At 36.2% G+C, this 252,365-nt stretch overlaps 6 protein-coding genes and 2 long non-coding RNA genes across 15 annotated transcripts in view; 4 read left to right on the top strand and 4 right to left on the bottom strand.

The window, feature by feature from the left end:
* LOC121424304 overlaps positions 1-2,308 on the bottom strand; it is a 5,126-nt gene extending 2,818 nt beyond the window's left edge. For 2 of the 5 annotated variants that reach the window (XM_041619935.1, XM_041619936.1), the window contains exons 1-2: positions 1,269-2,308; positions 849-912 (exon numbers count right to left, since the gene is read on the bottom strand). In XM_041619935.1, the coding sequence (XP_041475869.1) occupies positions 849-912; positions 1,269-1,674 (470 nt within the window). In that variant the 5' untranslated portion in view covers positions 1,675-2,308. Of the gene's footprint in view, positions 1-476; positions 913-1,268 lie in introns of those variants that run through there. The other 3 variants (XM_041619937.1, XM_041619938.1, XM_041619934.1) reach the window with 2 other exon arrangements.
* A 10,768-nt stretch (positions 2,309-13,076) lies between these two features.
* LOC121423892 lies at positions 13,077-41,136 on the bottom strand. Its single transcript, XM_041619422.1, has 10 exons — positions 40,605-41,136; positions 38,006-38,114; positions 37,219-37,370; positions 31,931-32,163; positions 27,828-27,981; positions 22,892-22,983; positions 22,263-22,509; positions 19,616-19,885; positions 14,725-14,879; positions 13,077-14,287 (listed from the first exon to the last, which is right to left on the bottom strand). Exons 1-10 carry the CDS (start codon positions 40,666-40,668, stop codon positions 13,289-13,291), a joined length of 2,475 nt encoding a protein of 824 aa, XP_041475356.1. The 5' UTR covers positions 40,669-41,136; the 3' UTR covers positions 13,077-13,288.
* A 5,060-nt stretch (positions 41,137-46,196) lies between these two features.
* Positions 46,197-99,880, bottom strand: LOC121423597 (dynein intermediate chain 3, axonemal-like). Of its 2 annotated transcripts, XM_041618978.1 has the most exons (22): positions 99,743-99,880; positions 93,460-93,655; positions 91,491-91,553; positions 90,324-90,508; positions 88,333-88,446; positions 86,957-87,136; positions 86,083-86,282; positions 85,655-85,771; positions 84,231-84,342; positions 82,788-82,991; positions 81,975-82,154; positions 80,512-80,535; positions 63,460-63,582; positions 62,721-62,794; positions 62,015-62,147; positions 58,875-58,959; positions 53,977-54,113; positions 51,956-52,150; positions 51,289-51,493; positions 50,506-50,597; positions 49,576-49,695; positions 46,197-47,734 (listed from the first exon to the last, which is right to left on the bottom strand). In XM_041618978.1, exons 1-22 carry the CDS (start codon positions 99,863-99,865, stop codon positions 47,591-47,593), a joined length of 3,006 nt encoding a protein of 1,001 aa, XP_041474912.1. In that variant the 5' UTR covers positions 99,866-99,880; the 3' UTR covers positions 46,197-47,590. The 2 variants fall into 2 exon arrangements, with proteins under 2 accessions (XP_041474912.1, XP_041474913.1); XM_041618979.1 differs by lacking the exon at positions 80,512-80,535.
* A 3,137-nt stretch (positions 99,881-103,017) lies between these two features.
* LOC121424360 lies at positions 103,018-105,673 on the top strand. The gene is made up of 5 exons (XM_041620019.1): positions 103,018-103,114; positions 103,241-103,431; positions 103,754-104,029; positions 104,527-104,771; positions 105,595-105,673. Exons 2-5 carry the CDS (start codon positions 103,249-103,251, stop codon positions 105,599-105,601), a joined length of 711 nt encoding a protein of 236 aa, XP_041475953.1. The 5' UTR covers positions 103,018-103,114; positions 103,241-103,248; the 3' UTR covers positions 105,602-105,673.
* Positions 105,674-109,594: 3,921 nt separating this feature from the next.
* Positions 109,595-136,291, top strand: LOC121423598 (serine/threonine-protein kinase NIM1-like). 3 transcript variants are annotated; one of them, XM_041618982.1, is made up of 5 exons: positions 109,597-109,815; positions 113,169-113,529; positions 133,247-133,327; positions 133,373-133,515; positions 134,287-136,291. In XM_041618982.1, exons 2-5 carry the CDS (start codon positions 113,238-113,240, stop codon positions 135,037-135,039), a joined length of 1,269 nt encoding a protein of 422 aa, XP_041474916.1. In that variant the 5' UTR covers positions 109,597-109,815; positions 113,169-113,237; the 3' UTR covers positions 135,040-136,291. The 3 variants fall into 3 exon arrangements, with proteins under 3 accessions (XP_041474915.1, XP_041474916.1, XP_041474914.1); XM_041618981.1 differs by having other exon boundaries at positions 109,595-110,273; positions 133,247-133,515; XM_041618980.1 differs by having other exon boundaries at positions 109,599-109,815; positions 133,247-133,515.
* Positions 136,292-153,903: 17,612 nt separating this feature from the next.
* LOC121424430 lies at positions 153,904-156,116 on the top strand. Its single transcript, XR_005971378.1, has 3 exons — positions 153,904-153,942; positions 155,395-155,519; positions 156,006-156,116. It is a non-coding gene; the product is annotated as an uncharacterized LOC121424430 (long non-coding RNA).
* Positions 156,117-217,086: 60,970 nt separating this feature from the next.
* LOC121423604 (WD repeat domain phosphoinositide-interacting protein 4-like) lies at positions 217,087-234,388 on the top strand. The gene is made up of 9 exons (XM_041618988.1): positions 217,087-217,203; positions 222,486-222,560; positions 223,607-223,675; positions 225,843-225,966; positions 227,237-227,331; positions 228,510-228,712; positions 231,628-231,713; positions 232,492-232,593; positions 233,287-234,388. Exons 1-9 carry the CDS (start codon positions 217,158-217,160, stop codon positions 233,513-233,515), a joined length of 1,029 nt encoding a protein of 342 aa, XP_041474922.1. The 5' UTR covers positions 217,087-217,157; the 3' UTR covers positions 233,516-234,388.
* Positions 234,389-245,104: 10,716 nt separating this feature from the next.
* LOC121423605 lies at positions 245,105-247,921 on the bottom strand. The gene is made up of 2 exons (XR_005971298.1): positions 247,786-247,921; positions 245,105-247,326 (listed from the first exon to the last, which is right to left on the bottom strand). It is a non-coding gene; the product is annotated as an uncharacterized LOC121423605 (long non-coding RNA).
* Between the last annotated feature and the right edge of the window lie 4,444 nt (positions 247,922-252,365).

Genomic DNA, 252,365 nt, shown 5'->3' with positions numbered 1-252,365 from the left:
CTGATGCATGTAAAGTGCCACTTTTAGAATCCCAAGTTAAACCAAGCCAATCAATTTTCTGAGTAGGTATCCATACTGACTTCTCTACGTTAGGCACTAAACCCGCATTCAATAAGTCATTTCTGACTGCTGTGGCAATATCTTCACATTCTTGAAAGGAGGATGCTCTAATCCATCCATCATCTAGAAATACAACTACAAAAACATGATTGTTTCTCCAATGCTTGACAAGAGGTCTAATTGTTTTAGTGAAAATATATGGAGCAGAGGACAATCCAAAAGGAAGTACCTTAAAAGAGAAATATCTAATAATTCCGTTGAAGTTCCAACTGAAACATAAATATTTACAATGTTCTTCAAATATATCAATATGATGATATCCCGACTTAAGGTCAAAGGAAACCATGTAGTCACCCTTTTGAAAGTATTCCAGTGCTACATTCCAGTCTTCAAAGCATACCTTTTGTTTCCAAACGTATTGATTAATATATCTTAAATCTAAGATAAGGCGCTTCTTGCCAGAATTTTGAACAGAAACTGTAAGAGGGTTGACGTATTCTGGAACAGAACTCACTTCGGAGATCAAATCTTTATTCAATAGTTCAAGAACAGCTTCAGAAACGAAGTCTGTGTGCTCAAGGGCTGATTTGTTATTTTGAAACACTTTTGGAGGGGGTGTCTCAAGAAAGGGTATCTTATAACCAAATTGAATCATTTTCACTACTTCTTCTGTGGCTCCTATTAATTTCCAGAAGTCAACGTTGGCTTTCATTCTTCCTCTAACTATGGGTTCAGCTCTACCTTGTTCGTATTCAAAATAGTTGATTCTGTAATCTTCTATTTCATACCGATTCATCTCTCCCCTCTCCGATTCCAGATCTCTTTCGACTCTTTCGCTTAATTCAGGTATTGCTGAAAGACAAGAATCCAAGCAAACATACTGATATCCAATGAAAGCAAAATAAATTGTGCTCATTGCATGCATGTTTTTAATTCTTATAAGAGTGACAATTTTCATGATTACTATAAGACCCATACAACGTGACAGTATTTCTCAGTAAAGGATTTGCCTTCTTAAGGTCTATCCAATAATCATTTTAAAATGAAAGATATAGGTTTTACCATATGATTATCTGAGATTCCGATTCGACCCACTACATTCAAACAATTAATTCACACCAATGGTACCACGTACTCACACTAATGCTATAGGATTATATCCAGAGAAATGCTTCAATCATGTCTATAATTGTCAAAATTATGCTTACCGAATCCGGTATCTTTAGAGGCCTGTGCCTTCTTTGGTGGGTTTGGTATTCGGGCAATTCCTCCTCCAATGTCCCGACTTGCCGCAACCGAAGCATAAGTCGAATGGTCTCGATGTATGAACCTGGTTAAATTGAGGTCGACCTTGTTGCATATAGCTACGAAAAGTAGCATCAGGATTAGGGAAAGTTTCCTGAGGCCGACGTTGGGATTTGTAGGGTGTAGCCTTGGACCTGTTAATCTTCGCTTTCCTACGTTTTGAAGCTGCTCTGTTTTGAGCAGCTCTGATTTTCTTGTCGTCATCGGAATCACTTGCGAGTTCCTCCGATAGGTACTCATCAACCACCTTCCAACCATCTTCAGACTTGTCTGCAATTCTAATGAGCTTGTTACGCTTGAGGATATCATCTTCTACTTTCTGAAGCTCTAAAATCGCGGAAGCATTATCTCCCTTCTTGATCGCCTTCGTCGCAGTTTGGACACGCTCAAGTTGGGAATTGTTAAATTCAAATTGAAGCTTGTTACCTTTGAATTTGAAATTCACTTTAACTGATTCAATTACTTTAGAGGTAGCTTCTTTTTGAGAAGCTATTGCTTGGTCAACGTAATCCTTAAATCCACCCACAGCCTCTTTTATAATGGCCGATATATTATCGGCGCTGATGATTTGAAACTGTTGCCCTTGTGGGTTATGATTTACCGAATTGTTAGTTACTGGGACTGAGTCCACATTAGGCGATAAGTTATTATCAGGCTTTCTAACAGAGGAAGGTAATGATCCCAAAACAAATGCGTCGGAGGATTCCGCCATAATATGGCTCTTACCCAATGTACAGTTACAGCTATACGACGTCGCTAAGCTAGGAAAGGTTACAATAAAACATGTCCAGCGAGGAGGATATTAGAAGCGTGACTTGTCCGCTGCGTGCTGAAAACGGTCAATGATTCAAACTACTCTTACATGACTGCACACAGTTTAACTTTCCCGCCTCTCCAACTGATTTGCATACTTGGAATGCAAAGCACGTAACCAACAATAGGAAACATCATACTTCACGTGCTATGCCTGTTTTAATGCTTCAATTGTCTTTTTTTCAGTCGTCAGATTTGTTTAATGGGAATAATCACCAAACCCCAAATTTTATGGAATGTTCAAATTACTTTTTTATTTCATACGCGAATTGGAGAACTTTGATAGGATATGAAGATACACTCAATTTTTAAAGAAAAGATGGAGCAGTGAAATAGTCATGTTGCAAATTGCAAGAAAAAATGAATATGATTTCAAATAATCATGATCATTATAGTAAATATATGCCATCAAAAGCTCCCTTTATGACGCAAAATCCCTTGGGGGCAGTCAAATATATTGCTGTACACACTCTTGACCAAAAAACGTGTTAAAAGGGATGTTTTTTTTCAGTTTTGGACGTGGGCCACGCGTGCAGTCGTTAAGGGTATCAAAAACACAGATTTTCAAAAGGTAGTTTTGAAAGACTGGTCAATGGCCGATCACAGGGTCAAATGTATCTGTGTTTAGGGTATGTATTTTCAAAATGTATATGCTGTAGGTATTACATGTCAGTAATGAAAATAAAGTTTGAATCTTAGAACACTGCAGGGCAATGAACGTGCTTTTATAACCTAATTTAACGTATTTGAATTAAACTTTCAATGTTATGCTCATTTGCATTTTTTCTATTTCAGATCCAACTTGTATCTGGAATGGACTTGTCTTTGTTTCACTCTATTTAGGAACTTAAATCTTTGTGCTGAACAAAGTGTTTGAAATGAAAATCATGAGAATTTTTTTTAAAAGCCTAATGAGGTGTACATAAATTTGTGAATAAAGTGTATATTTTGTTGGAACAAAAGCTTGGCAAGTGTATGTCTATTCATTGTTATACATGTACCTACAATGGACGGCAGTGTTCAGGCCCAACAGCACTCAATGAAAAACACTGCTTCCATCCACCACTAATTTCAAATGAACAGTGTTTCAAAACTAACTCCTTGCAAAAAGGAATTGCACTTGCGTTCATTTCCATCTTTAATCTTGTTTTATTTGCATAATTTACACTTACAATATTTTTGCTTTTGATTAGTTTGTTTCAAAGATTTGCTAATGTCAGATTGTTACTATATTAATTGGCTTTGAGACCACTAACTTGGCCTGAAAAAAAATGTTGATAGTGACTACTAAAACGGGTAAGAAAAAGTTAAACTTTTGCTCTCAACAAAAAGACAAAATCTGAAGAATTACCTCAAAATTTTCGGCTGCTAACTGCAGCCTTCCTCAGCGATGACCAAAGTGACCAGATTTGACTTGGTGTCGTAGTGATCGATAATTCCTCTGATTTTTTCTTTGTGTTGAGAACATAAGTTTAACTTATTTTCAACCAACACAAATGACCCTTCATGATTGTAAAATTGGTCTAGCTAGAACACTGGTTGGTACAAATCATTTTCAGTTCCAGTCAATCAGGAGTCCATAAAGTTCGAAATTTGTTTTTTTTCCGGGTGAATGGCCACAGGAATTCACTTCGCACTTGATCCTACACAAACTATCTTCATTTTGCACAATTCAGTGCATCCTCTCTCCTCAATCCATCCACCTCAAACTTTAACACCCATTCCTGACAACATGCCAGTCATCCTCAAACCTGCCAACATTTTAAAATGCATAATCTAGACAATCAATGGGGGGGTCCAGGGGGCTGCCTAGGCCCTAAAGCAAGGTTTGGGCACAGAACCCCTGGCAGGAGTCCAGGTAGTCCAGATTGGACCTTGTTGTTTGGAACAACAAGGTCCAATCTGGACCTTGTTGTTTGGAACAACAAGGTCCAATCTGGACTAGGGTCCAGGGAGCAGCACCCCCTGAAACTCCTAAATTTTAGCAACTTTGGCCACGCAAACACAATTTTAACGCTTCAAATTGATGTATTAAAGGTTGCAAAATCTTTCAAAATATACTGTAGTGTAATGAAAAAGGGCTTGTACACTTAATATTTTTCTCATATTTTTCTAACATGAAATTTTAGAAATTTGGACGTCCAGAATATTGGCCATTTGGAAGGTTGGAAACCTGGATGATCCAGATAAAGTCTGGGAAGTTGGCAGGTCTGCATCCCTCGGCACATGCCCAAACTATTTTGTGTGACACAATACCAAATGATAAACAGCATCCACTACAATACAAATGGTGATCATTTATTGCTTTACAGATGCAACAAGCATTATGTGACCTAATTGTGATCTAGACATGAATATCAAAAGGCATTTAGTTACTCCTCTACAAAATACATGTAGAATGCAATGTAATAGAAAACGAGGGTTTACAAATACAAGGTCTTCACTCAAATATTGTGACTTTGAGAAAAGTGATATTAAATAATTTTCTACCAAGTAAGCACCTACAATATAGAAAAAAGGATCAAGTAAAAATGACCAATTTGGGATAAAAGATGTCTTCATTGTACCCAATATAGGGTAAACCTTTTTTTTTATACTGTACAGAGATGTGGTGAGGTGATATTTTGCTCAAGGCACCTGGAATGAAGAAAATTCCTTGTATAAAGCTTAAAGTGCCTGATACACCGAAGGCCATGGTGAAAATATGGAGCATTCAAAAACTATATTACCTACATGTGAGAACTATATATGTATTGAATATTATTACATTGTAATTACATCATTATAATCACCTTGTATTTTACATGTATAATTTCAGTCATCAGTAACAGAGTTGCCATTAAATAGGATTTTGTCATATTTAGTGGGAAAGTGACACTAAACAGGATTTTTTCCCCTAGAAATAGGATTTTTCTAAGAATAATGATTTTTTTTCTTTTTTTATTTTTTTCATTTTTTTTTTTTTAGGTTGTTCTATGTGGGCCTGATGTTGCCATCATAAAATGACGAAAAGTGGCCCATGACTGCCAAGTAATAAACCATGATTAAATTAAAAGTGCACATACAAGGTTTTACATTAAGCTAATTAAATGTTTGTTCTGTACATGTTGTGAGCTAAGGGAAACGTGTTGGCGGGAACTAAATTCCACAGCCGAGCCATCCTTGGTGTGTGTGTGCCATTATATATATATATTTAAAAAAATTAAATAAAAATAGGATTTTAAGCTTGAAAATAGGATAAAATGAAATAAAGAATTAGCACAGCTAAGGCTTCCAGCTCTGCAATAAATACAAATCCACTGCCACCATCTTCTGACCATGGTCTGACCAATATGGGGAAACGATATATTCCACAATCCACATATTACACATATATAAATAGGAATCAAATTGCAAATTCAGGTCAGACTTCGTATCAGAAACATTCCCTGACATTAAAGTATTCATGAGCACCTAAAGAAATACAGTGGTCCCCGCTCTTGGATTTTCTCTCCATTTGACGTACAGATATCCATTAAAATTTTGTTGGTCCTCATAATCACATTACATGTCTCTGATCATCAAGCCATAATATACAATACTAACAGTGAAACATTAGTACTTTTATATACAGTACATAAAAGATGAAGTACAGATTAATGTTTAAATGACACATTTAAAATCATACTTTTTGCCATTTCACGTAATTTCAATCAAGTAAGGTAATATCTATCATTATTATCTAATGTGCATCCAGCATTTTCTGCAGTGCAGTAAAAAGGCATATTATAGCCTGCATGATTTGTGTGCAAAATCAGTGTGTGTTGTGCAATGCACACAAATATGACAAATTCTCCATAAGCTTGTGTACAAAACTTGCTGTGCAATATTATGACACATTGCCAGGTCTAATAATGAGTTTTAAAGATAATCATTATATTGGATGGATATTCTTCATCTTTTTCAAATGTTCCACTCAGAGCTATCAAATATGTTATTATTATCATAAAGAAATGTGTGATTTACAAACTAAAATATAAACGCTCAGCTATATTTCTGAGCTTTTACAAAGAAAAGTTCACAGACACGCAACCAGCACAGGTCTCACATTAATATTCTCCTTCACATCCCCACTCATAATATATAGATAACTTTGGGAGATCGTGCTTTTACCTGTGCAACCCCAAAATTATGGAATGGTTTGCTATATGTAATAAGATCCTTTCAATCAGTAGAAACGTTCAAACTTAGACTAATAACCTATCTCTTCAAATAATTCCCATACATGTACATGTTTTTATTTTCCCCCTTTTCTAAATTTGTTCTCAAGCATTTCACAAGCTCTTAAATGCAGCACAGTAGAATATATGCACATTGTTTCTGCGCTTATAAATAAGTATATCATTACCGGTATATCATAATGAGCATATGGTTAAGTATTGCATATCTGAGCAGGCAATTTGTGCAGTGTAAAGTGAAGACAATAATACCATTTGTAAATATCTTGAAAAATAGTTAATAATACATATATACATACTGTTACATGTAAGTCCATAATAAAAAAATGGGGTAACATTTACTGATACACGTACATAATGCCTCATATTAGTGGTAGAAATGAACAATTACATGTTCTAATTGTGTGAATACAGGCCATAAAAAGTGCTTTAACAGCATACACAAATACACATTGGAATGTTGAAGGGTAAGCATATCTGAACATTATTTGCAATTACATATGAATACGGTATTGCATGCATGTACTGTCATAAAACTGCTTGAAGAAAACTACAGTTTGCATCAGTCAAATAGAGTCAAAGTATATAGCTACAGTATATTAACAACCTTATGGGTAGACAACATGCGCATGCAACTGCAAGGCTGAAAATAACCCCTTTTTGGAAGGCAATTAATTTGAACTTAAATTCCTCCCTTACACAAAGTGGATTTAAATGAGTGGAGAGAAATTGAACAAACACTATACTGAAAATTTCATCTAAAACTATTGGATGAGAAATAAATATGTGACACTCTAAAGTTATGCTTGTGTTCACAAAACGTATGTACGCACAGGTGATATAAGAGAATTGATGTCACACTCATTTTTCCTTTTTGCATTTTAACATATGAAATACTTGATTTTTATTGAATCACAATGGCCTATATTCCGAAGTCAGGTTTAACTTAAACCATGGTCTATTAACTTAGACCATGGTCTATCTCTGTACTAAAATTATGGGAAGCCAAAAATTCTGTTTATATTTCTTATGTTTACTATTTTGTTTCCTTTTGCTTTCATAATGAAGAAAAATACTTCAGTTATCATTCCCAGACAATTTGGGTGTCATATGAGTTAGTAAATTGGATGTGTACTCTTAGGGATTTGTGCCCCAATTTGCTCTCCATAGTTAAACCACAACTTTCAACCAGGCTGGCGATTGTTACGTTGAGCCAAATTTTTAGAAATACTCTCTTTTTTTGTCAAAAAATACCTTTTTTCCTTTTAAGAATACTTTTTTTGGTTGTAGAAGGTTGGCAGGTTTGTATAGGGTATAGTAAGAAATCCAGGGTTGAAGTTGGTAATTCCATTGGTGTGTGGAATTTACAGAACAAATGTCATGAAACGCTTTTAAGAGCAAGTAATGCCTCTCCCATTTTATCTTGTCACACATATTTCAGGATCGAGCAGTAAATACTATGGCCCGTATTCTGAAGTCGGGTTTAACTTAGACTGGGGTTTAAAGATGTGGTTTAAGTATGGCGAGCCAATTGTCACATAAATCACTAACAGTAGAGACATCATACTTCAGTTCATTTGGCTCTTAAATCATTTATAATTGTCTAGGAAGTATGAAAAAATTATTGGCTTCACCATCGATGAATCAGGAAAGAGCACAGTAAACATATAAGAAACAAATAACTTAATAACAAATTTGATTCTTTTGGCTTCCCATACTTAAACCACAACTTTAAACCTGAGTTTAACTTAAACCCGACTTCACAATACGGGCCTATCAGAACAAGCTCTTTTTTTATTTGCTCATCTTCAGGACATATCAACCCTCCCCCTGGATCAATTTGTCCTTTAAAGAAATACATTACATACAATGTATATGAAATTGTCAAATATTGTATTTTAAAAAATCCCTGCTCACATAAGTTTGTATACTTCCTGATATAAATGTATTGCAATGAATACAGTGTACTTCTATCTAATTGAACACAGCTACATGTAATAAGATTATTTAGCTAAACAAAACAAGCTGAACATAGAGAGAATTCATCAGTTTGCTTGTAATTAATGTGATATAGAGTTCGAACGGTAGGTAACAATATGAATATAGTCCTGCAGACCTAACTACCAAAAATTTCAATAAAAAATTGAGATGAATTAAAGACTGTATTTAGCCTTGGTAAAGGGTACAAAAATGTATTACTACAGTGTACTGCAATATCATTTAACAATAAAATCTTAGCAACTTGTAAAGTATACATGTAAGCTGTTTGATTTTAACCCTCACTAGGTGGGGTTAATGTGATAGTTTATAAAGCCGGAGAGTGGTCTCCTAGCTCCCCCCCATGATCTTGATGTCGAGTGTGCTATCCTCCTGAAAACTGGCATGCATGTTGTCCATGGCATGAAAATTGCATTGTTGATTTTTGAAGAAAAAAAGATTCTATTGATTATACCAATTTAGGCATAATGCATGCATGAAATTCGAAATACCTCGTGCTCTAAGTCAAGAAAAAGTCTAAATATCATAATTTGGTGTCCAGACACTCTCTGTGGACTTTTATGTAAATTTAACATGCTTTTCACACTGCACATATTTTCTTTAACCCCAGGAAATTGGTGGGGCTAAGAGGGGTGGGGGTCTTAGCCCCACCAATTTCCCAGGGTTAGGCTTAGCCCACTTCAGTTTCACACTAAGTTTTAGAATCGTGGGCTAGCATGGTAAATAGAACAGTACTATCTGGTCCTGCATAAAACGGGGTTATGGTTAAACTCATTAAGTTTGTGCACAAAATCATTACTGGAGTTTGTCCAACTACTTCTAAACAAGCATCAAAACTTGTTATCTAATATCTGTAATCTATACTTGAAGTCTCTTTATTTGTACTAGACTCCACCTATTTGTATATGCAACCTCCATATTTCCCCATTCTTACATGTATTTCACTGCCGGGGGGACCACTTCCATTGACGAGTGGATACCATGCGCGACCATGGAGTCTCGAAAAGCACCCTACACAAGTATTTTCTGTATCCTGAAAATGCATCCCTTAACGAGTATTGGCGTGTGAAACCCTACCCGTAACAAGTATAGAAAGAAAACTGTGCTCTTGGCACGAATTCCCTGAATTGAACCACAAACAAGTACAGCGATATTTTAATTGTCACAGACGTTGGTTGTGGGTTTTACCCTTACCTACATCATTGGGTTTAGTATGGCCCCACTTCCCACACCTCGAGTAAATCGTACTCTAAACACGTAGTGTTGACTATTGGGGCAAAAAGTATATCCTTTATAAAACATTTTAGTATCATTTTTTTACACCCTCGCATATCTGAACCTAGCATGTAGCTTTCCTAGTGAAATAGGTAGGGGAAGGCGGGGTAAGTTGAGCCACCAGCCCCAGACCAATAATGAATGAGTCAGACATTGTGGTGGTGTCATGTATTGATGACCCATAGCATAACCCCTAACCCCACCACGTTGTTGTTTCCAACTTTGAAACAAAAAGTAGTTTTTTAGAGGGAAAAATATGAATTTCAGCCAAAAAAGTAAAAATGAGTGCGAAATAGATAAGTGCTTTATAAACCCACACGTCTTTAAATATAATAAATACATGATAACAACATTATTAGTCCAGGTATGGATCTTCATTCTTGTCATAGTCTTTTATATGATGTATGCATACAAAATTATCCCACTAAGTTCGGACTGGGGTAAGTTGAGCCAAACAGCATGGGGCAAGTTGAGCCATGGTAATTCCTATGGTAATGTATCTTAAAAAACAAACAAACCATAAAAATCTATTGAAATGCAGGCTGAAATGAGCAAATTTACATGACTGCTCTTTTCCTTTTACAGGATGTTAGTATCTATAGAGAATTAGCAAGTGAAAAGACTTTAAACAAAAAATTGACATGCTGGTTCTCCCCCATACATTTTGTACATAGTTCTTGTGGCTCAACTTATCCCAGAAGGTGGCTCAAACTTACCCCATATATGGGGCAAGTTGAGCCATTTGACATCATTTTTTTCAAAGGTCACGACTTTCAGTGTGGGGATAGAAAGTTATATATAGGTGGAAAATATTTCAGAAGAATTAAATTTCAAGGCAAGGTACTTATTTCGACAAGATTATTAATCATATCAATTCTAACATGCAAAAAGCAAAAACTGTCACAACTTACCCCGCCTTCCCCTACCTTTTTTTCATTATTTTAGTGTTTTTGACACCCTTATTACATTACGTACGTAACGTGCCCGATCTTAAAAAAAGACATCCTTTTTACGCGTTTCTGGGGTCGCGCATGGTATCCACTCGTCAATGTAAGTGCCCCTCATCATCATTTGAGAGCATTGTAAATTTAATAAGAACTACATTGTACATTAAAACAAAGAGAAATCCTACATAGAGGGAGTCAGAAGCCCGTCTTACAAAGAGTTGCGATTGATCTGATCAATGGCAACTAATGAAAGCCAGCAAAGTCAACATATAAAATGCACGTTTGTTAAAAAAATTCTAGATACATGTATAAGTGTATATCCATAAATTCACTGATTTTGTGACAATTTGGTGTGTTCTCCTTCGTCTACTAAGGACATTTTTCAAATTTCCTGCAGAAAAAATTATGACACTGATTTCCAGGAAGTTATGATTGACTGGATCAATTGTAACTCTTTTTAAGACGGGGCCCGGATGTGCAATTGGAACTGACCTTTCTTCATTTGCACATCAATGTTTCACAGGTATTGGGCTTTTATAAAACTCCAACCAACACAAGAAGATTACAAAAAAAGGCAAGCCCCGTTGCATCAACCTTTTAAATATACTGTCTCACAACATACATTATCCTGAGTCAATAACCTAATATAAATATCATGGCCACTTTATCCAAGGCACCCAAAATTTCCAAAGGAATTTAAACTAACGAATATGTCATGATGACAAACAAGTGAAAGCATATTTCGATTTTCATTTTGAAAGGGATGAATTAAAGTCACAAAAACAAGAATTGAAGTTTGTGAGCAGTAACGGACCGTGACCCGGAGGAGCATTGGAAGGGCACTATATTGTTTGTGAACAATGCTGTGCCCCTCCAATGCTTTGTCTCCTCCGGGTCACGGTCCGCCACTGTTTGTGAGGAAAAAACAGAAATTCAAAGAAATCTTTATTCATAAGGCAAACTAAATTGGCAATTCTTTGGTTAAATATCAATAGTAATATGTCCAAAAAGAGGGTTCAAAATTGTAACTCCACCTCCTTTTCTTAATAGCAACATTCCCCATCAAGTACTGAAATATTGAATGACCCTGTGTTGAATAACATGCACCAATTTTGTTAGTAAATTAATTTATCCTATTGATCAATTGCTTGTGATAAATATTCTAACCTACATGATGTTCTTACAGAAACAAAAACTGATTTCACAAATTTTACATACATGTAACCTTTCAAAGATTTCCATAAATGGATATTACAGTACAATGTAAACGGAAACAGAAAAAAAAGTATATTGAGAAAATTAGGTCTAAAAATTATATCATTTACTGCACGAATGAGTTATTGTGGGAAAGATTTCCAATAATTCATATTCAGTCAAGTCTGCACAAGTCAACCTTTTCCAAGTTGAAGCAGATTTTAATGCCATTTTGCAAAGCATGTGTAATTACATCTTCCAAGTTGTCTTTCACAAAAATTGAAACATTTTTTTTTCAGTCCCCAGACAATGGAAAGAGAAAGACTTGCCTGTAAATTCAATTTTTCCTGTATATACATGTAAGAAATCACTGCACTTGTCAAACATGTCCAAGATTTCTATCAGAAGAGTCTCCAATTGCCAGGCAAAAATAATGTCCATTCCACTTTTGTTTAACTACATGTATAATGTCCAGTTGTGAATTGGATATTAATGTTGCCAGGAGTGTTGATATGTATGAAATAAAAACTATATTTCACTATGGTGTGAAAGTCATATAGATTAAAAGTGATTGTTTTTATATTTCTGACGGAAATCAGCTGTTAAAAAATTATTCAGGCTAACTGAATAAGCTATATTAGCATGTAAAAATATATGTACCCATGTGTATGCTTAAGCTATAACTACCAATCTTTTATCTATGGTAATAATACTTTATTTCAACTACATTTCAATTTTTTCATGGTTTAGGAAAAATGTACTTGAAAATCAAATCATCTACATTACTACTTACTGTACATGTCCTTTTTATGGTGTTAAATATTGCAAACTTTTACTAAACATTGCCATCTAATATATTAGGTATTGCAAGGTCAAACTATGAGAAAGAATTTTCAATAAAGAAAAGGAATACTTGCCATTCTAGACTTGGACATTTTAAAGATAAACAAATAAATATAGCAAAGGAATATAAGAATTATAATTAAATATCCATGTAGTAAACAAAGTAATGAAAATTTTGCCATGAAAAAAATATTTACATGATGAATATAATGATGAAAATAATAGTCAGTTCTTGTATGTGTTCATAACACATTATGAATAACGTCTCTATGCACTTCCAAAGGACTTGGATATTATTACCTCGGCTGTTACAGTAGCTCAAGCAGCCTTTCCATATTTCCTTAAAATCCATATTTTATTGTTGGAAATAGACATACTCCGAAAATTTGCTTTGCCCAACTGACCGTGAGCCTGGCAGCCGCTGTGCAGCGCCAGATCGACGAGGCTATTTCCATTTAATCGTTGAACGCCAAACAAGATAGCAGCAACTCCCATCTTTAAACGTCTTTTTGAGCTGATGCGGCTGGGGTTTGAACTTCCAACCTCCCCGTTGTGAGGCGGATGCTCTACCAACTGAGCCAACACACAGGTTTATACATGTGTACAAATAAGAGTTATCTAACATTAGAACAAGTTTTAACCAACATTAGATAGGCCAGGATGCTGCACTTGATCATTAAGCTGATGCAGGAGATCCTGAATAGAAATTAGATCTTTTTCCAAATCCCAAACGGTATCCCCCGGCGAAGTATTGTTTCTTGGCGATAAGGGGGTGTTCGGGTGCGAGAGCTTGGTGTACGACCCCACTCCATCGCCTATTTCTGAGTCCGATGGGGACAGACTACCCGAGGTAGCCATGTCGTCAGAGTCGAAGGATGGCTGCTTCCCGATGGCTTTCAGCATCATAAGCTTGTCAGGGAAGGGAGTCGTCTCTGGATACATTGAAGAAGAGGGAGCGGGAGTACACGTCCCCGCCACGTATCCACTGTCTGTATACTTAGGCTTAGACGACATCACCATGGCATTGCAGTTTCTGTTGTTGTCACCGTCACCAGGGTTATGCTTACCGTTACCTATCAAGACCGTGCCGGGATTGTTTGTGAAGGCATCAAACCTGAAGTAGCCATCGTCTCCTGCAGGCTTGGTTTGGTAACTGGTCTGCTGCATCACAGGAGGAGGAGACTGCACATAGCCAGAGTCTGTGGGGGAAGGGTGCCGAGGAGGAGGCTCTAAGCTGTCCTCACTGCAGCTGGTGTCCATACTGCTACCGCAGCGCTGCAGCAATCCCGCTACAACCTCCCTGGATCCGCCATCTATTCGGCACAATAACGAGGCGGATGAAACTGGTTCCTCTCCATCATCCATTTCCATGGCAACCATAGGATTGCATTCATCCGAGAGGGAGCCCTTTGATGATAGAGGCGGAGATTGATCTGGGATGGGTGGGCATGGTACTGCATCTCCACCAGCCCTGCCGGCAGGAGGTGTCTCGATGAAGGCAACAGTCTCCATCTCGTCATCGCCATCCTCACCATCATCGTCAACGAAAGGAGGAGGGGGGACACCTACTATGGAATCAAATTCTTCTGTCTCTGGAATCCTTGGCCGAACATCTCCCATGGCAAAGGCTGTTTTCTGCATTGAAGATATAGACATTAATGGTTCAAAATTTCAATTCTCAGAACCTACTGGAATGCAAAATTTGAAAAACTTAATTTATAATTGATTATCCAATAACTTTATCATCAGTACCATCATAGACCATCATCATTCTCATCATCCCCAATGATGACAATGATGATGATCATCATCATCATCAAGATAATAATGATCATAATAATCATGATCACATCATCTTTACCATTATCATCATCATCATCATCATCAACATCAACATCATCATCATCACATTATTGATACTACTTTTTTATACAATTGTATTTCATGGTTTACCTTTAACTTATTCCCGCCCACCTCCTATTGTAAAAAAAGACTGGTTCATTTGGAATTTATCATGTTTCCATGGTAACAGTAATTGACTGAATTGAAAACAAAGAGGAGAAAAATCTTACAAGAACTGAATTATTGCTGATATCAAATGACTGAGTCCATCGAGGTCCATGTTGAACACAGAGATAGGCACATCCTATCAACAAGAGGATGAAGATTGAGAGCAACACCGAAAGGACAATAATCAGAGCTCTAGGGGTCTTACTGGTCATCACCTCTGCAGGAAGAGAAAATCATAAATTGCATATTGGTCATCTCCTTTCCATTTGGTCTAATATATCTATTATCCACTGGGAATAGATATATATTTGTTGATACCAGAAGCAGAACAGTGACTGACTGCAAACTTGTGATTGTTAGACATATGATTGATAAGGATACCATCAATTAAGTAGCAATTGATTGCAAGTTTCTTGCAACACCCTAGTCTATACGGTTAATGAAACAAATTTTCAAAATGATAAAGTTAAAAAGAAGATATTATTAGTGGGAACTAGAACGCTATTGGACCAGGTGTAGATTAAACCAAACAGCAATAAAAATATCTGTGGGTGTTTCACAAAGAGTTACAGATAAATACCAGTTTTCGTAACGAACTCAAAATGAGTTCGAATAGGATCCGATAAAATTACCACCCAAGTGTTTGCATGTATTGATAAAAAATATGTGCCAAGTGGAAGGAAGTGCAAAATTGTTCAGAAATGAGCTAAATAAGCAGGGAATTCCATGTTGGGTCTTTTTCCGAGCAATATTAATACACTGTCCCGCATATGCGTTCCTGTGATAGTGATCAACAGAATTGCCAGTTTTCAGCTAAAATTTCATGATTTCACAAAGATAAATTTATTTCAATGTACCAGATCTAAATCTATAATATTGTGGCAATTAACCTTGGATGGTATTCTGAGATCCATTTTATCTCAGATAAAATAAAATATTTTATCTCCGTTAAAATCAGTGAGATAAAATACCCGTAAAATCTCTCCGAATTGGTATTCTGAGAACAATTTCATCTTCATTTTATCTCTGTAAGACACACCTATTTTTTAATCAATATTCAATTAGAAACGCACTTTGTTAGCTCTCTCATATCACTCAACCAATGGAAATCCATTACGCTAGGTGTGGCGAAGGGATGAGATTGTGTCAATTTGTTGAATTCAATACGCTTGCGCGTCTTTACAGAGATTTCTTTTTAAAAACAAGTAGAATGCCTCTGGCCGTCTCACCTGCATCACAAGATTCAATTTAGCAGCAGTGTTGACTTTGAAAACTACTATAACTTGCACAAGATGTTCAGTGATAATTGGTTACTCTTATTTCCACGCTTTATGAACTAGACCAATACACTTACAGAGATATGGTAATTCAACAAATACCCCCAACGTGGCAAAAGTTCATTGACCTTAAATGACCTTTGACCTTAATCATGTGACCTGAAACTCACACAGGATGTTCAGTGATAGTTAATTACTCTTATGTCCAAGTTTCATGAGTCAGATCCATAAACTTTCAAAGTTATGATGGTAATTCAACTGATACCCTATTATGGCCAAAGTTCATTGACCCTAAATGACCTTTGACCTTGATCATGTGACCTGAAACTTGCACAGGATATTAAGTGATACTTGATTACTATTATGTCCAAGTTTCATGAATCAGATCCATAAACTTACAAAGTTATGATGGTAATACAACAGATACCCCCAATTCGGCCAAAGTTCATTGACCCTAAATGACCTTTGACCTTGATCATGTGACGAGAAACTCATGCAGGATGTTCAGTGATACTTGATTGACCTTATGTCCAAGTTTTATGAACTAGGTCCATATATTTTCTAAGTTATGATGACATTTCAAAAACTTAAACTTAGGTTAAGATTTTGATGTTGATTCCCCCAACATGGTCTAAGTTCAATGACCCTAAATGACCTTTGACCTTGGTCATCTGACATGAAACTCAGGCAGGATGTTCAGTAATACTTGATTAACCTTATGGCCAAGTTTCATGAACTAGGTCCATATACTTTCTAAGTTATGCTGTCGGAAAAGCGGCGCCTATAGTCTCACTCTGCTATGCAGGTGAGACAAAAATGGCAATACCTCATCTTTTTTCTGAAGAGTATGCGCATCACATCTTTTTAAGCATCATTTCAAAGACAATATAGTCAAGAAATGTCTTATGAAATGCTTCCTGATTGTACAGGAATAACTTTAAGGTGTTGTTCTCAATGAATATACCATTTTTTTATTTCCATGCCAACATTTGGAGTTAATTCACCTAGAAATATTGACAAAATCAATGTCGCGGGGATAAAATAGACCCTACCCTCTTTTAAGTTTATTTCATTTTTTCTTCAAAGTAACTTGGGCACAAGCACATCACCCGCCTTGCAAATGGCCAGATACGCCATGGGTATGTCTACGCAGCCACTGCTCTGTTGCGTATCATCATAGATACGCAAGATAAAATTTTACATTTTATATGAGAGATAAAATGTCTCAGAATACCAATTTCATTTTAAGAGATAAAATATTTTAAAGATAAAATGACCTCAGAATACCGCCCCTTGATTTAAAGACTTTTTCATGAAATAATTGTTTGCTGCAACTACTGTCTTTTACCTTGAAGTATGACTATGTCAAATGTCTCGTTGCGCGTGACATAAAATGCATGACCACATTAGTCACATCATGGAAAGAGTATGCGCACTACTACTGAAAGCGCTTAGACCCGTCGTTCCAATACATTAAGCGCTATACAGTGCGTATCAAAAAAAAGTTTACACTTTGAAAAAGCCCTGGGAATTAAAAAATATACATCAAGCGGGTAATTTTATCATATATAATATTGGGTATGGGTCTCATTTATCCGATGAAAGTAAAAGTTTTGACAGAATGTTACACTAGAGTGAGCACGGTCCATTTTTGTAAAGCTCACAGAATTCTGTTTGCGCAGAAATGGTCGTTTTCACGCAGTGTCAAGGGGAAAGGGCGAAATCAAACTTACCCTGCGAAACATTTCTCATACATTTCCCTTGCACTTTTAGTCAATTTAAATAAAACGGATTCATTCAAGCATTTTGTAAAAATTTGCCACCCAAATTGAAAGTTCAACATTTAGTAAGCACAGCCTTTACCCTTTTTGTGTCAGCTGGATCTGAGGACATAACTTAATCTGAACAAAATTTTTATCACACATCTCCAGCATTTTTTCACTAAGTTTTTATCATTTAAAGGGTGTTTACATTTCATGTTTCATTTAATTCTTGTTTCTCCACACTTTTCCCAAGCTTGAGAATGATTAACAAAATGAAAATCAAGCCTGTAAGCCATTTCATGTAAATCACAGCCAGAGTGTAAAGCACATATCGTCACGATGGCCTCGGTGTGTGGGGGAGTGGGGTGGGGCGCAATGCACTCTTCGAAGTGTTTTGGGCAAGGAAACAAGTTTAAAAAGCTAAAAGATATCTTCAAATCAACTTACTAGCTAAATTCTACGTGTTAATCATGATTAAGGTCTACTTTTATTCGCATAACTATTACAAAGTTCTGCGCAAATCATTTTTCACTAACTTTTCAAAAGTAAGTGCTGCTCATTCAAGCGGAAATATTTTTCGACAGTTATATCGTCATTTGCATAAATGGATCTGTACCAATGTTAAAATGTGAAAAAACTTCAGGATATTTCAAATATATAATTTTACAGGGTTTTTCTACGTGTAAACTTTTTTTTGATACGCACTGTATAAAAGATTAATATTATTTGTAGACCACATATCAATTGAAAAAAGACCAAAATCATGGGTACTACATTGGAGCTGTCAGAGCTTTGATCATTCTTTAATGTACAAAATTCATTCATGTGAGGACCTCTTGGTCTAGTGGTAGTATGACTCTCGTCTTTCAATTTGAGAGATGGGGGTTCAATTCCTAGCAATGGCATGTTTTCCTTCAGCAAGAAATTTACCCACATTGTGCTGCACTCAACCCAGGTGATGTGAATGGGTATCCAGTAGGAAGAAATTCCTTGAATGCATGAGTGCCTATGTAGCTTAGCTAAAGCTTGGGTAATAATAATAACAGGGACTGTTGGGAGAATCGTATTCAGAACTGAAGTGGCTACCCAGGGTAAATATACCATCATTATTATCATTACTACTTTAAATATGCAAGCAAAATTTTCATTGGTTATTATGTTATTTAACTATTTATGATAATGTTCCACAAATTTTGGTTTGGTTCAATAAGGTCTGATTTGAGAGTGACAAAGAAGAAAATCTGGTCACATTGAAATGAACAAACAGTGAAAATTCTATTGAAACCATCCTATTTCATCATCATCTGTATATCAAATTTGAAATGATAACAATCAAATCATGAACCAATTTATACAACTCCTACAATTTGGAACAGAAAAGTGTCAGCACTTTGCATTCCTCGAAAGTGCTCATGAAGTTTGTCTTTTATGCTCAATTACCATGGTGACGGTACTTATCAGCTTATCAAAAGCAAAGAATGCACCCGAATTTTCTATAAACAATGTCACTAACAACCTTGGTTAAATAGAGAAAAACCCAGGGCCTCATTGCATAAACAGTTCTATCACATTACCTTGCCATTCAATGGCATGGTCATAATACCCGACAGCCAATCAATATCAAGGAATCAATGATGGTAACCATTAAATGGCAAGTGGTATATTTCATGCAACAGGGCCCAGAATACGCTAGTACAGAAAAACTGTGAGAAAAATACAACTTAGACATATCAATTATTAACTACTTGTACAAATTTGCTACTCTAAAACAGGGGTTTTTTCTCTTCATTCTTTCAAACTATGTAAATCACATAGCGACTTCATCATCATCATCATCATCACCATGATGCCATCATCATCATCACCATCATAATCATCATCAATACAATCATCATCATTAGTAGAACAATTACCTGTTGAAACTTGCAACCCTTTGAATGGTGGCGCACTCCCATTATGTATCATTGGAGTAATGGTGGCAGCGTACACAGCGCCCGTTACTCTAGTATCAAGTCGGAAGGATGTGGTGTTTGTCGTACCCAATGACTTTTCCTCGGCCGATACATCATAGTATACAATACAATCACGGGTGTGAATAGACCATGGGTGATCCCAGTTTAAGAGCCAGACACCAGGCTCCAGTTCTGTAGTGGTTAGGTTCAGGGGCCTCGACTCCGCTTGCTCTGAGAATGAATTTGATTCAAAATTGGTGGATAAATTCAGTAAGCAGCTCCAGATTCATTAATGTCAATATTTTCAAGGAAATTTCACTTCTCTGCAGAGGACATTTTAAAGGACAAGTCCACCCCAACAAAAACTTGATTGAATAAAAAGAGAAAAATTCAACAATCATAACACTGAAAAATTCATCAAAATCAGATGTAAAATGAGAAAGTTTTGACATTTTATGTGAAATGAAGTTTCGCTTCATTTCACACAACAGTTATATGCACATCTCGGTCAGTATGCAAATGAGGGAACTGATGACATCACTCACTATTCCTTTTGTATTTATTCTATGAAATATTTTGATTTTCTCGTCATTATCATGTGAAATGAAGTTTCATTCCTCCCTGAACACGTGGAATTCCATTATTTTGTGTTTCAGGCAAGGAGGTCCTAATCATCAAATTCTTAAAAATTGAAATATTGTATAATTCAAACAATAAAAAACAAAAGAAATAGTGAGTGACATCATTGACTCTCTCATTTGGAAGTAACTGGCTCGTTCATAATAACTATTTTGTTAAAAATTAGCGAAACTTTGAAATGCCATAACTTTCTTATTTTACATCCGATTTTGATGAAATTTTCAGCATTGTGCTTGTCTGATTTTTCTCTACCGATTCAAATCAACATTTTTCTGAGGTGGACTTGACCTTTGAAATACAGCATCTGCTTAAAAATAATTTGTCTTTAAAGTGCACGACAAATCTCCAAAGCCAATGAAAAGGGCATTGACCCGTGTCATAAGGGCATCAAAGGCAAGAGTCATTGGTGACATGTAATCAATTTAAGAACTGAAATACATGTACACAAAAGAGGAGTACACAGAAGCAAACGATGCATGTATGAATATACAGCATATCTAGAAAATATTTTGAACAAGCATACAGTTTATATGTTACAGTTGCTGCCTTTCCATAATTGTATTTGATCGGATCAATCACAACTCTTGTAAGACAGGGCCCAGGGATCCGCAGCAGAAAGAGTTGAGATCAAACGCAACTCAAAAATCTTGCGCAACTTGATTTTCTGTCAATGAAGCACCAATTTTGGGGACTTGCGCTAGGTATTTTGACCTGCCTTTAAACGCAACTCTTTCTGCAACAGGCCCCAGATCTTTGTAGACTAAAATACTCATTGTTATTCCAAGCAGCTATTTTTTTTTGTCTTTCTCTTCTTTTTTTCAAAATTTGATTATAAAGTGGTAGATAGGAAATGCACTGCACGATGTTAAACAGAACAAATTTGGGATATCTAATAGAGTACAAGAATGGGTAATCAGTACCCTGTCTTACAAAGAGTTGCGATTGATCCGATCAATCTCAACGGAATGGAAATCCATCATTGTCATAATTTTTTTATACCAAAATCTGCAAAATTTCCTTTACAACCAAAGGGGAACGCACCAAATAATAAAGACAGCAATGAATGTATGAGTATGCATCATCATCTGGAAAACATTTTGAGAAAACATGCATTTTAAATATTGTTGTTGCTGGCTTTCCATAGTTGTAGTTGAATTATAGCCCCCTGACTTAAAGATAAATTCCAGTTTTGGTAACGATCTCAAAATGACTTTTTACAGAATCTAATATAATGACCACCCAAGTGTCTGTTTGTATGAATAAAAAATATGTGCCAAAGGATTCTGGGAAAAATCGTGTAATTGCTGAGAAATAAGCAAAATAAGCGTGGATTCGGTCACTTCCGTCGGGTCTTTATTACAGCAATAATAATACACTGTCCCACGTGTGCCTATCTGTGTTGGTGATCTTCAGTGTGAACGTTTTTTAGCGTAGATTTCAAGATTTCACAAAGTTCAGTTTATGTAACTGTACCAGATCTAGATCCTCGATGATTTTCTGACAATTAAGCCTGGTTTTACAGACTTTCTCATGAAATCAGCGTTTACTACAACTACTGGAATTTCTCTTTAAATTTGCGTGTAGTATTCTGTATAAGAGAAATGAAGATATTCCCCCATCTCGAAGGAAAAAAAAGGCCTGTATTTTGAAGTCCAGCGTAACTTAGACCATGCTCTAATTCCGTTCTTAACGAATGAGAAACTGAAAATGTAAAAAAATTTTTACATTTTATGTGTCTTATGTTTACTGTGCTTTTCCTCCATATTCTAATTATAAAGAAAACAACTTTAGTTATAATGAGACCATTATGATTGCGTGTCAATTGAGCTGTTAAATTGAACATGACATAGTTGTACTGTTAAGACATTTTTGTACCAATCGGCTCTCCATACTTAAAACATTAGAACCAATGTTTAAAAACTTTAAATCAAATCCGAGTACAGAATACTGGCCAAAGAATATTACTCACTGGCCTTCAAGACCTCAAACTGGTAAACCGAGCTAGACCTGCCGCCAACAGAGTTATTAGCAAAGACCTTGACCTCGTAAGCGTCCCACCTTGAGATATTCTCTTTGGTTACTTCCTTGAAGTCCGGAGGAGGCGACGGGAGTTCCAGGACCTCGCAGTTCCACTTTTCATCTTGGTTGCTGGAGACAGCTCGGTAGCAGATGTCGTAGTACAGGAGTATTCCATGTCGGTCATCCACTGGCGGAGGCTGGGGGAGGAAGATAAAGGACCAAGCAGAAGTAAGGGTGTGATTCACAACTTCAATTTATATTGTGATTCGAATGCTCGTTAGTTGCACAAGTTAACAAAATATGAAAATGTGAGTATCAATAACTTACATAATGTACATTCTTATCTCTTTTGTATTTCATTAAATGACATCTATCATAAACCATAAATGAAATCAGAAAAAAAAATCACCTCTTCAATGAGTCAAACCATATTCAATATAGTGGCCGGAGAAAATTGAAATATTTCACATTTCTCAGATAAGAATACAAAAAAGAACTAGCATTCAGTGTAATGCTAGTTTAAGTGGATATGATCTTTAACCCTTAATATGCGACCCTTGACCTCTGCATACTTCATACCTGGATGGTGAAAGTGATATTTCTCATGTCCGGGTTGTCACATCCTAGTCCACTAGAACTTCTTTTCACAATAGTCGGGCCACTCGAAGGAACTTTAGAATGCAAAATAGGATAAGACAAGATTTTATCAACTTCTACTGATCAGAAGAATGAGAGTTTAACTTTAATGAATATATTTACAATTAGTATGTGCATAGAAATGAATGTATGTGCATAAGAATAAACAAAATAAATTTACATTAATGTGTATCAAAATAAACACATTACAATAATGAATACATGTGCACAAAAATTAAGACAATTTAAAATGAGAAATACAATGTTTGTATTATGGCAGTACATACAGTATTACAAAAGACAAACTTAATAACAATAAGAACAACAAAACCCAATACAAAGAAATTATGTTAAGCACAACCACATGATAAACATACTGGTTGTTTAAAACCACCTGACACATAGAATGTGTATCACTATGGAAGGCATGGTAATTGCATTACTATCAAGAAACCTTAAAAGAATGCCATCATGCTCACAGCAGCAATAAATCATATGCAGCCATAATGAATGATCAGTATAAAAGAAGTTTTAACAATGAGAACTGGTCCTCCTGTCAGAATGAAAATGTTCAAATATGGATTCTCAAACAAGTACATGCAAGTCGGTACCCCAACCCTTGCCAGATCACAGATATTGCACATAATTCAAAATACTTTGATTGGAAAATGAAATCCATATTATCACTCTACAGTGTGTCCCAGAATAAACGAAACCGAGATTTAGCGATCATTTTTCATAACTTAATCATAAATAGAATAGAAAAATGACCTACCAATTTAAAGCTGAGAATCTCCTCTTTCATCTGATATTACTAAGGTTATTTCTTATTCACGCATGAGTGAGCAAAAACAATTTGAAGAATAGATACCAAAAACTCATTTGGCGGGGGGTATCTGGGTTTCAAAAAGAAAACCACATTTCTGAAAAGTTCAATATCTGCTCTTTAATTTGGTGCCTAAATTACAGAAAATGGTCAAGAAATAAAAAAGTTCTGGCCATTTGAAATAAGGCTTGTATTTCCATAATTTCATGAGATAAACGTGTTTTCACCGGTTTCCCACAGAAGCTTTCGCATGGTGAACAAAAGTTTTAATGCATGGCTGATCGTCAACAAAACAGAGTGTCGAGTGAGTTTGAAAGCCAGCCTGGAGAACCTCTTCATTTTATGAAATTATTGAAATTCAAGCCTTATTTCAAATGACCAGAACTTTGTTATTTCTTGATCATTTTCTGTGATTTAGGTATCAAATTAAAGAGGAAATATTGAACTTTTCAAAAATGTGGGTTTCTTTTTGAAACCCAAATACCCCCCGCCAAATGAGTTTTTGGTATCCTTTTTTCAAATTGTTTTTGCTCACTCATGCGTGAATAAGAAATAATCTAAGTAATATCAGATGAATGAGGAGATTCTCAGCTTTAAAATGGTAGGTCATTTGTCTATTTTATTTATGATTAAGTAATGATAAATGATCGCTAAATCTCGGTTTCGTTTTTTCTGGGACAATGAAATCCATATTAGCACTGTATAATACTGACTCTGGTCCAATATTTTCATTGTTTTTCGTCATAGAATTAAAAAGGGTAATTGGTTTTCATTTTGAAAAAGTTCCATCTTGTCCAACAGTCACCTTGGCCAAACAGTCTCCTGGGGCCCGTTTCTCAACACCTGGGGGGTGTTTCACAAAGATTTAAGTATGACTTAGAGTCGCACTTAAATACCGGGTTGCGTACGGTATGAAAGGCTTGGCCGCATTAGTCAGATCATGTCATGAGGACGCGCACTACTGCGTATCTATCAATAAGATCGCGCGTTGCATATCTTGTACGCGTCGGCATTTAAGTGCGACTTAAGTCCTACTTAAATCTTTGTGAAACACCCCCCTGGACAAGTTAGTCATATCTTTATCCACCAACCACGGAGTTGGTTCCAATCTTACTAAACCCGTTTCTCGAAAGGCTTCCTAACTAAAATACTTTGATGTCGATATTATCGGTAAAACGAGCAGACGAGACGTAGCCTTTGTCACAAAAAAGCATAATTTTCAAAAAGAAAAATTATAACAAAATTGCAAATATTGTGATGAATTGGGAATTTCATCTTTGAAGAATAATAGCACAGGTATATTATACACCATACATACTTAGACCATGAAGACTTGAGCATTCAATTGCTGAGAAAATGGAATTATGAATAATTGATCTCGTGACTAAAAAATCACAGGTGGACATTGAGATGGGTACCCCCGGGTATCCAATTTTAATAGTTTACGAAAGTAAAACCAAAATGGTTTTCGTTGTAAAATGATGATAATTATACGGTATTTTACGATTCCAAACATCATCAAAATATAGTTTAGCAATTTTCTTTTAAATCTTAGATACTGAAACTTAGTATTTGACAAATAATTAGAGCTAGAATTTATCAAAATGTTAATAGGGGTCTGAAAACGACAAATACGAGTCCATTTATGGATGGCCTGACGTGGTAGAATCTTTATCAAATAAATTATTTTACTCGAATGGTTTTGTGGAGTATTACTAACAGTTTTTGTAGATTCTTTGTATTACAATGATCATAGAATGCATTATCCAACTTGTTTTTTGATGTAATTTCAACATCTTTGATTGATTACGTAAGATTATAATTTTCTCATTTCTAGGCACTTTTGCATGTCATAGTCTACCCACATGGTGCCACTAATTCATTAAGAAAGAAGTTGTGACAGGTTCGGAGGTGTCATAAATATTTAGTGAGGTTGTTGTACACGATCTTGGTAAAGAGGGCTTCGTGAAACGGTTAGCGGACAAGTAGCTAACTATCTCCGATTTAGTCAAGAAGTTAGACTTATGACGGTGTTGAGAAACGGGCCCCAGAGCTCCATAACACAAAGGTTTGCGCTGAATTGCAAATATGAAAGAGCTGCACTGATCGACTCCCGGTCAGTATTTTAAACAGAGTGGACATGCAATGATGATTTTGACTGGTCATTGGTATTGATTGCAAACCTGTGTTACAAAGCCCAGACCGATTGAACTAAAATTATGTCATTTGTAACTTTTGACACACTAATGCAGACCTTCATTTTTGAGGAGCGCGATCGCACTGGCGCTCCTACCGCGCTCCTTAAATAAGAAGAGCAAAAAATCACGCTCCTCAAAAAAAAAAAAAAATTGCAAGAATTTCACATTTCACATCTTTAAATCCATAAAATGGCCTTCTTTTTTCCATAATTCCTTGAAATTACTTTGATTTAGTTGAAATCTATCAGAAAAATTAAGAATATTCATCTCTTTCCCGACTCTGATTTTAATTTAATCCGGTAAATATTGCAGTCCCATGTAGTCCCATATGTAGATTTTCGTGGCAACACCATGGAAGTCTACATGTGGGACTACGTACGACATCTTGTAAATGTATTGACGTGACCCAGGCCTAGTTTCACCACAGATTAATAGCTAACACAGCTGTTACATATAGAAAAATCTACAATTTATCATACATGTATTGTAATGAATTAATTTGAGCTCCTCACGGAGAGCGATTCTAAGCAGCTCAATTGAGCTCCTCAAAAAAATAAGGGGAGCGATTTATTGAGCTCCACGAAATAATAATCGTGAAGGACTGCTTATGGTTGGATTGGAGTCAATTTCGTTGGTGCGACTGCAGCACAATAGAATTTAGAAAACCTACACACCCTACCTTGAGGTTTACTAATTCTTCATTTCCCCAAAGGAGTTATATTTTCTCCACGGGATTACATTTTACCCAAAGCTCACAGCGGTGAAAGAAATATTCTTCCAAGGGAAAAATTTAGCTCTTGAGGGGAGTTAAAATTATTTACTAAAAAGATAGAACAGGCAAGATATGTTATAATATATTAAGATTCACCATCAGTCTTTATTGCCTCCCCGGGGGGGCCACTTCCATTCACGAGTGGATACCATGCGCGACCATGGGGTCTCGAAAAGCACCCTAAACACGTAATTTAAATATTCTGAAAATGCACCTCTTAACAAGTATTGGCGTGTGAAGCCCTACCCTTAACAAGTATTGGAGACAAAACGATATTCTTGGCAAATATTCCCTGAAATGAACCCCTAAACAAGTACAGGAATGTTTTATTGTTACGGGTCCTTCGGTCGTCAACTTTACCTTACTTGATTTAGTACGGACCACACCTTCTACACCTCGCGCAAATAGGACCCTAAACACGGATTGTTGGGGCAAAAAGGACATCCTTTATGAAACATTTTAATTTTGTTTTATCATCCCCGTAAATTCGACCCTAAACACGTAATTTTCCTAGCGAAATAGATACCCTTTTCTCATTATTTTTGTGTTTTTGACACCCTTATCATGTTACGTACGCAACGTGCCCTATCGTGAAAAGGACATCCTTTTTACGTGTTTTTTTGGTCGCGCATGGTATCCACTCGTCAATATAAGTGGCCCCCCCGGGATTGCCTCTAATAATGATCAACTTGCAACACTTCCTGCTGCTCTGCTCTATCTGCGTCATAATAAAAATTGTCAAACATTTAGCTTTTTCAAAGAGATTTGAAGCATTTCGAATCGAAATTTTCTAGCAGAAAACTGTTGAATAGCGGGGATTAAACAGATCGAAGGAAAATGTACATTATATTCAGACTTTTGCTCTTGATATTACATGAATGTACAATTCAAACTTCATATCAAAATGCACATGACTGCAAGCAATATGTATTGTCAGGGCTGGAATTCTCAACTTATCTCCCACCCCCTTGAAAAAGTGGGATGGGCAATATTTATGACAGTCCACACAAAGTATCGTTAGGATGTGTATTTTCATGTCCATGGAAGAGGGGCAAATTTCAATAATAATGTAAAATTTCTTACCATCCTCTTTCGTTGTGAAATTATACACTGTACTTTGGCTTGTGTGTTTGTTCAGCTCGCACCATATTGCAATGCTGTAGTTGGAAAATGGTTTGAGTCTATGGAGAAAGAGACTTAGTCTTCCATCCGAACTACCAAGCTGTTTAAAGAAATTCTTGAAGATAAAAATATACAGAAAAGAAAAGTAATACCAACTAAATTAATGCATCTTAATTGCTACAATCCATAACAAATTGTTTCGCTCATAGGAAAGTCCAAGGAATTATTTGTTTTAGTAGTACACGTAATTCTCACTATGTCTGTCCGTGCAATACTTTTTACCAGCCTCTCACTTTACATTGCTTCATGATTTTAATGTTATTTATGGGCAATTCCACAGGTTGGGACAAATCTGTAACGTGAGTAACCGACACATTCCAAAGATTTGCCAGGAGCATAATAGAATTTCCCAAGTTTTGTTTTTATACAAAGGATAGTCAGACTGTGTACTTTGTTGTGATACGGAGATGTTTAGTTCCTATCAATAATAATGGAGTTACAGCTCCAAGTATGAGTCAAGGTGTCTCCAAATGTAACGTGAGTAACCGTGGAATAGCCCTTATGCATCTTCGAAAAGGATGATTTTTTTAATATCAATGTGTTAACTTAAATAGGATTGGTAAGTTTCATAAAATTTCTTTCCAATTTTGATTAATGTAGTAGTTCAAGTTTTTAGAATTTATTATCCTCAAAAGTTTAACAGTATCATGCTACTGTAATTATCTTTATTCTGTTTCCAAAATTAGAAATTTACATAATGTGTTTTGTAAATCATGCAAGCAAGCCAAGATTTCAGTAATTTGGCTGCCGAATGTATACAATGGAATTGTGAGATAAAATTCCATTTAGATGTTTAAAAAAATCATATCTTGATTTAATGTACAAATAACTGCTACACATGTAAATGCATAATATTGTAGCCAAAGAATTACAGAATCTTTAGTTGTTACACATGATACATATCATTATATGAATAGAAGTGCAAATGAAAAGACTATCTCTCCCTGACAACTTTAAAACATGTATGTAATATGCTTTATTCTATGCATTCTTGCACAGAATTAAAAGAAACTAAAAAAAAAACCTGTAAGTCTACCTATCATAACCTATCATAAATTTTACATTCTCCGTTAAAACTAAACAGGATTATACTTTTTCTAGGTCATGTACAAAACCATTTCCTCATTGGTGGTTATATCCACTAATTCTCTTTCAAGCAATAGAATACAAAGATTAAGTAGCCTTCGTCGATGGGCTATTAAAACCTTGTACCTCAAAATGAAATAATAATTTGTTTTACGAAAGAACAAGTTACCTAACATTACAATTACAGGAAACATTGTAGAAAGGGTTGATAAAGTCAAAATTTTGGTTGTACATAATACCACTTGAGTTGAACTGAGAAAGTCATGTAAAAGAAATCTACACTAAGGCAGCAACACGTTTGTACCCTCTCGTTCAATTACGAAGTTAAGGTCTAGGACAGTTCAATATGTGTAAATTGTAGCCTGCATTATATCTGTCCTTGAATATAAATGCATATATACAGGCGTATTCATCTTATGATTTCGATTGAAAAAAAAATACAGAAACATGCATACATGAGATGTCACAGCCCACATAGAGGAAATAAAGGAATGAACAGTCTGATAGGTTAGAGTCAATACAGAAGAGAGCACTGAAAATCATAACTCTAGGTCATACGATGATGCAATTTCTTTTATCAACCTTGAATATTTATACGACCTTTGAAGAAAGCTTTGTCTTTATGTAAAGTGTTTTTTTTTAAATGCAACATCCCAGCCACAAGCATAACTGTCTCTTTAATACTGGCAGAATGGGAAATCAGATACACACTTTATGATAGGAAAACCAATGATCTTAATTTGCCAAAGTGTAGAGCCAACAGGTATAAAAAAAAATAGTTTCATTTTCTGGTGCTTACATGTATAGACTTAGCAATGATAATTTATATTTTATTTCAAATTCTTGATCGTGTTTGGATATTTAATGGCGCTATTATGGGCATGCAATATAAGATTGATTTTATGCTTGTGTGTGTACGTGTTTTCCTTTTTAAAAATGTATATCATTTCAATGTACATAATAATATCCTTACTTTAGATGTTTAGTTTATACATGTACATGCACTTTTCAATATCATGTTCCCTCATTTTAAATAACAAAAAATTATCAATCTTTGTTATATATCAAATGTATATTGTCAACCATTTTTATCTGTACATAATCCAACCATATACAGTAGGGTTGCAATAAAAGATTGAATTGAAATTGAATAACAAAACATTTGACAAGCAAAACAATGGACAAATTTGTATTTTCTATGACATGAATAATAGAAGGTTGTAGGGACTGCCACTATAAAGTATAGCTATCTAGACTGCATGATAACTATGGTATTTTATGGCATATACACTGTACACGACATACTGAATAAAGTAGGTTGCAGGGGTTTTCACTTTTTCCAGTGGGGGCATTATGGTCTAGTGGTTACGACTCTTGTCTCTCAAAGGGACGTAGGTTCGAATCCCAGCCATAGCGTGTTTTCCTTCAGCAAGCAATTTACCTACATTGTGCTGCACTCAAATGACTCAACCAATGTGAGGTGAATGGGTACCCAGCAGGATTAATTCCTTGAAATGCACTGGGCACTGGAAGGCAGCTTGAGCTAAAGCTGGGGTAATAGTAATAACAATGTACCTCGGAATAGATTATTTCGAGATAGATGGCACAATATATTGATGCATGTTTAAGCTTAATTACCTTGACAGCGTGACAAACTTGGTATTTTATTTCTACAAAAGCATGCTTCTAAGCTGTCCTCAATTTCTAAAAAATTGAGAAATACAGTTTTAACAGCCTGTTGATGATATAACAATCACATCGTGTGCAGCTGGTTACTTGTGATTATCATGCGGTTATTTGAAAATAATGTTCAAGAGTTCAGAGTTGTCTCTCAAATCAAGTTTCACTTCCAATATTGCAAAAAAAAAATGATAAATGGATAATCATCTTAAAGGAGTATGGTGTTAATACTCCATCTCAACAAGGGGAAATTCCCTTTGCTCCTAAAAAGTTGAAGACAAGAAATACAGTACAATACTTGTACATGTACTGCCAACCTACTGGGAATGAAAAATTGTATTCTGTGATAAAAAAAAGAAGGGTATTACATAATAAAATGTGTGGTGCACTCACTAATCGCGGTGCTCAAGCTGCACACAATTTAAAATGCACACTGCTCTTGCAGACCAATACAAAAAACATTGAAACATTTTTTTTTTTGGGGGGGGAAGCTGTGTTGTTATTTTCATAGGAAAAAAATAATTAAAATGGTAATCCAAGGATAAGTTATAGGGTTTATCTCACAATGGTTTTAAACAAAATGATTGAAAAAAAAAGTTACCTGAAATTACATTGATCTAATGACCATATTTGTGTAAGTTTTATGAAATAGAGACATATAGAAATGATTTTTCTCAATAAACTGAAATCTTGTGCTTGAAAGGAAATGAATTTTGCTTTACCATTATGCCCTATAAATCCATCTGGAAACTGATTTTTTTCCTTCAAGTCAAGAACAGAACCACAAGTATAAAACAAAAAGGTCATAACTAATGATTCTATAACTTATCCTTGGATTACCATTTTTATTAATTTTTTTCCTACGAAAATAACAACACAGCGTCCCCCCCCAAAAAAAAATGGAAAATGGGTGTTGCAAGACAAATACCCAAAGACCAATGTTTGTCCCAAATTTCATGAGCACTGGTAAAAAACTGAAGTGGTTTGATCAGAAAAGATTTCCCTGGGTTTTGGGCCATAATATACTGCTACCATGGTAACACACATTGGCGGACCGTGACCCAGAGGAGACAAAGCATTGGGGGGGGCACAGCATTGTTCACAGACAATGCAGTGCCCCACAATCCTTTGTCTCCTCCGGGTCATGGTCTGCTAACTGGTAAAACAGTATCTGACACATGCGAAAAATGTGAGGGTATAATTATTAAGACATTAGTCAAATTTCAATGTTGAAATACCTTTTTATCGTGCTTGGCTTTCGATCCGTCTTCATTGGTCAGACTGTAACTGCAATTGACACCATCTTTTGCTGCACTCATACCCATGAAGATTGGAGTTTTGTCCCCTTCCCACGATTCTCCTCGACATTTGCGCTCCTGATCATCATAATACAGTGGCGTTTGACCACCTCGTATAACAATAGTTATGTTGGTGGAGTCGATGTATGTAGACTGGATAGTCGGTGGCCCAACTGTAAAGAAAATAGAACACAAGATTCATTGCCACATGAATTTTAGACCTTTCTCAGTTACAATCTTCAACATGATGATCACTCAAATCGGATTCAAAATGTTTGCACATAAATTTACATGTATCTAAAGGGATTCTCAATTGTGTGGTGTTGTAATAAATGCTTCCACAAATGCCAAAATTGCCGCAGAGCAAACTTTCAAATTTCAGGGAGAGTTTTACTGAGGAAGAGGGAAGCAATTCCTCAAAAAGCTGTGTGCACTGAATAGGTAGCCTAGCTTAGCTGGGTAATAATAGCAGGGCCCGCTGGGAGAACAGTTTTCAAAACTGAAGTGGCTACCCGAGGTAAATATACCGTTATTATTATTATAATTATTTTTATTATTATTATTATCATTATTATTATTTTTATTAATCATTATCATTGTCATAACTTTACTGATATCACAATAAAATGAAAGATATCAATGTACAAATCAGGGTGCTTGAAAATCTTTTTTTTTACTTGAAAATCGGTCAACTTTCAGTGAGGAAAACAGGGCAGCCCTATTTCTGTACCAACTTAAAAATAACTGCCAGTTGTGGTAACGATCCCAAAATGACTTTTTACAGAATCCAACATACACCTGTAATGATCACCCAAGTGTCTGTTTGTATGATAAAAAATATCTGCCAAAGGATTCTGTAAGAATTCGTGTAATTGCTGAGAAATATGCAAAATTAGCGAGGATTCAGGCACTTTCGTCGGGTCTTTATTCTAGCAATAATAATATACACTCTCCCACGTGTGCCTATCTGTGTTGGCGATCTTCAGTGTGATCGTTTTTCAGCTTAGATTTTATAATTTTACAAAGTTCAGTTTATGTAACTGTACCAGATCTAGATCCACAATGATACAGTAATACTTAACCTTGGTTTCACAGACTTTCTCACGAAATCAATGTTTTACTGCAACTACTTTCATTTGGCTTTAACCTCAATAATTTGGAAAACTTTCCTAATAATACCATCATTCCAATTTGCATTCCTGAAATCAAGTTTACGTGTACTTCTCATTTATTGGAAATGTTAAGTCATTAAGAGTGAAAAGTACTGACCTATATGTTTATTCGATTTTATCCAGGATACAAGTCTGTAGTTATTGCAAGAATAAAAACATAATAGATACATATGTGGTTGGACAGAGACCCAAAATATCTTTGTAACTTTGTAAACAATCTGAAAAAGCCGGTGCATTAACTAAGTCATAGAAGTGTAGGAATTGTAGAATACACAGTCCATCCATAACCTAAAAAAAATTGAATCCATATTTTATTGAAATGAAATCTGAAAATAGAAGTGTACTCCAAAATTATTTTAGCCTGATTGATTGTGGACCCGGCAGCCACTGTGCAACGCCAGATCAACGTAAATATAGCTCTATCCCTTGAATTGTTGGACGGCAATCAGGGTAGCAACAACTCCGTCTGTTGGTCTGACGTGGCCGGGGCTTGAACTCCCGACCTACTGATTGCGAGACAGACGCTCTACCAACTGAGGCAACATAGTTAAAACCTGGATGCTACTACAATCAATGGTTGACTAAAAGAGAGTGCATACCAAGATCTCATTAGTTTGAGGATGATACAGGGTTAACAAAGTTTTGACAGGACAATTACATCAAACTTTTGTTGTTACTATGAATGTTAGGGGTGTAAAACACCATGGATTAATGATGAATATATAACTCTATCTTACCAGCGAGATAAACTAAAACCTCTTGCACAGCGTTCTGGGTTACCCATACATTGGATGCATTATCGTACTTGTAGGAATCATGTAAATAACTTTAAGGAAACGTTGAAAAAAACTTTTATCAGAGGAGTATTTTGGAAAATAAAAAAAACTCTGCTCAACTTTGGCAGATCTTAAAGGGGCTAACAGGTGGTAGACCTAGACAAACTACAAATATTCTCAATATCAATGGGAACAAATTGTGTGATCCTAAGCAAATAGCAAATGAATTGAATAAAATATTTAGTTCTTTTGGTGCAAATGCTTCATTTTATTATGCCAAGGAAAATGATATCATGAGTTGTTTGACCAGGGTTTTCCCAGGGTAACAAGGTCTTCCAATTTGACACGATAGAAACTGATGTTGTGCTAAACATTCTAAAAAAGCTTGATACAAAAAAGGCGACCGGAAGCGATGGGTTGAACGTCAAACTCCTGAAATCGGCTGCACCAGTCATTTACGTTCATTTGACAAGACAACTCAATTGAATCTGGATGTATACCAAACGAATGGAAAGAAGCCAAAGTTACTGCCTTACACAAAGGTGGAAACAGGCACGACCCTAACAATTTTAGGCCAATATCAGTCTTACCTATAGTGATGAAAGTGTTCGAAAGGGTAATCCATACACAACTCCACGATTTCTGTACTGAAAATAACATACTAGTAAAGGAGCAGTCTGGCTTTCTGAAGCATCATTCGACCCACACTGTGCTTACCTATGTTACGGATCGTCTGTATAAAGAGATGGATCGTGGTCGACTGACTAGTGTAGTTTTCCTGGATCTCAGGAAAGCATTTCATTCCGTCGACCATGATCTATTACTCAAAAAACTTTCTGTTTAAGGTATAAAAGGAAAGGAACTTGAGTGGTTCAGTTCATACCTACATGTAAAAGGCAGAACTCAACAAACATGTGTAAAAGGGGTATTATCTGAAATTGTAGAAGTGAGTAGTGGAGTTCCCCAAGGATCTATCTTGGGGCCAGTCTTATTCTCAATCATGGTAAACGATATTCCCAAGGTTGTAAAGAAGTGTGAAATCGTGTTGTACGCAGATGATGCAGAGCTCATATATAGTGGTACACATACTCAAGAAATTGAATCTGTCATGAATGAAGATCTACACAATGTGAATCGTTGGTTAATGCACAATCATTTGGTACTCAATTTAACAAAAACCCAGTACATGCTTTTTGGAACCCATCAAAGACTCAAGAATTGTGATCTAAACCTCGTCATTGAACAACATAGAATCGCAAGAATGTCGAATTTTAAATATCTCGCAGTACATTTTGATGAACAACTCACGTGGCGAACTCATGTAAACGAAACCAGTAAAAAAGTTGCGTCTAGACTTGCACTCTTTGCTAGATTACGGAAGTACATGACAGTTTCAAGTGCTAAACTATTTGCAAATTCATTAGTTTACCGCATCTTGAATACTGTTGCAACACCTGGACCAACTGTAACCAAAACAAAAGGACACTTTGATAAAACAGCACAAACGAATTAAATTGGGTACAACTTGAAGAACGATGGCGATTTCAAATGTGCAAAACTATTGTTACATATAGGAAGAATTGTGAAAGCGGATGCATTCATTTATTTGGTAATTTCCCACTTTGAGAATATTTGGGAATGATAAAGAACATTCCAGAATGTCTTTGTAAATGCTTTTTGTTATGCAGGCCTTGCCTATTTAAAGGCCAAGGAGTTTTATTGTTATTTGTGAATAGAGACTGCCAAACAATAGCCTTAGCTATTTTGTTGACACATGTGTTGATTTCACTGAGGTCATTCAAGAGTCTTCTGGAATTTGACTGCTCCTGAAAGAAGGAGAATGTTCTTTTAAAAGACAATACCAGAGGCTTCCATAATAGTGAATGCTAGAAGCCTCTAGAATAGTGACGTTAGATCCAACAGTGGAAACCCGATTTTCCGATCGTTTTTTTGTACATAAAATGTCACATTATGAAAAAGAAATCACATCCATATTTACGAAAAAATGTTTAAACTTCAGAAATATCGTACCTTAGACCGCAGTTACCGCTAATTCCTTTGAAATAATATTTGAAACATCGTCATCTTCGATCCTTTCGTTGGTCAACGTAAGTTTCCATCTTGGATGACGTCATCATCCTTACAGAAGTATTTACCAGTCGCAAAATATCGCGATTTGAGCCGCTGCTTTGCGCTTGTATGCCAACAACGGCAACGGTGCACGGTGTGATCCGCACGTAGAGAGATGTATACTAATTATATATCTCTATGGATCCGCAGCAGTTTCATTCGAAACTTCGCGAAGGCAAAATACAAGGCCCCGTAACGTGTATATTCACAACACACACATTCTGCTCGCATCCATTTACCTAGACTTGTTTTCCAGCCGTTTTGGATAAAATAGCGGAATTTTGACTAAGATAAAACGGAAATGGAACACAGAAAAAAAGCGGAAATTGAAATCGGTCTTAAAAATGAAAATAGCGGATTTCCGCTAAATAGCGGAGATTTCACAGGCCTGTGTATATGGTGATGTGCCTTCTTCTCCCGCTCTAGCTCTCTGCTTTGTTCTTTTTACCTCAATTCATCCTTACTTTCTATCTTTCTTTCCCTATTACTTTCCATTTGTAGCTCTGGGTTAAATTATTTTTCTCAATTTCACACACAATTTTCTGTTATAGATTTATACTTGAAATTTCCATCTGTTTATGTTCAGGATTTGTACTTTCTATTTGTATTGTAATATATGCTTGTATTTTGTTCTGTTTCATGTTATACAGGGCCCCCAAGTACAACAGTATTTGACTACTGATGGGGTTACCCTGTATTAATAATACCAAATAAATAAATAAAATAAATAAACTTTGTCTCAATACAATCCAATATATTCATTCCTCTCACCCTCCAGTGACTTTTTTTGTTAAAGTTACAGTAGAGTCTAATGCAGGGTATATCTTTTTCTTGACGTTGGGGGAATCATAGAATTTTGGGGGCTATTAATTTGATTTTAATCCTACTTTTTGGGGGCAACAAGCAATTACCTGGTATTTAGTAGACTTTAAATGCAAACATTATTCTGCCATAATCTTGAATAATATTTGCAACAGATCTTGGGGTGACTCTAAAAAGCATGCTTTTGGGGCAAATTTAAGGGGCTACTTGGGCTCTCATGAGGGCGAAATTACTTGTTGCCCTCGTGATTTTCCTACGCTGGTCTAATGGTATAATTGTGGCTTTCTCTCATACAGGTAAATATGTAAATCTACAGCAAGTCTCTTACCTCGGTAGGTTGGGTCAGAAAACCAAAAGTAATTTATCTTTTGTCCAGCTGCTTCTAGTACTACACCTAGCCAACCTTTGTGAGGGCAGCTTTCATCTTCCAGTATTCGTCCTCCAAGGAAACAACTTGTTTCATTGGTGTAACAAAGGTTTCTATCATGGGAAGAATAAGATCAGGAAAAACAGAGTTTCACTAAGGCGAGCACATACTACGCCCGCATTTAACATGTGAAATAAAGTTATTGGTCAAGCAAGAAAAGTAGGTGGCGACTTCACCTTTGACCTTCTGACCTCAAAATCAATAGAATTACTGGGATCTATGCAGGTATCATACACACCTTCGTTACGTTAAACTAAAGTCATCGCATTTACAAGGACTTCAGAAGGGTAAGATGAAAATATGTCACTGTGACCATGACCTTTGACCTTAACGTCATTAGACTTCCGGAGATCCATGCTAGTATCATACCCACCAAATTATATGAGCCTGCTTCTCGAGCATTAAAGCACAAGGAAGGAGTAAGGCAAACATACAGATACATGTAAGAAACAAACTGCAACCGAACATTTGGTAATGAATGGGCTGGATAATCCAAAGGTTTGCTTTAATATACATGTATGAATATGAAGAAATCTGATTGGTTACCAGGTCAGTGATTTGATAATGCAACAACAATCTTGATTGGCCATTGCTTCTATGTACATGTCATAATGGAAACATTGCATTCCGGAGTACTGTAGTACAGTCATATTAATATGGGTACAATATGCATGAATAAACGACTCACTTTGTTGGAGTGCTTAGATTGTACATGCCAGTGTAGTTTTCCAACAGGTCCCATGATGCATCAAAATTCAGATCTCCAAGATCAGTTACGTTTAGTGAATGTGCATAAACTGCAGGGGAAGGAATGAAATAAACAGACTGACATGTAGGTCTATTTCTGCCAGGAATCCCGGGGGAGCCACTTACACTGACGAGTGGATACCATGCGCGACAAAAAAAACATGTAAAAAGGATGTCTTTTTCACGTTAGGGCACGTTACGTACGTAACGTGATAAGGGTGTCAAAAACACAAAAATAATGAAAAAAGTGAATCTATTTCGCTAGGAAAATTACGTGTTTAGGGTCGGATTTGCGGGGATGATAAAACAAAATTAAAATGTTTTATAAAGGATGTCTTTTTTATAACGGACTCTAAACACTACGTGTTTAGAGTCCGATTTGCACGAGGGGGTCGTACTAAACCAAATAAGGTTAAGCCGAAGACCGAAGGACCTGTAACAATAAAACATTCCTGTATTTGTTTAGGGGTTTATTTCAGGGAATATTTGCCAAGAGTATCGTTTTGTTTCCAATACTTGTTAAGGGTAGGGTTTCACACGCCAATACTTGTTAAGGGGTGCATTTTCAGAATATGGAAATTACGTGTTTAGGGTGCTTTTAAAGACCCCGTGGTCGCGCATGGTATCCACTCGTGAATGGAAGTGCCCCCCCCCCCAAGTCAGTAATATGCTCCGCTGAGACTTTGTCTGACTCTACAGCATCCCCTCTGTCAATAGACCCATGATGGCAGTAAAGCTCATAGTGGTGGAGCACCACCATTGCCTTTACAACATTTATGGAGCACCCTCCTCTATTACTCCTAAATTTTGCTTATTGACGGGGGGGGGGGGTAAGAAGTAATAAAGATAAATTTATAGAAAATACATTCAGCTTACCACCTTTCAAAAAAATATGCTGGAAATACAGGGACCGTGCGAGTGGTCACAAATAAAAAGATCTGCTTGGCGACAGCATGCAAATTGCGCGATTTGCGTGCTGTTGCCAAGCGTAAGACAAAGAAATAAAGATGGGGACGTAAACACGTCCGTAAGCTCTTCCCATATTTTCATAACATTTTTCTTGTTTTTTTAAGAATTCTTCTTTAAAAACGAAATCAATATCGCAGAAATGTTGGAAATGTAATTGAACCCCATGTACTTGTTTTAGGGCCATATGTTTAGGGCAATATTGTCACGCGACAACTATCAGCGCTGACAGTTGTCGCGTGACAATATTGATGAAACACCCCCCTGGTTCAGTGGTTGAAGCGGGACATTTTAGCACTTGATTTTGCCGCCCTCTATAAGCGTCACGTAACTAGGTTGCATTAACAATGGATCCAAGATGGCGAAGACAACAAATGTGAGTAAACTCTCTTCTACTTTTATTTCTTCATCCCATTTCTGCGATTTTTGTTCCCTTTCATTTAATTCTATCATACCAAACTTTCCTAACCGATATTTATACCCATGTACAGAAGTGTTAACGTCAGATTCAAATTATAAGGCGCTGTTTGGTGCATTTGTATAGTTGCATTTTCCTTTCCGACGTACGTCCCTATAGGGCCAAGTGCCAGGCGTTAGGGGGTAAAGGTACGAATAGTACTATGATTTTTACCCCAGAACGCCTCCAGGTTAAATGGGGAGTAAGCCTACATGCTTCTTCACTGCTACCACCCTGCCTGTGGTGAATCTACAGGTATGACTATGGTATGCCAATGCTGTACATTTTACTAAACATAGCATACACTTTAAAATATCATTAAAATATCACTTTTTTGACCAAAATTACCAATGTCCATACAGTGGCAATTTATTTTTCATTAGTAACTTGGGAATAATTTTTGTATTCATTAGAGTGGTCAAAAACTTGAATTTTGGGCATATTTTTGTGTACGTCTTCTTTTGGTGGAAAGTAATATGGCAGGAAAATTTTCATTTTTCAATCTCTATTTTTAATTAAGAAAAAATAATTCACAGAATCAAATTTACATAAGAGCCAAGTTATATGATGAATAGCTCTATTGAAAACTAACAGTGTAAGAAAATCAAGCATTTGTCCCATAGAAAGAGAAAATAAGCCAAAATTGCCACCCTTTATTTTGCCACACACAGAGATGTAACTAAGAACAAGGTTGTATCATAACCTTGTTCATTGAATGAGTGAGCCTACATAGAGGAGATGACTTTTAATACTCCCAGACACCTCCAGGCTATCCAGGCTAGCTATATCACTGCTCAGAACAGAACAACAACGAACAACAACAGCTCAGAACAGATGGTCATATGCCAATAATTATGTTATATAGCAACCAATGTTGTTTGTTTGGGGGAACAATGACAAGAAAAATGTAAACATTTTAAGAAACGATAGGTGATGAAAGCAAACTATTCCCCTTGGCTTCAGTTCAGATTAGGCCTAAAAAAACAATGATTTTGTTATCAAATAAACAGATGTTGCCATGTCAAAGAGTAATAACAAAAAACAACTTCAACTAGAAACTGGGTATTAAATTTAAGTTGGTTTATCGAATTATTAGAATTATAAAAATGAGGCCTACCATTGAAAAAAAGGACAATATGAATAAATGCAATTAAAACTCTTCCACATTCCACCATCTTCATGAACTTCGCGTTACTTGGACTTGGAGTGCACAATACACTGCATTTCCACTCAGTGATGTTGTCAGCTGGCCAGCTCCAGGTTGCAAACTCTGCCCGATGCCGATGCGGTGGTCAGGAGCTGAGCTGAGATCCGAATCGTCTAACAACTAACAATACATGAATAAATGTCGGCAATGCCAATGAATGAATGGTCGGTTTAACTTTTACTGATGCTGAACCAACACAAAAAACTGTGATATGGGACCAGTGTTAATATAAACAATAACACTACGCCATAACGTCCTTTATCTTAGCCCCTGATGATGACTGGCTGGAACTCTCACTGTCTTTTGAATCATGTCAACTGAATCAACTTAGGTGATTCCATCAGCAGCTTTGCGAAGTGAAACTAGTCCTTTAAACTCCCTAATTGTCATCTTGAGCTAGGTTCGGTTAATCCATGGAGACTATGGTTCGGCTGGATGCCGGTCTGACGCGACGCGACGGTATACGGTACGTTGTTGGGTTAATGAATTCACAGCGCATGCGCAAGTAAGCTAATTCGCAAAACAAATATTATAGGGGGCGGGGTGGGGGCATGCAGTAACTGGACACCTCTTTATTTTCCTTGATTGGATATTAGTAGGGTGTTCAGCATGATAAATAGAGAAGAGATGGACAAATTGAAATTAGCACAATTAAGAGAGCTAGGTTATGGTTATGGGGTGCAATATGTAAAGAGGGGCAGTCAGTCGGCAAGCCCTGAAAAAGTTGCTTCTTTTATCCAAGTGATATTCATGACTAGAGGGTTTTTGCATTGTTAATGAGCTTGGTGCGAACCAAAACACCTCTTTTTATTCGGCCACTGTTGCTCATAATATTGACCAAATTTCATGTTTTTGGTATCTTTTTAAAGAAGAAGAAACATCTTTTAGGTCATGTGTTTGGATTTTCACAAGAATGTTGTAATATAGGGAAAACTTTTGATATAAAACACGAAACAAAATATTTTTTTCATGCAACAAAAGTTGTTGTTTTCACACTTAATTTTTGTTTGAGCACAAATGATTTTTAGATCATGATAAAGCTGAAGATCTAAGCTTTAATATGATACAATTTTTATAAGAAGATGTATTTTAGATGGGTAAGCAGCCAGCTTTTCATAGGCAAAGTACATTTAGCAGCTCAAAAACAAGAATACTGCGCTCTGATTGGTCATAGGGACCACACACCCACGCAAATTCCAATGTTCCCCACACTGGGCCTCTGCAAGGTCACACTCACCATGTGGTAATCTCTTCAAATTACCCGCGCCTGTTGTGAAAATATTATTCAGCCAATCAGAACTCTGGATTTTATGTTACTCAGACATTTTAGAAATCTCGTCTTGCATCTTTATGGAAAAAGCTGGCTGCTGACCCATCTAAAAGATGCCACATATCAAGAGTGACATTGTAAGAAAGTATATAGTTTGAGCTTTCTGATGATATAAATAATGTTTGTGCCTAAAACACAAAATGTTGCACAATTTGCAAGTGAAAACAGAGGAAGAAAATTCTGTTTGATGCATCTTTTCAGGTAAAAAATTAACTTATTTATCACAATATTTTATTCAAAAGAAATGACCAATATAAAAGAGTAACATTTACTCTTCCCCATGGTACAAAAATATTCAATTTTACTCAAGGAGAAAGTGGTTAAATTCTTTGAGAAAGAAAGTCTCACAATTCACAAGATTTTGCAGGGACATGAATTCAGCCACGAGAGGACTTGAATAAATCTTGCCCATTTGCTCATTAACTCAGGGGCTTGCTGACTGGGGGAGGCAGCTCGATCGAGGGCCCCTTGAGCTACCTCCCCCCCCCCCCTGCTCAGAGCAGGGAGAGAATTAGATGATCAATCGATAGAAATTAAGGGATCGATAAAAAATGGGGCCTCTGAGCATGAACACTATCAAATTCTATATACATATAGCACCAAGAAAAAGTATTTTAATTCCATTATATTTGCCATTTAATTACACTAGTACATATGTATATCATTCAAGTTTTCTAAGAGAGAATAATATAGGAAGAGTTATCAATAAAAAGCTCTGCATTAAGCTAGAAAATATGCTAACATAATTATGGAATATTAGTAAAAATATAGTGTTATATATTTGTAAAAAAAAACAAGTCAAAATAATCCACTGAATGTCTTAGACCGATGGTTAAGGTTGCTGGGCCTTGGGAATATTGGACCGAGATGCAAGTTTTGTGGCAAGGCCCATGGATGGTCAAGCCCCAAGTAGTGATGATGATGATCACCATCATCGATCATCACCAAGTATCATCATCATCTTAGATCATCATCGCATCACCATCTTATTCATCATCACCTTTACGATCATCATCACCTTACATGCAATCATTACCATCTGAGATCATCATCACCATCTTAGCTAGATCATCATCATCGATCATATCATCTTAGATCAAGCATCATCACCATCTGAGATCATCATCATCCTAGGCCATCATCATCATCATCTTAGATCATCATCATCTGAGATCTTCATATCTTAGCTCATCGTCATATCTTAGCTCATCATCATCCTAAGCCATCATCATCATCATCTTCGATCATTCATTATCATAATCATTATATCATCATCCTCATCATCACCATCTTACCTCATCATCACCTTTGCAATCATCATCATCACTATCATAATAATCATCATCATACAATATTAGATCATCATTGCCATCATAAGCTCCCTTTATCAGTCTCATCAGTTAATGATAATAAAAGCTGGATATATATAGCACTTTTGGTAAGAAACTTGTCTCCTAAGTCAAAGAATGACCCCTTTTCTATCAGTTCTTTTTTAATTGGGGAGGGACATGGGTGGCGAGCCAGGAGTCCTGCCCCATGCACTTTGGGCCCCTAGTCTCTGGATCCGTGATGAACTTTTTAAAATTATTATTATCATTTTCTATTACTTCATCTCAGTTTCTATTTTTTCTTGTTTTTGAGATGATTATAACAGTTTTTCAAGCGATAATTTTTATTTTCTGTGTGTGTGCAACAAGGACATCATTTATTGCCAATAAGAACCCCCACAAAAAAAATAATAACAATAATGATAAGTAAATAATAATGATAATACTATAATAATAAATGAAACAAAATAAAAAATGTTGGCAAATTAAACAGTATTTTTCATTCTGATTTACAATCATTTACAACAAGTTTGTGTAAAGGGTTATTTTTCATTAAACAAATAGTTTCTCTAAGCCTTTCAAAAAATTAAAATATTTCAATTAAAATACGTTTTCTTCCTCATTTCATAAATTATCAATTTATTAAAGGAAAGGTGGAATTGGAAATATTATGCAAAAAATAATAAACAGATGTTGTCACTATTAATGCCCTTTTGGCACCAACCATATTAGAAACTACAGGTAAAAGAAAACACACTCATTCTATGTAGAGAATACAAATTTATATAATATATCTATTAAATTATATACAAACACAGTATGTACATACATTTGTCATTAATAGATTAATTATATTACATAAATGTAATGTATCATGTTAAATATCTTCCATTAAATAAAATGAGAAGTGCATGAGAACTGAAAATAAATGACAACAAAATAAGAGAAATACTAAAAATGCATTATATTTTTTTTTGGGGGGGGGGTGGAGATAAAAATTTTGGCATGTATAACTATTTTTTATCATCCACTGTATACATATAAGAGATACATGAAAGACATTCTCTGTGTGTTTTTGAAGATCAAGTTTATGGAGGACTGAGAAATCAATAAACAACTATTATTAAGATTTAGACTGTACCCTTATCAATTTATTAACTAATCAACAGTCAATCAATCAAGCAACTTATCAACCATCTAACAACTGACCTATCAATCAATCAGCAATGTTTATTAACTGCAAATCTAAGTATTAACAATTCAATAACATAAATAACAGACATGTATTACAAGAGATAATATACCCAAAAAAAACTTTAATTTGACCTATAGATGCAGATAAACCTGTTCATAAGGACCACATAACGGTCAAAGAGAACATGTCTCTATAGGCAGGTGTCATTCTCAGTAATATCTCCAGATGATATCACATTCACAAGTAAATGAAAATGTGACCTTTCTCTACAGGTTTTACAGTTCACCAATGCAGGCCTGACAACTTTTGTTTAACTCTTCTTAGAAACACTAATCATGTAATATTATGTTAATAATTATAGTTCTTAGGCAAATATTGCTACATCTTAACAGTTGACTTTTAAACTCTCTAATTTCCAATGACTTTATTAAAGGCCATACAGATTAAATGTAAGGAAAAAATATGAATATGGAAGAACCAGGGGCGGATTCAGGATTTTCAAAATGGGGGGGTGGCATTTTCTACAGAATAATTTAAACAACCATAAAAAAAAAAGTCTTCACTACCAAATCATGGTCATTTTGTTCCAGGAAAAATTTGACAAGCAAACAAAAAGGTCCTCACTTGCCTATGCATGCAATATTCCACACATTTTTTTTGTGCCTCTTAAAAGGGGGGGGGGGGGCACTGGCCAAATGTGCCCCTAACTAGAATCGCCACTAGAAAAAACACACTTTTATCAATTAGGTGATTTCAAGGAAAACTGTTAAAGACTAGTCTGCATGTACAGACCATGATTGAGACTTTGAATACCAAGTGGGTCTTCACAAAAGACTAGCACAAAAACAACTTGTTGTTTCAATTTCATTGGGAGGGGTCTCTCTGTACACAAGGCATTGGCAGCGACCTTAGGCTGCATCTGCAGACAACTTTCCTCATGCAAAAGGTCTGGACAGCAGATCAGACCACTAAACTATTATAGCTTTAAACAAAACACTGTTTGTTTGTTTTTTAAATGAAACTACAATGAAGTCTCAACACCAGGTGAAATCAATACAAACCCCGGCTTCTCTTTTTTAAAGGTCAAGTCCACCTCAGAAAAATGTTGATTTGAATCAATAGAGAAAAATCAGACAAGCACAATGCTGAAAATTTCATCAAAATCGGATGTAAAATTTATGACATTTCAAAGTTTCGCTTATTTTCAACAAAATAGTTATATGAACGAGCCAGTTACATCCAAATGAAAGAATCGATGATGTCACTCACTCACTATTTCTTTTGTTTTTTATTGTTTGAATTATACAATATTTCAATTTTTACGAATTTGACGATTAGGACCTCCTTGCCTGAAGCACAAAATGTTAAAATAATGGAATTCCACGTGTTCAGGGAAGAATGAAACTTCATTTCACATGACAATGACGAGAAAATAAAAATATTTCATATCTCATATAATAAAATACAAAATAAATAGTGAGTGAGTGATGTCATCAACTCTCTCATTTGGATGTAACTGGCTCGTTCACATAACTATTTTGTTGAAAATAAGCAAAACTTTAAAATGCTATAACTTTCTTATTTTGAATCCGATTTTGATGAAATTTTCAGTGTTATGGTTGTTGAATTTTTTTTTTTTTATTCAAATCAAGTTTTTGTCGGGGTGGACTTGTCCTTTAAGTAAGCTGCATGATGGTTGGTATTGCTAACCATCACCAGCATACAACACCATACTTGAAATCATACACTATGATGTTATCAATGATTTTTACTGAACAATTTGCTCTCAGCAAGAATTTGTCAGTAGCTGATAACATTTCATTAGTGAATGTCACCGACAAATCTTTTCATAAAACGCTCCCCCAATATAAAGCATATTTATCTTGTTTGACAAAGGTCTGTCAGCCTTTGATTTGCTTCTAATTGTTTCACAATGTAATTATTCAGGAAACAAAAAAGATGGATAGGTGCTCATATCTCACGTGAACGGAATAAATGCTTCTCATTACCGTACCAAAACTAAATTAGTCAAAGCATGAGAGCAATTTCCTCTCCAACTTTCTATCACTCTAGATAAGGTACTACAAAAAGCATTGTGATGTAGTAGTTCTGACTCTCACCTTGCAATCAGGAGTTTGCATGTATAAATCTCAACATAAAATTTGTATACTAAGGCAAGGCATCAATCCATATGTTGCCACTCTCCACCCAGGTGTTAAATGAGCACCTGGCAGGATGCAAATCCAATGTAACATTCCCATTAACTTAGTTTGGAAACTCTTTCTGAAATAATCAACAGGGAGTGGAGAAAGTGCGTATACTATGTGTGAGGGTATGCCATCTAAGGACTAGGGATGTCTGTAAAGCACTTAGATATGCTGTCCATATGTACATGTATTAAGCTTTTATGAAACAGGATATAAATCACCCCCCCCCCTGGAAAAAAAATGGTGGTTTAAATAAACTGTCACTTCATCTATTTTGCTGTAATATTCTTGTCCAAAAAGTTGTCAGATCTGACAACTTTCCTTGATCTTGATTGGCTGAGAAGCACTGTTACTATGGCAACTGTCGGATAAAATGGGATTTGTCAGATAAAACATCTGAAAAGTCCTTTCATGAAATACTCCCCTGAGAAAATATGGTGTTTCATTCACAGAAGGTGCTTCTGATTTTCAATATTACGGATTTTTGTTACCTCCATAGTTATACAACAGGTTTAAACTCAATCACTTCAAGCTTAACCTTGCGAAAGCCTAATGTAGTATGCCAAGCAATTAAGTCCAGGAACTCTTGTTGGAATGCTCCCCAGGGAGTGGAGAAGGTGCATACATTGTATGCGGGCATGCAAGGATCTGATGACTGAGAAAATGATATATCTGAAAAGCACTTAGAGATGTCATTCTGATGTGTTAAGCGCTATATAAATGAATATGAATATTGTTTCCCCCCCCCCAATTGATGAGACCAAATACATGTATTTTGGTCTATTATTTTTAGTATAAGCGGAGTAGGGAAATCAAACACAGACTTGGTGAGATAATTAGACCTCAGGGAGAGGTTCCTCTTCCTGTACCAAGAGACCAAGATCTTCCAGAAACTTTTTCTCATCTTCCTTGAAGTCCAGGAACTCAATCCTCTGTTTGCTTTCCACCTCCTCTGTACTTGGCTCAGGGGGTTGTGCCATCTATTCATGGAAAAAAAACATACGATACTCAATAAATGTCAGTAGGTCAATATGAGCATGCTATGTTGTACTCAGTGTTTCCGCAGATCCAAAACAAATTTTCCGAAACTGAATCCCAAATTTCTTGAAATTCATAGCCATTTCCTGGAATTTTCAAGTTTTATTTTTTTTAAACAAGTGGAATGCCTCTGGCAGTCTCACCTGCATCACGCGGTTCAATATAGCAGCAGTGCTGACTTTGAAAACTACTCAACTCGCACAAGATGTTCAGTGATACATGGTTACTCTTATGTCCACTTTTTATGAATTAGACCAATAAACTTACAGAGATATGTTAGTTATTCAACAAAAAACCCCAACATGGCCAAAGTTCATTGACCTTACATGACCTTTAAAGTTTGGCCTTGATCATGTGACCTGAAACTCGCACAGGATGTTCAGTGATACTTGATTACTCTTATGTCCAAGTTTCATGAATCAGATCCATAAACTTTTAAAGTTATGATAGTAACTGAACAGATACACCCTATTCGGCTAAAGTTCCTTGACCTTTAACCTTGGTCATGTGACCTGAAATACGCACAGGATTTTCAGTGATACTGGATTACTCTAATGTCCAAGTTTAACGAACTAGACCAATAAACTCTCAAAGTTATGATGGTAATTCAACAGATACCCCCAATTCGGCCAAAGTTCATTGACCCTAAATGACCTTTGACCTTGGTCATGTGACGTGAAACTCATGCAGGATGTTCAGTGATACTTGATTAACCTTATGTCCAAGTTTCATGAACTAGGTCCATATATTTTCTAAGTTATGATGACATTTCAAAAACTTAACCTCAGGTTAAGATTTTGATGTTGATTCCTTCAACATGGTCTAAGTTCATTGACCCTAAATAACCTTTGACCTTAGTCATGTGACATGAAACTCTAATAGGATGTTCAGTAATACTTGATTAACCTTATGGCCAAGTCTCATGAACTAGGTCCATATACTTTCTAAGTTATGATGTCATTTCAAAAACTCAACCTCAGGTTAAGATTTTATGTTGACGCTGCCGCCGTCGTCGCCGTTGGAAAAGCGGCGCCTATAGTCTCACTCTGCTATGCAGGTGAGACAACAAAAATCAGGCAATAATACAGTGAGCCTATATTTGGTCCAAGTGACCAAAATCAAGGAATTTAACATTTTATTGTTCATGCTCTCTTTGAAAATAGGAATAAAATTACGAAATGCGAGTGCGGAGCAGAGCAGAAAATTTTGTACTATGTATCAAGGTAAACAATTCTTTAAATAGAACATGAATATTAAAAGTTGCAACCTTTAATTGTTGTTTGATTGTAATTTTCGGATAACCTGGAATTTTTTCATTCCCCGAAAATTACCTGAAAATGATCTGGATTACTGTACCCGGAATTTGGTTAGTTTCCTTCAATTGGAAACACTGGTTGTATTAATAGTTATAACAATCAATTTTGCAGTATATGCATAATGAAACATCTGAGACATATAGGCCCATATTCAGAATTCAGGTTTAATCCAAATTCTCATATAGGGCTTTGGTTTGACTATGGAGAGCCAATTCTGGTAAATGGTATATTCATTGGTGATGAATGGTTAAGCGCGTAAGAAAGGTTCACCAGTTGTTCTTAAAGTTGCTCTTAACTTACCAACAGCTTTATGAAACGGCCCCAGACGTCTTGTAAGACAAAAATACTAATGAAACACTCCCCTTGACTTTAGAATACGGGCCATAACATATGATGGAAGCTAAAGAAAGACATATTTGATGAACAGGAATTATCATGGAGTACAGAGTGGGAGACCATGGTCTAACCTTTTTCTGAGCTTCCTCCTGATCCAGTTTCCTCTTGTTATCAATGTGAAAGTTGGTCCTGCCTTCCTGATATTCCAATCTCTGCACCTCTCGGTCCACGTAATGGGTGAAACTCGACAACTAAAATAAAAACAAGAAATGATTTGATTCACTTGATATGTGGACATGTTAACCCAATACAACAATTCAAAAGTGTCCATATTCTACTACAAAAATAGACTATATAGCAAACAGCAGTCTTCTAATAGGTTATAATGTCTTGTTTTAAAGTCATTTTCAAAAAAGGTTCATAAAAGGTGCACTTTCAGAGCTAACGCATGTTGAAATCCTTATGCTTTCTGATCCATTTACAACAAAAAAAGGATCACCAGTCGTTCTTAAAGTCGCTCTTAACGTAAAAAGGGCTTTATGAAACACCCAACTGGTTCTTTATAATAAAGCTTCGTGATTGATCATTTTATTTCATTTCCAGGTACACATACTTATAACAATAGTCAAATTCATTACATTGAAAATAAATCATTGAATTGATTTTTACATTTGGTTGCATTGATTATTGTCTATGATTGATCGTAAACGATCAACCGTATAAGGAGCTGAAATTCTTGCATCCGATTGTCTTAGGTCAAACATTACGTCAAACCCTATCGGGAAACTATTAAAGGGAAATGAAAATGACTGCATGCGATGGCGAGCAAGTTAGCTCGAGTCGGCACGCTGTGTATGTAATTGCGGTTTTAGTTTTTTCAGACCATTGAGGTCAAGAAACACATGTTTAGATACTTAAATAACTGGCCCGGGGTGATTTAGGTTTTCCATGGTTCGTATAGGGGTTTGCCTTCTCCAACAATGGTTTTGCCTCATGATAGCCGGTGAAAATCACAGACTTTTTGTTTCATGCAATGCTCCACTAGTTATTAAAGTACATACCTCATTAGGGGTTGGGTTTCTAAGAGTCCAAGGAACCTCTAGGATGTGAAGAGTACCAATCTTATCAGTGACTGCCAATAGCTGCTGCTTGCCTATAATCAAACAAGAAACAGATAGACCACCCAATACATAAATACTAATGATACTCATTTTTGTATATTGCGTAAATTACAGTTAGGTCTCTTAGCACTCTAAAAAGGTAGAATGAGAAAGAAAAGAAGGTACAGATTGAACCTAAATACATTGTACATCATTATACAAATTTGAGACTGAACTCAACAAATTTTTAAATACTTATTATGCATCAGTGTTAGAAAAAAGGTCTTTATAGCATCTTAAAACAGACCCTGTAAAAAACTATAAACAGTAACCTCTGTAAAAATAATTCCGATTCAAATTGTGTTTTCCACTGTGAATTTCATGATCTTCCCTAATTCTAAGAAATTTTTTCCAGTTTCCATATTGTGGAAAACTGGGGACTTTAATGAAGGATTTTGTTAATCTAAAATGTCATCTTCAAAACATCCAAAGGAATCGGTCAAACATGATACGAGACAAAAATAAAATGCTAGTCACACCAACAGTATTCTGTGTCAACAAAGTGGCGTCGCAAATATAAAGTTTCCTATTATTATTGTTGGAGCAATAATAATAATAATATTTTATAATAGAGCTTAATACATCGGAACGACATCTCTAAGGGCTTACGTCTCTAAGTGCAAGGATGTTGCCAAGACATTTTTCAACAACCTATTCAAGCAGCTTTACAATAACTTTTCTTACCTGACACTACCCACGGGTAGATATTGGTGATTCCAGCTGCTGAAATGTTCTGAGAGAGAGAGGGTTCATGAGTCTTGTCCAGGAGATCCCAGACATCAACATTGCCTTCTGCCGTACCGATGTAGAAGACAGCCGGTCGGGTGGGTGACCAGTAGGCGGTGGTCAGAGGCTTGGCAGCGGCATTTGAGGTCAAGAGGGGACCAAACTAAAATAGCAAAATATAATCGATAAACACTGGATTATTCAAACTGAAATGGAGGAAAATGAGTAAAAATTTTAAGAATAAGATAATCAAATGGAACAGTTTGAGCTAAAGCCAGGTTAACGGTAGTTGCATTTAGCATACTCTGGAAAAAACACTATACACATTCATCCATTATCACTGTTCTGGTTCAAAAGGTCACAAAGCAACAATTTTTCTAGGAAAAATCCTCCCCAAAAATTCATGCATGATCAGGTGTACTGAGAAAAATTAAGAATTTGTAAAAATAAAGATCTATTTACATGACAGATTTATATATATATTCAGAAATCAATTTGCTTTTCTTTCTTTCTCTTTCTCCCCTTGGTAGTGGATTTTTTTTTTTGTTGGGGGGGACATCCCCAAGCCCACCCACCATCTACATGGGACTGAGAAGGATAACAAACTTGAGAGAATAGGCTATACCTCCTTGCCTTCCTTCCAGAGCGAGAAGGTCCAGCCTCCGACTAAGAGTAAAACATCCTTGAAGAAAGGTGACCTCTGGAGTGCTTCGATGCCCTTGTCATGGACCTGGGTGGCAAACTGTGGCTTGGGAGGCTGGAGCCGTCCAGAATCGGTGTCCTTCTCTAGCTTCCAGTCAGCATACACCAATTCACCTTCCTACCATTATAGCAAATCAAAGAGAGGTACATGTACATTCAAAGATTCACTAGGAAATTCACTAAGACACTTACTGATATTCATTGAGACAACTGATAAAAGCTACTGATTCGCTCAGAACAAAATACATGGTAAGATGAACTATTGGTGACTCTCATTGAGACAATTAAAGGAATTGTCCAGGCTGAAAATATTTATATCTAATTAAATAGAGATAATTCACAGAGCAAAATGCTGAAAATTTCATCAAAATTGGATAACAAATAGCGAAATAATTGAATTTTAAAGTTTATAAATATTTTGTGAAAACATTTATATGCACATTGTCATGAATATTCATTATGTGGGCTGATGATGTCACATCTCCACTTACCTTTTTTGTTTTATTACATGAAATCATAAATGTTTCATTTTTTCATACATGTATATAAAATGATGTGCCTCCATTATGGTGAAATAAGTTGCGGCAATAAATAACTAATGCACTCAATCAGTTGTCAATCCAATTGTTATAGTTCTTGGGAGAAAATTTTTGAATAAATCTAATTTCATATAATAAAATACAAAAGAACAAGTGGGGATATGACATCATCAGCCCACCTAATGAATATTCATAAAGACATGCATAGAACTGTTTCACAGGAATAATGCAAATCTTTGAAATTCAATAACTTTGTTATTTGTTATCCGATTTGATCAAATTTTCAGCATTTTGCTTTGTAAATTTTACTCTATTTATTGAGATATAAATATCTCCAGCCTGGACAATCCCTTTAATTGTTATAAGCTACTGAAATCCTTGTATCTGATTGGCTCAAAACAAATTAGTGAAAAGATGGAATTTAGCAAGGTATGGAAAACCATTGCTAGCATTTCATAAAACAAATAGTGATTTTCATTGACAACTGTTAAAAGCTACTGATATCATAGCATCCAATTGGCTCAGGTCAAAGAAGTCAATAACTATTACAGACTATCTGCTTCACAAAACAATCCACTGAAATGCCATCTTTATACTGAACTCCTATTAAAACTATTCTGTTAGTGGAATTGTTACCACTTTTTTATGGAAAAAAAAGAATCGATGTTTGCTTTCTTTTCTGTAATTAGAATTATCTTCACTGACCCAAACTCAGTTTTTCCTCAAACATCAACATCTGAACAAAATACATCATTACACGTCAAAATTATGAAACAAATAAAAAAAAGTTGTGACGCATTAAACAATACTTTTCATCAACCTTGTCATTATCGTCGAATCATCATCTAATCATCATTATTCATTACAAGATTACGTAGTGAGGTTCTATACTTTTAACAAATCCTATTCACCCTCTTAATCTTTGCCTTTGTATCTATCAGAGATCTTTACCATATTCTATCTTTATGTCCTTGAGTAAAATATTCTTACACTGTAACATATCTCTCTATTTCCCTCTCTCTTCCTCTCTTTGTCATCCCCTCTCACTCCTTTTCCCTCTCCATGTCTTTCATACATATTTATCTCTCTCCTCTCCTCTTCTCTTCTCTCTCCTCCCTTCACTCTCTTCTCTTCTTGTAATCTCTCCCCATCCCCTTCTCTCTTCTTTCTCTTCTTCTCTGCCATACAATGTATGTCTGTCACCCCTCTCCATCTGGTCGGCCCTACCTCTCCATCTCCTCTCTGTCTTCTATCTATCTTCTCCCCCCCCCTCCCCTCCACTCCTCAATCTCTTCCATTCCCATCTTGTATTCTCTCCCCTTCTCTCTCCCTCTTTCTCTCTTCTACCTGTCTCTCCCTCTCTCATGCGACCTTTCTATCTTCCTTTTTACTCTTCTTTCCTCACCTGTGTGCCAACAAAAAACTTAGTTGTAGCTCCTTCTAGCGGTCTCTTTTCCTTGGCTGAGCCCCCTCTCAGAGACATCCCAAGCCCACCTAGATTGCTATCCTTCTTGTCTAATTCATTCCTGGGCTGTTTCTCCACTGATATGAAAGCAATGCATGGTGGGAAATACAATCAATCAGTATAATTAATAATAATAATACTAATAATCACAACTATATTGTCAACAATGGCCCAAAATGAAAATTTTGAAAAGATCCATGAAAATTAAATTTTGTAATTCATTTTGTATGAGCAATCCCTTTTCATCATGTGATTTGATGTTGGTTTAAACAAGTCATTCACACATTCATTTTATTCATAAATTTGTTGTCGGTCATCGGACCCGTCGTATCACAGATGCGACAGGGCATATCCATTTCAGAGAAAATCAACTTCAAAGTTTACTTTGGTTTCCACACTTTTGTCCCCAGCCTTACAAGTTTCATTCCTAGAAAAATACATGTTTGGAAAGACCAACTAGACAATTGCTTGACATTAGTATCTTTATTTTCACTCAAAAACAAGACTGAGAGGAAATATTGTAAAAGAGAAACAAGCTTTGGTTTGAGCAGTTTTGACTTTTCCTGAAAACAAAAATGCCATAGGCGATACAACTATGTTGACAGCATTTTCCATGTATACGCGCGATCAAGCAAAACGTCATATTAAACTTCGACTTACAAAGTCAATGCAGTGCTGATAAAATGGTTTTGCTGACCGCACATTTGCATATTAAGTGCACACAGCTGTTACAGCTTTGCTACAGTATACGTTTCCAATGGGATTTGCACATTTGATCAAAAATTTGTAAGGTATCGCCAAGAAAATCCCCACATATCTTAGAAACTAAAATAGATTGCTGCTAAGAAATTTAATACTGTTTCGAGTAGGACTTGCACTTTCATTTTCTGCAAGAATCTCAAAATCAATTTTTTTTTACCACAATTGACTGTCAATACAACAGTTCGAATGAACACCGACAAATTGTTACATTGATTAATCAAACATTTAATTTATTTTTCTATTCATTCATTTATTAATAATCAGTCAGAGTGCATATAAACTATGTGCATAGATAGACCACTCAATGACAGGACTGATAAAGCTTTTTAAAACACTTAGAGACTCACTTGATATATTGCGTGATGCATTAAAGCAAGACACTTTACATCTATTGTTGCTAAGTACATTATACCACAACTATAACAACCTATTTATGATAATATATGTATGCTTTTGTGATTATTGATCGTCAAAAACGTATCCATCCCTGTCATATGGTCAAATCATCACAAGATAATCTTTTATTTTCATGTCAAATCTGGGTATTAATTTAATAAATTAGTTTTGTTTCTCACTTTCGCTTCTGATTATTTGCTGCAGAGAATTGAGGAATATTTCCTTGTTTGCCTTGGGGCTATTATTCTTTTTTTTTCAATTATTCATGGGGAGGGGGCTATTGTTTAGAATTCAGTGACTGTCTACATGTACCATTTCACTGTAATAAAAGTGCACACAGTTAAGCAAAGCTTGCATTTCTAACCATAAAACCCAGAAGAGCTTAAAATCGTGAATGTTTACTTCCAGATTTGTTTTGTTTGTTATATTTGTTGGAATACGGATCACATGATTATGTTTTTACTAACAAGTGAAATTACATGTACAATATACAAGAGGGAAATTTAGTGTATGAAATCATCAGCCCCATTTGTTCACATAATGCCAATGGTATACATCATTCTGTGACATTATACATACATGTATCAATACTCTTTACTTTCATCAAATTTTTATGAGATTTTCAGTATCCTTTTTTCCTTTTACTCAATAAAATTGTACTTTTGGGGGAGAACGGTGGTGGACTTGATCTTTAAAATAATGCTTCTGACTTTAAACCAAATAAATGAATGAATTTAGTTAACAGAAAAAGAACTTGAAACGCAACTTGTATGGATATTTTCTTCTTTGTATTCAAACAAACTTGTTAGTAGGATGGAACTGACCTTTGAATTATACTGATATTAGCATATGATATAACAACCTTTTTCTTCTCCTTTTTAAGGAAAGAGGTTTTGAAACTTAACAAGGAGCAGTTTATATGCATCTGGTTTCGAGTGGACAGTGACCTTCAAAATTAATGTAGATTCTAAAAGATTTGAGTGGGTTAAATTAAGTTTTGCTTGTTTCATTGCTTTAACATTTTATTTTGCCTGGGAGTGAGAGAGGGACTGCTTGACTCTTTTTAAACCCACATATCAAAATATTGTTTGGTACACCTCAAAAGAAGGGTAGAGGTGAAATTTATCCTTACTTTATTTTAATAGTTTAGTACAAAATACTGAACGAAGTGGAGCAGGTCTGTAAGATTTTAAGCAAATCCTTATTACATGTATGTATAATACATACACGTATGTAGAAGGGAATCACAAAAACACAAAATTTGGCATTTGCTTCCTCTTCAATACCTTCACAAGCTGTTTATGATAGTTAACCATTGTAATGCCAATCAAGGCTCTTACATATTCCACTAACTAAAAAATCCTATAGCAATCAAGCCTTTGCTTATGCCGGACCAGCCCTTTGGAATTCACTGCCACGGGAGCTGAAGAACTCAAACTTCCAACATCGATTATAAAGGGCAACCTAAAATTGCATTTGTCCACCAGTAGGTACTAGGTTTGAAGACAGACATATTTCCTCATTTATAATCTACCTTTCTTGTTCTTCTCTAGGTTCTATTTAGTTTTGTTTTGCTCTCTTCTAAGCGCCTTGAGCATTTAATCAAAATGGAAAAGACGCCATACTAATCCTATGTATTATTATTATTATATTATTTATGCTCTCCACCAATCAAAACCAAAGATTTCACTGTAGTTATAAGATTTGCAACTTGTCCACTTTAGGATACAGGGGCCAAACTTTATTTGACCTTTCATTGACCTTTCTACACTTTATATAAATCTATCTGCTCATTATTGCACCACTATGAAACCTGTCCAGTAATTATCAAATCTATAATTAGGGAATCCACTTTAAGCTTAATGTAATAAAGTACAATGACATGCAAGGAATGATGAGCTCAACATGTCCTAACTGTTTCTATAGAATGCTTGGTGCTTTTAATAAAGGCATTAAAATCCATATGCAACATTATGGGAACCTACAGGTATTTGAATAAAAAAGTATACCCTTCTGACCAAATGTATAGTATAAAAATATACCAGGCTTTGAGAAAGTATAGGAATTATTATCGCCCCTCGCAAAAAAAATTGCCAGTACAACCAAGGATGAATAATTCCTTCTATACTTTCAAAATAAAGTCCTGCTATATTTGTTTTACATCCTACATGTACATTTAAAAAGTTAGAACAACAGATTTTGATAATCTAGTTCTTTATGTACACGAAGTTCATCTTTTTAAAAATCTGAACCAAATATAGATAATGCGCTGCACTGACTAACCTACTTTTCCTGAAGCTACGCGCTCAGCGAAAGGCATATGTGTGCCTGTACCCGAGAGATTGCGCAGTTTGTGTCGATGCTCTGTGACGTCAATGATGGACTAGTGCACTATCCCATCATTGACGTCAGTGGGCGCTTCATTTTCAACACAATTGCAAAATAGTGAGAATATGTTTGGTAAATTTAAATCAATCAGCATACATGATTTAATTTATGTAGGATATAAAATAACATAGCCGCTTGCTTTGAGAGAGAAACAGTGATTTCTGAACGGTCGAAACAGTTTGAATTCAACTATCAACCAGATGAATGTCTGCACCGGAATCTACTCTAAACCATGCAGTGCTTACTTTTAAACTGCGATGAGACTAATTACACTCATATACAGGGAGATGATTAATCATGACTGTTCAGCTATTAAAGTCAAGCTATGTATTTTTTGAGCTCATACACATCAATACAAATATTCCTCCCTGACTGTCTAACCACTCAGTGGGAAATCTATTACTGATATCAAGAGTCTTCAATAAACCACTATATATGCTAATTATCTTATTTTAGGCATAACAAATTTTAAACTGTCTTAATGACAATACATGAATAGACTTTCAAAAGCTCTTTAATGATCATTACAGATTCCTAATTAAGTTTTCAGTGCATGACATTTCCTTGGCACATATTCATCTATGTTTTTTAATAATCAAATGATATTTTGCAATTATTTAATGACAGTCAAATTATCTAAAGAAATGTTAAATAAACTGCAATGTTTTGAGTTATTTCAAGCCTTTGCTCAGGTATCTGGCATTATTGTGAGTCTTAAACCATCTCATGTCTATAACCTAAGGCTGCATGAAGTACAAGTAACAACTACTGAAAGGAAATAATTAAAATAATAGAATATGCTAAAATTTTCTAAAAAGTTTATTTCAAAACTTGGTTAAAATGTAACGAGGAATTAGAGTAATCTTGCAAAGAAAAGAGACAAACTCGCTCATCAGTGGGGAATTTATATGAGTATGACTTTATTTTGTCTTATCCAAAGGTTGCATTTGTTACTGTGTGTATTTTTAGAATGATTATTTTTTAATGATTTTTAGTTATATCTATTATTTTTCCTTATTTATATTAAATAAATATTGAAAGGAAAAAAAAATCAAACTTTTCTTTCTCAAGTGCACACCCCTGTTAATAGAAAGTTGATGCATGTATACAAAGCAAGTCAATGCTGTTTAGTCTCTCCACAATCTCCTTTCATAAAAATGAAAGCCGAAGTAGTGAAAAACTATTTAATTTCATTTTACAGTTCAATGGCCTGTTTTAGAATCCATAAAAAGAGAAATGGTATTACATGGGCAAACATATTTCACTTTCATATAGGACAGAGTTCTACTTACAAACACTTCTATCTCCTTGTCTCTCCTGTAAGCTGACTCTGGTTGGGCAGTAATCCCCGCTGCCTTCAATTCGATTTATAGGTATCTGGAAAAGTAAAAGTACCAAAAAAAGCTCTTGAAATAGACAGCTGATTTTTCATTTTGAATGGTTTATCTACACAACAATGAAAATAATTAATCAATGACATGCGCAGCCTTATATGACACTTATTCTTATTGGATTGTGAATGACAAGTGCTGGCTGGTTTTTCCCCAGTTTCATTTACATATTTCTTTATGTGATTATTCAAAATGTTATTTACTTTCTTAAAACCATATAAGGAATCCACAATTTAAAAAAGATAAATAATAAAAAGCTGCAAGAAAGAAAATGTACTGAGGGAGATTGGAGAGAATGGGGGATGGTTGAGATAAAGGGGAAATGAAGAAAGAGGGATATACATAGACAGAGAGAGAGAGAGATAGCTGCAGTATGAATGAAGAAAGGATGCCAAATTATCCAAAGCATAGTAAATTTGGGTTGTTTCAGGATTGGTGGTGTAGCGGTTCTGAATCTCGCCTTGTAATCAGAGGGTTGTGTTTTCGAATCCCACTATGGCCTAGCGTCCTTTGGCAAGGCGTTAATCCACACTTTGCCACTCTATACCCAGGTGTTCAATGGGTACCCGGTAGGATGCGAAAGCCTATGTAGTATGCCTAGCAACTGAGTCTTGGAACTCTTGTTGAAATGCTCCCCAGGGAGTGGAGAAGGTGCATACATTGTATGCAGGCATGCAAGGATCCGATGACCAGGATAATAATATAATCTGTAAAGTGCTTAGAGATGTCGTTCAGATATGTAAAGCGCTATATGAATGCGGATTATTATACATGTATATACATGTATCTAAGTGAGACATCAATCAACCAAGTTAAAATCATATTCTTACAACTAAACTTCTTCAAAAGGGCAAAAAAATGGACAGTACAAAATGAAAGATATAATGTGAAAACAAAGTGAAACCTTTAGGAATTTCCCCTAACCAATATAGGTGCATCATTATAAAGTACATCATTGATCATAGAGTAAATGACAAACTAGTACAGGAAATGACTTTAAAGCAATTTTGAAGAAAAATATGTGGATAAAATATAACACCTTTTCGAAGAATTACCTTAAAAAAAAAATACTCAAAGGTACATGTAAATTAACTAAAAGATATTGATAGCATCACTTGACCGTGGTGAAACCTACAAGTTCTTGGAATCCTTAATAGGTGTTCCATTAATCAAGACTTTATGTCAACCTTTAACCTAGATTTTAACCAACCAAGATTTTTAGAAATAATTCTGAAGGTGTTCTCTATCTGGAGATACTGTAAAGGTGCATTTCTTTAAAACTAAGATTCATAACCAAAATACAAAACACAAGGGGACCAATCATACAACACAATAAATTACAAATTAAAAAAAAATCTTGAAAGTCAACTCTTGGAACAAACAGACTGACAAACATGTTTGTATTATTAGTAGATGGTTCAAGAGCAATAGATAGTTTGACAAATATAACTTCTATTCACTGGGCTTTAAAGATAACAAAACCCAAGTAAAGAAACAATTTTATTGGAAAGAGTATGGGTAAAATGAGCAATTTAAAACAAGTTTCATCAAAATTGGTTGTGAAATAAGCAAGTTATGGACATTTAAAAGGTCTTGTACTTTCTATGGGGATCCTCAAATTGGCAAACATGCTTCAAAATGGCTGATTTTATGGACAACTCTCCATTTGTTTTGTACACAATTTTTCAGATTTTCCCCATCATCTTTCAAATTGCATTTTGCCTACCTCCGGGCATGAAATATGTCATGGAAAAATATAATTCATACCACATATGTCAAGGTCATGAGGAAATGATGTGAAATATGTAAAATAAAAGGGGAAAATCTGAAAATTTGTGTTCAAAAGAAATGGAAGGTTGTCCACAAAATCAGCCATTTTGAAGCACGTTTGCCAATTTGAGGATACCCATAGAAAGTACAAGACCTTTTAAATGTCCATTACTTGCTTATTTCACAACGATTTCGATGAAACTTAATTTTAATTGTTCCTCTTGCTTTACTCTTTCCAATAAGATTGCTTCTTTTCTTGGGTTGTGGTTTCCTTTAAAGTTAATGATAGCAAGATAATGTATCTTATATACTCTGTGTAATATTCATAATGGATATAGAACATGAAATAGTAATAATATTTTGCTTTTATATAATACATAGGAACAGTGTGTCTACGTGCTCTACAGATATATTTATTACCCCGGACATCAGATTCAATCAGTCATTCTCTCACACAATGTTTGCACATCCTCCACTCCCTGGGGAGTATACCAGTCAGTTGCTGTTGAAGTGTACACAGTACTGGACAAGCTACAATGACTTTCACATCCTACCAGGTACCCATTTAGCACCTCGTTCGCGAGTGGCAAAGTGAGGATTAACCAAAGGACGCCAGACCGCGGTGGGATCCGAACACACGACCCTTTGGGTCTCACAGGCCTAATTCATTCCCCATAGACTCATGTGTTAAATTGGCACTTTAAAAAATTCATAAAAAATAAGGATGAAATTCGGGGGTCGAATGTTTACTACCAGTGGATAGGATTTATATCTGGCAATCCATATCTGACCAGAAAAGGGTCCCTCGACCGGCTCATTTTAAAAATAAATTGGCGTGTTTGAAGACACCGTCGGGGGGGAGCAGATTCATCAACTCAAACAGCAAAATAGCCGTAATCCTTCCGCCAGTCAAAATATAGTCCAAAATTGGTGATATTTCTTCCCAATTAGGGAAAAGGAAGTTCAGTAATTACCAAAAATAGAATCAGTGTTAGATGGACAATCATATGCATACACTTTGTCAATCAGCCATATCAAAATAAAAAAAATAGCAATGGGTTGGCTCGAATGAATATCTAGGGCCTGCCACTAGTGATTAGGCCCGTGGGACCTTTGTTTACAAGGCGAGTGTCAGAACAACTACACCACAGCTCTTCCAATTGTCAAACAAATTAATATTCTATATACAAAACAACAACAATTCATCTCGTTCAATATAAAATGCATTACAATGTGTATGAAATAGTGTTCAAGAAGAAAATAGGACTGACCTTGATAACTGGTTTCCATGTTAGATCAAGATGCTTGAAGGTTGTAGCCACGCCCAGTGGATTATCATGCTTGGCGTTATCAATGGTTGGGGTCTGACCCTTAGGAGGACGGGTATCCCAGATGGCTACGTACCTGGAACACCAATAAACCAAGGTTATGAGGTTATTGGGACCCAATCGTGAGTCAACATATTATGGCTTGATGTAATTATCACTTTTAGGAAATGGTGCCTTGAGCTTTGGAAATTGTTTGATATCTTCTTTTTCTTCTATGCAAAGACAAAGCAAGTGATTCCCATAAATTTTTTTTGTCCACCACTGTGCAGTTCCATACCACTGAAAACAGACATTACAAAGTTTTCACAACCACTACCCAGACACTTTCTAGAACGCTGGGAATGTATTGTCAAAAGCCCTTCATGGCAAAAAAGGCTTTATCGAATATCAGTGAATCAAAAGTGCAGTGCCTGGACTCTGGAGAAACAACATACTTGCAATATTTCGTCCAGTCCGAATCTATTACGACAAAGTGCTGTCCAAGTTCACCAATTTTCGACAAAGACCTCTAAGCTGTTCATTGTGATTTGACTGGCATATTCAATACATTAACTGTGTTGTAGAATCCACCCTGTTCCAATTGCAAAAACTTGTTAATATCTGGATTGATCTTGAACAAACACCTTTCATCAACACCAAGATTACTTACCCGTCAGTGGCAGCAGTTAAGATCTGATGACATTGTTGCTGCTTGTTTTCACAAACTAGCCCCATCCGAGTAATCTGGAAAAAAAAGAATAAAAGGATATGAAACTCTCAGAGAACTATTTCTTTTCTACTATTTCATCTTGACACACACTTTTTTGAATACACAATGCTCCCTCCAAGTGGTCTTGTACATGTATGTATTTCAAAGTTGACAGGTAACTTATGTCAGAGTTTCTTAAGCAGACACAAGCAAATACTGCACCATTATCTACTTTATATTTCTTCATATCTCATCCTCTTCTATCCACAAACTGCCACTTGGTCTACACCCAGTTTGTCTACTTTTCAGTTGGTCTTGTCCCACTGACCTAATCCTAATTCATCTACAAACAAATAACTGGTTTATTGCCATTTGGTCAATTCACCATTTTGCACAATTCCCATTTAGTATAACAATTTGTAGCCAATTGGTCTGGCATCAATAAACAAATGTAGAAGACGACTTGCTGTAGGAGGTGAGTGATGTGGTGAGATGTGAATCCTGGACATTATGGTTCAAAGTCCTTCATTGAGCCACAACACCTCTAGTTATTTTAGGTGTTCCATTGTGCAATATGTCACCCCTCCCCCTCCTTATTCATTTCACTCATTCATTCATTCATTCATTCCTTTCCTCATCCATTCATCCTTTCATCATCTTCCATCAACCCATACCCTCTATCTTGATTCCATTAACTCACCTCCATATGGTCTGGTACCCACTGAATATCACAGATAGCTGTCTTATGGCTGTGTTCAATAGCTGACACTGCACAGTACCGCACCACTGGTGTCTTATCGGCATTCTCATCCTCAAATCCAGGCTAATACAAAACAATATAATAGAAATGGTTAAGAGTTAAAAATCATACTTTCCAATCAAGGATTCCATTGAAAAACTATTATTTTCAACTTAAAAATAAAATAATTTAAAAATTGAGATCATATTGATTGCTGAAAGTCATAATAAAGATATCAGAATGAATTACATCACTTGTAACCCTTTATAGTCAAGCCAGGGTCTAATTCCCCCCCCCCCCCCCAGATTGCCACTGTTGATTGCACGATTGCGACAATAAGCAACATGAAAATCACCAACAACGTAATCTTAACAAAATATTTGATTAAAAAATTGTACTAAAGTGTGCCTAAGATTTGAATGAAGTACCATGTAGTTTGAACCACAATATTTGCAATAATGGACTAATCAACCCGCACACCACTGGCCACTGATTTTTCCCCCTCTTCAACCATTTTTTTTTTGGGGGGGGGGCTAATGTAAAACATTGTGATAATTTTTTTATGCAACTCCCAAATTATGGAACATTCTCCCAATCTTCATGAGCCAAAAACCAGCAAATACAGTATTAAACTCATCTTTTAGTAATGCTTTTTGAAATACATGATATATTTTCTTAAGCACAGTAGAATATATTATTATGTGGCTTTGCAACAAAACAATCTTTCACATTTAACAAAGATGTCCTACAAACTGTCTGAATATGGCTAAAATTTCAACTCTTACATGATAAGTTGATCTATTTTCTCATACATATAAATATTTGCGGGCAAGGAAAAAAGATGAACACCTGTGATTATATATACTCATATAATCTAATATCTTGCACAAACCGACAAGACAAGATGCCATTAAATTACAAAGTGAAGTTAAAAACATGAATGAATATTTGGATTTTGGATTTTTTTTTTAAACAATTGTAGTTTTCGGTAATTAAATTATGACACTTGTGAATAATGCATTTCCATTTCTCACAAGCTTAGCAGTAGTTGCCGATCATAGTATTCATTCCATTGTGATAATTCTACAATATTTCATTTAATCTTCTCAGGAACAGTTGTATCTATTTTTTTCATCTTTCACTATCTTATCACCATCTTAAAATGAACATCTGCTCATGTGGTTTTAGTCTAGAATAGGTTGTAAAATTAATAGTAAAAATAATCATTTTTCACCTCAATCCTTAAAGGTTTTAAAGTAAATTCATATATTTCTAAGTATTTTTAATCAGTTCTTATCAAATCAAATTTTGTTACACTATCAATTTAGTTCTTATACCAATAGGCTTCATCTTGATTTCCACATCATTGTATTTATAATCAAAAGTTTGAAATAATTCAGAACTTCTGTGTAGACCAAAAGAATATCAAACCAATATAAGTGTGAGAAACACTGAGTGTAAATTAAAAATTATACAACTGCAAAATAACATCAGCAAACAGAAAATGAATAAAAGTTGAACAAAAATTGACTGTTATTTATCCAAGGCATTGCTTAGTACAAGTTTGTAAACTTGGCCCATGTGATATCATTTGAACAATAGTGATATATTTACTAGTACTAGACTCCAAGTCACCAAAAGGAGCAAAATAAGAAACAAAGATATTTTTTTAAATGAAAACAAATAAAAGGGAAAAAAATCTTGCAAAAAAGAACTATCCACAACAGTGAAAGAACAAACTTAATCAGGAACAATGCAGTGCACCTGAAAATTCCCTCCAGGTGAAAATCTCAAACAAACAAAAAAAGCTTAATTTTGAAAATGGGAATTCATTTGGTTTGGGCGGGTTAACAACACACAACTGTGTGAAATGAAAGGGAGGTGCAAATAATGATGAAAAAAGGGAAACCGTACAGAAGCACAATGTTCAATGTTGTCCACTATTACAATGTACTGTTTTAATACAGTAGTCCCCTGCAAAAATACCTGGGTTTAGAACTTGTGGTTGATGTAAATATGAAAAGACTGAAAGGAGATAGAAAATGTGGTCGGAGAAGGGTTCTTAAAACTAGAAACTGATAGGCATGGTTACAATCAGAAACCACCATGTGAATCTCCATCACTTTCATTATAATTGTGTATTAGTATTCAAGTACAGATCCTGTTTTTTGCTTGAATGGTAATTATAAAGTACAGTATCTTCGCCCACGAGTTTGAAGGATATCAATGCACACCCTTCAGCCTTTAGTTTTATACATAAACCATAAAAACAAATATATTATGTTTGGTGGTGTATTATATACTAAATGAAGAATGTATGAGGTAGTTCTCAAAAATGTATACATTTGTTCATTTAAATTTATTCATAAATACTATATACAATGTGATATTTTGCTGTAGCTAGGGATATATTCATTCCAGCCATTCAAAGCAGACACAGACATCAAGTGCACAGCACTCATATAGAATAATAGTGCTTTAAAAAATAAAAATTTTCATTCTCAGGAGAGTTGAAAACAATATCTCACTTTCTTGAATACAAAAAAGTATATTATGTAAAACACAAACAAAATAGTTTGTGCTGATATATATTGTGCATTCATATATAGTGCTGCAAACATGTGCAAAGGTGTCAACACTGAATCAGGATTAGAGGGCAGTATGTCATATATATTGACCAAGCTAGGAAGCACCTGTACATGACTTGATGATATGAGACTAAAATAAATATTTCTTCCAGATTTGATATTGATTCTTTTACCACTTTAAAAAAAACAGTCATGCAAGGATATATTCCTCATAACTAAGATCATAATCATAATGACAAGATAATTATTCTGAAGAATATAATTCCCACAATATATTGATCTACTTGATCTGTACAGGGGCCGTTTCATAAAGCTGTTGGTACATGTAGGTTAAGATTGACTTTAAGAACAACTGGTGATCATTTCTTGTGGAAGATGATATCCACCATTAAATGTTCATTTGTGATTAAGCATGTAAGAAAGGTTCACCAGTTGTTCTTAAAGTCACTCTTACACAGCTTTTATGAAACAGCCCCAGGATGAATAACTACCCACATTCAGCATTCCATACATTTGTAGTGGCAGCTTAACTCTACTCCTACAAATAGTTGGGTTGAATGCCACACTAAAACCATGCTTTTTTTAAGAATAAAGGCTAAATGTGTACTGGTACCCTTATAAAAATCGCCAATGGTATTTGAATGGTGCCGAATGGTAGTTGAATGGTGGTCTGAATGGTAAATGGTACGCGAATGGTATTTAAGTGGTGTTTCAATGGTAAGTTCTTAATGGTAATTGGTAGTTTATTCAATGGTAAATGGTATACCATATACCCAATGGTGTCTCAGTGGTATGTGTCTAATGGTATGATTAGTATGATGAATGGTATACCATACACCCAACGGTGTCTCAGTGGTATTCAATGGTGTCTCAGTGGTATGTGCTTGTAATGGTATGATTGGTATGATGAATAGTATACCATACACCCAATGGTGTCTCAGTGGTATACAATGGTGTCTCAGTGGTATTCAATGGTGTATCAGTAGTATGTGCCTGTAATGGTATGATTGGTATACCATACACCCAATGGTGTCTCAGTGGTATTCAATAGTGTCTCAGTAGTATGTGCCTCTAATGGTTTGACTGGTATACCATACACCCAATGGTGTCTCAGTGGTGTACAATGGTGTCTCAGTGGTATTCAATGGTGTCTCAGTAGTATATGCCTCTATAATGGTATGATGAATGGTATACCATACACCCAATGGTGTCTCAGTGGTATACAATGGTGTCTCAGTGGTATACAATGGTGTCTCAGTGGTGGTCAATGGTGTCTCAGTAGTATGTGCCTCTAATGGTTTGACTGGTATACCATACACCCAATGGTGTCTCAGTGGTGTACAATGGTGTCTCAGTGGTATTCAATGGTGTCTCAGTAGTATGTGCCTCTATAATGGTATGATGAATGGTATACCATACACCCAATGGTGTCTCAGTGGTATTCAATAGTGTCTCAGTACTATGTGCCTCTAATGGTTTGACTGGTATACCATACACCCAATGGTGTCTCAGTGGTGTACAATGGTGTCTCAGTGGTATTCAATGGTGTCTCAGTAGTATGTGCCTCTATAATGGTATGATGAATGGTATACCATACACCCAATGGTGTCTCAGTGGTATACAATTGTGTCTCAGTGGTACACAATGGTGTCTCAGTGGTGGTCAATGGTGTCTCAGTAGTATGTGCCTCTATAATGGTATGATGAATGGTATACCATACACCCAATGGTGTCTCAGTGGTATACAATGGTGTCTCAGTGGTATTCAATGGTGTCTCAGTAGTATGTGCCTCTATAATGGTATGATGAATGGTATACCATACACCCAATGGTGTCTTAGTGGTATACAATGTTGTCTCAGTGATATTCAATAGTGTCTCAGTAGTATGTGCCGCTATAGTGGTATGACTGGTATGGTGAATGGTATACCATATACTCAATGGTGTCTCAGTGATATCCAATAGTCTCAGTGGCATATGCCTAATGATATGATTGGTATCAATGGTATACCATATGCCCAATATTGTGTCTTAGTAGTATGTGCCTAGTGGTATAATCATTGGATAGTTGTTGGATAATTGTAATGCCATAGTGGCTTAGTGGTGTGTGCCTAATGAATGTCATTTGTGTTAATGGAGAATGGTATGCCCAATTGCATTACCCAATAACATAATTTCGAAGATTTAAAGAAAATATATCAAAGATTTAAAAGTATTTAGAGTTAATAAAATTTTTGAGTCGTGACTTTTATGCGAGCAGCTTCCCCTAATCAAGTGTAATCGCTCATGATGGTAAACATGGTCTCTTGCATTCTTTTAAATTGTCTTTGTCCTTATTAAGTAAAAGGTCTATATGTGTTTAAATATAATTGATCCAGTGGTTATAATACAATACTATAAATTTGTATGTTTTACGATTGTACATATTACCTTCTAAATTTAAATCTGATGCAATGGGTGCAAAATCAAAATCAATCGGTCAATGAAATCTTATTTGATAAAAAGGGTTTTAATTGTACCTTAATACCAACGGACAAATTATTTCACAGCCGCTCCCGAAAGTTCCCTGTAATATCATTTACCATTAAAATCTTGAAATTCAAACATGCACGTTTTATAGGGAGCATGAAGAAGATGCGTATCGTGCTAAATAGAAAATTGTACATTGATCACCATCCTCTCTTTTTCCCTTTGTTTCCTTTCGCTTTTTGTTTCTTGGTAGTCAAAATTAATGAACGGCATGAATGTAGCTCCTCTATCGTACGGTATACTGTTCGTTTTTATTTTAAACTACGTTCTTCATATTTTTATTTTCAAAGTTTTATTCTATTTAATTTATAATCATTTTGCTTATTTATGGCCGCTTTTTATGAAGAGAACTATATCTGGAGTGTTCCAAACTTAGATATTTGCAATTAATCCCAAGATACAAATTTATAGGTTATATACATTAATTTTATCTAAAACATATCAATTTGGATTTTTTGATGGAAGAAACAATAAATCAGTTGCAAGTTTGCAATGAAAAGTATGACTTTCAATTGATTTTGGAGTGTGAAATTGATTTTCGTTCGATTGAAAGTTTCTTGCAATGCCCGCGGCCCATATTTTGCTCAAAATGAATTCACTGTTGGTTGTCTTGGTCCCCCAACCTATATCAAATTCCCATCCGCAAACCCTGATATGGTCAGTCTGCAACGTCCAAAGGCCCCTCCGAACCCATTTGTACCTTATAGCTGCTTCCAATCATGAATTATTCCTCTCTTTTTTTTACAAATGATATTTTCAAAATTCTAATTCTATTTTTAGGCCCTAATTATTCTTTCTCACGGACGGCGTTCATAAAGAGGAGAGCTATTCTATAGGACGGTCATTACTTGATTGAAATGATTTATCCATATTGTCTTGCTCCCCCACCCCTATCAAAATTCCCTGCCGCCATACAGGGTATAGTACAATGTAACAGAAAAGAAATATACTGAATGAAATCTCTATTTCAATCAAAACAAAAGCAAATTGAAAGGGAAGAGGAATGAGTAAAAAATATACATATAAAGGGAAAAAACAAGAAAAGAAAAAGGCAGAGGAGAAAAGAAAAAAAGACAACGAAAATAAAAAAAGAAAAGAAGAGAAAAGAAAAGAAAAGGAAAAAAATGAAGGGATCGAAAACTTTTTTTCATAGATTCCAAGATCCAAGGGAACATTGGCAAAAACTGATCTCACGCCATCATGGTTTCCAACCACGAACCAATCGAGAGGAAAAAGAAGACACCCCTGATTTGGGTTTGATTCACCCCCCCCCCCACCCATATCGGGATGTGTATTTATCTTGGCGAAGAAGTCCCCTCCCCCAGATTTGGTCATGATTTATCCCCCCCCCCATATGTGTTGGCGAGCAGGCCGCTTGGCTGCTTGCCAGGTAGCTCTATTATAAATACGTATTGTTCTCGCACGCACGCGCGATCGCGAACGTCTAACCGCCAAGTGCAATATTTGAAAAAGAAAACTCGATCTACCGGTACTACCGTTTTGCTGTTGATAAGTCCGTCGATAATTCATCAAAAACTAAAGGAACACGGGTCAGATTCGGACAGCGACTTCAAAGTCATTTGTAGAAGGCTAAACAGTAAGTTCTATAACAATTTTCTTTGATTTATTTCTCAAATTGTCTCAAAATGTTAGATGTCGTTGTACTGCCACGACATGCACGACCACTGCACTGCCACCGTCACTGCCCCGTTGGCGCTGGCCGCTGCTCTACGGGCCGGGACGTGGCTTTGACAATAGGGAGTGCTTATGGTTTTTATGCTTTGTATTGGCAGAGTTTAGCTCGGCGAGCAGTGAATAGTAATTCGCTCATATTGCCTGATGTTTATTGTCAATGTTTTACAAAAACCATCTCTGAATAGGCCTACATTGAATTCATGAATGAATGATTTGTTAATGCTAATGTCAAGACTGTCAAAGTTTTAATTGTGAAATGGACCGTTACTGCTCACGTTAATTCACTGAAATTGAAAACTTGCCGACAAATATTGCTTTGAAATTAGGCCTATAATTTGTTGTTGATAGATGTTGGTATTGAAATGAGATAAAATGGAGGTGAAACATGGGTCCTAAAGTTTAAAAAATGATAAAGGCTACGCAGGTCTATAACTTAGCTACACTGTACACCACAACGGCAAATTGTCCATAGACTGTGTACAACGGATAGATCGTCTCCGCACAGCGATTCGAAGACCGCTGATTGGTCAATCGCGCAGATCACGTCATGATCACGTGGTCCGAAAAATAATTCCTTCGGACTGCGTGCGGAAGTATCGATAGCGATAACGATATCCGGTCATGATGTGTACGCGGTAAATGGTCTTGGTTCGTAATCGGATCGCTCCGGTATCGATCAAAAATTATCGAAACTCTGCAATTTCATGCATATTCACGCGACGCTCCGAAACCAGGAAGCCAATTGACTTTGTGCACGTTGCGATAGACTCTACAAATTCCAACGAACACGATGACATATAGACGCTAATTTGTAAGATTTTGACGGAAAAGCAAAAAGTAATCGAAAATCTCTTACCTGTGCGGTATCGGTGAGAAAATAGATCCTCCGAGAATACCTTTCATAATTCATATAAAATATGCGAAAGTGAAATTCTAGGTCGATTTTGGTACGAGGTGATAGAGAATTGCACACTTGTTTTGGTGGAATTCTGTGTGGGGAAATAAAAGGCTTGCACTGCGCATGCTTACTATATTTTCATTCATAAATTGGTTCTCGGCAGTGGCTGGATGACGTCATGTAATAAGCAAAAATGTACACGACCGCTACGTTCACGCTCCGCTATCCGTTGTACACAATTTGTCGCTGTGTAATTGCACATACTATTTCAATGGTAAAATGTGCACTTTGTGTGTGGAACTGTGACTGGACGGAGTGACAAACGATTCCTATTCAATTTTTCTACAGAGGCTGCAATAATTATGCAGAGAAAACTGGCGCTAATGCAGTTTTGCACCGGCCGATTACCAGCAGACCTCATCACCAAAACTTGTTCCCAAATGTCATGACAGGTCTCTCAGTCACATTTCTATGTTAATATACCCACCGCTTTTCAAAATATTGGGAACGGCTGTATTTAGTCTTGATCTCGACGTCGTTGATCTAATCCGTAGACATCACTTCGCGGATCGCTGGGATTCGCCTTAATATATATATGGACTGAAGTTAGCAACCAAATCATGCTAACATGTGGCGAACAAACTGCCAGCATGCCGCATGCGAATCTTTTGATCGCATGACTTCGGTCCATATCAACATGACGGCGAATCCAAGCGATCCGCAATATTTTGAAAAGTGGTGGGCATATTGAATATTGATCTCAAAATGTGTGTAGACAACTCTGGTGGGGAGTTTTGCTCGAAGTTGCATGCACAACAAACAATTGTCCATAGACTGTGTACAACGGATAGATCGTCTCCGCACAGCGATTCGAAGACCGCTGATCGGTCAATCGCGCAGATCACGTCATGACCACATGGTCCCAAAAATAATTCCTTTGGACTGCGTGCGGAAATAGCGATAACGATATCCGGTCATGTTGTGTACGCGGTAAATGGTCTTGGTTCGTGATCGGATCGCTCCGGTATCGATCAAAAATTATCGAAACTCTGCAATTTCATGCATATTCACGCGACGCTCTGAAACCCGGAAGCCAATTGACTTTTTGCACGTTGCGATAGACTCTACAAATTCCAAGGAACACAATGACATATAGACGCTAATTCGTAAAATTTTGATGGAAAAGCAAGAAGTATTCGAAATTCGCTTACCTGTGCGGTATCGGTGAGAAAATAGATCCTCCGAGAATACCTTTCATAATTCATATAAAATATGCGAAATTGAAATTCTAGGTCGATTTTGGTACGAGGTGATAGGGAATTGCACACTTGTTTTGGTGGAATTCTGTGTGGGGAAACAAAAGGCTTGCACTGCGCATGCTTACTATATTTTCATTCATAAATTGGTTCTCGGCAGTGGCTGGATGACGTCATGTAATAAGCAAAAATGTACACGACCACTACGTTCACGCTCCGCTATCCGTTGTACACAATTGTTCACTGTGAGTTGGCTGGTGTGAAACTGCATTAGTGTGGGAGGGTATTCTTAGATCCTTTCATGGGGCTAGGCATATCAATTTTTTAAAGTAAATTTTATCCTTTTTTAAAGTTAAGTTTGTCCTGTGATCACATTTTATCTGTTTTTATTTATTTACTGATCAAAACTTGCCTAAAAACGTCTGGAGTCCATCCACTGGCATATGATTGTCCATGAACAGATCCATGATTTCTCAAAGGGGGTAGTGGGGCACATTTTCCCAAGGAAACTTTAAATAACAAGCAAACCAAAAAAGAGATCCTCTTGTATGAGACAATATTTTTAATATAAATATTTGCTGTAACTTTCGAAGGGGGGGGGAACACTTGTGTAAGAAAGCCACATTTTTATCAAACACATCGACTATTGCTCTCAAGGTGGGGGCACAGGTCAAATGTGCCCTCTTGGATCTGCTTCTGCGGTTGTCAATACCAGAAAAATGGAATTTATGTCATCGATTACCCTCTTGAAAATTGCTGCTATAGACATTTGATTTCAGATGAGCTAGCTTTTACTAGTATAAAGCATGCACAGTTATAATACAGCCTTGTCTGAACTACGCTGAATACTATCACATTTCCTTATTTTTATCCTGAATTCTGGGCTGGTAATCAGAGATCCATGAAAAATATCTTTAACATTAAAGTTCTAAGATCATTCTTTTTCTATTACTATATTAGTATTCTATTTTTGCTTGTATCTGCACATACATGCAGATTTTACAACACTCAAATTGATTTTATTTCATTAATTATCAAAGTTTGGACGACGGATACACTGGATGATAAGGTAGATGGTCCAGCCTTATCTGGGAATGACACGACGGGTGTTGAACACAGAAAACGTGCCATGTACAAGAAACAATTGGAGTTTATGAAAGGTAGGTGTGTAAGAATTTTCTTCAGTAGAAAAAATTGCAAAGCTTCATGAGATAAAACAGATTGTATTCCTGCAGTGGCATAGCTGGAAAAAAAACCTTGTCAGGAATGGTAAAAAATCCTGAGAAAGGACAAATGTCATCCCTATTTAGAGGAGCACAAGTCTTTTCTGACACCCCCCCCCCAGAAAAAATATCAGTATGTTGGCTGAGGGGGGAAGGGTGGACACTTTGTCCCCAGGTATTCATTTGTTGTGGTATTTTTCATCATTGGGGCAACCTCCCATTAGATAGGTTATTGTCTACCCATCTATGGTTAAACATAAATTTATTTATCATATTTTACCAAATGTTTTGTTGATATTTGTTAATTGGTATCATTCAATTGAATGGTAGAGTATACAGCAAAATATATGAACTTCTAAAGAAAGCTTACACACACGACAAGCATTCATATTTTGAACCCTTAGCTAATATACTGTCCTTTGCATTGTTATCATCCAATATTTCTTATTACAGCTTCAAGGAATTAATCCTGCCGGGTACCCATTCACTTCATCTGGGTCTAGTGATGCACAGTGTGGATGAATTTCGGGCTGAAGGAAAACACACCATGGCTAGGACTCAAATTCACGACCCTCTGTTTGGAAGGTGAGAGTCAGAACCACTAACCAGCTGATGTCATATCCCCACTTGTATTTTATTACAAGAAGTCGCGCTAATTTACATTTTGTCCTCCGAGAACTATAAAAAATGGAGTGAAAATTTATTTCAAAGACATGTCCACCCTAACAAAAAAGTTGATTTGATTAAAAAGAGAAAAATCAAACATAAAAATCGGATGAAAAATAAGAAAGGCATGACATTTTAAAGTTTCGCTCAATTTCACTTAATAGTTACATGCACATCCAGGTCGGTATGCAAATGAGGGAACTGATGACATCACTCATTCACTTTTCTTTGTTTTTTAAATATGAAATATTATAATTTTCTCCTCATTGTCCTATGAAATAAAGTTTTATTTTGATTTTTTTATTGTCAAATCTGTAAAAATTGAAATATTGTACAATTCAAACAATGAAAACCAAAACAAAAAGTGAGGGACATCATCGATTCTCTCATATGCATGTGGGTAAATTGTGTATATAACTATTTTGTGAAAAATAGGCGAAATTTCAAAATGTCATGACTTTCTTATTTTGCATCCGATTTAGATGAAATATTTTGCATGATGCTTGCCTGATTTTCTCTTTTGATTCAAAACAACCTTTTCTGTGGTGGACTTTACCTTTAATGTGAAGATATGCATTGCTGGAAATAATGATATGATACTTGGGACATATCATACACACATGTATGAAAATATGAAATAATTATTTCATTTTATAGAATAAGCCTAACAAATATTCCTGACGATCATGTGTACATTGGGTTAATTTTTTACCAAAATGTTGTTCAAATTCAATAACTTTGTTATTATCAGATTTTAATGAAATTTTCAGCATGATCCTTTTCTGATTCATTCTCTCCCTACCAAAATCTCCCCTTTTCTCATGCTTTCTTTCTATGGTCCCCTTCATTCTCCTTATAACTATGTTATATGTAAAATGTAACCGGTCGTCCAACCAATTTGATTGAAGGGCTAGAGGTACTTGAGACTGAAAGCTATGTGATATAATTCAAAGTGTACATCAGACAACAAAAAACACTGAAAATTTCATAAAAATTTGTTGAGGATTAACAAAGTTTTGACGAATTAAAGTTGTTATTTTTTGGTAAAACTGTTGTCTGCAAGTCCTCATGAATATACAAGATCACAATTTATATATTTTTTGTATTATATGAATTTAAATTTTGTCCAAGCTCGGTTGTAAAAAATTACGATTGACTACTGATTTACTGTGTAAGACAATAATCATATTATTTCTCACACATAGTTGAGTTATTCATCTGATTTAACACAACAAAAATAGAAAGAAATAAGTGGGTATCTTGTATATATTATTTTCTATATTTTTTGCAAAAAAGGTCTCTATTTTTCTTCTGTTTTTTAGTGTTCCAAATTGAATAATTTTCTTTCCCTATTTTCATTATATTTTTTTTCTATGTGTGATATATTATTTATTTCTTAATGTATCATTATTGTATTTATGATAAACTTTTGGCGTGTTTGTACATTAAATCATTAAAAACAGTTTATCTTTTCCGGACTCGAATAACCTTATCGTTCTTAAACCAACCTCTTTCTACAGACTGAATAATCTGATTAACTTGCATTTCGCGTCGCAAATACGGCGGAAATCGGAAAATCAGAAAATTCAACCTATAACCTCACATTGCATTTTGGTATGTCAAAAATTGCATCTCGTTAGGAAAATTTTCAAAATTCATGGTAGATCTCACTCATTGTAACAGGTACACATGTTTCGCGATCAGCTGGCGAGATAAAAACCGGCCAGAATATATGTATACTGTGAGATCGCACTTCTTGGTTCACGCACTTAAGCCAGACACGTATGCTATTTTGCCCCATGTTTTTACAAAAAATTTAAACGGATTAACATGGCAATAACCACCTCTCAGAGAGATGGTTATGAGAAACCGTATTTTGTGCGATGCAATTTATCAATAAACCGCATCGCGTCTGTTTCTACAGTTATCCGGGATTCTGGATACTTAGGCGGGTAATACCTTTTAACAATTCTATGTAGAAACATGCCATTGATATATCTTTTTAGGTGAAAAGAAAAAAGAGACCAATTTGAGGGTACTATTTTCCCCCCTTTTGGGGATATTTCATTTTTTCTAGTTCTAGGTGTCGTACACTTTATTCATTTGGCCATGTGAAGGCTATCACACATTTTGAGTTTAATCTTTGAAATTTGGTGTTCATTAGTTTGTTGTCCAAACTCTGTCTTACATGTAAATTTGTTTATAGGAAGATTAACATAATATTTATGTGGAGTGCAATCATTGATCTCTTGTGGAGTCGCACAGTCACATGTATTCATAATATGGTGCTTTTATGCCATACCTGTCAATACTCTTTTGTACTTGAACTTATTAGTAAAAAAATGTGTATTAATGTCGTTGAAAGCAATTACACATAACAGATTTAACATCAAGTTTATTGTATTACAAGTATCAGGTTTGTATGCAGAACAGTGGTTTTGCCAAGTACTCAATCCATGTAAAAAGCAATATGAGAGAACAGGTTTATTCTTGGAAATGTTAGTCTTCATTTGTTGTGTTTTTCAATCAAACTCTGTCTTGATGCATGTTTATTTTTAGATAACAAGATTGACAGAGTATAGATATCAACGAGTAGCTAAGTCATATATATTAATAACTTATGTGCTTTATTATAAAGTCTATACTTGTGAATACTCTGTGCCATTTATGCTGTACTTAAACTTCTTATAGTAAAAACATTTTATTGACGTTCTTGAAATAAGTAACTGTTTTCATTTTTTTCTTGTGTATACTTATTCCATTATTAAGCCTACCATTAACCCCAGAGATATGCTGTTCACCATTGGTCTACCATTCACTGTACTTTATTGGCCTACTATACATTGCACATCGTTGTTCTACTGTCTACCATTCAGTGTAAACCATTGGTCTACCATTGAATTTACACTTGTGGTCTATAGTGTATGACCAATGATGTTATTTGAATGGTTGACTAATAGTATAGTGTGTATGACAGTGTTGTATGGTAAATGGTAGGTCAATGGTGTACAGTGTATGGTAAGCCAATGGTGTATGGTAAGCCTATGGTGTACGGTGAATAGTAGTTCAATGGTGTATGGTAGGCCAATGGTGCACTGTAAATGGTAGGTCAATGGTATACGGTGTATGGTAGAATGGTGTAAAGTGAATGGTCAATCAATGGTGAACGGTGTGTGGTGTACGACGAATGGTAGTTGAATGGTGTATGGTGAGCAGTGAATGGTACACGAATGGTGTACGGCGAATGGTGTACAGTGAATGGTACGCGAATGGTGTACGACGAATGGTAGTTGAATGGTGTATGGTGAGCGGTGAATGGTACACGAATGGTGTACGGCGAATGGTGTACGGTGAATGGTACGCGAATGGTGTAAAGTGAATGGTACGCGAATGGTACACGAATGGTATATGGTGAATGGTACACGAATGGTGTATGTTGAATGGTAGGCGAATGGTGTAAGGTAATTGGTAGGCCAATGGTGTCCAGTGAATGGTGGCTGAATGGTAAATGGTAGGCCAGTGAATGGTGGCTGAATGGTGAATGGTGGTCAATGGTAAACCTGTCTATAGTGGCCATATGGTAGATCAATGGTGAATGGTGTTTGATCAATGGTATATGAATGGTAAATGGTGCTCATGAATATGGTAATAGTAACGTCCGAATTATTTAAATTAGTTTGAATGGTATACCATTGAGGCTTGAATGGTATACCATTGGTGTATGGTGGGTGCTGTGCGAATGGTATTCCAATGGTATATCAATGGTGTATGATAAATGGTAGTCAATGGTATACCATTCATTTTTTTTTATAAGGGTAAGTAGCATTTGGATGAAAATTTGTTAAATAAGTTAATTAGTAGAACATTAAAGGAGAAATATATTGATTATGAATGTGGTCTTATTATATATCAATGGAAAGGTAATGATGTGGGGATCATCAGTGGGTCATTCAAAAATACCGAAAATAATACTAAAAGGTGAAAATCGCCGATTAAAAAACGCTAAAATGCCCCTCCGAAATATGCCTCGCATCGGTCTCTGAATTGACTGGAATTTGATGACGTCACTGTCTGTACGAGAGGCGTGATTGGCTCTCCCACGTGAAGCTCCACTTGCATGCAAAACCTGTTGCGTGGGTACTTTTTCTCCACACTGTCACTGAATACTTCTATCACGAAATGAAAGAAAACCCAGAATTTTATCTAGATTTGGATTTTCAAATTGATGATTTTAAAGATGAAGAGAATGATGATGAAGTGAACAACACAGTGAGGTAGTTGGAGGTAAATAATGGGGGAACAATGCCGATGATTATGATGAAAATTCAACTTGCCTGACGATCACAAGTAAAGTCATGTACATGCCGATTCGCTACCAACTCATGCAGCTGCTGCTACAAGTGGTAGCTATACGTACACCGCGCGGGCCCAATTTAATCCATAAAAATGAATAACCACATCCAGAGAGAGTCTATCATAAGAAGGAAAATAATGATATAACTGTACTCACAAACAAGTGAATAATCCGAATTAACCTGAAAGCAAATCAACTCAACGAATAGCAGCAGACGATATGCACCGACGATAAACTTCATGTGGCTGGGATAGATTGTCACTCGTTCTGTTTGTAATTTGTAACTCATTAATTTGACAAAATTACGAAACTCGGGGAATTATTTATATATATAAAAATATAGTAACATCTCTTATTATTTTTTGTATTACGATAAAACCTCTTTTGAAGGAAAACGTTGAGATAAACTAAAATTACTTTTAAATCCCCCCCCCAACATGCATGCGTAGCTTGTATGTCATTGCAAACAAACCATCGCAAACATGCACGTATTCCTTCCTTGCTGATTGAGAGCTGTGCAACACGTGCATAGATCTATTCTCTCAGTCTCAGCCAAGGCGAGCAAACAATACGGCATGTGTTGTTGTGATGGTTTGTTTACGATCACATATTGCTACGCATGATGGGATGATCTTTTACATCTAATTTTAATTTACCTCAACGTTTTCCTTCAAAACAGGTTTTATTGTAATTCAAAAAATGATAAGAGATGTTACTATATTTTTATATAGAATAATAATTCCCCGAGTTTCGTAATTTTGTCAAATTAATGAGATAAAAGTTACATCTAACAGAATGAGTGACAATCTATCCAGCCACATGAAGTTTATCGTCAGTGCATATGCCATATCGATATTCGTTGAGTTGCCTTCAGGTTCGGATTATTCACTTGTTTGTAAGTACAGTTATATCATTTTCCTTCTTATGATAGACTGTCTGAATGTGGTTATTCATGTTCAGCATGAATTCAATTTGGCCCGCGCGGTGTAGCTAGCACTTCCAGCAGCATGAATTGGTAGCGAATCGGTATGTACATGACTTCTTGTGATTGTGTTGCAAGTTGAATTTTCATCATCATCATCATCGGCGTAATTCCCCCAATTTACCTCCAACTACCTCACTGTGTTGTTTCACTTCATCATCATTCTCTTCATCTCAAAATCATCAATTTGAAAATCCAAATCTAGATAAAATTCTGGGTTTTCTTTCGATCATTTCGGGATCGAAGTATTCAGTGACAATGTGGAGAAAATGTACCCTTGCAACAGGTTTTGCATGCAAGTGGAGCTTCACGTGGGAGAGCCAATCACGCCTCTCGTACAGACAGTGACGTCATAAAAAATCCCCAATTTCGCCGACGTAATTCTGCGTGTTTGAAGCATTCAGAGAGAGAACTTTAAACTATCAATTAACTGAGTTTCATCCGTCTCCATGATAAATGATGTACACCATCGTGTTCTCCTTATTTTCTCCTTTATTGTGATATATGATTCTCCAGTTTTACGATTTTCAATATATTTCTACTTTAATCTGTGACAAGCTTGACATCTATGGGAAGGGGGGGGGGCATGGTTAGTGATTAAAATCACAATGTGTTAGTAAACAATTTAGAACAATACAGAGTCAATTTGTTTAACAAATTTTCGGCATTACTCCTATTTGTTTAAGATCAGTATGCTCGTTACTTTTTGAATTTGTTAAACAAATTATAATTTCCTCCTATAAAAGCCTCTTAATTTACAATACAGAGTCAATTAAGAAGTATTTTAGAATGTTTGTTAACTTGTATTGCATGCTGTTTGTTACCTTATCTCTCCCTCTACCGTATCGCTAAAGCATGCAAGGAAAAAAAGTACATTGACGAGAAGAAAAGATGCATTTCAAAATTAGTACACACACACACATATAATGCTAAAAGTTAGGACTGGAAAGAAAGTTTGACTTCATTTCTGAGAAAAAAAGATGCCATTGATTAAATTTGAATATGCAAGATTAAATACAGTAGAGAGAGCAAAGAAATTACATTTATTACTATTTCTCATTGGATTTTATCATCAAAGCAATACATCATATTGCAGAAGTACAATTTGATATAATTTATGCATATTTCATTGTATTTTTATGAAACCGCACAAAAATTTACATCAGTGGTAGTGTCACAGAATTTTTTTTTTTCAAGTTAAGCAAGGCAAGATCTTGAAAATCTTCCAAAATTCATCCACATTTCATATAATAAGGAGAAAACTGTTATTTTGATATAAAAACTTTGTATCTCAATTTCTCATTCATACAAAAAACATGGGCAGAATTCCATATATTGATGGGGCATAATTCCAATCAATGCACTGGTTGCTAATATGCAATGTCTGAATTATTTTTGTAACTTATAGGCTAAATTGTTAGTTTACTACTTTAAATCACTCATAACAACATTTCATTGTATATGTACTAAATCAATATTTGATAATGGAAAAGGTAAGTCATACCATATTGAAATATATCCTATATCAGAATAAGCAAGTAGTTCTATATTGAAATTAATTATTAGAATGTTGGAAATCTATACCTATCCAAGAGATAGAAAACGACAAACTACTCACTAATCAATAATATTCTTATAATGACTAGCTACCCCTCTCACAACTTATGAAAAGACATATTTTGAGCTATGCATAAAATTGCATTTAACCTGGGTCAGTATTAAAAAAAGTCTTATCTCTTATTTTATTTTTAAATCAGGTACATGGCTTATCTTTTGATACATCACACACACTTTTGACATAAGCTTTGGTAAATTTGCACAATTTTGTTCACTTGCTTCAATCACTGTCACACCTTTTAAATCTGTCATGATCTGTCTATTATCATAATGAAGATAGAATTAAATCAAATTATTTTTTGAAATACCATAATGCAGCAGAAGATTAAAATGGTAAAAGGTGAATGACCCAAAAATGTAAATAGGGTAGATACAAATATTATTGTTTTAAGCTAAATACACTCTCTCGTATGTTAACATGAAAGAGTGTATTACGTTATAGTATTATCATTATTACGGTATTTATTTACTGTTCCCAACAAATCATTACACTAAACTAACTGGAGAGGGCGCTGCATACCATTATACTATCAAGGAGATTAAGGATAACAGTACAAGCTAAGATTCAAACAAGAAGAATATCGCTATATCATTTCACAAAGATTGCTACAATTGAAAACTAAGCTCACAGCACTCAAATCAAAATTATACTAGACTAGTCTTGGCTTACCAGGTTCATCATACTGTTCTTCTTGGTCTGTTTACCTCGTTGGTTGCTACGGAGACGGTCAACATGCTTACTGATGTCCCACATGACCACCTGACCATTGATGCAGCCAGCGGTGATGATGTTTGGATCAGAAGGGTTGAACTTGAAGCAGAAGATGTCGTCTGGAGCCTCGAGAAGCACCTGATGTGAAAAAGAACGATGCATAAATTCTCAAGAGCTCATGCAATGAAATTCTTCTCTAAAAAGATCAACCTACATTAGGAACTGTTCTTGTGCTTTATAGCACTGCATGATATGCAATAAGCCATTCCAGGTACAATCTGACGTAGCAACAAATGTTACAGTACATGAATGATGATCTATCGATATGATTATTAAGGAATCAAATCGACAAACCTGTCGATGAATGGGGTCAGTGAAACTTCATAGTGGTATGAGGAAGGGTATAGTCAGTAACCCTATACTACTTTATGACCCCCCCTCCCTCCCTCCTATCAAGGCTCCCATCCCTAATAAATTTTCACCTACCTGTATGTATTCCAAAGAGGGGTAAAATCATGTGTAATCATACAATAACATTCTGCAATTGATAATCACATTGCTCTGGATCAGATCAGGTTAGTGAAACTCCATAGTACTTTGAGGGAGGGGTAAAGTCATAAACCTTTAAACCCCTCCCCTGGATCCCCAATCAAGTGTGATCTGCATTCTGCATGTGAACAGAGTCAGTGAGACTCTAAGTACGACGGAGGGGTAAACTCATATGTGACACTATGATAGCTTTCAGAACACCCCGCCCCCTTATTGACTTACCTGTGGATGGATGGGGTCAGTGAAACTCCATAGCAGTATGAGGGAGGGGTTCATAATGATCTTGGAGGAGTTTTCTACCCGGTCATCAAAGGTCATTCTCTCGGCGCAGGCCACGGCGATGACCCCTTTGATCGTCGGGTGCCACTCTACGGCCGTCAACACCTTGTCTTTGCTGAACTGGAGATCGGTGAAAGACTGGTACTCCTGGAAATAGTGAATGATCAATCGACGGGAAGTCAAGATTTTGATTCAACAATAATTACAATGGGGAATGTTTTAAATCACAACATGGTACATAGATTAGTAATGGAAAAAGAGGGTACAGAGTAGATTAGGCCTAAGATTTTCTAAAGGACAAGTCCAACCCAACAAAAAGTTGATTTAAATAAAAAGAGAAAAATCAACAAGCGTAACACTGAAAATTTCATCAAAATTGGATGCAAAATAAGAGAGTAAAGGCATTTTTAAATTCGCTTAAGTTTACGAAACAGTTTTATGCACATCCTGGATGGTGTGCAAATGAGGGAACTGATGACATCACTCACTCACTATTTCTTTTGTGTTTCATTATAAAAAATGTGAAATTTTCGAAATTTCTCCTTATTGCCCTTTAAAACAAATTTTTATTTCTTCTTTAGTTGTGGAATTACTATAGCTTTAACATTTCATGGTTCAATCAAATTGGTCCTTATTGTCAAATCTGTAAAAATTGAAATATTGAACAATTCAAACAATAAAAAAAAGAAATAGTGCGTGGGGGACATCATCTACTCTCTCATTTGCATGCCACTGACTTGTGCATAAAACTATTTTGTGACAAAGAAGCAAAACTTTAAAATGTCATAATTTTCTTATTTTACATCCGATTCTGAAGAAATTTTCATCATTGTGCTCATTTGATTTTTCTCTATTGATTATTCAAATCAACATTTATCTGGGGCCTTTAATATCCCTGACCTATCGTTCTAATCTTAAAATCATTTGACAGTCATCTTTTGAGAACCATGAACTTTTTGACTGCTCGTTCATCTAGTGGAAAAATACAGTGAGCTGCCAACTTGGCTGGGACTCAAGTCACATTTCATTCCCAGAGCAAACAGTGAACTTTTGAGTACACATCCAGCATCCAATTCATTCTAGGGAAAATTGAAGTTTATGGAACCACTTTTGCAAATATCCTGGTGAGGTGGAATAAAATCCCCTTCTAAACAAGAACTTGCATACAGAATATAGAGTTGAAAATCTCAAAATCTATGATTTTATATTTCACAAACACAATAATATTGGAAAGATTATTGCTTTTTCTACAATACTGCTACACATTATGATAAACTGATCAAAACTTATTGTAAGATGAATATGCATAGTGCATACAAAACGGCTCCTAAGGTGGCACCCTAAGCAGGGTGGATTATTGCCATGACAGGCAAAGATTTAACTAACCTTGAGGTAATTGTCTGACTTGCTTCCAAATGTATTATCTTCACTGGCCAATTCCCTCCAATCATCCAAGAACACATCCATGATTTCATTCTGTTGTAAGGCAAGGTCAAATCTAAAAAAAAAGATATTTATCAAAAATAAAATCAGAACTACATGTAGCATGTACACATAATTCAAAAGCAGTCAAGAATTCTGTCCTGGGGAGCGTTTCATCAACATTTTCATCCGACAAATTGTCAGATCTGACATCTTTTCCTCATATTGATTGGCTCAGATTGGCTCAGAAAAAACAGGACTTGTCAGATAAACAATCAAATAAGTCCTTTCATGAAACGCTCTCCTGGGGCCTGTTTCATAAAAGACTTGCAACTGTTGTAACTTTGCCATTATGGCAACTACCATGGTAACAGGGCTCAGTAGCCAATCATAATCAAGGTTTCCATGGTAGTTGACATTATGGCAAAGTTACGACAGTTGTAACTCTTTAGGAAACAGGCCCCAGGGCTCTGTAACACAACGATTAGAGATCAATCGCTAAATGAACTGACCAATCAATATCATTGTTACATGCGCATTAGGTTTAAAATACCGACCAGGGACCAATCAGCGCGGTTCTTTCATATTTGCATTTCATCACAAATCTTTGTGTTACAGAGCTCAGAATTCAAAATAAAGTCCAAACAATAAGCAGACAAAGTGAAATTTAATCCAACATATATATAGGCTATATATATATATATATATAAAAAAATCTTATTTGAGGTTCAGGGTAACTATAAGATTGCTTCTATCAAAAATTACTATCAAAATGTTCAATAAGTGCAAATCTTTATTTTGCAGTAATGGCCAAATAGCTAATGGTATGACTGTAGTGATGTCATTGCAATTCTGAATTGAATTACCTATTATAATTATGAAGAGTGATGAAATAGCCATTAATTTTCATTTCAGTATTCATTCGACAATTCAGTTAGTTTGTTCAATGATTTAATCTCATCAGTTGTTTAAATGTTTTATTTAAAATTTGGATTGTAGGCCATTCGTAAGGTGTGTGGTGGTCTTCAGACGATCGGTCAGTAAACTAAATTGGTAGTGCATGCACTATACCTACAGTGCCGTGATCCTGTTCCGTAGACCGTTTTTCACACCGCCCAGTACATATTTAGTTCCAATAACCCTGTACTCTACCCTTGTAGTCAGTTCCTTAGACATCCATTTCAGCGTTTCATGAGGCACCCCCCCCCCCCCCCCGGTTCAGACGATCTGTCAGTTAACGAAATGGTTACAAACCAAGACCATTTTACAGACATAATTCATTCAAGACATCATCTCTGGAAGGGTAGCACATTCTACTTTATTTTTACTATTACAAGCAAAGGGAAATTACTCAAAATTGCAAAACATTTATTTTTTTAAATAATCACCTTGGCTCTACTTTCTGGATGAAGTCTAGTAGTTCTTTGGAGGCTAGTATCTTGGAGCGTTCTTCTTCACTGAACTCACGGGATGCATACTGGGTTGCATTGTTACAGGGGTGCTTCCTGTGGAGAGAAAGGATCAGAGAGGAAGAACAAGGAAGAGAAAGAGAGAGAAAGAAAGAGAGGGGAAGGTAAGATAATGTGAAGGCAAAAGTCAGATGAATAAAAAAAATAACAATAATAACTTTCAGTTATTGACTTCCAGGCAAAACAGTTATATCAGAGTATCATGTATTATGAGCTTTTCTCTGATGACCAAACTGCTTATCAAAACCGGTAAGCAAATTGATTCCCTGTACAATATACCATCAGGTTTTTTTTTTCTTTAAATCACAGCACAGAGATTTTGAAATAAGTGTTTAAATGATCCTTACCAGTCTGTTTGCGTAGAGTTGTCAGTGTACGTTGGTATAGCTTGCACAGATATGTCTAGCTCCACCTTCTTCAGGTTGTAACTCTTGTCTTCGTAAGATGTGCATTCAATGTAACCATCTTTGACATCATCAGGGCCACGATCGGAAAACTTAACGGGGGCGCCAAAGTCACGCCTCACACGCTGGATGGTGAATGAGAGCTGGATTGGAAAGAGAGAATTCACTCTGAATAGACAGGATACTGAAGCAGAGAAAAGATTACACAGGGTACGGGGCGCTTTTGCCCCCAAAATGCTCAAAAGGAACCCTCCCCCTGGCAAAATCCCCATTCACTGAAATGTTTAAAAGCTTATCCAATGTTGCAGATTTGGGATGTAGGTTGTGAAAATTATCCCCTAAATTATATCATATTGCCTAGACACGTTCAATAGTGCAGCGATCATTGAATGTTTCTTAATCCGTTGGAATTTAAATTTTACATATTTTAGCCACGGTATTTCTTTATCTTTATTTATCTTTATCTTCAAGCATTTACTTTACAAATTTAGTAATTGGATATTAGAAAAATTCAGACGAAAACTATATCCTGAAATTTTCTTCCCATTCCATGCCTGAGAAAGAGTTTACATAAACAAGACAAATCCTTGAAGTCAGGCCACACCTTTCCTATATAGCAAGGTCTCTGAATTTTCCACAAACTAATCAAATGACCAACTTCAACCCTGGGTTGAACACTATACCCTACCCTAAACCTAACATAAAACCCTGTTGCAACTCTTAAAACTACATCTTAGACAAAATCAAGCCTGGAGAGATTGTCGCAGAAGCAAATGTCGCGTCACCCAGTTGGGCAGAAGGAACGTGATTTCCTTACCTTATCTCTTGTCTCGACCACAGCCTCCTCTTCTATCTCCTTCTCACTACCAAGAGAGATCCATTCCTTAGGTTCTGGAGGAATGTACCGATAGATAGTCGTATCTTCCTCTTCTTGTACTCCGCCTTCTCCCTCTCCATCCTCCCCTCCTCCTTCTTCAGCTTCCTCTATGGCTGAAGGCTGAGAAGTAGAATGAAAATATATAGTAACTAACTGTTCCCTTTTGATAACTTAGATATTCCAGTTTGATCCGTATTATCATTTAAATAAAAATATTTGTTTATTCATGTTACTAAGCACTGTTATCTTTGTCTTAATAGATTTTGACTTTAATTTCATGTATGATATGATGATTTATGTTGTTCTTTATGTTTTCATCAGGTCATTGATGAAAAACAGTTGTATGCTGATCTTTTGTACCTGAATAAATATGTTCTAATAAATAATGAATAAATAGATTAATAAACAAATATCTGTTATCAAGCGCATTTCACATACATGCATCGGTGTTTCATAAAGCTGTAAGTTAAGAGCAACTAAGAGCACAGCTGGTGATCCTTTCTTGTGGTAAATGCCAAACTGTGCATTTGTGATGGTTTAGCATGTAAGAAAGGATCACCAGCCCCTCATAACTTACGAACAGCTTTATGAAACATCCGCTGACTCCTACGAACCATATACCAATAACAATATAAAAAAAACATGCCTCCCAGAAGAGAGAAAATATGTAAAATAATATATATAAAATTCCATGGGGGAGGTGCAGGTTGCCTGATGCCACCACCCTGTTTTATTTTGACCCCAAAAACCTATTTTTTACAGTTATTCTTAATATTTAAAGATAAGATTAAACTCAGTGAACTTGAGCATCAGTGTAATTTCACTTGACTATTCCTTTTTAGCATGACTTTGCACTCACAAATTAGTATATTGTTTTGGTTCTCAAACTTTTTTTTCAAGTTTCTTTTCTTTTCCCCTTTTTTCTAAATGTTTGGAACTAGTTTATCCCCCCCCCCCCCTCTTTATATGAACTGTTACTGCATAAGCCCATATATTGGCGTACAGATATGACTTCTGGTACTCATCCTTTTTCAGCTTATGAAGAATAATGCTATCTTTATAGTGGTTTTTATCTGCAGATATACACATAAAAATTTTAAAAAGGGGAAAATTAGCAAAAATTAAAGAACCATCTTACATTGTGCACAGGGGGGATTTTTAAAATAATTTTTATTGGTCATGTGGAACCAATTATGCAGTAGGGTCTATCACTGGTTAAACATAACCCCTAAATATAATTCACTAATAAAATGGGAAAAAGAAGAGGTTAGAATTAATCAATAAATACACATCTGCTGAGAATAAAGTATACTTACATTGAACTTTCTGTTGAGTTTTTCCTTCGCTTCCTCCGTCAGTGCAATGACAAAGTTCTCACCATACTTGAATTCTGCATCGAACACAACCATTATCTCTTCACCATCATAATCCTGTCAAATCAGATCATAATGATTACAAATTATTAACTAAAATTTCTCTACCAGCCAGTAATAAAAATAAAATATTTTGTTGTATATACACTGCAATCTACTTGACGGAAATCATTCCTTAATTCCTTTAACTCTTAGGCCCGTGTTCTGACTGAACTAGGGAATACGGATATAATTAAAACTAGTTGTGGTTTAACTATGGATAGCCAGTTGTGACACAAATCTTTGAAAGTAAATGTTTGGTTTATCGGCTTGTCTGTCACTCACAACATACATATAACTGTTCGGAAATCACAACAGAATTAGTTTTCATTTCCATTATAGCCAGATGAGACCCCATTGAACATAAGAAACATAAAATATTAATGAGATTTTTCCTTTTTTGACTTCCCATAATTTTAGCACAGAGTTAGACTATGGCCTATGCTAAAAGGAACTTCAGAACCATTTCATTAAAATATTCCTCTTGTTGTATAACCTTTTAAAAAATCATGCCATGTATGAAATCTACTTTTAAGTTGAAGTTGGCTAAGAATTGACATTCAAGAAAAAAAATGTAAATTCCCGATTTTTTCTACAGAATTGTTCAATAAATACAAAATAATTCAATTCAATTCAATTCATTTATTTTCTCTTTCAATCTTTTTACATTTACAATGATAGTTCAATAGACATATTTACAAAATATAATACATAAATCATTTCTATAATACAATAATGCTATGAAATCGAAAGAGAAGGAGACCAACTAAAAAGCAGAGCTTGTAGGGTGAAGACCCCCTTTCATAAGTACATTTTATGAATAAAAATATGATAAAATATGATATCATTAATCAAGAGTACTTGGTATTATCTTTATGACGCTACAATAAAGCAAAAAATTATCAATTTGTTTTCTAAAATCTAAGCAGGGTTTGAGAATTTCCATAGAAGAAATGATAACTTGCCATTATCATTAAATAATTCCATTTAATCAGTTTGTTTGATGTAATATGGATACCTTGTATATATGCATTTTTTTGTTTAATCAATCATAACTACTTGTGGGTAATGATAATGAATAGTAACAGACAACCCATTATATTTGACTAGTGCTTTTGAAAAGATCAAAAGAGCTGTACAACAATCAGCTAGAAAACAAAAGAAGCTTGTCCATTCAAAGATGTCTTTAGTTCATCTGAATAGAAGCACTTTGCACCTTTCCTGATCCAAAACAGATGGCTGCTCTTATAAAATAGAATGATTTCTTTTGTCCATGGGATACAAATAAACCTGGCCTAATTGACTGGGTTAACCAGTTAGAGTAGTAAATTAAGCTTTCTCTTTCATACCTTAAAGGATTATCCTTTATCTTAATCCTGGCCTAATTGACTGATTTTACAAGTTAGAGTAGATAATTAAGCTTTCTATTACCCAAGTCAGAGGATTAGCTTTGTCCTCTGAATGGGCAATCACAAACAAAGGGGGCAATGAATAGGGGATCATTAACTTGAAATAATAGAAGTTCAAATTCTGACAATAGAGATTAGGGTTTAATGTTTGAATAGACCTTTTAACCCATCTTATAACTTCAGTGCAGATAGATTTGATCAGGCTTTCTATCTTATACATCTAGGGAAATTGGCAAAACTGTTTATTCTTTACAAAAATATTGCTAAATGTAAAATCCAATACTTTGGTATTTTCTATAAGATTTTGATGATTTTTTTGGCATTTTGCTGAGTACATTTTAATCTATTTATTTACACATAATTATTTTTCAGCAAGTACCCCCTTCAAGCATTTAAAGCACTTGGGAGGAGGAAAGGGAAGGGATTGCCCAGATATCAAAAGAAAAATATCAGAGCATTGAACAGCTCTCAACAAGAATTATTTACCAGAATGTCTTGTTTAAAGGGAGAGAAATCAGAGACAGCTGCCCTTGTCTTCATGTCTTGTATTATTTCCTCCTTAGTGATGAGCTTGATTGGGTTCTCCTCTGTGACATCCTCACCGCAAACACACTTGAACAGTTCTTGAGTTTTGGTAGCCATGAACAAGGGCTTCGCCTTGGGAGGTAGTTCTGTTTAAAATGTAATGTAAAACTTTGATGACTGTTAAAATGTCTAAAGGCCACCGCAAACCTTACAACCCGACCGGTCGCCGACTGGCTTGCGACTGGGTCAGGGGGGATGTGACCGTCACAGCGCTTGTCAGCTTCAGAGTCGCAGACCGGTCAGAGACAAGTCGCAAGGAAAATTGGAAGGATTTGATATGTCGAATCCTTATGACTGGATCGCAAGCTCAATCCAACCTCCAGCCAATTAGACAGCAGAGTTGCATAACGCGTATTATGATAAACAACGCGCATACGCAGTAGTAAGCGCACTTTCTCAGATGCTATGCCGTATGCGTGAGTCGCAGATCGGATCGCAAGGTGTGCGCTGTCGAGGCTTATGACCGCCCTCGGATTCATCTCCCCTCACTCAATCGCAAGCCAGTCGGCGACCGATCGGGTCGTAAGGTGTGCAGTGGCCTTAATATGGGGCATTGCAAAGAAAAGCTGAGTTGCAATTGGATGAAATTTCTTCCAATGCCCCAAACGACATGATAAGTGCTCATGGATAACTTAGTACATAGACCTACTAGATAGATGTATAACTAGATCTACTTTAAATCAATTACAAACACTTCTGAGAGGCTTTTCTGTACAGAAAACTAGGAGGTAAAATAGTAATTGTAAAAACTCAAGATGCTAATTTCTGTAAAATGATAATAATATCCACTTTTCTTTTATATCTACAAAACAACCTGTAATTTTTAACTGATGATCACTAATCTAATATCTGAATCCTTTGTTTCATGTTTTAAAATGCCTAGACAAAATGTTTCACAGAAGAAATGACAAGACCTAGGTGACCAGATCAATTTTTCATAAATATAGTTATGTTAGAACAATAATGATGAGATATTTTTCAAACAAATGTAGAGATGGGGAGTCAAAATATGTCTTGGGGAACAACAGAAATTATCATGCATCCACAAATATGTGATCTGCTACTTACCATCTCCACCACCTTCAGGCTCTGGTGTTTTTGGTGTCTCCTCTGCCTTGGACTTAGCTCCCCCTGTTGGAAATACAATTTTGAAGGAGAATAAAAAAAATATATATAACATACTAAAAACAGAAAGAGGGGAGTCTTAACTGAATAAATCTTTCAGTTAATGCAAGGCTCGACATTAGCGGTGGCCCGGTGGCCCGGGGCCACCAAAAATTCATCTCGGGCAACCATTATTGAAAAAATGTTAAGTTTTGGTGGCCCGAATCGGGCAACCAATAATTTTCAAAGTAGCGCAATTTTTCTCCCGATTTTGCATGCATTTATCAACCTTCTACAGTTAAAATTGCAAGCCAATTCGTCATGCGCCTTTTTTGTTAATCTACACACAAATACACACACACAAAGAGTGCATAGTCATGACAGTATGTAGGCCTACCGCTAGCATACAGTAACTATTATTCAGCCGGCCGTGCCGGCTGTCTGGCTGAGCTTTGCATGCATGAAACCAATGCAGCTAGCTGTGCACGAGCAGACTATTCAGACCCAGGGAGCTGCGATACGAAATGTTACTGCTAAGAAATCTTCCCCAGAACTTTGGAAATCTACGTCAAAGTCACATTTCACACCAATGAAATGCCCTTCTACAGTCCATATTACTGAAACCTGATTAATTGAAAGCATTAAAAGGAGGAATTATGACCTCTCTTTTGACTCAAAAAGACCGATTTCCAAATACACATAGGTGAGTACATCACAGTCCCATATGTGCATTTGTATGTATGTTGATATTTGGTTTATTTCGAAGCTGTGTCTCTTTGAGCCAAAAATAAATAGGCCGCTCTTTCTTTCTTGTTTACAAATGACTTCTTAAACCACTCTTAAGGAAGTAAATACTTTGGGAAGGCATTTCATTGATATGACATGTGATTTTTTTTCCATCATTTTGTCAAATATAGGGAAGGAATTGTCTCACTGTTTTTTCCAGATAACTTTTGCCATTTTATTTTTTTCTTTCATTTTTTTCAGTGATTAAACCATTTATACCCCTTCCCATTGAAAATACCTGATTAAAGAACATGTTTCTACTGAATAATAATAATTCTCCCCATTTTTCGATAATTTTGTTTTATTTATTTTTCTTAAATTTTCTTTTGTTTTTCTCAAAATTTTTTTTTATGACCTGTTCTTTGTTTTTTCTTTCTTTATTTTTTCTTTTGTTTTATGCAAAGTAAAATAACAGCAAGCACGATTTATATACAAGATGTACAAAGAATAGTGGTACGTGTTAGTGATTGCAGAATACTTCAGTTTGTTTTATTCATTTTTAATTAATGTTTTTCTTTATATTTTTCGGGCCACCAAACTTTATTAGTGGGCCACCAAAAAAAATTATTTGAAGGTTTTGGTGGCCCGAACGGGCCACCACCAAAAAAAGTTAATGTGGAGCCTTGGTTAATGAAATTGATATTTGCTTTAATGTAGCACTTCATACATCAATGTCTTTAAGGACTAAACACAAAAAAATGCCTTTTTCCTATAAAAATGTTGGTGAATTATGAATACCATTTGTTCTTTCATCATTTGTCTACTCGGCTCTGTAACTCTGACATTGCAGAGAGAGAAAACGATTTTAACAATTTTAATAACCAGTGTTGTGATTCCTATGATCACAGGTGGTGTCAAATTAACTCAGAAAAAATAATTAGGGACTGTGATTTTCAATTTTAAAAAAATTGTTTTTCCATTTCTGAATTCCCTGTAATTCCATTTTAAATTCGAAAAAAAATGGAAATTATGTATTGTCATAGAATCTGAATATGCAAACAACATCCATTTTGCAAAGGTAGACTCAATGAATTTTAACATGAAAAGTAAAGAACCAAAACAAATGTTCTATATTGATAAACCAGTAAAAAGAAATCACTGTCCCTACAATAATGGTCATTTTTTAGTTGATTAATAAAGGTCATACCTTTTCCACCCTTTTTGGCTGGCTTGGATGATGAAGTCTTCTCTCTCTTTGCTTTGGCTGGAGTGCCTGACTTTTCAGGTGTCTTTGCTGCTCCATCTTTAGTATCAACTTCCTTTTCATCTGCTTTTGCACTCTCTGCTTCCTTTGGGGTTACATCGCCCTCTGGATCCGCCATGCTAAAATTGTTTCCACTGACCTGCAAATGAGAGGGGATAGTCAACTTTGAGATATTTTAGAAAATTACTTTGTACGGTAGGGGGTCCTAAAGCTACGCACCATTCATTGCGCATGCAGTTTTTAATGGCAAATGCACACTCTGTGTGGAACTGCTGTGACTGCAGAGTGACGAACGATTCCTATTCAATTTTTTTTCTATGGAGGCTGCAGTAAATCTCTAAATGCAGGGAAGACCCACAACTGTTTGGAATTTTGAAGTTATATTTGCTTTAATGTCATATTATCCCATTATGATATCAATGTACGGTACTTTATAAATTGAGGCATAGGAAATACTATTTTTTCCATGATAAATCAAGTGCGTAGCTTAAGGACCCCTTCTACATCGGGAGGCGAAATAAAGAGGTGTTTGAAAAACACAGCGGGATTTTCATATTGAGTTTTGTGATAATCTCCTCTTGGTTTGACCTTAAGAATGTTTGCCGCAAATTTTTGAAAGATAATTTGTTCAAATAATGAAATTGGCAGTTTTATTGTTTGTAAACAAAGTGCATAGCTTTAGGTCCCCCATCATATAGGCAATGCCCATATATCTAAGTTGCATGTTGAACGAAAACTAGCTTCAGTCTCTTCCATCTCTTATTCTTTCTTTCCTCTGTATTTATTTCATTCCTACCTATTCCCTTTTTCTTATCTTTATATTTCCTGTTTTTTCCCCTTTCTTTTCTATTACTCTCCTTTTTTCATCCTCCGTTTCTAAGTAATCTTCAAGACCACTCCTAGTACCAATGAGGTCCAAACATTACATGTATGGACCTCATAGGCGACATCAGTGCTAAAATTGGGTTAGAGATTTATGTGGATCTAAATTTATTGTAATTTCAACAAAAGTACTAGCTAAATTTGAGGCTTTTGTTGAAATTTTGCTTTAATGATACCTTAATGCTTCAATAAGTAACAAAAAATTGAAAGAAATGAAGGGGAACTTACATTTTGACGACTTTTTCCTGATTTTCTTGGCAGTTGTCCTTCACTTCTGACTCTCGATCGGACCTGATATGCAGATCACGTATACGCGTTCTCGTCAGGTGATCGGTCGGTTATTCTTTTCGCCAGATGTTGATAATTATATATTTCATAACGCAGCGTTCATCGCAAATTTAGCTGAAAGAGATTGAAGTTGAACAGCGCAAGCTTTAATTTATTCAGAAATAACGTTTGATTGCACAAGTTTCGCCTCGGACATTTAGGATCATTTGGTCCCATATTGGCGTAACTACGGGGGGGGGGGTGTCCCTACCACCGTCCACACCGGGCGTCCACAAGCCAGCAATTATCTTTTTTCTCTTTTTTTAACCAAAATGCTTCCCCCCAGAAAAAAAGAACCAGGGTTAAAGAGAAAGACAATTATGATAGAGGAACACAAAATACTTTATTTTTTCAGCTTTTAATGCATCGACTTATAATCAAATATTAAATGGGGCTTAGAACATTTTTTTAAAAAGTCAATTAATAAAAATATTCCGCTCTTCGGGATTTGAGCTTTCATGAAATATCCGATCTTTTTCATGATTACCGAAAATACTTCAAATGTCAAAAAAAAAATTATCGGTGTAGTAGCTGATACCTTGCGCCCGCCTTAATTATTTTAATGTTGAGATACTTTGCTTTAATTTAATGAATTCCTAAAAGCATTAATTCTCAGATCATTTGTCGCAATCGAATGATTCGATTGGTAAGCTAGTTGTATAATTATTATGATTCATGAATTGTTTAAAATGTGTCTCTCTATCAGTTTTGAATATTTAAAAAAATGTCAGCTCGTGCTTTTTGCTCGCAATATTTTGATTAGTAAGAAATTCTTGTGTATGCGAGTTTGATACATAAATAACTAGAGAGAGAGGGGGGGGGTGTCCCTCAGCTACTTGTCCTTGCTTATTCCAATTTTTTTTATTATGCTCGTGTTGTGAGTATTTCAAAGTCTTTTCTTTTTCTCACCCTTTTTATTGTCTCGGAGCTTCCCTCTATTTCTTTGCTACGATGTATAGCCCATCTTACTTGTTTCATTTTTTTATGTTCTCATTTCATTGAAAACATAATTATTAAACTGACGTAGAAGACTTTACAACAAAATTTTGATATTGTTTTTTCTTGTTTGTTTGGCTTTCTTTTTTCTTCTCCTCAGTCCTTTTTCTAATTAGTTTCCCTTTCCTTATTTTATATTATTTCATTTCATGAGGCATCCGCCAACTTATATACAACAACAAACGTTAGAGGCGGATATCCAGTAAGGGGGCGTGGTGGTGTGCCCTCTAAAAAGAGGAAAATAGGAAGGAAAAAAAGCAGGATTTATCTTGGTGAAGATGATAGTGGTGGTGATGGTGGCGGTGATGATGATGATGATGATGATAATAATGATGGTGGTAGTGGTGATAAAGATGAGAATGAAGTTGGTGACGATGATATGATGATGATGTAATTTTGTCTTTAAAAAAATAATAGTGCAAAGGCGAAATCATTTAAAGTTTATTATGAAAATAGCAGAAAAAAATAATTTGAAAAATTGTACGTATGCGTATGGAAAATCTATCCCCCACCTAAAAAGAAAAAAAGTGAGATTTTGTTTTGTTATTTGTGACGGCGTAGGCCTATGCGAACAGCTGTGTGATATAATTATGGTAAAAAAAGTAAATGAAATGCCAAGAAATACATGATAATGACTTTTATTGTACATTCAGTATATCAGTAGATAAATTCATACTCGTTCCAAAAAAAGAAGAAAGTGGGTATATTATGGACCATTAAAAATGGGCAGTTGCTCTATATATTATATTACATAGAATATATAGAGCAACTGCTCGTGTGTAGCGGTAAGTTATTCACCTGATCTACATAATTCATGCGGCGCACGGCGCGTGCGCAATGTTTAATAATTATTGTTGTGAATACAATGAATGTCATCAAAAACATAATAACACAGATCAAATAGTGCCAGCTCGACGCGCAAAATGAGAAAAAAATATATATTTTCTGCCCTGATAATTTGATAACCCTAACCTAACCCAATTTCTAAGTATTTTTATCATAAACAGGATAACTATATACAATGATTGAAATTAACTTTATATTCTTTTGCGAACAAAATGAATATGAAAGACAGCTTTTTGATAAAGAACACAGTTTTAGAGCGTTAGAGCGCGATTTATACCTACAACCGCTAACATAGGCGGATCCAGGGGGGCCGAGGGGCCCGGGCCCCCCTATTGGCGGAGCAAAAAAAGAAAAAAAAAGAAAGGAAAAAAGAAAAGGAAGGGAAAAGAGAGGAAAAAAGAAGAAAGGCAAACATAAGAGGAGGAACATGATTAAATGAAATAACATTAGGGGAAGACTCTGAAAATAATTTTTTTTTAAATCTATTTGTTAGGATAAAAAATTTTCGCTCGCGCTTCGCGCCTTATTGTCTTTTAGGGTATTTGCATATCTTGCTCAATATGGAGCTTGAAAAATCAAACTTTGAAGTCATTATACAAAACATATTTCAGCTGGGAAATTGAACTTTCATTATTTTGTTTCATTTACAAATTGATTTTTAAAAAGTGCTCTGTAAAAATGTCTGTGATATCATCTGAACATTATCATTTTCTGCTTGCGCTGCGCGCTCGCAAAATTTGAATTTTCAGGTACGTATTATTTTCCTGTATTCCATAAAGTTCTCAAAAAGTTCCCTATTCAGGTCAGATTGTTAAAACGTATCAGCTAGCGCCGCACGCTATAGCATTTGGATTAGTCGGTTATGTATATCCCAATATTAATTCTAAATCAAACTAATTTGATGACAGTTTATCAAAAACTTCGACTCGCGATTTCTGCTCGCATTGATAGATATATAATGCCTCTTATGCATAATTACAAAGTGCTTTAAATGTCCAGTTTTCAGGCCATAAAATTAACACATTTCGCGCTCCCATGCGAGAGAAATAGGAAGATGGTCATCAATTTCATATGATGACATAATGCCCTCATAGCATGTTCCGGTCCTATGTAAAAACTCAAAGTAATAAAAATAAAATACATCAGCTCTTTTTTAACTGTGATCCATCACAATTCACAATTTTCCCACAAAGTGTTTGCATTACAGAGCTTAAATTCACCCTTTGTTATATCATATATTTTTAGCTCGCGCTTTGCGCTCTCTTTATTGATTTTCATGATAAGAAAGTTACTTAGAATACCCAAATTCTAGGTCGAAATCTAAAACACACGTTAATTCAGATACGCAGATTGTTCTCTATTTAAATCATTATCCAGTTTCAGATCACAATATCAAAAAGTGTCTGCTCGCGGATAAATAACTTATCCTTTTCATGATAAAACATGAATAGTGCGTCCAGAATCTTTCCCCATAATTTTGTTTACCCATCACATTTCTCCTATTTTCTCCTCCCTTTTATTTTCCATTAATTTTTCTTTCGTTCACTTTTTTTCTGTCCTCTTTTCCCATAATTTATTTTACCCATCACATTTCTCCCTATTTACTCTTCCCTTTTATTTTCCATTAATTTTTCTTTCGTTCACTTTTTTTCTGTCGCCTTTCCCCTTCTAAGTTCTATTTTTTTTCTCGTCTCACCGCTTTTCCTCATCCCCAGCCCTCGATCGACGCCCGTGCAGATTCGCAAACAATATCAAGAGTATATGTCTACTTGCAAGGGCGGAAATCTCTCCCCAAAGGTAGGGGGACCAGGGGCTGGAAAATTTGACAAGCAAAAAACAAACAAAAAAAGAAGGTTTATCACCCTCTAAAGAAGGTCATCTTGACCAAAAGAAATTTGACAAGCAAACAAGCAAAAAAAAGGGGGCATGCCAAAAGTAAGATCGTCTCTTCCAAAATACATTTCGAATTTGAACGACATGACCAAAAATAGTAGGGGGACATTTCATAATGTGCCCCCTACTATTTTGGGTGAGGGGACATGTCCCCCGGCCCTGGGGTTTGCGCCCATGTGGGTGGGGGTGTTGCGCCTCCCTATCGGGATCATATCACAGCGAGTATACACTCTTCCATATTGGAAGAGTGTTTACTCGCTGAGATTTCGATCTCACACATAATTTTATAAAAAAAAATAGAACAGCTACGCCTTGAACACAGGCCAAAATGCCTAACGATTTCTCCGCGGCATTAACAACTCTCGTAAAGGGCGCTCCATTTATAAATAACGTTGCATGAACAGCTCTCTATGGCAACGAAATTTACCGCGGAATTGCAGCCAGCAGCGTGGGAAATTGGCAGAAAATTCAAGAAGAGAACCGGTGAGTACCGATTTAACAGTATTCATGTATTAATTAATATTTATTTAATCATAAGAATAATTTTTTTTTACGGAAAGAAAGCTTAGTTCTAAGCTAGGGCGGCCCAAATGCGCGTGAGTGGAGTCCCAGTTTCTTAACACGGGTAAGTATTGCGGTGTCGCCTAGAGTGTTCAAGACTTCATTTCCATTCATTCGATTTCAACTTTTTCAAGTTTATCTTCTTTCTTTCAAACTTTGGATTTTTTTCTTTCCTTCAATCTTTCTTTCATTCCTTTCTCCCTTCATTTTTTTTTCTTTCTGCATGTTTTTCCTTCCCCTCTTTCTTTTTTCATCCTTTTTCTTTCACTTTAAGTTTCAGTTTCACTTTCAGAAGTTTCAGTATCATACCTTTTTCTTTGAGTAGGCCTACTTCCCTTTTCTCATTTTTTTTCTTGCTGGTATTCTTCCTTTTTACCCTTTGCTTTTATTTTATTCCTCCCTTCTCCCTTTTACGCTTCTTTTACCATGGCATGGGATCAGGCCAGTAGCTGTGCTCCCTCCCGGATCCAGTCCCAGCAGGACCGGCCGAGGGGCCGCCGGCCGGGGAGCTCGGAGACTCAGTCCCATATGCTACGCATCATGTCTGCTGCAGTGCTGGAACAAATCGAGTTTATATTTGTTATGTTTTTCGCATCAATGCAAATATTTATTAATAAACATTCAATTAAAGGATTATTAAATGCCACCTTTACTTGACATGCGTTTCATTAAACAATTACCCCCGAAAATAATGTTAATTCAAACTTATTTTTTAACTCACCAGTGCAGTCCCTGCCGAAACGGACGTTTGTGTTGTCAAGCAACGCGGATTGAAATTTTCGACCAATCGCTTGGTCTCTTTTTTCCCTCCTGTCGCGGTATGGTGTCGGCAATACTGACGCATCTCAGTTCAAATTTGTTTTCTCTATAATTTCTACTCATACAAAAAATTATGTATATATGAATTCATAGGTAAAATCGTGATCAGTATCCCGATTTATGTGCATGCCATTGTTTAAAAACAAGGCGAAATTGGATTATAAAACTAGTTCCACTCAGCGCAGTTTTGCAATGGGGGAAAATTATTGGTCCAGTATACTCATTCACTGGATGACCCCTAGAACCCCCGGCCTGGGAAGCGAGGGTGCTTCGATCAGCACCCCCAAGATTTGTATATTGGGTGCGATGAGTGTTAATGGTATGCTAAAAATAAACATTTTGCCAAAATCATCTTCATTTTGAAGTGATAAAACTTTTTTCTTCTACTTCTTCTTCAGTTTTTTTTTGGGGGGGGGCGGGGGATCGAGGGGTGTATTTTCACAACCAGCACAATTTCTTCATGTTCCCAGCGCCCTGATGCACTGAGGGATCAAACATTTAGTTTTTTTTTATATAATTATTTTGCATTAAAATTAGAAAGATCAGAATTTAGTAAGAAGAAATTAAGCGGTTGGCTCTTATTGTGTAAGGGCAAATCATTGACACAATTAATACGCTATTAAAAAAAATACGGCCTATCTTAATTAAGGTAAATCTCGTTACATGGCATGTTACTATTTGATCTCATTAACTATGAATGCACATGCCTTAAAATTATTGTCTTAGATATGTGAAGGATTATCCCAAAATGCATTCTATCATTGATAAATTTACCAATTACATATATTTCAATCGAGAGCCTGATCGAAATCGGTATATATTATGTTATTTGTTAATATAAATCATGGCTCTGAGAAGCGGGGCCAGTGCTGAAGATTTCTTTAGGGGTGCTGCGTGTATTTTTCTCATATAGGCAGCATCCCCTGGAATTCTAAAACTTGAGAAATTTAACAAAAATAACTTATATTTTGCAGTGAAACTTTTTTTCCTTTCAAAGTTACATCGGCACCCCCAGTAAAAAAAAATGATACAAACCCCACTTTAATTACATGAAATAGGCTGTAGGATAAATTTTATTTGATGCACCCCCCTCTTAATATAAGTAATTTTGATGAATCATATAAAAAGTATGATCATGATAATAAGGAGGGATGGAAGATGATGACTATTATGGTGACATGCATAACCAACTTTCGTGACTTATTGAATACCATTGCTTTCGGAAAGATTTAGAAAACGGATTGACAGAGAGAGAAACAAGTCCAAGATGAAATATAAAAAAGTGTTTATAATTTTTTTGTTTTACAATGACATTATCTATTCAGAATTTACCCATCTCAGGAATCCAGAGCATCGAGGAGTGTACCTTTGTTAAATTTACCATATCCTTTCGAATATTTTCATTTCATTTTCATTTATTTGTTTTGCAACAATTATTTTCATAGCACAAATCTGGACAAGAAAATACATACTAGTATTTAATATTTGACATCACTGTTACTTTCTTTTAATTGAATATTGCTTCTAGTTGATATTTGTTTTTCATTGCGTTTTTATGACTATTGCTTTATTGTTTTGTATAACTAGATGTATCACATTGTGCTGCACTCGACCCAGGTGAGGTGAATGGGTACCCGGTATAGGAACAAACTCCTCGAATGCTCGAGCGCCCACGAGGTAGCCGTGCTAAAGCCGGGGTAATAAAAGGGCCCGCTGGGAGAACAGTTTTCGGAGCTGAAGTGGCTACACTGGGTAGATATGCCGCTATTATTATTATCGCATAGATGTTATGTTGAATGATTTATCTTGAATGCAGAAATAAAATAAAATCAAAATCAAAGATTATGAACAAATATTTTTCTATATAATCATCAAATGTATCATACATAAATAAATAAACAATTTATAGGATGGTTGTAAGGATCGTCACAAAACGAAGCTTGAAGACAAGAAAGCCCTGCAATAGCTAAAATAATTATATCTACTACGTGCAGGTGCATAAAGGGACTGGGAGCGGTGAGGAAAGCATTATTTATTCAAGTTTATGAAATAAAATAAATGGAGAAGAAAAGAAATGAGAATTCAAATTTATAAGAGGGTATCAAAGGGATCGAAAGAATTGTGAAAATAGTTTGAGGTTACTATATTTCAGCTGGTGCTTCTCGCTTTCAATATTGATTTGTATAATAGTCCTATCAAAAACATATTAAAAAAGAAGAAGCTTACATTTTTCGTAAAAGTGATGACAGGCATGCTTTATTTCCACTTGGCCAGAATTAAATCTTATCAATATTTTTTTTTATTTAGCAATTAGCATTCTGCGTCATATATTGGGCAGATAAGTCATTCGCTACATTTTGAAGTAGATATGTTTGGAGGCAGATGACCTGTTTACACCAATGTATGGACTGCCTAACACCAAAAATATGATAAATTAAATCAAATTCCATTATACTTTTAAAAGCAACGTATATTCATTATGATTCTGATTTAGGCCTATATGCCTACACACAAATACACTTTAATCCCTTCATCACTATACTAAAATTTTTGATGTATTTTATCTGCTCGAGATTTCACGAAAGTTGTCAAGATTTTGACCCCGACTCTTATACGCGAACCTCCACCATTTTGGAGATTCCTGAGTACTATTCACGAGTATATAATTATTAAATCTACTTAATTTTTATTCTTGTCCAGAGAAAGTTTTTTAAAATGCAATGCAATCTGCTTGAAAATGAGAGTACAGATCGTTATTCTTTTTATTTGATCATGGCATATTCTTACATAAGTATCATTGGTTCAAAGTTAAGTAAAGTAACGTAATTGGCATGCAGATGTTAAACGGCTCCCATGAAGCTGTAAATAGTATTTATTCAAAACACGCTTTGCAAAACAATGAACTTAATTAAATAGTCTATCATAGAGTGCACTTTGCAAAGAAAAGCGAGGTCACGTGTACAGAACGGAGTTACAAGAGTAAAACGGACAAAAGAGCTGGCTTACAAGCACGATCATAGATGAGAGAAACTATTAAGCCGGATCCGTGGCTTAATTGTAAGTCAGATCAACATCCGGCTTAATCTGCATGTCCCTCAGTCACTGTGACGTCACCAGAAAGCTAAACTGTAACTATAGGCCTATAAAGATCGAAAAGTTGACATTCAGTCACTTGACTTTGAAGGTTCAACACCGTTAGAGCTCTTTGCTGCTAACTTGATCAAGCTAGTTTACAACTACCGAATTTTCCACTGGCTTTTTAGCACTATCTCTGGTAATTGTTACCTCTCTTTTGCTTAAAGATGCTAGATATTGTTCGTCTAATTTCTGCCAATTTAGAACATTTTACTCTCGTTGTCATTCACTTCATTTGATACCATTTATTGTCTTAAATTTACAGGCGACGGCATGGATTTTGGATGGGCTTCATCAAATTTTGGAGGCGGGAGACGAAGCGTTTCGCCAGTCTCTGATGAAGAGAGGGATAGAGACTTTGGTACAGGAAGACGATCGAAAGCTGAACCCTGGGATAAAGGTGTAAGCGGAAAACAGAACAAGACATTCGTCGATGGGACCAATAGGAATCGTTCGGTAATTATACTTTATTATAACTATAATGAATTACATTGTTTTAGGGAAGGACTTGGATGTTGATTATTATGCAGATACAAATGTTTCCATTTGGCATATACCTCATTGACTAAATGTCAACTTTACTCGCACTAAAATGTTAAGATATAGCACTCTTTTTCATTATTTTTTGCACTTCTGGGGCAATTTAGACGCTATATATTAAAGATGAATTATTGTGACATTTTCTCCATATTCATGTCAAGAAATGTAAGGTCTGGTTGGAACCGTTTTAAGTGTCTACCAATCCTTGTTCAAAACTCTTTTTTATTAACGAATCTAGGTCGCGTACATCTTCACCGACAGCCAGCTGAGACCTGTGGTGCAAGGAGAGGTAGAGCTGCCGCCAGGCCCTGTTCATATGATCATCAACAGCACTCCAGGTGGGACCTGTCGTCATGTCGAAGAGGAGCTCCTGGACTTCCAATGGGAGCTCGATCCTGACGTTGTTCTGGTTGCCGCAGGGACCAACAACATTGGCTTCGGCTCCGAGAGCTTGGGCGTTGCTTGCAAGCAGTTCCGTGGTCTTTTGAGAACTGCTCGTCGTATGACACCCTTGGTATGTGTGTTTTCCCCCTCTCTCTTATTTTGTCATGACTGAATCACCAAATATTCACTTCACCCTAGTATAATTTGCCTACAGCAGCCGAAAAGGGATTCAGGGATTATTCAGGGATTATGTAATGCATATATATTGTCATGATTACCATATAGTATCAGTACATATTTGGTGGTGACGTAAGTCGATTTTTCAGTGTTCTTTTGTATTTCTACATTATACTAGTGATAAAAATCGCACGGTTCTCTCGCAGCATAAGTAAAAATCCTCTAGCATGATGAGACTTTATCACATGCACAGCCGACAGCGTAAGGATCCAAAATAACTGTCGCAATAGTTTAGATATAAATTATTGATTACACGATATATAAGAAGTCTTTTTTTAAATTTGTTTTTCTCGTCACCCTCGTTGTGCTTCAGAAAGGATGAGGATTATAGTTATGTTAGGGAGGAGCACCATAACCTGGATTTTGTTTCTATCTCGTCACCCTATACAGGTTCTCGCCAGCAGCATCGCTCCCCGTCTCGACAGGAAAGGACGCCTCGTCGACGAGTACAACGACGCTTTTTACAAGATCTGCAAGGAGGAGGGGGCGACCTGGCTCGACATCACCGACTCCTTCCCAATGACCGAGAGGAATCTCTGGGCCCGTGACGGACTCCACATCAGCGAATGCACCGGTCTGCCTCGGCTTTTGAGGGTGTGGCATCGCAGGATGGTGACGACTATGTGGCCCGGTGGCGCGTTTCCGTTTTACACCCTGGCGAAGGCATTTTCCGGAAAAGTAGCAAAAAAGCGACTAGTGAAGAGTCTACGTCTACGTTTGTTTACATTATCAGCTGGGCGCGCGATCCAAAGTCAGTCCGCACCGAAGTTATCCGCAGAACATACTTGCAAATCCAGCTGAGCCTATACTTCCCAGGTTCAATATGAATGTTTGCCTTGATCATTTGCCTTGCCGATTTCTGTCTCTCTATCTGTCTATATATCTATCTCTATCTATCTATGTAACTGCAGTATCTATCTATCTAATAATCTTCTCTGTCTCTCTCTTTATCTAACATCTATCTATCTCAAATTCTCTATCTCTATCTATCCATCCACCTCTCTCTCTGTCTCTCTCTCTCTATTTCTATCTATCTATCTGTCTTGTCTCTATTATCCGTCTTCTATATCTATCTTTCGGCAGCTTCTAAGTGTATCAATCCATCAAACTTTAATTTGTCTTTCCATTATAAGTATCTGTTTCTTTTGATTTTGTCTGTCATTCTATTCATTTAGTTAATAATTTATTTTTAGAAAAAAAACTATCATAAACAACGCGACTGCAAAAGCATGTTCGGATTTCACTCCTGACTGCCGCTCTCTCTGTACATACATGAAGTGCCGAGGAACTCTGTGCTCTGATCAGTAACTGTGCAAATTGCATGCGGTGGTGGACTCGCCTGTGTCGCACGCTGCATGCAACCAGCGACGTGTGTAGACTCTTCACTAGTCGCTTTTTGGCTACTTTTCCGGAAAATGCCTTCGCCAGGGTGTAAAACGGAAACGCGCGGCCCGGTGGTTCGTGATCGACCCGTCTGCAGGACGCCATCTGCAACCAAAAGAGAAGTATCACCTTTTCTCCAATTATTCTATTTAGTCAATGAAAATATTTTCTATTTAATCAAGAAATTTGCAATAATTAAATTAAATCAAATCTATTTTTGTGGTATATAAGTAAATAAAAAAATCGTATTTTCAAATTGTTTGCATATCGATATTTATTTCGATAATTTCATCAAAATAGTGATGTATAATCAACAGTGATCAATGTTTTCTGTTCAAGTTATAAATTCCAAATAAAAAATGGAAAATTTTTAATCAAATAAACTGCATTCTCTGTATAGGATTCTCGTATATTTTTCAGCGCTAATGATTAAAAAATAATTTGTATTTCTGTATTTTACTTCCTTCTTACTCGTTCTTTTCTGAAGCAGTTTTCTTTCATGTGTTCTATTGTGTTGTTTGTACTGTTTGTCTACGTTCCGTATTTGTATATTTGTTGGCGGTATGGTGGGGGTTGAAAGACACGACAATTTAAATCACTCGGACCTGAAGTCTGTCTTCATCCTCCGCAAGTCAAGTCCCTGGCTCCTCGTGCCACCGCTGGTTTCGACAGAACGGGACCTCTGGCTCGGGGTATCTAAAATTTCGAGTACCCTAGATTATTTTACAATTTGTGTTATTTTTGTTTATCTTGAATTCCATTAAATTCAGAGTCTGTATATTGGGAGGGACATCACAAAACACAAAAACAACATTACGAATGTTGTTGGGAAGAGGGTGTATGGGTAAAGCTAGTTTTATCTTGATTGTTGCAAATATGAAAAAAATTAAACATATGAAATAAACTTTAGAAAATTCTTCATATCCTAAATCCCATCACCAGTCATTAATATTTTCATTGAGTTTACAGCAAATGCCGGGAGCAAATGCAATTGCTCGAACGTCAGAGTCGTTTTTCTTGATTTCATTTCTAATTTGCCACTACGACTGAACTGCACCGACACTACATTTATAGTTATCTTAAATATTAGCTGTAAAATATCTAGTATGGAAGTTATGTAAATGATTTTTCATTCTTCGTTGATATTATTTTTAGACTGTTTCATTCTTTCTTCATTCGAGTTTGCTTATGACGATATCATGCCATGTCAAAGACGGCTAAATCCCCGCTAAGCCCAACACACAATAGCGCCATCTGCGAGTTTATTATTAATTTTTTTTATTCCTGATCAAACAGACCTATTAATATTAACATTAAAGGGATGGTCCAGGCTGAAAGTTTGTATAGCTTAATAAATAGAGTAGAATTCACTGAGCAAAATGCTGAAAATTTCATCAAAATCGGATTACAAATAACAAGGTTATTGAATTTTGAAATTTAGCAATATTTTGTGAAAAATAGTTGTCATGAATATTCATTAGGTGGACTGATGATGTCACATCTCCACTTGCTCTTTTGTATTTTATCATAGGAAATTAGGTTTATTCAATTTTTTTCCTCCAAGAACTAGAAAATTGGATTGACAACTGATCTAGTGCATTGGATATCTATTGCTGCAACATATTTCATTATAAGGGAGACATGTTATTTACACAAGTTTGAAATAATGAAAAAATTATGATTATATTATAAGAAAATGGAAAGTGGAGATGTGACATCATCAGCCCACCTAATGAATATTCATGACGACTGTTTTTACAAATTATTGCTAAACTTCAAACTTTATTAAACTTTAAACTTTATTATTTGTTATCCAAATTTGATGAAATTTTCGGCCTCGGTGAATTCTACTCTATGTATTAAGATATAAATATTTTCAGCCCGGACCATCACTTCAAAATCTTGAGCATCGTTTTGAATAAAAATGTTCTTTACCACCTCAAAGTTTGTCAGCGGTTTGTCATATAAAATCAAACGAATCAACATTATGCAGCAGAGTTTTCAATATTTTGTTTAAATAGCTCGTCAGTATAATAGGCCCGGAACTCATAACTGGGTCAGTGGCATACAGAGGGGGGGGGGGGTGCCCCCAAATGAAAAGGTGTAAAAGAGAAAAGGAAAGAGAGAAGGGTACACGGATACACCTACAATCAATTTTAGAGGGGAGCCCAACCAAAATAAAGAGTTATACCTCGGTCACATTTGCTCTACGACGACCGTATACGGCGAGTCGAAAACAGTCGTTTTATTAATTTTTATTCGAACCGCCTATATGCAGCCCGTATGTAGCTGCATGGTACAAAAAAACAAGTTAAAACGGCTGTTTTCAATTCGCCGTACAGGGCAAATGTGACCGAGTTGTAAGACGAAAAAAAAGCTGATGCGAAGTTTGAACAATATCGGACTATAACAGTAATAAAGGAACTTATGATTTTTTTTTAAAAGTTGTAACAGTCGATTGGTGATCACTATACCCATGGAGACTTCACAGTGGCCGCACTTGTGATGTCACAGTGATGTAACGCAAATTAGGACTACTCTTTCAATCAATTAAATATATAAAATGAAAAATTTCAACAACAACAAAATTCCGTCATGAGGACATTAAACGAACGATGAGTTACATTTTTATTTCTCTCCCAAAAGAATCGGTATACTGAGCAGAATACCACAAAAATCCTGATTTTTTTTACTATGGGAAAGGTGTCCTTGCCTTGCCCCTTGTCATAATTAACTTACCAGGTTACCAATTTGAAATTTAGTCTGGGGATCCCAATTTCAAGGCAGATATACTTTCTTATCGATTGTCCGATTTCTGCTTTCACCGTTCTGTTTTTCTCATTTAGGTTATTTATTTATTTTTGGCTTAGACTAGGGTTAAATTCGATACCCCGCGCGTGTACGTGTCTGTATAAGAGAAGGTGAGAAAGAGAGAGGGGGGGGGGGGGGTAAATATAAAAACGTTTGTTTATTTATTATGTGGCTAAAACCATTATCGAGGCTTGTATCGATTGGATAGAGCGAGGCTATTGTAGTCTGAAAATAAATCGATAGCATTAATTCTCAGCAATGCATTCGTTTTATGAAAATGATCAATAATTTGAAGAAGAAAAATACCCATCCACGGAATTTGTTTCGGCCCCGTCAAAGGCATCTAGTTATGAGCTCTCATGTCTTAACAGGCCGCGGGGCCACCGCGGAAAGAGGGGGGGGGGGAGGCTGTGGGGCCTCTTCAGAACCGTTTCACGGTCCCTGCCTAAAACAGTAATAAGGTGAAATATATTGTATACGATATGGTTTTATTTTCATTTTTCGACTCAACTCAAATGAGCAGCTAGCTCGTTCACAAAACAATACATAAATACAAATTAATTGGCCTGGAGGTCAATATGTCTTTGCACGGGCATGAGACCCTTTTTGACTTGTTCGATAACCTTTTCTCCGCTCACCTCCGACAAATTCGGGGGGGGGGGGGGGTACGGAACAAAAATTCTCGTCTCCCTCCAACTTTATAAGGCGGCGCATAACTTCTTGTTGATTTCAGAGCGCCAATTGACGGGTACGACGTATTCGCGTACGTGCTCCTATAGAAAATACGAAAATCGATAAAACAAAAATTTAAAAACGCTTTCATAATATTTTGTAAGTTTTGAAAATCGAGAAAGGGGCGGCGCTTTCCCAGCCCAGGGGAATATCGGATCGCTGGATCTCTCCGCTCCTAATACCATCCGGATTATCAATAATACATACGAGCTAAAAAGGATTCGTATCTCCATGGACCTACCACTCTGACAGGTCCATGGTATCTCACATACGGTATCTGTATGGTATCATTTCCAAGGCGTAATGCCATACAGATCTAGACTCAGTATCAGAGATGATACTGTAATTACGCTACCTATACTGACTCTCAATCTCATCCGTACTACTCTATGGTACTACTTTGCACTTCCTCTCCGGATCAGATCTTTGTATGTGACGATAAAGTAATTCTTTTTTATTTATGAAATATGTATTTTTAAGTAGATTATAAAAATATTTTGTTTATTTTATTTGTAAAATTAAATGCGTATTAATGCATTATAGTGAAAATATATCTCTAAGATTTGAAATTGATTCAAATTGGCAATATAAAGTTATGCACAGTATATCCGTGAAAAATTATAGTGGCTAGGTTTTTTCACTGTAATGCTGCACTGGTGGTATGGGGACCAAAATGAAAACGGATCGGAAAGCAAGGATTGGTCACTGAATTATCCTCAGAAATACGTTTTAAAGGATGGAAAATATTACTTGGTGAGAATGAATGCTCTAATAGCTTATCTTCTCTTTGTGTGGACTCACTAAAACTTTTGACAGCGCTTCATTTTGCCATTTTATATCGCTATTTACATTGCTTTGTCCCGTCGTCTTGTCTCCTTGGTGACTGTGAATGGTGTTGGGTTGTGTATGGCAGCAACGTGCGAAAGCAATCCGGGGGCCATGTCAACCTGTCTCGCCGACTGAACAGCACGACAGCGGCTCCCGGTCGATTGTTTTGTGGCTTCACTCAGGATTACTGTACAATTTTATGCCGTGTGTGGGTTTCGTAGCTGACGGAGGAATATACTAGGCCTATACTATAGAGGCAGAATTTTCGGGAGGATTGTCTGACAGTATTTTCCTTGAAAGGCTTGAACTAACTGTCCTTGGGCTTGGCATCACTTTCCCATCTATTTTCAGAATCTTTTTGGAATGCATCAGAATCAGTGAATGTGAGTGCTGTTCTGTGACTGTTGTCGTATTATGTACATGTACTTTTCAATTAAGTTTCAACTAAAGACTCTGTAGTTGAAAGTAAAAATATTATTATTGAATGTCCGTTGGATACATTTGCCTACCAATTCTTAAAAAAAGATTAATATTGAAAATATGATTTGCTTGTCAAGTTTCAGATCGAAGGAATAATATGGGAATATATTTTGGATTTAACGCAACAAATGAAAAGGTACTACGCCAGTGGCCTTGAGGACTTCGCCAGTGTAGCCTTGAGGACTTTGTGATGATATTTTGAAATATCTTGACATATATGTATACCCAGAGGCGTTGATCCGGGGGGGGGGGGGGGGCAATCGCCCCACCGATGAAAATATTGGGGGGGGCAAACATCGTTTTGCCCCCCCCCCCAATAATTCTGGATATGTAAAAATAAAATAACATTGTAATGTTCAGCAAGCGAGATTAAGATACACAACTCATTCTTTATTTCAAAATGTCCGCTTTTCAGATTGGAATATAAAAATTTTCAGCTCGTGCTTCGCGCTCGCATTATTTATGTAGCAAAAACCCATACTTTTCATGATTAAATAGGTGAATAGAAAGAACTCCCGCTTTTATTTGCAATAATCTTTTGTTGGATATAGCTTGTCCTTCATAAAAAACATCCATTAAACTGTCTTTTTTTTCAGATCGAAATATCAAAATTTTCAGCTCACGTTTCGCGCTCGCATCTATTATTTTAGATACCAATCTTCATCATTGGTACCAAAAATGCTTAGAATATCAGGCTGTCAAGTCAGAAAATAAAGAAATTTCAGCTCGCTCTCGCCGCACTCGCATTATCTGTGTAGTGAAATATTCATCCTCATAAGTTACTACAAACAGTCCCAAACAGGCACCCTTTTCCTGTTTTAAGGTCAGTATACTAAAAAAAAATTAGCTCGCGCTTCGCGCTCGCATTAATTTGAAGGTGAGATATGTGTCTCTATCTCACGAGTCATATGTATGTATATATGCTTATGTGTGGGTGAGGTTGTTTGTTTTGTGTGATCAAGCGCCTTTGGAACATTGATTATGATTTTGCCCCCCACATTCTAAAAAATGGATCGACGCCCCTGTATATATACCCAGTTGTTGGGTGTCCGGACAGGTTGTGTGTATCTGGACAGTCAATTTTAAACAGCCAATTGAAAAAGTTCACAATTCAAATCTCTTAAATGTTTTAGCACAAAATGTTAGACAATATTATAGAGAACAAATATTGATGATGATTAGCACTAATCAATGCACAGTTTTTGTTTAATCCAAAGACAAAAAAGAAGGCTTCATTTTTGTTACGTGTCTGGACACCCAACCCCCCCCCCTCCTACTTCTTCATCATTAAGCCTTTAAACCCCTGTCATAGGCATAAGAGACACATTAACAAATAAAATTTAAAACTATTCTATATTTTAGCTACCCAAAAAGACTTGTGATTTTACAGGCTGTTATTACATGTAGGCTTTTGTGCATCAAATATTTCTCTATTAATTTTGTTGACACAAGTTTTATTTAAGGTGCACAGTATGTGAATAAATATCAGTTCTCATAATAATAGGCAGTATTAAAATATGAATGAAATTAATTCAAAGGTAAATTTTAAGCTAAAACTTGTTCTTGACAATACAGCATCAACTGGGAGATTTTGCATTGGTTGCCAATCATGGCAATATTTGTGTAGGCGTGCTGTAGTCTTACTCAGGTAGTAGGAAATAATTTCTATTTTTGAGGGACTATCTTTTCATCCATATTGGGGATATTGTGGAATTTGGGGGGCTGTTTCTCTCATTTTCAGGGATACTTATAAAGGGTAACAAGCAATTAGTCAGTGAAAATAAAGAACCAACACATGCATTTTGGGGAATTTTAGGGGTGATTTGGGTTGTCACCCCCCTCATGTCAGTTCATTTTCAATTGCTCAAATGCCAATTTATCCAATAACCATCTCTGCTACTCAGGCGCTTCTCATCCCTTTGAGAAGAAAAATTAGAATTGGTATGTGAAAATGCCATTGAAATCGAGGTGTGCCCCCTCTTGAAATTGGAGACCTTTTTTTTCGGGTATGGAATATCCTTGATATGTGGTTGAAAACCTTTTTTTTTGGCTTCTCAAAATTTTCCTCAAAAAAATTTCCCCCCCCTTTGGAAAATCCTGGATCCGCCCCTTCAGCTATTATTCAATCCATCATCAGTTCATCCACTATCCACTTGGTTGAATTACCATTTTGTCAAATAATCAATTGGTCCAAAATCCTTTTTTTAGTCTTTGATATACGATTCCATCTTTAATTTATTGAACTAAGGGTTATTGTGTGAAATGAATGAAAATAAGATCCATTAGACCAATTGGTTATGAAATGAAATGGTCATAGACAAAGTGATGATTGGACCAAATGGTTATTGGACCTACATGTAATGTTTGTTAGATGAAATGTTGATGAACGGAATAACATTCGACTATTACAATGAAGGTAGCCCATGTGGTGATTGGATAAGGTTGCAGTAGATGAATTGGCAATTTACCCTTGTGTCTGCCTGGTACATGTACCTACTGGCTCCTGTAAAAGTTCTATGGAAATCATACACTGTAAAGCCCATTGGCTAATTTAGACATGTACACTGTACTATATGCCTACATGTACTTTGACTCTTCAAAAAAAAAAAGAGGGGGTAGTTTCAGGGAATTTATTTCAGAGTCATGACAGGAAAATAATGTATCAGTAAATAATAATAATAAAAAGTAGTGGTTAGCTCATCATTTTGCATAGTCATTTCAAAGAGCCCTTTTCATCACTTGTAACTGAAATCACCATCACACTAATTTAACCTATTGCTATCACTTTGACTTTTCAGAGTATGGAGCCTGCATCTGCACCATGTCCTTAGTCTGCCCATTATAAACCTGATCCCAGACAATTAACCATGTCGGAATCCGTTCACAGCAGTCCCAGGAAGTCGGATGGCGGCTCTAGCATCCATACACACAGGACTAGCGTGGACCAGTCGATTTCCAACTCTGAACCGGCCCTTGCCAACAACTCGGGCGTTCGGAAACTAACCGCCTATGAGAAGTACATGGAAGAAATGAACAATGACCCGAGGGCTCTTAAAGAGGTCACGCTTGGGAAGAGGATAGCATTTTATAAGATCAGGAACGAGCTTGGGAGCGGTAACTTTTCCCAGGTCAAGATGGGACTTCATGCTCTTACAAAAGGTAAGTGAGCACTAAAAAGAATCGAGGAAAACAAAGTCCTCAAGCTTTTCATCAACTTCTTTTGTAGTACACAGCTAGTGGCGTACGTGGGGGGGGGGAGTTTACAGGGGTTTAGACCCCCCTGAATTTTTTTTTGATACCCCCTCCCCGAAATTATTTTTTTTGCATGTCAAATTTCTTTGAGGTAGGAAACAACGTCAAATTTGTGGTGAATTTTTTTTTTGGGGGGTGTCAACATTTTATTCAACTTGAACCCCCTCCCCCTTTAAAAAATCCTGCGTACGCTGCTGTACACAGTTATCCCGAGTTCTAGATTATTAAAAGGAATCACTGTCACAGTTCATTCCTTACATGTAAATTGGCATTTTGTACGAAAGTTTATGAAATTTTATTAATCCTCTAATATCTTTATATTTATGATGTGGGAAAACAAAAATGGAGGCAAAATGTTTGATAATTGCCAGATCCAACTCAGTAAAAAGAAAAGTAACTAGTTTGTATTCTTTAGATTGTGATTTCATTATTGTCATTGCATTACATACTTCAATCATATATAATCTCACGGGGGGGGGGGGGGGGGGGTTCATGAAATGCTCAAAAGAGCCCTGGAAAATCCCCATTCATTGTAAGCTTCTCCATTGTTGCAGATGTACCAAGTCGGTTGTGAAAAGTGGCTACCTGAAAACACAAGTAATAGATGTTCTCTAAGCAGCGCATCATACACAACTTTGAAAAAGATTGCATCTAGGCTAGCAGCAAACAGTTTTGTGTATTACTTGAACAAATAATGTGAGAGTTGCCAATTCAGGCAATTTGAAATTCTTCATTGCATTGTTTTCTTACATGTACATGTAGCTCCTTTATTTTTTTCTTTCATTTGTTTTACTATTTAATTTGCTTTAGATAATTATTTATATATTTGTCCTTTTATTAATTTATTTCATTTGTATTCATTGATTTATTTATTGATTGATTTATTTCATTTTATTTTATACTATTATTATTATTTTTTTTTTTTTTTGGGGGGGAGGGGTTCTGATGTACTTCACTGATTTGTCTTTTTTTCCTTAGGTCCTTTATGATAATTGATAGGATTAAATTCTCTTCTTTTTTTAAGTTCTTGATTTTTTTTTTGAAATTAAGATACAATCTGGGTAAACAAACAAAAGCAAAACAAAATGAAAGAATGATATCACACATTTACACATCAAAACAAAATTGGTTTCCCCCATTTAATGCCAATGATTAATTATTCCCTGATTTTCCCCTGGTAGCATCTATTGTATACCTTGTGTCAATGTGTTGTGAATTTTTTAAATCATGCTCCCATCTGTATTGATCGGTACAATTCTAAACTTAGCCTAATCCAATCAATGTTCCTGTGCCAAAGTGTCATGGTGATCAATACACAAACATGATGCACACAAATATGAGCTTGTTATTAAGAGCAGAACATTTGATGTGGGGGTGCAGAGTCCATGTTGCTGTTGAGGAAATTCTTAATAGTCTCTGCTCAGAATATCATTATGGAATACTTTTTTTATTGTTTCAAAATGTAGATACATGTAGTACCATTAGGAGTGGGCTATACATGGGTCAAAAATACTTTTTTTGGAATTTTAATATGGGAACAGTTTTTTTTTATTCCTTGTAATGTATCTCAACATGAAATGACAATATTTTTTGTCTTGGGTCCGAGAAAAAAGTGTGCCGGGCCAAAATCCAAAATGGCCGCCAAAACTACCCAAAATCACAGTTTTGGCCACAACTTCTTTATTTGGTGGTCTTTTTCTTTGGTTTTGGTGTCTATTCATATGTATTTGGGGGCAGGCAATGTGTTTTTCCTATAATTAGTACTTTTAAACCAATATTTGTAGAGTTAAAAGGTAATTATACCTAAATTTTTCAATTTTTATAGCCTTTTTTCAGCCAAAAGTAGATTTTATCGGCTTCGGTTTCTTTGATATTAGATGGTACGAGGTCAACAATAGCAAGCAGCTTTATAGAGCTATATCGCTTTTATTCCTCTACTATGGGTTTTACGGATATTTGTTAAATATATCTTGAATAAAAAAAAATGTTAATTATCCATATAGGGGCTATACAGTATACAATGTACTGTACATACTGCACTGCATAAATGCATTGGCCACCATGACAAGGCATGTATAAACTATAGTGTTATACATGTAGAAATGAGCTCTTAGGTTTAGAATTAGATGCCTCAGAAATTGAATATATGTTTTGTCTCAGAAACTGAGGACATGTTTTGTCAAATATGCTAATTCAGGGGGCGGAGAAAGGTAATTAACCCCACATCATGGCATTTACACTGTAGATATTCTGGGCCCCGTTGCATAAAAATTTACCATTATGTTAACTTAATGGTAACTTACATGGAATCCTTGGCTCTGATTGGCTGTTGATCATAGTTACCTGACCCCATAAACATAGGCCAGTTAGACACCACAACCAGGTAAAAAAAAGCCTCCAAATGAAGAAGATATGGCTACATGTAGATATGTGATGTACACGTGTATATAATATGTGATATTTTATGTGCAATTTACGTTGCTCGTTTCATCATGTTTATCAGCTGACAAGCAATCAAATTCACAATTCACAATCTAATTTTAAACCTTAAGAGCTTATTTCTATGACACTATAGTTTATATACAGGCCTTGTCATATGTCATGGTGGTCAATGCATGGAAATATGCAGTGTAGTATGTACAGTAACAGTACATTGTATACTGTATTGCCCCTATGGATAATTAACATTTTTTTATTTAATAGATATATTTCACAAATATCCGTAAAACCAATAGTAGAGGAATAAAAGCAATATAGCTCTATGAAGCTGCTTGCTATTGTTGACCTCGTACCATCTAATATCCAAGAACTCCAGGACGATAAAACCTACATTTGGCTGAAAAAAGGCTATAAAAATTGGAAAATTTAGGTATAATTACCATTTAACTCTACAAATAATGGTTTAAAAGTGCTAATTATAGGAAAAACAAGTTGCCTACCCCCAAATACATATGAATAGACACCAAAACCAAAGAAAAAGACCACCAAATAAAGAAGTTGTGGCCAAAACTGTGATTTTGGGGGTTTTGGCGGCCATTTTGGATTTTGGCCCGGCACACTTTTTTCTCGGACCCGAGACAAAAAATATTGTCATTTCATGTTGAGATAAGGTAAAAGGAACACCAAAAAACTGTTCCCACAGTAAAACCAAAAATCACCCATTTATAGCCCACTCCTAGTACCATGTAAATATTATCTTTTAAAGATAATGAATTGTAGGCCTTTGTTGTATCCATTCAGTCATTCAATTATATACATCTGGCTGGAGTACCCCTCCCCCGCTCTCATAAAACCTCTATTAAACAAAAATTATGTACTTTGTAGTCTACATCATATTGCAAAAAAATGCTTTTAATGTTCCTTTTTTTAAAATAGCAGAGTGAGACTATAGGCGCCGCTTTTCCAACGGCGGCGGCGTCAACACCAAATCTTAACCGAAGGTTAAGTTCTTGAAATGACAGCATAACTTAGAAAGTTTATTGACCTAGTTCATGAAACTTGGCCATAAGGTTAATCAAGTATTACTAAACATCCTGCCTGATTTTCATGTCACATGACCAAGGTCAAAGGTCATTTAGGGTCAATGACCTTAGACCATGTTGGGGGAATCAACATAAAAATCTTAACCTAAGTTTAAGTATGTCATCATAACTAAGATAATATATGGACCTAGTTCATGAAACTTGGACATAAGGTTAATCAAGTATCACTGAACATCCTGCATGAGTTTCACATCACATGACCAAGGTCAAAGGTCATTTAGGGTCAATGACCTTTGGCAGAATTGGGGGTATCTGTTGAATTACCATCATAACTTTGAATGTTTATGGATCTGATTCATGAAACTTGGACATAATAGTAATCAAGTATCACTGAACATCCTGTGCAAGTTTCAGGTCACATGATCAAGGTCAAAGGTCATTTAGGGTCAATGAACTTTCCCCAAATTGGGGGTATTTGTTGAATTACCATCATAACTTTGAAAGTATGTTGGTCTAGTTCATAAAACTTGGACATAAGAGTAATCAAGTATCACTGAATATCCTGTGCGCATTTTGGGTCACATGACCAAGGTCAAAGGTCAATGAACTATGGCCGAATCGGGGGTATCTGTTGAATTACCATCATAACTTTGAAAGTTTATGGATCTGATTCATGAACCTTGGACATAATAGTAATCAAGTATCACTGAACATCCTGTGCGAGTTTCAGGTCACATGATCAAGGTCAATGAACTTTGGCCACGTTGGGGGTATTTGTTGAATTACCATCATATCTCTGTAAGTGTATTGGTCTAGTTCATAAAACATGGAAATAAGAGTAACCAAGTATCACTGATCATCTTTTGCGAGTTATAGTACTAGTTTTCAAAGTCAGCACTGCTGCTATATTGAATCGTGTGATGCAGGTGAGACCGCCAGAGGCATTCCACTTTTTAAAAAATAAGCAATCCCTGATATATCAATAGGCCAAGGGCAAGGTCATTTTATCAAGACTCAAGAGCACATTTCTATTGTACATGTACCCAGGATGAACTCAAACATTTTCCTGGCACAAGAAGATATCCAGGCCAGTATGGAGCTTAAGAGGGGTATTCAGATCAATCAATAATGCCACCAAGGTCATGACATTGGTGGCTTTGGATTAAAAGTTAACTCTTGCCTGCTTGTCTACAAGCATAGACTCATATTTGACACTAACCAATTATATTGGTCACATCCATGTTTAGAATGAAGATGAGACACCAAACTCTGTGTAGCGTAACATGTAGCGAATGTAGTGAATCTACATGAAGTCTTGCTATTTTCAAAGTCAGATTCTGCATTACAATGTGCATTGCAAAACCATGAGTCTACATGTACATGTATGCCTAGTGCAGACTACTTGCATGTCATTTACTGTTGATAAACTGTACATATGCATGCATCAATGATATTTTTTCTTGTACTTAAATTGTTCAGCTTGTAACATGGCTATAGTTTTAGCATTCCACCAAAGATGTGCATTAAAGCTAAATGAAAGTAGTTGCAGTAAATCACTGATTTCATTTATAGAGAGTCTGTAATTTAAAGGGGAATGAAACCTTTGGAACAAATAGGCTTGTGTAGAAACAGAAAAATCAAAGAATAAGAATAAAGAAAGTTTGAGAAAAATCTGACAAATAGTGAGAAAGTTATGAGCATTTGAATATTGCAATCACTAATGCTATGGTGATCCTCACATTGGCAATGCGACAAGGATGTGTGATGTCACTGATGAACAACTTTCCCTTTGGTGGACTATAAAATACCCTCAAAATGTCTCTTTTTGCTTTTTCTTATGATGATACAAACTCTTTATCCATGATGTATTCTTAAAAAATATGTATTACATGCCCTCATGTAAACAGAACACATGATTTATGGATAAATGTGATAAAAGAGGCAATTCTAGTGAAATATACATGTATACTGGGGAGAGTTGTTCACAAGTGACATCACACATCTTTGTCGCATTGCCAATTTGCTATCTCCATAGCATTAGTGATCGCAATATTCAAATGCTCATAACTTTCTCATTATTTGTCCGATTTTCTCAAACTTTCGTTGATCTTTTTCTTTGATTTTTCTGTTTTCACACAAGCTATCTTGTTCCAATGGTTTCATTCTCCTTTAAGCAAGGTACATGTATATCATCGTGGATCTAGATCTGGTACAGTTTACATTAAACTGAACTTTGTGAAATCATAAAATCTAAGCTGAAAAACGATTACACTGAAGATAGCCAACACGAATAGTCACACATGAGACAGTGTACATGTACATCCTTGTTGCCGGAATAAAGACCCGACGGAAGTGCCCGAATGCGCGCTTATTTTGCTTTTTTCCCAGCAATTACACAATTTCCTCCAGAATCCTTTGGCACATATTTTTTATTCGTACAAGGGCAAGTCCAAGAAATGGTCACCCCAGAAGGCAAAATTTCATCTTTAATTTAAGAAGTTATCTTTGGTGGGGTAAGAAAGCCCAAGTGCTGAATTTTCAAATTTCATTAAGAAAAATTTGATAATATGCATAATTATGCTAATTTGGGGCACCTAATTTGCTTAATTGTTAAAATGGGCATTACGTATGGGACAATTATAAAAACTCATAGAAAATAAAAACAAAACTTCTGAGATTTAGTCATAGGTGGGACATGGACCCCCTAACATCTTAATACTTTTGAAGGAAAAAAAGTGGTGTCATCTAATTAATTATGCAAATTAGGTCTTGTCCAAGGATGGAATTTCCCATACGTAACATTTTGAGGATGTTTTTTTAAGTTATTTCTCATAATACAATACTTGAATTGTTGCATAGATCTCTGGGAAGTTCTAATTTATTAAGTATGAAAATGTTATTCCACAAAAAGTTTCAAAAATAGAGTTTACTTTTTAATTAAGAGTTAATTAAAAAATTGCTACATCTCAGTGCCGATGGGACAACATGTTACGTATGGGACATTTACACACAATGTCAATTGGGAGATTTGTGTACAAAGTGAATGGAGAAAAACAATTCTCAAGAGTGCTCTAAAAAGTGATTATTTACCTTTTCTTTGGTTTTTAAAGACTAATTTGTTATGAATACTGATTAATGAAAACTATTGAAGCAAAAAAATTGTGAAAATTGAAAAATATGAAAAAAAATAAAAAACAATAGAAATACATAAGAAATTCATGAAACCATGAAAAGCAAGAAAAAAATGTTGAAATGACCAATTTCCTTTTCAGTCATTTCAAATATGTCTCAATAGAACATTGTAAAAGAATGACACTCTTTTGTTATTTCTATATTTTAAATTATTTCAATTATTTGAATTATAGGGAAAATTGTGTACGTTCTCTATGGGGACAAAATGTCCCATACGTAACTGTCCCATACGTAACATGTCATTAATTTGTTTAATTAGAGTCTGTAATTAGAAGTATTTGGCATATGACATGAAACTTGCCTTAGATACATGTATATAGTATTGTGACTTCTATCACACTAAGTTACAAGTTGTCAAATGAAATACATGTACTTTCAGAGAATTCTCAACTTGAAAAAAATGTTTGAAAAATTGTCTTTTTTCTGCGTCCCATACGTAACGGCACATCTTTTCTCTCTAAAAGGTCAAGGTCATATGTCACCATTTTTTGCATGATTATTCTTCTCCTAGATGTCTAACATCATGAGGGTATTCAATCTAATCAAAGTCATTTAACACTATTTTTCAGGTCATTAAAGCCTCTGAAATGTCCCATACGTAACGCGCGCAAATTCTTGGACTTGCCCACAAGCAGGCACTTGGATGGTCATTACCGGTATATTGGATTCTCTAAAATGTCATTTTGAGATTGTTACCACAACTGGCATTTATCTTTAAAATGAGTGATGCCTACATGTATGCGCTGTACGTTAGCTTTCATCTCCAAGTCAAGGTGTTTTCTCGCCATTGACGGCAGGTCCTCATGTTTTGTACCCATAGTAGCTTAGGTATTCGGCCCACTCTCCCTGGCAGTTTAAAAGGTTTTAGAGAATACACCAGAGAGATAATGTAATATGCAGGATAGAGCGAGTGGAATTGCTTTCTAATGACCCTCTCCTTTTGCAAGAGGCCTTCCTAGGAGACGTAAGGGAGGGTGGCCAACGACTTCATCACACTGAATCCATCTTTCTGTCTCTATCCAAAACAGTCTGTTCACACTGTACAAAACAAATACAATGTACATGTAGGCCTACATGTAGGATCTGTTCAGTCATTCCAAGGCAAAAAAAGGCTTATTTTTGTGGGCTAATTTTCTCAATCTACTGCCTATCTGCAACAATAGGTTGTTTCATATATAAGCAAATTATGCGTAGTGTCCCCGCAAAAAAAACCGAAATGGTACGTACTTGCCAAAATTATGAGAACTTTCACAGGGATTTTTCCAAGATTGTGGGATTTCGTCAGTGTGAAAGCAAATTACAAAAACTTTCTCAATCCAGCGTGCAGTTGGGCATGAGCACCGTGGCCTTGCCTGCTTTTCAGACCATACTGCCCTTGCTAGTCACTTTGAGAACATTCCCCAAAGGGTATGTTTCTGGGCGATGTGAATGCAGGAATAATTATTGGATATTTTTTTAGCCTGAAAAGGTTCTCGTAATTTGGGGGATTCTTGTGATCAAGGCAGTTTGAGTTGTACATGTATTGTCCAGAGAAGCTTTTACATGGCAGTTTCAGGTAATTGGGATTTTTCCAGAAAATTTCCAGTCCAGCTTTTGTATGAGTTTTAGAGCGATATCACCTGCGTCCCGGGCATTCTTTTTCTTATGAGGGTCTGTTCAGACTTCAGGATTGAAATAAAAGAAAAACGTCAGTTGGTTAAATATTTTTTGTGGGAATGGGGTTAGACAGCCATCAAGCCTCTGCTTTCCAATGCATAATACACCTTTAGACTGCATCACTGTACTTGGTCAATGGATCAAAATTTCTTTCTTGTGTGAATGGGGTCTGAGAGCCATCAAGCCTCAGCCTTCTGATGCATAATGCAACTTGAGACTGACCTAAAATGTGATTACCTGTTCTATTTTGGGTTAGTACCTACACTTTTCCACCATGCTGGTTTCCAGAGTAATTTGCAAAGGAATTTTTGATGTGTAATTTTATTAACTGTACTGTACTGAACAAAAAAAAAAAATTGAAATGAAACAAGACAAAACAACCCTTCGTAACATTGCGTGGGTCTTCTTGGCTCAAATATCAAAGTGAAATTATTGATATTTCTGTACCAGGGCTATTTTTATTTCCATTTTCTAGTTCCATTTCTCCCCCAAATTACTTTTATATCAACCCAAATACATGTAGTTTGCAGTGTTTTTTCTTCAACTTTTTAATACAAAGTTTGGTTGTCTCAGAGATTTTCAGGCGCTTACTCTACATGTGCCTGTACGCAAAAAATAAATCACCCTTTTTATCTACCCATGTACATGTATATGTAGGTAGGACAACAAAAAAAGAAACAGAATTTCTATTCAGTGTAAAAGCATTAACTTTCTCAAAACTTACATGTATGGCTCAAAATTACCTAAATAGCGAGAAATAAGGCTTAAATTCTCCATAAAAAATAAATGTATGCATATTGGTCCATCCCTATATATATCTGTATACATGTATGCTATACTTTGTGGGCTAGTGACTAAAAGTAGGCATTTTAAAGTCTTTATGCTGACCTAGGACTTTGTCAGCCACTGAGACGAGCAGTGGAAACACGTCACATCAAAAGATAATCAACTTGGCTGCCCGAAAATGTGAAGATGTCGCTATTACATTTTAACTACATTGTTCACTCAAAATATAGAAACAAAGTTTTGAGACCAACTCACCTCTTGACTTTTTTGACACATGTCTTTACATGTACAGCACAAATCTGGTGCCATTGCCTAGCCTTCCTTATCAGCCCCTTACATGTACGTGAAGGCATGAATTTTGGAATGAAAGCAATCACCAAGTACAAATAAAAAGTATTATTTCAATCCAAATGTGTTTATATCGACAATGAATTGCTTGTCGGGAATGTCCCTCTTTTTTATTTTTTTTAATTGCTGCAGTAGTTCAAAATTATTAAGTAGGCCTATATGTATGTACATGTACCTGTACATGTAAAGTCTTGTACAATATATTTTTTTATAACAAACATCATACCTGATCTGTCTGAAGCATTGTGACATAATCCGTGTATGTGTATAAGTACATGTACATGTAGGCATGCATAGGCATGCTCTGCCGTTCACCTTGTATCTATCCATACATTAAACCCTAAACATTGCTCCTGATTGAGCCGAGTATGCACCCAGAGCCACTTGAAGCTCACATCCTCCTTTCCTCCCATTACGAGACAAGAAGCTCGAGCTTGGACGCATTTGGCGAGTGCTTTATATTCTGCCCTGTGGCCAGCAAGCTATCACTTACATTTATTAGGAGATGGTCGCTAGTACTACTTAGCTACCGTTGTATATGATAAGCCCCACCATCCGATGGTTTACACGTCCAGTTTTATTGCCAAACGATCCTCCAGTGAACAATTCATCAGTGCACTGCAAACCTGCATGTTAAATAGCCTAGATTTTGTTTTGACCGGAGACAATTACATGAGCTGTTCGTATAAAGTTAAGAGTGACTTCAAGAATGACTGCTTTCCTGTGTTCAATGATATTCACATTTAAAATAAATGTTCATCAGTTGGTGATTATTTAGTGTGCAAGAAAGGATCACTAGTCAATCTTAAAGTCACTCTTAACCTTAATAAATACAAACAGCTTTATGAAACAGCCCCCTGGATGGTATTGATCACTCAACCTACATGTAGTTTTATTCAAAGCCATACAGGTACCTTACCAGACCTGAGTTAACGATTGGCAACATTTTAATTCTAACACTAAAATATTTTGAATTTACATTTTACCTTTTCCCAAAGGGTGTTTGCATATATGATTGCATTGTCAATTTTAAAGAAAGTACAAGTGAGATCGAATCAATTAAATAAAGATCATCATCAATACATGAACATGGAGACAAAATAAAACTGAATGAAAAGTACGAGTAATTGAGTGACATCACCCAAAATGAGTGAAAGTATTAACTTTGACATGTTTGGAAAATTCTTTATTTTTTTATCATTGAAGTATACAAAATGCTGTATACATTCTAAATGCAAATTGCTTTGTTCATTGGTCGTGTGTAAACATTGTACACTTGTACAGAAATATTATCATCAGCCTAAGATATGAACTCACTGAATATTACATGTACATGTACGTGCATCTGAGCTTTATATACATGTAGGTTTTGTTTGACTTGATTTTCTACCCAGTATCAACAGTGCAATCTGCAAGTGCTATTTATAAATATCACATTTCTATTGATAAATACATGACTGTATGAAATGATTTATTATGCTGGTTGTATATAAAATTACCAATTGCTTTATCATAACAAATATATATGATTCTGAGAGAAATGCATGGATTTCTAAATTTTACTGATCATGTACATGTACTGTACATGTATACTGTACACTGTACACTATCTGTTTTCATGCTGTTCAGTGTTTCCTTGGTGAATGTCCCAATCATTTTGGAAGTTCTGGGGCCCCGTTGCATAAAAGTCACTATTATGGTAACTTTGCCAGCCAATGGTGACTACATTGTACATATACCATGGTAACGCTGATCAACCGCCAATCAAAATCAAGGATCCCATGCAAGTTACCATAATGGTATTTTTTATGCAACGGGGCCCTGGGTAACATTCAATGTCAATTTATTTCAATCGTACATGTAGCATACATGTACAATAAAATATGATATGTGTATATTTTGATCAACAGTCATCAAAATTGTTATGCTACCCTTGTTCTGTTGCTTGTGGTAGGGGCCAAAACTGTGACACAACATTTGCTCCTGCGACAATTGCTCCAGTCTTAATATCTTAGAAGGCTTTGGGTTAGAGTGTTAAGGATAGAGTTTTTTGGTTCAGAATAATTATGATTAGGGTTTACTTACATGTAGTTTTGGAGCTTATGCTTTAGGTTTCGCTTAAAGATAAATACCAGTTGTAATTATTTCATAATGAGTTCGTACAGAATCCAATGAAAAGACCACCAAAAAGTCTGTTTGTATAAATAAAAAATATGTGCCAAAGGATTTTAGAAGAAATTGTGTAATTGGTGAGAAATTAGCAAATAAGGCCGACATTCAAAGCAGTAATGATACACTGTCCCATGTGCGCTTATCTTTGTTGGTGATCTTCAGTGTGAACATTTTTCAGCGTAGATTTCAAGATTTCACAAAGTTCAGTTTATGTACTCTACCAGATCTAGATCCTCGATAATATGACGATTAAGCCTGGTTTTACAGACTTTCTCGTGAAATCAGTGTTTATTACTGCAACGACATTGTGTACTTTCATTTATTTTTTATGTGAAGATTCTACATTGGAGCAATTGTCGCTGTAGCAAATGTCATGGAACCGCCAAAACATTATATGCAAAGAACTGTAGTTAGTGATGTGTAATGTACATTAAGCTATCAAAATCAGAGTCTACAAGTATGTAAATTGGAAGGGAAGTGAAGATGTGGCAATCTTTTTAGGAAGTACTCCCCCATTTTCTAGATTCTTTCCTGGAAAAAGTAAAAAAAAAACATGGAAAATATCAATAAATCTTGTGAGTGTTGGAGACAGAGTTATGGTTGGAAAAATGAAACCCTTTTTTCATAGCAACAAGTATCCACATACTGCCTCTGATTGAAATTAGATTTGAGAAATTTTTATACATGTATCAATTCATGTACATACTGTGACTGTACTTCCGAGGAACTTTATATGACATGCTCATGTACTTGTATCATGAAAAGGTAAAAAATGTATACATGTACATGTATTACACAATGTGTCACATCACAACCTACAGCAACATGCAGTCTCCTTCTTTTTCACATCAATTTGTCACGGGAGATGGCCATTCAGGGCAAATTCTGTCAAGTGAACGGGGGTAGTATGAAAAATCATGTTGTTTTTTCTTTAACAAAAGAGGGTGCAAAATTCTAAAATGAATAAAAAAAATCGCAACAATTATCCACATTTTACATTCTTAATATTCCTTTACAAGGTTTGCTACATGTATATGTATATCATTTTCAGTCAATTATACTGGCATTAATACTACTTTATAGCATTGTGATTGAATCAAGTTGGATCTATTGTACATGTACTTCATATGTAGGCCTACTATGTAAATAATAGCATGTTTATGTTGTTGATGTCACCAACTGACGAAGGAAGGGTTTTAGACTGGCTGCATTCTTGGATTCATTTTTCACTCGTGGGGAATTTGACCCATGCTTACAAGACACAGCCAATGTGATGAATGAAAACTATACACAGTACGTCATATACCTGTAGTTACTAAACCTATTTATTGAACAACTGTCATGCATGTACAGTAACTTTACATGTATGACTGTCGTACATGTAGGACAAATTTATATAGGGGAAGGCGGGGTAAGTTGTGACAGTTTTTGCTTTTTGCATGTTAGAATTGATATGATTAATAATCTTGTCGAAATAAGTACCTTGCCTTGAAATTTAATTCTTCTGAAATATTTTCCACCTATATGTAACTTTCTATCCCCACACTGAAAGTCATCGTGACCTTTGAAAAAAACGATGTCAAATGGCTCAACTTGCCCCATATATGGGGTAAGTTTGAGCCACCGTCTGGGGTAAGTTGAGCCACAAAAACTATGTACAAAATGTATGAGGGGAGAACCAGCATGTCATTCTTTTGTTTAAAGTCTTTTCACTTGCTAATTCTCTATAAATACTAACATCCTTTAAAAGGAAAAGAGCAGTCATGTAAATTTGCTCCTTTCAGCCAGCATTTCGATCGATTTTTATGGTTTGTTTGTTTTTTAAGATACATTACCATAGGAATTACCATGGCTCAACTTGCCCCATGCTGTTTGGCTCAACTTACCCCAGTCCGAACTTAGTGTGATAATTTTGTATCCACACATTTATTATGCATCCATCATATAAGAGACTATGACAAGAATGAAGATCCATACCTGGACTAATAATGTTGTTATCAATTTAAAGACGTGTGTGTTTATATAGCACTTTTCTATTTCACACTCTTTTTTACTTTTTTGGCTGAAATTCATATTTTTCCCTCTAAAAAACTACTTTTTGTTTCAAAGTTGAAAACAATATGGTGGGGTTAGGGGTTATGCTATGGGTCATCAATACATGACACCACCACAATGTCTGACTCATTCTTTATTGGCCTGGGGCTGGTGGCTCAACTTGCCCCTATGCTCAACTTACCCCGCCTTCCCCTACTGATCAATGAACCTTTATAAAAAAATGTTATTGGGTAAAGTTTTGAAAATTGAATTATTTTGGCTTGGCCATACTCTTCCTGATGCATGTCTACAATTATATTCAAACCAATCATATGGCCATTATATTGAAAATGTGTCATCTGTAAAACAGTTGACCACTGAATTCTGTTAATGTATGATGATGATGATATATTGCGCCATACATGTATTTCTGTTAGAAATATTCTTAGGCACAGGCTCATCCAATTAGGCTAATCATCACGCATCTGCTGAAATAAGTGAGTTTTGAGAGACGATTTTAAAGTGAAAGTTAACCCTGAAGAAAACTTTGTTGTAAAAATAGCAGAAAAAATAATAAAAAATATTGGTGAAGGTTTGAGGAAAATTCGTTAAAGAGTAAGAAAGTTATTTGAGTTCAAAATTTTTGATTTGTGACGTCATAAATGAGCAGCTGCCCCATGTGTTATGTAATATAAAATGTATGAATTTCAAATTTTGTATGGTTCCTGATGACTTAATTTTTGTTTTCTTTTCATGATCTGGTGTGAAATGATTTGTCTATTGATATACGAAAGTTACAGTGAAAACCATTTTCAATTTTCTGAGAAAATGACATTTCATTTATTTTTTACCATTCGCTATGTAGGAATGCTGCTCGCATATGACGTCACAAATCAAATAATTGAAATTCTAATAACTTTTTAATTATTTGATGAATTTTTCTCAAACCTTCGGCAATATTTTTTATTAATTTTTCTGCTATTTTTACAGTAAACTTTTTGTCAGGGTAAACTTCCCCTTTAAAGAGTTCAGTGTTGTGCTTTGCACAGGCACCAACTGGTATCATTTGGCAACAAGTTTTGAGCTGTTTTTGTGTACTTGATAAATACCCACCATCTAATGTAGAATATGAATGCATACTGTGATGTGTATCTGTCACAAAAGGCAAAATTCATCACAGAATATTAAATACATGTGTAGCTTACTTGATTATATTGATTTTTTTTACATCTCAGGAGTGTATCTTCTTGATAAATACAAAGTCCTCAGAAAATAGAAAAATGACCTTTTCTGTGCATTCAGTCATCAAGAACTTTCAATTATTCAGTTTACCTGGAAATTTAATATTCTTTGTGCGTGGTTGAAATATATTAAAGCTGAAACCAAAATTAAAGATCTAAAAATTATTACTTATTTTTTAATGATGATCTAGTTAATACCAAAGTTATATTTAAAACATCTTTCTTTGATTTTTATTGCTTCATTTGTAATTTGGCATCTGTGATTTATGAAACTGAAAACACTGCATGATCTTTACTATATGATGATGTACATTCATGCAGCTTTAAAAAGAATTATTAAACTTTGCGATTTAGGAAAACTTAAAAAATAAGAACAATAGCAGGAATTCATATAGTGGTTCCAGAAAGAATCTATTTTTGTAACAAAAGGGGATGTGATGGAATTGTTTGAAATGAATTGGTATGAAATCTCCATGTCATTAAATCATACATATTTCTGAAGGCAGTCCATGAGATGCCCTTTATAACAAGATGGAGGGTATTGATATAATTCTTCATGACCTAGATCTCTGGTCTTGAGAGCCATATATGGAGTCTCCTCTGTCTCCTACATTATTAAAATAAAAGCAAGACATGGTACCCATATCATGACCCAGATCTCTGTTTATAAAACTGAATCAAGGCCGGTATTAAATTAAAAGTAGGCATAAAGTATTTTACGAAAGAGTATTTTGTACTTGGCTATTATAAAAGCAAAATGCTGTAATAAAGTTGTATTTAGATCATAATACTTTATCAAGCCAAATTCAAGCAACATACATGTACTAGTAACTATTGTGATCATGTCATCCATTTTAGCCAAATACATGTAATGTGCAATGTACATGTATGTATCCATCTATGTATTGCGCAGTACATGTATGTCCAGTATGGCTGCGAGTATGTATGTTTGTAAACTGCGCGCAAGCCGAATTTAAGCCAGGTAGGCGGCTGACTTATATTAAGCAAAATACTTTAATAGCTCCAAAATACAATTGAACATCAAAAGGTGGTTTCAAACCGCCTCGATCACAAGAATCCCCGTTAAATTACGAGAACTTTTTTAGGCTGAAAAATACCCATTAATTATTTCTGCATTCACACCGCCCTGAAACATACCCCTTCGGGATAAGTTCCTGAAGTTATGAGCATGCGCAGTATGGTCTGATAAGCAGGCAAGGCGCGAGATTCAAAATCACTAGCCCAGCAGCCACCCACGGCGCCGCACCCAACGACACGCTGGGCTAAAAGTTCCCGTAATTTGCTTTCACATCGCCAAAATACCTGCGACCTTGGAAAAATCCCCGCGAAAGTTCTCGTAATTTCGCCAAGTACCTACTATTTAGCGGGTATTTTCTTTCGGGGATATTACGCGTAGTTTGCTTTCACATTACCAAAATACCTGGTATTTTCTGATCGGGGTAAATTTCCCGATCAGAGAATACCTGGAACTGACGAACTTCGAGGCGGTCTGAAACCACCTAATGATAGTACAGTATTTTACTTCAATGCAAATTTTGGCTTACATACATACATGTACCAGCTCTGGTCACCAATACCCCCCCCCCCCTTTACCCTAATCCCATCACTCCCCTATCCCAACCAACTACATGTATAAAAGATGATGTACCCATGATATACCGGTTGGTCGTGAGAGTGCGATTCATTTAATCCAGCAACCATGTTTACACATCATGTTACAGTAGTAAAGGGAGCATCCACATATTGCCCACCCATTTCAAACAATTTGTACATTTTGAGGAGAGAAAGGGGCCGTCTGTCTCTGATGACGTTCCAGTCCTCTGACATTTTCAGGGATGCCTTTATCAAATTGAAAGCCACTCACAGTTCAGCGAATAATTGCATGTCCCTCTCTCTCTTTTTTTTCAACATGTACATGTCTGAATGCAACAATTCTGTAGCCATGGCAACCAGTAAGAGTAAGCTTGGCTGCATAAAGGCCTTCTTGATGCAAGGCATGGATATTGCTTTGACTAGTTAATGCACAGTTGCACACCATGATCATGTTTATTCTCTGTATTGTAAATTCTAACCATATCATGATTGATTATGAAAGTCAGCTTTACAAATTGGTATTGGTTTTTATACTTGGCTTTTAAAACTTCAAATATGAAATTATATTTTTCCGCAAATATTTTTAATTCACCAATTGGAAAAAAATGAAAAATATTTGATTCAATTTTAAATGTAACTTCCAGTTGTACTATGCTATTAATAATAAAACGATTTAAAGGAGAATCCAAGTATATGATGAAATAGAAGTAGACTGCTATGGCACAGTAAAGAATAGAATAATCACAATTTGGAAGGCCGTAAAACTAAAATCTATGATTTTTAAAAATTATTTTAAGATCATAAGTCATGATTTTAAAATCTCTGATTTTAATTTTACAGCAATTTACATAATACCAAGTATGATTATTGAATAGCCATAATGTATATGCAAATTGAAAATTAATTAACAAAATATGTGTGAAATGATTGGTTTCTGAAACTAGAATGAAACTTTCATTCTGTATTCTATCCTTTCAAAGCTCATTCGAAAGGCAGCTCATGCTAAAGCCGGGGTAAAAATAATAACATCGTGCCTCATAATGAAATATTTCTAGATAGACGGCACCATAAAAGCCTATTACATGTATGAATATTATTTGGTAATAATGTTATCTCCAGAGTATATGTGATACACTTTATACATGTAGCTCAACACTGTTATGATATTATATGATATTAAGCACTTGCAAGCAGAACATGTCAGAAGTTAAAAATGTAGGCCTAAATGTACACAGGTGACTGTGAAAGATCTTCCTTTTTTATCCTTTCTCACTGCCAATAAATTGCAATTTCACACTCATATGCATGTTGTGAGATAAATTTCAGTTTTATATGCTTGTTTACTTGAAAATGTTCAATTCAGTGTGACCAAAATTATCCTATTTGGTGTCATACATCATAATTGTGTTTCTTCTATGAATAGTACCGGTAAAATTCTGACCATGCTGTACTTAACACATCTCCCTTGAGTGAAGTGGTGCTGCCCTGGGCAGTTATCAGATCATGAATTTAAAATTCTCATCTGTATGTGAAAAAAAAAACAAATCCATTTGCCTTTTTGCTGTCTATGACAAAAGGAAGCAACTATGAATTTTATGAAAAAAATTGACTTTTTACAAATTGAATTTAGGATATTTTCTGTTTGCTCTGGTCTACATAATCTCATGACTATTATACTGTTGTACTCACTGAGCCCCCTCTCCCCATTTCTGAAAAAACCTTGTAACTCTGTATTTCCACATGAAACAACAACACATTTTCCCCATTTACTATCCAGAGTTGCTTTCTTATGTAGGAAGGCAGTATACTTTGAATACGTGTACGGCAGTATTGTCAAGGGCAAGTGTACATGTAGCAAAATGCAAACGTACATCCACTCCAACAAAAGCATTTCATTTCTATATGACTATACATGTACAATACTCTAATTGTCGGTTTTCTTGTATTTTGAATTATGGAATTACAATTCCCTTGTAGAGAAGTATACAGATCTGTGCTAATATAAAATAGATAAGGATTGTTGATGCATAATCACTTGAATGATAATAAAAAATTGAACACAGTTTCTCTGGTTATGAATAAATAAAAGAGGTACAGAATACAGAACAGTGGCCTCTCAGAATATTGACGAGTGTTCCGTTATTGTCTGATGTGCATTCACATGTACTGATATCTCTGTGAATTAATTGTCAAAGCACATTTCCCTGGTAAAGTAGAATTCAATTACGGTAAACATTTTTCGCAAAAATTATTAAACTAATGTACATGTATGCAATTATCGCTAAGAAATTTGAGATGGATATTTCTTTTTGAGCAGGTACTACAGTACATGGACTGTATTCTTGATTTTTTTTTGTAATTTCAATGTGGAGAATGATTTGAGGTTGGTCATCACTTTCAGCTATCCCAATATGAGTTTCATTCTCAACAGTAAAATTGACATTTAATGTTGTATGAGGTACATTATTACAAGAATTTGAAACAGATTTCAATACTACTTTACTAGCAAGAAATCTGTGTGTAATCTCTATAGCAAAAATTGCCTCGATAGATGAAAATTAAGGTCTACTTGTAGCACTTCTCTGGAGAGGGTTTTTTTTTTATCTCAGTTGTGTTTTATAGATTCTCAACATTAAGTGTGAAGACTAAAATTGTGGTATAATGAATAGAATGAATTTTTAGGAATTAACATAAATTGTGTTTTCAGCATTTCAAAGAGCATTACTAGTATGACTGAGAGGAGACTTATTTGAATACACAAAATGTGTTGTGTACAATGTAATGTATTTTGCCTTTTTATTTGGGACACTCTTTGTTTGATATTTTTGTCTTGTCTTTTTCTTATTATTTTATCATAATGACAATTCTCTGTAAATTTGTAAAATTATCAGAGTGTGATGAAGACTATCATATCTTGATTTCCTGAAATAATGAAATTTTATTAAAATTGGATGACAAAAAAGACAAATTATGAAGCCTGCCAATCATATTTGTTTGTTTTATATACTACTTTTACCAACATATACGCGTCCCATCCCAAGATTTTTTTCTTGATTCCCTATTTACATCACATCCAACTCTTGTTCTTTTTCCTTGCAGAAAAAGTAGCAATAAAGATCCTAGACAAGACCAAGCTGGACCAGAAGACCCAGCGACTCCTTTCCCGTGAGATCAGTTGCATGGAGAGACTCCACCACCCCAACATCATCCGGCTGTATGAGGTGGTGGAGACGCTGGCCAAGCTCCACCTGGTCATGGAGTACGCTCCTGGGGGAGAACTCTTCACCAAGATCTCCAACGAAGGCAAGATTGCCGAAGCAGAATGCAAGCCCATCTATGCTCAGGTTATCTCAGCTGTCTATCATATGGTGAGTGGATCATGAATGCATTAATACCCCAATCTTCTCTTTTTTAATACTTCAGGGCTTTTTTTTTCTTCTTTTCTGTTCTTTTCCCAGTTCTCCTTGTAAAAAAGTATTAGAGTCTACTTTGACTTTTTATAAGCCACATGTAGATAGATAACATGTTCATGAACTGGCTAGAATTGCATCACTGTGATACACAAAACGTTTGCACCGCTGAGGGCATTCATAAAATTGCAGTTTGTTGTTAATGAAAGAGTTGTTTAATGACTTAAAAATAAAGCCAGACATAGACATGGCTGGTGGGTGGCTGTCTATTACTCTTTTAATTAGGTCACCTTCCCGAGTCCTGACATGAAATCAACTCTATTGATGGTGATCTGAGCCAATGAAAACATTCTTAATTGTTCATTAAGATGTCGCTCAACTGCCTGGAAAGTCTGACCAAATTAGTTTTTGATACCGCTATTGACATGAAAGATACTCGTCCATGTGTCCTGCCTTTGGGTTTCCAATTTAATCACTTTTAATGAGAAGCGGTATGAAGTGTTTGATGACCTATAATAGAATGACTATCGGACGTCTTGTTTGTTGTTCATTCGCTCGCGGGCTATTCACTTCTCAATGTTGACACTGGATGAGAACAGGCATGCCGATAGATAAAATAAGGTTGTTTGTTTAATTACCATTCTCTCTTTGAATCTCCTCTTCTTGTCGGTATATCTTTGCATTTGACCTTATGTTCTATCCGTCTTTATCTTCCCTCTTAACCTGCAGCACTCGAAGAATATAATTCACCGGGACTTGAAAGCTGAGAATGTTTTCTATGCAGCCAATGGCTACGTCAAAGTTGGAGACTTTGGTTTTAGCACTTATTGCAAGATGAGTGACACTCTGAATACATTTTGCGGATCCCCACCGTACGCGGCTCCAGAACTCTTCAAGGATGAGAACTACGTTGGTCCGCCTGTGGACACCTGGGCGTTGGGAATCATGCTTTATTTCATGATCACCGGCGTGATGCCATTCCGTGCCGACACGGTGGCTAAACTGAAAAAGTGCATCCTGGATGGTCAGTTTTCCATTCCGTCGTATGTATCAAGTAACTGCCAGCAGTTGATACGGAACGTCCTGAAGCAGCCCCCAGGAGATAGGTTCACCATTGAACAGATCAAGAACTCCCAGTGGCTACAAGGTCAAGACTACCCGCCACCCCATCCATCTTATCACCTCACACCGTGCTTCAGGAGAGAGTCCGCAAGCAGCGAAGAACTCAATGTGCTCGATCAGCTCAAGGCTCTGGGTATCGAGGACCACCAGCTGGAGAGCACGCGGGATCAGGACTCGCGCAATAGTATAACCGGAACCTACCGCATCGCGCTGCACAGGCTGCAGCGAAAGCGGCTGGAACCGCCCGTCGTCCTGCCGCCCCCACAGACGAAAGGCAAGTCGTCGAGACCAAGCAGTAGAAAGAAAAGCAAGGACAGTAACAAGAATAACAAACCATCAAAGCTATGTACTATATTATAGCATTATTTTAGAGTCTTTTTTATTTTCTTCATGAGATATTTATAAAAGTCTGGATGTACATAATCGAGAATATGACTATATCAATACAATCAGGTTGTGGTATTCGTACAGATTTTATAATTAATGAAGAATTATTATGCAATATATCTACATTCAGAGGAGTGCATGCAGCTTAAGTTGATGTTCTAAATGTACATGTACGTGTCCAGTACATGGCAAATTCTCTGCAACATGATGCTTGCATTAATTAGAATGTTGTCATAGATTGATCGCTTGCAAGTTAATTGGCTCTCATATTCATCATAGTAGTCAGTACTTCCCACACAGTACCATTGCATGTGTCCCTTGTATTGTCCCATTCATCAGCATCTAGCATGAAATCATCTGTATTGGTTAATTAATGGGACGACCAGTGTTATAATTGGAAATTAAGCATTGGTTGGCATTGAGACCGAACAATTCCAATTGATTTTTTTTCTTCCATATTCCACACTACCGAATCTGCAACATCTACATCCTGTCCAAAAAATATGGTTCTATTCAGATCTGTAATTCTGTATGCTTTGTCCCCTCCATTATTACCCAGAATATGATAAAAAAATCTTAGTTCCCAGGAATATTCATGCACTTGTAGACATGCATGCAAGCTCAAAATGAACAGATATTTTCTGCATGATGTTTAATTGATATCCATAGACATGGTCAGAATGAAAGGGAAATGGCTGTATTACACTCGTAATAAACTAGCAAGGAATCAAACAAGTGCATTTGTTCATGTATGTTTGTATCATGCAAATGGTGGCTCACAGAAATGGTTTATTAGTCAATGGGCTATATCCACTTATTTTAGTTATTTATGCTTGCGATTTACCCTTGAGTTATTATGAAGTTATACGTAGGGATTTTTAATCTGGACATCCAAGAGAGAGAGAGAGAAAGGGGTAGCGTTAAAAAATAGAGATTGATTATGGGGAAAGAAGAAAAGATGAGGAGGGGGCAAGGAGAGAGGAGGGGAAAGAGAGGATACATGTAATAGGAAAGGGAGAGAAGAAGTGAGAGAGAGAGAGAGAGGGAGGAGGAGTGAAAAGAAGAAAGGCAATGATGAGTGGATATAGAGGAGAGGGGGGAGAGAGGAGGGGAAAGGGAAAGAAGAGGAAAGAAAAGAGGGAGGGAAGCAGAGAGAAATAGTGAATGAAAGAGAGAGGGAATAAGGTGCTGAAAGGGGCAGTCGAAAAGAAGAGAAATGAAAGAATATAAAAGAAAACCGCTACTAGTATTATTCTATTTATTAAAGTTGTATTCAGCTATTTATTTAAACATTCATTCAGACTTTAGAAACGTATAATTTCAGAGTTTCCAGTTTATCATGGAACAGAAAATACCATTTACCGGTATAAATGTGATGTACAATTTATGCCACTGAGTTGCTTTGTAATATGATGAATTTATTTGATGATTGAAAACATTGTTTCATAGCAACATAATTCGCAGTATCCATATTACGATAGAGAAATAATTGGACGTCGGGTAAAGGTGATATTAAGTATATAGTGTCGTGCTGTTGTAAAGAACCTTGAAAAATCTCATCAAAAATTCCAATTGATTCGTTATTGGTTGATGTAATCATATTTTACAAATTCATTATTTATTTATTATCACATGTTTTGGGACAGTGTAATTGAATTTCAAACTTAAAGGACAAGTCCACCCCAACAAAAACTTGATTTGAATAAAAAGAGAAAAATTCAACAAGCATAACACTGAAAATTTCATCAAAATCGGATGTAAAATAAGAAAGTTATGGCATTTTAAATTTTCGCTTCATTTCACAAAACAGTTATATGCACATCTCGGTCGGTATGCAAGATGAGGAACTGATGACACCACTCACCCACTATTTCTTTTGTATTTTATTATATGAAATATGAAATATTTTTATTTTCTCGTCATTGTCATGTGAAATGAAGTTTCATTTCTCCCTGAACACGTGGAATTCCATTATTTCAACATTTTGTGTTTCAGGCAAGGAGTTCCTAATCGTCAAATTCGTAAAAAATGAAATATTGTATAATTCAAACAATAAAAAGAAAGGAAATAGTGAGTGAGATCATCGACTCTCACATTTGGATGTAACTGGCTCGTTCATATAACTATTTTGTTAAAAATAAGCGAAACTTTGAAATGTCATAACTTTCTTATTTTACATCCAATTTTGATGAAATTTTCAACATTGTGCTTGTCTGATTTTTCTCTTTTTATTCAAATCAACATTTTTCTGAGGTGGACTTGACCTTTAAATCTAAAATAGAAATTGTCTTTTGGCATCGAATTGGACGCAGCACAAATCTGAATTCCATATTTTGAAAAGGTTAATTCAATGAATTTTCACATGAAAATAAGGAACCGAAATGGATTTTCTGTTTCAATTTGACAGGTTAAAAATAGAAAATGACTGTCCCTACATTTTCTTCCGAATTCACTGCATTTTAAAAAGACTATCAGGGTAGACTTCATTTGTCATTTAAATTTACATGTACGTATTTATTTTAGGAATGTTTCTGTACGGGAGATGACATTGTGATTCATATTCCAAAGATAAGATTCAGCTTTTCTAAACCAGAGAAACACAATCAAAGACCTTTCGTTTAAATCATGGATGCATTCAAGTAATTGAAAATGAGGTAATTCATGTGAAATCATTTGGAATGTACATTGTCATGATAATGCATGGATGATCCTTGAATTACATATGCATTGTTCAGATTTCGTAATGTATTATGTATAATGAACATAATATGGAAGGTCTAGAAGAAATGAGTTTTATGGTATAGTACATATAATCATGCAGCAAATAGTTCTATAAGTATCTTCCAATTAGCTTGCATTCATACAGACAGCACTTCAAGGCAAGTCCACCTCACAATCAGGTTTATTTCAATATTGAGTTTTGAAAAGCGTAGTACTGATAATTTTCTTTAAAATTGGATGAAAAATAAGTAATTTCGGATATTTTCAAGTTTCACTTCATCCCCAAATTAGTTATTTGCAAAAGATGGGCAGTACATGCATATACATGTAAATGTACAGGAAAGATGACATATCACACACACAACTTTTTATTTTCATTTCATGATACTTTATTTCCATTTTGTCCTCAAATGATGTAAAACAAGGTTATAAAACAAAACCTGTGAGAATTTATATATTTAAAATGCCACACAATGAAAAACAAGGAATTGATGAATGTGTAAGAATATTTGCTTTTCCATTCGTACTGTGTATTGTATGCATGTAACAATTATGTGAAACTATGCAAAACTTATTAATGTCATTCCTTCATTTTCATCCAAATTGTAATTTTTAGAATGTCAGTGCCATGCTTGTTCAATATGTTTCTCCATAAATTCAAACCATCTTTTGGGGGTGGACTTTACCCTTCAAATGTACATGTATTATTTATTTTTAAAGCTTATTTAATATTTTTTAGTTGTGAACAATCTCTGTCTCTCATTGTTTTTAAATATTTTTATGATGCCATCATTCTCCCAATTCGCCTCTGTGTATAATGGTGCATTATCAATGCTGTATTATGACTAGAATGTACCCTAATCCATAGCCAAGTTGAACTGAAAGTTGCATTTGCAAAAAAAAAACTTTTGAATTATCTGCATTATTTTATTCATTACGCTGCCAAATGTGTGAGTAAACCCATTCATTGAAATTAATGAAAATGAAATGCTATTCAGAATTCATGCTATTTTTATTTCAACTGCTGATGTGAAGTATATCATGTACTTTGTGAATATATTAACTGAAAGCCTATCCAATCTTTTAAGTTTGAAACCAAATAAAACATGAAAAAATCTCATATTGTGTTGACCTTTGTTCATTTTCTGTTATTTTTTTAGTATTTTAATAAGAAAATGAATGTGAGTGAATGATTTAAATGAAATGTGTAAAAAAAATTTAAATAAATTATGTACCATATAACAATAAAAGGGAATGATTGGTGTGCTTTTGAATAAATCATGGCAAGAAGAAGATAATGACCAATTTGTGTAGCCAGTCAAATAAGTTTTATGATAAAATTGGTTTTATCAGCCATCAAGGGAAATAGTAGTAGTTGTAGTAAAAAAAAGAGAAACAGAAGAAAGGAAGAAAGAAAGGAAGAAAGAAAAAAAAGAAGGAAGGTAGGTAGGTAGGAAAGAAAAAAAAGAAAATTGAATCGTGATATCGAATTTATTGTAAATTCGCTTTGTCGCGGTTTTGATCATTTGAAACTTTATATAGTGTCATGTTTTCAAAACACAAACGCCATTTCTAAGTTTCTCTTTTACAAAAAGACATGTAAGGAAAGAGTATCATATGGATAGTGACGTAGTGAGCCGAAGGAAAATCTTGACCTTTCTGATTTTGTGATAGATTATCATGTAATATTTAGAAAAAATATCATTCATCACCCTTTTTTTCTTTCTCCCCCTTTCCTTTTTTTCCTTCTAATTTTAGGTATTTTTGGAGGTCCAATACCCACCCTTGCACCTCTTGTTCAGTGCAATTTTGCACACAAAGATTTCCGTCGATGACCTTGCGTAAAATATACATTTTATTATTATCACATTTTGTTAACAATGATAATGACACCAATAGATATAAAAGATTGTGGCCCTGTATCCGCATTGAGAAGAATTTCTAGAATGTTTGATGGCAGTTCTTTAGGAACGGTTTAAAAGAAAAGAAATTTATGCGTCAGTTATTTTCGACCCTAGACTATCCTTTCTCGATTCCGCAGACGAAAAAAAGCATCATCGAACTAATGCCATTTTGAAGAGGAAATTGAGAGAAATTGGATAGCAATGTTCACTGCCTTTATTACAGCTGTAACGTTCAGATCTGAGTACGATCAGTCTAAATTAGGTCTCAACATAGCATGATATAGCAGGCAATTACTGCTACACTGACATGGACTCGACGTCATGGAGATTTAAATAACAGGTCCTTGGTCGAGTATCGTCAATCCCGGAGTTATTTTGATGACGAACATATCAAACTCAAGAATTAAGCAAAATATAAAGTTGTTTATCAATCTAAAGGCCACTATCAGTTTAAAGGGGAAGTTCATCGTGACATAAAGTTTATTTTAAAAAAATGCAGAAAGAAATAATTTTGAAATATTCCGAAGGTTTGAAAAAAATCCATCAGAGAATTAAAAAGTTATTAGAATTTTAATAATTTGATTTGTGATGTCTTATGCGAGCAGCTTTCCTACATATCGTGTGGAAAAAAATAAATGAAATGTATTTTTTTCAGAAAATTGGAAATAGTTTTTACTGTACCTTAATAGATAAATCATTTCACACCCGCTCCTAAAAAGAAAACAAGAGTATGTCATCCCGAATCGTTACGATTTAAAAATTCATGCATTTTATATTAAACATATGAGGCACTGAGCTGTTCGTTTATGACGTCACAAATTCAAAACTTAATATTCTAATAACTTTCTTAATCTTAAATGGATTTTCCTCAAACCTTCACCAATATATATTTTTTTTATCATGTTTTCTGCTATTTCATAACACATGTTTTACAGGATAGCATTGCAGTATTCAAGGCGCTATTTTACGCAGATAAATAGTACGTTCTATATATATATACACCATATAGATTTCAATTCACTTTTGAGAGTTTTCCTTTGTACGTGTTGTTGGGATCTTTTTTTATGAAGACAGGTATGATAATTATGATAAAATCACGCTTTTCTTTAGATACCATGTGCAAAAAGAAATGTGAATATCCACGATGTAAGAATTGCTGTGGACGACAAAACATAATCTAACAAGAGGATTGCTTGAAATGATATGGTTTTATCAATAATTTTTCTGACCAAAATATAGTAATAAATATGCCAAAATGGAGCAATGTTATGGTCAATGTTATCAAAGCAATGGTCCCATAAAGCATTGTCCAAAATTTTGCTGGCTTGGTTATAAATTGGTTTTTACAGTAACAATTATAAAAGTAAAGGTAATGTTGCCAGTCAAATCGAAACGGGTTTAAATTAATGAAGCGTAATAGGTTGCTGTGTGCGCAATTTAAAGAACTCAAATCTTCACTCACGTTGAGGCCGAAACCAAGGTATAACGTGTTTGAGTTAGTGAAATTGAACCTTGAAACGTGACGTCAATAAAATGGAAAATGGAGCATGCTTAAGATGTAGTCACATCAGAGAAACCGGCTCCAAGCCGACCGATAGTATGTCATTGGTATTAACGTAATAGCTTTGATCGATCTAGGGTTCGGTTTCACAGGTATTACCGTGCCATGCGGATTAGATGAACAATAATCAGATGATGAAATCTGTAAAATGAGATGGTGGAGTGGATTGCAATGCAGACATAGCATAATAGAGGAAAGTGTCATTTTGCAATGAATAAACTTCCTATCCTTATACATGTATAATTCAACCACCTAAAAGGAAGCGCCGTGGTGTAGCGGTTCTGACTCTCGCCTTGTAATCAGAGGGTCGTGTGTTCGAATCCCAACATGGCCTAGCGCCCTTTGGCAAGGCGTCAATCCATACTTTGCCACTCTCACCCAGGTACTAATTGGGTACCGGTAGAAAACAACCGTCATTGTGGTTGGTTTAGCAAGTTTGCGCCTAACAGGCTGCTTGAAATGCTATGAATCCAGTGACCGGGTATTAATAATTGTGAAGCGCTTTGAACAGTCGTAGATTGATAAATCGCTATATAAAGCCAATTATTATTATTATATTATCAAAACGGTAAATCTAAACATTTTAAATTTCTACAATGTTCCTGATCCTTGATCCTGATTACGATTAGGCATGATTATGCGTCATCTATCATTGTCTATCATATTCAAAATGGAATACACACCATCAATAAAATAATATACGATTTAATTTTCTGAATGTTCTTTTGATTTTGCTATAATCACATAATATACCCGCCCTTTGTCAGATGCTCATTATCAGATGTGCCGAGTTTCAAGAGAATATTTCAATAATTTCCCCTGAAATGATTTGTTGTAAGCGTACTATGCTTGTTTTAAGAGAATATCTTCATCATAAACTGTGTCAGGAAAATACCTCATCGTGTATACATATTCGATTTTTTTTCGTGAAACATAACCTTCGTGATCATGCATTAAACCTATAAATATGTAGATAATGTTTGTTCAGTACATAATGATGCCTTCACAAGTCATGATGGGCAATTAAAGGAGAATGACAACTTTGGAACAAGAAAGCTTGTATGAAAACAGAAAAAATCAAAGAAACAGATCAACGAAAGTTTGAGAAAAATTAGACAAATAATAATAATAATAATAACAATATTTATAAAGCGCAACATATCCATCTCTAAGAGATGCTCAAATAATGAGAAACTTATGAGCATTTGAATATTGCGATCACTAATGCAATGGAGATCCTCAAATTGGCAATGCGACAAAGATGTGTGATGTCACTCGTGAACAACTCTCCCCATTACTTTAGTATAATATTTGACTTAAATTGCCTCTTTTATCACATCTATCAGCAGTTCATGTGTTCTTTCTATAGGAGGGCATGTAATACAGATTTTTAAAGAATACATCATGGATAAAGAGTTTGTATCACCATAAGAAAAAGCGAAAAGAGACATTTCGAGGGTATTTTATATTAATACATCCTTGTCGCATTGCCAATGGGAGGATCTCCATAGCATTAATGATTGCAATATTCAAATGCTCATAACTTTCTCATTATTTGTCTGATTTTTCTGAAGCTTTCTTTGTTCTTATTCTTTGATTTTTCTGTTTTGACACAAGCTTAATTGTTCCAAAGGTTTCATTCCCCTTTAAGATTCATCCATGATTCAACTGTTTGAGGTTTCTGATCGAGAATTATGCACGAGCACATAGCAGTTTGACCACAGACCTTACTTGTGTTTATAAGAGAGATCGAATGCATATTGACTGATTATAGTCATTTATAAACGGTCATAGATTATAAACGAATTCTTATCAACGTTGTTCACAACCAATAATGAGCCAACATTTGAGGGGGCACAACACGATGATGTGTTTACGACTGAGCGAAGCGAACGAGTAAAAATTCTTAACGATTTTAATGAAACCCCAATTCTGTGAAAGATTTTGAAATGATATTGAAAAAATGAATACAATATTTCACCCCTTTTCTTTCGGTTTGCATATTTTCTCCCTCTCTTTTTGTTGAGGGGGGCGTGGACTTATTTTTTTTGGGGGGGCTCCAGTGCCGTCAAGCCCAGTGTTCATAACACTTACAGTTCATTTCATTTATTTGATACTTTCATTAAAAGCATAGTATAAGGACACAATAAAGAAATATATGTGAATATCAAAATATGCTACAAATTAAGAATTATGATATGATATAAAAATGAACAAACAAGCAAAAATACAGTGACTAATATCCATGATATCAGATGACGGTCATGACGTACGTAATTGACAAAGTTTAACTTGATAGCCTTACACAAATCTTCATTTCGTTGGTTTATTTGCTTTGGCCATATGAAGTTCACCCGAATATAGCTCGTAGTCGAGCGTAATATATTAAAGACACTGCATACATGATGTCCCGAATGATTTGATCCTATCGGGGCCTTGGTATCTCGCCACAGTTGGCATCTAAACTGGCATATTTCAAAAGTACACTATATGCCCTAAACATACTTCAGAACGATATGGAATGGCAATGTACTGGACAGGGGGGATTTTTCTAGGGGGGGCATTTTTGTTCAGGAAAATTTGACTAGCAAAAAAAAGGCCTTCACTTGCGTAAACTCCATGCATCACAAAATATTTTATGGCTCCCAAAAGGGTAAGGTATGAACCGGATGTGCCTCCCCCTGGGTCTGCCATTGGTACTGGGAGTGCCCCCCCCCCGAAAATATCTTGGTATTCGACAGATAATTTTATGGTCAATATGTGAGCTCGACTTTATCTGGACGTTTCAACATACGGCGTCATCTTATTGAAATATACATAAAGATATTATATAAGCCTACATTATTAAATGATAAACCTTCGAAAAGGTGAAAAGATAAAAAATACCCCCCCCAAAAAAAAATAATGATAATAATTGAATAAAAAGATAATGATGAAGGCAAAGAAAAAAAGAGCAACAATACTCATAGATGTCAAACGCATTTAAAGAGACGTCAAATTTTCTCAACAAAATAAAGTCATTTATCGTTATCATTACATCCCAGAGATCCATAAAATGGCGCTATGTTTTCATCTTTCAATACTTTTACCTCACTTTGTTCTGAACTCAATCTCTATACAATCAGTCCCAATGCATGTGGCAGGATAAAAACCCGAACCGCTTTTTAGTTTCAGTCTGCGATTTTTATCAGGAGATGCATGTCATTTTCTATTTGCAATTTGATGCACAAGCTTCATATTTTGAAAGCATACAAAATTGGAGACAAAGAGGAAAAGAGAATTCGTATTTCACTCATTTGAGGAATGCTAGAGATGGTGCCTGGAATCTCCTGATGGATGTAAATTACTTGTCTGTTTTAGACAGCGAGATCACTCAGAAAGGATCCCTTTCTATTTCCTCTCATTCTCTCTCCCTTTTCGTACCCATCGTCGCTCTTCGCCATCTTTTTGATGATTTTTGTGGATGCTTGATCTTTACAAAATGGTTCGAATTATTTTGATTTATTTTCTAATGATGTTCAGGATACATAAATGTAAAGTATTATTACCGAATGCCGCCAATATTTGAATAGGAAGTGAAGGCCTCGAAAAAGAGAAAAAAATAAAATTATACTGTCTGTGGGGTTAAAGCGTCTCTCAGTATCAGTGGTATGTAATAATATTGTACCAGGCGCGTACGCAAGGGGGGGTTCAACCCCCCCCCCTTTTCGTTTCCTTTTTTTTTTTTTTTTTTTTTTTTTTTTTTTGCTTGTCTCCCCAGAGGTCGGTCTGGTCAAGGAGTTATCGGGCAAGAATCTCATGTTTCCGACGAAAAACACAGAAAAAATTTCCGCTCGCTTCGCTCGCTCCATTTTATTATATCTTTTATTTCCGCATGTCGCCGACATGATCACGGTATCGCCATTAACAAGGCCATACATGATTATCATGATGTATACTTATGAATACAAGTGAACCAAGACAAAGACATACGTTTTCTTACAAAATATGTTTTACCAATATGAAAACCAAAATGACGGAAAACGCTAAAATGTCGGTTTAATAGCTCGCTCCGCTCGCTCGTAATAATTTATGAAATTCCATAAGTATCTAGTCTCCTGTTCAAGGCCGTATTATGAGTGTTACGAATAGAAGGACATGTAGCATCGACTAATACTTGATTTACTAACAAACTATTGACAAGAAAAATGTATGTTTTGACGGGAAAACGCGAAAATTTCGGCTCGCTCACTCCGCTCGCTCGTAATCATTTATGAAATTTCTTAAGTTTCTAGTCTCTTGATCAAGGCCATATCATGAGACTTACGAGCAGAAGGACATGTATCATCAACTAATATGTAATCATTACCAACAAGCTATTGAGAAGAATTGTATGTTTTGACGGAAAAACGCAAACATTTCGGCTCGCTTGCTCCGCTCGCTCGTAATTATTCATGACATTTCTCAAGTTTCTAGTGTTCTGATCAAGGCCATATCCAGGCGCGTAGCCAGGGGGGGGCGGTCGCCCCCCCCCCCCAAAAAAAAAAAAAACGTCCCAAAAAGAAAAAAAAAGAAGGGAAAAAAGGAGAGGAGAAAAGGAAAAGGGAAGGAAGGAAAGGGAAGAAAGGTAGCTTTGTGTTTCTTCTATTTATTCTTTATTTTTTTTCTCAAAAGAGAAACTCCTTCACTCTTCTTGCTTTAAATTCATATATGAATTTTGCTTCCGCGCTGCGCGCGGTTAAATGACAATATTGAAGTTCTCCATTGTTCCCCCACCTTTTCTCTAACCCTGTTTTTCCACCTCAGCTATGTGCTTCTTGCCAGTTAAAGTTAAAATTGTATACATTAGGGCATGAATTTGAGTAAGGTTAGGCCGAAGTTGTATGAAGTTATTTTTTTTTTTCAATTGATCGCGCAACTTCTGGTCTGGTCGGCTCCGAGCGGGTAAAATCTTTATATCAGTTTCTGCCGTCACCTCCATAAAGTCAGCTTCTCCCGCTTTTCAGCTCATTACTATAAACAACCATAATTTGGGGGCAAACAGGTTCCTAATTTAAAAAGAGGAAGGTATGGAATTCGTGTCGTATTAAATAAAAAAGTACAATATTTTTTTACCAAATTGTATTAAACTTCATGTCATTTCCCTGTATACATTCATCTCCTGTCCTGTTTTGCGCCCTCAGTTTGAAATTTTGAATGACACTTAAGTTTCTTTATATTCAAAATGAAGCGCTTCGGGATAAGTCAAAAAAATTAATCATCCTTTATTATATAGATAGATAATTTCAATAAATCACAGAAGTTTCAACTTTATGCGCACTATTTTCCTTGTAATGAAGTTCAATAATCTTAGAAAATCAATTGAATTAGAGACGATTGGGTATTAGAGATATCTACATTTGATGAAACGTCCGCCCTTTGAAATTTCAGAGTTTCATTGCTCATCGCGGGGAGGAATATCTTCCTCTACCAATCTTCTCCTCTGTTTTGCGAGTTAAAAATATGCACTGATTCTAAATTGTTTGTAATCAAATCTGATCTTTCCAAAGAAAGTTTCAATATATCTTTGAGAATACCCTTTTCTCGGGACCCTTTTTATGGCAAGAAAAATTGATAAATAACTTTAGCTTCCGCGCTTCGCGCGGAGTTATTATCATTTTAATTTCCTCCATTGTATACCTCTTTTGTGCGTTTACAATCACTTTTGAAAACAAGGTTCAAAATCGCAATATAGTCAACCGAATTGGAGGTATTAGAGACAAGAGAAACGGCTCCTTTTCATTTTAATTTATGAAACACTAAAAGCTTCGCGCTTCGCAAGGGAGGGGGAAACTCCCCCTCCCTGCACCCACCCCCTAGGGAGCGCGCTTCGCGCGCTCTGTAAGTGTTGGCACGCTTCGCGTGCATTTACCGCCCCCTCCAAAATGAAATCCTGGCTACGCGGTTGGCCATATCATGAGTGCTACGATCCGAAGGACATGTAGCATCGACTATGATACTAACAAACTATTGACAAAAAGGTTATGTTTTCAACGCAAAAACGAGAACATTTCTGCTCGCTCGCGGGTCATGACCGCACTGTTACATACCCATCCCCACTTAAATGTTATTGTCTTATTTGCAGCGCTGAAAAAAAAAGAAAAAAAAAATCATCACCTCCCCCCCCTCCCGCTCATCCCTTTTTAGAGACTGGGCGGGAGATTTAAAAAAAAATATCAGCTCGAAACCCCCCCCCCCTTTCAAAAATCCTGCGTACGCGCCTGTATTGTACCATCTATCCCCCCCCCGCGGCGTACCCGGAAATGATGTCTTGAGGGGAAAATATTTTTTTTTGACAAGCAAAAATTAAAAATGATAATCACCCCCATTACTCTCCCGTCACAATTTTTTTTCTGACTGAAAAAGGGTGGAAAGTCACCGTCGTTATTTTTCCGTCACACAAGTCAAATGTTCTGAGAACTGAGAAAAAAAGATCATCAACATTCTGACAGGCGGGAGGGGGGGGGGGGTGGCAGTCTGCACTCTCCTCCCCCATACGCCAGTGCATGTCCCCTCTTTGACATATTTAGGCCCTTTTATAAGTTTTACGTTTGAGATCTTCAAATCTATACCAAAGACCTATCTTTTCCAGCAACTTTGTGACATATTGGGGAGCCGTCCATTTTTTAAACAGATAAACGGCGCTATAAAAATGCTGTTCATCATAATGGAGCGTTGTGGCCCAGTGGATAAGTCTTCTGACTTTGAAACAGAGGGTCGTGGGTTCGAATCCCAGCCATGGCGTAATTTCCTTCAGCAAGAAATTTATCCACATTGTGCTGCACTCGACCCAGGTGAGGTAAATGGGTACCCGGCAGGATTAATTCCTTGAATGCATGAGCGCTGAGAGGCAGCTCGAGCTAAAGCCGGGGTAATAATAATAATAACGCGCCTCGGAATAGAATATTTCTAGATAGATGGCGCTATATAAATGCCTATTATTATTATTATTATTATAATCATTATCATCATCATCATCATCACCATCATCATCATCTTCATCATCATCATCATCACCATTGTCATCATCATCATTAAGGTATATTTATCAATCTTGCATAATAATACTGTAGCTTACTTTGAGCTTCACAAAGTGAACTTTGTGAAATAGGGGCTCGCTTTGGTAACCTGGCTTTCAGTTGTCGAATCCCCTAATAATCTATGTCTTTGGGGTTTTTTTCAGCAGATTTCTCTTTTCTTCATTTCCATGACTTCTCGTTACCATGGTCACTTCCTATATTTTTATCCGATATACATAGGGGCTTTTCACATGTGAATCTTGAATCATCATTGTAATGATGATTGCTATTGTAATCGTGACTGTGATTAGCATTCGTGATTCTAATCATGTTCAAATTTGGTTTCACATGTGCTAAATATTCGTCATTATCCTTATTTTTCACTGGAATCATCATTCAAATTACGATTTTTTACCGTGTGAAAGGGCGGTTAGAATTACTCATCAATTATCTCTTAAATTCCTTCCACCATCCGCTCTCTTTAACATTTTCCTTCCCCCGCAGTTTTTATTTCTAACTTTCTTATTTCTATTCAGCCAATCTTATATGCATTACTTACTATTACATTTAAAATCCCCTGTTATTATAATATATGCCCTTTCTCAATCCAAGCGACCCCTCTATACTCTTCCCTTCCGTAATCCACCTCCCCCCTTTTTTTCATATACACCTTCTCCTTTTCCCGACATTTCTATATATTTCTCGAATTTTTCTCGGCTTCATTTTTGTCTTCACTTCGCATCCGAAAGCTCGATCCCCCCTCGTTTCTCTCGTCTTCCCCCGACCTCCTCATTTATATCATCTCCAGCTCTCTCTCCCCCTCTCTCTCTCCACCCCCTCTCTATCCTTCTTCTTTTCTCTCTCTATATTTTTATCAATATCTTTTTTCATTTTTATCTCCCCTTCCCCCTCTTCCTTTCATTCACTCACTGCCCCCACTCTACTCCCATTTGCGTTCATTAATGGTTGTTTATAAAGTATTTTAAATAAGTTATATGCGATTGCCAGCCAATTTCTTTCTTATTCTTGACTGCACTACGCATTTCAAAGAGCGCATACAATAATCATCATTTCATAAATTATTATTATAACTTTCATTTCATTTAACAGCAAAGAACAATTTGCACGTCTCAAAATCAACAATGAAATATATTAACAATACATTGCATTTTAAAAGCAATTGAATGATAGCACTAATGTGGAAGAAACCTCATGCATGATACTATCATTGTTCATAATTTGAATTAAAACGTCAATTAATCAAAAATCCATATACAGCTGTGTAAAAAACCACTTATGGTTTCCAGTTTTCATGGCTATGTTCGTAATACGTTTATCCATAGAAAAGTATGATCAATAATTTTCTTCTTAAGGGGGTAATATCGTCAATTGCGGATCCCCTAACTCATATATTCAATCTGTCACTTCTTAACGGCATTGTTCCCGAGAGCATGAAAATAGCAAAAGTCATTCCTTTGTTTAAAAAGTGTGACAAATTAGATGTTAATAATTACCGTCCAATTTCTTTGTTATCTACATTGTCGAAAATACTAGAAAAGATTATTTATAAAAGAACTATTAATTTTCTCAAATCAAATAATATACTTTCAAATTCCCAATTTGGATTTAGGGAAAAGCATAGCACTACACATGCATTATTGAGTTTCATTGAAAAAGCGGCACATTCAATCGATAAATCTTCTCATTTAATTGGTTTGTTCCTGGACTTCTCCAAGGCCTTCGACACCATTAATCATGATATTTTACTAAACAAATTACATCATTATGGAGTGCGTGGGAAGGCCTTGGAGTGGTTCAGGAGCTACCTCTTGAATAGGAAGCAATATGTCTTTTTAAACGGATGCAAACCTCAAATGAAAAAAAATAATTGTGGAGTTCCACAGGGTAGTCTTTTAGGCCCGATTTTGTTTATAGTTTATATTAATGATTTTTGCACATCATCAGATGTTCTTTCTTTCATTCTCTTTGCGGACGACTCTAACTTATTTTTTTCACATAAAAATCCTCTTCAGCTTGCTAATACAATCAACTCTGAACTAAAAAAAAGTCACCCAATGGATAAGAGCAAATAAATTGTCAATAAATTTACAAAAAAAAATATATATGTTGTTTAGCAACTCTATTAATACACTTCCTGTTGATATTATTTTGGATGGAACTCCCTTGGAAAATGTATCCCATATTAACTTTCTTGGAATAACAGTCGATAATAAGCTCTCATGGAAATTCCACATAGATAACATATGTAAAACTATTTCACGCAACATTGGTATGATTAACAAGCTTAAAATTTGTTTGCCATTATCGTCCCTGCTTACACTATATTCATCCCTTATATTACCTTATTTAAATTATGGAATTTTAGCGTGGGGCAACACACATCAATCACTCTTAGACAAATTACTCCTATTACAAAAGAAGTCTCTTCGTGTCATATGTCACAAAGCATATTTGTCTCATACTGACCCATTATTTTTGGAACATAAAATATTGAAAATTAAAGACTTGTATTTGTTCAATCTCGGTCAGTTTATGTACAATTATAACAATAACAACCTCCCAAATGTATTTCATTCAATGTTTCCAAAAAATCAATCCATTCATAACTATCCAACAATTAAGGCGATTGGGTGAATTCCATTTACCACTTCTATAACTTTGCTGGCTCAGAACACATTTATATTTGAGGGACCGAAGTTATGGAACTCACTTCATAATGATATAAAAACTGCAAAATCTTTGAACTCTTTTAAGACTAAATTCAAATTATCTCTATTAAAATCTTATAATGTATCCTCAAATTAAATCTTATTCATCATCTCTGTCGAGAGGTTAGTCATCATTTTTACTATAAAGACTATAATTAAAACATAAATCATCCCCTTTTTTAATTGAAAAAAAATCTGACACAAGTCCTTCCCAATTGTGCTCGGTTTTAACCTCATATATTATTTGTGTCTATCCTCTCATCTTTTTTCTCTTTCCTGTCCGCTTATCCGCCTTCCTACCGCTTATTTATTTACGGCATCAATCACATTTTTCGCGCATTTTATTCTTTCCAGGTCATTTTATATATTTTTTTCTCCTTTTATACACATTGAATCCAGTTTGCTTGAGTCCACGATGGCATGTGTTCTATCTACGTTTAGCAGCACCCATCCATCTTCTCAGGGCATTCTCCCCTTTCTCTTTTCTTTTTTTTTTTTGGGGGGTGGGAAGGGTGGATATATTTTTGGATATATTTTAGGACGGTTTGTTTTGTCCTATACAAACTATATTTTTTGATATCTTCGTATTTTATATTTTGTAAGTATTATTTCTCTCTCATTTATTTTTTTCTCATTTGATTACATATGTCTGCATTTGTACTCTGTTAATGGTTTTGTTATCTATTTTTGAGGGGCCCACATTGTACAAGCATTGCTTTTTAGTGGGTCCCTCCATTTCCATCTTAATTTAATTTCTATTGAAAAATAGTATACATATTTAAAACCTCCAATGTGTTGCCCAAATCGTGTAATTTTTTTTCACAACATATGTATTATTATTTTTGTTTCTTTGCAATGGATACAAATACTTATTTTTATATATATGGTATACAATTTGTTTTTGTTTGATGGAAGTGAAATAAATAAAATAGAAATTGAAATTGAAATTGAAGGTAACTTCAATTTGTATTCAAAGTAGGTGTATGATAAGCATCACGAAATCTAAGACCATGGGAATCAGAGCATGTTCCAATGTTGGCTGTGCGTATATTCCAATTAATATTAGGTAGCAATGACATGGATATAAGCAAATTATGTGTTATAGGAATAAGTTATATGTACGTGGAGAGACTCAGGAGGCTTGAAAGTAAAATATGATATTATACTTATGTATTTGTATAGGGTGTATTAATGTTTAGGTATATTATGTATGTGTATGTATATTGCATGCATTTATGTATCTCGCATCTAACATTGCATCCAAGATTGGTATTTTTCTTCTGTTTTTTTTTTGTATTTTTCTTTTTTTAATACCTCGTTGTCACTATGTTATGTTTATGTTGTATTATTTTTTTTCTAATGTTTCTTTGTTTTTGATGATGATCCTTATATGTCAGGATTTTATATCAATAAACTTTTGAATTTGAATTTTGAATTTATATCAGAATTTAAAAGGCATGTTCTTCCAGGGATGGTGCCGGGGGGGGGGGCGACCATCCCTAATAATTTGTTTTAAGCAGTGGAAGAAAGAGGAAATAGTGAAGAATAAAAGGAAGAAAATAATAAGAGAGATCAGGGCCGCGAAGCACGATGAAGGCCCTTTTATTAAATTGAGAGAAAAATGGCGTCAAATTTAGTGCGTCTTGCCCCCCCCCCACTTATCAAGATATCATGGCGACCCTGATCCCCCAGCAATTTCTATTTTTGTATATAAATAATGTTTTATTTGTAACTTCAAGGTACATTCAACTCAATACAGTTGAACAAATACAAATGAAAACATTATAAGAAATTACATAACAGTTACATAACATAAGTGGATAACCACTGTATCATGTCTCGCCACCTGCGTTCGTGGACACTCCTTTTATTATTTCGAAAAGCTATAAATTTTTCCATTTTAAACAGAAGCAAATATATTCCCTCTCAGTTTGCCAAACGTCCAAACACTTTTAAAATGTATAGTCTATTTAATACTAAAATTCCCCAAACATTATCAAAACTATTATTATGACACAGTTTCGTAGATAAGTACCAAATGTATATACCTGTATATTAATATGTTATTATATCCTTTTTCTATCTCCTTTTGTTATTCATGTGTTCAAGAATATTATCTTCTATAATAATAAATAATAATAATAATAATAATAATGATAATAATAATAATAACTAGAACTGCAATCGTTTCAGAACGATGTGCATGCATTGACGCCTCTGATTTAATAGAGGGCAAGAAACAGAAAGAGATAGAAAGAAAACTGTAGATGATATACATTCTCAAAATATTAGAGGGCGCTATTTCTTAAAGGAATGGTCACTGATGCGTAAAACACAGTTAGATTATGTGAAATGATACAATTGGCAAACCCTGAAAATATGAGACAAAAATAAATTCAAACAAGGAAGTTATGGCAATTCAACTATGTTAAGACTTTGCAATAGAGGGCGCCATTTATAAAGTTATGCACAGAGATACGATCTTACGTATACGTAAGCTCCCGAAGGGAGCTAGAGAGGCAACTCTTTTTGCGCGTTTTTGATTTTTCATAGGTTTTGTACATAACAAACATGGCTGCCATTTGTCCAATTTGAAGGATGATTTTGGAAGGTCAATGTTTAATTCATGAGTAATGACGTCAAAATACGCACAATGCACTTGTATGATTGGATAAAACGCTAATGTTTTATTCATGTCCTCATGCATTAAACATTTTTTCCGTCCCACAATTCCCTACGATATCTGTGCGAAGTGTCGTTCTTTTTGATTCTGCGAAATTCACTTTTTGAAATACAATAGCAAGTCTAATTATCTGTTTTTAGAATTGATGTTCGAAATTATGATTTCTGAGTGAACTTCAAAGGAGCAGAAAATCTTGGAGGAAACATTAATATCAATCTAATGACATTCCATAGGAATAAAAGTAAGTTAAGTTCAATTCCTTACTTTGATCTTAGTTGAAATTGTAGTGCGTTTGCTGGGGTTCGGCGTCGCATGCATGGCTTTATGTGCAGTTTACAACGCAAACCACAATTTCCATATTTCCATTTCTTTTTCCTGTCCTGATCCTAAATTAGTCTGAAATCTGACTGACATATTTTCTCAGAAAATAACATAGTTCTTCGTAGAACTATGTTTGTTAATTGGGATGCTTCATGTCCGCCCTTATTAAATCTGTATTTCAGTTCTTATTGTCAAATATCAGGGGTAGATGTGGACTTGTTTAACGGCAAAGCTGCATCAAAATTAAGCCAAATACCGTACCATATAGCCAGAGCGGGATGCGGACTTTGATATCGCCGGTGCCAGCCGGCTGCGAAATTGCCGATGTAGGCTAGGTCATTAGGTGTTGGAAATTAATTGTCAAACAAGCTTGAGTTGAAATTTGAAATTATAGGCCATTGGCCTAGTACTGATTTTTCGACACCGCTATTTCAATATAATTATCTGCATTTAAAATGAAATGAAATTAAATCTAAATGAACTGAATCTGTTTGGAATGATATTGGTAGATTTTGCCATGCTCATGGAATGATTTGAGACAGATATTAACGTTTTTCTTTTTTTAAATAAAAGTAAGGCCCTAGGATAGGTCTAACTTGAACATAGATTTTTAAAAATAAAATTATAGATCTGTCATTCTAGATCTGTCTGGTTTGACTTTTTTCTACAAAGATTTAAGTTAACTTTAGTCTTTATTTTAGTTCCTGGCTGGACCATTGGACTAAAATATAATTAGCCTAGCAACGGAGTTTAATGATTCTTTTTTTTCGGGGGGGGGGGGGGCAACATTTATTTGTCAGGGTTCAAACTGCTCAATTGTTTTTTGGAAGGGTTGAGAAAATTTATAGTGCCCTATTTTGCATTGTTTAAGTATAAGGCTAAGCAGAGAGAGCAGCCGATCCAATTGATTTATCTTTATTGTCCCCACTTGATGTTATTTGTGGTGAAAGGCAAAGGGTCATTTAAACCTGCCAGCAAGTGAGCTAACCCTTTTTAAAAATAAAAATCAAACTTAAAGAGGAACTCACTTAACGTAGAGATTCAAATCAGACATGTTTATAGACGAGTGCAAAAAAAATTAACGATTGTCTCGCACTGATGAATGAGCGAGAGCCATATTATTACACAAATGATAATTATCCTACATCTGTCAAAGCTGGCTTGGTGTATATATATATATTGAAGATTGACAAAAGACCTCACTATAGTAGGCCGCGTATGCTTGAACCATTTAGTTTTTGGTCAAGACCTGCTTTTTTGTGTTGGGAATTTTGAAAGCTGGAACTCTGAAAAAATTGTTTTAAGAGAGGAATTTTGTTTATCACTTTTGAAATGTTTAACTGTAAAGTATTGTATGTATATTGAATTGCAGATCCAATGGGATCCAGTTCTTAGCAGTCCCAGCCTAGTCAGAAGTACAAAGTCAAATACCATTTGCACATCACCAAGAGGTACAATCTGATGAGTAACAGGATATCTGATCTAAAAGCTTGCCAGGTATGCTTGTTTTCATAAAAATATAAAAAACCTATTTTTTCTGAATCATGTTATCCCATAAAGTAAAGCTCCATGATGAGATAATGTTCTTTTGGATTCAAATTCACCAGTATTTCCATTATCATCAATGCATACTTCTTGTCCATGTCTCTTAGCTATATTAATCATACATAAATTCACTTTAAAACTCAGTTACTCTGAAGACAGAAATAAAAGGACAAAATATTGAGATTAATCTTTCGATATATATTTGAATGGGTTTTCACACTTAATAAAAAAAGTTATATGAATAATGATCTATAATAGTGATCTATGATATTTATCTGGCAACATAAGTTACTACATGTACATTTTCTAAATAATATTGCATGGAAGAGTAGGGGCTCATAAAAAGTTTAAAACTTCTAAATAAACTGGACTAGATGAGTAAGAATAATTTATATCAGCAGCTCATTTTGTTCCTTTCTCTTTTTGTTTACTATGCAGGTTTCACAAGCAGTTTGAGTATCACCAGGGCAGATCAAGAAGAAATATGAAGGCCAGGTTCATAACAAGCAGTTTCTTCATTGCAATTACAGATTTAAAAACTTGAATGAATTTAAATAAATGTGTCAATACATATTGAATGCTGCTTAAACTACACATCTGTTGAAAAAAAAATTAATTGGAGTATACATATTTAGGTTCATAGGTTTCACACAAGATTTAAATATTTTTCCAAAGGGCACACTTATCCCCCCCCCCTTATCAATGTTCTAATCATCTACATGTAGTACTTATACTGGTAGTGAAAGCACTGAATAATAGTAGTTTGAAAGGGATAGGTTGTATTCTGGTTATCTAAACAATGCAGAATGGACCTTTACTGAGGTCTGGGCTAAGTAACATACATGCCTACAGACATATAAAGGTGATAAGAAATAATGGATTTTCATTGAAAAAATGTGCATAATAAAAACAATGTGACAGAACAAAGGGCGAAGAAATCACTCTCAGTCCGGGACCCCAATTCATTAAAGGGGAAGTTCACCCTGAAGAAAACTTTGTTGTAAAAATAGCAGAAAAATTAGTAAAAAAATATTGGTGAAGGTTTCAGGAAAATCCGTTAAAAAGTAAGAAAGTTATTAGAGTTCAAAGTTTTGGATTTGTGACGTCATAGTAGACGAGCAGCTGCCCCATGTGTTATGTAATATAAAATGCATAAATTTCAAATTTTGTATGGTTCCTGATGACTTAATTTTGTTTTCTATTCATGATCGGGTATGAAATGATTTGTCTATTGATTATGGAAGCTTAAAAGTGCCACCGAGATGTTGAGATAATTATCTCGGGAAGTCGACATCTTGATAGCAAAGGATAAGATGACGAGATCCCAGATCTCATCATGTCGACATCTTTAAGAAGAGATGATGAGATGACAAGATCCTGGATCTCATCATGTCAACATCTTTAAGAAGAGATGATGAGATGACAAGATCCCGGATCTCATCATGTTGACATCTTGTAGAAGAGATGATGAGATGACAAGATCCCGGATCTCATCATGTCAACATCTTTTGGACGAGATGATGAGATGACAAGATCCCGGATCTCATCATGTTGACATCTTTTAGAAGAGATGTTGAGATGACAAGATCCCGGATCTCATCATGTCAACATCTGTTAGAAGAGATGATGAGATGACAAGATCTCGGATCTCACCATGTTGACATCTTTTAGAAGAGATGTTGAGATGACAAGATCCCGGGATCTCGTCATGTCGTCATCTTTTAGTAGAGATGATGAGATGACAAGATCTCGGATCTCGTCATGTCGACATCTTTCAGAAGAAATGGTCAAGATCTTCGATCCATGATCATGTCATCTAATCATCTCTTCTACAAGATGTCGACATGACGAGATCCGAGATCTTGTCATCTCATCATCTCTACTAAAAGATGACGACATGACGAGATCCCGGGATCTTGTCATCTCAACATCTCTTCTTAAAGATGTAGACATGACGAGATCCAAGATCTTGTCATCTCATCATCTCTTCTAAAAGATGTTGACATGATGAGTTCCGGGATCTTGTCATCTCATCATCTCTTCTAAAAGATGTTGACATGATGAGATCCGGGATCTTGTCATCTCATCATCTCTTCTAAAAGATGTTGACATGATGAGATCCGGGATCTTGTCATCTCATCATCTCTTCTACAAGATGTCAACATGATGAGATAATTATCTCAACATCTCGGTGGCACTTTTAAGCTTCCATAATTGATACACAAAAGGTAGAGTGAAAACCATTTTCAATTTTCTGAGAAAATGACATTTATTTGATTTTTTACCATTCGCTATGTATGAATGCTGCTCGCATATGACGTCACAAATCAAATAATTGAAATTCTAATAACTTTTAATTATTTGATGAATTTTTCTCAAACCTTTGGCAATATTTTTTATTATTTTTTCTACTATTTTTACAATAAACTTTTTGTCAGGGTAAACTTCCCCTTTAAGACTAACTACTATTCTAACTTTGAAATTCTGGTAATTACTATGGAAACATTAAAGCAACAGATCAAAATTGGGGTTCCCATGCTAGTTGCTAGTTACATTTGGGGCCAATTTACCATAATTGAAGTCTTTATGAAACAAGAACCTCTATGTATTGCTGGACATTAAGCTGTTGAATTCATTTTCTGGGGGAAGTGAAAAGTTGTACTATTTTTTTTTTCGTTTTTAATCTCTTTGTTTTTGTAACACTGTATTGTCGATGTCCCATATAATGAACTAGATTAGCTCTGAAAATAAAAGAATTTGTTGGAAATAGAACACAGCTCTAGCAGCACTTCACAACAATAGACAATAAGCAACTTTGTTACTGATTTTCTAATGTGCAGATTTGGGAAGGCACTCTTTAGAGAAATGTGGCAATGTGCTCCCCTTTTTTTTATGAAGTGTCCCCGATTAGATTAGCAGGCTATTTCTTGTCAGCAAATGCTAAAATAATGATTTGATATTTGAGTAACTGACTTTGAGAGAGAGGTATATTGATAATCTTTTTATTAATGGCATCCTTGATGCCCCCCTTATATTGACTATGTAAGGCTTATCAATAACTATGTAAGTGAATATACATACTTATTTTTTTCAATTTTTTTCTCTAGATTTTACCAAAAAAATACATCCCGTCTCTTGTAATATCCTTGCAATTTCTTTTGCACTCATTATAGGCATTTTGCTGATGTAATTTGATGCTTTGGTGAGAAAAAAGAGAAAAAATATTTTTATCATGTATTCAAAAATTTATTAATTAATAAACATTTTACTTTGAAATATTACTTTCTAATCTTGATATTCGTGATTTAATTAATCCACCAATTTATATTCCGTGAAAGATATGTGATGATGATGTTATTGCTACCAAACTGTGTTGTGATGAAATGGCACTGAAGATTACTTCTATATGACTGGAATATGATGGTGCTACTGATTGATTGATTCTGTATGTCGGGTATCCATGGGTATAATACTAGTACAACAGGTATTTAGTATCAAAATAACATGCGTGGCAAGATAGCCCATAAAAGCCATTGCAACATGGCATACTGTGACATTCAGGTGCAGCCGAATTAAAGACATGAATGAGTTTGATTTAAAAGTGGGATAGGAATAAAAATGAAATGAGAATAATTGTTTGCTCGCATGATTATGTGGAATGTGTGTGTGTGGAAGAGAGAGAGAGAGAGGGGGGGGGGGGTGTAATCGATAGAGAAATATAGGGGGTGGGCAGGTACAAAATTTTTATTTTATTTGGAAGTGACCTTTAAGATAGCCTTGATGAGAGCAAATACATGGGGGGGGGGTACTGGGCTCTCTTTTGCTCCCATCCCAAACTCAGACTTAAAAAAAAAATCTTCATAAGATTTGCACCAGATTGTTCATTTCAATTTCAAAATAAAGACAAAATGACCTGATTGCTCTCTTGCTCATCATTTTAAGTATTTACCCCACCCCCCCCCCAAAAAAAATAATAACCAAATATTTGTGGCTATTCATGATGTGTAATGAAAATAATGGGCAGTGATGAACACCAATAGAGCAAGCAGATCCCTAAGTTCAATCCTACTAATGAATCTCTTGTAAGCTTCCAAAATGTCTTCCAGGGAAATATCTAGCAAATAAATAAGGGAATTAATTGATATAGTAATAAACGCGAAAGAATAAAAAATATGTAAACAAGAAAAGATGAATAAACAACTGAACCCCCCTCAACAACCTTGAGGGGGGTGAACGGGGGAATGATCAATGATATGAATTTACCAAAGACGCAGCTCTATGAATAATTTTCATATTCAATCACGTCGCGTAGTATGCTAATTTGTGACAATTTGCTTATTTGCATATTTTTACGCTGTGCGCGCAGGCCAATTTATGACCACGCCTCTGTTTCGCTGGTGTGCCATGAAGTTGCGGTGTCCATAGCCTTGTACGCGAAAAATGGGAGCAGTGTGCACTTTTGACCTTCCAAAATTTCCCCATGTCTGACCGGATGCAGAAGCGGAGTTTCCACCCCCTGAAGTTATGGTCACTAATTATGGATAACATGTCTACCAAATTAGAATGAATTTTGATGAGGAACGGTGGCAGAGGAGGACTAACAAATATTACATGTTAATCAAATTGGATATTAGCACATTTTGCTGTCCATAGGAAGTTACATTCTCGAGTAAAAATTTTTAGACCATATTGGCGGCCCATACGTGGTTGTTGAAAATGTGTGCATTGTGAGCAGTATACCATGTGTTCAGATTGACTTATCTTGAAATTTTCTGTTGTAACCTATGTCGTATTTGGTATCACTGGAAAGAGTATTCCAATGCGGTGACATTGATACCACTTTTATTTGTGTGGAGGCAATAGACCGGAAGTAAATGCCATATAAAGAAAGACATTAAAAATGAAGGTTTTGCACAATAATTTTAAGCTACCGTCAGCAATTTGTTAGTTTCTGTTACAAAACATTAACGAACTGTTTAAGTATATATCAATACTCATATCTGCCAAGTTAAAAAGAATAAGCTTCAATAATAAGGAAATAAGAGCAAGTTGAAGTTGTGCTGGCAGTAAAGTGCATTTTTGGGTATTTTGCTGATTTTCGGGAGCATTTTTGAGATATTTCGTCAGTTGTAAGGTATATATTTTTTTAAATGGCATGAAAGGGCATATCTTGAAGACCCTAAATCCAAGAAAGGGTACGGGTTTGGCCATGCATGACGCAATGAGGAGCATTCAAAGGTAAGTGTTTTTGAAACTTTAGAGGGCGCTATTTCAATGACGAAAAATCAGTGATGCGTGAAAACTGAGTAGTATGTATGATATGGTACTGTAATCAACTCCTGAATATATGAGCTCGAAATGAATAAAAGCAAGAAAATTATGGCCATTTTACGATTTTTTGAATTTACATTTTAATAAATATGAAGTTTTTGAAGGAAGGCTATTTCGGATTTGAATTTAAGGCATGAAGATGGCATTTTGAAGGTCAAGTTATACGTCGCAGATGACGGAGCAACTCTTGGACTATCTATAGCAATTTGTTAGAAGTCTTTAGCATGCAGGATAACTGAGATATGAAAGAATGAAGAATGGTATGCAAATGGACTTGAAATTGACAAAATGGCGCCTGGATGGTCATGCATGAGTGATTTTGGAAAATGGAAGACGAGAGGCACAACTAAGGATGCTGGACAACATGTCTACCAAATTTGGTTGGATTTGGATGAAGGACGGAGCCAGGGTAGAGCTAACAAAACCATGTGTTAAACAAATGGGATTTTGGTGGAAGAAGAAGAAGAAGAAGAAGAAGAAGACTAGAACTGCAATCGTTTCAGAACGATGTGCATGCATTGACGCCTCTGATTTAATAGAGGGCAAGAAACAAAAAGAGATAGAAAGAAAACTGTAGATGATATACATTCTCAAAATATTAGAGGGCGCTATTTCTTAAAGGAATGGTCACTGATGCGTAAAACACAGTTAGATTATGTGAAATGATACAATTGGCAAACCCTGAAAATATGAGACAAAAATAAATTCAAAGGAAGTTATGGCAATTCAACTATTTTAAGACTTTGCAATAGAGGGCGCTATTTCTAAAGTTATGGTCACTAATTATGGATAACATGTCTACCAAATTAGAATGAATTTTGATGAGGAACGGTGGCAGGGGAGGACTAACAAATATTACATGTTAATCAAATTGGATATTAGCACATTTTGCTGTCCATAGGAAGTTACATTCTCGAGTAAAATTTTTTAGACCATATTGGCGGCCCATACGTGGTTGTTGAAAATGTGTGCATTGTGAGCAGTATACCATGTGTTCAGATTGACTTATCTTGAAATTTTCTGTTGTAACCTATGTCGTATTTGGTATCACTGGAAAGAGTATTCCAATGCGGTGACATTGATACCACTTTTATTTGTGTGGAGGCAATAGACCGGAAGTAAATGCCATATAAAGAAAGACATTAAAAATGAAGGTTTTGCACAATAATTTTAAGCTACCGTCAGCAATTTGTTAGTTTCTGTTACAAAACATTAACGAACTGTTTAAGTATATATCAATACTCATATCTGCCAAGTTAAAAAGAATAAGCTTCAATAATAAGGAAATAAGAGCAAGTTGAAGTTGTGCTGGCAGTAAAGTGCATTTTTGGGTATTTTGCTGATTTTCGGGAGCATTTTTGAGATATTTCGTCAGTTGTAAGGTATATATTTTTTTAAATGGCATGAAAGGGCATATCTTAAAGACCCTAAATCCAAGAAAGGGTACGGGTTTGGCCATGCATGACGCAATGAGGGGCATTCAAAGGTAAGCGTTTTTGAAACTTTAGAGGGCGCTATTTCAATGACGGAAGATCAATGATGCGTGAAAACTTAGTAGCATGTATGTTATGATACCGTGATCAATTTCTAAAAGAATGAGCGCAAAATGAATAAAAACACAAAAGTTACGGCCATTTTACGACTTTTAGACATTACATTTCAATAAATATGAAGTTTTTGAAGGAAGGCTATTTCGGATTTGAATTTAAGGCATGAAGATGGCATTTTGAAGGTCAAGTTATACGTCGCAGATGATGGAGCAACTCTTGGACTATCTATAGCAATTTGTTAGAAGTCTGTAGCATGCAGGATAACTGAGATATGAAAGAATGAAGAATGGTATGCAAATGGACTTGAAATTGACAAAATGGCGCCTGGATGGTCATGCATGAGTGATTTTGGAAAATGGAAGACGAGAGGCACAACTAGGGATGCTGGACAACATGTCTACCAAATTTGGATGAATTTGGATGAGGGACGGAGTCAGGGTAGAGCTAACAAAACCATGTGTTAAACAAATGGGATTTTGGTGGAAGAAGAAGAAGAAGAAGAAGAAGAAGACTAGAACTGCAATCGTTTCAGAACGATGTGCATGCATTGACGCCTCTGATTTAATAGAGGGCAAGAAACAGGAAGAGATAGAAAGAAAACTGTAGATGATATACATTCTCAAAATATTAGAGGGCGCTATTTCTTAAAGGAATGGTCACTGATGCGTAAAACACAGTTAGATTATGTGAAATGATACAATTGGCAAACCCTGAAAATATGAGACAAAAATAAATTCAAAGAAAATTTATGGCAATTCAACTATTTTAAGACTTTGCAATAGAGGGCGCTATTTCTAAAGTTATGGTCACTAATTATGGATAACATGTCTACCAAATTAGAATGAATTTTGATGAGGAACGGTGGCAGGGGAGGACTAACAAATATTACATGTTAATCAAATTGGATATTAGCACATTTTGCTGTCCATAGGAAGTTACATTCTCGAGTAAAATTTTTTAGACCATATTGGCGGCCCATACGTGGTTGTTGAAAATGTGTGCATTGTGAGCAGTATACCATGTGTTCAGATTGACTTATCTTGAAATTTTCTGTTGTAACCTATGTCGTATTTGGTATGACTGGAAAGAGTATTCACATGCGGTCACATTGATACCACTTTTATTTGTGTGGAGGCAATAGACCGGAAGTAAATGCCATATAAAGAAAGACATTAAAAATGAAGGTTTTGCACAATAATTTTAAGCTACCGTCAGCAATTTGTTAGTTTCTGTTACAAAACATTAACAAACTGTTTAAGTATATAACAATACTCATATCTGCCAAGTTAAAAAGAATAAGCTTCAATAATAAGGAAATAAGAGCAAGTTGAAGTTGTGCTGGCATTAAAGTGCATTTTGGGGTATTTTGCTGATTTTCGGGAGCATTTTTCAGATATTTCGTCAGTTGTAAGGTATATATTTTTTTAAATGGCATGAAAGGGCATATCTTGAAGACCCTAAATCCAAGAAAGGGTACGGGTTTGGCCATGCATGACGCAATGAGGAGCATTCAAAGGTAAGTGTTTTTGAAACTTTAGAGGGCGCTATTTCAATGACGAAAAATCAGTGATGCGTGAAAACTGAGTAGTATGTATGATATGGTACTGTAATCAACTCCTGAATATATGAGCTCGAAATGAATAAAAACAAGAAAATTATGGCCATTTTACGATTTTTTGACTTTACATTTTAATAAATATGAAGTTTTTGAAGGAAGGCTATTTCGGATTTGAATTTAAGGCATGAAGATGGCATTTTGAAGGTCAAGTTATACGTCGCAGATGATGGAGCAACTCTTGGACTATCTATAGCAATTTGTTAGAAGTCTGTAGCATGCAGGATAACTGAGATATGAAAGAATGAAGAATGGTATGCAAATGGACTTGAAATTGACAAAATGGCGCCTGGATGGTCATGCATGAGTGATTTTTTGAAAATGGAAGACGAGAGGCACAACTAGGGATGCTGGACAACATGTCTACCAAATTTGGATGAATTTGGATGAGGGACGGAGTCAGGGTAGAGCTAACAAAACCATGTGTAAAACAAATGGGATTTTGGTGGAAGAGAAGAAGAAGAAGAAGAAGAAGAAGAAGAAAGATTACGGAATAGGAATATGGAACAAGAACAATGCATTGTCGCCATTGGGCGTCAATGCAAAGAAGATTACGGAATAGGAATATGGAACAAGAACAATGCATTGTCGCCATTGGGCGTCAATGCAATAAAAATGATAATAATAATAGAAATAATAGTAATGAGAATGATAATAATAATAATAATAATAATAATATTAATAATCATAACAATAATAATAATAATAATAATAATAATAATAATAATAAATGTCTATTTACATAGCGCAGTTATAGTATGTACATACTCAACTGCGCTTTGATACTTATCATTACCCTGGCTGTATTAGCTGAGCCGCCTATTAATAGCCGCTAAAGCATTCAAGGGATAAATCCTACCGGTTAGCCATTCACCTCACCTGGGTCGAGTGCAGCACAATGTGGATAAATTCTTGTCGAAGGAATGTACACCATTGCTGGGATTCGAATCTACGATCCTCTGTTTCAAAGTCCGGAGACTAATCCACTGGGCCACAATAATCCATGAAGTGCGAACAGTAATTTCATGGACTGGGATTTCAAGTGCAGTAATACATGAAGCAGGGAAGTGTTATAGAAGAGTAATGTATTGAAAACAAGGGATTTTGTAGGGAATGTATAAAAATAAGGGGATAAGAGAACTCATTATTCTGAAGCAAGACTAATGGAGGTAGAATTCTTGATGAAACAAGCTAAAAGTATCATGGGGGGGGACAGGGGAGAGAGAAAGAGCAAGAGGGGAGGGGCGAAATGACGCAAATCTACATGCATGTTTATATGTCGAGTCCACCCCAGAAAAGGATTGATTTGAATCAATAGAGAAAATCAAACAAGCATAACACTGAAAATTTCATCAAAATCGGATGTTAAATATAAGAAAATTATGACATTTTAGAGTTTAGCTTATTTTTCCACAAACTATTTATTGGCACAATTAAGTGACATGCAAAGAGACGATGATGTCCCTTGCTCACTTTTGTTTGAATATTAGAATTCATATTTCAATTTTTACGGATTTCAATAATGACCAATTTGACTGAACCAGAAAATGTTTAAAAAATGGTAATTCCACATGTTCAAGGAGGAATAAAACTTTGTGTCACATGACGATGTGGAGACAATGAGAATATTTCACATTTCATAGTGAATGGATGACGTCATCAGTCTCTTCATTTGGACACTTACCAGGATACACATAACTATGAAATTTAGCGAAAGTTGAAATTGTCATAACTTTCTTATTTTACAAATTCCGATTCTTATGAAATTTTCAGTGGTATACTTGTTGAGTTTTTGTCTTTTCATTCAAATCTTTTTGTTGTGGTGGAGTTGTCCTTTAATGATATCCACTTTTTAGGGCCATGAGTGTGGGAGGCGGGAGATGCAAAAGAAGAGGACGGTGGGGGGGGGGGGCAGTTGATCTCTAGGGACTTAAAATCGAGCTATACACACCCCTCTCCCTGCCAAAGAATGTTTGAAAATTTGAGCCTAAATATATACACATACATGACATAGCTACATTATGCATGTTATGGTTCATGATATACATTCAGCGCGCTGGAAGAAAGTATACTCTCAGGGAAGCATGAAATTGAGTTGGAATTGCTCGTAATCATGTTGTAAGAGGCAATCGATAAAACAGACATATACACTCGCTTTCATGTCAACGGTAGGTCGAAAAGATGCCTGCAAAATTGCCTGTGCTTTATGTATTATAAAGGATGATGGGAATTCGGTCTCGAAACAAGCCTCTGTCACACATCTACCGATACAAATACGATACAAGACGGGAACGTCCAAACGCCAGACGCTTTCTTCAACGTTCCGAATCTATTGAAAATGCCCATCAAATCACAATGGACGCAATAGAGGTCATTGTCGAAAGTTGGTGGACGGGGACAGCACATGGTCTTGAGATTCGGACCAGACAAAATTGCAAAGATGTCGTTTGCCCCATAGGACGACATTGCTATTTTGATTGACCGATTTGCGACAAAAGCTACTATTGACGGACAAAGATTGCTGAAATGCCCTAAAATATAGTGACCCCCCCGTGACGTAAGGAGGGTTCAACAACACAAAATATTCTTCAAAAGGCACGCCAAAAATGACAAAGAACGACTGGGAGCAAAGTCTTTTTGCATTTTTTTAGAGTGAAATGAAAGAATTTTGTGCACACTTTAAGAGAATTTCGTGATTTTTTTTTTTTTAAAGTAGGTTTTCAAAATTTGGGAGGGAGAGGGGAGCTGCTCCACTGCCTCCGCCGTTCACGGTCATGGATACCCCTCAATATTATACCATTATAAATTATGGTAGAAATTTGCATAGAAGGTAATTTTGTTTACGTACAGTTTTCTGTAATTTTCGCTATGATACATTGTACATGCGATGTTTTGTATATATATATATTTGAAAGCAATTTAAATATAAATTTATTTTGTAGATTCCCGCATTCATGATAAATAAATACTTTTGAGTCTCGAATGTTGAATCTTCTAGCCTTTATCATTGTGCAGGGGGAGGGGGACGGGAGGGGGCATTTCTATATCACTGTAAAGGAGCCCTTCATTCCCCTCACCCATTCGATATGCCCCATAAACATCAAAATGTACCTCGGCAAATATCAAGCTTCACAATGCACTTTGCATGTTCAATTAAGTGAAATATTGCTATCCCTACGTGCAATATATGATTTATATAAAGTAATTTCTCTCTGATGTGTCCAACTACCATGGCTACTCATCCGAGCCGAATCCTGCGTGTTAATGGTGAGTTCCACCGACTATACGGTTATCATGGGAGCCGACATATTTGAATAAATGATCGATCTTGTCAATAATTAAATAGGCCCTTGGCTTGAAGGGTAACCAGATTCAACACCTGCCAAATACACTGGGGAGAAAAATGTTTACATGGATTACGGTACAGTAGAGGACACTGCTGTTCCAAATAAGATTTTTTTTTTCATATATAGGCCTATACATGACATTGGCATATTATATACTGTAACATTTTTTTTCATTATTTTTTTTTCCGGCATATCTTTTATGTTTGTGTAATATGAAGATCGGTTGGTTGTATTTTTTTGCTTATATTTCATCTTTATAATATTGTACTTTGCCTTTGTTTATACTGTACACCGGATTTTCCGTCTTTGGACTGTTTTGCCAGTTTTCTTGATTGAATAAATACCATACTACTACTACTACTACTACTACTACTACTACTACTACTACTACTACTACTACTTACTACTACTAATGTCATCTTGGATGTCGTAATCGAGAAGTTGAATGGGGGGGGGGGCGAGCAGATTGCACAGCTGTTACCATTAAAAACAAAAGGAATTGTCGTGAGGGTTCAACTCTAAATTACAGGTATTTTAAAGAAATCCAGGTAGACTGTAAATGAGAACCAATCAAATTCTGGATTTGTTTTGATTCCTATAAGAATCCCCCCCCCCAAAAAAAAGAAGGGTTTTAAATTTAAATCCTATGCTATTTAAAATGAATATATTAGGATTTAAAACTTTATCCAGAGTTTCGATTGGTCCCGAACTACAGAGCACCTGGACTTATTCAAATCTCAGCTCTATTCTATTCGATCCCCTTATGATATTATTGCATTTCCCGTTTTATTTATGAACGATAATGATTCTGCTACCCACTGAAAGTCATATGCAATGACCCCCCCCCCCCCACAATAAAACGAAACATTGACCTACTCAGATCTTTTGATTTCCAACGTTTTGAAAAATACAGGAGGGTATTTAACGCTAATGAAAAAGTGAAATACATCACTTCTTTGCTATTCAATGGGATTAGTTTACTGTTCAAGTCACCTCATGTAATGAAGAAAGTCTTCGGACTATACCTGAAGAAAATACATCTTGTGAAATCCGAAAAAAACTCGATTTGAATCCACCAAACCTTATTTAGTTAGATCACCAATCCTTTGATTTGTTTTCTTCATAATATCCACGAACAGAACCAGCTTAGTGTGTGTGTGCGTGTAGTGCTAATGCGTAGGGATTGGGTGTTAGTTGTATAAGGGGAGGGGGGTTCTATGTGGGTGCGTTTGTGTGTGTGTGGGGGGGGGGGGGGGGCGGGGGCTCTTTGAGTAGACTCCATGCAATTAAATATCATTTTTGTTGCGCGAGCTCTATACCCTGATAATGCTTTTATAAGTCGGAGGCATTCTTATGACAAGGATTTGTTTTTAATGTTTCGGGAAAAAAAACAACACATTAACTCCGTTGATTAAACTTACGAAGGATATAAAGCGAAAAGACATCACATCAAGCAATATCTGAAATGTGTATATATATGGATGGCACGTCCGAGGCTTATACGCTGCACATCGCATATTATTGACAGTACTGATTCTTCCTCTGCCTGAGGAGTGACACCAACACCTCATGCTATAGTTGAGAAGACTCCAGGATAACACTTGTTAGTAAAATCATAATCGAAGAGAGTATTTCCTGTCAATTTGTGGCTTCGATCTTCAGAAATCCGAGGTTCGTCAGACCTTTTCATTCTTTCTTCAGATGGTGGTTTAGGAAGTTGTGTGCGGAGAGAGAGAGAGAGAGAGAGCGGGAAAGGAAGATAGAATGAATGTGGATTATATGTATTTGGAAACCGAGGCCTGTTATGAGAAAAACTAAGCTCGGAGCAATGGATCAATATGATGCTTTTCTTTCTCTTTCGCTCACAGCTCTATATCTGATGTGGGTGTGTGGGTATGTGTGTTGTGTGTGTGTGTGTGCAAATAGTGTGTACTCGCTGTAGATAGGATGAGGAAGAGTAGGAGTGAGAGAGAGAGAGAGAGAGATAAAAATGAAAGAGAGAAGGAGAGAAAAAGAGAGAGCCTGAAAAACATACACACACACACACACGTAACCCCACACACCCGTTATCCGCATATATACTTAAGAGGGAAAGACAAAAAGAGGGACAAACATGAATAGTATGTTAAGAAAAGGAAGATATAGATATATAGATATATAAGAAAAAAAATCAGTTGATGTATTCCTATGGATGAGGGGATTCAGACACGACTGAAAATTACTGCACTGGGCACCACCAATACTCGATTCATGATCATTGCATGACTAGACGTTTTTTGCATTTTTTAGTTTTTTGTTTACTTTTAAAGAACACTAATGCCAATTTGTCCATCTTTCCACTGTCTTTGAAGATGTATCTGTGTCAGACAGCCCTTTCCTGCGCTATAGGCCTACCTGATCCATGTTATCATTGTCCATCGCTGTAATTACTTATTCCTTTTCTCTTATACTCTGAGCATTAAGGGCGTGAGTTGATAAGCTAAACCATATAGGCCTAACATGATAACGACCTTGTGGCTCCAACCTTATACATTACCTTCCCTGTTCTCCGGTACTGTTACAGGTCGGGATTCCGTTGCTCTTAAAATAGATTAGTGTCCGGACAAGATGGTTTTAGTTTACAACATCATACGGCTACAAATCGAATTCACAATTCAAAGCATCAGTAACGAAGCTGAGTCCTTTCCACATTGCCTGAAATAATTTCATTGAGCAAGCATGCATACATAATGAGAGAAGACTCGAAAGCTTTATCTGTTGTACACTGCACTTTAAATTGCAAGGATTTAGAATAGATCAACATGGCTTGTAGTTAAAGACCAATCGAATTATAATTTGAATCATACTTAATTTTCCAATCTCAAAGGATTTAAATTCAAATCCCACGAGATTAAAAATCATTTTTATATTCAAAATGAATCCAGAATCCGACTGATCCGTACAGTCTTTCTGGATTTATTTTAAATCCCTGCAGTTAAGAGTGCACTTCTTTTGTGACAATGGAGTAATCATTTTTCATAATTCCCTTTTTTGTTTTATTTTTTTAGTTTGCTATAATGTCTCCAAGAAAAGACTAACTATTCTTCTTCTGTTTAAGCGTTAAAGTTCTGCTCTAATATTTTCTTTCTTTCTTTTCCTGTTTATTCTATTATCCTTCGTGTTTGCGTCCCTTTCATTTTTTTCCGTTCTATTTATTTTGTTCTTTGTGCTATTCAATCTATTTGTTCTGTTACTTCGTAGTCTGTCTTCGTAGGCAATTCTACCTTAATTATTTAGAAGTGTCCACACTCTATAAACATTTGCCTTTTTAGTGGATCCCTCTATTTCGGATAGGGAGGGGATGAAACTGTGAACTCAAAAAGTTTTCCTACCAAGGTAAACAAAGAGGAAAGAAAGACAAAAGTTAAATGTGTTATGTTATTTTCTGAATATTATGTCAAGATGAATCAAAAGATTTTGTACTAAAAAAAGACCCCTCGCATCTTTTGCTCCATCTTCCATAATATAAGCCCCCTAAAAATTTGTGGCTAATTACGCCACTGGATGTTTTTATTACCAGTTTACAAATCCTAGCAACACACCCCCCTGAAACAATCTAAGATGAAGATCAAGTTTTCATTTGTCTGTTGAGGTCAAACTTTGGACAGGTCGCATGAATCTGAAATGATTAACCGTCATATCTGTGTGTACCATGTACATAAGCGGATGGGTTTGAAAACATGCGAGTATAGGTGTACAATGTATCGCAGTGCATACTTTGAAATGACCATAGCAATACGTCACTTGCTTTTCAAGCTGACATTACGTTGAAAGCATACTCGGTGGCACTTAAGATGTTTGGGAGGTGATGGAAGATGTCATATTGTTAAGTGGTGTTCTCGCCCAAGTGGGATATGCTAACGTGACGATGGCCTCCTGACCTATTCGTCTTATCTTTCTCCAATGTCATATCTATCTTTATCATGTCTGATTCCCATCTCCTTCCGATCATGATTATATCGAGTGCAAACTTGATCAACATTCTTTCATCGGGGGTATCGAATAGTTGAATACAAAATGATGAAATTAAGAACTTTTTATATTGATTTTTTTCACCAGTCTAAACGAACCAATTAAAGGTGACGTCATAAGGCAAAGTATCCTCTTGTCCCTTGTATATGCAATTAATGACTCTGTATCTCCAAAGAGAGAGAGAGAGAGGGGAAAAAGAAGAATGATGGCTCAGTAAATCAATCAATCAATCAAAATACTCGATCATTTTTTGTTTTGAAAGATTTTTTTCCATTTGAATATATTCATATCAAACAAATCATACATATATCACGAAACATTACAAGACGAAATGAATATTGCAAATAATTATTAAAGGTAACATTTGATCACAAGTACTGAAAATTACAGAATAATATAAGACTAATATAAAACATCGTTTAATACATTACAAACTTTGGAGAAAAAAAGACTTATAAAAATGAACTATATACGCACCCAAACGTTACTCTATATCAACCTGTTCCCATTTTTTGAGATGTATTGCTTTGATCAAATAAAAGCATCAATCAATAAGTCAATCACCAGTAAATCAAACAATCAATAAATCCTTCAATTAATCATTTAATCAATCGTTCAACCAATTAATCAATAAATCCCTCAATCATTCATTCATTCAATCAATCAATCAAATCAATCAAACCAATCAATCAATTAATCAGTCAATCGATCACTATCTAATCAATCAATCTATCATTTTACTAATCAATCGTTCAACCAGTTAATCAATAAATTAATCTTCCGGGAGTTTGGGTTAATAAAAAGACATTTATAGGTTTGGATTGCACATCGTCAATGAATTTGCATGCTCTTCCGTCGACCTGAAATCGAACGACTTTTCCAGCTACATCTACGTTAGTAGCGTGTATAATGCCCCCCCCCCAAAAAAAAAAAAAAACGAGGGGGGATAGACATGTCATTTTGGCAAAAAAATCTGTAAATAAAAACTCTGATCAAGCGAAGTGAGAGAGCAAAAATATCTGTTTAGTCAAAAAAATCTAATTTTGTGACAAATTTTACCATACTCAGCAAAGAATATCATATTTAACCCCCTTTTTTCATTTTCTGTCATTTTCTCTCTATTTGGTCTTGGTCGTAAATCTTTTAAGGGGTTCATGTCCCCAGATCCCCCCCTCCCCACATCTGTACGCCAGTAGAGTACAGGATAGTATAATCCTAACAAGATGGGTTGATCATGGTAACACACAATCTAAGGGAAGCAGATGTTCCCTACTCCATGCAGAACATAGAGTTAAAGGGGAAGTTCAGTCTGACAAAAAGTTTATTGTAAAAATAGCAGAAAAAAATAATAAAAAATATTGACGAGGGTTTGAGAAATTTCATCAAATAATTAAAAAGTTATTAGAATTTCAATTATTTGATTTGTGACGTCATATGCGAGCAGCATTCCTACATAGCGAATGGTAAAAAAACAATAAAATGCCATTTTCTCAGAAAATTGAAAATAGTTTTCACTGTACCTTTTGTATAACAATAGACAAATCATTTCACATCCGATCATGAAAAGAAAACAAAATTAAGTCATCAGGAACCATACAAAATTTGAAATACATTTTATATTACATAACACATGAGGCAGCTGCTCGTTTATGACGTCACAAACCCAAAACTTTGAACTCTAATAACTTTCTTACACTTTAACGGATTTTCCTCAAACCTTCACCAATATTTTTTATATTATTTTTTCTGCTATTTTTACAGCAAAGTTTTCTTCAGGGTGAACTTCCCCTTTAAGTGACTCTCAATCCCTGCTGATAACTGCCATTCTTCCTCTGCAAATACCTGTCACACGTAAAGGGTCATTATGCATTGGAGAACGGTGTACAAACAGTCATTACAGTTTGAAGGCTAAACTGTCAGATATTCCATCGGAAATAAAAAGCGGAGTCCAGTCAAATCAAAGCAACCGTTGGATCAACATGCATTTTACACAAATAGAAATATGCTTATCTTGGGCGCAAACATACTCAATATGAATAAACGCCTTAAATCAGAAAACAATATATTATTTTTTTATCAGTATTTTTGTTGTTGTTGTATGCATGCCTTATGCCTACGCTAGAAAATACAATCAGACAAACATGATAATAAAAAAGATATAATTTCCTCGAAAAATTATTTCCCATGGAAAGAACACTTGTCTTAAAAACAGTCTCGTGTAAAATCTATTTTTCTTCATGTATACATGTATATCAAGTATAAGGTAGGGCATTTACATTTCTCCCTCAACATTTGACTTAATAGATAACGTATATGAAAAGAACAATAAATGTAACCCCATTTCGTTTTCTTTTATTGATTTCTGTCGCTTTTTCCATGAACAAATTAACAAAGAGAAAAAAGTAAATGCAGGGTGTATAACAGAATATTTTATTTGCATCAAAGATACATTGTTGAAAAAAGCGTCTCTGAAGCAAAGGAATTGGAAAAAAGGGTCATATTTATGACATATCGATTAAGACGTTGCAGGGGTTGCCTCTATGAGTAAATCAAACCATCCTCTCAAAAAATGAGAAAGAAGCAATTCTATCTCAAATAGGAAGATATATTCAAATTGTTAAAATCATGTTAAAAAGGCAAACGTATAAAAAAATCTGAAGAACGTCAAGATCTGTGATGGTGAGAAGCGATCTGTCCGCGGGTAGATTTCTCAAAATAAACGAAGTCATTGAAATACAACTTTTGAATTTATCCAACTTTTAATCCATCTGGAACTAATATAACAAAAATTACCAATTAAGAGCATCAACAAAAGAATTTTCACGTCATTTCGCTTTATGAAAATATTTGATACCAGTTTATGTTCAGGATTTATTTTCAATTCAACAACCCCTTGAACGTTTGGCTGTTTGACGGGGGGGGGGGGGTCCTGGTGATGTCTATCCATTTCAAACAGTCTGTTTCTCCAAGAATAATTCCAATTGGATTCGATTTCATCTCCGCAAGGGAATACACCATTCCCGGTTTAGAATGGAATATAAATAAGATTATTAAGTCATGTATAATTTGTCTGGGATGGTTGTCTCATGCTATTGGATCTGAATGAGATGTGAAGTTAGAGCGAACAGATCCAGTAAGCTGTTGAAACAAGTATCGTTTATCTTCATTGGGATAAATATTGATGTTGGGTAGGCCCCATCGAGACGCGTGCTAGCATGAACCGATGAATAACGAAATCATTACACACCATCCTCTTCCTATAATATCATTTCCCCTCTTCTTCCTCTTCTTCTTCCATCTTCTACCCCTTTTCCAATTTTGTCCTGTTTCTATTGTCATCTCCTCTCCGTTTCCTTTGCTGTATATTTCCAATGGTTTTACCAGCTACATATATGACATACTAGTAACTACCTCGAGTCAAGCATTGTTTTATATTCCTCCTTCTCACCTTGTTATCTCTCTCTCTCTCTCTTTCTTTGATTTTTTTTGGTGACAATACCCCCCCTCCCCCTCTTCTTTCTTTTCTCTGTTTCAATGCGTTTTTTCTGTCTCACACACCCCCCTCTTTCTGTCTCTCTTTCATTGCGTTTTTCTGTCTTAACATCCCTTTCTCCCATTCCTTTCTCTTTCTTTGCGTTTTTTCCTATCTCACCTCCCCCTCTCTCTTTCTTTTCTCTGTTTCATTGCGTTTTTCTATCTCATCACCTCCCCCTCTCCCCCTTTGCGCTCTCTCTCTCTTTCTTTCGTTTTTTTTTTCTATCTCAACACCCCCTTTCTCCCTCTCCCCTCTCTCTTTCTTTGCGTTTTTTCTGTCTCACCAACCCCCTCCCCTCCTCTCTCTCTTTCTTTGCGTTTTTCTGTCTCACCAACCCCCACCCCCTCCCCTCTCTCCCTCTCTCTGTATGTCCAACTGTCTCGGTAGTCTCTTTTCCCGATCACTCTTCTAGGTTATAGACTGAATTCTCTCTCATCTATTTCCTTCATTTGTATCTCCTTTGTTTTCTTTCCCCTCTCCCTGTTGTGATATGTCCAAGATCTATATATTGTTACTACGCGCAAGATGTGATGCGGCGCGAAGGAATATCAGAAGAGCAATAAACATCATGGCTACGAGTTGCTAAGACTGATTGTACTCTCGACTATTTATTATGTCTTCGAGCTCTTAACGAGTCTGGATCATCCCTATATAATGAGGACATAATACTTCATGGTGGCAGCGGTGATGCTGTCGATGTTCTGATCAACCCTTGGAACGGGAAAGTGAGCAATGTGTGAGTTTTATGAACGCTAAGGAGCATACATTGCTACGGTCGTTTGCTCTCGACGCTAATTTTGTTTGAACGATCAACGCTCGGAACCTGTGATGCAGACGATAGGAGTACTGGTACGGCAATATGTGTGAGTTATATGAACGCTCGAGCGGGACACATTAATTGCTGGGTCGTTTGTTTTGCTACTGAATGGGTGAATATGTGTGAGTTTTATGAACGCTTAGGGGTACACATTAGATCACCACTGTCATTGATAATGTTGTCGAGTGTCGACTGGACCAGGACCGGGATCAGGAGTTCAGAACTGTTACTTTGCTGGGACAAATCAGAACTGTTGCTGGTGCGTTGCTGACGTGACCGGAAGGATCAGAACGGGTGACAGCGCCGATCAACGATCGATCATCGTCATCGCGATAGTGCAAGGTTGTCAACGTGATCGTGATGAAGTTTTTATACACTGAACTCGAACTTGATGTTGAAATGAATGCAGAACGTATCGTCAGAAAGAGAAAAGAGATGAGAACTTAGATCAATCAAATGACATTGACGAACAGATCAGATGGAAAATCATTTGAATGTTAAATCCTGAACTCAGTTCTACATTGGACTCAATCACAAATCACATTTTCATGTCATTTTAATGTCTCAATATCGTTGACTTTGCATTGTTCTATCAATACCAATTCTTGATACTGATAGGCCTACTTCTATATCACTTGGTTGATAGTTGGTTGTTGACATTGTTGTGATGATTGTGTGTTATGATCCAATTGTGCTATGTTTACTGTCAATCAGTCTGATCTAGATTTCTAGAGATCTAAATGACGTAGCTTAGAAACGTTAAATCTTAAATAACGTTAGTCTGGTTAGAGTTTAGATAGGCCTAGATTTCGGTCTAAAACATGACCAGAATCAGCAGATTATAGAATCTAGTCTAACGTTACCAGATAAGGTCCAAAATTGAACAGGACCAGTTCTACTTCTAGACTAGAACGTTAGGTATGTTATAGCTGTTCAACGCTTTATCTAAGCGTGACCACTAGGTTAGGATGTAAATGTGAGACTGCAGAACCAGTCAAGGTTTATTCTAAGCCTAGATCTAAATATGTAGACTAATGGGTCTATAAATCAGGACCAGGACCGATTTAAATGTCTCAATGTTTTCAAGCATATTTTTTGGCAAGAACTAGGCCAAGTGTTGTCGGCTAGGAAGAAACTAGACCTAGCCTAGATTAAATCTAGACTAGTCCAAGCCAGAATAGGGCTAAGTTATAGGACCAAGTGCAGGTCCAAGAGGCATTTAGTCTAGATCTAGGGTAGTCTTTATAGGTTTCCAGGACCAAATGGGCCAAAGCAAGGTAAAGCTACTAATCCAGGACCAAGTGTAAATAGGTCCAAAGAGTAATTCAGATTTTATTAGGTCTAAATACTTTAGACCAGTCCAGGACCAAGTGTAAACAGGTCCAGATAGTGATTCAGTTTAGTCTGATACTGAATCGACTTGATAGTCCAAGACCATTGGTAAAATAGGTCTAAGGTATGTGTCGATAAGACCAGGTCCAAGCAAGGCTAAAGCCAAATTCTAGTCTATGTGTAGTCGAGGACCAGATGAGGTCTAAAGTTTGAATCCATATATCCAGGTTAATATTCATGCAAACTAGTTGATGATTATGATTCATCTTACAAGTGTGCGTTGTCTAAAAGCAAATTTTGTGTGAATTTGTTCTTTGAGTATATTTCGGTTCCAGGACCAGAGAGTTGGGTCCAAGTCAATACATTTTGTATATGAATATGCGATATTCTAACTACATGATTGTTTTAAATTCTACATTCAATTGATGTATGTTATATGTGCAAATGTGAATTTTGCATGAATTTATATTGATGTAAAACATTCATGGTTACAGATCACATTACATTGCATTTTGCTAGTGTTAACAATCAAACTACATCATACATCTTCAGAATATTTTGTTGGCTTAATACAAAGCAATCATGGCCAGATTTCCAGAAATGAACTGGAGTGTCAGCAATGTAGCTGAAGAATTTAAACTGTTCAAACAGAGAACCGAGCTATGTTTGTTAGATAATAACATAGAAGATCCTAGGAAACAAGCAACTAAAATTAAGATAGCTCTAGGTAACGAAGGCCTCAGAAAGATAAATGCCTCAGGTCTATCTCCAGCGGAGCAAGATGAACCTGACAAGTTATGGAGCTTATTTGAGGATCAGCTGAAGGTCAAGGTGAACTTCAGAATACATCGCTTAGAACTTATGAGATACAAGCAAAGGTCAGATGAAACCATAGATGATTTCGTGAACAGGTGTCGCACCAAGGCCAGGGAATGTGAATTCAGCCCGGAAGAGTTATGCGAACGCCTCGTAGAGCTTGTCATAGCCTCCACACCTATCGAAGCATTTCAGAAGGACTTGTTAGACAGACCAAAAGGCTTCAAGGTCGAGGATCTAGTTGATACAGGACGCAAGTACGAAGCGATCTTGGCAGGCAAGCAGTGCTTACAGACATTACAGAGCACCCAAGTTGATGCCATCCGGAAGGATTATGGGCAATGCAGAAATTGTGGACTTAGCCACCCCCAAGACAATGTCCAGCCTACAGAGATACATGTCATGCTTGTGGGAAACTAGGACACTGGTCAAAGATGTGTTCAAAGAAAAAGGCAAGGAGTACAAAGCCTCAACAGAGGAAGCCTGAACAGGGACGACCACCGCCAGACAGACAGGATAATTCCCGGGGTCGTCAAGGAAGGCAGTCCAGATATCCAGAGTCAAAGCCAAAGGGTCATTTTCAAGACCGGCAAGGTAACCCCAAGTTTCAGCACTCAAGGCACACTCCGCCGAACAAGACAAGCAGACAGCGAGTTGATGAACTGGACTTAGAGATTGCACAAGAAAAAACTGAGGAAAAAGAGTTGCACACAATAGAGATTCTGATCAACTCGATAGACTCCAAGCAGACAGAAGCATTTGCTAGCCTAAAGGTTGAATGTCCACGTCGCAGAGGACAAGCACGTCTTCGAGCAAAGATTGACACAGGATCTGGCGGGAACGTACTCCCACTGAGGACATTGAAGGAGCTTTATGGAAGCCGATGGAAAGAAATGCTCTCTCCCACTGATGCGCAATTGACAGCGTACGGCGAAGCTCAACTACCTTGTCTGGGTACCATAGTCATCTCAAGTCAATTCAAAGACTCACGTTGGGAAAAACAGACTTGGTATGTCGTGGACGCGAATGGACCAATCATTGTTGGACTCCCAACATGCACAAAGCTTGGTATTGTCACCATCAATGAGATACGAGAATCTGTGAGGGAGAAGACTGAACGACCCCGTATACAGTCAGTGCGGGACTTACAGGAAGCGTTCCCTGAGCAGTTTGACAAGATTGGAAATTTCAAGGGGACAGCAACGCTTCACCTTAAGGATGATGCTACTCCATCAATCGACCCACCTAGAAAGTGCAGTGTGCACATGCGAGAGAAACTCAAACAGGAGTTGGATCAGATGGAAAGCAACGGCATCATCAGAAGAGTGGATCACCACACAGATTGGTGTAGCTCACTCACCACCGCCTTAAAGAAAGATGGTTCACTTAGAGTTTGCCTGGATCCCCGAAAGCTGAACCAGAGTCTGAAGCGGTGCCCTCACAAAGTGCCAACACTTGAGGAACTCAATCCTGCGTTTTCGGAAGCCAAGTACTTCTCAAAGCTCGACGCCAAGGCAGGATATTGGTCTGTGCATCTGGATGAAGCATCTCAAGAGCTTACAACATTCAGATCACCTTTCGGGAGACACTGTTTTCGCAGACTGCCATTCGGACTTTCAGTGAGTCAGGACATCTTTCAGCAGAGGATGGACTCAATCATCGCACAGGTGCCAGGCTGTGTTGGAATTGCAGACGATGTTGCAGTCTTTGGAAAAACAGAACAAGAGCATGATGCTAATCTATGGAAACTACTAGAGGTCGCACAGAAAGAAGGCCTTGTGTTCAACAGTGCAAAGTGCGTAATAAAGGCACAGAGCATCAACTTCTTCGGATCGCTGTACACAAACCAAGGTATTCTACCTGATCCGAGTAAGCTGGAAGACGTCAAGGACATGCCTTCTCCACGAAGCAAGGATGAGCTGCAGAGGGTCCTTGGCATGATGACATATCTGTCACCGTACATACCCAGCTACTCAGAGAAAGCAGCAATCCTCCGAGAACTTCTCAAGAAAGATGTGCCATTCTTGTGGCAAGATGACCACGAAGAGGTGTTTCAGTCCCTCAAGGCTGAGGTATCAAAGGGAGCTTGTCTTCAGTACTACAAACCTAATGCCCCGACAGTATTGGAGGTGGATGCATCAGGCAAGGGACTTGGAGCATGCCTACTTCAAGATGGGAAGCCTGTAGCTTTTGCATCTAAGAGCCTCTCAGAAGCACAATCAAACTACTCAAACATTGAACGGGAGACACTCGCTCTGGTATTTGGCATCACACGTTTCCACACGTACTTGTTTGGCAGCAGTTTCACTGTCCACACAGATCATAAACCGTTGGAAATTATTTGCCGCAAGCCCCTGAGGAGTGCCCCACCGAGGCTCCAGAGACTATTAGTCAAGATCCAAGGATATGACTGTAACGTGGTGTATCGTCCAGGTAGTCAGTTAGTCCTCCCAGATACGCTTAGCAGACTTCCCAACCCAAAGAAGACAGAAGATGTACAAATCAATCTACATGTTGATGAAATGCTAACAATCCCTGATAGCGAAGATGATTTGTCTGTGTTCTCAGAGGATAAACGAACACAATTACTACAAGAGACAACAATTGATCCGGTCATGGTCATGTTGGCCAAGATCATTAAAGACGGATGGCCGGACGAGTTCAGGCAGGTACCAAACTGCCTGAGAACATTTTGGTCATACAGAGACGAACTTGGTACCGTCAACGGTATCGTCTTCAAGGGACGACAAGTAGTCGTACCCAAGGCACTCCAAGAAGACATCCTGAGACAACTGCATACCAGTCACATGGGTATTGAGAAGACCAGGCGGCTCGCCAGAGATTGTGTGTATTGGCCAGGAATCAACAAGGACATAGAAAATATCGTCAAAACCTGCCAAGCATGCCAAGAGAATCAAGATCAACAGCAGAAAGAGCCACTCGAACCACATGAGGTTCCTCCAACTCCATGGACAAAGCTTGCTACAGATCTGTTCCACCTAGATGGTACAGACTTTCTCCTCATCACTGACTACCACTCCAAATTCCCAGTAATCAGGAGGATGCACAGTACGACTAGCACTGCAGTCACTACAGTGATGAAAGAAGCGTTGAGCATGTTTGGAGTACCTGCAGAGGTTGTCTCAGACAACGGCCCTCAGTTCAGTGGTAAACCATTCCAAGAGATGTGTGCGAAATGGAACATTAAGCATACAACTTCATCGCCACGATATCCTCGTTCGAATGGTCTTGCGGAGAGAATGGTACGCACGGTGAAATCAATGATCAAGAAATGCAGACAAACAGGACAGGATCTCCTGGAAGCACTCTCTTGCACCTTCGTGCAACGCCACAAGCAGACTTACCATCTCCTGCTGAACTGATGTTTGGACGAAAAGTAAAAACAACACTCCCAGGTCGCAGCTATGGATATCCCCACAACGATATGCACGACCAAATCCAACAAAGAAAGGAGAAAATGAAGCATGACCACGACAAACATGCTGGTAAAGAACTACCCAAGTTAACCGTTGGTCAGAGAGTAAGGATGCTGGATACAGATGATAACACATGGATTCCAGCCAGAGTGTCTCGAGTGTGTGAAGCACCAAGATCATACGAAGTAACCACTCCCAATGGAAGGACACTAAGACGAAACCGGTCACACCTCAGAGAGATGTTCACAAGCCAGCCAATAAGTGACACCTCGTCAGCTAGTCTTGATCCACGGAGACTAGACCTTGAGGATGAAGAGGCAAAAGAAACCGGTAACCAAACACCACACACATACACTTCAGACAAAACTCCAAACTCTCAGTCTGATAGACATACATACACCACACGGTATGGTCGCCAAATCCATCGACCAATTCGCTACAGAAATCACACACATTAAAAAATAAATAATAATAAAAAAAAAGTCAAAATCAAATAAAACAAAACACACATATGCACAGTTAAGAAATAATCAGATATAGAGTAGAATCTCATTTTGATATGTATATATGTTGAATTCCACCTTTTAAAGAAACATATTCTTATTGGTTTTGAGAAAAATGTTAAACTTCTAATAAGGAGAAATGTGTAAGATTTGCTAAGTATGTGTTTAAACCCACCTTATTCCAAAAACAAAGGAAGTTTACCGAGAAAAGTCAGTAAATTTTATGAAAGCCTTTGATGGAAGTTAATTGAGATCAAATAATTTCTCTAAGAATTGATTAAGTTTGTGATGAGAAAGCTGAATGTGAAATGATTAAGTGCTTAGTTTTAACGTTTGGTTTTGTTTTTAAATACATGCAGTTGAAGTTAATATTCAACACTTGAGTAGCATTTGAGAGAAATTGACAAATGTACAAGGAAAACAAGTCATTTTTTGATAATTTATTCTAAGTTCAACATATAACAAAGGCATTGCATTAGCATGGAACTCAAAATGATTATTGTATATTACAATCATCATCGTATGTTTATATAGATGCATTTTTAATAATGTGCAAAGTATTAATTTGTTACTCAAAGCTTTCAATTTTAAATTGGATAATAAGTTCAATCTTAGAAATTGATATATGATATATAGATGCTACTACATGTTCAAATTTAATTGTTAAACCAACAGCAAAAGTTGTTTGGAAATACTTCGCATTGTTAATGTTTATCAAAACTGTTCAATGGTTTTAGGCATCATTGTTAATACAGGAGTTTAATTTTGAGGATGCACCTTGTTAGTGTTATAGAAAAATTCTGATCATACCTTTGTTAAAAGGAGGGGGATGTTGTGATATGTCCAAGATCTATATATTGTTACTACGCGCAAGATGTGATGCGGCGCGAAGGAATATCAGAAGAGCAATAAACATCATGGCTACGAGTTGCTAAGACTGATTGTACTCTCGACTATTTATTATGTCTTCGAGCTCTTAATGAGTCTGAATCATCCTATATAATGAGGACATAATACTTCACTCCCCTCTCTCTTTATATATTTCTGTACCCTCCCTCATTCCTGTTCTTAGTATCTCTCTAGTGTCCTGACATTACGTTAAGCTCATTTATCATTGTATTTCAATCCGTATAGTTTTCACTTAGCTATTTGGGCCCATTTTTATCATTCCTGGAAAGTGCAGTCGCAATCATGTCACTGGATACACCAAGGATTTTCTTTCTCCTGTCAACATTTGCTTGTACTGCATTTGTGACTTACAGGCACGGATCCAGGGGGGGGGGGGGCACAAGGGGCACGTGCCCCTCCCCCTTTTGAGAAGCAAAATTAAAAATTTGTAATGTAAAAATCCCATGAAAACAGAGGTGTGACGCCTCTTTTGAAATTTAAGGCCTTTTAATTTTTTTTTTGCTAGTTATTTTCTTTCGGGTACGAAATATCCTTAATTTTTCGTTGAAAACGTTTCTCGGGGGGGGGGGGGCGAAGGGCTTGTCAACATTTTCCTCCCAAAATTCCCCCATCCCCCCTTGGAAATTCCCGGATCCGCCCCTGGTAACTTATATTTCGTTTCAAGAAAGTATCTACTTAATTGCATGCATTAATGCGATATCAGTTCATTAGTTTATTGGAATTATCTTGCTATTTTACACAAAAATTATAGTTCCACGTTTCCACCCTATATCTGTACGCATATTAGCTTATCCTTTCATTCTATTCATTTAAGTTTGTACAATCAACATGACACATGTTTCCCTTTTCTCTCTCGCTTTGACACAACTGTTTTTTTTTATTTATAAAAATCATATGTAATACTTTGAATGTAATCAATACGGCATCTTTTATTTTTTAGCTATATTTTATTGGAAACCATCTGTTTCTTCTATCTCACTTCTGTCCTAAATTCCTCGATTACCACTATTCTTTGAACTTCTCTAAGTATTTGTTTCAAACCAGCTATGGCAGTGCAAACATTTTGAAAGTGTGTGTGGGAGGTGGGTGTAATAAACATGCCCAAAATAGGATATTCATTTTCATTTTTAACACTTTTTTGGTGTATCTGTGTGTGTGTGTAGGTATTATGCATGCAGCTCACATCGTTTAGTCGCTATCTGTCTATCTATCTATCTATCTATCTATCTATCTATCTATCTGTCTGTCTGTCTGTCTGTCTGTCTGTCTGTCTATCTATCTATCTATCTATCTATCTATCTATCTATCTATCTGTCTATCTATCTATCTATCTGTCTGTCTGTCTGTCTGTCTATCTATCTATCTATTCTCAATACATCATAATGCACAGTTTAATCCTTTCTCTTTTGCTCAAGTACTTTACTTGGATGTGCATCCATAAGTGCATAGAGATAATGGTTGGATGGTATCATGGTACCCTGTGGGACCCCATAAAGTGATGGAGAATCAATTTCTGACAAACCTCAAAGGAACGAAATGGGTCGTTAGAACTGAAAACGAGGTCGCGTGATTATCTACAATGCATACCATATTTCCCCAATTCCTACCAAACTGTCTCCATCTTAATATTTGTTTCATTATTTCGCAAGAGATGAACTAAACCTTAAGAGACTGTGCCTTTTTAAATGACTTTTTGCAGTGTGTTCTTGTTTGAACTAGAACTTAAAAATTACCGATACCGATGTTATAGAAATAACAAATCTTAAAAAAACAGTAATATATTAATAATTTAAATAATATATGGGATAATTTGATTTTCTACTAGATTTGATTTATAAAATTTTCATGCCTATTTCAATTTTTTTTATTTCGTAACATGCATTGTGGAAACTTCTTTTAGAATACATTAAAAAACGATATTGGGTAAAATGGGAACATGCATGTTGGTTGGTTAAAAATATATTTAGTACATTTTACGCAATGTTGCATGCATTGGGTTAAAATTTGGTAGGAATTACCCAGCAAACATGCATGTTCCCTTTCTATCCAATATTGGGTCTAATTTTACTCGGTGTTTTTAGAGTGTAGCATTGCTTCCCTGGGGTCTCCGAACCATCAATTTGAGTTTTATTTAGTTCAAATCGTGATTTTTCTTTATCTCGTTGTGTTGTCATTTTGATGGTTGGACAAGATAATAAAGTGAATGAATTAGTGGGCTATGTCTCCTACAAGTCTGCCACTACAATTTAAAAGGTTATAGAGTACCAGTACAAAACGACACAGACTAAATCTAGATAAGAATAGGACTCTCGAAACATAACCATGATGATTTATTTGAAACATCAATGAGTTTGTTCCTAAAACATAGATTGTACACACTTCACATTATCAAGTATTTCATCAAGTATGGAGATATATAATACGAATATATATCATTTTGAAGTACGTTTCCCGTTATACTTTGCAAGTAGTGTAACGCATTAACCCGGCATGATCTTGGTTTGAAGTGAAATAAACGGGCTAACAAAAGAATATTCATGGTGATTTATTTGAATTGTAATTCGAGCAATGTTCACATTCTCTATGATTTTGCAGAGATATCATTAAATATGCTTTTATTTTAAAGAAAGACATTTTATGATTAAATTAAATGGTGAGAACAAAATAATGTATGTCTCGTCTATATGGATTGTGACTATTTATAGTATGGAGTTATGCTAAAGGATTATCGTTTTTAATTTTTTTAAACATTTTTTATATATCTTTGTCATTCTTATCGTGATCATAGTTATCATTATCATTTGTCGTGATTGCTTTACATATAAATCTGAAAAAGTTTATGCGAATAACCATTTTAAAATCCGTCATAAAATCTAGTAATGGAAGTCAAGAGAAGCGAAAAAGTATCATGTTTATCAATGGCAACAAAATGTTATAAGTACATTATCTTCCTTTTCAAGAATACTCTCATCATAGTTAGTGCGATCTGAATGATGCTTCGTTCGTGACAAAGTAAAATGAACCAGTTGCTCTTCCGATGCTCCCTATAAACCACACACCCACGCACACATACTTACCCGTCAGAATAAAGAGTAAAAATACTTCATTTAAATCTATCTAATTGGAACAGTTAACTGCTGACGTAGATTGAGAGCATTATTTTTGATCTTCAAATCTTTTCCTTTTGCGTGATTGGCTCATGAATGATTTCCATCAAGATTGAACACATCAATACGTTTTGATGGAAGTCTGACGTAATAACCCACTCTAACACTTTCTAAATACCAGTGATGCTAAATCATCCACAAAATTAGCATGGAACAAAGCACCTCAATCTTTCTTTCTCTCTTTTTTTCTTTCTTTCTTTCTCTCTTTCTCTCTTTTGTTCTTTCTGTCTTTCTCTCTTTTGTTATTTCTTTCTTTCTTTCTGTCTTTCTCTCTTTCTTTCTTTCTGTCTTTCTCTCTTTTGTTCTTTCTTTCTTTCTGTCTTTCTCTCTTTTGTTCTTTCTTTCTTTCTGTCTTTCTTTCTGTCTTCCTCTCTTTTGTTCTTCCTTTCTTTCGTTCCCTCCTTCCTTTCTTTCTTTCTCTCTTTTGTTCCTTCTTATTTCTTTCTGTCTTTCTCTCTTTTGTCCTTTCTTTCTTTCGTTCCTTCCTTTCTTCCTTCCTTCCTTCCTTCCTTCCTTCCTTCTTCTTTCTTTCTTTTTTTCTTTCTTTTTTTCTTTCTTTCTTTATGTCTTTCTTTCTGTCTTTCTCTCTTCTTTCTTTCTTTCTTTCTTCTTTCATTCTTTCTCCTTTTTGTTCTTTCGTTTCTTTCTCTCTTTTGTTCTTTCTTTCTTTCTTTCGTTTCTTTCTTTCTTTCTCTTTTTTGTTCTTTCTTTCTTTCGTTTCTTTCTTTCTTTCTTTCTTTCTATTTATCTTTCTTTCTTTCATTCTTTCTTTCTGTCTTGTGCCACCACCCTTACCCTAACCTGTCATGACTAATCATATCATATTATATACCATGTCACCAAGGTCCTGCCCAATTCAGACTTCATATCCACTCAAGGCCTTATGCCATGTGCTGAGGGTTTGGAGATCCTACCATCCCAAGTTGCACCGCTACCTGATTCATGAATATTTATACATGTCAACTTATAATTAATAGGAACTTGCCCAATTAACATGATAAAGGATTATGCCCTGACCCCCCCCCCCCCCGAAAAAAAATCCACAAAAACATTCGTTTCTTAGAAAAAAAGTCCAAGCCATTTCAGTGTTGAGAAACGATCATTACTACTCCTTGTACTATACGCTTATCCTCGTCCTCATTTATATGCTTAACTTATAATACGTTTTCCTCCTCTCATTTTTTTTGATAATTATTCATTATACGAATCGTTAAAATGATAATTATATTCATCAAAAGCAGCCCAATGAGTAACGTGATCATGACGACATGACCACGACCCTCCTCTCCTCCTCCTCACCCCACCACCACACCACCACCACCACCACCACCATCATCATCATCATCATCACCATCATCAGAATCATCACCATCATCACTATCATCATCTCATCATCATCACCATCATCATCACTATCATCATCATCATCATCATCATAATCATCACCATCATCATCACCAACATCATCATCACCACCATCATCATCATAATCATATCATCATCATAACTATCATCATCATCATCACTATCATCACATCATCATCATAATCATCATCATTATCATAACCACCATCATCATCATCACCACACCTATCATCATCATCATCATAATCATCATCATCATCATAACTATCATCATCATCATCACTATCATCATCATCATCATCATAATCATCACCATTATCATCACCACCATCATCATCATCACCACCACCATCATCATCATAATCATCATCATCATCAAACTATCATCATCATCATCACATCATCATCATCATCATCATCATCATCATCATGAATATCATCGACATCATCATCATCATCATCGCTATCCTCCTCCTTCTCCTCCCCTTCTCCTCCTCATCGTTATCATCATCATCATCATTCTCATTCTCATTTTCCTCCTCCCCCTCTTCCTCCTCATCATCTACATCATCATAAACATGAATATCATCATTCCGTAGTAGTAAATACCCTTCTTGAAGCTACCTTATACTACGACTTAATCAAAAAACGTATTATTGTCACAGAAAAATAAAAATTACGTACAAAAATATAGCTACTCCCCTCCCCTCCAAAAAAATAATAAAAAATTCAAAGAAATTCTTATAGTGAAGTATTTCCTTCGCGATCGAGCTACTGCGTATACTATTCGAAATTGCTGCTTCATGGGTATCCTGACAATATCTATTTTTGTGCTTTGATTTTTATAGCTAGCCATTATTATCCAAAGCTGTAGTAAGTGTCCCTCAAAAAGGATTCATAAATTTATACGACCCCGCTGATGGAAGAGGAGCACAAAAATAAGCCTCCTCATCATGTATCGTATTGCTATATAGAAGACATGATGGATTGGTAGTAGAAGTTTAAGAGGTCATTTGAAGTGTATTAAAAAGCATCTCAAAGGAGGCCTTGTAGATTCAGTAGTAAGCAGCTAACGTATATGGTTTCTTTATCATAGCATGTTTATTGCAATTAGTTTAAGTTATAAAAAGATGAAAAAAATCGCCATTAATGAGTTAGTCATGCATTCAATTTATGATTTGATAAGGTTCTAATTTTGAACACCTTGAGTTTCTTTAATACATTTGATCGTGTGCGTTTGAAAAACATAAATTGTTATAACTGTAGGTAGTAGTTATTCTTAATGTATCATTATTATCATTTTTATGATTATATCATAGTCATTTCATTATTATAGTTTTTCACTGTCATTACCTTTATCATTATCATTAACATTATCATTACCATTATCATCAGATAATAATTCATATAATTATATCAAATTTTTATTCAAAATCTCATGCTGAAGATAATTAAAATAATACACGATAGCTATAAAACTTAATTTTTAATCAAAAAAAGAAAGGAAAGGAAACAGGTAATGAAGCACCAAAAAAATCAATCGATTGGTTTTCAGTTATCCATCTATCCATTCATTGTTATCTTAATAAGATGTGAACTTTGTAAGGTATATCTAGTAAATGTGTTTTATATTATTCGTTTTTGTCGCGATTATTATTGTCATTATTTCGCATTTATGAACATAAAAGTAAAATTACTTATAAAATATGAGCAAGAAGGAGAATATAAGCCCCTGGTTATCTTTCAGAATTGCTTTCCTTGAAATTACACTCAACCCAACACAACTTGCGAAGTATATAAGGATAGATTCCTGATGAAGTCACCCTACTAAAAAAAACCAAAGCAACTCTTGGAGACTGTGCTCTATGCTGTGCATTTAGTTGCGCAGCTCCGAAACTGTGGAACCAACTTCCCCTTAGAATTCGAATGGCCTAATCTGTACTTGTTTTCACTATTGGAGACACATGTGTGTAGGGAAGCGTTTAAAGGCCATCGCACATCTTACGACTGTTCTCGATCCGATTTTGGAACAAATCGCATTTTGCTCATTTTCTGAAAATGTGAATGGAACACGTCATTTTATTTGATGTTAATATTAATGGAAAGAATGCTAATATAACCATTTTGTAAGATGGTAAGCCTTTATTTTGGAGTAAAGGCCAAATTTGTTTCAAATCTTAACCAAGTCGTACGACTGCTATGACGTCATTACGACTAGATATTATATTTGCTTTTATTCTAAGAAGGATGATAGCATAGTCACAGATTTGAACATATGTATTTGAACTATGATTTAGAACATTACACAATAAGATATTCCAAGTCTCAATATCAGCATCAAATTCTACTACGTTTTATTCCAAAATTGAGTCACAGACCAATCGCAAGGTGTGCGGTCGCCTTAGGTAGATCATATTTTTAGTAAAATTAGTAGTATAAGCGATAGGAGTAACCAGAGCGCTGTGTAGAGAGTGGCTGTGCCATACAAATTCATCGTAAATTGTTATCATATTATAATATGGTGAAGAATCTATTGACTCCAACGTGCTTAAATCACGATGAAATCTTTTATGATATGCACAGACATTTAAATGAAATGATAGATTATTGAGTCAGGTGCAATAGGGAGGAGAGCTTATTGTCCATTAACGAGGTGGACGAGGCATATGGTATTCATAAAGCTATATCAAGCTTAGGTATATCCACTATTTCTTTAAAGGTCATTCGTTTTACACGTTTACTGCAATGACTATATTTTTTTGCACTTCTTGTTTTTTTTAATAGCAATAGGTTTTATGCACTTTGTTCAGGCTTAAACCCGGTCATGGAATCCATAAATGTAATGATATTCAGAGGCAGCGTGGCCTTTTGAATGGGGAGGGGGCTGAACAGCAAAATAAAATTAGATGGTATTTTTCTATTCCCTTACTGAAGGAAGGGGAGGGAAAGGGTACTGCCCCTGGTTAAGCAATCGAGTTGTATCACACCATACTCGTGGAACCCTTTACCCGCGCCCCTTTCCTATACACATATTGTTGCATATCAGTATCATTATTTTGGTTTTTGCTGAGTTTCTTCTCCCTATCAGTTCTTTAGAAACCATTAGAATTTTATGCTTTGTAATGGCAACGAATTCGGCACTCATGTGGCTCAGTTGGAAATGACAAAAGTTCTCTCACATGCATAGGTAAAATAAAATAGGTTATTAAAAATCAATTATATCCAATTCTTTTTTTATTCTCTAACATCACAATAGAATTCATCACACATTAATGGTGTATTTATAAGCCTTTTCATTAAAACAAATATCTTTCTTTTTTTTCGCTTGATTCACGAGCGGGAATTTCGTTTACACTTCACGATTTTGTGCTTTTGACGAAAGGTGGTCAATCTTCTTAAAAGGAAGTTCCCCCTGACAAAAAGTTTATTGTAAAAATAGCAGAGAAAAATAATTGAAATTTTGTTGAAGTTTTGAGGAAATCCATCAAAGATATAAAAAGATATCATAAATCTTAATATTTTGATTTGTGACGCTACACCTTCATACATGATTTAAAAATTTCAATGAAACGTAATAAAAAATGAAGCATTTTTAATTGTACCTTTTTTATACTCACAAATTATCTCACACCCGCTCCTGAAAGAAGATCATTTTCAGTCATAATGAACCATTAAAAAATTACTATTCTAAGTTTATTTTTTTATATTACATAACATATGGGGCAGCTGCTCGTATATAACGTCACAAATCAAAAACCTACGATATTCAAAACCTTCTTAATCTTTGATGGATTTTCCTTGAAACTTCACCAGAATGTTTAAAAACAAATTTCTGCTATTTTTTCGATAAAATTTTCGGCAGGTTGAACTTCCCCCTTCAAAACATTTCTGTTAAATCTATTATCTTGTTTCCAAATAATCGTGTTTGCAAAAAAGTTTATCGGCCCATTGGTCTGGAATACACTAATATTGAATGATTTACTATGTTTGACGGCAGAAAACTCCACTTCTACACTTAAAAAATGAAAGGGTATATAGAAAGGGATAAATCACCACTTTAAAGTTCCGAAGGGTGACAGAGTTTTTGATAATGGTATATTGAAAACGCTGGACATCATTTCTCGGCTCTTTTTCATCCTTTTCTATCTGTTAACTTTTTGTGCTTTTAGAGTGCATCCCGTAATTTATTGATGTGACAAACTATGCTAAAATCCTGTATTTCATGTAAAGTGGTCCATCAACAGATGAGATCGTGGCTTGCCTGATTGTTGTGTGTGTAATACATGACCTACAGTGAGAAGCAATTTGTGGATGACTTTACAAATAGCCATGAAGGAGCTGTGATGATGTTCCCCAAAGCAGAGAGTATCTGTTTACTTTTCAAGCAATAACAATCATAACCAGTGATGTAGGTCTACCTGACGCGGGCGCGTCGTGGTCTAGTGGTTCTGACTCTCGCCTTTCAGAGGGTCGTGGGTTCGAATCCTAACCATGGCGTGTTTTCCTTCAGCAAGAAATTTATCCGCAATGAGCTGCACTCGACCCAGGTGAGGTGAATGGGTACCCGGCAGGATTAATTCCTTGCATGCACTTAGCGCCTTCACTATCGCAACGGTTAAATTTGTTGTAATGAAATTCTATCAATTTAAGAATAAATGTATAAACATAAAAAAATGCATATTTATTTAATACACTCACAGAAAACTATCTTTACGTGGTTAAAATGGTTAATGTATTCCAGAATTAATAAAGATCATCATCTTTTATACCTTGTTCAGTATATTTGTTTTGGTTATGATAACGAATCACTTTGTCGACTATATAGTTATTTTTTAATGTTTTTTTTTCAATTCCAAAAAAGAGAAAATAATCATAGCAAACAAGAATAATGAAACAATCAAACTTTATTGTTTGTATTAAGATTATATAAGACGACCTACAATAAACTTGACCAGAAATCTGAAGTCAGATCTGCCTTGCAGACATGAATTCAAATTTATACCGCCTTTTTTTGCCCCTCGAAAATCGAAAGTAATTTGTGTTTGACCCATGTTTGTGATTATGTACATCAGTGAGCAATGGCAAGGCCATGCTGGACCAAAATGAAAACAGGGATTGAAATGAATTAAACGAAATGAAAAAAAGGTGCATGAAATAATGAAAAAAGAGAGGGGATAGCGATGGAAAATTGTGGGAGAGAAAGAAAGGGGGGGGGGTGAGAGGGAGTATGGGGAGCGTTTAATGAAAGGATTTTTTTTATCCTGTTTAATGCGATGTCCAGTTATAGTAATAGTGCTTTTTAGCCAATAAAATTAAAGAAAAATTGTCAGAACCGACAATTATTTACAGACATAATTAAACTCTCCCCGGACATGCCGGATATGGGATGGATTTAGAACACACAGACCGCGAAACAGGAAAACTATATCATCATTTTTTTGGTCATATTCCCAAGATTACTTTTGCACGAAATTAATCTCTACTGTAGGGTCAAGTTCTAAAATGAAGATGAGGCTGGAATTTGAAAAATGGTAATATTTACTTCCTAAACATACTTTAATTTGATTGCCGCTTACTTCTTTAATTGTCTGTCACTAATCGCGAAGTAAATTGTTTAACGTGATTAATTTAATAGATCGAAAGCGACGGCGATAAGTGATTAACGTTTTACCCTCGACTGCCCGATGCATTTGCGCTTCACCACTGATGTAATATAAATATCGTTCGCGCTTTCATGGACCCACACATTCTCAAGGGGGATACTCGGCGAAGTATAATGACTTGTATTCCTCCGCGGACAAAATATGGATGGACTCATCGGTCGTCGGTCTTGCGTTCCCGCGCATTCGAGAAGGTGAAAAAAAAGGCGGAAATAGTGTAGCCAAATCGAATCGATGCTCACCTTATGGTGACCTTGGCTTTATCTTAGCTTCCTGCTTTAGAAATGATATTTTAGACGCTCTCGTGTAAAGGATGTGTCCGGGGAAGAAGCGTTGCATCACATCGAGGCATCGGAAAGAACTTGAGAGGGGAGAAGAGGGGGGGGGGGGGCACATGAAGGACCGTGGAGGATGGAGAAAGGGAGGGGAATAAAAGAACAATAGAGAGGAATATGGTGGGCGGAAGGAGAGAGGTAGTGATAAATGAAATGCCTTGGAGAGAGGATGGGGTGATGTGGGTTAGGGTGTGTGTGTGTGATTGGGGTGTGGGGTATACACGGTATATCTGAGTCCCAGACAATGATATTCAATTCACTATTTTATTAAATTCTTATAAAAAGGCATTGTGTGTGTGTGTGTGTGGGGGGGGGACTGAGTCCCGGACAAAGTTTTGAATTAATTCAGTTTAATTCAATACCATAATTCATTTAATTCCGATAAAAAGCCAATACAGAGTAGGCATACGGAACAAAATAATAACAGTACAATGATAAGGGAATAAATGCGAGAAAAAATAACAGAAATACACATGGCGATACAACGATTGTTGGTGATGGGTCGTCATAGAAACCTTATTGTTAATTGAATAGAAACAATTACTGAATGAGTGCCCCTCGACTGTCTATTCTTGTTTGTTTATTGTCATTTGTGTTTTAAGGGGAATTTATAAAAACACAAAAGCATAATTCTGATGATATCGACAAATGAAAAAAAGGAGGCGTGTACCATTGCCTCACCTGACTGACATCCATAAGCAGCGAACTATATTCCCGAGAAAAAAAATCAGAAAGCCATTGTCAGGCAAGGGATATGAGTTGATAAGAATTAATAAATCGTGAAAAAAATTACTGCCTTGCGAGATACAACACAAACTTCACATCTTCATAAGATAAGGCACATCACGCTTTATCTTATACCAGTCGATACGCAGTATATTCTGGGGTCCGTAACACAAAGGTTAGCGATTGATCGTAGAACATTTTTCTACGATTGATTAGCTTGACTGCAATGTACAATCAATCGTAAAAATCAAGCATAAGATCAATCGTCAACCTTTGTGTAACGGGACCCTTCAAAAGAGGGGGCACACCTCAATTTCAATGGCATTTTTACATTACAAATTTTAATTTTGCTTCTTAAGGGGGGGCTATGCACCCCTTGATCCGCGCCTGATTATATCAGTATAAACGCGTCAGTCAGTATAAACCTTTCCTCCCGTATCCGGATGAATGCACTTCGACTGATATAGTCTTCCTCCCGATATAAACATTAAACTCGATAAGTTTATTTTCTTAATAAAACCGTTATCTTCTCACATAACCCCAAGTATAAATGCATTATTAGCTTAGAATGAAAATTCTTTTTCTCATAACATAGGCAACGCCACATGTTGTGGCAGGGTTGACTGTCCTATGATTTTTAAGTAATGAAAAAAAAATAAAAACCGAGAATAAAAAGTATGCAAAGTGAAGAAAAATGGGGTTTGTTAAACTTGTTGATACCTCCATCGTCCAAATTGAGAAAAAAAAATAACAACTGTATGATGTCACCTGAAGTGCAAGACGACCCAGTGGCGTAACGAGCCCGAAATTTTTCCGGGGTCAGATATGACGTATCGGGCAAAATTTATTTTAAAAAAAGGTTACGAGCTAGCGAAAATTTCGATATTTTAGTACAAAAATCTAATTTTTAGATAGATTTTGGCTTAAAATTATCCGATATTTCACGCTTCACTCTTCATTTTCCTCCCTTTTCTTTTTTTTCTTGGTCGTGATTTTTCCGGGAGGTGCGGGGGAGGGGGCAAGCACCACCAAGACCCCCTTCAGTGAGGCACTGAGACGACCTAAAGTCTATTCGCCATTAGACCGTTTAAACGTCATACCCTGGTTCCGCCCCTGATAGACCATCTTATAACTTATTTATCTCAAAGTCGTCACTGAACTTATTCACCAGGCTCAAGAAGATAAAAGGCATGAAGTTGGTTTAGTATATTCCCTATATCGACATCGAGCTGTTGAACTCAACACCGATATTATACATTAGAGATTAGTTCAGGGATAAAGTCATTGTGGATAATACAGAACCACATAAGGAGACATCGATTGCAAGATATTATGATATTCAATGAATGAATGTATAAATAGCATGTCATTCGTAATCATTCACAAGCTCTTGGAAAGGAAAAAAACTTATAATATAAGATCAACCCCCGCACAAATAGAAAACAAAGAAAAATATGAACACGCAATGAAAACATTTTTTATTAAGAAAACTAAAACAAACGCAGCAAAAAGGGAAACAACTGAGTGCTTCAACTTTCGTTAAAAAATTACAGAGGTTTAAACTCTTAAAAAGGCTTGTTTATAACCTTTCATTCTAACTCGATTATTAATTCATTTATATCTCTTTCTTTATTTACTGACTTTTGTATTCATTTATTTCCATATCCAACAAACTGCTATTCTTTAATTATCGTGCATTGATAATTATTCACCAGTTAATTCATTAAGGCCTATTCATTCATGATTAATATAGATATATCAATTTTAATTTGTATTATGTCTGTGAACATGATCAATAGACCCGATTATAGTTTCGCCCATCGACTGGTCCCTGACACTTGTTTCGAGGAACTGAGAGGCAAACCGTGTCGAATGGCCTTCGTTTCTATAGCCAATATTTCACGCCACTGTTTCCAGTGGTAGGCAATGGCGAACAGAGAGACATGGATTGGGTAGGGGTGGGGGGCATGGTCCCAAATAGTTCCACGACTGGGGAGAGGAGGGGAGGAAGGAGAGAAATAAAAGAAAAGAAAACGAAAGGGGTAGATATGGCGTTATTTTCTGAAGTATGGACAAAATCTATATCACAAAATTATATTTAAAAAGTATTTAAGAAAAAGAAAAATGATGCTCACTCGCTTCACTAGCTCGGGACTTTGAAGAGATATCGTGTAGCACATGCAATGTGCGATATCAAGCCCCTCATGTATATATATATATATGCCTGGATTATTTTACGCCTATATATATATAGAGAGAGAGAGGGGGGCGGGTTGTTGGTTGTTGGTTTTGTTGGTATCATTTAATTTCATTTATTTCCATATCCAACAAACAAAAATAATATTCAAACACTACGCAGCACTCCCTGAAAAAAAAGTTGACAGGTACTTGCAGCCCGCTCCCCTCCCAGCACCCCCGCTTCGCAGAGCCATGGGTAGTTCGTTGCCCTATGACAAAATTGGCACTTATAGGAGAAATGCGTCGTTTATTCGAAATGAGTGAAAAGCCTTTTAGAACGTGGGAGGAGAATCGTTGAAAAGCAATTTCGATACCTCACTTCGAGGGACAGTGTAGGTTTATATAAGGTGAGGTTGTGGTTTATGTTCATCTCTTCATAATGTCTGTAATTCTCTCAGAATGATTCTGAATTATTTGAATAAAAAATGAAAGATAGCCGAAACATACAGTATATCAAAAATGACGATTAGTCGCAATCTAAATTGAATTTCATTCCTCTTATTACCATTGGCGGCGGAAGCCAAAAAAATTAAAGAGGGGGCTACCTAAAAGGACACAGGTAAAAAAAAATTGGACAAGCAAAAAAAGAAAAGAAAAGGTTATCAAACAAAATGTAAGGGGGAACACAAAAAATTTAGGGGGGTTCCACCTGTTTAGGGGGTTAGGGGAAGGCAGGAAACAAAATTGACAAGCAAAAAAAATTATCAACAGAAATTTTAGGGGACGTTCAGTTCCCCCACCTCAAATTTAGGGGAACAGGTCCCCCCCCACCTCAAATTTAGGAAGAACAGGACCACCCCGCCCCCCCCCCGCTTTCGCCGCCTATGATTATTACTTCTCAATTTCTTTCTCTCTCTCAGCATACTCTCCCAGTCTCTCCCTCCTTTTCCCTCTCTTGTTCACTCATACACCACTCTTCCCCTTTCGTTCTTCTACATGTTCTTCCCATAGAGTGCCAAACTGCCAAACCCCGCTCACTACAAATTTCCTCAAGCACTCAGCTGAAGAGGAATGGTGCCAAGATGTGCACACTATTATATAGTATTATGTTTCTGCCATCCTGCGTGTATTGTCAGAGTGATATAACCGAAATACATGTATACGGAAAAAAACAATTATTTGAAAATCAAAATCCATTTTCATTGCCCCTATTGATTGATTGGGGCAATTTTAGAGGCATCGAATCTGCTGTTGAAATCAAATATCATCGCATGCAAAATGTGACTTATTGGCTGATTATAGTCTCACATTCAGGCATTATTACACTTTTTATCGACATCAATACGAGGTAAAACAGAAAAAAGTAATATGTTATCAACAAAAATTCGTGTTTGGGGAGCTACTATTCACGATAATTAATAAGAATGAAATATTGATAAATTGTATTTTATTTTGCGTCATTTTATTGGGTTTGGGGGCCATAGACCCCAAAAGGTTCACGGCAAAGACAAAAAGGGGGAATGAAATAGAGTAGGTGAAAGTATAACATTAATTTCTGACTATTATGTCTAACTTCATCTCAAAATTAAAATATTTGTATTTAAAAAGGTCAAACCTTTTGCTCGCTCGTGTATCGCTGCTCTTGTTAATAATTTGCTCCAAACACCATGTCTGCACCCCCCCACAAAAAAATATCTGACTCATTACGCCACTCATAGGAATTCACTCCAGATTACCACACTTAAAACTCACAAACTAACTAATAGTCACGATTTCTTAATGGATTTATGGACCAAAATTTCCGAGTTTATTCAATTTCGACGTACAGGTCGCTGTGTAGATTGACTTGGTTAAAGAAGGGGCATGACTACCCGGCTATATCGTCAATGATATGCTCAATTGCTAGTTCTATAGCAACCAGGAGACAACATGACGATCAGACGCGGTACAGGTGGAAGGAACGTGATGGAAATGAAATGTTTGCTTTTGAAAATGTGTCAAGGGGTTGGTTACAGAGTTCGTTTGTTGATAGCAGCGCTATATCCATGGATACGATGTTCGCATTGGATAGCTATAATACCAAGCTTATAAATGCTGGACTTTTGTAACATTTCCATATTTATAAGCCAAACGGTACAGGGCGGATATGCAGGAGGGGCAAACGCCACCGTGATTTTTTTCAAGTGCAAAAGGAGGAAATATGAGATCGAAGAGCATTGTCTCAAACTATTATTCAGCTTAGAAAAGGTACCTGCCGATCTTGCCCCTGTCACCCCTCCCCCCTTTCCCCTCCCATGAAAGTTTCCTGGCGACGGACCCGTGTATAATTATGACATGCCCAAAACAGATACAACCTTGGCCGCAATGGTTATAAACATGATAAAGGATATAAGCACCAATAATGATTTTTTGTTTGGACGGGGGGGGGGGGTAAGAAAGAGGACACTTGAGAGAACGATGATAATCCACTTAAAAATGAGGATTATCTCAGTATAGAAGCTACGATTGATTACAGATCGACTAGGAAGTTTTACAAATTAAGACAATAACAGAGACACTATAAGCATGCTAAGGAGAGTGTGTTCTTGCTAAATGGTATTTATATCACCAAGTAACCCTATTAATTCATCTTGTCACTGGCGTAGAAAAAAGTAGTATAAATAAGAAAAATGAACGGAAAATTCGTGATGTGCGACACAGTTCTCTGATATGTTTTATAAAAACATTTTTTTTTTCAAAATTAGATTTTCAATTTAACGACTAAAATCTCAGTTCGCTTGCCTCATACATTAATTTTGCGCTGTGCAACAGCCTCTGATAGCTCTTGCAGCTTTAAAAAAAAACACCCCTTAGATAGTATCTGGAATTAACTATGCAATGTTTTAATATGAATAGCTGTCATTTTTATATTGAATAGTAAAGAAAATTATTAACCAATATTTATCATTTCAGACCCTTTTCTTTTCTTGCGTAGTTCGGGGGGGGGGGGGGTATTTCAAAGATTGGATTAGCATCGAAATCAGAAATTCGACTATAGGCTGTTATATATTTTATTTACTTGAACTAACGTATCCGTCAGTCAGTAAGATCAGAGAAAATAAAAACAAAAAAGGGGGATTTTAGTTGGATACGCCTCCAAACTGGTAATTACATTTTCAAAAGCTTCAAGCACACAGCAGGCACAATTATTTATAGGCGGGTCCATAAACACTGTAAGCTTCTCGCCTGTGTCAATAGCTATGCGGTATTTAATGTGATTTGGTGACGTAGGACAAACATTGTATAGGAGGGGTATATGATATAATTACACGCCTATGTGTGAAAGTGTCTGTTTCAAATTGAGAAAGATACTGTATCGGGAGATGGGACAAAATCTTGAGGAAAAAAATGTTGGCGAAGGGTGGGATTCGCAAGCCTTTACATGTATCTCCTATTCCTCCTCCTCCTCCTTCTTCTTCTTCTTCCTCTTCTAAGCTTCTTCCTCTTCCAAACTTCTTCTTCTTCCTCCTCCTCCTCTTCCTCCTCCTTCCCCTCTTCCTTCTCCTTCTTCTTCCTTTTCTTCTTCTTCTTCTAAGCTTCTTCTTCTTCTTCCTCCTCCCCTTCCTCCTCCTTCTCCACCTTCTTCTTCTTTGTCTCCTTCTTCTGCTCCTCCTCCTCCTTCTTCTTCAGCTTTTTCTTCTTCCTCCTCTTCCTCCTCCTTTTCCTCTTCCTTATCCTCCTTCTACTTCTTCTTCTCAGCGTCTTCTTCCTCCTCCTCTTCCTCCTCATTTTCCTCTTCCCTATCCTCCTTCTACTTCTTCTTCTCAGCTTCTTCTTCCTCCTCCTCTTCCTCCTCCTTCTCCTCATTCTTCGTCTCCTTCTTCTTCTTCTTCTCTTCAGCTTCTTCTTTTTCTTCTCCTTCTTCTCAGCTTCTTCTTCTTCCTCCTCCTCTTCCTCCTCCTTCTCCTCTTCCTTCTCCTTCTTCTTCTTCTTCTTTTCAGCTTCTTTTTTTTCTTCTCCTTCTTCTTCTTTTTCTTCTTATTCCTCCTCCTCCTCTTCTTCCTTCTCCTTCTTCCTAATCCTCCTCCTCCACCTTCTTCTTCTAGGCGACATTTATTCCAACGAATAGAGGTTCACTGTAGGAGACGAGATGAGCTTGCTTATTGATGTAGGCCTATACAGGAAAAACTGTTTATTAGAACTGAAGGAGTGGGGAAGTAAGATAAATAAAAAAAAAACCCCAAAGGTAGGTAAATTATATGGAATACCATGTTTTCTTTGACAAAAAAGGGAAATTATGTTAAGGGGTATATTCTTGTCAGAGCAGGAGGGGGGGGGGGGGGGGGTCGGATTTCAATGTTTCTAGTATGATATCACGTCGTGTATAACATATAATTTAAATAGCCACGGAGAGCATGGTGAAATGCTTTTACATCAATTCTTTATTAAAGGAAATGTGAAGACCTTGGGATGATAAGAAGCCCACTATGGGACATTAGATTAAATATGTAAAAAATCATTTAAATACATCAGGGCTTAAGGGAAACGGAGGGAGAGCATGATTACACTCGTGGAAGGATTTTAGTGAAGAGAACGAGAGACGGGAAGAAAGAGAGTGGGGGTAGTGAAGGGTTGGGGAGAGATGAAAAGATAGTTTGTGGGGGTGGGTGTGTGTGAGAGTGTGAGCGCGCACGCGTGTGTGTGTGTGTGTGGAGAGAGAGAGAGTGAGAGAGAATAGGAAGAGGAAAGGGAGGTCTGAGAAAGAAGACATGTTCATCACTCGTAAAGGTGCTGTGGCCGAGTGACTGACTATACATGGAAAGTCCGGGGTTCGATCCCGGCCGCGGCACCCATACGCCCGTGAGCAAGGCATTTAATCGACAATGCTATTTATCCTGCATTCAAATAAATGGAAATGCCATGCGCATTATTGTTAACTAGGTGTGCACTTTTTTTAACTCCCGAATCATCATTTACACTCAGTTCATATCTTATGATGATAACAATGTTTGGACCATTATCTCTGGCTCTACAATGTTCCATTAACAATTACTTAATGAACAAAACAAATCAATCTAAAATGATTAATAAAACTTTAATCTCTATTCACCTATGTTTTGAGGGGGGGTCCACTGGAATATCGAAGTACAATAGTGGGATGCAGACCCTATTATCGTCATAAAATTATAAACAAAGTGGAATTTGTTATCACTTAAAAAGAATAGGGTTGCATTGTCCCCCCCCCCCCACCGAGTGACATCGGGCCTACTGACTGCCTTTGTCTTTTTGACAAGCCCACGATTTCCTTTCGACATAGGCCTATTATTATTGTGGCTTTTCCCTTTTGTTGCACGATCACCGAACATGTACATTGCCTCGAATATTCAAAGCAACAAAAACTATCGACCAAAAATCTTCCACTGCATGCCTCTAGGCTACTAAAGCCTGGCATCAATATTCAAAGATAGGCATCTTCACTCCAAATCCCTCTGTGCTTGTGAATAATAACGACATATTCCACCAACGAACTATATACCGTAATATATACTGCACAATAGCAAATGGGGAAATTTTGCAACAAATCTCCGTTTGACCATTTAAAAAAATGAAGCTTAAACCTATATAGAGAATATCATGCAACTAGATGTATTTACTGTTTTTTCATATCAGGAATTTCATATTCGATATTAATATTCTCATATCGAGCCCCCTTCCCCCTCCCCAAAAGTCATATATATGGCCCCAAATTCAGTCAGTTTGGGGTCACACTTCGTTTTGTTCTATTTATCTATCTATCTATCTTACTATCTATCTATCTATTTATCTGTCTATCTTAATTAAAATTATTTATATTCTGCGTTGTACTTACTTTGTTAATCTGTTTGAAATAAAAAGAATAAACGCAATCAGTCTACATTTTCTACCATAATTCAAATATTGCAATAATGATATTGTTTGATATCAACACATACGACTGTACTCATTCATATTTGCCTCTATTTGTTTTTTTAATATCTCCCTCTTCCACCCTACCCCCCCCCCCTCTCCCTCTCCCCTCGTGAATTTCCATCTCTCATGCGAGAACTGTATTACACAGAGCATTGTTAGGTCAATGACTGTTATAAGCTACTGAAATCATCGCATCCGATTGGCTAAGACCAATATCATCAGTAAAAATCACTGGAAAGATTGGTTCCTGTAACGGCCCCCGTCTCTCAACGCTATACTATACTGCATTCAAACTAATCAAAACGGAGCACATGCCGGTTACGGAGGATAGCTCAAATTGGATTGCGATTATTCATTCAATTTCTCCCTGGTTTATGTCTGATTTTTCAGCACGAGACAAATTTGGCGTTCAAGAAATTCAATATCTGTGGAACGTCAGGCGGCGACTGCGATTGAAGCAATGGGGACGGTGGTTCCAAAATAGAAGAATTTATTCGAATGTCACGGAAGCATTGTCAATTGAGTGGATTTGGTTAAATCTTCTTTGAATGAGATTATTGATTTGAGTATCTTCTATTCGATTACTCTACAGTGCAGTATCGCATGCAGCCACTTATCTCAAGTAAATTTTTATTATCATAGTGATCACCCGGCCGGACAGGCGTATTATATGGCAACGAACATATTCTGCTAAAAATATAGGCTTATCAAGGGGGTCCGCCACATGCAGGCCGGGGGAGACCGCCCCTTGTAATTTTCAAGTGATTTAAAAAATGAATAAACTGAGATGGAAAAAAGAGAAATGAATGAATTAAGGAAGTGTTAATGTATCAAGTATACCGTCCCCTTTTTTATCATCATTTTTCTTCAAGAACAAGAGTGAAATCTCTTTAATTTCCAATGAGAGGTCCAGTAGGTATGCAAATGTTAGTTCTAGAATTATCTCGGACGACCCTTCTTTCATTAAGCCCCGAAGCCCCCCGATCATTCTTTGGGGAATATACTACATTTATAGTTACAGTGCATGCTTCAACTGCATGAATTACTCCATTAAAATTATAACAACTTGTACATATGTTTTGTTTTATTGAAGCAATAAATGAAAAAATATAACACTTATAAGGCATAGGGGAAATACATTATTCGGAACAATCATAAAAAACATCAGTTTAATCTTTTGTATTTAAGGTCCAATTCGGCTTTTGAATTTTAAATGAAATGTAACCATTTCATAAGTTATTGTATTCATTATTGTTTGCTCATTTATTCATGTTTATCCCATCTATTGTTATGTGATGATAAGACCTATCTCACATATTCAATAATATATCAATACATAATCAATACTTAATCAATACTTCTACAGGAAGTATAACATGAAATCATTTTTCTACCAACTCCAATTTTCTTAAGAAAGTATTATTCTTCTTCTAGCTAAACTTTTGAAGCACACACATTTTATGGGTTTCTTATTCACTACATTTCATGTTCTCCCTAAAAGGTCAACTCCCCCAATACAGAGTAAAGTTATGACGTACAGATTGTTTTGGTCAAGCGTCCAAGGTTAAAGAGTCTAGACCAGACCAATATAAAAGGGGTCCAATTTCGAACCCAAATCAGATTACTTTAGAGATTATTCCAGCATACAGACAGCTACAGAAGAGTTTAGATTTTATACTGCAGAATTTATATCATCTTTATCTTCAGAGTATAGTCACCGTTAGATCTAAACTTACTCATGTATTTATCATCATCATCAACTTATTTATAATCTTCAATAAATGTATATATGAACTTACAGGCTTTTTATTGCTTCGTCTTATTTAAGTCTGGTTTACAATAAAAGAGCATTAGATCCAACCCCAACACAACACTATATTGAAGGAATGGTGAGGGGTGGTCTTGAGGAGGGGGGGGGGCTTGATAAATAATTAAGTCATATTCGCAGCACGGCCGTTGAGGGAGTTAACATAAGTTCGTATTACTATCAACTTGAGCTTGATCATATTTACTCAAATTTTGGTGGCATGATGATGTGTTATGATAATTCAAAAAGGGAAACCTAATACAGTCATGTACATGCCGTTTATGAACTGGGGAGCTATCGGAAGAGTCCCGTAACTTTGCTCTCCCTCCTCCGGGTAAAGACTGGCGAAAAGAGGTGACAGGGAGACAGGGAAGAGGGAGAGAGAGAGAGGGACGTGGGGGGTGGGAACGAGAAGGAAAAGAAGGAGATGAAGGTTTGATTATTTGAATGTGAATCAACTTGTATATGATTGCATTCTGTATGTTATACAGGCACCAGTCAGATGCAAACGTGCCAGGAAGTGTCAAAGATTCAAGATTCATTATTATTTTACTTCGTTTTCATTTTTCGGTAAACGAACCAAGATTGACATAAACTAACATAATTTATTTTATAAAAAAAAAACACATACGCTAAAAGAATGATATAAATGTGAAGTAAGAAGCGAACAGGAAGCATAGTTCCAGAAGAACTGGCCCCTGATTTACAGACAAAGAAGAATGAACATAATGAAAGGGCGGGTGCAAAACCGAAATAAAGGAGAGAGCGCAGAAAATAAGAAGGGAGGAAGAAGACATCACTGAGGGAACGCTTGAGATGGTGACTTCCGGTTCTCAGGGAGCGTGTATTCCCCGGTGATCGATCAAAAGGTCAATCGATAATGACGTTAGCATGATCCCAGATCTAATCTGAATGATGAATCGATGGCCAGTATTTTAGCCAAAACAAACTGGTTCACATCCGTGGGGCTTATTCATTTTCGGTCAGTGATCGGCACCAAGCGAAGAAGTCGACTTGGCCTCGCTGCATAAAGTGACCTTAATAGGGAGGCATCAATGAAAAGAATAACCGATGAAAGGAAACTACAGGCCTACTTTTAAAAATCCATTCTTACTTTATTCTTATTAAGTGGTTATCTCCCAGCTATATTTCACCAGATGCGGCAGAGCGAAGTTGAAGGGGGGGGGCAAAGGGGAAAAAGAGCACCTTTCCTCTAGAAAAGGGCACTTTCTTAATCTTAAAACTAAGGGGGTATTATCTACCCCACTCACATGACTCATTAAACTTAAGGATTATTCTTAGAAGTTTCTCCCTTCATAAGAAGTAACATATAAAAACTAGAACATTTATCTTGTTTCTTACCATAATGATGCTGATTCTTTATGGGAATTGCCAAAGAATTTAAATTTGAACGAATTATTCACAAAATATCACTAACCAGGTGAGTGTTTCATCAACATTTTCATCCGACAAGTTTGTCAGATCTGACATCTTTCTCTGATGTTGATTGGCTGAGAGGTACTGTTTCTATGGTAACTGTCGGATAAAATGGGACTTGTCGGATGAAACGTCCGACAAGTCCTTTCATGAAAAGCCCCCCCCCCCCGATCTCCTCAATATCAGTAGTTTCAATAGTTCACTCAAATTAAAGCCGCTTCATTTTTAAGCATAAAAACTCAGGACAAAACATTGTAAATTCATATAAAATGGTAGGCCTATATTAAAGTAATGAAGTTTGAATATTCTGCATAGGCCTAGTCAACCCTCACCTTTTATCAAAAAGGAAAGCTATGAAAAGAATGACTGTCTCTTCTAATCAATACGCGCAACTGAAATGCGTATCACACGCAGGACTACAATCAGAAATGCGTAATTATTACTTGACGCATTTCCGATTGAAGTCTTGCGTGTGATACGCATGGAACATTTCAATTGAACACGCTTACGTTTTCACCTGCGTATGGCGTTTTATTTCGAATATCAATAGCCTCGTATTCGTCGAGATAATTATGTGGAATTCATCAATTTAAAATGATTTTTTTTTTCAGAACCATATAATAGGAACACTAGTCTTGTTCCAAGAGAAAGGGACACCATCAGAGCATTAACAGACTGAACATTTTGAACAAACTAGAAAAGAAAAGGGACATTATTTTATCAAAAGTGAATAAGGGCATATTAAAATAGGGCATAAAACTTGATTACTATTTCATTATCAAAAGAAAAAAATAAGCGAAAGGAGCAAACCATATTTTGAGAGGGATTATGCGATTAAAGGATGCTCTTAAAGAAGAAAGCAGAACGCTAAAAAAGAAAACCGGGTGCTCATCGGGCACTAAAAGAGTGGTTTTGACCCGGCGGGGGGGGGGGTGGGGATACTCACGAACACGAAATAAGGCATACGGGAATGTGCCGCTGGAATGGGTCGCTTTTTGGAAAAATCCATAATGGAATATGGTTTTATGCTGGAAAATCCATAAACATGGCCCCAATTTTTAGATACTGTCCTTAAGTACGGGTTCATGGCCCCAATTTTATAGATACTGGCTTTAAACATGGGTTCATAATATTTTCCTCCAATTTTGGGTGATAACCTTTTTATTTATTTTTTTTTGGCTTGTAAAATTTTAATAAATCCTTAATAATGGGTACATTTTTAGCCAAAATGACCCGTAAATATGGATATGGGTTTTGAACCTTTACCCGCACGCCCCCGTTCAAACTAAATCTAAGTACCCCACCCCTAAGGACAACTTATCTGAAATGAAGAACCGGCACTCGTGGTAAGGTAAAGGGGCACTCGTTAACACATAAACGGGTCCTTCTTAGGTGAAAAGGGCATAGAACACGTTCGTGAGGGACAATCTTGGGCAAAAAGGGGGCACTGATTCGAGAAAATGTACTTACAAGAAGCCAAGAGGGCACTTGCTCAAACATAAAACGGGTCCTTCTCAGGTGAAAGGGGCACAGAACAAGTTCGAGAGGGGATTTTTCTTTTTAAAGAGGGGCACTGATAAGAGAAGGGTGCTTAATTAGTAACAGCTAAAACAGGTCCTCCTCAGGTGAAAGGGGCACAGTAAACTTGAGTGAGGGGTACTTTTCTTGCATGAAAGGGGCACTTTTCAGTGCTTCAAAAATTGCCACCCCTGTATTTCACCTTTCCAATATTTCCAATAATGATTATCGTACTCATTCTCTTTTTAAAATAGCCACCCTATCTCGTCTTTAAAAACTTCAATTTCTAATGATTATTTAATCTTCAATATAACTATAAGCATGCCATTCTCTGAAGGTGGAGAAGTATTGGAATTGTCATTACTGACGGGGAATCTTTTGACTTGGGGGCACTAACTGGGGGCTCGGGGTAATATAGACCCCCTAAGAAAGTCACGATTAAGAAATAAAAAGAAAAGAAAAGAAAGGAAAAGGGGGAAATAGGATCTATTTTCTGAATATCATGTAACAATCAATCACAAAATTAATTTATGTATTTTAAACGTCAGAAATTTAGTTCGATCGCTTTTCTCGCTCGCAGCTATTTAGAGAAGTTTTTCCCCTCAACATTTATGGCTCTATATACGCTACCTCTTATGGGAAATCAGCCTTACTGTGCATGCATAAATAAGGAGGAAATCCTATTTTAAGTTTTAGTGAATCGCCTGAAAATGAATTGCTTACACTCACTAATGTGGAGGGTTTGAATTAAAAATGTGTTTTACTAAATAGATTGTGCAACAGAATATCTGCATCTCTTTCTTATTGATATAAAACAAAATTCTCAGCCAAGGAACGGGCTGAAAACTTCAAGCAGTCGTGATCTCATTTTGCAACTTCCACTTATCTCAAAGATGACTGCGCAAAATCTAGCAAACTAATCTCCTGTTTTAATCTTTCTCTCGTTTCTTCATCTGAAGTTATGAAAGTGGATTTAGCCTCGTTTAGAAAGCAGCTTTCCATATGTTGACAGACGAGGCTTCCTCTGGCGAATAAGATCCACCTCGAATAGCCCAAACCTGAATAAATAGAGTTGTGTTTTCTCACCAGACAGTGTCAACATTGCTGTGATTGTGCGCACCTCAAGTGCCCACTCCATGGTTTAAGAAACTCGGTCGTCCGTTCGCGTGTAATATTGCAGGGGCGCTTGTTGGGAGGGGAGGGGCGGCGGGGGTGTTAGTAGGCCTACTAAAGTAGGAATATGATTCCATTGCATTGCACTCGACTCGATTCTATCAGTTGTAGTGGCATAGTGAGCCGAAACGGTGAGGGGCGAATTATGCTAGGGGAAAAAGGTATCTAAAAAGCTGGGATCGAGCAACGAGCAAGGAAATTGTGTGACCATTTTAATATAAAAAAAAAATTCCTAAAAGACTTTTACATTTTTTTTCTTTTATCTTTTTTCCTCCTGTCGTGATTTTTACGGTCGATTCGGATTCGGCGTTGGCGTTTAATCTGGTGGTGGTGGCATATAGCACAATGTAGATTGATATTCCTCTGAAACCTAATTTGAGTTTACAAAAAAATGATCCATATATTAATATTCATGTAGCTTAACATCTTGTAAAATGAATCAATTTCATAAAAAATATTTGTGCTGTGCGCCTGGTGCAAACTTGATAAGACGCCACCACCGAAAGCTCAACAGCAAACTTGAAATCACCCATACATCTTTCTCATTATTTTTTTCTTCAAACATATCTATCATCTATAACAGCCGGATCAAGTTTTTTTTTAATAAGAGTGTCCTTTTGCCCCCCCCCCCAAAAAAAAAAATCATTACTCTGAAAAGAGTTCATATTTTAAAATGTGTTTTACTTGATTTGATTTAATGTAATTATTATTATTAGTAGTAGTATTTTGTTTATGTATTTATATTTATTTTATTTTATTCTATTTATTTATTTATTTATTATTATAATTTTTTTGGGGGGGTAAATGGGTGTACCCGCAACTTCTACCCCCTGGATCCATGCCTGCACAATGTGGCCATATACTTTTATCTTTATGCTGTTTGTTCATCTACTGCTCATCCATTATATTTCCATTCTATCTTCAAATGACTCGTTTCACCCAAATCGCCATAAGAATGATAGAAGACTTGTAAATTCAGTGACATAATTATGTTTAATTAATTTTATTTCAAATACAAGTATCATGCAACAATTAATTCATCTTTAATCCTTAGACTAGATTTAGATTTATAGAGTTAGATTTATTTCATTTCCGTTCAAACAAAATTAATGATATAATCCAAGTAACAGTGTAAATACATGTTCAAAATAATACACACTCAAAATAATACAAACAGTTGTATAACATCTAATGACATATTGAAGAAAAATTATCTGAACGGAGGGACTTGTTCAAATACTAATTAACACAACCTATATACAAGAGACGGACGGAAAACGAAAGATTAGATTTTGATCAAAGCTCGTTCCTGTAAGCTTATGTGTGAACGGGCTACTGTCTTCACAAACACGGAATTCATCAATTATTATTTTTGTTCAAAATTTTTATGGCAGAACTTACATGTACACTATAATTACTTTACTATGATTATGCGAATTATTATTATTTATCCTTCCTATTATGTCATTATTATCATGAATTTCTGATTCTCATCATCATCATAATCATCATCTTTATCTTTGTTACCTGTATTCATAACTGTTCAAACCACTGCTATATAATGAGAACAGTGAGTACAACCCCCCCCCCACTAAACTGTACATTGGCTTTGTTTGGTGATAAGGGGGCAGGAATCACAGTACTCTATTGTCAATATATACAGTCATTCGGTTTGATATATAGGATGATTGGCATATAATTGCCAACCCATTATTCCCTTTTTACCTCCAGAAAATCATCATTGGGATAATTTTTTTTACCTTTTTGTTTTTAATCATGAGGGTGCTGCAGCTTAATTTGGTCTGGTAATTCTTGAGTCTCTATAACAGAGAATGTGAAACAGAACCATTTCTGTTGAATACAAAAATACAATGACAGAAAGATAGGGGTGCTAAAGAAAAGGGGGCAAGGGGATACGAGAGAAGGGGGGGGGGGGGAGAAAGTATGAAGAAGAGTGTACAAGAGAAGATAAAAAAAATCAGAAAGGAAATAAAGAGCAAAGGGAAGAAAGAAAGGAAGGGAAATGGATAATAGGGAAGATAAAGGATCATAGAAGGTATATCTTGGGAAAGAGAAAGGAAAGAAGAGAACGGTAGAAAGGGAAATGGGGAAGGAAAGAGAGAGAGAGAGAGAGAAAAAAAATCAAGACTGACAGGGAAGAGGGAAAAGGAAAGAGATAGGAATAGCAAGCAAAGAAGTTTATCCTTTAATAGAGTCACTGAAACAAAGCTTGCATGCTTTAATTTAGATAATGAATCTAAACGGGGGGTGGGCCGCATCACAAGACCCCCCCCCCCGCCCCGGCCCGGGATAATTGGACTATGATTGGACGGGGGGGGGGGCTCCGGGCGCGGCTCTTACCAATTTATAAGGGTCATTTGACAGTGAACAGGTAAGGATTTTCTCAAATACAGACCCATGCCTAATTTTTTTTTTTTAATAATGAGACCATCACATTGAACCCCCCCCCCACACACATTATGAAGTCTGTGAACTGCTAGTGACTATCGCACTAAGATGTGGAAATACTAGTGCAGGTAAAATCTACTCGTCACGGCCAGGGTCCCGGCTACTTGTACTCTCTACCGGGACTAACATAGATATATTCTTTCGGGCTCTTCTGGGGGATTCTTAAGTCTTTTTTATTTCAGAAAACGGACCCATGTGAATACTATATACCAAGGAGCTTGAAAAAAAGCTTGCATGCTTAATTTAGCTTGAAAGCTCCTTGGTACTAAACTGTGGCAGCCTGCGCCACATCGTAGAGGGCGACCTATCAAAACATTACGAGACTAAATTAGTTTTACGTCGACGGAGCCGCTGAGGTACATTTCTGAATTTCGACTGGAAATCATCAAACCAACCAAAGTTTTAAGCCAGATATTGAATTTCATTTTGAACTTAGTTCAAGAGTTAACATTGTTCGAGGTTCGTTTGTCATTGTTTTTTTTTGTAACTTAAGCAAGGATCCAATAGCCTACATAGTTACTACTACTATTGTCTTGCCGGGACTTGGCGCAGTGCGAATGCACCACACCATGCATGTGCACAAGCGCTAGCCCGACCAGACCCCGTACTCTGGACTGGAGCAGGGCGCCTGAAGCGCCCCGAGTCCAGAAGGTAACCATTTATAAAAAGTTTAATAGGCTTACATCACTCCCACTAGTACGAGGTTAGTATCGTATATGGGCTTACATTACCTTGAGCGATGATCGTGCAGGCTTCACTCTAGACAGCTGGCAGCCGTCTGTTTCGAGTTTTTTAACATTTAAAAAAAAAATTTCTCGTACACAGACGGCTCGCTAGCTATCGTGCAGCAACCATTAGGGGACTTGCAATGCAAAATCCCCCCGTCGGGGCTCTTCAATTTTTGTCTTTAATGAATAAAAATTTTGAAAATTAACGTGACCAAAAAAAAATGCAAATTTATATTCCCTCTTGGCATTAATTGCCAAAAAACAGAGAAAAATGAAGTTAAAAGGAACAAAAACAGTGACTTACCTCGGCTGTCGCGCAAATTCACTTTCCCCGTTTTATCCGATCTTAAGTACATAAACATATGGCCATTGAGTCCCCTGTACAGATCGCGCTAGAACTTCGGTCTCTGTATTTGGCGAGTGAAGCCAACGAAGATCAGCTGAACAACCAACAAAACAGAGACCGAAGCTTTTGGTCTAGCTTCACTCCACACTATGAGTATCGCTAGGCGCTACCAGAGTCAGATACCAAGTTCAAAAACCAGCTATGCGTGAGATTTTCTGTGATTCATGAGTGAGATCACAGACATTGTGTACAATGTATATGGGGATAGGCTGTGATAGTTGTGTGAAACAGAGATTTGAGGGGATGGACAAGAGTCCAAAATGCTTGAGTCTCACGCATTAAAATGCGTGAGACTTGGTAGCTCTCTGCGCTACGCTACGCCCCACCTACCCGAGCGATGTTCGTGCAGGCTCCACTCCACTTCACTACCGGCACCGCTATGGAGCGTAGCGGTAGTGAAGTGGAGACTGGAGCCTGCATGCACATCGCTCCAGAAAGGCTTAACTTACTAGGCGCTACACTACGCCCCACCTACCCGAGCGATGTTCGTGCAGGCTCCACTCCACTTCACTACCGCTATGGATGGAGTGTAGTCGTAGTGTATCGGAAGTGAAGTGGAGACTGGAGTGGAGCCTGCATGCACGTCGCTCAAGAAAGGCTTAACTGATTCCCAATCCGATCTGATTTTTCCCTCTTTTATAAGGAGTGGGCTAACGTGGGTCAAAAATACTTTTTTTGTAATTTCAATATGGGAACAGTTTTTTTTTTATTCCTTGTAATGTATCTCAACATGAAATGACAATATTTTTTGTCTTGGGTCCGAGAAAAAAGTGTGCCGGGCCAAAATCCAAAATGGCCGCCAAAACCACCCAAAATCACAGTTTTGGCCACAACTTCTTTATTTGGTGGTCATTTTCTTTGGTTTTGGTGTCTATTCATATGTATTTGGGGGCAGGCAATTTGTTTTTCCTATAATTAGTACTTTTAAACCATTATTTGTAGAGTTAAAAGGTAATTATACCTAAATTTTTCAATTTTTATAGCCTTTTTTTCAGCCAAAAAGTAGATTTTATCATCCTGGGGTTCTTGGATATTAGATGGTACGAGGTCAACAATAGCAAGCAGCTTCATAGAGCTATATCGCTTTTATTCCTCTACTATGGGTTTTACGGATATTTGTGAAATATATCTTAAATTTAAAAAAATGTTAATTATCCATAGGGGCTATACAGTATACAATGTACTGTACATACTGCACTGCATACATGCATTGGCCACCATGACAAGGCATGTATAAACTATAGTGTTATACATGTAGAATTAGAAATGAGCTCTTAGGTTTAGAATTAGATGCCTCAGGAATTGAAGATATGTTTTGTCTCAGAAACTGAGGACATGTTTTGTCAAATATGCTAATTCAGGGGGCGGAGAAAGCTAATTAACCCCACATCATGGCATTTAAACTGTAGATCTATTCTGGGCCCCGTTGCATAAATTTACCATTATGTTAACTTAATGGTAACTTACATGGAATCCTTGGTTCTGATTGGCTGTTGATCAACGTTACCATGATTATATAGTTGCCTGACCCCATAAACATAGGCCAGTTAGACACAACCAGGTAAAAAAGGCCTCCAAATGAAGAAGATATATAGCTACATGTAGATATGTGATGTACGTATATGATATGTGATATTTTATGTGCAATTTACGTTGTTGGTTTCATCATGTACATCAGCTGACAAGCAATCAAATTCACAATTCACAATCTAATTTTAAACCTTAAGAGCTTATTTCTATGACACTATAGTTTATATGCAGGCCTTGTCATATGTCATGGTGGTCAATGCATGGAAATATGCATTGTAGTGTGTACAGTAACAGTACATTGTATATTGTAAAACAGTACATTGTATATTGTATTGCCCCTATGGATAATTAACATTTTTATTTAATAAGATATATTTCACAAATATCCGTAAAACCCATAGTAGAGGAATAAAAGCAATATAGCTCTATAAAGCTGCTTGCTATTGTTGACCTCGTACCATCTAATATCCAAGAACTCCGGGACGATAAAACCTACATTTGGCTGAAAAAAGGCTATAAAAATTGGAAAATTTAGGTATAATTACCTTTTAACTCTACAAAAAATGGTTTAAAAGTGCTAATTATAGGAAAAACAAATTGCCTGCCCCCTAAAACATATGAATAGACACCAAAACCACAGAAAAAGACCACCAAATAAAGAAGTTGTGGCCATAACTGTGATTTTGGGGGTTTTGGCGGCCATTTTGGATTTTGGCCCGGCACACTTTTTTCTCGGACCCGAGACAAAAAATATTGTCATTTCATGTTGAGATAAGGTAAAAGGAACACAAAAAAACTGTTCCCACAGTAAAACCAAAAATCATCCATTTATAGCCCACTCCTACTTTTATGCATTTTTTACTCTGATTTTTGACAAGTGTAAAAAGATCTGATCAGAAAAAACATAAGACAAAAACATGTGACATGCATTGCAGCAGAGCGCTATTCCTGTGAATGAACAAGCTATGAGCTAAGTCCTCATGTTGCGTTGGTCGTCAAAATGATGTAGTGATGATTTCTTTTGATCTCGGACAAAACTAAAAGGGTGGAAGGAAGAGAAGATAAAGGAGAAGAAAATTATGATATGACTTGTTTTCGTCTCAGATATTAGAGGAGGAGGGGGTGATGATGAATTGTTAACATATCCAACATAATCGGTTTAAGAAGATAATGATGATGGGTGATGATTTGTTTTGATCTCTGACGAAAAACGGAGGAAGAAGAAAAACAAGATTATGATTTGTTTTGATCTTAAGCGGAGGCAAATGAAATTTAGTTGAACACGGTGACATGCGTGATAATGTTTTAGATGTGTTTTGAGGAGCTAGTGATTTAGAATTATAAGCACTGATCTCTTGCTCTCTTAGAAGTAGAAGAAATATAAAAGACGCATCTTCCTGACTCTGTTGCAAATGCAAATAAATTGAAGAGCAGTCTCCAACAGAAAAATGACCAATCGGTGGAACATATTTTAAAAATATTTTGCATTTAGGTGCCAGTGATTTAAAATAGATATCAATATACATATTCTTTAGGAATGATCTATAGCTGCGACATCTTAAGTTAGATTGTACGACTGCCTCTGCAATCAAAACTTCTGAACCGAACTTGGATCCTGTGTTATTGCTCTAACTTGCAACATTAATGTGAATATTCGAGGTTGGGGTATCTAAAACACCCAAAGTTAAAGAAAAAAGTAATCATGGACCTCGATAATCAGAACTATAAGACGTTTCCAGAACCGCCATGGCAATGTGTTATGGGAATGGAAAGGGGGCAAGCAAGCTAGCTACATGTACTTGCACCACAGACTGTGCGCATGTTCAGAGCTAGATTGCTGCTTGTCCCCTTTGATCCCATAACGCATTGTGGTTCTGATTATATCCCTTACTTAAAGGGGAATGAAACCTTTGGAACAAATAGGCTTGTGTAGAAATAGAAAAATCAAAGAATAAGAATAAAGAAAGTTTGAGAAAAATCGGACAAATAATGAGAAAGTTATGAGCATTTGAATATATTGCAATCACTAATGCTATGGAGATCCTCCCATTGGCAATGGGACAAGGATGTGTGATGTCATTTGTGAACAACTCTCCTCACTACTTTAGTATATATTTCACTTGAATTGCCTCTTTTATCACATCTATCCATAGATCATGTGTTCTTTCTACATGAGGGCATGTAATACATATTTTTTTAGAATACATCATGGATAGAGAGTTTGTATCATCATAAGAAAAAGCGAAGAGACATTTTGAGGGTATTTTATAGTCCACCAAAGGGAAATTTGTTCATCAGTGACATCACACATCCTTGTTGCATTGCCAATGGGAGGATCTCCATAGCACTAGTGATTGCAATATTCAAATGCTCATAACTTTCTCATTATTTGTTCGATTTTTCTCAAACTTTCTTTATTCTTATTCTTTGATTTTTCTGTTTCTACACAAGCCCATTTCTTCCAAAGGTTTCATTCCCCTTTAAGATTGTTGTATTGAGAGTGTACATGTACACAAGGAGAAAAAGAACAGTTTTACTACGAAAAACATTTGCCATGAAATAGTTCATTTTCCTTTCCAACGTCACGCATAGTCCATTTTTTCCCTAGGGAAAAAGTGAACTACACGTTTTTTACCTCCCCCTCCCCACCTCGCGATTCCCGAGCTGTGCAGCGCGATGCGAGCAGAGTGCTTCTCAGCCAAACGGTACTCTCCACTGCATGCCATAGGAAACTTTCGGCAAGCTGCACTAACCAGGCCGCTAAACAGATGATCTTTACGGCAAGACTTATTATTTTCTAAACTTCTCAACGATTGTTCTATATCAACATTACAAAAAATTTTCTCTGTAAAATGGTATGAGTGGAAGGGATATAAAACAAATATACAATGATCCATTCTTCAAACAGGCTAAAACTATTTGCACTCAGGAACATCACATAGTACTATTCTCCCTCGGGCTGATGGCCCTCTGGAGAATACTGTAGTATGACGTGATTTTCCTTCGATGCGAATAGTTTTAGCCACATCCTCGAGTGTCATTGTATATTTGAATATTATATCCTACATGAATTAAATCATGTATGCTGATTGGTTTAAATAGCATCATATGATCAAACATATTCTCACTATTTTGCAATGATGAAGTAAGAGTACAAGAACTAGATTATCAAGATAACTTTCTATAACTTATTAAAGTAGGATATGAACAAATATACCAGGCCTTTGTTTCCAAAGTATAGAGGGAATTATTCATCCTCGGTTGTACTGGCATAATCACAAAAAATAGTAATGCCAGTCCAACCTTGGATGAATAATTCCAGCTATCAAAGCCTGGTATATTTATATATTATATGGATTTTTTTTAAATTTAGTTTTAACGGACTGCAGACTTGTAACTAAGTCCTGACATCGAAGCAGCTAGTGCGCCCTACTACTAGTAGATCTATTAAAAAAATGGGGAAAAGGGCCTCGTTTGTTCACTCGCTTTCAAAATTTAAAACTGAAGACTGAAGCTTTTGGTCTAGTGGGATTGCATCCTGAATCCGAGTCTACACTGCTAAAAACCTGTTATGTGTTTCATTTTTATAATCTTTGAAAATAAAACTCACAGCTGATGCAACTCTCCACACAAACACTTTAATTAGTGTTCCAAGATGAAATCTGCATCTGCATTCAAAACTTCATAATCATATAAATGTAATGTCGTACCATAGTCTACAAGTGTTTACAACTGGGAGATCTACAGGACTACCTACCCTAGCTACCGTACAGATGATGATGAAGTAATACATAGAAGAATATGGATCTTTATAAAAATTAACTTAATTCTTTTCTTTCCTTTTATCATATATAGACCCTATAGACTAAGATAGAGGGAGCCCTATGTGCATCAAATAGGAAAAAACATAGAAGAAAAACCTAATACCATCGACCTACCCAATAGACCCAGTCGATCGTCATGGCAACTAGAGGCATACTCTCACTACGATTCAACCAAGACCAAGGTGAGGAACGAGATTCTAATTATTTTTGGCTTCCTCAATCGTAAACCTTGGACTTCTATGCCTGGCTGAACAAAGAGTTCTGTTTAAGCGCACCCCCAAAAATCAAGTGCAAGTCCCTAATATTTATTAGTCATTCTTTGAAAAATAAGTTGCATATTTATTTTGATTTTACTCTTTCTGAAAAAAAGAAAACCCCTGGCCCTGATTAGTCAAATAATGGGCTATGCCGACTCTACATGATAATTTTTTTTTTTTTAAATAAACGTGTGATTGTACATTGTTAGGGGTTCTAAAAATATAAAGTTCCTTTCATTTGCGAAATGTATCAATTCACTTTTTTCTTCTCTTTTTTTAAACAATTTTGCATTTGGGTTGGATTTCCATTCATACTTTTTGAATCAGTGTTGTGTATTGATTTCCTAAATCAGTTTATATTGTAGACCTGTTAATTTTTGTATATACATGTATACCCCAATTAAAGAACAATCCTTTTGATGTCCGGTGGAGCATTTCATAGTGCTGAAAGGAAACCAAAACCCAAGAAGAGAAGTAATCTTATTGGAAAGAGTAAAATGAGAGGAACAATCTAAAAATGCGATTCATCAAAATCGGTTATGAAATAAGCAAGTTATGGGAGTTTGAAAACTCTTGTTTTACTTTCTATGGGCATCCTCAAATTGGCAAACGTGCTTCAAAATGGCTGATTTTGTGGACAACTCTCCATTTGTTTTGTACACAAATTTTCAGATTTTCCTCATTAGCTTTCAAATTGCATCTTGCCTCCTTCTGAGCACAACATATGTCATGGGAAAATATAATCCACACCATATATGACAATGTCAGGTGGAGAAAATGTGAAATATGTAAAATAAAGGGGAAAATCTGAAAATATGTGTACAAAACAAGTGGAGAGTTGTCCACAAAATCAGCCATTTTGAAGCACGTCTGCCAATTTGAGGATGCCCATAGAAAGTAAAACAAGACTTTTTAATCGTTCATAACTTGCTTATTTCATAACCGATTTTGATGAAAATTTTTTAAAATTGTTCCTCTCATTTTACTCTTTCCAATAAGATTGATTCTCTTCTTTGGTTTTGGTTTCCTTTAAATCAGCCAATCAAAATCTACAAAAGATGTCTGATCTAACAACATGCCAACAAAATGTTTATGAAACACCCCCAGATCCCTAATTCTAAGGATCCTTTTTACTGATTTAATCTCAACTAACAAAACCCTAATTGTTACTAGATTAAGGAAGCCTTAAACAGTCACAGAACAATGAACTATCTCCCCCTCCAAATAATTACTCATCCTATTGTCCCATTTCCAAACAAAAGAACAAGACCTTTGTCCAGAGACTATGGATACATTGTAATTTGTATGCAGTACATGCTTATTACATGGTCATATAATGGGTGTGCACCAAAGCATTGGGAAGAAAAGAGAGGGGTGCAGGACTTTACACAGTGAACTTCTTTTATCATGACAAACTGTGTTGATTTCACATCTGACATATTTGATGCTCAACAAGATGGGATACTTGGTGTAAATTTCATTTGAACACAGATCCCAGTACCCCTACAGTTCCCCAGGGGCCCGATAATACAAAATTAGAGTTTAATTGAACATTCCTTTAGAATTCGATGAGTTTTGCACCTTTTTATAAAGTAACACAGTGAGTGTAATGACAATAGGCTGACTTTGTAATCATTCCAAAGTGCAGGCTTCATCAATGGATGCATCGAGATGACTTTAATATTCTTACCGTGTTTACACAGTGACACGGCTCGGGGGTTCGACACGCGAGCCGTGCTCAACACGGCAATTTTATGCTGTGTAAACGCGATCAGTGTGATCCGCGAGCCGTGTCGAACACGGCTTTTTCGATCCGCCAAAATCGTAGGTTTCAACCCGCGAGCCGAGTCAGACTCGGCAATTTTTTTTTGTGTAAACAGAAAGCTGTGTCAAACTCTCTTGACCTAGGTCACTGCGCACGCTTTCACTTTTGGCATTGTTGTTTTTCGCACGGACAAGATTCGATTCCGGCGGTGAATTTCCCACGTTTAATTTGCGACGTCATAATTCTTCCGTTCGAGATCCGCGAGCCGTGTTGAACTTGCCTTTTTATATGTACGTATAAACGCGATCTCTGATCCCTTCTTCGCAGTGTTCAACCCGGCTCGCGGATTCAACACGCGAGCCGAGTCAATGTGTAAACACGGTATCTATTAACCTGCCTTTAAATGCTTGGAATCCGGGTTTTAGACATTGCTCATTGTAAAATTCTAACTGTTCAAAGCCACAACTACATGTATTGTAAGTTTGATATTTCCTGGAAACCTTGATTTTGATTAGCATCTCGAAAGCCGTTTCAGTATTACCATGGCAGATGTCATAATGGCAAAGTTACCATAGTTGTAGCTCTTGGGTGATTCCATACATGTCGTACGGGACATTTAGAGAACATTTGACAGTTTTTGACAAGAAAAAACAAAAAAATATTCCAGTAACTATAGGTGGTCATCAACTACTACCAGAGTGTAAGAAAAACCAAGACTTAACATGACTTGAATTCACATCCTGTATAATACAGATTAAAAATAGTAATGTGTCGTACGGACGCAGAAAAAGTGGCTTTTTAGAAACCTCAAGTTTGTACTCAAAAGTCTGTGAGTTGGGCAGATAAATTTCATAGAAACTGAACTCAAATTGACACTCAATTACCCAAGAACAAACACATTTATAAAAGAAAGCAAAATAAACATTCATGAATAAATAAAGCAAATTATAATTTTCGAGAACATTGTGGCGTACGGGACATCTCTAAATTGAAGCCAAACTTTCTTACTTTATGTCACTTTGACTTCTTCAATCACATTATTTGGCTGATGGTAATGATAATCCTATCAAACTAAGACATTCATTAGGTTAGAAACCGCTATTAGGTGAATATTTCTGTCAATATATCATAAACAAAATAATGTGTCGTACGGGACAATTGTGTGTCGTACAGGACACTTGTGTGTCGTACGGGACACTTGTGTGTTGTACAGGCACTTGCGTGTTGTACTGGGCAGCCTGAATAAATAAACATGAACTTTTTATCAATCAGAAGGAGCATTGCCCCTAAATTCTTGCTTATTTATGAAAAATCTTTTAATAAGTAGTCATTCAGGACAATACAATTAAGTAACCTCAATATATGTACAATTGGGAACAATATGTTATAATTTTTTCATGATGGGAATTGTACAAGTGTTCACAGCATTTTACGAGCTGAAAAACTTCAGGTTTTGTGTGAAGTTATATTTTAGGGAATTAATTGATGATTTCCAAACACTAAACAATGAATGAATGAAACTTTGTGTAAATTATGGGGCTAAAATGTTATCATTTTTTTAATAAAATGTATATCTACATGATATATGTCACAACTGTCACTATTTTGCTTTTTAGGCACAATTTTTTTTTCTAAAGAAATGCGGTTCTACTTTTTCAAACCCATCTGCATTTCATGAAACCATATGGTTTGTCTTATTTTCCAGATTTTTTTTTACAACTTGAAAAAAGTAAGGAGTTTCAATACTGTATTTAAAAAATAGTGATCATCAAGGGAAGTCCAAATAGATGATCATGATGATTGATATGTATTTTTTTACATCTTATAATAATTCCACATTAGCATGCAAGAGGAAGTCATCTTCCAGGCTAGGTTGAAATGATTATAAAAGTTTTCTTTTCATGCTCAATGAAAAGAAATTAACCTGCTCTGATCAGTGAAAATCACCAGTTTAGCTGAAGGGATTCACAAAAGAATAAGCCTACATGAAATCAATTAAAATGTTTAGAATCACCTATTTCATGTTCTATGGAGATAAACAAAGTCCTTTTTCAGTTCACTTTATGTTAAATCAATTAAATGAATTTAAATATGCCTACTATTTATGGTTTCTGAATCCAAATCCTGCAATTAAATGCATTATTATATTGTGTGTCGTACGGGACATGTCCCGTACGACACAGCGTGTGTCGTACGGGACAACTTTTAATAGGACAATAATTTAAAAATGAAGGGCAGTAATTAGATCCTTATGGGATAAATCGATCACCCATGGGTTAAACAAAGAGAAACTGATTTTATGAAATTGCATCATCAAAAATGAAATTGTAGGAAAAACTTTTGCATTGTCATGTGTCGTACGGGACATTGCCAAAAATAGGTTCGGAAAAATCAGGGCTGCCCCTATTATGGATCATGAAAATGTTGTAGATATTATTTGGAACCATCATTGATATATTATTCTATTGACCTACATATTTTCAATCTTCTCATGCTTTGCAAATAATTGTTTCAGGCGGAATTTGTACTTGACTATTCAATGAGCAAAATTATTGAAAATTTAAAATTCCATTGTTCTCCCCAAAAAAACTATATCTGTCTTCACTTTTGGTTAAAACTCATAATTTTCATAAAATTTAGGTATCATAGTAAAATATTACACTACTTATGACTTATTGAAAGCATCTTGAAATTTATGATATTTTTGAAGTTCTAGTGTGGAATCGCCCTCTTTATGAAAGGGGTCCCAGATGTCAGCATTTAAAGGCTTGGTCCCAATGCACTTACCGATACACAGAGAATGTTAAATGGGAAAGAATCTTGCCATCCTCTGGAAACCTTTCTGTATCTTTGTTGTATACTACTTGCAGTATTTCTTACGCTCTGTCCATCGAGCATCCGTCCACTGTGAATTCGTTGTTACCCATTTTGTCCATTGTCTGGAGCGGATGAAGCCTCCCCGAAATTTTGCTTGTTTTATGTCCATTGGCCAGTGAGACCATGCCTTTAGGTATGGTCTGCAGTGACCTTGATCTTCACATGCCTAATGCTTAGATTGTATTTATTGTGATACTCGAACTCCTTGGTCAATGTCATATACTCCACCCATGGGCGGAAATTTCAGGGGTGACGCGACCCCCCTACACAAATTAGTAGGGGGGGACATAATATCAAATGTCCCCCTTACTTTTTTTGCTCTTTAATGATGGAAAGAAATACATCATTCAAAATCGAAATAAAACATGTATTTTTGGCGAGATGATCATACTCTTGGGGTGATAACCTTTTTTTTATTTTTTTTTTTTGCTTGTCATTTATTTTGGTCGAAATGACCTAAATGTTTAGGGTGAAAACTTTTTTTTTCCGCCCTTGACTCCACCCATTTTCCTTTGTGACTCTCCATTTTTACAGTAATTCCTTATTTTTTATTTGTTGCCTTCAGGTTGCTTCAGCTGTGGAACGGAGACTGGTCTCAGGATCTATAATGCAGACCCTCTTGCTCTCAAGCTGAGATTAGGTGAGGATTCTTTTTAACATTGTCGGCACATGGCTGGGATAAGGGTATATTTATTTTATTGACAAATAAATGTTGTTAATATCAGAGATACACATTTTTTGATGGAATTAATGTCATTGTCACATTATTAAGAAGAAAAGAAAAAAAAAACCCAGGACACGAGTGCTGAATAATTTTCTCATTCATTTTGGTTGCCTTGAGCTAGAGTGGAAATCTAAATTTCAGAGATTATAAATCTCATATATGAATAAAGTATTAAGTAGTTTACAAAGTTTAGGGTCATGGGAAAGGTGCTCTGTAATGTTGAAAGAAAAAAATAATTCAGCACAAGAAAGGGTCTTGTTGAATTTTGCAAAACTTATGACCAGCTTCATGAAATGACTCCCAGGAGATGAAAAGAACCGCCCTTTCACTCGGTAAAAAATCGTAATTTGAATGATGATTCCAGTGAAATGTAAGGCTAATAGTGTATATTTAGCATGTGTGAAACCAATCTAGAATCATGAACGCTTATCACAATCATGAATTCAAATTCTACTCCGGAGATGAATTCCTCTTTAAGTTTTCACTCAAATTAAGGTACAAATTTTTGTGTGAAAGGCTTGACCTCCAAAACGTCTTTTGGGCGCAGAGCTTGCGTGAACTTTTAAGCACTTTCGTAGATACCGGTATTAATTGTCATTGAGATTCAGTGCTTTGATTGACAAGTCATCAAGGACACATACCGCCTTCGCTCGGGAATAGTTTTCGAGTGAGCGTGTGAACGGTCCGATGATGATTCAAGATTCATGTGTGAAAAGGCCCCAAGTCTCCTAGAATGTTACAACATAGGGGTCTGAGAATTCAACCTTTTTTGTTTTTATCTATCTTAGTTTTCCTCTTTACATTACATGTGAACTCCTCTATTTCAGCTTTTTCATCACTATTCATCTTGTTTTCAACACTTGCTTTTTTGAACTTTTGTTTGGTGATCACTGACATCCCTGACATTAATGACGGTTATTATGAAATGTGGAATGATCAAATTCATCTTTGATGTTTTTCAGACAAGGAGGATGTTGGCAGTGTTTCTCAAGTTCAGATGCTTCACAGAACAAACCTTATTGCTGTTGTGGGTAAGTAGGTGACTTTATATATATGAAAACTAAAGCCTGTATTAACCCATTGCCTATCGGAACTGGGAGGTCACTGAACAAAATCTATTACAAATTGCCAAATTTCAGTAAGCAAGGGGTTAAGTTTTGGTAAATTTGAAGATTAATCACTTTAAGGTTTGGATTTAACGTGAGATGAAATAAAATTCATCATGAAACTGGATAGTGTAAAAGCTGAAGTCATAATGGTAAAATTTACAAATTCAATGTTTTTATAAAAAGTCAGGATCCATTTGTGTTTTGGGTGTAAAAGTACCACTTCTTCAGAATGGAATCGGCAGAAATCTCAGGATATCATCTCTGTAGGTTGGTTTCCAAAATTAAGTTATTAAATTTGCAAACACTCCTTTGCATTGCATTTTTTTTCCTTGTCTTGGAAAGAAAAAATGAGTCAGCGTTGGAATGGAGGCATGGCTTGATTGGAAGTTCGTTGACCTGCCTTCCAACTTACCTTGGAGCTGATTCAAGATTTCTATGTCCGAGAAAAAGACAAATAAGCTTGAATAAAACTACAATTAAACCATTTTCAGTGGCAACCTGTCTGTAGTAAGAACCTGTCTTTATTAGCCTCCATATGTGCCTCCCATTTGAGAGGAATGTGTATTGAAGAAACCTGTCTGTAAAGGTCGCCTATCTACAGTGGTTAAGTTGCCTTAATAGAAAGGTTTGAATCTATATAATTCTTGGATTATCCACTAGCATACCATGGATTTTAAGTTTTATGCTGATGTAAAATGGACACTGTTGCTGTAGTATAGGGAATTGGGTTTTCTTAAAGTATTTAACACTGTAAATTAGTTTCATTCATGGGTTACTTGGTGTCCAGCAACATGTTTGAATCAGGTCTGTTTTCCTTACATGGCCTTAATAGAAAAGTTTGAAAGTATAAAATTCTTGGATTATCCACTAGCATACCATGGATTTTAAGTTTTATACTGATGTAACGTGGACATTGATGCTGTAGTATAGGGAATGGGTTTTCTTAAAGTATCTAACTGGGTTAATTAGCTTCTTATTGGGTTGAATCGAATAACTTGGGATGGCCTGTCGAATGTATAGAGTGCCTGAGGTGAGAGCTTATAAAGGCCTTGGTCAACATTGTATGGGTTCCCTTAGAGTTGTAGATCAAGGACAATGAGAGGATTATTGGTAGTAGGCTGATGTGATTGGATGGTTGAGTGATCGAGATAGATGAATGATAGCGTGCTTGGGTGTGTGTGAAGACAATAGCAAAGAGAGAGCAGACACATGCTTTAGATCTTATAATCCTCACTTTGCTGAATCTATTTCTCAAGCGTGGTTGTGTTTCTTACTTTCATTTGCTCACCTCCAGGTAAGAATCACATTTGTGTTTAACCATGTTGTCACCAAGAATTAGATTGAAATTAGTGTGAAATTAATTTAGTTGTAATTATCTTTTTAGAACTGCATTATTGTTAAAACATTTGTTTCATTCAAGATGATGGTAGTTGTAATAAGATCAAGAATGTTGATTTTCTTGTTGGCTATGCCAGTAATTAATCGTGTTTGCATAATTTGGTTGCTCATAGACCTGTTTCTTGCATCAGAAACTATGAATTTCAATTCCTCTCATCAAAGTTCATCCATCAATTGCAGACAATGTTTCATGCACCTTCCTAGTGGCAAAATGGACAAAATTCTGTTGCTATAAGATAGGGAGGCAGCATAGCTCAGTCGGTTAGAGCGCATTTTTCGGACAAGATTGTAGATCTCAACGTGAGGGGTTTGAGTCCCGCTCATGCTAAAGCGGAAAATCTGATGCTGTAGCGTTGTGTGTAAGCGTGCCTCACCACTGTATTCAGTGCAGGTGTGAATGCAGGTGGAAAACACTCCGTCCATCGGAAGGACACAATGTGGGCCCCATGTATAGGAGAGTCACAACCTATGCACGTTTAAACCAATACACTATTCATCAAAGAGTAGGATGTTCAACCAGTGTATTGCACCTGACGGTCCTGGCAAAATTCAGGTCAAGTCAATCTTGACGTTTATATGCCATAATAATCAATATAGTGATTGTGGGCATTAACGGAAACACAAAGACAGGACATTTGATCAAATGTGGAATGTTATCGGTTCCTTTGAATTTCATTTTCTTCACATTCAGCTGGAGGTGGGACCCCCAAGTTTGCAGAGAATACAGTTCTGATATGGGACAACTTGAAGAAGAAGTTTATCTTAGAATTCACCTTCCCTGGCCTAGTACTTGCTGTTAGACTAACAAGAGAGAGGTAAGGTTATACGTAGCCAGGAGGCTTCTAGAGAGTAAAAATCATTTACTAATGTATGCTTACTCAGGAAAGAGTTCCATATGCACCCCCACTAAAAATAACAAAAGACTATTGAGACTTCCGGTTGGTTCACTTCACATTTTTTTATCACTTTTTTTTTACTGTTGCTTACCTTGGTTGGGATTCGAACTTATCTCATTTTATCTGCAGTCAAGACCTTTCCTGCTATGCTAGCGAGAAGCGCTGATACCTTAAGGGGTATTTTAACGATTATCAGCCAAAAGTTTGACTAGTCTTGACTCACAGACCCTTTACTGACTAAATAAACCGATGTCTATGGACAATTACACGCATTAGATCCTGCTCGAAATTTGACGGAATAAAGCTATATTTTGGTATGTATTTCAACTTCCCCATCATATATGTTCTATATTACGGCTAGATATATTTTGAACCTTCTCCATGTTTTTAATTTCAATTTTAGTGGGGGGTGCATATGGAACTCTTACCCTTACGCTCCATGAAGCCAGGGATTCTATTGCATTACTATTCACATACCGCCAAAAAACCTCAAACTTTCAATTTTAAACAAGAATTCATTGAAAAAATTGGAAAAATATTGTGAAAAGACAGGAGAGACTCGCCCGATGTTTATGCCGCCATCTTGTTTCCTCTTGTTCTTCCCCAACGTTACTGACACGCACGTCAGTAATGAATGCAATAGAATCCCTGGCTTCATGGAGAGTAAGCATAAGTTAGTAAATGATTTTTACTCTCTAAAAGCCTCCTGGCTAGTTATACATGTGTATTGTTGGTGAGGTAATAAAACCTCCTCCTAAACACATTTTCAGGTAATAACTGGTTGCTACTTTAAGTATAATTTTAAAACACATTTTTTTTATCTAGGTTTCTTTAATTTTGAGGTTTCAAGGTGTTAACAACCTGGAATGGTATAATGTACTGGCTCGGTTTTCACAGGGGTTAAATTTGTAGTAAATATGTGATTCGGAGAGTTACTACAAATGAACCTATGAAAGAATGTCCCCACAAAGTAGAAAGTCAATGGGTTGTTTTTTGAATTTATGAAGGTCTGAAGCATGTTCTAAATATGTGACATGCCCCCCCCCCAAAAAAAAAAGATGGAAGAATATATGATTTATTAGTTTATTATTCATTCACTTTCTCTTTCCTGCTCTTTCTTTCTCTCTCTCAGTTCAAGTTGCTTGATAATGACCTTTGGTGGTTTTCTTATTACCCTTTTTTCCTGTAGATTAATAGTAGCACTGCGGACCAAAGTCTTTGTGTACAGCTTTCCTGATAATCCTCAGAAGTTGATGGCCATTGATACTCGACCAAATCCCAATGGTGAGTTACACATCTATTATTAGTAGCAGAATATTTGGACAATAAATGCAATTGATTGTTGGATGATTTCTACAATTTATTACATTGGTTATTGTGTATGATTAATTGTAATATGAGCCAGGATCAATATGCTAAGCTCCATATTACACTGCTCTGGGCCCCCGTCTTGCAAAGAGTTAGATTGATGCGATTAATCGCAATTCTATGGAAATCCAGTTTTGTCATAATATTTTCTCTACAGGAAAATGTCCTTTGTAAACGAAAAGAAACAATTAATTTTCAAGAAGACCATAGATGTATGAATACATCATAGAAAATATTTTGAACAAATCTGTATTTCAGATGCTGATATTCCTGGCTTTCCATAGTTGTGATTGATTTGATCAATCGCAACTCTGTGTAAGATGAACATTGCATTCTTTTTCCTCCAGTGAAAATGTACTGTCTTGTATAATGAAAAGTCATTGTGTATTGTAAACCATGCGCAGAAAGTTACAATCGATTGCGGATATTAGTGTACATCCATATTTTACACCCAAGTTCCCAGTAACATAGAAGATGCAGTAATAAATTAGAGGTAAACTTTGAGTAAGCGTATATGGCAAACCATTGAATTAATAATAATCAATTGTAAACATAAATCTTTTTATTTTAGTAAATCTTTTTATTCCCATTTACATGTATGACCCCAAACTCATCATATTGGATTTTAAACTACTGAGTGATGAGCTCTCTTCCACATCAAAGGGGAGGTTGCTGAAAAAGAGTATGGTCCGACCTTTAAGTAGACTTGCCCAATTGCACTTAATGCAACTTATGGTTCTATTTCCTGACAGTGGATAAAAAAAAGTGTCTGATCAGGGTTGTGAATTCTGTTTTTGGTGGGGGCATCCTGGTCTAGTGGTAATGACTCTCGTCTTTTATCTGAGGGAATTGGGGTCGATTCCCAGCCATGGCATGTTTTCCTTCTGCAAGAAATTTTTACCCACATTGTGCTGCACTCGACCAAGATGAGGTGAATGGGTACATGGCAGAAAGAATTTTGCAAATGCCAGAGCGCCTGTAGGCAGCATGGCTATAAACGGGATTATAATAATGATAATGTTATTGTAATGCGCACTTGAGTATATACATGCAGAAATTGTGCAATATAAATGTACAATTATTATTACACACAGGTATATTAGAAGCATGTCCCACATCAGATCACCCCTTAATCGTCTTCCCGGGCCACAAGTCAGGCAGCATCCAGCTAGTTGACCTCTCTCTGGCACAGCCAGGAAAGTCGTCTGCTCCAGTCACCATCAACGCACACCAGGGTGATATTCACTGTATAGCAATCAACCAAGAGGGCGGTCTTGTCGCTACTGCATCTACAAAGGTATGGCATTGCTCGACAGCAAGTAAAAATAAGCATTTATGGATAATAGGGCATTGCAAAATACTTGAGGCCTGGTCCCACTTGCCAATGGACACAAAACGTATTCATAACGGATACAGTGAAAAGCAAAATTTCCATCCTTTTTCATCCGCTCCGGAAAATGGACAAAATGGGCGAACAGTGAAATCACAGTGGACAGATGCTTGATGGATATAGCGTATGAAACATATATGCAAAGAGTACACAATGGATATATGACGTTTTCCAATGGATGGCAAGATTCTTCTCTAGTTTACATCCTCTCCGCATCCATAAGTGCAGTGGGACTGGGCCTTAATGATGAATTGCAAATCAAGGCTAATGGAGTATTGAAAGAAACTAGAAATCAATTGCAAGTTGTTTTTGTTTTCAAAATCAATCATAGGTCTTGAAATTAATTGTAAACTTGCACTCAGTTTAATTCTCATCTGCTTTTTTGAAGGTCAAAATTCACCCCACAAAAATGTTGATTTGAATCAATATAGAAAAATCCAACAAGTATGACACTGAAAAATTCCTCCAAATTAGATGTAAAATAAGAAAATTATGACATTTCAAAGTGACACTTATTTTCTTTACAAAATAGCGATATGAACGAGTCGGTGACATGCAAATGAGTGTCGATGATGTCGCTCACTCACAAAACGAGAATTTCATGTAGTAAAAACCAAAAGAAATATTGAGTGGATGATGTCATCAGTCCCCTCATTTGCATACAGACCAGGATGTGCACATAACTGTTAAGTGAAATTAAGCAAAATTCTAAAATGTCCTTACACTCTTTTTTTTACATCTGACTTTGATGAAATTTTCAGTGTTGTGCTTGTTAGATTTTTCTCTTTTTATTCAAAAGAACTTTTTGTTTGGGGTGGACAAGAAGTTGAAATATACTGTTGAAATAGTCTATCGCTTGTAAATTTGCAACTGATATTTGCAGATATATTATTTGATCAAAAGACTTGATTTTGGACACAGGCTTGATTTGGAGTTAGTCGTAAGTTAAGCAACAACCAAATAGTGCACAACCAAGATGATAATGATGTAGTATGGTTGAGAGATAAGGAGAGAGAGAGGACAAGTCAAGAAGATTATGAAAAAGGGCTTTGACTTGCAACTTGATGACATAATCCTACATAAGTGATTTGCTGATCCCTTTTCAATGAAATTAACTTGAATATTGATACTAAAATGTGTTTATCAAATAATTATAATGTAAATTACTAAAAGGTGTTTTGAAATGGATTTTGATGCAACCACTGGAGGATTATGACATCATTGACATCTGGATTCATTAATTGCAATTTTGCATATATAACACTGCAAAATTTACCTCCTGGTACCACGTAGCAGAGCTGCCAAGTAGTACTGATTTTCAGTATTTAGTACTGAAAAGTGAGAAGAATACTGATAGTTTCATGTAAAATACTGATTTTTGTCTCACCTGCGAAGCTGAGTGAGACTATAGGCGCCGCTTTTCCGACGGCGGCGGCGGCGGCGTCAACATCAAATCTTAACCTGAGGTTAAGTTTTTGAAATGACATCATAACTAAGAAAGTATATGGACCTAGTTCATGAAACTTGGCCATAAGGTTAATCAAGTATTACTGAACATCCTATTAAAGTTTCATGTCACATGACCAAGGTCAAAGGTCATTTAGGGTCAATGAACTTAGACCATGTTGGAGGAATCAACATTGAAATCTTAACCTGAGGTTAAGTTTTTGAAATGTCATCATAACTTAGAAAATATATGGATCTAGTTCATGAAACTTGGATATAAGGTCAATCAAGTATCACTGAACATCCTGCATGAGTTTCACGTCACATGACCAAGGTCAAAGGTCATTTAGGGTCAATGAACTTTGGCCGAATTGGGGATATCTGTTGAATTCCCATCATAACTTTGAAAGTTTATGGATCTGATTCATGAAACTTGGACATAATAGTAATCAAGCATCACTGAATATTTTGTGCAAGTTTCAGGCCTAATGATTAAGGTCAAAGGTCATTTAGGGTCAATGAACTTTGGCCGAATCGGGGGTATCTGTTGAATTACCATCATAACTTTGAAAGTTTATTGGTCTAGTTCATTAAACTTGGACATATGAGTAATCAAATATCACTGAACATCCTGTGCGCATTTCAGGTCACATGACCAAGGTCAAAGGTCAATGAACTTTGGCCGAATTGGGTGTATCAGTTGAATTACCATCAAAACTTTGAAACTTTATTGGTCTAGTTCATTAAACTTGGACATATGAGTAATCAAATATCACTGAACATCCTGTTCGAGTTTCAGGTCACATGATCAAGGTCAAAGGTCATGTAAGGTCAATGAACTTTGGCCATGTTGGGGTTTTTTGTTGAATAACCATCATATCTCTGTAAGTTTATTGGTCTAGTTCATAAAAAGTGGACATAAGAGTAACCATGTATCACTGAACATCTTGTGCGAGTTAGAGTAGTATTCAAAGTCAGCACTGCTGCTATATTGAACCGCGTGATGCAGGTGAGACGGCCAGAGGCATTCCACTTGTTAAAGTATCAGTTGTATGTGTGGTCCTATGGTATTTTTTTAAAATACTGATTTCCTCACCGAAATACTGATTTTCAGCTTCAAACATACTGAAATGTTCCTTTTCAGGTTGGCAGCTCTGACATAGGTATGGTATGAAATTACTTGGGAGAATATATTATTTTAGGCCATATATAATAATTATGTATTCATGACATATTTTTCCTTAAATTGGGGATTTCGGAGGTGTCAAGTTTTGTTTTTAGTCACACATTATTGGGCATTGCTTTTGATGTGAAACATCAAATATGCTTTGAAATGTTTTCAGTGACTAACATGATTGGTCTGATATTTGTTACAGGGTACTCTTATTCGAGTGTTTGACACGCACAGCAAACGTCTAGTCATTGAGCTTCGTAGAGGTTCAGACCCCGCTACATTATACTGGTAAGTAAATGTAACAAGTTACCTGAAAACTTTATTAACTTCATCATAAAAACGATTGGCAAAAGTTTGATCATTGTAAAGCTTAGGGTCTTCTTTAGTCTGTTGTAATACTTTTCATATCAATTATTCTGAACCAAGGCTACAAAATTAAAATATTTGGAGAACGGTGGCTGAATCTCACAAAGAAATTGTACCACAGGTCCGAGATCTGCGATCAAAGACAATTACTAAGGAATAACTAAGTTTTGTTTATTGAAAATGATGCTTGAATATTCATGTTTTCATTAAATGAAGACATTTTATTGGCTTCCTGTCTGACTTTTTAACTCTTTAATCAAATATGCACAAAGTATATCGTTGATGATGCCATTCCTATGGAAGGCAATACGTGTGTAATATGTGTTAAGTTATGTCAATAAAATTTTAGAAATGAAAGCGTTATTTGAATGTTTTTAATAATCAGAATAAGTGAACCTGGGACTTGTGTTTTTTGTGTTTAAATGCAACTCTACATGTATTTGGGCAATTCCATAAAATCAACCTTTTTGTATGTCCGACCTCCATTTTCCTCAAGTTTTACTTCACTTCATAAACTGACCAATTCATGGCCATTTGACCGCATTACAGACTGTCAAAAGAACAAGAAATCAGAGAAAATTTCATGTAGGTCCCACACATACATGTAGGTGGTCAGACGTACATAAAATTGCCCATTTGCAATAGGTTCCAGTGCTCACTAAAAGTAACCAATGGGTATCTTTCATTTCTTCTTCTGCAGTATAAACTTCAGCAATGATTCTGCCTATCTCTGTGCATCCAGTGACAAGGGAACGGTTCACATCTTTGCTTTGAAAGATTCATCATTGAACAGACGGTCATCGTAAGTTTTTCCATTTTATCTGATTACATCATTTGTTTTTTATTTATACCCATTGGCCAGTATTCTGAAGTCTGGTTTAACTTACCTTGTAGACCATGGTCTAACTCTGTGCTAAAATTATGGGACGCCAAATGGGTCGAGATTTTTTAGTGGTTGCATGTTTCCTATGTTTACTCTGCTCTTTCCTGATTCATTGATAGTGAAGACAATCATCTATTTATACTTCCTACACAATTATGAATGATTTGGGATTGAGAGCCAAATGAGCTGAAATATGATAGTGATTTCTGTAACAATTGGCTATCCATACTTAAACAACAACTTTAAACCTGAGTTTAAGTTGGACCTGCTATCAGAATACGGGCCTCGTCCATAAGCTGTGTTTCACTGGGGTCCCAAACCTATCATTGCGAGTTATTTGATGCTATGCATTGTACCACTTCTCTGTGTTCGATTTGGTTTGAATAGACTATACTAAACCAATTGTTCGTTTAGATGAAAGTCCATTCCACACATTTACATTTTTATAATAGTACCTTTCCCAATAATTCTTCATTTGATTGTTAATACAATACTACATATGATCGCTGATACAGACTTGGAGCCGATTGTCTGCATTTGAAATTTGGTCTTGATATAGATTTCCCTTCGTGAAACCGTGCATTGATTTCACATTCTTTGCCCCCTTTTCAGGCTTGCCAAAGTTGGGCTATTAGGACCGTATGCAGAATCCCAGTGGGGGCTCACAAACTTCACCGTCCCAGCCGAATGTGCCTGCATATGCGCCTTTGGTCCCCAATCATCCGTCATCGCTGTCTGCATTGATGGAACATTCCACAAATACGTCTTCACGCCGGAGGGAGGCTGCAATCGCCAGGCGTACGATGAGTACCTGGAACTTGGAGATGATGATGAGTTCTGATGGGGATCAAGCACCCTCCTAAGGTTCTATGCCTCTGGATGATCCAAGAACGTTATTCAGGTTTGGAGTGTTAGAGAAGACATGAAATGTTAAATGTGCAGTCATCGCTGCTGCTACCTGAAATGCCACTGGGTGATTAAGAAATGTTTGCAGGTATTCAGTGTTATGTACATGAACTGTTCTTGAAGTGCAGTCATGGCCGATGCTAGCTTGTCAGATCTGTTACTGAGCCTCTGCTGACAGGCTCTCACTGATCATATGCAAATATCAATGCAGGTGTTTCCAATGATATGCTCACTTTATAATTTTTCAACCATAACATAAATTTTCTCAATATTTTAGAAATTTCATCTGAACATATAGCCTTGGTAAGTGCAGTCCAAAGTATCGTGGTAAACATGGCCATGTGATGGTACCATTGTCAATCTAATAGAAAATCACCATTCTAAGAAATGTAACTTTGAAATTCAAAGGTCTGGGGTTTTGGGTGGTGATGCGTGTAGATATTATTCAAATTTGCAATGGAACAATAGCAATGATATTGAGAAACAATGGCCAATATGTTCCGTTCAAAATTCTGATTTTGAATTGATACCAAATGTGAGTTTGTGGAGATTACCATCCACACTGTCAGATGCCTGTTTATAACTGTTGATTTAAAAGAAAGTATGTCCAGAATGATTTGTGCAAAGTGATCATACTAGATAGCCTCGAATTTATTTCCATTCTTAGGAACTCCTTTTAGACCTTACATCAGAGTGTTGAAACTCTTGTTGAAGCACTCCTCAGGAAGCAGAGAAAGTATTACATTGTGTGCAATGCAAGTGAGAATCCAATGACTGGGGAAAATGATATATATAAAGTGCTGTAATAGAGACATCATTGAAATGTGTGAAGAGCTATATAAAAGCAGAATATTATTATCTTAGAATACAGGGGTAAAAAGCAAGGTTAAGGCTTCAACGCAATGCCTTCACACTCCAGGAATAACATAGATTAGCTGACCGGCTGACCCATGCATTTAATTTGCATTAAGCTCACAAACGTACACGTATATGTAGCAGAAATGACAGGGCTGCTCTTCTTTTGGCATATAATCCATCTATTTCTCTGATAATTGGGTGATGAATATTGATACTGTCAATCAAATTTGAAGGAGCTGTTCGTTCAAGATTTTAGCTTATGTTGCACATTGTTCAGGTTTTCCTGGGGGCCGTTTCATGAAGCTGTTTGTAAGTTAAGAGCCACTTTAAGAACAACTGTTGATCCTTACGCGCAAAACCATCACTTGTGAATATACCCTTGGCCATAAGAAAGGATCATTAGGTTCTTAACTTGCGAACAGCTTCATGAAACACCCACCTGGATTCTTTTCTCCATGTTCTTTCTATGAACCTAGTTGCTTGTCCTGATGGAGCTGCGTACTCGAAGGTATTCACCAATACCTTTATTCCTTCCCATGAACTGAACCTTCTTGTTCCTCGTTTTACCTTCATCTTTCTCCTTTCCACCAGCATTTGCTTTGTTTTCGTGCCAATCTTTCATCTGTTGATACAGATGATGGGTGTTTTTTATGGACAACCCTCTTCCGTCATCCCAATATCTTTTTTGGTCATAGAAAACTCTATACTGTCAATTCTTGAGTTTGGGATACCTTGGCTGCGAGCTTACGGCATTTGCCGTTTACTGCATTACGAAGGCACATTCAGCAATATCGGCGAAGCGTCCAAGTTATATGAAAATATCGAAATAATCGATATTAAATTGTAGGTTGTAGTAGGCACAGGAACAGTTTGAAGAAAATCCGAGCGGAAGGTGTAAATATCCCACCGCTGCCACCAATGTAACTCTCTTAAATAGTAGCGTGGATGTGTCGAGTGTTAACGGTACAACAAATGATGAAGCACAGTCATAATACATGTAGTTGATATTCTGGAACATTTATTATAACAAAATCGGATGAAAGTCGGATCAACCCAATATGGACCTCTAACCACATGAGTGGTGGTCTGGGTTTTAGAGACTGGTCTAATTGACATACAAATATGAAATAGTGATGAAGAGTTCTATATAATATGAATTTATGATGAAAACTCTTGTACTCCTTGGTTTACGGCCATGGGATGGGCCAGGAGTACAAGCAGTGGATATGTAGGGTAGAGCAAAGCTCAGAAATCCAAAAGAACTAAGAGGAAGAGTTTACATCCTTACTTAAACTATTCCATAATAAGACTAACTAATTACATGGAACAATAAGATACAGTTTAAGATTCTACCCACGTTAATGGTCTACTTAAAAAGAGGGATGACATTGTAGACAGATATAAGAGGGATAATTAATCTTTTGTTAGGGGTGACAGAGAGAGATGTTTGACAGCCAATGTAAAGCAGGTAAAATCAAAGGAGAGATATTAAAAAAAAAAGTGAAGGTAAGATTATTGGACAATGCCAAAGCTAATCAGTAGTACAATGGCTACTCAGCAGCTTCTTAAAATCTCACTTAAAAGGAGACCACACTTATAGAAATCAGAGCGATTGAAAAAGCAAAGCTAATTAAACTAAAACTGAATGTGTATTGTTGGTCTTACATGATTTTAAAATATGTATATTTCTTATTTCTACTCTTATAGTTAGTAACGAGTCCGTGTCCAAGTTAATGTCCACAGTCATGTCTGTGGGTTTGTTGAAAGGAAGTCCTCATTGGTCCTATTCAGTTCATCCATTACCTGTTAGATTAATGGATTGATATAAATGTCATGTAAAGAAAATGGCTAGTGCAATGTGCCATTATCATTAAAAAGGGTACTCCATGATAAATGTTATATGATTTTTTTTTTTAGATATCAAAATCAGACATAGTTATGCAATTGATATGGTCAAAATAGGTCGAAGGCCCTTTAAAATAGTAAATTGATCTGGTATTATTTTGCAACATAATATGTATTTTGATAAAAATCCACATAATAAAAAAAAGAAAAAAAAGGAATTTACCTTCCAATTCCACCCTCCTGGAAGATATGGAGTTCGCTTGAGAAATTCCCAAAGTCTTTGTCTCTTTGGTGCCCTGGTACATGTAAGTCTTCACCCAGGTTCCTGTAAGACAGAAGTGCTGATCTCTTGGATCATTTTATTAACATTTTATTTTCAATGACACAATACTGACTACACACCTTAACCCTAACAAATCACTCTTATTCTTATACATATATTTCTTGTAAAACATTTTACATGGCTATTATCACTCGACATACAGAGATAAATTTAAAACAGATAGACTCCCTGACTCTTAGGGGAAGGTTTACATTTCGTTTTCATGAAAGAGTAATTGGTCTTATCATCAATAGGATGGTACTGGACTTCCTCCATCCACCCTGATGCGAAATATCTATATGTCCTCTGGTCTTTGTAGTCTGATATCAGTCTTCGACGAAGAGGAATGTCATCAATTGAGTCCAGGTATTTTCCTATATCAAATGCCATAGTTGGCGGCCACGATATTGGCTTCTGAAATCCAATTGTTTAGAGTCTTTGGTGTGGGTAATGATCCAGTTGGAGTCTTGAGAATGTATTCAAAATGCTGGGCTTTCTCGTTGTCCTTGTCTGTGACACATAGACAATACTGATTACACACCTTAACCCTAACAAATCACTCTTATCCTGATATTTCTTGTAAAACATTTTACATGGCTATGGCATTGTGACGTCATCACTTTGGTACTCTATGATAACGAAAATCATATTGAAAGACACATGAGGATGACATCATTACATAACCCAAGACAGCACATAACGTACAGACCTATATTGTCACTGTAAGCTAGCTAGTCCTTTAAATTTCAAAGAGGTTTTCCTGCATTCTTTCATAATCAAGGCCATACAAACGGTTTATTTTCAATTGGTCTCATGCCAACTCGTCCAATGGCCAACTCGTCTACTATCATTTAGCCGACCAGTAGTTCGCCCACTATCAACATGTTTTAATTGCCATTTCGTCTGAATACCAGTGGTCCAATAGCCATTTTAGTCCACGATATACCATTTGGTATAATTGGGCGAGATGATTGAAAAGAAAATGGGTATTAGACCAACTGTTTATGAGAGGAAATGGTTATTGACGAATTGGTGATTAGATGAAGTGATTATTGCACCAAATGGTTACTTGACAAAATGCAATGGTTGTTATACAAAATATTGATGGACACTGGGCAGAATGGAATTAGAGGCTAAATGAGGAAGACTAAGTGATGAGTGTGGACGAGTTGGCAATAGACAAATTGGCAATTTCAATAACAATCGTTGGTTCATGGGCACCACCCCCCCCCCCCGATAAAAATAACAGCCTATAGTTGTTAAAATGAAAAACTTTTTGGTGCACATGATTCCCAATACTATCTCTCTCCCATGGAAAAACATTTTTTACTTTTTTGTCAATTTTTGTGGAGGAATGTCGATACTATTTCGTACCAGGTGAGAGTGATAGGAAAATGTTTTTTTTTTTGCTTTATTTTTAGAACTCAAAACCCCTCCCCAAAAAGAGCTTGATAGTATGATATTACTCATTTCCTTGAGACGATGATCATCGGAACTGTGCAGATCTTCTGTCAGGAGAAAGTACAGCAGATCAGCCTTATTTTTGTTGCGCCTTACACAGTAGTCTGCGGTGAAGGTATCTGCTTCCTTAGTCCTGCTTCGTGCATAATCTCGTCCAGGATCTTTTAGACTGGCTCTAGCAGACCAGACACGTTTCCTTCCATGTTTACCCATACCTGGATCAGGCACACTGTCACTGAAGAGGACACGACTTGATGATGCAATGGTTGGGCCCTGTGTGGAACTTGAAAGTGTTGCTTGTTGCGAGGTAGAAGGGAGTTCATCAACAGTGGGTTCCTTGATATCTGGCTGGATGCTTCTCAGGTGCACATTGTACCTCAAACATATAGGGCATGATGGCTGATGGCTTGTGAATTTGGCAAGATTGGGTAGGTGCCCTTCAAACTTCTTTCCAGACTGAAGAGACTTATAAGCTCTTGTAACTGACAACCTGGATAAAAGAGTACGATTAATTATGACAAATTGTCAACGTGTCACTGAATTATAGATTCAAAATTTATTTGGAAACACATAACATCCACTTTTACCTAAAATTACTAAATGGCAACTGTTACGATACTGCAACAAATAACAATGAAATGTTTTTTAATTTTCTTTTCTTTTATTACAGGAAATTGATTACACATAAAACAAAACATAAATAAACACTGATCTTACATCTCTTGAAATCAGATCTGACAATTATTGCAATTGATAGTATCCAGATAATAGTCCAAGTTGGCTGGCAAACATTCCGTAAATTAAAGTTCACAATGATGGTGATGATGAAACCGATGTTCAAGCACGATGAATAACTAGAGTCGCTGTAATGAGTTGAAATGTCCGTGAAGCTGCAAACAGTTCATTGATGGCAGGCAAATAATTCCACAGAAAATAAATATTCCAGGTGGAAATAATCTCGGCTCTGACATAAAGTCTGGTGTGAAATGTAAAGAAAATGACTCGTGCAATGTGCCATTATCATTTAAAGGGGTATTCTACGATAAATGTAATATGATTTGAAGAGATAAAGTAAAATCAGATTAAAAAACATTTTAGATATCATCAAAATTGGACATAGTTATGCAATTGATATGGTCAAAATAGGTCGAAGGCCCTTTAAAATAGTAAATTGATCTGGTATTATCTTACAACATAATATGTATTTTGATAAAAATCCACATAATAAAAAAAGTAGAAAAAAAGGAATTTACCTTCCAATTCCACCCTCCTGGAAGATATGGAGTTCGCTTGAGAAATTCCCAAAGTCTTTGTCTCTTTGGCGCCCTGGTGCATATAAGTCTTCACCCAGGTTCCTGTAAGACAGAAGTGCTGATCTCTTGGATCATTTTATTAACATTTTATTTTCTATGACACAATACTGACTACACACCTTAACCCTAACAAATCACTCTTATTCTTATACATGTATTTCTTGTAAAACATTTTACGTGGCTATTATCACTCGACATACAGAGATAAATTTAAAACAGATAGACTCCATGACTCTTGGGGAAGGATTACATTTCGTTTTCATGAAAGAGTAATTGATCTTATCATCAATAGGATGGTAATGGATTTCCTCCAACCACCCTGATGCGAAATATCTATATGTCCTCTGGTCTTTGTAGTCTGATATCAATCTTCGATGAAGAGGAATGTCATGAATTGAGTCCAGGTATTTTCCTATATCAAATGCCATAGTTGGCAGCCATGATATTGGCTTCTGAAATCCAATTGTTTAGAGTCTTTGGGGTGGGTAATGATCCAGTTGGAGTCTTGAGAATGTCTTCAAAATGCTGGTCTTTCTCGTTGTCCTTGTTTGTGACACAGAGACAATACTGATTACACACCTTACCCCTAACAAATCACTCTTATTCTGATATTTCTTGTAAAACATTTTACATGGCTATGGCATTGTGACGTCATCACTTTGGTACTCTATGATAACGAAAATCATATTGAAAGACACATGAGGATGACATCATTACATAACCCAAGACAGCACATAACATACAGACCTATATTGTCACTGTGAGCTAGCTAGTCCTTTAAATTTCAAAGAGGTTTTCCTGCATTCTTTCATAATCAAGGCCATACAAACGGTTTATTTTCAATTGGTCTCATGCCAACTCGTCCAATGGCCAACTCGTCTACTATCATTTAGCCGACCAGTAGTTCGCCCACTATCAACATGTTTTAATTGCCATTTCGTCTGAATACCAGTGGTCCAATAGCCATTTTAGTCCACGATATACCATTTGGTATAATTGGGCGAGATGATTGAAAAGAAAATGGGTATTAGACCAACTGTTTATGAGAGGAAATGGTTATTGACGAATTGGTGATTAGATGAAGTGATTATTGCCCCAAATGGTTACTTGACAAAATGCAATGGTTGTTATACAAAATATTGATGGACACTGGGCAGAATGGAATTAGAGGCTAAATGAGGAAGACTAAGTGATGAGTGTGGACGAGTTGGCAATAGACAAATTGGCAATTTCAATAACAATCGTTGGTTCATGGGCACCACCCCCCCCCCCCCCCGATAAAAATAACAGCCTATAGTTGTTAAAATGAAAAACTTTTTGGTGCACATGATTCCCAATACTATCTCTCTCCCATGGAAAAACATTTTTTACTTTTTTGTCAATTTTTGTGGAGGAATGTCGATACTATTTCGTACCAGGTGAGAGTGATAGGAAAATGTTTTTTTTTTTTGCTTTATTTTTAGAACTCAAAACCCCTCCCCAAAAAGAGCTTGATAGTATGATATTACTCATTTCCTTGAGACGATGATCATTGGAACTGCGCAGATCTTCTGTCAGGAGAAAGTACAGCAGATCAGCCTTGTTTTCGTGGTGCTTTACACAGTAGTCTGCGATGAAGGTATCTGCTTCCTTAGTCCTGCTTCGTGCATAATCTCGTCCAGCATCTTTTAGACTGGCTCTAGCAGACCAGACACGTTTCCTTCCATGTTTACCCATACCTGGATCAGGCACACTGTCACTGAAGAGGACACGACTTGATGATGCAATGGTTGGGCCCTGTGTGGAACTTGAAAGTGTTGCTTGGTGCGAGGTAGGAGGGAGTTCATCCACAATAGGTTCCTTGAAATCCGGCTGTATGCTTCTCAGGTGCACATTGTACCTCAAACATATAGGGCATGATGGCTGATGGCTTGTGAATTTGGCAAGATTGGGTAGGTGCCCTTCAAACTTCTTTCCAGACTGAAGAGACGTATAAGCTCTTGTAACTGACAACCTGGATAAAAGAGTAACAATTATGACAAATTGTCAACGTGTCACTGAATTATAGATTCAAAATTTATTTGGAAACACATAGCATCCACTTTTACCTAAAATTACTAAATGGCAACTGTTACGATACTGCAACAAATAACAATGAAATGTTTTTTTATTTTCTTTTCTTTTATTACAGGAAATTGATTACACATAAAACAAAACATAAATAAACACTGATCTTACATCTCTTGAAATCAGTTCTGACAATTATTGCAAATGATAGTATCCAGATAATAGTCCAAGTTGGCTGGCAAACATTCCGTAAATTAAAGTTCACAATGATGGTGATGATGAAACCGATGTTGAAGCACGATGAATAACTAGAGTCACTGTAATGAGTTGAAATGTCCGTGAAGCTGCAAACAGTTCATTGATGGCAGGCAAATAATTCCACAGAAAATAAATATTCCAGGTGGAAATAATCTCGGCTCTGACATAAAGTCTGGTGTGAAATGTAAAGAAAATGACTCGTGCAATGTGCCATTATCATTTAAAGGGGTATTCTACGATAAATGTAATATGATTTGAAGAGATAGAGTAAAATCAGATTAAAAAACATTTTAGATATCATCAAAATTGGACATAGTTATGCAATTGATATGGTCAAAAAGGTTGAAGGCCCTTTGAAATTGTAAATTGATCTGGTATTATCTTACAACATAATATGTATTTTGATAAAAATCCACATAGTAAAAAAAGTATAAAAAAAGAAAGGAATTTACCTTCCATTTCCTCCCTCCTGGAAGATATGGAGTTCTCTTGAGAAATTCCCAGTCTTTGTCTCTTTGGTGCCCTGGTACATGTAAGTCTTCACCCAGGTTCCTGTAAGACAGAAGTGCTGATCTCTTGGATCATTTTATTAACATTTTATTTTCAATGACACAATACTGACTACACACCTTAACCCTAACAAATCACTCTTATTCTGATACATGTATTTCTTGTAAAACATTTTACGTGGCTATTATCACTCGACATACAGAGATAAATTTAAAACAGATAGACTCCATGACTCTTGGGGAAGGTTTACATTTCGTTTTCATGAAAGAGTAATTGGTCTTATCATCAATAGGATGGTACTGGACTTCCTCCATCCACCCTGATGCAAAATATCTATATGTCCTCTGGTCTTTGTAGTCTGATATCAATCTTTGATGAAGAGGAATGTCATGAATTGAGTCCAGGTATTTTCCTATATCAAATGCCATAGTTGGCGGCCATGATATTGGCTTCTGAAATCCAATTGTTTAGTCTTTGGGGTGGGTAATGATCCAGTTGGAGTCTTGAGAATGTCTTCAAAATGCTGGGCTTTCTCGTTGTCCTTGTCTGTGACACAGAGACAATACTGATTACACACCTTAACCCTAACAAATCACTCTTATTCTGATATTTCTTGTAAAACATTTTACATGGCTATGGCTTTGTGACGTCATCACTTCTGTCCTCTATAAAGAAAATCATATTGAAAGACACATTAGGATGACATCATTACATAACCCAAGACAGCACATAACATGCAGACCTATATTGTCACTGAGCTAGCTAGTCCTTTAAATCCTTTCAAAGAGGTTTTTCTGCATTCTTTCATAATCAAGGCCATACAAACGGTTTATTTTCAATTGGTCTCATGCCAACTCGTCCAATGGCCAACTCGTCTACTATCATTTAGCCGACCAGTAGTTCGCCCACTATCAACATGTTTTAATTGCCATTTCGTCTGAATACCAGTGGTCCAATAGCTATTTTAGTCCAAGATATACCATTTGGTATAATTGGGCGAGATGATTGAAAAGAAAATGGGTATTAGACCAACTGTATGAGAGGAAATGGTTATTGACGAATTGGTGATTAGATGAAGTGATTATTGCCCCAAATGGTTACTTGACAAAATGCAATGGTTGTTATACAAAATATTGATGGACACTGGGCAGAATGGAATTAGAGGCTAAATGAGGAAGACTAAGTGATGAGTGTGGACGAGTTGGCAATAGACAAATTGGCAATTTCAATAACAATTGTTGGTTCATGGGCACCACCCCCCCCCCCCCCGATAAAAATAACAGCCTATAGTTGTTAAAATGAAAAACTTTTTGGTGCACATGATTCCCAATACTATCTCTCTCCCATGGAAAAACATTTTTTACTTTTTTGTCAATTTTTGTGGAGGAATGTCGATACTATTTCGTACCAGGTGAGAGTGATAGGAAAATGTTTTTTTTTTTTGCTTTATTTTTAGAACTCAAAACCCCTCCCCAAAAAGATCTTGATAGTATGATATTACTCATTTCCTTGAGACGATGATCATCGGAACTGTGCAGATCTTCTGTCAGGAGAAAGTACAGCAGATCAGCCTTATTTTTGTTGCGCTTTACACAGTAGTCTGCGGTGAAGGTATCTGCTTCCTTAGTCCTGCTTCGTGCATAATCTCGTCCAGCATCTTTTAGACTGGCTCTAGCAGACCAGACACGTTTCCTTCCATGTTTACCCATACCTGGATCAGGCACACTGTCACTGAAGAGGACACGACTTGATGATGCAATGGTTGGGCCCTGTGTGGAACTTGAAAGTGTTGCTTGGTGCGAGGTAAGAGGGAGTTCATCCACAATAGGTTCCTTGAAATCCTGCTGTATGCTTCTCAGGTGCACATTGTACCTCAAACATATAGGGCATGATGGCTGATGGCTTGTGAATTTGGCAAGATTGGGTAGGTGCCCTTCAAACTTCTTTCCAGACTGAAGAGACTTATAAGCTCTTGTAACTGACAACCTGGATAAAAGAGTACGATTAATTATGACAAATTGTCAACGTGTCACTGAATTATAGATTCAAAATTTATTTGGAAACACATAACATCCACTTTCACCTAAAATTACTAAATGGCAACTGTTACGATACTGCAACAGATAACAATGAAATGTTTTTTGATTTGATTTTCTTTTCTTTTATAACAGGAAATTGATTACACATAAAACAAAACATAAATAAACACTGATCTTACATCTCTTGAAATCAGATCTGACAATTATTGCAATTGATAGTATCCAGATAATAGTCCAAGTTGGCTGGCAAACATTCCGTAAATTAAAGTTCACAATGATGGTGATGATGAAACCGATGTTCAAGCACGATGAATAACTAGAGTCGCTGTAAAGAGTTGAAATGTCCGTGAAGCTGCAAACAGTTCATTGATGGCGGGCAAATAATTCCACAGAAAATAAATATTCCAGGTGGAAATAATCTCGGCTCTGACATAAAGTCTGGTGTGAAATGTAAAGAAAATGACTCGTGCAATGTGCCATTATCATTTAAAGGGGTACTCTACGATAAATGTAATATGATTTGAAGAGATAGAGTAAAATCAGATTAAAAAACATTTTAGATATCATCAAAATTGGACATAGTTATGCAATTGATATGGTCAAAAAAGGTTGAAGGCCCTTTGAAATTGTAAATTGATCTGGTATTATCTTACAACATAATATGTATTTTGATAAAAATCCACATAATAAAAAAAGTAGAAAAAAAAGGAATTTACCTTCCAATTCCACCCTCCTGGAAGATATGGAGTTCGCTTGAGAAATTCCCAAAGTCTTTGTCTCTTTGGCGCCCTGGTACATATAAGTCTTCACCCAGGTTCCTGTAAGACAGAAGTGCTGATCTCTTGGATCATTTTATTAACATTTTATTTTCTATGACACAATACTGACTACACACCTTAACCCTAACAAATCACTCTTATTCTTATACATGTATTTCTTGTAAAACATTTTACGTGGCTATTATCACTCGACATACAGAGATAAATTTAAAACAGATAGACTCCATGACTCTTGGGGAAGGATTACATTTCGTTTTCATGAAAGAGTAATTGGTCTTATCATCAATAGGATGGTTATGGATTTCCTCCAACCACCCTGATGCGAAATATCTATATGTCCTCTGGTCTTTGTAGTCTGATATCAGTCTTCGACGAAGAGGAATGTCATGAATTGAGTCCAGGTATTTTCCTATATCAAATGCCATAGTTGGCGGCCATGATATTGGCTTCTGAAATCCAATTGTTTAGAGTCTTTGGGGTGGGTAATGATCCAGTTGGAGTCTTGAGAATGTCTTCAAAATGCTGGGCTTTCTCGTTGTCCTTGTCTGTGACACAGAGACAATACTGATTACACACCTTAACCCTAACAAATCACTCTTATTCTGATATTTCTTGTAAAACATTTTACATGGCTATGGCATTGTGACGTCATCACTTTGGTACTCTATGATAACGAAAATCATATTGAAAGACACATGAGGATGACATCATTACATAACCCAAGACAGCACATAACATACAGACCTATATTGTCACTGTGAGCTAGCTAGTCCTTTAAATTTCAAAGAGGTTTTCCTGCATTCTTTCATAATCAAGGCCATACAAACGGTTTATTTTCAATTGGTCTCATGCCAACTCGTCCAATGGCCAACTCGTCTACTATCATTTAGCCGACCAGTAGTTCGCCCACTATCAACATGTTTTAATTGCCATTTCGTCTGAATACCAGTGGTCCAATAGCCATTTTAGTCCACGATATACCATTTGGTATAATTGGGCGAGATGATTGAAAAGAAAATGGGTATTAGACCAACTGTTTATGAGAGGAAATGGTTATTGACGAATTGGTGATTAGATGAAGTGATTATTGCACCAAATGGTTACTTGACAAAATGCAATGGTTGTTAGACAAAATATTGATGGACACTGGGCAGAATGGAATTAGAGGCTAAATGAGGAAGACTAAGTGATGAGTGTGGACGAGTTGGCAATAGACAAATTGGCAATTTCAATAACAATCGTTGGTTCATGGGCACCCCCCCTGATAAAAATAACAGCCTATAGTTGTTAAAATGAAAAACTTTTTGGTGCACATGATTCCCAATACTATCTCTCTCCCATGGAAAAACATTTTTTACTTTTTTGTCAATTCTTGTGGAGGAATGTCGATACTATTTCGTACCAGGTGAGAGTGATAAAAAATGTTGGTTTTTTTGCTTTATTTTTAGAACTCAAAACCCCTCCCCAAAAAGAGCTTGATAGTATGATATTACTCATTTCCTTGAGACGATGATCATCGGAACTGCGCAGATCTTCTGTCAGGAGAAAGTACAGCAGATCAGCCTTATTTTCGTTGCGCTTTACACAGTAGTCTGCGATGAAGGTATCTGCTTCCTTAGTCCTGCTTCGTGCATAATCTCGTCCAGCATCTTTTAGACTGGCTCTAGCAGACCAGACACGTTTCCTTCCATGTTTACCCATACCTGGATCAGGCACACTGTCACTGAAGAGGACACGACTTGATGATGCAATGGTTGGGCCCTGTGTGGAACTTGAAAGTGTTGCTTGGTGCGAGGTAGGAGGGAGTTCATCCACAATAGGTTCCTTGAAATCCGGCTGTATGCTTCTCAGGTGCACATTGTACCTCAAACATATAGGGCATGATGGCTGATGGCTTTTGAATTTGGCAAGATTGGGTAGGTGCCCGTCAAACTTCTTTCCAGACTGCAGAGAAGTATAAAAAAAAACATTTTAGATATCATCAAAATCGGACATAGTTATGCAATTGATATGGTCAAAAAAGGTTAAAGGCCCTTTGAAATTGTAAATTGATCTGGTATTATCTTACAACATAATATGTATTTTGATAAAAATCCACATAATAAAAAAAGTAAAAAAAAAAAGAAAAAGGAATTTACCTTCCATTTCCTCCCTCCTGGAAGATATGGAGTTCTCTTGAGAAATTCCCAAAGGACTTCTTCAATCTTCGTCTCTCTGGCGCCCTGGTATATTTAAGTCTTGAAAGACAGAAGTGCTGATCTCTTGGATCATTTTATTAACATTTTATTTTCAATGACACAATACTGACTACACACCTTAACCCTAACAAATCACTCTTATTCTTATACATGTATTTCTTGTAAAACATTTTACATGGCTATTATCACTCGACATACAGAGATAAATTTAAAACAGATAGACTCCCTGACTCTTAGGGGAAGGTTTACATTTCGTTTTCATGAAAGAGTAATTGGTCTTATCATCAATAGGATGGTACTGGACTTCCTCCATCCACCCTGATGCGAAATATCTATATGTCCTCTGGTCTTTGTAGTCTGATATCAATCTTCGATGAAGAGGAATGTCATGAATTGAGTCCAGGTATTTTCCTATATCAAATGCCATAGTTGGCGGCCATGATATTGGCTTCTGAAATCCAATTGTTTAGTCTTTGGGGTGGGTAATGATCCAGTTGGAGTCTTGAGAATGTCTTCAAAATGCTGGGCTTTCTCGTTGTCCTTGTCTGTGACACAGAGACAATACTGATTACACACCTTAACCCTAACAAATCACTCTTATTCTGATATTTCTTGTAAAACATTTTACATGGCTATTATCACTCCACATACAAAGATAAATTTAGATTAAACAAAAAACAGATAGACTCCCTGACTCTTAGGGGAAGGTTTACATTTCGTTTTCATGAAAGAGTAATTGGTCTTATCATCAATAGGATGGTACTGGACTTCCTCCATCCACCCTGATGCAAAATATCTATATGTCCTCTGGTCTTTGTAGTCTGATGAAGAGGAATGTCATCAATTGAGTCCAGGTATTTTCCTATATCAAATGCCATAGTTGGCGGCCATGATATTGGCTTCTGAAATCCAATTGTTTAGTCTTTGGGGTGGGTAATGATCCAGTTTGAGTCTTGAGAATGTCTTCAAAATGCTGGGCTTTCTCGTTGTCCTTGTCTGTAACACAGAGACAATACTGATTACACACCTTAACCCTAACAAATCACTCTTATTATGATATTTCTTGTAAAACATTTTACATGGCTATTATCACTCGACATACAAAGATAAATTTAGATTAAACAAAAAACAGACTCCCTGACTCTTAGGGGAAGGTTTACATTTCGTTTTCATGAAAGAGTAATTGGTCTTACAGATGGTACTGGACTTCCTCCATCCACCCTGATGCAAAATATCTATATGTCCTCTGATCTTTGTAGTCTGATATCAGTCTTCGACGAAGAGGAATGTCATCAATTGAGTCCAGGTATTTTCCTATATCAAATGCCATAGTTGGCGGCCATGATATTGGCTTCTGAAATCCATTTGTTTAGAGTCTTTGGGTGGGTAATGATCAAGTTGGAGTCTTGAGAATGTCTTCAAAATGTTGGGCTTTCTCGTTGTCCTTGTCTGTGACACAGAAACAATACTGATTACACACCTTAGCCCTAACAAATCACTCTTATGATATTTCTTGTAAATCATTTTACATGGCTTTTATCACTCGACATACAAAGATAAATTTAGATTAAACAAAAAACAGACTCCCTGACTCTTAGGGGAAGGTTTACATTTCGTTTTCATGAAAGAGTAATCGGTCTTACAGATGGTACTGGACTTCCTCCATCCACCCTGATGCAAAATATCTATATGTCCTCTGATCTTTGTAGTCTGATATCAGTCTTCGACGAAGAGGAATGTCATCAATTGAGTCCAGGTATTTCCTATATCAAATGCCATAGTTGGCGGCCATGATATTGGCTTCTGAAATCCAATTGTTTAGAGTCTTTGGGTTGGGCAATGATCCAGTTGGAGTCTTGAGAATGTCTTCAAAATGCTGAGCTTTCTCGTTGTCCTTGTCTGTGACACAGAGACAATACTGATTACACACCTTAACCCTAACAAATCACTCTTATTCTGATAGTTCTTGTAAAACATTTTACATGGCTATTATCACTCGACATACAAAGATAAATTTAGATTAAACAAAAAACAGACTCACTGACTCTTAGGGGAAGGTTTACATTTCGTTTTCATGAAAGAGTAATCGGTCTTACAGATGGTACTGGACTTCCTCCATCCACCCTGATGCAAAATATCTATATGTCCTCTGATCTTTGTAGTCTGATATCAGTCTTCGACGAAGAGGAATGTCATCAATTGAGTCCAGGTATTTTCCTATATCAAATGCCATAGTTGGCAGCCATGATATTGGCTTCTGAAATCCAATTGTTTAGAGTCTTTGGGTTGGGCAATGATCCAGTTGGAGTCTTGAGAATGTCTTCAAAATGCTGAGCTTTCTCGTTGTCCTTGTCTGTGACACAGAGACAATACTGATTACACACCTTAACCCTAACAAATCACTCTTATTCTGATATTTCTTGTAAAACATTTTACATGGCTATTATCACTCGACATACAAAGATAAATTTAGATTAAACAAAAAACAGACTCCCTGACTCTTAGGAGAAGGTTTACATTTCGTTTTCTTATCATCAATAGGATGGTATTGGACTTCCTCCATCCAAGCTGATGCAAAATATCTATATGTCCTCTGGTCTTTGTAGTCTGATATCAGTCTTCAGTCTTTAATCCTGAACCTATAGACATTTTCTCTTGCATGTCATCATCCCTTGGCAGATCATTGTAAGAAGAGCCTCGGTAACCAAATTTAAAAAGAATAAACTGTACTACAAATTATAGTGAAGCCAGGAGGGGAGGCAAGTTTCAATGGAGGTTTTTAAAAAGAATACTACAATTATAGTGAAGCCAGTTTAAAAGGAGGTGAGGCAAGTTTCAATGGAGGTTTTTCCTATATTAAACGCCATAGTTGGCGGCCACATAGTTTTAGAACTTGCTTCCAAAACCCAACTGTTCAGAGTTTTTGGATCCGGTAGCGATCCTGTCGGAGTCTTCAAAATGACTCCAAAATGCTGTGCTTTCTCTGTGTCCTTGGCTTCTTGAGACTTGGGCGGTGCGACAAGCTCAGGCATCCTCTTCGCGGCGAAGACCAAGGAGACATCGATCCTTGTAGATGTTCACTCCTCACATGCTCCATCATTGCCTCATACACTTTGATGTAAAACTTCTTACAAGTCTTTGGTGAAGGATTCACTTTACAGTAAATTAAATATGCATTCAGGATGGCTTATTCTGCCTCATATTCATACACTTTCTGGTCCGCAAGATCGACTCCTATCTTTGTATGGTTATACAAATGTCCGACCTAAGGAGAATACACTGCTTGGCTTTGTTCACTGTGGCAACATTTTATCCAGTTTTCTTCTTTACCCAGCTGGTACATCCTTTGGTTGACAGCAAACTTACTCTGGGCTGTTTCTGCAAAGCTTTCTGGCGAAATGTAATGGAAAGTAAAGGACCCTTCCTCGACGTTGTCACACTACCATTTTGATTCCTTGCATCCTTCAATGTAGTAGTTATCCCATGTCTTTAATTTACTCTTACTTGAATTTTCCCCATATAATTCATTCACTAGTTCCACATTGTGGTAGAAGTTATCCATTGCAATGTGGCACCAGTTGTTTGCATGCCATTGACACAGTTACCTAACTACATCTTGGCTACGTAGTTGCTTCCATTTATTTTTTATTTGTCCCGTGGTTCACTTATTTCTGAATTTTGCGATGATTGATGAACATACATCATCCCACACAAGGTTTTTTCTTCTATTATGGAGAGTATCATTTTCTCTTTTGGCAAATATGTGAGCTCTGTCATGCACTAGCTCCAAAAGATAGGAGTGCTCACTGTGATGCCAGTTGGCTGATCTGTTTTTTGCCAGAATCCATTGTTTGTTCGGATATTCCTCCAAAGTCAGGGCCTCTCATTTAGAACATTTTTTGTGCATTACATGTTCTATTCCATTCTCAAAGAGAATAATATTTATGTAATATTAATATAAGGGTATAAACTAGTAAAGTCATAGTAAAGGATTTTTTCATCTCCTTCCACTTGACGGTAGAGGCTGCAACCATCCGTTCTACCACCAAAAAAGGAATCTCTGGGATTGATTGGATTTTTGAAGCGCTCCCTCACATGTCGTATTTGTGCTAATATGGATGGATTTTCCCTCCACAAATCCCACTCATGTTCCCAAATGACGTGTACGTGATAGCCAGCATTCTCCAACAAAGTGATCCTCTTAAGGGTCTCATTATAAAGAACTCCCATTTTCTTTCCCACTTTTTTGTTTATGGTGTCAGGGTTGTAACACTCTGAACAACCGTGATAGAAACACCCCATGAATTCAAACACGTGTTTCACTCCATTACACTCAGCATACCCATCAACAAAGCGCCCGTGTACATTTTGTTCACCACCATTGAAAGCGAAATGAAGCCATTCACCCGCTTTCAATGATTGGCGTTTAGCGCTCGAGTAGCCATCGTGAGGGATGAGCGCTATTGTATTTGGTTTGAGATAATTCGTCCTGAATAACAGGTTGCAAGCACTGGGAAGGGTGAGGCAGCTTAAAAATGGATCGATACCTTCGGGATTTGTTTTTGTAGCGCTCATCTCCTTGAAGTGTTTACGAAATTGTTTGCAACTTTGGTGAAGAATGTTGACATCGCTCTTACAATACTCTCGGATTTCAGTCTGGAAGTCAAACACGTACCCTTGGCTCGTTAATGTATCATGCCACGTGTTAAAGAACTCGAGAGCATCCGTCATCATGCAATTGGCGCCATAGAATTTTTTAGCGGGAAGGGGCCCTACATAGTTTGCGTATTAAAGTAATGTGGAAAGTATCCCTTTTTCAGTTCAGCAATCCCAAATGTTTTGGGTAATTTCGATAGGCTCATCTGAAAAAAGTTCAAACTATCCTTGACTTCTATTTTAGTGTCGAGGGTTTTCATGCTTATGATCTTACCGCCATTCATTATGACTTCGGGTATGATCCCCTTGGCCACTAGCTTATTCAACAAAAAGTAAGAATCATAAGCCTTGCTATTGTGTGCAATAGCGATTGAATCATGGTTGAAATCGCTAAAGAGCCACGATGAAAAGGAATCTAATGTATCTTCGCCCTCGAATGTTATTTCTTTTTCATCGCCGCAACGACAGTCAGCGTCTTCGGATTTATCAGACATCCCATC

Source organism: Lytechinus variegatus, chromosome 11, assembly GCF_018143015.1.
Source record: "Lytechinus variegatus isolate NC3 chromosome 11, Lvar_3.0, whole genome shotgun sequence".
Lineage (NCBI taxonomy): Eukaryota > Metazoa > Echinodermata > Echinoidea > Temnopleuroida > Toxopneustidae > Lytechinus > Lytechinus variegatus.
The sequence above is the reverse complement of the archived record's forward strand: the minus strand, read 5'-3'. Positions and strand labels throughout refer to the sequence as shown.

What these genes read in the sequence shown, in the direction of transcription:
- LOC121423892 (XM_041619422.1), bottom strand. Translation starts at nt 40,668, where the DNA reads ATGAAGATGGTGGAATGTGGAAGAGTTTTAATTGCATTTATTCATATT. An exon ending in TTTCACAACGAAAGAGGATG is followed by an intron (nt 22,984 to 27,827) that starts GTAAGAAATTTT and finishes TGCATTCTAAAG; the next exon opens with TTCCTTCGAGTGGCCCGACT. An exon ending in ATATCACTTTCACCATCCAG is followed by an intron (nt 22,510 to 22,891) that starts GTATGAAGTATG and finishes TTCCTCCCCCAG; the next exon opens with CCTCCGCCAGTGGATGACCG.
- LOC121423597 (XM_041618978.1), bottom strand. Translation starts at nt 99,865, where the DNA reads ATGCGTCAGTATTGCCGACACCATACCGCGACAGGAGGGAAAAAAGAG. An exon ending in CCTTTAAACAAGACATTCTG is followed by an intron (nt 88,447 to 90,323) that starts GTAAATAATTCT and finishes CTGATTTGACAG; the next exon opens with GATTATGATGGTGAAGAGAT. An exon ending in AGAACAGTATGATGAACCTG is followed by an intron (nt 80,536 to 81,974) that starts GTAAGCCAAGAC and finishes TGCATGCTTTAG; the next exon opens with CGATACGGTAGAGGGAGAGA.
- LOC121424360 (XM_041620019.1), top strand. Translation starts at nt 103,249, where the DNA reads ATGGATTTTGGATGGGCTTCATCAAATTTTGGAGGCGGGAGACGAAGC. An exon ending in GGACCAATAGGAATCGTTCG is followed by an intron (nt 103,432 to 103,753) that starts GTAATTATACTT and finishes TAACGAATCTAG; the next exon opens with GTCGCGTACATCTTCACCGA. An exon ending in CTCGTCGTATGACACCCTTG is followed by an intron (nt 104,030 to 104,526) that starts GTATGTGTGTTT and finishes CACCCTATACAG; the next exon opens with GTTCTCGCCAGCAGCATCGC.
- LOC121423598 (XM_041618981.1), top strand. Translation starts at nt 113,238, where the DNA reads ATGTCGGAATCCGTTCACAGCAGTCCCAGGAAGTCGGATGGCGGCTCT. An exon ending in ACTTCATGCTCTTACAAAAG is followed by an intron (nt 113,530 to 133,246) that starts GTAAGTGAGCAC and finishes TTTTCCTTGCAG; the next exon opens with AAAAAGTAGCAATAAAGATC. An exon ending in TCTCAGCTGTCTATCATATG is followed by an intron (nt 133,516 to 134,286) that starts GTGAGTGGATCA and finishes CTTAACCTGCAG; the next exon opens with CACTCGAAGAATATAATTCA.
- LOC121423604 (XM_041618988.1), top strand. Translation starts at nt 217,158, where the DNA reads ATGGCAACTAGAGGCATACTCTCACTACGATTCAACCAAGACCAAG. An exon ending in ACGATTCAACCAAGACCAAG is followed by an intron (nt 217,204 to 222,485) that starts GTGAGGAACGAG and finishes TGTTGCCTTCAG; the next exon opens with GTTGCTTCAGCTGTGGAACG. An exon ending in AAACCTTATTGCTGTTGTGG is followed by an intron (nt 223,676 to 225,842) that starts GTAAGTAGGTGA and finishes CTTCACATTCAG; the next exon opens with CTGGAGGTGGGACCCCCAAG.